Source organism: Jaculus jaculus, chromosome 13, assembly GCF_020740685.1.
Source record: "Jaculus jaculus isolate mJacJac1 chromosome 13, mJacJac1.mat.Y.cur, whole genome shotgun sequence".
In the NCBI taxonomy this organism is placed as follows: Eukaryota; Metazoa; Chordata; class Mammalia; order Rodentia; family Dipodidae; genus Jaculus; species Jaculus jaculus.
Window position 1 is genome coordinate 1,898,502 of NC_059114.1, and position 269,402 is coordinate 2,167,903.

At 47.3% G+C, this 269,402-nt stretch overlaps 15 protein-coding genes, 1 long non-coding RNA gene, 1 other non-coding gene, 2 pseudogenes and 1 gene segment (V, D, J or C); 13 read left to right on the plus strand and 7 right to left on the minus strand.

Moving 5' to 3' along the window:
- Positions 1-19,244: 19,244 nt before the first annotated feature.
- LOC101609146 lies at positions 19,245-19,401 on the plus strand (annotated as a pseudogene).
- A 12,159-nt stretch (positions 19,402-31,560) lies between these two features.
- On the plus strand, positions 31,561-33,234 carry LOC123454182 (protein FAM246A-like). Its single transcript, XM_045132806.1, has one exon. It carries the CDS (start codon positions 31,561-31,563, stop codon positions 32,209-32,211), a length of 651 nt encoding a protein of 216 aa, XP_044988741.1. The 3' UTR covers positions 32,212-33,234.
- A 299-nt stretch (positions 33,235-33,533) lies between these two features.
- LOC101600794 (carbonic anhydrase 15-like) lies at positions 33,534-36,367 on the minus strand. Of its 3 annotated transcripts, none has more exons than XM_045133039.1 (8): positions 36,231-36,367; positions 36,007-36,042; positions 35,442-35,612; positions 34,774-34,934; positions 34,585-34,677; positions 34,165-34,231; positions 33,910-34,076; positions 33,534-33,716 (listed from the first exon to the last, which is right to left on the minus strand). In XM_045133039.1, exons 1-8 carry the CDS (start codon positions 36,295-36,297, stop codon positions 33,549-33,551), a joined length of 930 nt encoding a protein of 309 aa, XP_044988974.1. In that variant the 5' UTR covers positions 36,298-36,367; the 3' UTR covers positions 33,534-33,548. The 3 variants fall into 3 exon arrangements, with proteins under 3 accessions (XP_044988974.1, XP_004670914.1, XP_044988973.1); XM_004670857.2 differs by having other exon boundaries at positions 33,534-33,800; XM_045133038.1 differs by lacking the exon at positions 36,007-36,042 and having other exon boundaries at positions 33,534-33,800; positions 36,231-36,362.
- A 1,646-nt stretch (positions 36,368-38,013) lies between these two features.
- Dgcr2 (DiGeorge syndrome critical region gene 2) lies at positions 38,014-95,889 on the minus strand. Of its 3 annotated transcripts, none has more exons than XM_004670805.2 (10): positions 95,590-95,887; positions 76,436-76,558; positions 68,524-68,649; positions 59,962-60,172; positions 56,784-56,860; positions 51,081-51,260; positions 48,920-49,123; positions 42,839-42,991; positions 41,789-42,025; positions 38,014-40,519 (listed from the first exon to the last, which is right to left on the minus strand). In XM_004670805.2, the coding sequence occupies exons 1-10, from the start codon at positions 95,666-95,668 to the stop codon at positions 40,263-40,265; spliced, it is 1,647 nt and encodes a 548-aa protein (XP_004670862.1). In that variant the 5' UTR covers positions 95,669-95,887; the 3' UTR covers positions 38,014-40,262. The 3 variants fall into 3 exon arrangements, with proteins under 3 accessions (XP_004670862.1, XP_004670863.1, XP_044988428.1); XM_004670806.2 differs by having other exon boundaries at positions 59,962-60,181; XM_045132493.1 differs by having other exon boundaries at positions 40,386-40,519; positions 41,740-42,025; positions 59,962-60,181; positions 95,590-95,889.
- A 1,782-nt stretch (positions 95,890-97,671) lies between these two features.
- Positions 97,672-99,683, plus strand: Tssk1b (testis specific serine kinase 1B). Its single transcript, XM_004670809.3, has one exon. The coding sequence runs from the start codon at positions 98,431-98,433 to the stop codon at positions 99,538-99,540; it is 1,110 nt and encodes a 369-aa protein (XP_004670866.1). The 5' UTR covers positions 97,672-98,430; the 3' UTR covers positions 99,541-99,683.
- A 6,691-nt stretch (positions 99,684-106,374) lies between these two features.
- Tssk2 (testis specific serine kinase 2) lies at positions 106,375-107,472 on the plus strand. Its single transcript, XM_004670811.3, has one exon. It carries the CDS (start codon positions 106,396-106,398, stop codon positions 107,470-107,472), a length of 1,077 nt encoding a protein of 358 aa, XP_004670868.1. The 5' UTR covers positions 106,375-106,395.
- Positions 107,473-109,284: 1,812 nt separating this feature from the next.
- Positions 109,285-124,610, minus strand: Ess2 (ess-2 splicing factor homolog). Of its 2 annotated transcripts, none has more exons than XM_004670813.2 (10): positions 124,476-124,610; positions 122,464-122,632; positions 122,295-122,384; positions 119,271-119,440; positions 119,057-119,174; positions 117,921-118,054; positions 117,083-117,185; positions 115,737-115,846; positions 110,837-110,952; positions 109,285-109,844 (listed from the first exon to the last, which is right to left on the minus strand). In XM_004670813.2, exons 1-10 carry the CDS (start codon positions 124,608-124,610, stop codon positions 109,565-109,567), a joined length of 1,425 nt encoding a protein of 474 aa, XP_004670870.1. In that variant the 3' UTR covers positions 109,285-109,564. The 2 variants fall into 2 exon arrangements, with proteins under 2 accessions (XP_004670870.1, XP_004670869.1); XM_004670812.2 differs by having other exon boundaries at positions 119,271-119,443.
- A 3,021-nt stretch (positions 124,611-127,631) lies between these two features.
- On the minus strand, positions 127,632-129,224 carry Gsc2 (goosecoid homeobox 2). Its single transcript, XM_004670814.2, has 3 exons — positions 128,966-129,224; positions 128,606-128,850; positions 127,632-127,733 (listed from the first exon to the last, which is right to left on the minus strand). The coding sequence occupies exons 1-3, from the start codon at positions 129,222-129,224 to the stop codon at positions 127,632-127,634; spliced, it is 606 nt and encodes a 201-aa protein (XP_004670871.2).
- Positions 129,225-133,557: 4,333 nt separating this feature from the next.
- LOC123454183 lies at positions 133,558-141,521 on the minus strand (annotated as a pseudogene).
- Positions 141,522-141,546: 25 nt separating this feature from the next.
- Positions 141,547-143,203, plus strand: LOC123454214. The gene is made up of 3 exons (XR_006633216.1): positions 141,547-141,768; positions 142,652-142,806; positions 143,144-143,203. It is a non-coding gene; the product is annotated as an uncharacterized LOC123454214 (long non-coding RNA).
- A 2,517-nt stretch (positions 143,204-145,720) lies between these two features.
- Slc25a1 (solute carrier family 25 member 1) lies at positions 145,721-148,771 on the minus strand. The gene is made up of 9 exons (XM_045132980.1): positions 148,678-148,771; positions 148,245-148,352; positions 148,065-148,164; positions 147,808-147,946; positions 147,284-147,368; positions 147,049-147,153; positions 146,774-146,889; positions 146,615-146,688; positions 145,721-146,421 (listed from the first exon to the last, which is right to left on the minus strand). The coding sequence occupies exons 1-9, from the start codon at positions 148,769-148,771 to the stop codon at positions 146,307-146,309; spliced, it is 936 nt and encodes a 311-aa protein (XP_044988915.1). The 3' UTR covers positions 145,721-146,306.
- Positions 148,770-157,581, plus strand: LOC101601689. The gene is made up of 4 exons (XM_045132807.1): positions 148,770-149,048; positions 149,154-149,276; positions 156,469-156,556; positions 157,085-157,581. Exons 1-4 carry the CDS (start codon positions 148,770-148,772, stop codon positions 157,450-157,452), a joined length of 858 nt encoding a protein of 285 aa, XP_044988742.1. The 3' UTR covers positions 157,453-157,581.
- A 1,340-nt stretch (positions 157,582-158,921) lies between these two features.
- Positions 158,922-177,610, plus strand: LOC101601973. The segment is given in 3 exon segments: positions 158,922-158,929; positions 175,091-175,170; positions 177,291-177,610. Coding segments are annotated over 3 exon segments (408 nt in total).
- On the plus strand, positions 164,343-164,485 carry LOC123454371. The gene has a single exon (XR_006633337.1). It is a non-coding gene; the product is annotated as a small nucleolar RNA SNORA15 (small nucleolar RNA).
- Positions 177,611-178,894: 1,284 nt separating the features above from the next.
- LOC101602273 (olfactory receptor 10C1-like) lies at positions 178,895-179,863 on the minus strand. 2 transcript variants are annotated; one of them, XM_045133032.1, is made up of 2 exons: positions 179,531-179,860; positions 178,895-179,098 (listed from the first exon to the last, which is right to left on the minus strand). In XM_045133032.1, the coding sequence occupies exons 1-2, from the start codon at positions 179,858-179,860 to the stop codon at positions 178,895-178,897; spliced, it is 534 nt and encodes a 177-aa protein (XP_044988967.1). The 2 variants fall into 2 exon arrangements, with proteins under 2 accessions (XP_044988967.1, XP_004670918.2); XM_004670861.2 differs by having other exon boundaries at positions 178,895-179,863.
- A 21,810-nt stretch (positions 179,864-201,673) lies between these two features.
- LOC101602570 (olfactory receptor 2B11-like) lies at positions 201,674-202,633 on the plus strand. The gene has a single exon (XM_045132808.1). The coding sequence runs from the start codon at positions 201,674-201,676 to the stop codon at positions 202,631-202,633; it is 960 nt and encodes a 319-aa protein (XP_044988743.1).
- A 7,940-nt stretch (positions 202,634-210,573) lies between these two features.
- Positions 210,574-211,527, plus strand: LOC101602868 (olfactory receptor 2B6-like). The gene has a single exon (XM_004670863.2). It carries the CDS (start codon positions 210,574-210,576, stop codon positions 211,525-211,527), a length of 954 nt encoding a protein of 317 aa, XP_004670920.2.
- Positions 211,528-218,436: 6,909 nt separating this feature from the next.
- LOC101603169 (olfactory receptor 2B11-like) lies at positions 218,437-219,390 on the plus strand. The gene has a single exon (XM_045132809.1). The coding sequence runs from the start codon at positions 218,437-218,439 to the stop codon at positions 219,388-219,390; it is 954 nt and encodes a 317-aa protein (XP_044988744.1).
- An 11,182-nt stretch (positions 219,391-230,572) lies between these two features.
- LOC101603464 (putative olfactory receptor 2B3) lies at positions 230,573-231,514 on the plus strand. Its single transcript, XM_012951798.2, has one exon. The coding sequence runs from the start codon at positions 230,573-230,575 to the stop codon at positions 231,512-231,514; it is 942 nt and encodes a 313-aa protein (XP_012807252.2).
- Positions 231,515-243,047: 11,533 nt separating this feature from the next.
- On the plus strand, positions 243,048-243,986 carry LOC101603754 (olfactory receptor 2B11-like). The gene has a single exon (XM_012951747.2). The coding sequence runs from the start codon at positions 243,048-243,050 to the stop codon at positions 243,984-243,986; it is 939 nt and encodes a 312-aa protein (XP_012807201.2).
- Positions 243,987-269,402: the final 25,416 nt, after the last annotated feature.

The window sequence follows — 269,402 nt, forward strand, 5'->3', positions numbered from 1 at the left end:
CTCAGGACATGGGCATAAGAGCAAGCTTCTCACACAAACTGCTAGCCCAGTCCAAGCACAGCTCTTTCTCACCCTCATAAGCCAAACCTCACAGTCTATAGTTCTTGCATTCAGGTCTTGCAGCTCAGACCAGAATAGTCCATCAACCTGTACTTATAGCACTGCAAGGCATCTCTTAGGCCAAGGTTTCAAATCCTCCCACAGTCCTCTTGAAAATCAGCTCCAAAAGGCCAAAGCCACACAGTCAGGTGTCTACCAGCAGTCCCACTCCTCGGTACCACTTTACTGTTGCAGTCCGGTTTGCATTGCTGGTAGAAATCACCCAACAAGAGTAGCTTCTGGGAAAAAGAGATTTATTTTGGCTTACAGGCTCGAGGGGAAGCTCCACGATGGCAGGGGAAAACGATGGCATGAGCAGAGCTCTGGTGGACATCACCCCCTGGTCAACAAAAGGTGGACCACAGCATGGACCACAGGAGGGTGTGCCAAACACTGGCGGGAGGAAACTGGCTATAACACCCCACCCCCAACAACACACTCCCTCCCACTAATTCCCAAATCTCCATCAGCTGGGAACCTAGCATTCAGAACACCTAAGTTTATGGGGGACACCTGAATCAAACCACCACACCCTAGAAAGCATGGGGAAAACACACGCATGTGCACGCGTGCACACACACCCTTCCTCCCTCCCTTCCTTCCTACTATCCATGGCCCTTTCAGTCAAGGAGTAGGTATGCTGCTGGCCTTGCTACCTTGCCACCTTGTCCAGTGCTGTCTCTTTCTCTCCATCCCCCACTTCTCCCTAGCACCTGTCTCAGTGAGTGAGGTACTGACTCTCTCTCTCTTTTTGAGGCAAGCCCAACAGACTGGCCTTTTATTTATTTTTAATTTTTAATTTATTCGAGTAGAGTCTCACTCTAGTCCAGGCCGACCTGGACTTTACTATGTAGTCTCAGGGTGGCCTAGAACTCACAGTGATCCTCCTACCACTGCCTCCTGAGTGCTGGGACTAAAAGTGGGTGCCACCATGCCCAGCCCCCTCTTTTTAGTTCCAGGTAGGGTCTCATTATAGCTCAGGCTGACCTGGAATTCACTATGGAGTCTCAGGGTGGCCTCAAACCACAGAGATCCTCCCACCTCTGCCTCCCGAGTGCTGGGATTAAAGGCGTGCACCATCACTCCTGGTGCTCCCTCTTTTTTTTTGTGATGGAGGGAGAGAGAGAGAGAGAGAGAGAGAGGGAGAGGGAGAGGGAGAGGGAGAGGGAGAGGGAGAGGGAGAGGGAGAGAGGTGAGAGAGAATTGGCACGCCAGGGCCTCCAGCCACTGCAATCAAATTCCAGATGCATAAGCCACCCTTGTGTGTGTGTGTGCAGCCTTGCACACTTGAGTCACAGTGCATCTGGCTCATGTGGGGCCTGGAGAGTCCTACATGGGTCCTTAGGTTTTGCAGGCAAGCACCTTAACTACTAAGCCATCTCTCCAGCCTGTGACTCTTACTTCTCATGCGCACACTCCTTGCTTCTTCACTGATGCCACTTGTTAAACATTCACATAAACGGGTGTATTACCCCCACGGCAGCAGAGGCTTTGCTGGCTGCTGAATCCCCTGCATAGTTCCTTGCACACAGCTGGTGTTCAACACATCTTGGAGGAAGGGAGGCAGATTGGGTCAGCACAGTAGGGACGAGGGAGGAAAACGAGCTGTGTTGGGTGGGGAAGAGGGCATGAGGAGGGCAAGCAGGTATGTGATCTTTGCATGCATCCTCACCTGGACAATCCCCTCTAGGGACTTCCCTGTGCACCTGCAATGGCTCCCTGCCTCCTTCCAGATGGGAGATCACAGCTGGCTTCTGAGGTGGAGGCCCTGCTCATGGGAGAAGAAACACTGGGGCCAGGAATGCCAAGGCTCTTGTGCAGTGGAGGCCCAGCTCATGGGAGAAGAAACAGCAGGGCCAGGAATGCCGAGGCTCTTGTGCAGTGGAGGCCTTGCTCATGGGAGAAGAAACACTGGGGCCAGGAATGCCGAGGCTCTTGTGCAGTGGAGGCCCTGCTCATGGGAGAAGAAACAGCGGGGCCAGGAATGCTGAGGCTCTTGTGCAGTGGAGGCCCTGCTCATGGGAGAAGAAACAGCGGGGCCAGGAATGCCGAGGCTCTTGTGCAGTGGAGGCCCTGCTCATGGGAGAAGAAACAGCGGGGCCAGGAATGCCGAGGCTCTTGTGCAGTGGAGGCCCTGCTCATGGGAGAAGAAACAGCGGGGCCAGGAATGCCGAGGCTCTTGTGCAGTGGAGGCCCTGCTCATGGGAGAAGAAACAGCGGGGCCAGGAATGCCGAGGCTCTTGTGCAGTGGAGGCCCTGCTCATGGGAGAAGAAACAGCGGGGCCAGGAATGCTGAGGCTCTTGGGCTAATGACCTTACAGGATAAGCAGGTAACAAAGCATGCAAGGGGACACTATCACAAGGAGCAGGACCCCTCCGGGCTCTGAAGTGGTGAACCCCAGGAGGCAGTGTATATTCTGAAGATCCCATGTGACACCTTCCCTTTGTCACCTAAACAAGCTCTGGGGCAGATCGGCTCCCAGACCCCAGTCCCATTTTCCTACCTCCACAGGCCTCCCTTCTGTCTATGCCATGGCTCTGGGACCAGTTAGAGCTCCCAGCCAGGATGTCACGGGCTACCATTCTGCACTGTAGAGACTTCTGGCATGGCTGGGCCCTGGCCCCGGGGTATATGGAGGCAGAGGCCATATTTTCTAAAATGTAGTATTGGGCACCAGCCCTGGTGCTTACTGGGTCCTTTGTGACATCTACGATGTGGAAGAAGGCTGAGAGCAGATGCTCAGCCTTGGGGATGCTGTCTCACCGAGGGCAAGAAGGTTCTGGTAGTTCTCCAGTATCACATCCCTGAACAGCGCCCTCTGAAGAGAGTCTAGTCGACCCCATTCCTCCCATGTAAAGTCCACAGCCACGTCTTTGAAAGTCACCAATTCCTGAAATGACACAGTCTCACTCACCCAGGACAGGAGTGATTTGGTGTCCAGGGTTCCAAGACAGTGTCGGATTGAGGGCTTTATGAACCTAGAGTGGACTGCAGCTGATCTCCAAAACAGAAGGCACTGCGGAGTAGACACTGTCCATGGCTAGGTTGAGGGACAGAGCCGGTGAGGAGCTGAGAACTGACCCACACCCCACTTCACTGCATCCTGACCTTGACGGTGGGACTACATGGATACTGTAGCACCCTGACAACTCCAAGGGCCCTGGAGCCTGTTCCTGGTTGTGACAGCATGTCCTAGGTGAGATGCTATACTTTGTGGGGACAAGACTTTCTAAGTTACAAAACTTAAAAGAACCCCAGCAACTTTATTCAAAATTCTCCATTGCAGTAAAATTCAGCTCCAGGCTGGGAATGATTAGTTCACTCTAGGAAAGGAAAGTATGTGTCAGCAACTGCGGAGAAGCTGAGGGATCAAGAGAAAGGTCCTGGCATCCTCCTCTACCGCCTTCCACTCACTCCTTCCTGTGTCTGCCCCCTCCCCACCCCATTCCTCTCAGGTCCAGAATTCTGGCCACCACCTTACTGTGGACTCACCTTCATCCCAAAGGAGAAAACTGGTGATATATATTTTCACTCTCCCAGAAATAAGTAAAGCATTTCAAAAAGCCCAGCGCTCAATGATGTGAACTTTACAATGTTCAGTATCCAGTAAAATAAGAAGAAAAAAAAAAAGGAAAAAGAAAACCGCAGGAATCAAGCAAATACTAAAAGAAGATTTGTTTACTTCAAAATGAAGGCATTAAGGAAAAAAAAAAAAACAGAGAGACAAACCACAAAAAGACACACAACATATAGAAAACAACAGCAAACTCACACTTAGAAATACAAGCATAGTTCAAACCATGGTTATGTGACTGGTTAGATGTGGTTAGAAATCCAAACACACTGATAATTCCATTCAATGTGACTGTTCTAAGCAATCCAGGTAAAAAGGGAGAGACTGTTAAATTAAATATGAAAGAACTGGACTCAGTGGTGGGTAATGGCTTAGCATGAGCAAGGCACAGTGTTTTAAAATTATATGTGCATGTGTGCATGTGTGTGTGTGTGTGTGTGTGTGTGTGTGTGCATGGTGTGTGTGTATGGAGGCAGAGGCCATATTTTCTAAAATGTAGTATTGGGCACCAGCCCTGGTGCTTACTGGGTCCTTTGTGACATCTACGATGTGGAAGAAGGCTGAGAGCAGATGCTCAGCCTTGGGGATGCTGTCTCACCGAGGGCAAGAAGGTTCTGGTAGTTTTCCAGTATCACATCCCTGAACAGCGCCCTCTGAAGAGAGTCTAGTCGACCCCATTCCTCCCATGTAAAGTCCACAGCCACGTGCCATGGCAGGCATGGGGAAGTCAGGGACAACTTTGGGGTGTTGGCCCTCTCCTTCCACTTTGTTTGGGACAGAGTCTCTCTTGTGTTTTTGCCATTGTGAAGGCCAGATTGCCCAGCCTGCGAGCTCTGAGACTCTCCTGGCTCTGGCTCCTGTGCTGCTGGTGCACTGGGGTTATAGATGCATGAGTCACTTTGTGTCCAGCTGTATGTGGGTGCTGGGGATTGAAACTCCAACAGGCACGCAGAGCAAACACCCTTCATCACTGAGCTATATCCTCAGCCCCAAGGTCCTGTGTTTCATCCCAAGAATGAAAATGAACAAACAGCTATACACTAGCCACAGAAACTCATTTTAACTCTTTCAGCTCTCCTGTTCCAGATGCATGCACACTTCCTTTTCTTGCTCTTCTCTATCCCTCCTTTCCTTTCTCTCTCTCTCTCTCCCTACTTTGTCCTTTCCTCTGTTACAACAAAATTTTGGATTAAAAAAAAAAAAAAAAAAAGCATGCCGGGCATGGTGGTGCATGTCTTTAATCCCAGTACTAGGGAGGCAGAGGTAGGAGGATTGCCGTGAGTTGGAGGCCACCCTGAGACTCCATAGTGAATTTCAGGTCAGCCTGAGCTAGAGTGAGAACCTACCTTGAAAAACAAAAAACAAAAACAAACAAACAAAACAAATCCTCTGGGCTGGAGAGATGGCTTAGCGTGTAAGGCCCTTGCCTGCAACACTACAGTAGTTCAGTACCTCACTACTCGTGTAAAAGCAGATGCACAAGGTGGCACATGTATCTGTAGTTCATTTGCAGTGGGTGGAGGCCCTGGTGTGTCCATTCTCTATCTGCCTCTTTCTCTCACTTTCTTAAATAAATAAATAATTTGTTTTTGTTTTTGTTTTTTTTGAGGTAGTGTCTTACTCTGGTCCAGTCGGACCTGGAATTCACTCTGTAGTCTCAGGGTGGCCTCGAACTCATGGCAATCCTCCTACCTCTGCCTCCCAAGTGCTGGTTATTAAAGGCGTGTGCCACATGTCCGGCTTCTTTCTTTTGAAAAAATATTTTATTTTTATTTGAGAGAGGGAAGGAGGCAGAGTGAGAGACGCAGAGTCTCCATATCTACAATTTAACATAGCACAAGGGGTCAACAATGTGTTTTGGTGTCCCCAACACTTCGATTAAGTAGCCCTTTCCCTACTCCTCCCTACCATCAGCAAGCTTGAAGATGGGAACAAATGGGCTGGCACCCACTGGCACAGCAGCCGTACCTGAGTGCTCTGGCTCCGAGGCTGGGTCTCCATGACGCCCCTCAGAGCATCCCCTGAAGGAGTTGGCCAGCTCTGTAGCCTCGGGGACCCTGGTCAGGTCCAGGGCTGAGTGAGAGGCAGCGGCCTTTTTGATCTCGTGATGGTGGAGGTGGTGGTGGTGGGGGAATGGTGGGGAGTGAGGGTGGTGGTGGGGAGTTCAGACCGCGCTGCCAGTCTGCCTCCCGCCTCGGAGCTGGGCAAGACTCCGGACCGCCTCCCTCGCCTGCGGCCACCCCCACGCCCGGGCCAGCCTCCGGCTCGGTGGAGGTTCACACACGCCTTATCTATGGAATACTGCGAATACTGCGCTGGCGACGGGGTCAGGCCTCGGATTCTGCCCCCCCAAGCCAGAAAGCTCGGAGCACTGCAGACAAACCAACCCCGGGACGCACAAAGTGATGAACGCTCTGACTAAGCTGAGCCGAGCTCTGCAGGACCACTCTGCAGGTGGCCACCACAAAGAACAGCTGGATGCCACGGTGGATAAACGCGCCTGCGCGGGGCTTAGGGCGAACTACATCTCCCAAGAAGCCTTGCGCCGCTCAGGCGTTGCGTTGACTCCATCTGACGCACGCAAGCTTCGGGGAAATGTCATTCGGGCTCTGGCGGCCGCTCACACTGCAGGCAATTTAGCTATTTGGGAGTGGACGTGGGTATTACTAGGGTAATGAGTGGGCGGAGACAAGAAGTTTAAAATTACTTCGTCATTTCTTTATCTTTTTGTCTTTTGAAGCAAGGGTCTCACTCTATCTTAGGCTGATCTGGAATTCACTCTGTAGCCCAGGCTGGCCTTGAACTCATCATGATCCTTCTACCTCAGCCTCCTGAGTGCTGGGATTAAAGGCGAGTGCCGCCATGTCCGGCTGCTTCGTCATTTCTAACAGGTCTCCAAGGGGAGGAGGGTGGGCTCTGGCCCACAGGTGTCCGCAGGCCCCAGGCCATGGGGATACTAGCAGAGATGGGTCAGTCCTCCACGGGAGCCCTGCCCGCCCAATCCCCACCTCTGCCCCATGCAGACACCTGAGGCCAGCAGCAGAATCCTCAACAGGACAGGTAGTCCTAGACCTGCCCTCAAGCAGACCAGGCAGTAGCCACGTCAGCATGGGGCATGAAGGCCCGGGTGACCGCTCAGAACTGGCCCAGTGCTCTAATATTAACATGTGAATAAGGTTAATTAACAACGACAACTAATATTTATGGAACACTGACTGTGTCCCAGGCACGTTCCTAAGAGCTTGTTAAGTATTTTCTGGCAGAATGTTTAATATGTTTGGTAACTATTATCCCCAGTTGAGACATGAGAAATTTATGGTACAACCACCTTGTCCCAAGTCACCCAGCTAGGAGGAGGCTGAGTAACCCATAACTGGAGTTGATTGCCAGGTTTCTATTGAAAATTGCTCTGGGGCTAGTAAGCTAGAAAGAGGATAGAAAGGGAGGTAGGAGAGACCTAATAGGATGGTATTGTATATATGTAAATAGAAGAACAGGTTATTGGGGGTGAAAAGGCCTAAGTGAGATCAGGGGGAGAGATTGAGTAAAGGAAAGATGGAGGGAGGCTAAGCAAAATCTAAGAGGATATAAATAAGTCATATGGAAACATACTTTTTTTGGACAATGGAACACTCAGAAGCCATAGATTGTTACAAGAAAAATTTCAGTGCCAGGGAGTTGTTGGCCAGGGAAGTCACTGATACCCCCAAAACATTACTTGTCATTGCCAAGGCTCTTGGTTTCCCACTAGGAATAGATAGTAAGACCCTCTTGCTGAAGATCCCACATGCTTGGGCTGCAAGGTCACTGAGAAATCCTACTGGAGCTGAGCTGAAAATCTTCTCCATGTAGACCAGCTGACAGAAAGCTGGAAATACCTACACTGCATGCATTTCAATATGAAAGAGAGAAATCACCAGTGGAGATACCCAACAGTGGACACTGCAAGACTTAAATTTGGTCAGCCAGGCCAAATGAGCCAATGAGCACAATAGTGGCATGTCTGTTATGGGGGAAACTAACTGCCCTCTAATTGGACTGGAGGCCCGCTCCATGGTAGGGAATTCATCCCTGATACTGAAAACCTACAACGGGGGTAGTCATGAGCCCTAGGGGTGTAACATCTGCTTCTGTCTGGCTAAATGTATATACTATGCTCACCAAACTGCCCAGTAAGTACTTCTCTTAATGTTCATATCCACATATTAATGCTACTCTCACTTTTGGTAGAGAACCTTCTCTTTTCAGATGGCAGTGACCTTGGGATGTCTCAGAAGGCACCATGGTGCTGAGAAGAACAGACAGAGGAGTGCTCAGCACTGAAATATCTCTATCACACCTTCCAAGGCTCAGGGTCCATTGAGGAAGAGGTGGCAGAAAGAATGTAAGGAAGGAAGGGTAGGACTATTTACAATGCACTCTTCTAGACACAAAATGGCCTGGATATCCATGACCTCACAGTGCCTGACACAAGGCCATCATAATAGGAGGAAAAAAAATCATGATATCAAAACAAAAGAGAGACTGATTGAGAGGGGGAGGGGATATGATGGAGAGTGGAGTTTCAAAGGGGCAAGTGGGGGAGGGAATTACCATGGGTTATTGTCTACAATTATGGAAAATGTCAATAGAAAGAAATTAAATAAAATATTACAAATAAAAATAAAATTGCTCTGGAGTACTGTGTCAGGCCCTGCAGATTGAAAATCCTTCAGACTGGAACCTTGACCTAAGCCTAGGCTTGGCAGCAGACTCTCACTTAACACCTCTGTGTCTAGCGCCCATGCTGGCTTGGTTATCCTCAGACCTGCCCTGTGGTGGCCAGCTCCAGTGTTCCACAGGAGAGAGTCTCAGCCCTAGGTAAGGTGCCTGGTCGAGTGAACTGCGTGCATCTGAGCAAACCTGATGTCAGTGTGTGTGTGTGTGTGTGTGTGTGTGTGTGTGTGTGTGTGCACATGGATGCCATGACTCATGAGGGGAGGTCAGGGGAAAATTTTTCAGGTGTTGGTCCTTGTTTTTTTTTTTAATTTTTTTGTTTATTTTTATTTATTTGATAGTGACAGAGAGAGAAAGAGGCAGATAGGGAGAGAAGAGAGAGAGAATGGGCATGCCAGGGCCTCCAGCCACTGCAAACGAACTCCAGACGCTTGCGCCCTCATGTGCATCTGGCTAACGTGGGACCTGGGGAATCGAGCCTCGAACCGGGATCCTTAGGCTTCACAGGCAAGCGCTTAACCGCTAAGCCATCTCTCCAGCCCTGGTCCTTGTTTTTACCTCGTTTCAAGCAGGGTCTGTCATTCTCATTGCTGCTCACTGTTGTGTTCCTCCTGATAGCTGGTGAAAAGCTTACAGTTTACAGCTTTAAAAGTTTATTACTTATATGCACACCAAGGTCTCTTGCTGATGCAAATGAACACTAGATGCACACTTCGCTTTTTTGTTTATGAGAGAGAGAGGGAGAATGGGTGCACCAGGGCCTCTAGCCAGTGCAAATGAAGTCAGATGCATGAGTCACCTTGTGAATCTGGCTTAACTTAAGTACTGGGGAATCAAACCTGGATCCTTTGGCTTTGCAGGTACATGCCTTAACTACTAAGCCACCTCTGCAGCCCACACTCCACTTTTTGCATCTAGCTTTACATGGGTACTGGGGAATTGACCCCAGGCCATCAGCTTTGCAAGCAAGCACCATTAATCACTGAGCCATCTTCCCAACCCCTGTTATATTCTTTCCACTGTCTTCTCAAATGTTCCCTGAGCCTTTGAGAGGGTGATACACAGATGTCTAATTTAGCGCTGATCACTTAACACTTACTTCTCAGCACTCTGGTGCGTTTTTAGTCTCCCTAGTTGTCACCTCTATCTGAAAAAAGAAGCTTCTCTGAACAAAAGCACAGAAAACACTAGGCTATGGACATCAACATCAATATATTTAGAAGGCAATTGATGGGCACAACGTATCCTTTGAGTCAAACCACAGTAGTAGCTTCCCCTAGAGCTTAAAACTTCCTGAGCCATAAGCTTTTGACTAGGTTTTCAGTATCAGGCAAGAATTCTCTCTAATGGAACCAGATTCAAAGCCAACCACAGTGCAGTTGGTAACCCCCATAACAGACATGCCACCATTGTACTGGTCATTTAGCCTGACTGTCCAGCTGTAAAGCTTGCAGGGTCCACTGCTGGATAAGACTGCTGATGACTTTTCTCCTCCTGCGTCAGGCACTTCCTGGTGGATAGCACTTCCCACCATCATGCCAGCTAGTCAGCTGACCTCAGCTCCAGCTTGATTTCTCAGTATCCAAACGTGTGGAACCTTCAGGAGCAGCGTCTCACCATCTAGTTTTGGTGGGCAATGGCCTGTAATGTTGCTGTTCCCTGACCAGCAACTCACTGGAAGCTATCCTGCCCCTGGCCCTAAAATTTTCTTGTAACAATCAATGGCTTCTAGGCACAGCACCCTTAACCACTGAGCCATCTTTCCAGCCCCTTGCCATTTCATTTTACTGTCCTTCTCATTCTGTCAAAGCAATTCCTACAAAATTTTGCAGTAGGGCTGAAGAGATAGCCCAGTGGTTGAGGTACTTGTCTATAAAGCCTAACCACTGGGGTTCAATTCCCCAGTACCCATGTAAAGCCAGATGCACAAAGTGGTGCATGCATCTGGAGTTTGAAGTGGCTGGAATCTCTGGTGCGTTCATTCTCTCTCTCTCTCTCTCTGAATGTAAATAAAATATTTTTAAAAACTTTTTCAGTCGATCTAGCATTTACATTTAAAATTTTCTTTTTTAACTGCAAGCCTTATGTTTGGCCAGCCAGGCCAAATGAGCCAACGAATGCAATAGTGGCACATCTGTCATGGTGGAAACCAACTGCCCTGGAATTGAACTGGAGGCCTACTCCATTGAGGGAACACATCCCTGATACTGAAAACTTAAAACAGGGGTAGTCATGAGCCCTAGGGGTGTAACACCTGCTTCCGTCTGGCTAAATGTATATACTATGCTTATCAAACTGCCCAGTAAGCACTTCTCTTAATATTCATACCTATATATTAATGCTACTCTCACTTTTGGTAGAGAAGAATCTTCTCTTTTCAGATGGCAGTGACCTTGGGATGACTCAGAAGGCATCAAGGTGCTGGAAAGAATTGACAGGAGTGCTCAGCACTGCAATATCTCTATCATATCTTCCAAGGCTCAGGGTCTATTACGGAAGAGGTGGCGGAAAGAATGTAAGAGCCAAAGGAAGAGTAGATCTCCTTACAATGTGCTCCCCCCAGACACAAAATGGCCTGGATATCCATGACCTCACAGTGTCTAACATTACTTACACAAGACCATCATAATAGGAGGAAAAAATCATGATATCAAAATAAAAGAGAGACTGATTGAGAGGGGAAGGGGATATGATGGAGAATGGAGTTTCAAAGGGGAAAGTGGGGGGAGGGAGGGCATTACCATGGGATATTTTTTATAATCATGGAAGTTGTTAATAATAAAAAGTTTCTTTTTAAAAAATATATTTATTTATTTATTTGACAGAGAAAGAAGGAGAGAGAGAGAATGAATGGGTGCATCAGGGCCTCCAGCCACTGCAAACAAACTCCAGACACATGCACCCCCTTGTGCATCTGGCTAACGTGGGTCCTGGGGAATCGAACCTGCATCCTCTGGATTTGCAGGCAAATGTCTTAACTGTTAAGCCATTCCTCCAGCCCTAAAATTTTCTTTTTATCACATTTATGTCACCAAGATGCTCTTTTTTTTTTTTTTTTTTTTTTTGAGGTAGTGTCTCACTTTAGCCCAAGTTGACCTGGAATTCACAATGTAGTCTCAGGCTGGCTTTGAACTCACTGTGATCTCCTATCTCTGCCTCCTGAGTAAAGGCATGTGTCACCATGTTTGGCCAAGAAATTCTTTTAATGAGACAACCTCAGTGCTGTCTCCATTGTGTTCGCTCTGCCCCTCCTGCCAACCAGGGCTCATATCAGTGCACTCCCATTGTGCCCTGGCAAAGCTGGTGCTGTGAGTGATGTTTCCCATACAACTCAGGTGCCAGGTGGCTTGCCCCTGAGATAGTCATTTTAGGCACATAACAGTGTAGGAATGAAAATGGATTTCATGGGTATTTAAATCTGTAGGTTTCAGTTTTTGTTAATGTTTTCCCCGATGACTTTTTAGCAATTTAACAAATAAAGCAAAATGGACCAAAACCAAAAAGAAGTTCTTTTAAAGAAACTCCCTCATCTTTTAAAAATATTTTATTTATTTGAGATGGGGGTTGCACCAGGGCCTGTAGACACAGCAAATGAGCTCCAGATGCATGTGCCACCTTATGCTTGTGCATCTGGCTTTATATGAGTACTGGGGAATCAAACAGGGTCCTTAGGCTTGGCAGCCAAGCACTTTAACCGCTGAGTCATCTCTCTAGCTCCCCTGTCTTTTTGTCTTTTAGGCAAGCCAAACAGATTGGCCCTTTTAGCAAGACAGCAAGAGAGAGAGAGAGAGAGAGGGAGAGAGAGAGAGAATTGGAGTGCCAGGGCCTCAGCCACTGCAATGGAGCTCCAGAAGTAGCCATCCCCTTGTACACATGTGCAACCTTGCAAACTTGTGTCACTTTTGTGCTCCTGGCTTATAAGGGACCTGGAGAGTTGAACATTGGTCCTTTGGTTTCACAGGCATGCACCTTAACCACTAAGTCATCTCTCCAGCCCTCCATTTTTAAAAAGTATTTTATCTGTTTGTGTGTGTGTGTGTGAGAGAGAGAGAGAGAGAGAAAGAGAGAGAGAGAGAGAGAGAGAGAGAGAGAGATTGGGCTGTCAGGGCCTCCAGCTGCTGAAAATGAACTCTAGATGCATGCATCACCTTGTGCATCTGGCTTATGTGGGTCCTGGGGAATTGTACTACCTTGGTCCCTTGGCTTTGCAGGCAAGCACCTTAATTGCTAAGCCATCTCTCCAGCCCTAGCCCCCCTATCTTTTCCTTAATGAATAAATTTGAGAGAAAACTGTCTGTTTCCTGGGAAAGATGGAAATAAAACCAAACCGTACAGGACCTTTTTAAGCGTATGAAGAAAGGGGCAGATTCCACTGAGAAAGTAACTGTGTTGGAAATCCTGAAGGTGGTGCTCAAGAGGCAGGAACTACGCAGGCAGGTTAGACAAAGCAAACTGGCTTACTCCACAGTCTCTTGGTGTTCCTAGCCTGGCCCAGTGTGCAGATTTGTCATCTGAGGGGTGGTTTGGTGAAGCCCAGGAAAGGAAGGAAATGAGGCTGCGCTCTGAGGGAGGGAGCTGGACATCACTGCTGCTGGCCATGCGCCAGAGGCAGAAAGAGAAGATTGCCAAAAAGAGGGAACTTCCCACATTGGATTTGCAAGCTGAACAGTAATTTTGTTTCCCGGTGGGAAGCACTTACACCCCCGACGAACCAGGACAGGTGTTACAGAGACAGAGGTTGGGATAAAGAGAATATTAGGGCTGGGCGTGGTGGTGCATGCCATTGATCCCAGCACTTGGGAGGCAGAAGTAGGAAGGAGGAGGATCTCCGTGAGTTCAAAGCCAGCCTAGAGCTACATAGTGAATTCCAGGTCAGCCTGGGCTAGAGCGAGACCCTACCTCAATAAAACAAAAACAAAACACAACAACAAAAAAAACAAAAAAACAAAGAGAGGATGAGTGGCCAAAGGCAGGTCATGGGGAGCACGCGCAGGCCAGCAGCAGGGCCAGGTTTGGACTGGGCCTGGCTTTTTGCTTTATTTGAAAGACAAAGAGACGGTGATAGAGAGCATATGGGCACTCTAGGGCATGTTCCACTGCAGTTGAACTCTAGATACATGTGCCACTTTGTGCATCTGGCTTTATGTGAGCACTGAGTAATTTAACCCAGGCCAGCAGAAACAAGCACTTTTAACTGCTAAGCCATTCTTTCCAGTTTTGAGGTGAGATTTAGTCAGAGAACTTTCAAGTAACTGGAGTGTGTTGGCCTTTAGAAAGGACTTTTTGTTGGGTATGGTGGTGCAAGTCATTAATCCCAGCACTCTGGAGGCAGAGGTAGGAGGATTGGCGAGAGTTCAAGGCCAGTCTGGAGCTATAGAGTGAGCTCCATGTCAACCTGGGCTACAGTGAGACCCTACCTTGAAAAATAACAACAGAAAGAAGAAAGGAAGGAAGGAAGGAAGGAAGAAAGGAAGGAAGGAAGGAAGGAAGGAAGGAAGGAAGGAAGGAAGGAAAGAAAGAAAGAAAGAAAGAAAGAAAGAAAGAGAGAACAAAAGAACTTTTGGATTTCAGCCTTCAGATACCATGAGACCACTGTTTGCCCCATGTGACAAACAGGTCACCTCAGAAAGATAGGAACACAGCAATATTCCATGAAAGGAAACTGAGCCACTGTAGAACCAACATTTTTTTTTCTTTTTTCCTTTTTTAGGTTTGATAGTGACAGACAGAGAGAGAAAGAGGCAGAGAGATAGAGAGAGAGAGAGAATGGGTGCATTAGGGCCTCCAGCTACTGCAAACGAACTCCAGACACATATGTCCTCTTGTGTATCTGGTTTATGTGGGTCCTGGGGAATAGAGCCTCGAACTGGTGTTCTTAGGCTTCACAGGCAAGTGTTTAACTACTAAGCCATCTCTCCAGCCAGAACCAACATTTTCAAAGCCAAAGGAACTGTGGGAATCATCCAGAATTTCCCACCAAAGCCTCACCTCTGTGACTTTTAAAGAACCAACAGCCACACTAACCACTCTTATCTGGTGGCTCTGCAATAGAGTTTTAAGGACTAATAGGTTTAGAGTAATCTGGAAAGGAGAGAATGCAGGTTTAAGAAGCAAGTTAACTTATCCTTCTTCAGATCTTGGTGGGACCTCCAAAATTTGCCAGTTAAAAAAAATATATTTTTGTTTATTTATTTGAGAGTGACAGGCATAGAGAGAAAGAAGTAGATAGAGAGAATGGGTGCGCCAGGGCCCCCAGCCCCTGCAAATGAACTCCAGATGCATGTGCCCCCTTGTGCATCTGGCTAACATGGGTCCTGGGGAATCGAGCCTCGAATTGGGGTCCTTAGGCTTCACAGGCAAGCGCTTAGCCACTAATCCATCTCTCCAGCCCAAAATTTGCCAGTTTTGAGAGTGATGGAGACCTTGAGTTTGTATCTTGCGACTTGCGAAGAATTGACAAGTGTAGACATAACAGAAGGGCAGGTAAGCAAGATTTATTTCAGGAAAGAAAGTAACTTAGGTCCCAAGTTGGGAGGCGTCCCAAGTAGATAACCTGCATGGCGACTTAGATTTGAGTTTTCTTATAACCTTGGGGATATAAATTAGGCATTGGGTTTAAATGTGTAGGGAGGGCGTTGATTGGTTGGTGGGTAAGGGAGAAGAGCACAGACTCAGAATGAACCCACCAGCACAGATAAGAGCACCCCTCAAAAAAAAATTCCTAGAAGGAGGAAGAACCAGGAATTTAAACAGGGCTGCCCCCAGTGAGCCAAGCTTAGGTTCTTGTTGGGCACATTGGCATCTATGTTCTTCTGGGTGTGTGTCCCTAACTACTTACCTACAAAAGAAGGTTACCTTGCTCTTAATCTCTGTCAAGAAGACCAAATACTATCTTAAAATATTATTATAATTATTTTTAAAATTTTTGTTTATTTTTATTTATTTGAGAGTGACAGACAGAGAGGAGGAGGTGAAGAGAGAATGGACACGCCAGGGCTTCCAGCCACTGCAAATGAACTCCACACACGTGCTCACCCTTGTGCATCTGGCTAACGTGGGTCCTGGGGAATCAAGCCTCAAACCGGGGTCCTTAGGCTTCACAGGCAAGCGCTTAACCGCTAAGCCTTCTCTCCAGCCCCAAAATATTATTTATTTGGAGAAAGAGAGAGAAAGAATGGGCACACCATGGCCTTCAACCACTGCCAATGAACTCAAGATACATGTGCCCATCTTGTGCAACTGGCTTTATGTAGGGGCTGAAAAATTGAACCCAGGTCAACAGGCTTTGCAAGCAGGCTGCCTTTAATCCTGGAGCCATTTCTCCAGTCCCACAATACAATTTTTAAACTTTTTTAAATTAAAAAAATTTTTTTTTCCGAGGTAGGGTCTCACTTTAGTCCAGGCTGTCTTGGAATTTGCTATATAGTTTCATTCAGGGTGGCCTTGAACTCACAGTGATACTCCTACCTCTGCCTCCCAAGTGCTGGGATTAAGGGTGTATGCCACCATGCCTGGCTATTTTAAAGTTATTTATTTATTTTTATTTGTGACAGAGAGAAAGGGAGTGAGAGTAAGAGAGAATGGGTGCCAGGGCCTCTAGCACTGCAACTGAACTCCAGATGCTTGCACTACAATGTGCATCTGGCTTATGTGGGCCCTGGAGAATCGAACCTGGGTCCTTCAGCTTTTCAAGCATGTGCCGTAGCTGCTAAACCATCTCTCTAGCCCTAAACTTATTTTCTTTGTTGTTCATTTTTTATTTATTTATTTGAGAGTGACAGACACAGAGAGAAAGACAGATAGAGGGAGAGAGAGAGAATGGGCGCGCCAGGGCTTCCAGCCTCTGCAAACGAACTCCAGACGCATGCGCCCCCTTGTGCATCTGGCTAACATGGGACCTGGGGAACCGAGCCTCGAACCGGGGTCCATAGGCTTCACAGGCGAGCGCTTAACCGCTAAGCCATCTCTCCAGCCCCCTAAACTTATTTTATTGACAACTTATTCCATAATTATAGATAATGAACCATGATAATTCCCCCCTTCCTCCACTTTCCCCTTCACAAATCTACTGTCCATCATATCCCCTCTCCCTCCCAATGCCTACTACTATTTTCATAAGTTATAAACAAACCAAACCACACATTCAGAGAGATGAAAATATAGAAAACATCTATCTAGAAAAAATGCACAAGTCATTCTAGCAGGTGCCTTTGGAGAAATGGAGAAGGAACCCTTGTACTGAGGTCATTCTCAGCTGGTGGTTTGTTCACAGCTGTGCCTTATGTAACAGTGTTTGGCCTAGGCACATAGGTGGTATTTTGTGTGCTATTACAGTTTACAGTAAGTACATAATACAGAGAATAATTAACTTCAGGCTTTCACATTAGGGGGCAGGAAACTAAAAAGGAAAGACCTTGATATGGGGGTGTTGGTTGCAAGGGGACAAATGTCTGACATGACCTGGTAAGAGTCTACACCCACACTGTCTCATGTCCACACACCAAGGCGAAAGGGTTCAGAGGGGCTCCATGGGGTGGCAGGAAAGGCAAGAGCTCAGTTGCTGAGGTCCCTCTTACTGACCCATTCCTGCAGAGCCCTTCTCTTACCTGGCTGAAGTACTGCATTTGCCACCCAAAGTATGTACCCTTCTCTCCGGATGGGCAAAGGCTCAGGATGACACCTGCAGAGTGAGGGCAAGGTCTGGGGGCCCCTACGATCCGGCTGAGTTGGAGCTGGAGCAAGTCCCTGCTGCTATGTAAGGTGGACAGGACAAGAGGCATGGAGATGCAGCCAGCGCGAGTAGCTGCCCTTGCTGTGAGCAGAGCCCCAAACACAGCTTAAATAACCCCACAAACATGGGAGCCAACACCTACTGCATTCCTCTTCCTGAATGCCAAACCTTGTGCTGACACCTCTGCTCATGTATGATGTGGAAAATATATACTGGTGTTTTTTTCCCTTAGGGGTTGAGGGTGTGAGGAGGTCACTACCCTGGTAGATGAGGAATTACCAAGAGAAGTGAGTGCAGGTAGAAAGAGAGCCGGCTGTGGTGCAGTGGTGCATGCCTTTAATCCCAGTACTCAGGAGGCAGAGGTAGGAGGATTGCTGTAAATTCAAGGTCACCTGGGCTACAGAGTGAGTTCTAGGTCAGCTGGGGCTAAAATAAAACCTTACTTCAAAAAGAAAAAAGAGGGCTGGAGAGATGGCATAGCAGTTAAGCCAAAGGACCCAGGTCTATGGTGCTCATTTGCAGTGGCTAGAGGCCCTGGCATAACCATTCTCTTTTTCTGTCTCTCTGTCTCTCTCTGCTTGTAAATAAGTAAATAAAACATTTTTTAAAAAGAAAAGACAAGTGTCAGGCATGGTGGTGCATGCCTTTAATCCCAGCATTTAGGAGGCAGAGGTAGGAGGATCGCCATGAGTTTGAGGCTACCCTGAGACTACATAGTGAATTCCAGGTCAGCTTGGGCTAGAATGAGACCCTACCTTGAAAAACTGAACTAAAACCAAAAGAAAAACAAAAACAAAAAACAGGGGTTCAAGACATGGATCAATAGTTAAAGGTGCTTGCTTTTGAAGCCTACCAGTCAGGGTTCAATTCCCAAGTCATCCACATAAACTAGGTACAAAAATTGGCACAAGTGTCTGGTGTTTACTTTCAGTAGCAAGAGGTCCTGGTAGGCACTTACATCTGCCACACAAATAAATGCAATCTCAAAAAAAGGGAGGGGGGCTGGAGAGATAGTTTAGTGGTTAAGGCACTTATTTGAAAAACCTAATGACCTGAGTTCAATTCCCCAGTACTGATATAAAGCCAAATGCACAAGAGGGACACATGCATTTGGAGTTCAATTGCAGCAGCTAGAGGCCCTGGTATGCCTATTCTTTCTGTGTCCTTCTCTTTCTCTCTGTCTGTCTCTCTCTGCTTATAAATCAATAATAAAAAGACAGGGACCATTTGGAGAGGGGAAAAGGACAGGAGAGGCCATTACTGGACTCATGTATAAACTGCTGTGCAGGACAGTAGGGGCATGGAGGGAGGCATCAAGACTAATATATGAAAGAAGTCAGTTGGCAGAGGACTGGAAACCCTCCTGGTCTGAGCTATGGAACAATAGAGCACGTGCGAGATCTATGAAGGCAAGAGAATGTGGCTGCTATGTAAATAATCTATAAAGAGTCAGAACTCAAGCCAGGTGTGGTGGCTGCACACCTTTAATCCCAGCACTCGGGAGGCAGAGGTAGGAGGATAGCCATGAGTTCAAGGCCACCCTGAGATTACATTGTGAATTCCAGGTCAGCCTGGGCCAGAGTGAAACCCTACCTTGGAAAACCAATAAAATAAAATAAAAAATCAGAACTCATGGCATAGGGCGAGCCTTGGTCCTGTCCAAGATAACTAGACTACTTCCATTTTCAGGGGTCCTATCTTCCTTTCCTTCCTTCCTTTCATTTTAGTATTTCAAGGTAGGGTCTCACTCCAGCCCAGGCTGACCTGGAATTCCCTATGTAGTCTCAGGGTGGTCTTGAACTCACAGTGATCCTCTTACCTCTGCCTCCCAAGTGCTAGAATCCTTCCTCTTTCTTAATAAAATATCTTGGGGCTGGAGAGATGGCTCAGAGGTTAAAGGCTCTTGCTTGCAAATCCTGATAGCCTGGCTTTTATTCCCCAGTACCCATGTAAAGACAGATGCACAAAGTGCTACATGCATCTGTAGTTTGTGTGCAGCAGCAAGAGGCCCTGGCATGCTCATTCCCTCTCTGTTTAAAAATAAATAAAAATATCAAAGAAAAGGGGACTCCCGACTTGGCTGTTGCTGTGGAGGCTTTTGCATGCGCTGTCTGGCAGTCACCATGGTGAAGCTGAGCAAAGCAGCCAAGCCGCAGCTACAACAGCTCCGCAAGGGTGGCCGGCTTGCCGTCCGCTGGGGCTTTGTTTATCTTGAGATTTACAAGGAGGGCAGATCCTGGAAGGACTGAACCAACAGTTTTAAGTCTATTTTGGGGATAAAGGACTATCTGGTCATCTAGATTTGGAAGCAATCCAACATGGAAGGTGTGCATTACAGCAGGACAAGGGACGGGCATCATTGGCTGGTCATCGGCTGGATGGCACTGGGCTCTTCTCGTGCATCTCTTGGCAAAGTGGAACTTCTGCTGAGTCTTGATAGACTATCAAAATAAATATTTTTTTTACAATGAAAAAATATTAAAAAAATAAATAAGTAGGCCTGGGCATGGTGGTGCATGCCTTTGATCCCAGCACTCGGGAGGCAGAGGTAGGAGGATTGCCATGAGTTCAAGGACACCCTGAGAATACAGAGAGAATTCTAGGTCAACCTGGACTAGAGTGAAACCCTACCTTAAAAAACCAATATATACATATCTGTTATATATGTATATATATTATATATAATACATATTACATATTATATATATACACACACATATATATGTATATATATATAAAATAGCTATGTGTGGTGCTGCACACCTTTAATTACAGCACTTGGGAGGCAGAGGTAGGAGGATTGCAGTAAGTTCGAGGCCACCCTGAGACTACATAGTGAATTCCAGGTCAGCCTGGGCTAGAGCAAAAACCTATTGTGAAAAACAAAAACAAAATAAATAAATGAATGAATAAATAAATTCTCTTGGACTGGAGAGATTGCTTAGTGGTTAATCACTTGCCTGCGAAGCCTAAGGACCCAGGTTCAGTTCCTCAGTACCCATGTAAGCCATGACTCATGTATCTGGAGTTTATTTGCATTGTCTAGAAGCCCTGGCACACTCATTTTCTCTCTCTCTCCTTCTCCTGTATTAAATAAAAAATATTAAAAAATAAATAATTTTTTTATTTCTAGTACCATCCATGTGTCCTTGGTCCATTTTATTGTTCTGGAAGACTGGAAATCTCAGCTAATGTGCTGTAGATTCTCACCTGTAATAGGGGAGCCAGTGTCTGGAACGGAGGTCCAGAGCAGGAATTTGCTAGAATGTGGGCAGGAGAGTCTGTCACTGCATGGGCGGGGACAGGGCCTCTGGCTGGCTGACCTGTCTCATTTTCTCTTCTCCTTTGCTCCCCTCACCAACAGTGGCACGCTTTCTCTGCACTGAAGGGAGTCTTGGGTTTTGCAATAACACACAGGGAAGCCACTTCTCCCTGACCTGTTCTTTTTCCCCCTCTTAAAAAAATAAATATTATTTATTTATTTGAGAGAGAGAGAGAGAGAACGCCAAGGCCTCCAGCCACTGCAAATGAACTCCAGATGCATGCACCCCCTTGTACATCTGGCTTACGTGGGTCCTGGAGAGTCAAACTGGGATCCTTTGACTTTGCAGGCAAACACCTTAACTGCTGAGCTATCTCTCCAGCAGCCCCCTTTTCTTTTCTTGAGGTAGGATCTCATTCTAGCCCAGGCTGACCTAAACTCATTCTTCTATCCCAGGCTGGCCTAGAATTCACAACGATCCTCCTACCTCTGCCTCCTGAGTGCTGGGATTAAAGGCAAGTGCCACCACACCTGGCTTTGACCTGTTCTTTCAAAAGGGTCCGCTGCAGCTCCCTGGTATCTAGGGTTCTGGAGAATGGCCTTGACAGAGACCTCAGCCCAGCAACCAGCAGAAAGGGAGACCTGGAAAGACCCCTGTACATGCCCGAGCATTCTTCTTGGGTGGCTGGCCACACTATCCAGCTGCAGTCCTGTATGCTGACAGCGTTTTGTCCCCAGGGTTAAAAGAAAAAAAAAAAAACAGTCTGAAAGATGGTTTAGCAGTTAAGGCACTTGCCTGCGAAGCCTAAGAATCCAGGTTCTATTCTCCAGGTCCCACATAAGCCAAATTGGTTACCCCATTCTTCTCTCTCTCTCTCATAAGTAAGTAAAAAAAAAAAAGGGGGGGGGTCTGGAGAGATGGCTTAGTGGTTAGCTTGCCTATGAAGCCTAAGGACCCCGGTTTGAGGCTTGATTTCCCAGAACCCACATTAGCCAGATGCACAAGGGGGCACATGTGTCTGGAGTTCATTTGCAGTGGCTGGAAGCCCTGGCGCACCCATTCTCTCTCTCTCTGCCTCTTTCTCTCTTTGTCTGTTGCCCTCAAATAAATAAATAAAAATTAAAAAAATTAAAAAGAGAAAAGAATCCAGTTACATATTGGAGCTCAATGAGGAAGGTTTTATTCAGAACCAGGGACAGGGACTCTGGAGGTGGGATTTTGGTATGGGAAGAAGAGATGGGACTCAACTGAACACACAGTTGAACAAGGAGATGGCAGTGGTTGAAACATTGCTAACAGGAAATAGGGTGAGAGGGAATTCTTGCTGAAGATGGACACCAGATCATCTGGGGTGTGGTCATCTGAGGTGGGCAGATATGGAGGGTCATTGTTTAAAGTTCCTTTTTTGTTTCCTTCTTTTTAAAAAATTGTTTATTTATTTGAGAGAGAGTCAGACAGACAGATAGATAGATAGTTAGATGATAGATAGAGAAAGAGAGAGAATGGGCACATCAGGGTCTCTAGCCATTGCAAACGAACTTCAGAAACATGCTCCCCCTTGTGCATCTGGCTTATGTGGGTCCTGGAGAATTAAACCTGGGTCCTTAGGCTTTGCAGGAAAGTGCCTTAACTGCTAAGCCATCTTTCCAGGCCGGTTTTTTTTTTTTTTTCTTTTAACCCTGGGGACAAAAATCTGTCAGCACATAGGACTGCAGCTGGATAGTGTGGCCAGCCACCCAAGAAGAATGCTCGGGCATGTACAGGGGTCTTTCCAGGTCTCCCAGTCCCCTTTCTTTCTTGTTTTAGGTTTTCGAGGTAGGGTCTCCCTCTAGCCCAGGATGACTTAGAATTCACTATGTAGTGATCCTCCTAGCTAAGCCTCCCCAGCCTACCTCACTACACCCAACTTTCCTTTGTTCTCTGAGACAAGGAGAGTTTCATTTATTAGCCCAAGCTGATCTGGCACTCACCATAGGAAGCAGGCAACTCACAGCAATCTTCCCGCTTCAGTTCCCCAAGTGTTGGAATTATAGAGGGAAGCTACATGTCAAGCTCAGATATCTTTTTTTTTTTTAAATTTTTTTTGTTCATTTTTTATTTATTTATTTATTTGAGAGCAACAGACACAGAGAGAAAGACAGATAGAGGGAGAGAGAGAGAATGGGCGCGCCAGGGCCTCCAGCCACTGCAAACGAACTCCAGACGCGTGCGCCCGCTTGTGCATCTGGCTAACGTGGGACCTGGGGAATGGAGCCTCGAACCGGGGTCCTTAGGCTTCACAGGCAAACGCTTAACCGCTAAGCCATCTCTCCAGCCCGAAGCTCAGATATCTTTTAAAAACAATTTTTCTTTTCGAAGTCGGGTCTTGCTCTAGCCTAGACTAACCTGGAATTCACTGTGTAGTCTCAGGGTGGCCTTAAACTCACTGCAATCTTCCTACCTCAGCCTCGCAAGTGCTAGGATTAAAGTTGTGTGCCACCATGCCTGTTCCATTTTTGTTTTATTTTTAATATTTTATTTATTTATTTGAGAGAGAAAGAAAGGAGATATATAGAGAGAATGGGTGCACCAGGGCTTCTAGTCACTGAAACTGAATTCCAGATGCATGTGCCACCTTGTGCATCTGGCTTTATGTGGTACTGGGGAGTTGAACCTGGGTCCTTAGCTTTGCAGGCAAGTGCTTTTAATCACTAAGCCTGGGTCTTGGCTTTGCAGGCAAGTACTTTAATCACTAAGCCATCTCTCCAGCCCAGATATTTTTTTTTTTTTTGGATTTCAAGGTAGGGTCTCACTGTAGCACAGACTGACCTAGAATTCACTATGTAGTCTCAGGGTGGTCTTGGACTCATGGCGATCCTCCTACCTCTGCCTCCCGAGTGTTGGGATTAAAGGCATACACCACCACATCCGGCTAAGATTATATGTATATGTATGTGTGTGTGTGTGTACGTGTGTGTGTATATATATATATATATATATATATGTATATATGTATGTATGTATGTATGTGTATATATATATATATATATATATTTATTTATTTATTTGAGAAGGGGAGAGAGAGAGCGCACACCAGGGTATTCAGCCATTGGAAACGAGCTCCAGATGCATGTGCCACCTTGTGTATCTGGCTTACGTGGGTCTTGAGGAATCGAACCTGGTCCTTTGACTTTGTAGGCAAGTGCCTTAACCACTAAGTCATCTTTCCAGCCCCTAAGATTTCTTTGATTTCAATAATTTATTATTTGTTTGTAAGGAGAGAGAGAATGAGCATGGGTGAATCAGGACCTCTCTACTGTAAAGGAACTCCAGACACATGCATAACTATGTGCATCGGACTTTAGTACATGGGTACTGGGGAAGCGAACCCAGGCTGGTGGCTTTGCCAGCAAATGCCTCTAACTGCAGAGCCATCTCTCTCCAGCCCCCTAGTTTAGATTTCTTGCTAAAGCTGGATCCTAGAAGAAGTGCACAGATGGGCCTAGGGAAAGGGTTAGGAACATGAATGAGGTTTGGCTAATCAAGGGACTTGCCACTGTCTGTGGTGAGGGTGTGAAGAGGAATGAGTGGTGTAAGGGCTTTTCTTACCCAGGCAGTTAAGTGGGAACAGTCATTTACCCCAAATGGTCTCCCTGGGAGCTGAGACTGCCCCCTGCTCTGGATACACCCAGGTGCTGGCATGTCCCATCCCCATCCTGTCTGTGGCAGATTGCAGGTGCTGAGGTCCAAGGCCTAGACTGGATAGAGCTACCTCAAGCCAGACAATCCCTGGGGGGTGGTAGGGGAGTGAGGTTACCAAGACTAGGCAAACAAAGCCATTACTGGTAATGTGCTCATTAGGAGGTCAGACAAAGTCGTTACTGGGTAATGAATTAGTCCTCTGCAGAGCCACCTGTCTTAGGACAGTTCCCAGAGAATACCTCTGTAGCCAGTGCCAGCAGCAGGCCCGGGAACAGGCTTCGATCCCAGCGCCCAGTGGTATTCAGAGCAAGGCATGCAGAATTTCAGCTCATAGAGAAGGAAGTCTTGGATTTTGTGATAACACAAAGAGAATTCACTTTTCTCTGAGCTCTTCTTTTTTAAAATATATTATTTATTTACTTATTTGAGAGAGAGAGAGAGAGAGAGAGAGAAAGGAAGGAAGAAGAGCAGAAGGGAGGGAAGGAAGGAGAGAAAGAGAGAAAATAGGTGTGTCAGGGCTTCCAAACAAACTCCAGACACATGTGCCACCTTGAGCGTTTGGCTTATGTGAGTCCTGGGGAATAGAACCTGGGTTCTTCGATTTCATAGGCAAGCGCCTTAAACACTGAGCTACCTCTTCAGCCCCTGAGCTCTTCTTTGAATGAGGGTCCACTGCAGCTCAGGGGTCCTGGAGACTGTACTCTGAGATTCCACAAACCTCAAATCTGACTTCTGTATAGCCCCACACCCCTGCCCTCTCACTTCTGTGTCCCGCACCATCTTCTGGCCAGACCTGACAGGTACTTTTCCTAGACTAGTTAACAGAGGGTATAGCTGTCCTAATTGGGACCTAAGATAGTCTAAAGAGACATGTCCACTGGGATATGGACTACTGAAACTACTAAACTGAAATTTTCCAGGAGGCTCATGCTGAGAGAAGGAAAAGGCTGAGGGCCCTGGTGCCAGCCAGAAGAGCTTATCACCCAGGAAGAGATTTCAAACAGTTCTGACAACTTATCAGACCACCTTGCAGGAGAGAGACTGCAGCAGAGATGATGATAGGTCAATGATGGGCTGGACCTCCACGGGGACTGTGTGTACCTCTTGCTTTTGCTTGTTTGAAGCAGGGACTCACTATAGCCCAGGGTGGCCTCAAACTCACCACAATCCAACCTTGGCTTCCCGAGTGCTGGGAGCAAAGCCATGGACCATCACGCCCAGCTACCTCTTGCCTTCTCTTTAAACCTCAACCTCATGCCTGGAGATGGTCTTGTGAGGGTGGGGGTCACAGGATCTCACTTTTGTTCCTCTCCCCAATGTGGCCACAGTGCATAAATCTTTCTTCCTCTGCTTTTCACGATTACTAGTCTCTTGAATTTTCACGTGGTGGGTGGTGGCTGAGTCTGGCTCGTTGGAGTTGCCAGGGCTCAGCTTGTACCCTAGAAACTCTGGTAACAGGCCTGTGAACCCAGAATGCTGATGAGAGCTGGGTCCCTCAGAACAGATCAGACATACCTGTCAGCCATTCCCCGACCTCTGCACCCCCATGGGCCTCTGTACCACCTTCTGGAGACTTGTGGCCTGCCCACAGTGTCCCCCTAGTTTTCTCCTCAGGCCTATGCACCTCCCCACACAGACCTTCCCTCAGAGCCAGCCTGTGTCCTCCTGCCAGCCAGTTTCAAGGACCCTCTGCTCGCATCCGACCTCTCCCGGAACTGGGCCAGCCTGAGTTTGACAAGACAGCTGAAGATAGATAGGCTCTACCTCATGGGACCTGGGTCGGCTTTGTCATACTCCTGCTTCCCTGAGGACTGTGACGCTAGTCGTATCTGCATCTTCCCCCTACCTCTGAGTCGCCAGAGCCCCTCCACCATGGCTCAGTGCCTTCCTGACTCCCAAGTGCCTTCAGCTCTGGGACGTAAACTTTCCTGCCTCGGTGGCTGCCAGGGTTTAACGGCGTAATAGTGACGACAGTCAAGTCACACGGAGAGATTGCCCCTTTGCGACCCTTGCCTGGAGCTCCAGGAGTTCTCTTCTCCCCACCCTGCCTGGCTGGTGAGTTAATGAGTGACCGGGCCTCTGACGCAGGGCTGCAGAGGAGGGAGAAGCAGCAGCAGGTCAGCCTTCCCTCCCGCCCCGCCCCGCCCCGCCCCGCCCGGCTCTGCCCCATACTCCGTCAACATTTATTTATTTGCAAGGAGACAGGGAGGGAAGCATGGAGAGAAAGAGAGAGAGAAAGAGAGAGAATGAATGGGCACTTTTGGTCCTCTTGCTGCTGCAAACAAACTCCAGACACATGTGCCACTTTGGGCATCTGTGTGTGTGTGTGTGTGTGTGTGTGTGTGTGTGTGTGTACACATACGCATATACATATATATACACTATGTGCCTTGATCATGCTTCCCTCTCATTACTATTACTTGTCCACCCTCCCCCACAGAACCCTCTTCTACTTTGTTTTGTTTGTTTTTTCTAGGTAGGGTCTCACTCTAGCCCAGGCTGACCTGAAAGCCACTATGTAGTCTCAGGGTGGCCTTGAACTCATGGCAGTCCCTCCTACCTCTACCTCCTGAGTGCTGGGATGAAAAGCATGCACTACCACACCCAGCCCCTCTTCTATTTTTTTAAAAATTTTTTTGTTCATTATTTATTTATTTATTTGAGAGCGACAGACATAGAGAGAAAGACAGATACAGGGAGAGAGAGAGAATGGGCGCGCCAGGGCTTCCAGCCACTGCAAAAGAACTCCAGACGCGAGCACCCCCTTGTGCATCTGGCTAACGTGGGACCTGGGGAACCGAGCCTCGAACCGGGGTCCTTAGGCTTCACAGGCCAGCGCTTAACCGCTAAGCCATCTCTCCAGCCCCCCTCTTCTATTTTTAAAATATTTTTATTTATTTGTGAAAGAGAGAGAGAAAGAGTGTCAGAGTTTCCTGCCACTGCAAACAAACTCTAGATACAAGTGCCATTTTGTGTATCTGGTTTTATGTGAGTACTGGGGACTTGAACTTGGGCCATCAGGGTTTGCAAGCAAGTGCCTTTAGCCACTTCGTCATCTCCCCAGCTCCTGCCTCTACTCTTATCCACTCTTTTCCATCTCTGAGGGTGAGACCTCCTCTCTCAGCCACCTGGGCAGTAGCTACCTGCTCTCCTCACCCCGGCATTTGCTTACAGTTCTCAGCATCTGCTCTCCACCCACTAACATAAAGCCTGGCCAGTCTCCTCATTGCCGCTTCCTCCCCTCCCCAGTTCTGGTGATGGAGCTAATGCAATCACACAGCTCTCATCCCACAGGGATAAGAGATGGCTTATTCTGGAGCCAACGGATTTAGGTTACCCCAAGTTCCATGTCCAATGTGATAACAATTTCATGAGGTCTTTTCTTTCCATTTTTTAAAATAATCTGTTTATTTATTCGCAAAGAGAAAGTGGGAGAGGGGGAATGTGTGCTCCAGGGCCTCTAGCTGCTGCAGAGAAGTCCAGATGCATGAGCCACTTTGTGCATCATGCTTCACGTGGGAACTGGAGAATCAAACCCAGGTCATTAGGCTTTGCAGGCAAGCGCCTTAACCACTGAGCCAACTCTCAGCCCCTTCTTTCCGTTTTTTGAGATAGGGTCTCACTCTAGCCCAGGCTGACCTGGAATTCACTATGTAGTCTTAGGATGGCCTTGAAGTCATGGCGATCCTCCTACCTGGGCCTCCTGAGTGCTGGGAGGTGGGGACAAGCGGCCATGAAAGGGGCTGAGATGGCCCAAGGTAACTTGGCTGTGGTACTGCAACATTCCAAGCTCTGCACCATCACGGAAATTCTAATTAGTCAGTCAGCCTTGGAGGATGTTCCACGTTCCGTGTAGGTGTGGCTGCTTTCCATGAACTCTAGTTAACAGAATCCAGGGCCTTGCCCATGGCAGGCAAGTGCTACCTTCCCAGCTCCCACCACCTCAGGATTATGTGCCCACACCTGACTGCTGAGCCCTCACCAACACCTCTACCACCCTGCTCAGGACTTGCTGGGGTCCCTACTGCTTCCCTGCCCCCCACCCTTGCTCCTTTCTGCACAACCCACATCTGCAGCCCCACGAAGCCTCAACATGGGCTCTCTCACTGCAGTTTCAGCCTAGTAGGGCTTTTCCATAACCCTCCTTAGGGACAAAACCCACCAAACTAGCTGCCCCTCTGCATAGGCCCCTTTTCCCTCTCCCCTTCCCGTCTGCTGGTCTGCAAGCCTGCGGGTTCTGGCACCTTCTCCCAGCCTCCCTTCCCCTATGTCAGCCTCCTGAGCATCCCAGGCTCAGGGAGGACAGAGCCCTTGGGTCACACAGCCTGTCTCCCAAAGGCCTGGGGAAGGAATCCAGGGCTCTTTAATCAGCAACATTTTACCTGTGGAGGTGGGGGAGGGGCATGGCTAGCTGGTTAACGAGACTCTAGGGATCAGCTGGGCCAGATGCTGGAGGTCCCAGAGGCACAGGTGACTCAGCAGGAATGGGGTGAGTCTGAGGGGTTGGTCAAGGGCCAAAATTCTCACCCGTTTACTACACCAGGTAGAGGTGGGCTGTAATGAATAAAGGAGTGAATGAATGAACTGGAGGGGACCCAGGCGGCCCTTCACGGAGCTGCTCAAGAACAGTGGACAGAACATGCACCTGGGGCGTGAGAAGACATGTACCTGGGGACACAGATACAATGTCTTCCAGTCTCCCCTCCCAGTCCTGCTGAGTCCATACCCTCTTCCCCCACACGTTGCTGGGGAGCCTCTAGAGCACCCAGAGTCCTAACTAGGCCTGGGGGAATAACATGCTGGGTGCGGAGACTGTCCTTTAGAGGGACCCATGGCCCATGATGCCAGGCACAGTTGCAATTCAAAGACACAAGGTAGGAAGGAATGAGGACAGTGGTCAAAGAGGCTCCCAGAAAGTGGAAGAGCAGCGAAGACAGTCACAGGTCTCTGACTGGGCTTGGCTAGGGAGGGTCTGAGGAGAAGGTTGACTCCTTCCCATTTATCTGTTTGCTCCTTCACCCAACATTCAGTGTCCAACGACACTGAGGACCCTGAGCCAGAGTCAGTTCAGTAGAAGATGACCCTGCCTTGGAATCAGGGTCCCCACTGTGGGCGAGCAGAGAATCGTTTAAAATTACTGTGAACAGCCGGGCATGGTGGCACACGCCTTTCCAGCAGTCGGGAGGCAGAGGTAGGAGGATCACTATGAGTTCGAGGCCACCCTGAGACTACATAGTGAATTCCAGGTCAGTCTGGGCTAGAGTGAGATCCTACCTCGAAAACCCAAAAAAATAAATAAAACAAAAAATTACTGTGGGGCTGGAGAGATGGCTTAGCGGTTAAGTGCTTGCCTGTGAAGCCTAAGGACCCCGGTTCGAGGCTCGGTTCCCCAGGTCCCACTTTAGCCAGATGCACAAGGGGGCGCACACGTCTGGAGTTCGTTTGCAGAGGCTGGAAGCCCTGGCGCGCCCATTCTCTCTCTCCCTCTATCTGTCTTTCTCTCTGTGTCTGTCGCTCTCAAATAAATAAATAAAAATAAAAAAATAAATAAAAAAATAAATAATTTAAAAAAAAATTACTGTGAACAAAGTGCGATGGTGTTGTCCGCAGAGTCTTGAAGTTGGGTGAGGACAGTGAGAGACACAGGAGGTAAGAATGGCCTGGGCTAGGGATGTAGCCAGTTAGCACACTGGTCTAGCATGCAAGGGGCCCTGAGTTCCATTCCCAGCGACACACACCATGCGTGCGTGCACGCACGTATGCACACACGCGTGTGGACTGAGCAGAGAAAGGGTGTTTAGTCCTTATTCAGCTGAGCCTTCTCCTGCAGTGGTGAGGGTGGGCTAGCAGCAGCTTCCAGCAGAGGATATGAGCTGGGTTCCCACTCTAGCCTGGGAGGTATGTGGGCTTGTCCTGTTGTTATGCCCTAGCTACTGGGGAGGCTAAGGCAGGATGATCATTTGAGTACAGGAGTTCAAGACTAGACTTGGCAACAAAGCAAGATCTTGTCTCCAAAACAAAATAGGGGCTGGAGAGATCACTGAGTGGTTAGCTTGCTTGCAAAGCCTAGGTTCAATTGCCCAGTACCCACGTAAAGCCAGTTACACAAAGTGGTGCATATATCTGGAGTTCATTTGCAGTGTGGCAAGAGGCCTAGGCACACCCATATGCTGTCTTTCATGAATCAACCAACGAACCAATCAATAAAAAAGCCAGGTGCATACCTTTAATCCCAGCACTCGGGAGGCAGAAGTAGGAGGATTGCTGAGTTCAGTGCCAGCCTGGGACTACAGAGTGAGTTCCAGTTCAGCCTGGGCTAGAGTGAGACCCTACCTTAACCCTCCCCCCCCCAAGAAAAGGGCTAAGAAGTAGCTCAGTTGGTAGACTCATCACCTAGCATGCCCGCAATCCTTGGATTCATTCTCCAGCCCCACATAAACCGGTAGTGGCACACACCTGTAGGCCTGGCACTGGAAGGGTGAAGGCAGGGGATCAGGTTTTCAAGGTCAGCCTGTGCTGCATGTCCAGGTTGAGGCCAGCCTGAACTATGTGAAATCCAATCTCAAAACAAAACAAACAGAAGAGTGTGAACGTTACTTGGGAATGTTTCTGTGTTCCAGTGGGATAAACAGCCACACAATGTAGGGTAGGGGACCACACAAAAATACAGGGGTGGGGATGGAGAGATGGCTCAGTGGTTAAGTTTCTTGTCTGCTAAGCCTAACGACCCTGGTTCAATTCCCCAGTACCCACATAAAGTCAGATGCACAAAATGGTGCAAGCATCTGGGGTTTGTTTGCAGCAGCTACAGGCCCTGGTGCTTCCAGAGTCTGCATACAGGCCCAGAGTGCTGAAGTTACCAAAATTAAGCAGGATGTGGCCAGGACACAGAGGGAGATGGGCTGGGACTCAGTAGCCCCTGAGGGATGGGAACTGGAGATCCTCAGGAAGTTGGGTTGAAGGGGCAAGAAGTTGGTGTTGGAAATGCCTGTGACAAGGATGGGGGCTTGAAGCTGCGTGCGGAAACCAGTGCTGGTCTGGTCTGGGGATAGCGCTCAGGTACAGAGCTTGGGTAGTATGTATGAGTTCCATCCCCAGCAACAACCCCCAACCCAACACCCCTAGACTGGGGCCAGAGGGAGTCTGGTCTAGGGGAGCCCAGGCTTGTCTTGTTGCCTCTGCCCTGAGGTTAGCCCAAATCCCAAGGGACAGCAGGGTCCCCTTGGGGCAGCTTCTACACACTGGTGCCTACAGGCATAGCCTTTCTCCGCCCCCACCTGCACGCTCCGGAGTCTTAGCAGCCCCAGAACGGGATCTGCCGGGGTTACCCCGGCCCCAAGACGGTTTTCCGAGGCCGTGGTCGTTCCCACAGTGGTCCCCGAGGTCCTCTCCACGCGCCGCGCTTCCCCGGGGCCCCAGCGGTCGCTAGGCTGCGGGCTGGGGCTCCCGGGCTGAGCCGAGCTCCGGAGGCAGACACGAGCGGAGGACGGCGCGCATGGCGGCCGAGCCCGGGCGCTCGTGGGCTCCGGTGCGCAGCACGCTGGGCGCGAGCGAGGCGCTGCGGCGGGGCGCGGGTCTCCGGCGGGACCCCGGTTCGCACCCCAATGGGCCGGTTCCGGAAGACGTGCGCGTCCCGGGCCCCGCGGCTCGCGCGCGGGCTCAGCAACCCAGAGAAGCGGGAGCCGGGGTCAGGGCGGCGGGGCCCAGCGAGAGGACGGACGCGCGCAGCGGCGGCGGCGGCTCGGTGTGCTCGGTGTGCGGAGAGCCGCGCGGCGGGGCCACCTACCCCGCGGGCGTGCTGGAGGTGAGCGAGCGGCGGCTGCGCGAGGGGCTGGCGGCCGTGCGCGCCGAGCTGGGCGCGGGCCTCGAGGCGCTGCGCGCGGAGCTGCGGGCCGAGCTGGACGCCCTGCGCGCGCTGCTCCCGCCGCCGCCGCCGCCGCCGCCGCCCGCCCGCCCGCCGCGCCCCCCGCCCCGCGCCCCGGCCCTGCTGCGCGCGCTCCGCACCGTCAACACTTTAGTCTCGGCCCCGAAGCCCGCGCACAACGGCCTGGACCACCACGGTGGTACGAACCGTGCCTTGACCGGAAAGAACCCCAAGAAAATCCCAGGACCGCCTGCAGCTTCGCAAGATGGGGCCGGAGATTGAGGAGCGCGCCTCGGAGGAGCGCGTGCGGGACCGGAGGGGACTCAGGGAGACCTGGGACCTGGGGTGGGGTGGGGGACACGTGGGTGTCTTCCTCCGGGAGCGCAAGTCGAAGGGAGCAGTCTTCAGGCACCTCCGGGTGGTGGCCAGTATTCGGAGGGTGGGCAGCTGAGGCTGGGGAGGGTGCGTGGCTCTGCGTGACGGGCCGTCACCGAGAGATTGATTGAGTCTGGGATGGAGAGTTTCTTTTTGGCCTTGGACAAGGGTTTGACAGGCCTCTTGGAGGGGGCACAGGAGGAGCCTGAGACAGCAGGCTTAAAACTTGAAAATTACTTTCAGAGCGGTGGTGTGTATGGAGGGGGGGGGGGCGACGGAAAAGGGGCGCACCAGGACCTCTTGCTGCTGCAAAAGGAATTCCAGATGCATGAGTCATTTTGTGCATCTGGCTTTACATAGGCACTTCGGCACTGAACCCTGGCCTGCAGGCTTTGCAAACAAGCACCTTTAACCGCTGAGCCATCTCCTCAGCCCACAGCTTTTTTTCTTTAAAGGGCACCTCCATGCACCCACATACTATCTAACAGAAGACTCCAGGGCAAGTAGGTGCTGAGACAGTGCCACTCCAACATACGAATTCAGCACACGGCCTGAACTGGACCGTGGCTTGCTAGCCGGTATCATTGTCCTGACGGTGGTCCCGCCCAGTCGCTGCAGTCTCGTGTGGACAGTGCCACCTGGACTTTGTCTTTTTCATCACTGTCCAACAAAGCGAGCTCTTAGCCCGCCAGCCACAGCCTTGCTGCAGTCCTCTGGACCCCAGCTTCTTTCTAGGTGTTACCCTACGGATCAGGTTTCACTTGTCTGTCACTGGGACCAACCAGCTCAGCCCAGTCTGCTGCAGAACCTGGAGCCAGCAACTTCTCGTCTGGACTTGAGATACCTCAGCTGGGGTCCTCATTTTAAGTGGGTGCAGTGTCCCTAGGTTAGTCACCCAGCTTGGTTTGAAAATAAAACGTGTAATTTTGAGTAGAGGTGGCATTTCTAAGAAGTGCTTGCTTTTCTTCTAACCAGTAGATTCGAAATAATGTGCAGGCTTGGCTGGGGACATCTTCTTTTTCTGAGAAGTATCTGGGTAGTGGTGGCGGTGTGCCTGTGGTTTCTGGAAGAAAGACCTGGACACTTGTGGGCTAGGAGAGTATCATTTGGCAGCCTCTTGGGTGTGTGGACAGACACATTGAGACAGCCAGAAGCGGTTATGGCAGCATCTCCTACCAGAGGCAACGCATCCCAGCCCATCCCTCTTTCCAGTCACAGTAGGCTAAGAGCACTTTGTGGATCATTTATTGTAAGAAGGTCATGCCTGGACCCCAGGGGCCCTGCCAGAACACCAGGCCAAGCCCCAAGCCCAGTAGAGCCCACTGTAAACCGGTCAAAGTGTGGGTTGGGGGTGGGGCTACTGCCCGAATGGACGCTCCAGGGGAGGCGGATATCTTGCGCCCCGCAAGAGGCTGTTGGGGGCGGAAATTATCCGTGAGTGGCCTGGGGTGCAAACCCGGTGTACTGGCCTGGGGCACGGTCTGGAATTGGGCTACCTGAGGGTGCGCGGCAGAGATGGGTCAATGTGGGGTAAGGCTGGCAGGGGTCGGCTGGGGCTTCAGGAAAGAGGGCCGGTTGGCCTGGGTCAGGGGTGATGGTCTCTACCTGCGCTCGTCCAATGGGCACGGCGTTTTCGAAGACGGTCCAGAGCACCGCGGGTTCGCAGCCCGGAGTGGTCAGGGACCCAGAGTAGCGATAGTAGCGCAAGAGCCCCGAGGCACTGGGCAGCAGCGAGGCCAGCGGGAAGGTGGACGTCAGATTCACGGAGACTCCTGGGATGGGGCGGGCGAGAGGTTGCAACCTGCTTGCCGCTTCCGGGTGCTTCTGGCCCTCCAACCCCAGCAACCCCCAGGTCCTCACCAGGCAAATATACGTTTCTCAGGCCTGACACAATGGGAGAGAAGTTGGTATTGACGTCGTCCTGTTCCTGAGGAGGAAGATCCCTGTGAGATGGGCTGTGATTGTGTGTATGTGTGTGTGGGTGGGTGGGTGGGGGGGAGGGCTGGGAGTATCCAAACGTGGGAACACTAGGAGACAGTGAGACGCTCCCAGTCTGGGACATCTGCTAGGTGGGTTACCTCCTGCAGGTCCACATTACATGTCTTCTCACTGACTCCATACCCACAGGATCCCGAAAGTTCCGTGAGCCTTCTAAATATGCAGATCTATGACTCTCCCACCAACCCCACAGACTCCCAAGCCCCACCCTGGTCACTCCATGCAGTCCCTCCACACACTCGCTAGAAACAGGAAGTCGCACTGAAGCTCCCCTCCGCTTACCGCCAACAGCACAGCCAGCACAGCAAGCCCATCTGGGTGGCTTCGAGCCTCCTCTATTCTTTGATACTTGGTGTTCATGTGGACCATATGCATCTAGGGAGGTACAGATGGTAGGTGTCCAGCTGCCATCTGCCCTCACACCCACCTCACCTCCATGGTGCCCTCCCCTCCAGCCCACCCTAAACTCACCTCCATGGAAGAGTACTGCCCATCTATGCTGTGTTCAGAGCCTTTGTGTCCTGGCCCACCCCAGTGGAAATGCAGCTGCAGCAGTTGGTATTGGGGTGATGGCATCCCAGCCCCTCCAATGACCAGGAGGCTTTGCGGACCAGGGTTAACTCGAAGGAGCACTGAAGGGGTGGGAGCACATAGCACTTGAGTCCTCCCCAGCAGGCTCCCCCATCAACTGCCATAGGAATCTCGTGGTGTGGAAATGCCCTGACAATGTGGGTTTGAGGGTTGTGGCTTCTTTCCAGCACCCTGACATCTCAGTGTGCCCTAAATCTGTGTTTGGGGGCCATGGCCAGTTTCATCTGTAAGGAGGATCCTGACACTTCCCTACAATGTGTGTGTGTTGGGGGTTGGGTGTTCTCCTCTGTCTTGTTAATGGAGATTTTTGAGCCCTGTGTGTATGGGTCCCATTCTTGTACAGAGCTTTTAAGCCTAGTTTAGGGGACCAGTGATGTCTCTGTGGAGGTTTCTAATCACTGTGGGCAGTTCTTGGCTGGTGGTATCTCAGCTTCTGCGTGTGTGCTGATCTCTGTGCATAGATCATGTTCCCATAAGCTGTGTGAAGTTCCTTCCAGTGTGTGCATGTGTGTGTGTTGGGGGTGGGCATCTGATTCCTGGATGCTGACCTGTATGGCCATCATTCTCCAGGGTCCAAGGGCCTGGAGGTGCTGAATCATAACCTTGAAAGATGAAAGGCCCAAGAGTGGAGTCCTTCTGGACTAAGTGAAGATCAATGTTGATGGGGGACTGGGCTGGGCCCCCACAAGCAGGGGTTAACTCCTTCCAATGAGTAGGTCCTGAAGGAACAGGTTCTGGTGTGATAAGAGTCAAGCAGAAAGTTGGGGTGCAGAGGTGGGTGGGCCCCCCAAACCCAAATAGCTCTGGCTCAGGAAAGGCCTCCCTGCTCCCCCCACACTCTGCCCCATGTGACCTAGCCACCAAAGTTTGCAGGCGAGCTGCCCCAGAGAGACAGGATGGCAAGATCTGGCACACGTGGGCACACCCACCACACACACACGCTTGGGCTAGGTACACCTGCAGGGTCACAGACCCTGGCCGATTTGGGCAGGACTGTGGGTCACAGCAGATTCTGACACACATACATAGGGACAGTCACACACTGGTGCCTGGTGCCAGGTCGTTTGGCAGAGACCAGACAGATCCCACACAGCCTCATACAGCTGTTCTCACCACACTTGGGGTCCTGGGAGTCGTAGCACCAGGCACCTGCAGACGGTGGGGAACTGAGCTGAGAGACCTACCATGTTTCAAGTTCCATCCCAGCCACAGTGTCCCAGAACACGGAGTCGGTTAGCCCAGAAGAGGTCCTGCCAAGGATGTGGGTCCCCCTACCCACCCTACCACAGGTGGAGAGCTGTGTAGTTGGGTAGATCCGAGGTCACATGACTGCTCACCCTTGGAGTCCCACTGCCCCGTCGGCTGCCCAGTGAGGAAGAGGAGCAGGAAGCCCAGGGACCACATAGTGCAGCGGGCAGCTGCGGCTCAGGAGGACTGGAAATCGTGGATGAGAGGCTGGTGGGGAGGCTTCGACATGACTAGGGTGGACTAGAGGCGTGGCTACATCCTATGGGCTCGCGGGGGCGGAGCTGCGAGGGCTGGAATGGGTGGTGAAGCCCGGGTTTGGATCCGGGCCTTGGATCCCGGATTTCAGGGTTGCGTCTGCCAGTCAACTGGCTGGCATTAATCCTGGGAGGAAGGGGGTGTATCCGATCATTCTTATTTACATGGCAAAATTACCATCAAGAAAGCTAGCTCAAGGGGTTAGGGTACCTTGGATTCCTTGCCCAAGATCAGGAGCTAGGAAGGGAAGGGCAGGACCAATATCCCCACCCGGCCCACAGCCCCCTCCCTACTGACCGCCCTCTTTCAAAGACTACTCCACTAAAAGGGTGGGCAGTGGCTCTGCTGGGAAGTGGGCTTTGATCCCCTGACTTCCTGGTGTGCCCACGAGACCTGCCTGGACGGAGCTCCGCACTTGGGCACCGAGTGCCTGCAGGTGTGGGTGCCCGCGGATGTGAGCACCACGGGGCTGAACTGAGCTCGGATAGCTGGGGCGGGGGCGAGTTGGAGGGACTCTGCGCTTTGCTGTCGCTCAAGCCTGCGTGCGCGTCTCAGTGGAAGAGCGTTTGCTTAGCTGCTGTCCTTATCTCCTACACTGCAAAAATAAACACCAACAGTGTGTGTGTGGGTGGGGGGGGGGTGGCTAGCACTTCCCCGGGAAGGGGGGCAGGGTGTTGTCCGCGGTGCTGACAGCGGTCAGGCTCCAGTGTGTGGAGGAATGACAGGTGAAGCTCCCATTGCCAGAGTAGCTCACTAGTTCCTTCCTAACATGACAAGGCTTGTCGTGCCACTGCCCGTGCACACAGGCAGGAAAGGCTGGTCAGGAAGGGAACTTGAGGATCCTTCTAGATACTGTCACCACGAGACTGCTTGTTCTTGCACCACGAACTGAACATGAAAGGAGTACAAAGGAACAGGATTTGGGAGCCTCCTCCCGCCCCTGCCCGTTTCCTACAGATGTGGCCATCCTTCTAACTGCTCTTCTGTATGGACACTTACGTCAGAACACCCACTTCGTAGCCCGGCTCCTCTCTGTGGGCAGGGACTGCCAGCATGCAACCCCCCCTACTTCTCACCAGCAGGGAGCCCCGCCCTAGTCTAGACCAGGCTAAGTCCTCAGATGCTCCGGAGTCACTTGGACATCTAACGAGACCACTCATGGTACAGATTAGAGTTCCAGAGGGCTGGAGTCCCCCACATCCTGTCTGGGGTGTAGGTAGCCAGTCTCAACCCTCTGAGACCTACAGATGTCCTGTGTGGGCAAGGCCAGGGATGACTTCAAGTCAGATGTTCTCGGCTGCACATAAGGCCCAAGTCCCAAGTCCTCCCCTACCCAGCCCATCTCACCTTGGCTCAGTAGTCAAGAGGACATTTGAGCCTGGTCGGATGAGTGCCAGGCGTCCCTGCCATCTGTAGGCACTGCATGTTATCCAGCAACACCCTTGAAGAAGCATTCTGGCCTCATGCAGGGTGGGCAGCGCTCCCTGCCTGGACGCTCCGTGCTCAGGTCTGCCTGATTGGAAGCCAAGGCGTGTCAGGGGTTTTGGCTAACAAGGGCTGAAAGTCCTAGGCAAGAACTGGCTATGGGTTTGGGTCACATCAAAGACTGACCACATCTCCTCCAGAACACAAGTTTATTTGGCATTTGGATGAAATGGTTCTCACAGCATTGTAAGAAAAGGATTAGTGTCAACCTGACCAAAAGTACACCCACACTAAAACCCTCAGTGAAAGGAAAATGTAGAAACAGGCATTAAGACAATGAACACAGTATCAAATTCCACCTCAAGGCAGGCCAGAGGGCACCTGGCCTCTCAGAATCAGTGGCATGCCAGTCCACAAGGAGGAGCCTCCCGGGAGCTTGGCTTGTCCCTCTGGAGCCACACGGGGCAGCAGGCAGGGGAACAAAGTCAGGACTGGCAGCTGGTGGCAGACAGGATGGCAGGGTGTAGACAGAGGCAAAGCCCAGCTTGTGGAGCTGCAATGGCAGTGGGCTACACAGGCCTTCCATGCAGCTTGGATGGCCCAGTGTCTGGGAAGAGTCTCCTGGTGCTTGCTAGGGGAGGAGCCCTGAGAGCGGCTGGACACACTCCAGCCACTTCTGCCAGGCCCCTGCCCTCTTTCCTTCTGCTCGTTGACATGTCAGCCCATCCCCAATAGTCCTTTGGTCCCCAGATGTGGCTTCCAGGCCCACACATGCTGCGTTCAGAGGCTCTGCTGCTGTGGTCCTCAGGACTTGAGTAACCTGGCACCAGTGACTTTCCCCACACTGCTCTGGAGTGTGGCTGCCCAACACCCAGCACCTGCTGGAGGCCCAATGAACTCCCCTTTGTCCTCCGGCAATGTGAAAATGAGAGGGGCTGCCTGCACACTGGCCCAGGAACAGGCTGCTCAGCGATGAAGCTCCCATCTCCAGCAGGCTCTGTGGCATGGGTCAGGTCTCAAGACTCTCCACATGGAGGGAAAAATGGGAGCCACCCAGAGTGCAAAGGTACCCAGAACTGGACTGAGTCCAGTCTGTTGCCACAAAGCACCATGGAACCACAGGCTCGGATGCACCTCCCATTGATGTTCCTTAGTGGTACAAAGGTCGCAGCCCCACCGACCATGGCATAAGGCGCACGAGCTGACACAGCCCTGTCTGAGTGGCCCGAGGTGAAATGGCTAATCTGGGACAGGGGTGGGGGTCCCAGCTTGATTCTTGCGAGCCACCACCATCACCTGCAAAACATTTGGCCACATAAAGATACATAGGTACACGCGTGCGCGCGCGCACACACACACACACACACACACGCACAAAGATCCAGACATTCAACAGAAAAGATATGAATGTACTAAAAATAGCACAGAATCCGCTTCATCTCCAAACCTTAAAGGCCTGTCAGGAGACAACAGCACTGATGAAGCCAGCTGGGTCCCTTAGGCAAAGGGCCGCAGACCGGGTGCTGTGCAGGGCAGACAGGTGTGCACACAACCAGCGATGACGGGCTCCAGTGGCGACTGTGGTGCAAGTCGACTCAGGAAACGGGCACAGCCCCTATGTTGACTTTCACCACCCTCTTTCCAAAGAAACGACCCTTTATGGCACCGACAAGGTGGGGAGGGGCAGGCCGGATCCAGAGGCTGCTCACCACAAGGCCAGGCTCTGGTGCTCTAGAGAGCCAGCTGGCCCAGTCAATGGAGATCCAGAGTGAAGGCTGGGGGGGTTGTGGAGAGTGGGGAGGGCTGAGCTGCAGGTTCCTGCCAGAGCCGAATTCGCAGGGCCCAGCCGCAAGTTCAACATCCTTCCTCATCTACCTCCTCAGGGCCTGGGCACTTTGATGCTCACAGATAGACCTGGAGGGGTGTCCCTGAAGCGCCAGGGCAGCAGCTTCAAAGGCTCTCCCTGAAAGCAGACTCAGCGCCCCAAGACCACTGAGTCCACAGATGCCCTTGCTGCCCGAGCCGCCTCCAGTGTGGTAGTGGCGGCCTGCTGTCCGCCCACCCTGGGGCTTGGCCACTGGTTAATGACTAGCTGGCAGGCTTCTCTGGGTGGGACCCTGCAAGCAAGCAAGCAAGCCCACCCCAAAATGTGCTTGGCATTGAGTTCAGCCTGGCGCCTTTTGCTCCCTTCCATACTGTCGTCATTCTTCTCCACGAGAGACAGTGACCCAAAGCTACATATGCTTCTGATGCCCGCAGGGACACTCAGGTTCCTGTGTACACGCCCGCTGGCTGCTGGGTGTGCAGCAGCAGACATGGGTCCAGGCTGTTGACAGGGACCCTTCAAGTTTCCCACAGGGACCCTTCAAGTTTCCCACAGGGACAGGTGTCTTCTCAAGTGCACTGGTGCTCCCAGCCCACTGACCCCTGAGCCGGGGCATCTATACCACAGTATTGAGGGGGTTGCAGCTGTGGCAACCACCCCCTGGTGGTACCTCTGTAGCTGGGGTGCTCCCACTCTGTGTTGGATCAGGGGGCACAAGCAGAGCACTGCTGCTGTTGGTAGAGTCTTCCAGATCTGCCAGGGAAGTCCCCGCAGGAGGCAAAGGCTGCTCTGGGCTCCTGGGCAATGTACCTTCAATGCCACCATTCCCTGGGGCTGGCAGGCTGGCCTCTGCAGGCTCAAAGGCATCGTCATCTGCAGGAGACCAGAGGGGTGTCAGAATGGAAAGCCCAGCACAGGGGAAGCCGCTCCCAGACTTCTGGGAGCTGTCCCTACCTCATCCTCTGGAGGCGGACCCTGTTCATGGTCCCTGGGTCGGGCCCCCTCCTGTGGCTGGCATTTAGCACATGCAAGGTGCAGGGTACAGCCAAACATGCCAACACAGGTCTGTCCTGCCACCCGTCTCAGCAGGTGAACATGTGGTAAGGAGCTTCTAGACCCAGGCTGCAGTGGGCTATGGCAGAGCGGGGGGCGGGGGAGAGAGGAGGCAGCTGAGGCAGAACAGGCAACCTGAGAACCACCAGTGTCAGCAGAAAGCCAGAGCTTAGAGATAAGCAAGTCCTTTCTCTGAGTCTTGAGTCTTGGCTGCCTACCACTGTGGGCTGCTTCTGAATGCTGGTGGCCACATACCTTGGCAATGCCCCCACACCTGGCCACTCCTCATAACCTGCAGCCTTGCCTGGAAGCCCAACCAGTAGATGGTGATGCGGCAGTCCTGCAGAAAACTCCTCTCTTACCCCATCCCTTCCCTTCCCAGCACTGGAGATCCAACTCAGAGCCTCTGGTATGCGAGGAAAGCACACTACTACTGAGCCACCTTCACCCCTGACCTGACTTCCTTGTCAACAGCCTGTAGATTTATAACATTCTTGTAGCCCAAGCATAGCAGTGTTACCCACAGGGCCTAACAGGACAGGCAAGGGTTATGGAGGGGACACACAGACATTCCTTTTTAGCTACTCAGTTCTAAGAGGAACAACTTTTAGTGTCAGATGAAAAACAGAGTCAAGCAACTGGTCTAACCACAGAGCAGCTTTCTGACAGGACAAGAGGTATTGATACAATGGTGTCTCCTCTATCTTACACCCAAGGGACAAGCTTCCTGGGTCTGGATTGGGGCCAGTTATCTCTATGACCACCACTGCCTGGCTCTCCACTGTTTCAGAGATGCGCTGAGGGGCCCTGAGGGCTGCTCAGCTTCTAACAAGTGTAGATGGGAGGGTGGGAAGGGAGGGGGAGAACCATGCTTCCCAGAGCACCCAACCGGCACAATGGTGGAGGCCAGGATCAGGTACCCAAACCCCTTCTGCAAGGAAAACCCCTGCCCTAAAAGGAAAACCAAAGCAGCAGCCAGAAAGAAATGGGTCCCCAGGCACCGAAAGCCTAGGAAGCCCTGTGGTCCCGGCCCTGCATGCCTGATTGCTTGACAACTCCATGTTCCTTCTCCTGGGGGTGGGCAGGCACCTGCGGGGTCGTAGAACATGCTGTCCGGGTTGATGGAAGCCTCATAGGGTGGTGGTGGATCATCAGGCTGGTCGATGTCTGGGTACTTGTAAGCTGTGTAGGGAGGCGGAGGGTCGTGGAAGTGGAAAGTCCCACCTTCCCCATCGTCAGAAAGATGTAGTGGGGTGAGGCCTGTGCCAAATCCATCTGGACCATAGTCAAAGCCAGGAATCCTCCGGCCAAGGTTGAAGTGGTGCACTGAGACATCGAAAGTGAGACAAGGGAGGAAAGCTGTGTGAGTTGGAGGCAGGCTGCTGGCTCCTGAGCCTGCTTCCCCAAGTGTCACACTCCTGCAGTAGATGTCCACATCTCAGCCACGAACAGGAGACCCTGCCTTGACCAGAATTTCCTCCTGTCCCTGGTCCTCTCTAACCTACTTCCATGTGACTATCCCTGCGGTTTGATGCCAGGGCCGGTCTTAGTGCCAATGGATCGGCTAAGCAGGGTGACCTTCCCGTGGATAAGAAATCAGGCCTCAGTGATGGGAGGCCTTCAAAGCCTGCCCTGAAAGACACGGGGCCCTCACACAGCATGTGAAGACCCTCTCAGCTGTCACCAACTGTCCCCAGCCCTCCTGAGAAGGGGGTCTAGTCAGTTGGAGGAGCTTGAGTACTCTGGTTAAGGAGGGTAAGACATTCATCTCAACTGACTGTGGCTTGCTGGTGTCTAGGATCTTTCTCTGGCAGGTTCTCTTGGCTTGGGTGACCACTGTCTGACCAGGCTGTCCTTCCTTCTGTAGAGCTGTGAGGGCACAGGCATGCCCGAACCTCATCCTATGGATAGCTCCTCAGGTGTGCTGTGCCTCTGGCTCCCAAGGGGTGCTCAGCTCAAAAGCAGGCGTGTGGATGGCTCAGAAGGTCTGACCTGCTACCTGCAATGGGAGGCCCAACATCTTTCCTCCCTCACCTTATCTCAGATTCCATATTGGAGGGAAACCACCCAGGAAAGGGAGGGCTTGGAGACCTAGAGAAGGTCCAGGGGTCACCACTGTGGCCCGTGGAGGGCACTCACAGTTTGCACCAATGAGGGACTCGATGCGTTCCCTGCGTCGCTGGCGCAGCCGGTGGACCATGAACAGCAGCAGTGAGAGGATGAGGAAGGAGGATATGCAGCTGACCACCAGGCGCATCCCGCTGGCCATGGACTCAAACAGGCTGTTGCCGTCTGTCGGGGGTGGGAGGGAGGGAGGGAGGGAAGGAAACCAGGCTTTCTGAGAAAAGGAGTTCACAGGGCTGGCGGCGGCAGGGGCGGGGGTAAGGTCTCAGTGCAATTGCAGGCATATACTGAGGACGATGACCCTGGCACCCCAACCCCCAGTCCTGTTCCAGGCGCCTGCACTGTACTTGACAAGCTGTTAGGATGGAGGGTAGGGAAACTGAGAATCCTGTGACAATACTGAAAGAGCTTGGGGGGAAGGAGTCCAAGGAACAGTGCTTCATGGTTGGATGAACTGTTCTGCTCTGGGATGGGGGATGCCTGGCCCCACTCTGACGTATTTTCATTTCAAGAGCTGCAGGGTTTGGATGGCCAATGTGTGAAATGCTGCTTCAACCTGTCAGTGAGCAAGAAAGTAGACATCTGTCCCGAGGTTGGTGCTGCTAGGAGGCAGCTGTGCACAGGTACTGCCAGGTGTGACACATCTGCCAGGACCACGTGCCCTTCCCCAGGAGGGATGGAGCAGTGACAGTACAGGTAAGTTTACGACTCAGGTTTATGTTACCTTACTTGACAACTGTGAAAAGAACAGGTACCTTTATTTTCTCTCTTCTCTTCTCTTCTTTTCTTTCTTTCTTTTTTTTTTTTTGAGATAGTTTCTCACTCTAGTCCAGGCTGACCTGGAACTTCTAGTCCCAGGCTGGCCTCGAACTCACAGCCATTCTCTCCTTTTTTCGAGGTAGGGTCTTGCTCTAGCCCAGGCTTACCTGGAATTCACTATGTAGTTTCAGGGTGGCCTTGAACTCTTGGCAATCCTCCCACCTCTGCAGGGATTAAAGACCGGTGCCACCACACCTAGCATCGTTATCATCAATTTTCATCTCTCTTTTTTTTTTTTTTTTTTTTCATCTATGCATACTGTTTTAGTGGCTATGGCCATGGAGTAAGTCAACAGTTAGGCATCATAGATCCTCCAGGTAAGCAAAGCTGTCATGGCTGTTCTAGCTCCTTTGTTATTCCAAGTAAGACTTAAGATCAGCTTGTCCAATGCCTGTAAAACATTACCTGCTGAAATTCTGGGCTCAGCTCCTATTGTGCATCTATTATTAGTTTGGGAGGGGGGGAACTAACCTACTAATGGTACTGAACCTTCTGACTCAAGAACAAGACATATATTTCCTTTTATTTATTTAAGCCTTTGATTTCTTTCTTTCAGTACTGTTTTATGTTTATACCATAAAAAGATACACAGACTTATGGGACTTACAATGAAGTATTTCATATTTTTGGTACTATTTGCAAATGATGCTTCTTTAAAAAATAATCAAGGGCTAAAAACATGGCTCAGTGGTTAAGGCACTAATCTGCAAAGCCTAATGACCTGGATTTTATCCCAAGTACCCATGTAAAGCCAGATGCCCAAAGTGGCGCATGTGTTTGGAGTTTGTTTGCAGTGGCTAAAGACCCTGAACATCCATTCTCATTCTCTCTCTCTTCCTTCTCTGCATGCAAATAAATAAAAATCTTTTTAAAAAAAATCAATGTCTGTTACAGATAATACAGATGGACAAGATTAACTTTTGTATATTGTATCTGAAGACCTTGCTAACCACAGTTGCTTAACAACATTCCTACAGATCCTCCAGGACCTCCACTATAATCACGTCATCTGCAAACAGCAATGGATTCGCTTCTTTCCTGTTCCCAAGCTCCTTTCTAGTTCTTGTCTCTGTCAACGACTCTGATCTTTTTTTGTTTGTTTAAATTTTTATTTATTTGAGAGAGAAGGAGGGATGGAAAGAGAGAAAAAGAGAATGGGATGCCAGGGCCACTACTAATGAACCCCAGACACATGTACCACCTTGTCCATCTGAATTTACGTGGGTCCTGGGGGATAGAACCTGGGTCCTTTGGCTTTGCTGGCAGGTACCTTAACTACTAAGCCATCTCTCCAGCCTATCTCTCTCTCTCTCTTTTTTAATCTTTATTATGGGGCAGGGGGCGGGGTGTGTGTGTGGAATGAGAGAGGGAGAGAACAGGCACTCCAGGGCCTCTAGTCACTGCAAAACTCCAGATGCATGCACCACTTGTGCATCTGGCTTACATGGGCTCTGAGGAGTCAAACCTGGGTCCTTGGGCTTCATAGGAAGAGCCTTAACCACTTAAGCCATCTTTCTAGCCCTCAACTCTGATTTTAAGTATATGCCAAACAGTGTAGTGAGATGACACCCTTGTCTTCTAACACCTGAGACGCAGCTGCTAGTGTTTCCACTTCCAGTAACTGGGTCTTGGTCCTTGGTGCAGTACTACTTCCTGGGAGGAGCCTGTGGGAGCACGGGCAGAGCACAGACAGAGCAGGTCCTGAGTAGGCTGCTCCAGGGTGCAGGAGTGTGACCTACATTGTGCACTCAGTGTTCTGCTCTGCTGAGATGTTCTCAGTGCTGGGAAGGGCTACATCTGCCACAGATGGGTCAGGAAACTTGGTAAGCACCAAGTTGGTGTTTCTCATGACTCCACAGGTACACTTATGCAAGCATAAGTCTGTGTACTCTGGGAAGGGAGAGGTGGAAGTGCCACCATCACCTTCCTTGCCTCCTGGTGGGCATGGTCACAAGCATGGTCTCTGAACTCACTCAGTTACATGTCCGTGTCTGCTCCTGCCAGCCTCAGCCACAGCTCTGAAGGATGATTCTGCCCTACTCAGCAGCTCTCCTGGAGTGAGGGACACCTGGGGACAATGCTCACTATTTTGGTCTCACCTCTCACACTGCAGCTCTAGTTTCCCTTCCTCAGGGATCCTGGGGGAGGAAGCAGATGGTCTTTACACCTGCCCAAAGTGCTGTTCTGCAGGACCACACTGTGTGACACCACACTGCTGCACCCGGGAAAGAAATTCATACTTTGGACTCATATTCCTTTTTTTTCTTTTCAAGTTTTTTTTTTTTTTTAACCTTTTTTTCTGAAGTAGTGTCTCACTCTGGCCCAGGCTAACCTTGAACTCACAGTAATCCTCCTACTTCTGCCTCCTCCTGAATGCTGGGATTAAAGGTGTGCATCAGGTCTGGATGGACTTGTATTTCTTCTGAGCCTGAGCTCATGAGAGCTGCTAGAGGTTCTGGTGTGCAGAGATGGGTGTCCATGGCTGCATGCGTGCCAATGAGCCTCACTTGGTTTCGTTTCTTTTTTCTTTCTTTCTCTCCCTTTCCCTCTCCTCTCTCCCCCCCCCACCTCCTTTCTCTCCTTTTCTTCTGCAGTGCTGGGTATGGAACTCAGGGCCTTGCACATGATTGTTAAGTCCTTTACCAGTGAGAATATACTCAGGTCTTGCAGTACTTTTATTAAGTGCAAAGAGACAGAAGGTTATCTGAAAGCAGGCTACACTGTACAGGAATCTTAGAGGCCATCTAATGGTGAGGAGTGAGCTCACAAGCCAGGACAGTGTCTTTTCCTTAACGACTAGCAGAGCTGATGACTGAGCAAGGACTACTGTCACAAGCCTGCACATCCTGCTACAAAACAAAGAGGAAGAGCTCAAATGTGGATGCATATTTTAAGTCTAGCTCTTACTCTTAAAAATCCAAACAGGCCTTGGAGAGATGGCTTAGCCGTTAAGGCATATGCCTGAGAAGCCTAAGGACCCAGGTTCGATTCTCCAGGTCCCATGTAAGCCAGATGCACATGGTGGCACATGTGTCTGGAGTTTGTTTGCAGTGACTAGAAGCCCTGGCACGCCCATTTTCACTCACTCTCTCCTTCTCTAACTGTAATAAATAAATAAAATTAAAATCTTAAAAAAAGTCCACATCACATGTTCTCTTTCATATGTGGATCCTAGCTACAAATGATTGGACTTCTGTGTGAGTAGGAAGAAAACTCAGTAGCAGCGGCCAGTAAGCTAGAAAGGAGATATAATGGGAATACAAGGGTGGGGGGGACTTAATAGGATGGTATTGTGTATATGTAAGTGAAAGAACAGATTAATGGGATGAAAAGGCCTAAGTGAGGTCAGGGGAAGAGATTGAGTAAAGCAAAGTTAGAGGGAGGGTTAATCACAATCTAAGAGGATATAACTAAGTCATATGGAAACCTACTTTTTTGGACACAGGAGCCATAGATTGTTACCAAAAAATTTTCACTGCCAGGGATAGGATACCTTCTAGTGAGTTGTTGTCCAGGGAGGTCCCTGATACCCCCAAAACATTACAGGCCAATGCTGAGGTCCTTGGTTTCCCACCAGGAATAGATGGTAAGACCCTACTGCTGAAGACTCCACATACTTGGGCTGCAAGGCCACTGAGAAATCCTGCTGGAGTTGAACTGAAAACCTCTGTTTAGACCAGCTGACAGAAAGCTGGAAAAAGCCATACAGTTCAATGGGAGAAAGAGAAATCACCAGTGAAGATACCCAACAGTGGACACTGCAAGCCTTATATTTGGCCAGCCAGGCCAAATGAGCCAATGGGTGCAACAGTAGCACATCTGTTATGGGGGAAACCAACCATCCTCTAATTGGACTGGAGGCCCGCTCCATGGGAGGGAATACATCCCTGATACTGAAAACCTACAACAGGGGTAGTCATGAGCCCTAGGGGTGTAAGGTTTGCTGTCTGGCTAAATGTATTTACTGTGCTTATCAAACTGCCCAGTAAGCACTTCTCTTAATGTTCATATCCATATGTTTTTTTAAAATTTTTTTTATGTTTATTTATTTGAAAGTGATAGAGAAAGAGGCAGAGAGAGAGAGAGAGAGAGGGGGAGGGAGGGAGGGAGGGAGGGAGGGAGGGAGGGAGGGAGGGAGGGGGGGAGAGAGAGAGAGAGAGAGAGAGAGAGAGAGAGAGGGAGGGAGGGAGGGAGGAAGGGAGGGAGGGAGGGAGGGAGAGGGAGAGGGAGAGAGAAAGGGAAAGAATGGGCATGCCAGGGCCTCCAGCCACTGCAAACAAACTCCAGATGCATGTGCCCCCTTGTGCATCTGGCTAATGTGGGTCCTGGGGAATCGAGCCTCGAACCGGGGTCCTTAGGCTTCACAAGCAAGTGCTTAACCACTAAGCCATCTCTCCAGCCCTCATACCCATATATTAATGCTACTCTCACTTTTGGTTAGAGAAGCTTCTCTTTTCAGATGGCAGTGGTTGGGATGACTCAGAAGGCACCATGGTACTGAGAAGAAGTGATAAAGGAATGCTCAGCACTGAAATATCTCTATCACACCTTCCATGGCTCAGGGTCCATTGCGGAAGAGGTGACGGAAAGAATGTAACAGCCAAAGGAAGGGTAGGACTCCTTACAATGTGCTCCTCCAGACACAAAATGTCCTGGAAATCCATGACCTCACAGCACCTGATACTACCTACACAAGACATCATAATAGGAGGAAAAGATCATGACATCAAAATAAAAGAGTCTGATTGAGAGGGGAAGGGGATATGGTGGAGAATGGAGTTTCAAAGGGGAAAGTGGGGGGGAGGGAGGGCATCATCGTGGGATATCGTTTATAATTATGGAAGTAGTCAATAAAAAAAAAATCCCAGCTGAGTGTGGTGGCTCACGCCTTTAATCCCAGCCTTTAATCCCAGGCAGAGGTAGGAGGATCCCATGAGTTCAAGGCCACCCTGAGACTACATAGTTTATTCCAGGTCAGCCTATACCAGAGTTGAGACCCTACCTTGAAAAAAAAAAATCCCAACAGGAGACAGGCAGGTGTGAAGCTGCCCGTTCTAGCCGGCCTGTGAACAATGTGCTATGCTCACTTCCAGTTCACTTGCGAACACTGGTGCCTGAGAGTGGGAAGAAGGTCACGAGAGAGGACACTCACAGGGGCACTCAGCAGCTACCAGCAAAGCTCCTGAGACAGCTCTGCAGGTAGACGCTGCCATGGCTGCTGTGCCATGTGCAACACACTCGTCCGACTCTCCATGGAAGAAGGGGAGGCCATCTCACCTGGGTCCAGACACATGAACTTGCAGCACTCCTTAGGGTCCTTGCGGTACTGCTGACAGCCCTGGGGCCGCTCACAGAGGGCCGCCACGCACATCTCGGGCTCCCCACCATGGCAGGTGCAGCTCAAGCATGGGTCGTCTCCCTTGGGGGTGAAGTAGAACCCTTCATCCACCACATTGTCCTTGATGTCAACACACGTCTGACCTGCAAGGGGCACGTGTGTACAGATGTACACGTTATCTATCTAGGTCAGCCCTGACTCCCCACCTGCACCTCTGGAGGAACAGCAGCCGAGGAGCTGGTGAAGTCGTGTCTTCCCTGCGTGGGATGCTGTGGTTCTGAAAGCAGTCGGCACAACACACAGCGGCCGGACAATGGGCCTGTGGAGCTCCAGGATGAGGATCTGCACAGCCATTGGCTGCAAGCCGCTTAGCTCATCCATGAGATCTCCTCAACACTAACGACTAAGCAGATCCCACAGCTATGGATACCATCCATTTAAAAATTGGGATGTGCTCTGAAGGAGTCCCCAGGCTCTGCCTGGGAAGTGGGTTCCCTGGAGCTGAGGTCCACGCAGTAAACTGCAAAAGTGACCCTTACACTGGTAGGAGACCTGATGGATGCCCGGGAGGGGATGAAGAATTGGGTGGGTCCATGTAAGGACTCAGGCTCAGGGTTAAAACAAATGTCAAAGCTAAGTTCCCCATGTGCTCAACTGTGATTCTGTGCCTTGGTAAAGTCTGAGGTTAGTCAGAGCTGAGTCTCCCATGTGGTCACAAACATCCAGGGGAAAGTCACAATTACTCTCTCTACTGTAACAGAGAAAAGAGTGAGGAAAAATGAACAGAGTCCCCAGAGAAGTGTTGATACCATTAAGCAAACTGATGTATGTAAAGTGGAACATCAAAAGAAGAAAAAGAAAATGAGTCAGAGATAGTGACTAAAAATTACTTAAATTAGCAGGGTGTGGTGGCACACTCCTTATCCCAGCACTTGGGAAGCAGAGATAGGATTGCTGAGGGTTCGAGGCCACCCTGAGACTACGTAGTGAATTCCGTATCAGCCTGGACCACAGTGAAACCCTACCTCAAAAAAAAAAAAAAAAAAAAAAGAAAGAAAAAAAAGAAAAGAAAAAAGAAAAAATTTACTTAAATTAAGCAAAACAAAAATAATAAACTCCATACCTATATATCTAGGATATGCAACTAACTCCAAATATGGTAAATTGACACACTGTGAAAAATCTTAGAAGCAGGAAACAGAAAACAACTCTCACAACTGGTGTGCCCATCTTCTTTCTCATAAATAAATAAAACATTAAGAGACATAAAAGCCCCAATTTTGAAAGACAAATTACCTACATAGTTATTCTCAAAGAATCCACACACTAAAAGAATATGGAAGTTTAAAAAAAAAAATCTTAAAATTCACGTATGGGAGGAAAAGGTTGAAAAGAGGCAACACAACGCAATGGGAGTTGTTAAAAATAGAGCCACAGTGACGAGGTGGCAGGCAGCATGCTGCTGGCACAGACAACCAGGGTCAGAAAGGGGCCAGGAGCGCTCCAAGTGCACTTTGGCCAATGACACTGCAGAGATGGGGAGGAGGGACAGCCTGAGAGGGAGGGAGGGTCCACCTGGACAGCGATGAGGTTGCTGCCTACATGAACCATGCAATAGCAGCAAACGCCAGCAGCTGCTTCGGCTGATTCTGTCCATCCTCCACCCCTTTACAGAGGGTTAGGTGAGGGGTGGGGAGTCTACCCTTGTCAACAGGGAAGTTGAGAGTCTGACTTGGAATCTGAGTGAGTGCGCTGGCAGACGGGGAACGACTCGGGACACTAGAGTCTAGGAAAGAGACAGCAGAGGGAAGGCCCTCCACATGCAGGGAAGAGACTAAGACCTCAGGTGCTACAGGGGCGCCATGTGGTTGGTAAATCCTTGGTCACCACTCCCACTGGCTACACGCCTAACACGGACACAAGGAAGGCAGCAAATCGTGTTCCAGATCCCAGGAAAGAAAACCAGGGTCTCAGCTGCCCCAGCCAGGACTCGAGGCCAATTGGGTGGGTTCACCTCACAGCCTGATGAGGCCAGAGCCCATGGAAGGCTGACTCCAGGGCTGTGATGGGTTTGTGAGGAGCAGGCTGCAGGAGACTCACTTCTTTTACACAGAAACGAAGACTTCTCGTAGCAGCTCTCAGCATGCCAGCTGTGGAGGTCATGGTGCCTCAGAGTGGGGAAGTGGAAGCACTGCAGCTGGGCGCAGAGCACGTTGTCCTTCTCAGACAGGACTGAGGCGAAGATTTTGGGGTTAGGGGGCAGGAACACCTCTGAGGAGCCTGTGAAAGAAGACAAGATGTGAGACCAGACAAAACAGACTTCAGTAGCACAGTTCTCAAGGAGACCAGAGTGCCAATGGAACCATCAACTACAGAGCTTGAGGACTGCCGAGTGCCTAAAGCCTCTGGGGCTCCAAGGTCAAGGTGGCTTCCATTAACTTACCAGAATCAGCTCCAGCACTAAGCGTGGTGGAGGGACAAGTGCTACCCGGAAGAGAAGAGGGTACTGGGTGGTGATTCAGTAAGGAAGCACTAAATTATAACACTGGATTAAAGTGAAGGTGTTCACACTGATCAACATGGAAAATGGACAGGGGAGTGAATACGTATGACTATTATGGTTTGGGTATAAAGTATTTTCCAATAGGCTTAGGCGTTGATGACTTGGGCCCTATCTGGTAGATCCAATCACCTTGAGAGGATATTGATGACGAGAGCCCTGCCTTTATCAATGGGTCAATCCACTGATGGATTCATAATTTGATGGCTTTATTGGGAAGTGGTAGAAACTTTTGGAGGTGGGGCCTGGTTGGTGGAAGTAGATCACTGGGGGCTGTCTTGGGAATGGTATCTTGTACAAGGCTTCCTGTCTAATGAGGTTAACAGCCTGTCTCATGCTCTTGCCACCTTGATAATCTGCTTTGCCTCAGGCCCAAAGCAACGGATCCAGCCAGCCTTGGACTGAGTCCTTAGAACTCATAATACAAATCAAATCTTCCTTTCCTTAAAGCTGCTTATCTTGACAAGTGATACAGATAGATACAAGTCATAACACACATGGAAAGCTTCTGCATGACACCTGGAAGGTGGGCAGGATTGGAGTTGCAACACCCACTAGGGGCATCAACTGGCTGTACGAATGCCTGCAAACCAAGCCATCCTCACCAAAAGGCATGCTGGTGCACTGAGGTGGTAAGCTCTAGTGCCTCTTCTGCATGCCCCAAAGCCTGCATTCTATCTTGCACTGCCTTTGACAGACGGAGCACCAGGATTCCTTTTTGTCTGATTGAGTAAGGATGACTGGAATATCAAGCAACTTTTCATTTTATTTTAATTTTTTTTGTTTATTTTATTTATTTATTTGAGAGCAACAGAGGGGGCGGGGGAGAAAGAGGCAGAAAGAGAAAGAGAATGGGTGCACCAGGGCTTTCAGCCACTGCAAATGAACTCCAGACGTGTGCGCCCTCTTGTGCATCTGGCTAACGTGTGTCCTGGGGAATTGAGCCTCGAACCAGGGTCTTTAGGCTTCACAGGCAAGCGCTTAACCGCTAAGCCATCTCTCCAGCCCTCAAGCAACTTTTCAGAAAGCAGGATGTCAAACTCCTCACGCTTTCACTGAGCTGGCAATGCGGCTTCCATGAGTTCCCGGCATTCCTACCCGTCCTACTTGAACTGTTCCCTCCCAGTGCTAAGCATGGAGCTCAGCCTGCAAATAAATGGCGGTGTCTGAATGCTGCCTCACGTTGCAACACGTGGACACATGGTTCACTGGCAAGGGAAGAAAGACTAGCTGGCAGATACTCTGACAGCTGCACCCCTTTCTCAGGGCTGGCTGGGCTCCCAGGAGGCAGGGAACTAGGCTGGCTCCCTGCAGATGAGAGATCCTCTTATGCCATCTGGAGGCTAAGCAATGTAGCTGCCATTCATCTTTTCCCTAGGTTTCCTGCTCTTCACCTTGGTAGCTCCCTTCCCCTCCAAAAACTGCTTTCTTCAATATCCATTTGCTTTTTGTTTATTTATTGTGAGAGAGAGAAAGAGGGAAAGAGGGGGAGAGGGGGAGAGGAAGAGGGAGAGGGGGAGAGAGCGAGAGCGCGCAAGAGCATGCACACACCAGGGCCTTGAGCTACTGAAAATGAACTCTAGATGTATGCATGTATATCTGGCTTACGTGGGTACTGGGGAATCAAACCTGAGTCCTTGGGCTTCACAGGCAAGTGCCTTAACCTCTAAGACATTTCTCCATCCATCCATCCATCCATCCATCCATCCATCCATCCATCCATCTATTAGAAAGAAAGAGGCAGATAGAGAGGGAGAGAGAGGGAGAGAGAATGGGCACCAGGGCCTGCAGCCACTGCACATGAACTCCAGATGCATGTGCCACCTTGTGCATCTGGCTTATGTGGGTCCTGGGGAATCAAGCCTTGAACCAGGGTCCTTAAGGCTTCACAGGCAAGCGCTTAACTGCTAAGCCATCTCTCCAGCCCCCCTGGCTTTTAATTTGTATTTTTTAAAATTAATTTATTTTTTTTATTTTCACAATTTTTATTAACAGTTTCCATAATTATAAAAAATATCCTATGGTAATTTGTATTTTTTAAAAGAGAGAGAGAGAAAGAGAGAGAGAGAGAGAAGGAGAGGAACAGAGAGAGAATGGGAATGAACTGGCATGCCAGGACTTCCAGCAGTTGCAGTAAAACTCCACATGTGTGTGCCATCTTGTGCACCTGGCTTATGTGGGATCTGGAGAGTTGAACATGGGTCCTTAGGCTTCACAGGCAAGTGCCTTAACTGTTAAGCCATCTCTCCAGCCCCTCCCCCCTTTCTGAGGCAGGGTCATGCTAGTTCAGGCTGGCTTCAAACTAAGACTCTCATGACTTAGCCTCCCAAATGCTAGGATTATAGGCAGGTACCACCACACCCAACCACTATTTGGTTTTCATGGCTAAAAATGAACAGTTTCGTCCCCACCATTAAAAACAACTCTAGCACAGAGCTTGGTTGCTAACTCAGGCAGAGCTCCTGAACACAACTGATCCTCTGGGGGAGCAGCACTCTGCAGGTGGCACAGGTAGTTAGCAAAGCTGAGTTATTTTAAGACTCTAGGCCAAGGCCACATTAAACTGCAGCCAGATGGAGACTCTTCCTGGCCGAAAGCCACACCAGCACCTCCTGCTGGCCCCATATGTAGGCTGGCCAGTGCTTGCCATGTCACTGCCAGCTTTCCAGCAACAACCAAGGTCTACACTTGGAGCCCCGAGAACCTAGGTGGAACACCCTAGGAAATGATCCCAGTAGGAGCAAAGGTCATGCAGCAACAGGCTGGAGGAGGCGGGAGTGGGAGCAGGTGGGGAGGGAAGGAGGTGCTGGCCTCAGTGAAGACTGTAACTGTGAGACAAGGGCCAAAGGCTAAGGGGGTCCCAGGAGCAAAGGCAGCATCTGGCAGGAGTGAGGGAGACCGGTGGGGTGGGGACAAGGCCCTGGTAAGTAGGTAAGTGATGAGCAGGGCATCAGGCTTGGGCAGGAGCTCCAGGCTCCCACAAGGGAGTATCCACAAGGGTGTGGGTAGGAGAGGCGCCAAGGTGCCTGTGCTTGTGGATGATGACGCCAGATTTCCCTCCTGGAGCTGCCACTGCCCTCTGGAAACCCTCTACCCCACTTGCTGCTCCTGAGAAACCAGGATGGAGAAGGCAATTGTAGACATGGTTACTGTGGCTAAAACCAGAAGATGTCCTCCAGCCGCTCTCCTACCTACTGGCACCTTGGTACATGGAGCCCTGGGTGACACTGGCACCTCGGCAGATTGAGCCCTGGGTGAGAGTGGCAGCAGGTTTCTGGCCCCACCACTTCCTGTATGACTTGTTTGTGTACTCTCCATAGCCTGGCACGAAGCACCTCTGAGTGCCACCAACGGGCTCTGGTGCCATGTCTCCTGCAGCCGGCATGGACAGCCACCCACCTGTCTGTCCTGTTCTCTCGGCTGGGAGGCTCCTCCTCACTCACCATTTCAATCCCGCAGGAGATCCGCCTTCTCACGAGCTCCTGTGTGTTGTCTACCTCAGCACTCAGAACAACCCTGCACGGACTCACAGAGCCTGTCTGGGTCCCCCAGATGCCACAGGCAGCTGCTCCACTAGGACTGTCTTCCCTTGGACCTTGTCCAGAGACCAAGTTGTCTGCATGGAGCTTTCCTGCAGCTACTAGGCCAGCCTGACCCCTTCCTTATGGAAATGGAGACTTAAAAATTCTAGCACCCAGAAACAGATCCAAAATTCAAGTTCACAACACAGACTTGTCCTCTACTTGGGCACAGCACTGAGAGGCAGGATGAATAGCACACAGGGTCTGACTGACCTGGAAAGATGTCCTAGGAGGGAAGCTCCCCCAAGACTACAGTGCCTGAGCTCAGTCAGCTGGGGATCTGGAGGCACCCTGGCAGTGTGCTGCATGCAACAGGAACAAAAGCACAGAGCTCTTTCCCTTCCCTCCCCTCCTCCTTCTAGCTGTCTGAACTACACATTATTGTTATTCCTAGCTACCTTACTATGCAGAAGCACAAAACATCTTTCTTTTCTTTTAAACAACTTAAGATTTTATTTTTAATTACCCTGGAATTAATGGAGGTACTGTCAACAGACGTGACAGTTTTACTTAGTGCAGGACAAACAGCTGAAGCTGTCACTGGGCAGTCACTCTAGGCCACCCCAAGAACTCTGAAATTCTATCAGCTGTGAAGTTAAATTGGGCTAGGCACAGAAAAATAAGTAAATTACCCAAAACCACACAGCTAGAGTTCAAGTGCAGGCATTCAGGCAGATGGTGTGCACTCTACTCTGTACACCACTCTCTGCTTTGTATGGTGGAAATTCTTAAATTTTAGTGGCAAAAAAGAGTAAAGCTGGAGCTTAGAATAGTACGCAGCTGTTTTTCCTCACACAAAGGAGCAGTGCAGTGGCTTGCCATGCTCTGGACGAGCTCTGCACTGCTTCTCTCCTGGACATGGCCATGACTGTCATGCAACAGAAGACAGCGTGTTGACCCTTTACCAGCTGCTTGCGGGAGTGACGCATCTCGCTTCTGCTTACATGTACCTGGCCTCAGGAAAGCACACGACTATCTAACTTCACAGAAGCAGAGAAGGAGGCACCAGCATTTCTCACCAGTGCAGTGTAGTGCCTGCCTGTCATAACAACTCTCCCTGTGAACCTCCCAGACAAAGTCGTCCACTGGCAGCCTTGAGATCTGGCCAGAGAGAAACAACCATGGTGTGTTAGTCACTGTCCTCATCACTGGGACCAAATACCCGACCGAAGCAACTCGGGGAAGAAGTGATTGGGTCACTGTTCAGAGGGTTCAGTTCATCATGGTGAGTAAGGCACAGTGAAGGTCATGGTGGCAGGAACTGGTCACAGAGTTTCTCACTACTTGGAAGGTCAGGAAGCAGAGACAGAAACAGGGTGGGCTATGACCCCTCAAGGTCCACCCCAGTGACCCACCTCTTGGAGGTTCTACAACTTCCCAAACAGTGTCACCTTCACTCAAGCACATGAACCTATGAAGGCTATATGACACTCAAATATAACAAAAGGGATCTTAAGGAGGCCCTAGCCACACACAGCCTGACCAGTGGGCAGTACACTGGACACAGAGTGCCTTCCCCGTCATCTCACTGCCCTCTCTCTGTCTCTTGAGGACCCCTATAGGCCAGGTGCCACTGAGTGGGGACAGACAGGACTGGAGACTCCGGTATCATATTGAGTCAGAATGGTTCTCATTTCAAACTCAACAACCACAAAGACCTACCTTTAAATGCTTCCTCCCAGTGTCCTTCCAAGGAGTGGTTCCGGCTAGTGATGACATACTGATAGCCAACCCAGAGCCTGCAGACAACAGCAAGAGAAAGCTCAGCCCCAGGAGGGAGCAGTCACAATGACACAAGCATGCATGTGTGGACTTACTGTGTTTATTTAGTGGTACTGAGGATATATATATATATATATATATTTGGTCCTGATGATTGGCTCCAGTGTGATGGTTGGAATCAGGTGTCCCCATAAACTTAGGTGTTCTGAATGCTAGGTTCCCAGCTGATGGAGATTTGGGAATTAATGCCTCCTAGAGGCAGTGTATTGTTGGGGGTGGGCTTATTGGTGTTATAGCCAGTTTCCCCTTGCCAGGTTTTGGCACACTCTCCTGTTGCTGCTGTACACCTGATGTTGGCCAGGGGGTGATGTCCACCCTCTGCTCATGCCATCACTTTCCCCTGCCATCATGGAGCTTCCCTCGAGTCTGTAAGCCAAAATAAACCTCTTTTTCCCACAAGTTGCTCTTGGTTGAGTGATTTCTACCAGCAATGTGAACCTGACTGCAGCAGCATGCAAGGCAAGCACACTAAAACTGAGCTACATCTCCTCCCTCCCTCTTTTCCTGTCTGTCTTTAAGTTGTTTGGTTAGCCTTGAACTTGTGATTACAAGTGTGTGCCATCACACCCAGTGTTTTACTTATGCATGTTGAGTAAACCCTCAACTACTGAGCTATACTTTCAGCCTTGTTTATGTGTTTTAATGGTTATAATGACCCTTAAAAAACAATGATTTAAGTTTTATTCTCAGTGTTTTTTAGTGAATTTAAAAAAATTTTTTTATGAGAGAGAATGGATTGGCACCAGGGTCTTAACCAGTGAAATCAAACTCCAGATGACTGCGCCACCTAGTGGACATATACGACCTTGTGCTTACTTCATCTTTGTGCATCTGGCTAATGTGGGATCTGGAGAGAGTCAAACATGGGTCCTTAGGCTTCACAGGCAAGCACCTTAACCACTAAGACATCTCTCTTTCTTATAAGGGAGCAATACAGGGAGAAAATTGGCACACCAGGGCCCCAGACAGTATGATTAAACTCCAGATACACATGCCACCTTGGTGTTTGTGTCACCTTGTGTGTCTTGCTTACCTGGGACCTCAAGAGTTGAACATGGGTCCTTGGGCTTTTCAGGCAAGCATCTTAACTGCTAAGCCATCTTTCCAGCCCTTATTCTCAGTTACTTTTTTAAAATTTTATTTATTTGAGAGAGAGAGAGAGAGAGAGAGGGAAAGGGGAAGAGGGAGGGAGGGAGGGAGAGGGGGAATGAATATGAGCATGCCAGGGCCTCCAGCCACTGCAAAAAACTCCAGACACATGAGCCCCCTTGTGCATCTGGCTAAAGTGGGTCCTGGGGAATCGAGCCTCGAACCAGGGTCCTTAGGCTTCACAGGCAAGCGCTTAACCGCTAAGCCATCTCTCCAGCCCATTTTTTTTTTTAAATTTAAATTTTTTTAGAGTGAGTGAGCGAGAACAAGAGAGAGAGAATATATTGTCATGCCAGGATTTCTGCCACTGCAATCAAACTCCAGGTGCTTGCACCACCTAGTGGGCATGTGTGGCCTTGCACTTGCCTCACTTTTGCGCATTTGGCTTCGGTAGGATATGGAGACACGGATATGGCAGGGGTGGGGGTGGGGACGGCTCCTTAGCTTCACGGGCAAGCACCTTAACTGCTAAGCCATTTCCCTAACTCTTATTCTCAGTTTTAGTAAAATGCATTAAAATTATAAACAATGAACTTAAATCAAGAAGTTTTATCTCTGGTAACTTCTGTCAAGCTTGCTCTTATTAGGTGATCCCCATAAAGCTTTCACGTTAGAGTCAGGATGAACTTGCTCATGGCAGACATGAGTATTATGGGAACATAATCCTGAATGTGTTAAAGTCACAGAATGGAACACTCCAAAGCAACAAATACCAGTAAACACACACTGTCCAGCCGGCGACAGAAACTGCACAGATTTCTGCTTGTAGCTGGCCTACCTCAACCCCCAGCATGCCCAAATCCACTCCACATAGACCCTGCCAAGTGCTACAAGAACCTACCAAGCTGGTGCCCTTGCACCTCACCCACCTTTCCAGCCTTGGCCCTGGTGATGCCTACCAGAAAACCCATGACCATGGGAGAATGGAGAGCCCTGGCCTGCACTGTGCACATAAGTGGTCACTATGGAAGACAGGTAAGGATGCCCTCTTGCCTCTCCACTGACTTCTAGACATGTCTTTGTGGGTGAGACAGCCTGTTGTTGCCACACTGCGAGTGCAGAGCAGAGTCGCCTGGTCTTCAGGCGTGCAGCGTCGCAACAGCACAGCTATGGTGGGGGCCCAGCTCAAGCTCAGCTCCAAGTGGCCTCTGTCTACTTGCCCTGGGTCAGCATGCTCCCATGATGTGTGCCACCGTGGAGGCAGCGGGTGACTGGCAGGTAACACTGACCATCTCTTGGATCCCGCAGAGCTGTGCTCCCCCTAGAGAGTGGGACGACATCTGGCTGCAATTTCCAACTCCATTCCCAAGGCATGGGTGGGCAAGCCTGGTGCAGCCTCTAAAGGTGGCTCCCTAAATAAAAGCCACCCACCCTCCCCCAAAACTCTGGAACAGAACTTGCTACCACTTCCCAGCTTCACTGGAGTTCAAGTACCAGGCTCTGGGCAGGCTGCTTGGGCTGGAATCCTCACACGTCACAGCGAGCCTGTCAACAGTCCCACATGGACATGCCCTTGAGCCCAAGGATTCTGAGAGGAACCAACAGTTCATAGGAAGCCCCAAGCAGAGCTGGGAGAGTTTCCTTTCTGAGAAGGAATCCCACTCACCTGTGCAACCCCTCACCGGAACCACGGAGCCGTACACTAAGCAGATTGGCACCCCCTGATTGTGCTGACCAAATGCTGGTGTATCCAGAGGGGGACCAATGAAAGGGGCTGGCTCATTGTCCTATGAAGTGGCAATAGGGCCCTACCATCCCTGCCCCTTCACAAGTCCCCAACTCCATCTCAATGACCAAAGCCCCTGGATCCTTAACTACTTCTCATGGGTGGGGATGTGCATTCCCACAGTGTGTGCTAGGCAGCTGGGGAGCACTCAGCAGTGAGGCAACTCCAAACCCAAGCACTCACTTGCGCTGGTCCTTCCAGCCAAAGCTCCGCTCGGGCTGGTCCCATTCCTGGGCCAGAACAAAGCGCAGCTCCTGGTCAGTGGAGAAGGTGGCGAGGGAGCCGTTCACACGCTGGCAGGTCTGTGCGGCATCCCAGTAGTTCTCTCCACTCAGGTAGACCCGGTAGCAGCTGGCCGTGCCTTCATAGTGATGCCAGCCTGTCGGGCATTTCCCTAGGAAACATGAAGTGTGGAAAAGGAGATACCCCCCAAGTTAGGATCCTGACTTCAAAAGTGAGACAGCATGTGCTCTATCAGCACAGACACTCCTCAGAAACTACGAGAGGAACAGTGAAGCTGAGGCTCAAGGCAGACAAAGATCACACACTTCATACCAACACTTCAGCTTCTCTAAAGTACAGCTTCGACCCATGCTGCCAACACACTCATGCTTCAACTTACTCAGCAGCCAAGAGCTGCCGAGACAGCTTCTCTAACGCAGACTGCACGTCTCATTGGGAAGCCTCTCAGAAGGGAGCCAGTGAGTTCCCCTGACTTGCTGTTTTGTCCTCTGCTGCCAGCAAACCAAACCCACTGCTTCCTCCTTTCTGTTCACATGGGCATTTGCAGCCAGGCACTGGACAGCACTAGACTGCCCTGAGCTCACAGGTCCCCCCACCTCCCACAGACAGGGAAGACAACACAGCCCTTCCTCGGCGGAGGGGGGGGGGAGTCTCCAGAGGCTGCTGGCATCTCATCCCGCCAGCTAACCGCCTGCCCCATAGGCAGGGAAGCGCTGATCCCGAGGCTTCCTTTACAGGTTCTATAGCTGCCACATGTTGACCATTCCTACCGGCACACTGAAATGAACAATTTTCAGAAATGCCAGTTTTTTTTTTCCTTCAGGGTAGGGTCTCACTCTAACCCAGGCTGACCTGGAATTCACTATGTCATCTCAGGGTGGCCTCAAACTCACGGTGATCCTCCTACCGCTGCCTCCCAAGTGCTGAGTTAAAGGCGTGTACCAGCAGGCCCAGCCAAAGCCAGTTGTTTTATAAAAAAGTTATTTGTAAATGCATGTACATACTGTGGATCTATAATAAACTTCTTAGGAATTTATGACCATGTTTTTACACTTGAAGTGTGTGTGTGAGACTTACTAACAAGTCCAAGGGCTCATGATGGGTGAGCAGCACTGTGTGCAAGGACAGCAAGGGGGCAGCACCACCTGCTCACTGCTCAGGCCTGGACGAGCACACCTGCACACGCAGGGACATGGAGCCGGCTCTGGACGAGCACACCTGCACACGCAGGGACATGGAGTCGGCTCTGGACGAGCACACCTGCACACGCAGGGACATGGAGCCGGCTCTGGACGAGCACACCTGCACACGCAGGGACATGGAGTCGGCTCTGGACGAGCACACCTGCACACGCAGGGACATGGAGCCGGCTCTGGATGAGCACACCTGCACACACAGGGACATGGGGCCAACTCTGGACGAGCACACCTGCACATACAGGGACATGGGGCCGGCTCTGGACGAGCACACCTGCACACACAGTGACATGGAGTCGGCTCTGGACGAGCACACCTGCACACGCAGGGACATGGAGCCGGCTCTGGATGAGCACACCTGCACACACAGGGACATGGGGCCAACTCTGGACGAGCACACCTGCACATACAGGGACATGGGGCCGGCTCTGGACGAGCACACCTGCACACACAGGGACATGGGGCCGGCTCTGGACGAGCACACCTGCACACACAGGGACATGGGGCCGGCTCTGGACGAGCACACCTGCACACACAGGGACATGGGGCCGGCTCTGGACGAGCACACCTGCACACACAGGGACATGGGGCCGACTCTGGACGAGCACACCTGCACACACAGGGACATGGAGTCGGCTCTGGACGAGCACACCTGCACACGCAGGGACATGGAGCCGGCTCTGGATGAGCACACCTGCACACACAGGGACATGGAGCCGGCTCTGGACGAGCACACCTGCACACACAGGGACATGGGGCCGGCTCTGGACGAGCACACCTGCACACACAGGGACATGGGGCCGGCTCTGGACGAGCACACCTGCACACACAGGGACATGGAGCCGGCTCTGGACGAGCACACCTGCACACACAGGGACATGGGGCCGGCTCTGGACGAGCACACCTGCACACACAGGGACATGGGGCCGGCTCTGGACGAGCACACCTGCACACAAGGGACATGGGGCCAACTCTGGACGAGCACACCTGCACACACAGGGACATGGGGCCGGCTCTGGACGAGCACACCTGCACACACAGGGACATGGAGTCGGCTCTGGACGAGCACACCTGCACACACAGGGACATGGAGTCGGCTCTGGACGAGCACACCTGCACACACAGGGACATGGGGCCGGCTCTGGACGAGCACACCTGCACACACAGGGACATGGAGTCGGCTCTGGACGAGCACACCTGCACACGCAGGGACATGGGGCCGGCTCTGGACGAGCACACCTGCACACACAGGGACATGGGGCCGGCTCTGGACGAGCACACCTGCACACACAGGGACATGGGGCCGGCTCTGGACGAGCACACCTGCACACAAGGGACATGGGGCCGGCTCTGGACGAGCACACCTGCACACACAGGGACATGGGGCCAACTCTGGACGAGCACACCTGCACACACAGGGACATGGGGCCGGCTCTGGACGAGCACACCTGCACACACAGGGACATGGAGTCGGCTCTGGACGAGCACACCTGCACACACAGGGACATGGGGCCAACTCTGGACGAGCACACCTGCACACGCAGGGACATGGAGCCGGCTCTGGATGAGCACACCTGCACACACAGGGACATGGGGCCAACTCTGGACGAGCACACCTGCACACACAGGGACATGGAGCCGGCTCTGGACGAGCACACCTGCACACACAGGGACATGGAGCCGGCTCTGGACGAGCACACCTGCACACACAGGGACATGGAGCCGGCTCTGGACGAGCACACCTGCACACACAGGGACATGGAGCCGGCTCTGGACGAGCACACCTGCACACACAGGGACATGGAGCCGGCTCTGGACGAGCACACCTGCACACACAGGGACATGGAGCCGGCTCTGGACGAGCACACCTGCACACACAGGGACATGGGGCCGGCTCTGGACGAGCACACCTGCACACACAGGGACATGGGGCCGGCTCTGGACGAGCACACCTGCACACACAGGGACATGGAGCCGGCTCTGGACGAGCACACCTGCACACACAGGGACATGGGGCCGGCTCTGGACGAGCACACCTGCACACACAGGGACATGGGGCCGGCTCTGGACGAGCACACCTGCACACACAGGGACATGGAGCCGGCTCTGGACGAGCACACCTGCACACACAGGGACATGGGGCCGGCTCTGGACGAGCACACCTGCACACACAGGGACATGGAGCCGGCTCTGGACGAGCACACCTGCACACACAGGGACATGGGGCCGGCTCTGGACGAGCACACCTGCACACACAGGGACATGGGGCCGGCTCTGGACGAGCACACCTGCACACACAGGGACATGGGGCCGGCTCTGGACGAGCACACCTGCACACACAGGGACATGGGGCCGACTCTGGACGAGCACACCTGCACACACAGGGACATGGAGTCGGCTCTGGACGAGCACACCTGCACACGCAGGGACATGGAGCCGGCTCTGGATGAGCACACCTGCACACACAGGGACATGGAGCCGGCTCTGGACGAGCACACCTGCACACACAGGGACATGGGGCCGGCTCTGGACGAGCACACCTGCACACACAGGGACATGGGGCCGGCTCTGGACGAGCACACCTGCACACACAGGGACATGGGGCCGGCTCTGGACGAGCACACCTGCACACACAGGGACATGGGGCCGGCTCTGGACGAGCACACCTGCACACACAGGGACATGGAGCCGGCTCTGGACGAGCACACCTGCACACACAGGGACATGGGGCCAACTCTGGACGAGCACACCTGCACACACAGGGACATGGGGCCGGCTCTGGACGAGCACACCTGCACACACAGGGACATGGAGTCGGCTCTGGACGAGCACACCTGCACACGCAGGGACATGGGGCCGGCTCTGGACGAGCACACCTGCACACACAGGGACATGGGGCCAACTCTGGACGAGCACACCTGCACACGCAGGGACATGGAGCCGGCTCTGGATGAGCACACCTGCACACACAGGGACATGGGGCCAACTCTGGACGAGCACACCTGCACACACAGGGACATGGAGCCGGCTCTGGACGAGCACACCTGCACACACAGGGACATGGAGCCGGCTCTGGACGAGCACACCTGCACACACAGGGACATGGAGCCGGCTCTGGACGAGCACACCTGCACACACAGGGACATGGAGCCGGCTCTGGACGAGCACACCTGCACACACAGGGACATGGAGCCGGCTCTGGACGAGCACACCTGCACACACAGGGACATGGAGCCGGCTCTGGACGAGCACACCTGCACACACAGGGACATGGGGCCGGCTCTGGACGAGCACACCTGCACACACAGGGACATGGGGCCGGCTCTGGACGAGCACACCTGCACACACAGGGACATGGGGCCAGCTCTGGACGAGCACACCTGCACACACAGGGACATGGGGCCGGCTCTGGACGAGCACACCTGCACACACAGGGACATGGAGCCGGCTCTGGACGAGCACACCTGCACACACAGGGACATGGGGCCGGCTCTGGACGAGCACACCTGCACACACAGGGACATGGGGCCGGCTCTGGACGAGCACACCTGCACACACAGGGACATGGAGCCGGCTCTGGACGAGCACACCTGCACACACAGGGACATGGGGCCAACTCTGGACGAGCACACCTGCACACACAGGGACATGGGGCCGGCTCTGGACGAGCACACCTGCACACACAGGGACATGGAGTCGGCTCTGGACGAGCACACCTGCACACGCAGGGACATGGGGCCGGCTCTGGACGAGCACACCTGCACACACAGGGACATGGGGCCAACTCTGGACGAGCACACCTGCACACGCAGGGACATGGAGCCGGCTCTGGATGAGCACACCTGCACACACAGGGACATGGGGCCAACTCTGGACGAGCACACCTGCACACACAGGGACATGGAGCCGGCTCTGGACGAGCACACCTGCACACACAGGGACATGGAGCCGGCTCTGGACGAGCACACCTGCACACACAGGGACATGGAGCCGGCTCTGGACGAGCACACCTGCACACACAGGGACATGGAGCCGGCTCTGGACGAGCACACCTGCACACACAGGGACATGGAGCCGGCTCTGGACGAGCACACCTGCACACACAGGGACATGGAGTCGGCTCTGGACGAGCACACCTGCACACGCAGGGACATGGGGCCAGCTCTGGACGAGCACACCTGCACACACAGGGACATGGGGCCGGCTCTGGACGAGCACACCTGCACACACAGGGACATGGGGCCAACTCTGGACGAGCACACCTGCACACACAGGGACATGGGGCCAACTCTGGACGAGCACACCTGCACACACAGGGACATGGGGCCAGCTCTGGACGAGCACACCTGCACACACAGGGACATGGAGTCGGCTCTGGACGAGCACACCTGCACACGCAGGGACATGGAGCCGGCTCTGGATGAGCACACCTGCACACACAGGGACATGGGGCCAGCTCTGGACGAGCACACCTGCACACACAGGGACATGGAGCCGGCTCTGGATGAGCACACCTGCACACGCAGGGACGTGGAGTCGGCTCTGGACGAGCACACCTGCACACACAGGGACATGGGGCCAGCTCTGGACGAGCACACCTGCACACACAGGGACATGGGGCCGACTCTGGACGAGCACACCTGCACACACAGGGACATGGGGCCGGCTCTGGACGAGCACACCTGTACACACAGGGACATGGAGCCGGCTCTGGACGAGCACACCTGCACACGCAGGGACATGGGGCCGACTCTGGACGAGCACACCTGCACACGCAGGGACATGGGGCCGACTCTGGACGAGCACACCTGCACACACAGGGACATGGAGCCGGCTCTGGACGAGCACACCGGCACACACAGGGACATGGGGCCGGCTCTGGACGAGCACACCTGCACACACAGGGACATGGAGTCGGCTCTGGACGAGCACACCTGCACACACAGGGACGTGGAGCCGGCTCTGGACGAGCACACCTGCACACACAGGGACATGGAGCCGGCTCTGGACGAGCACACCTGCACACACAGGGACATGGGGCCAGCTCTGGACGAGCACACCTGCACACACAGGGACATGGAGCCGGCTCTGGACGAGCACACCTGCACACACAGGGACATGGAGTCGGCTCTGGACGAGCACACCTGCACACACAGGGACGTGGAGCCGGCTCTGGACGAGCACACCTGCACACACAGGGACGTGGAGCCGGCTCTGGACGAGCACACCTGCACACACAGGGACATGGGGCCAGCTCTGGACGAGCACACCTGCACACACAGGGACGTGGAGCCGGCTCTGGATGAGCACACCTGCACACACAGGGACGTGGAGCCGGCTCTGGACGAGCACACCTGCACACACAGGGACATGGGGCCGGCTCTGGACGAGCACACCTGCACACGCAGGGACATGGGGCCGACTCTGGACGAGCACACCTGCACACGCAGGGACATGGGGCCGACTCTGGACGAGCACACCTGCACACGCAGGGACATGGGGCCAGCTCTGGACGAGCACACCTGCACACACAGGGACATGGGGCCGGCTCTGGACGAGCACACCTGCACACGCAGGGACATGGGGCCGACTCTGGACGAGCACACCTGCACACGCAGGGACATGGGGCCGACTCTGGACGAGCACACCTGCACACGCAGGGACATGGGGCCAGCTCTGGACGAGCACACCTGCACACACAGGGACATGGGGCCGACTCTGGACGAGCACACCTGCACACACAGGGACATGGGGCCAACTCTGGACGAGCACACCTGCACACACAGGGACATGGAGCCGGCTCTGGACGAGCACACCGGCACACACAGGGACATGGAGCCGGCTCTGGACGAGCACACCTGCACACACAGGGACGTGGAGTCGGCTCTGGACGAGCACACCTGCACACACAGGGACGTGGAGCCGGCTCTGGACGAGCACACCTGCACACGCAGGGACATGGGGCCGACTCTGGACGAGCACACCTGCACACACAGGGACATGGGGCCAGCTCTGGACGAGCACACCTGCACACACAGGGACGTGGAGCCGGCTCTGGACGAGCACACCTGCACACACAGGGACGTGGAGCCGGCTCTGGACGAGCACACCTGCACACGCAGGGACATGGGGCCGACTCTGGACGAGCACACCTGCACACGCAGGGACATGGGGCCGACTCTGGACGAGCACACCTGCACACGCAGGGACATGGGGCCGACTCTGGACGAGCACACCTGCACACGCAGGGACATGGGGCCAGCTCTGGACGAGCACACCTGCACACACAGGGACATGGGGCCAACTCTGGACGAGCACACCTGCACACACAGGGACATGGAGCCGGCTCTGGACGAGCACACCTGCACACACAGGGACGTGGAGCCGGCTCTGGACGAGCACACCTGCACACACAGGGACGTGGAGCCGGCTCTGGACGAGCACACCTGCACACGCAGGGACATGGGGCCAGATCTGGAGAAGACAGTTGGCCTGGTGTGGACAGGATATGTTCACTGAAGGCATGGATGAGGCTGCGTTTATCTCAAGTTTCCTATACAGATGCTGCTTCCTGCCTGGCCACACTCATGTCAGGAGGCTCCGCTTGTTTCCCAGACCATAAACTGCAGCTCTCCACAAGGCAGTGCCATGAGGTACGCTGACGGTCTGTGAGAGCCGCTGCGGCCTGGTGGTGTTCAGCACCGGCTGCAGACACAGACAAGGGTTGAGATGCTCTCGTGCTGAGGCTCAGACTCTAAGCTCCACACAGGCACATAGTGTCCATTGTCCTGCCCTGAATCTGGCTGTCCTCATACCTACGTGCGTCACCACTGAGCACGCCTCAGGATGGGGAGTTTTAGCTCTGCTTTTCTTCCTTGTGACCTTCCTCAATCTTGTTAATGTTCCCTTAGAAGTTTAAGGTTCTGGTTATTAATTAACTAGTCATGTAAACAAATAGAACTTTCCCATGCAGCAGCTATACCTAATCTTTCAGAGCCACTTTCTCCATCTAAGAAAGGAAACAATATAACTATAGGTTTTCCTGGGGCCAACCAGCCCCAAAGACAGTAGTCTGTGAAAACATACAGCTCCCGGGCCTGTCTGGGTCCAAGTGTGCTTCACTACTCAGGTGCTGGATGTGCTTGGGTGTGCCAACAGGCAGCCTCACCCATGCCCCTGCAACATCGTTAGTAGACTTCTTACCCTCAGCAGTGGCATGAGGACAGCAGGGGCTAAGGCCGGAAACCTGGGGTAAGTGACACGTTAGCGGGTATCACACCATGGTGAGAGCAGGTCTGCAACTTACTGCTGAAGCGGACAGGCTGAGCCACATTCACTGCGTGGAAGTGTGTGGGGTCGCCTCCTCTGGCCCGCCCTTGCCGCGGGTCCACAGCCTCCTTCCCATGGTAGGGACGGGCCTCGCCAGTTACTTCTGCAAGTAAAAGGAGAAGTGTGTTGAGTCCAGCCATGCAGCAGCGAGGCCCAGACAGACCTGTGCTTCGCCAGGACCAAGTCCGACAGCAGTGCAGTGCTGAAAAGGCCAGTCAGAGGCATGGTAGCAAGGCTCTCTAGTCTACAAGCTCTGCTGTCCACAGCAAGCAGGTCACAAGTGCCTCTCGTGATACATATCCCCACCTTGGCAGTCCTCCTTTTTTGTTCTTATGACACATGGTCTTGTCCTTGCTTATATTTTCCAACAAGTGCTCCTAGCACAGCAAATGTCTAGCTCTTTTCCCTTAACAGTGCCATATGAGGGAGCTCTTAGAAGGCCCAGGCTGCCTTCCCCATTCCCATAGGTCTAAGCCCCTCCCATTAGTATGTACGCAGAACCTGCCACATGCAACCCTCCACTGCATTGTTACTGGGCCTGAGCCACCTGTCTGTCCCTCTACCTACAGGTCCCGGAGGCCGGGGTTTTCATGATGTACAAATCTGACTATTTGCTGGGCTCCTGGTACAGGCCTTGGCATGCAGCAGGCCTCTATACAGGCTGAACAGGAGGCCAGGAATGACAGAACAGTCTAGTTTTATAAGGTATGACCCTTCTGTATAGTCTCTTTGGGAGTTCTCCATCCCCTTAGTTGAGAGCTCATCAAGGGGGTGGTAAGATGGAAGCAAAGTTACTGGTTCAAGGTTACAGAGCAGGAGAGAACCACAGCCCACACGCCTCCTGGACCATCCTCGTCCGCACTCTGCCTGTGCAGGTGTACTTGATGCAAGGTGACGGACACCCAGAGGAAGGCAATGCTTAGCCCCTTGTGGGCATAGGAAGGACATTTAATAAATGAATGAGGTCTGCATGGCTACTCTCAGACAGAAGAACCGGTAGGCAGGCCTAGCTGTAGATGGTTCCCTGGGCCAGCCTGAGATGGAAAACACAGAATACAGCAAGGGGTGACCCAGTTCTCTGACTCTAAAGCTGGCAGCCCACCCAACTAAAGCTTCTCCAGCCACTAGTTCCTCTGTGTTGTGGCCTCCGACCATGTTTTGTTCAGTAAATGACCTGATTCTCTCCCTTCATTACCATCCCTCCCACCCTCAAAATAGACTTTAGTTTCCTTTTGGTTGCAGATACAGGCAGGAGGGACCTGGTCATCAGGAGAGCAGGCTGATGTTTCTTCTGGGAAGCCAGTCAGGCTACCCATCCTGCCAGCTTGATGAAACAATATTTAATGTGAAATATCTGAACAAGCATGGATGAGACCCTGGGCTCCACCCTCAGATGGAAGATTATTTATTGATCTATCCATCTATTCCCTCCCTCCCTTCCTCCTATATTCCTTGTGAAGATCTCTGGGGACCTGGCCATGCCACAGACCTTTGTTAAGTATTCAGCAAGAGTGCAGGCTAGAGGGATGGTTTAGTGGTTAGGGCGCTTGCCTGCAAAGCTTAAGGACCCAGGTTCCATTCCCCAGAACCTATGTAAGCCAGATGATGTATGCACACACGGTGACACATGCACACAAGGTAGTGCACACATCTGGAGTTCAACTGCAGTGGCTAGGGGCCCCGGTGTGCCAATTCTCTCTTTCATTAAAAAAAAAAAAAGAGTGATCCAGGCATGGTGGTGCATGCCTTTAATCCCAGCACTCGGGAGACAGAGGTTGGAGGACTGCCGTGAGTTCAAGGCCACCCTAAGACTACATAGTGAATTCCAGGTCAGCCTGGGTTGGAGCAAGACCCTACCTTGAAAAAACCAAAAAGCAAACAACAATGAGAGAGAGAGAGGGAGGGAGGGAGGGAGAAGCAAGGCAACTAGGGCAAAGGAGGAAAAGGTCACTAGACAGAGTGCTGCCTGGGGTCACATGTTTCTGAAGACAAGGTATGCAGACATGACTGTAAGGCCATCTGTAGCAGGGGTTAGGGCAGGTGCAAACTCTAGGTAAGTAGCCAGACAGCCTGGTGGTGATAAGGGAGGCTCCCGTGTGCTGAGTGGCATCTAAGGAACGCAGTGGAAATTATCAGTCATGAACCAATGCTCAAACAGATACACTCACTCACTCACTGCCTGTTGCACATTCACCAGGCAAACAGCAGCACAGACAAGACAAAGCCTTCGGCCAAAAGAACTGGAAATGAAAATGCTGGCAACAGTCAGGAGAGACTTTCAAGTGTTCAGGGGAGGCTGGCAATGGGCACATCACAGAATAAGCACCGTACACACCTCTTTGGACCATCTCTGGCAATAAAGTCCGTCCCTCTTCCCTTTGAAGCCAGCTTGTGAGGGTCCAGCCTGACCCTAGGCCTGGCTCTCACCACTGAGTGCACCCCATGTGCAGCTAGACTGGCTTTAGGATGGTCACTTTCCATTTTTCTCTTTCCCTTCCTACCTGCTGCCTGTCCCCAGGCATACCAGGAACCGTGTATGAGGAACAGACTATGCTAATGAACAAACAACAGACAACCTGGTTTCCCTTGGAGCTCCCAGCCTTCCTGCCATCTAGCAACTGTACAGGATCCCTGTGTTGAATCAAGGGCACAATTCAACTCCATGGCACCATGGGCATCTTGGAAAGTAGACACAGGAGCAGTCCCTGACATGCTGGGGGGAGAGAAGGGAGCTGCTTTGGATGCTTTCCAAGAACAGCTCTCCTCTCTTTAATGTCTTCTCCAAACTGCACAGCAGCCCAGGTTGCCAGACAGGGAGTCCAGAAGCAAGATGCTGCCTGTGGGAAAGGCAGGTTCAGAGGCAGTGTGAAGTGTGAGAGCAGCGAGCCAAGCACATGCAGCTAAGGGCAGGGTCTCCCCATCTGCAGCCAGGCTGTGTCTGTGCCAGGGCCTCCTTTTCTCCCCAGCGCAGAAGCCACCCTGAGAGCCAGGGTGCTGTGAAGCACCTCAAGGACACCTAGGAAACTGAGTCAGGGTAGTGGGTGAGACACTCTACAACAGATCAGGCCAGAAAAAAATTCTTCTCAAACAAAGGACAAGTGAGAGTGGTCTAGCTTATCTCCAATAACGTACAATGTATACAATGGAGCACAGGGTCCAAATGAGTGCATCTGTCCTCAATCAGAGGAAAGGGTGACTCTCCACATGGCTGGGCCCACAGTCAAGAACCAGATGTCCACTTTGCTGGCAGAGGTTTACAGAGGTAGGAGATCACTGAGAGTTCGAGGTCACCCTGAGACTACATGGTGAATTTCAGGTCAGCCTGACCTAGAGTGAGACCCTACCTCAAAAAAACAAAAAAGCTGGGCATGGTGGTACATGCCTTTAATCTCAGCACTTGGTAGGCAGAGGTAGGAGGATCACTGTGAGGTCGAGGCCACCCTGAGACTACATAGTGAATTCCAGGTCAGCCTGGGCTAGAGTGAGACCCTTCCTCGAAAAAACAAAAAAACAAAACAAAAAAAAACACTACCACCACCAACAAAAAAGATATCAGTATCAAAGAAGAAGCAAATAAACCATCACATGGGGCAGTGAATGGGGGACCACTGTACCCAAGGAGAACATGTAGGAGCAGGGTTCACTGCCACCCAAATTACCACCATGTGGGGCAGGGAGTGGGGGCCCACTGCCACCCAAGTATAGTATGACCCAATTTTCATGGAAGTGCAAGGGGCCAGACTATAGGAGTCAGAAAACAGGGTGAAGGCTACAGCTTAGCTGCAGAGGGCTTGCCTATCCCTGGCCTTCATTTCCAACATGGCCTCCCAAAGTGTAAGTAAAAGAGGCCGGTCAGTGAGCACTTCATAGCGGGCGACCGCTTTATGTCAGATGTGCACAGAGGGCAGATCTACGGGGACATAAAGCAGCAGTGGCTGAGGGGTAGAGGCTGGGGGGAGGTGTACAGTTCCTGATAATGGGTATTGGGTTTTGTTCTGGGGTGACAATATTTTAAAACTGATTGTGGTGGATGCACAACTCTGTCAAGCATTTTAGCTTGACTGGCCTGTGACTTACATCTCAGTTGTGTTGGTTTGATTCAGGTGTCCCCCATAAACTTAGGTATTCTGAATGCTAGGTTCCCAGCTGATGGAGATTTGAGAATTAATGTCTCCTGGAGGCAGTGTAGTGTTGGGGGCGGGCTTATGGGTGTTATAGCCAGTTTCCCCACACCAGCATTGGCCACACTCTCCTGTTGTTATTGTCCACCTTATGTTGGTCAGGGGGTGATGTCCATCCTCTGCTCATGCCATTGCTTTCCCCTGCCGTTGTGGAGCTTCCCCTTGAGCCTGTAAGCCAACATAAATCTCTTTTTCCCAGAAGCTGCTCTTGGTTGGGTGATTTCTACCAGCAATGTGAACCAGACTGCAACATCAGTCAAACCCCAAATATGCTGGTGATGATGGACTCCAGAGTGAAAAAAAGCTGTTGTGCCAGGAAACGAGTTGTCCTCACAGCACACCTTCCTCATCCCAGGCCAGGTCCCGCCCAGGAAAGGAGTTCCTGCATTTGGAACCTTGTGGTCTAGAAAAGAGAGATCAAGAATGGGGGCTGACCAAGTGAGCCTAGGTGGTAATTCAATTTGACGTTTCCGGACCTGTTCACTCCCCAGGACTGGCTGGAAGAAAGCTGTTATCAATCCGTGAGTCTGCAGATACATCACCTCCTTTCCAGCTCAGTCCCTCCCCGCAGGAAGACTGAACGTAGAGATGACAGTGTGAACAATGCACAGAAAGGAAGTTCCTGCTCCTGGCCTGGACGCATCACTCAGTTGCTGGAGATGAAGAGGAAAGTGGGCTATCTGAAGCATTTATTGTGGGAGGACGAATATTAACATGTTCCTTAGTCTAGTCACTTTGACATATTGCCTTAGATGAGTGCAAAACCAATTGTCACTGGAATGGATTTGAAATGACATCTAACATATATTAATTATAACACAATTACAGGTGCTTGTTTCCTTCAATAAAGAAGCACTTTGAACATTTGAAGAAAAAAAAAAAAAAGAATGGGGGCTGAATGGGCTGGAGAGATGGCTTAGTGGTTAAGTGCTTGCCTGTAAAGCCTAAGGACCCTGGTTTGAGGCTCGATTCCCCAGGACCCACATTAGCCAGATGCACAGGCACACGCATCTGGAGTTTGTTTGAAGTGGCTGGAGGCCCTGGTGCACCCATTCTCTCTCTCTCTCTCTCTCTTGCTCTCAAATAAATAAATAAATAAATTAAATAAACAAAAAATTAAAAAGAAAAGAATGGGGGCTGAATATTGCTGAAGACTGCACATACTTGGGCTGCAAGGCTACTGAGAAATCCTACTGGAACTGAGCTGATAACTTTCTCATTGTAGACCAGCTGACAGAAAGCTGTAAGAAGCCATTCTGCATGCAGCTCAATGGGAAAGAGAGAAATCACCAGTGAAGATACTCAACAGTGGACACTGCAAGACTTATTTATATTTGGCCAGCCAGGCCAAATGAGCCAATAGGTGCAATAATGGCACGTCTGTTTTGGGGGAAACTAACTGCCCTCTAATTGGACTGGAGGCCTGCTCCATGGGAGGGAATATGTCCCTGATACTGAAAACCTACAACAGGGTAGTCATGAGCCCTAGGGGTGTAACATCTGCTCCTGTCTGGCTAAATACCTATATATTAATGCTACTCTCACTTTTGGTAGAGAACCTTCTCTTTTCAGATGGCAGTGACCTTGGGATGACTCAGAGGGCATCATGGTATTGGGAAGTGGTGACAGGAATGCTCAGCACTGCAATATCTCTATCACACCTTCCAAGGCTTAGGGTCCATTGTGGAAGAGGTAGTGGAAAGAATTTAAGAGCCAAATGAAGGGTAGGACTCCTTACAACATGCTCCTCCAGACACAAAATGGCCTGTATATCCATGACCTCACAGTGTCTGACATTACTTACACAAGACCATCATAATAGGAGGAAAAGATGATGACATCAAAATAAAAGAGAGACTGATTGAGAGGAGGAAGGGATATGATTGAGAATGGAGTTTCAAAGGGCAAAGTGGGGGGAGGGAGACATTACCATGGGATATTGTTTACAATCATGGAAGTTGTTAATAAAAAAAATGGGGGCTATAGAGATGGCTTAGTGGTTAAGGCGCTTTCCTGCAAAGCCTAAGGACCCAGGTTTGATTCCCCAGTATCCATGTAAAGCCAGATGCACAAGGTAGTGCACACATCTAGAGTTCGTCTACAGTGGCTAGAGGCCCTGGTGTGTCCATTTTTTTTTTCTCTCTCTCAAATTAAAAAAAAAAAAAAAAGGCTGGAGAAATTGCTTAGTGGTTAAGGTCCATGCCTGCAAAGCCTACGGACCCAGGTTCAATTCTCCAGGTACCACGCAGTCAGATGCACATGGTAGTGCCATGAGTCTGGAGTTCATTTGCAGTGGCTGGGGGCCCTGGTGAACCCATATTCTCTCACTCTCTCTTTCTGCCTCTTTCTCCCTCTCTGTCTCTCTCTAATAAATAAATCTTAAAAAAAAACCACTTAGATTGTTAAAAAAAAAAAAAAGGATGGGTCCTAGTAACAATAAGAATTAACCAGTGGTTCCAGACATGCTAAAGTGACATACTAGGTGATTCAGCTGAAGAGAGACACACAGAGGCCAAACAGTAACCAAGGGAATTCCAGGAAAGAACAAAGAAGCCCTGAGGGTGGTGAGTCAGTGCGTGAGGCATAGGATACATTGCCCTTCCCACTCATACCAAGTTCAGACCTGAGGATGGGATGAATGCTGTTACTTATAGGTACCTTATATAGCTTGGGGTACAAAGACAGAAACCAGGTGGAGAAGCAACACAGCCTTTTTGACTGCTTCCTACTTTTTAGGAGCCATGAGAAAACCTACAAGTCCCACATTACTAGAAAATGAGTGGGCAAGGGGGTTGTCTAAGATAACTTGCTTATAAGGACACTAGCCATGTCTGAAGAGCCACCTACCCCCGGAGCACTGAGCATACACTTCAGGCACTGAACATACTTTCCAGGTTGTGAAAAGCCAGGGCAGGTAGCACCTAATGGGCCTCCCACATCCTGGTCCTGACAACGCTCAAGTTCTAAAGTCACTCCATGTTGAGCACCTGCTTTTTAAAATGATACAAGATGGGCTGGGTGTGGTGGTGCACGCCTTTAATCCCAGCACTCAGGAGGCAGAGGTAGGAGGATCCCTATGAGTTTGAGGCCAGCCTGAGACTACATAGCGAATTCTAGGTCAGCCTTGGAAAGAGTGAAAGCCTACCTCAAAAAATCCAAAAAATAGACAGGTGTCATGGTGCACAACTTTAGTACCTGTACTTGGGAGGCAGAGGTAGGAGGACTGCCATGAGTTTGAGGCCAGCCTGAGACCACATAGTGAATTCCAGGTCAGCCTGGGCAACTCTACCTCAAAACAAAACAAAACAAACAAACAAACAAAAAATAAAGTAGGGGCTGCAGGGATGGCTCAGCGGTTAAGGTGCTTGCCTGTGAACCCTAAGAATCCAGGTTTGACTTTCCCAGTTCCCATGTAAGACAGATGTACTAAGTGGAGCATGCATCTGGAGTTTGCAGTGGCTGGAGGCCCTGGCGTGCCCATTCTCTCTATCTCTCTGTCTTGTTCTTTCTCTCTAATAAATAAATAACCCAAAATAAATAAATAAAAACTAAAAATAAAATGACAGACAGTAAGAGTGGGGGCCAGCTCATGCTCCCCTCCCAATGGGAGCAGATAGCCCAGTCACCCTTCTTTCCTTGTGAGAACAGACCCTCCAGCTCGGACAGAGGCAAGTCACGTGCACCTCACCCATTCCACCACATACTCACCTGGACAGTCGGCTTCATCGCTCTTATCCTCACAAGTTACCCAGCCGTCACACTGCCAGGGCAGGGGGATGCACTGGATGGTACCACTGCGGCAGGCAAACTGCCCAGGGTTGCACCGCAGCTCTGTGGAACCAAAGGGCAAGAAGCTGTTGAGGAAGCAGTGGGAGCAGAGGCCTAAAGGGACAAAACTGTGCCACCAACAAGCTTGGTGAGGTGGGCCTGGACACAGCTCCCCAAGGAGGGTTCAAGAACAGGGCAATGCTGCATCAGTGGACAGAGCACTACTCCCTCCAATTTTGTTTTTTGAGAGAGGGAGAGGGAGAGGGAGAGGGAGAGGGAGAGGGAGAGGGAGAGGGAGAGGGAGAGGGAGAGGGAGAGAGGAGAGAGGAGAGAGGGGGAATGAGAATTGACACACCAAGGCCTCAGCCACGGCAATTGAACTTCAGGCGCTTGCACCACCTAGTGGTCATGTGTGACTTTGTGCTTGCCTCACCTTTGTGCGTCTGGCTCTGAAAAGCAGAATATGGGTCCTTAGGCTTTACAGGCAAGTGCTTTAACTGCTAAGCCACCTCTCCAGCCCAATACATCTTATACCTTGCTTCAAGCACTCTAAGTTTAGTTCTTGCTGTCATGTGAAAGTTGCATGCTCTTTAAAGGCCCAGGTGTGAATGGCTTGGTCTGCAGGGAAGTGAAATAGAAGGTATTATGGGTCTTTAAGAGGTAGGCCCCATTGGGTAGTCACTGGGACATATCCTCAAAAGAGATCACAGGCTCTCATTTGCACCCTGCTCCCAACTTCTAGATGTGAGCACTCCCTCTGACACAGCTTCTGCCGCAATGAACTGACTTCACCAGAGGCCTGAACAAGTGAGGCTACACTATCTTGGATTTGAACCTTCCGAATCATGACCAAAGTAAGCCTCTATTTACTTCATAAGCAGCCTCTGTCAGATATTTCATTATAGTGGTATAAAACTGAGTCTACAGCTCTGCAATGGACTATCAATATAGAGGAGGATACACTGTTCACCTAAGGGATCTTGGGTTATAGGGCCTATGCATGTATGCACACACAGAGCTTTCTAGCAGAGCAAACAGATTAAATACAACAGGAACATTCAAACAGCAGGCAAAACCCAGCGAAGGAGATGTTCACCTCCAGCAGGGCTCTAGAATACTTCTCAAAGGAGGAGGGACTTGATTAGGGGTTCAAAGGAGGCAGAAGCTCCAAGAGGTCGGTCCCTGTGACAGAACAGGAACAGCACTCCAGGAAAAGCATATGGTGTGAGCTGACAGATGGGAATTACTAGGGACCCAAGAAGGATCAGACTGTAGAGGCTGAGAGGCAGACAGAACCCTGACATTTCTTTAGCTGCAGAACCCAGATCTTTCTCTAGCTGTAGGAGCCAAGGAACACTGAGGCTGAAAGAACCCAGATCTTTCTCTAGCTGCAGGAGCCAGGAACACTGAGGCTGGCAGAACCCAGATCTTTCTCTAGCTGCAGGAGCCAGGGAACACTGAGGCTGGCAGAACCCAGATCTTTCTCTAGCTGCATGAGCCAGGGAACACCGAGGCTGACAGAACCCAGATCTTTCTCTAGCTGCAGGAGCCAGGAACACTGAGGCTGGCAGAACCCAGATCTTTCTCTAGCTGCAGGAGCCAGGAACACTGAGGCTGGCAGAACCCAGATCTTTCTCTAGCTGCAGGAGCCAGGAACACTGAGGCTGAAAGAACCCAGATCTTTCTCTAGCTGCAGGAGCCAGGAACACTGAGGCTGACAGAACCCAGATCTTTCTCTAGCTGCAGGAGCCAGGGACACCGAGGCTGACAGAACCCAGATCTTTCTCTAGCTGCAGGAGCCAGGAACTCTGAGGCTTGCAGAACCCAGATCTTTCTCTAGCTGCAGGAGCCAGGAACACTGAGGCTGGCAGAACCCAGATCTTTCTCTAGCTGCAGGAGCCAGGAACACTGAGGCTGGCAGAACCCAGATCTTTCTCTAGCTGCAGGAACCAGGGAACACAGGCTGGCAGAACCCAGATCTTTCTCTAGCTGCAGGAACCAGGGAACACAGGCTGGCAGAACCCAGATCTTTCTCTAGCTGCAGGAACCAGGGAACACTGAGGCTGGCAGAACCCAGATCTTTCTCTAGCTGCAGGAACCAGGGAACACTGAGGCTGGCAGAACCCAGATCTTTCTCTAGCTGCAGGAGCCAGGAACACTGAGGCTGACAGAACCCAGATCTTTCTCTAGCTGCAGGAGCCAGGGACACTGAGGCTGGCAGAACCCAGATCTTTCTCTAGCTGCAGGAACCAGGCAACACTGAGGCTGACAGAACCCAGATCTTTCTCTAATTGCAGGAGCCAGGAACACTGAGGCTGACAGAACCCAGATCTTTCTCTAGCTGCAGGAGCCAGGAACACTGAGGCTGACAGAACCCAGATCTTTCTCTAGCTGCAGGAGCCAGGGACACTGAGGCTGGCAGAACCCAGATCTTTCTCTAGCTGCAGGAACCAGGCAACACTGAGGCTGACAGAACCCAGATCTTTCTCTAGCTGCAGGAGCCAGGGAACACCGAGGCTGACAGAACCCAGATCTTTCTCTAGCTGCAGGAACCAGGGAACACTGAGGCTGACAGAACCCAGATCTTTCTCTAGCTGCAGGAGCCAGGGAACACCGAGGCTGACAGAACCCAGATCTTTCTCTAGCTGCAGGAGCCAGGGACACTGAGGCTGGCAGAACCCAGATCTTTCTCTAGCTGCAGGAACCAGGCAACACTGAGGCTGACAGAACCCAGATCTTTCTCTAGCTGCAGGAGCCAGGAACACTGAGGCTGGCAGAACCCAGATCTTTCTCTAGCTGCAGGAGCCAGGGAACACCGAGGCTGACAGAACCCAGATCTTTCTCTAGCTGCAGGAGCCAGGGACACTGAGGCTGGCAGAACCCAGATCTTTCTCTAGCTGCAGGAACCAGGCAACACTGAGGCTGACAGAACCCAGATCTTTCTCTAGCTGCAGGAGCCAGGAACACTGAGGCTGACAGAACCCAGATCTTTCTCTAGCTGCAGGAGCCAGGGAACACCGAGGCTGACAGAACCCAGATCTTTCTCTAGCTGCAGGAACCAGGCAACACTGAGGCTGACAGAACCCAGATCTTTCTCTAGCTGCAGGAGCCAGGGAACACCGAGGCTGGCAGAACCCAGATCTTTCTCTAGCTGCAGGAGCCAGGGAACACTGAGGCTGGCAGAATCCTGGCCTTTCTCTAGCTGCAGGAGTCAGGGGCCACAAAGCCCGGAACATGAGAAGACATGTTTGAGGAAGACAGAACTAACATAGATTTCTGGAAAGACAAAAAATTAAATAACTTAGCAAAGCACAGGCTTGATCCAAGGCAGGAGCCAGCAAACTACACAGAGCATATGAAGCAAATCCTGACTCCCCCCTCACCTGAATTTTCTTTCTCTCTTCTTCTTCTTTTTTTTTTTTTTTTTTTGGTGTGTGTGTTTCAAGGTAAGGTCTCATTCTAGCCCAGGCTGACCTGGAATTCACTCTGCATTCTCAGGGTGAGCTTGAACTCATGGTGCCCCTCCTACCTCTGCCTCCTGAGTGCTGGGATTAAAGGCATGCGCCACCACGCCCGGCTCTCTTACTTCTTTTTTTAAAAGTTTTTTTTTTTTTTTTGTCTTGTAGTGTGAGAGAGAGAGAACTGGCACACCAGGGCCTCAGCCACTGCAATGGAACTCCAAACGCTTGTGCCACCTTGTGCACACGTGCAACCTTGTGCTTGCCTCACCTTTGTGCATCTGACTCATGTGGGATCTGGAGAGTGACTGAACATAGGTCCTTAGGCTTTGCAGGCAAGCACTTTAAGTGCTAAACCATCCCTCCAGCCTTAACAAGTATTTTAAAAAAATTATTTTTGCCAGGTGCACGCCTTTAATCCCAGCCCTTAGGAGGCAGAGGTGAGAGGACTGCCAGGGGTTTAAGGCCACCCTGTGACTACACAGTGAATTCCAGGTCACCTTAGCTACAGTGAGACCCTACCTCAGAAAACAAACAAACAAAAAATTTATGGGACTGGAAAAATGGCTTAGTGGTTAAGGTGCATGCCTGTGAAGCCTAAGGACCCACAGGTTTGATTCTCCAGGTCCTACGTAAGCCAGGTGCCTATGGTGGTGCATGCATCCGGAGTTTGTTTGCAGTGGCTAGAGATCTTGGTGTGCCCATTCTCCCTCTATCTCCCTCCCCCTCTCTCTGTCCTTAACAAACAAACAAAAAAATCTTAGGTCAGCCATGGTGGTGCATTCCTTTAATAACAGCACTTGGGAGGCAGAGGTAGGAGGATCGCCATGAGTTCAAGACCACCCTGTGACTAGAGTGAATTCCAGGCCAGCCTGGGCTAGAGAGACACTCTACCTCAAAACAAAACAGAAATAACAAAAATCTCAAATGTAAAAACCAAAAGTGAAGCTGGGTGTGATGGTGCACACCTTTAAAAAATATTTTTATTTATTTGCAAGCGGGGGTGGGGGGATATGGGTGTGCTAAGGCCTCTTGCAACTGCAAACGAACTCCATATGCATGTGCCACTTTATTCATCTGGCTTTATGTGGGTACTGGAATTAAACCTGTGCCAGCAGGTGCAAGCAAGTACCTTTAACTGGTAAGCCATCTCTCTAGCCCTTCTTCCCTCGCTACCTCCTTCCTTCCCTCTGCCCTCTTCTTTAAAGCAGTGCTGGGGTGGAACCCAGGGACTTGAATATACCAGGCAAGCTCTGAAACACTGAGTCACATCTCCAGGCCCATTCACCTTAAAACTGTGTGCGTGTAGTATGGGGCTCAATCCCTAGCACTAAAAGCACACACTGCCATCACTGAGCTCATCCCGGTCCTTAAGTAGTTCCTAAATCGTTTTTGTTTTTAGTTTGCTTTTTGAGGTAGGGTCTCACTCTAATCCAAGCTGATGTATGGAGCTCTGCGCAGTTCCCCAGGTGGGTGGGCTGCTGAGACACTGCACAGAGCCTGGATCTGATTCTGGTGCAGCTCAGTGACAATGCTTCAGCTGTGCATCAGCATTTCTTTCCTCTCGTTCTCACCACTTTTCCAGTCTCCGGGCGGTGAAACAGCTGCTGGAAAGCCACCTTCTTTCCCACTGGGCTTACCAATGCCTGCTCCCAGGCCTTATGACATCTTCCATGCTGAACGTGAGTGGCAGGCCATTTCCTCCTAGCCAAGGAGTTGTTTACACTTCATGAAGGAATCCTTGCTCTCATCATGCAAATCTGTGCAAAGCCACACAGTGGCAGTTCTCAAATGTCTTCAGCCGAGGCCTCTTTACACATTTCAGTCCAGGGCCTGTTTATGTACTACCATCACTACAGATTCCAAATAAATGTATTATGTGGGCTGTAGCTACTACAGTATTTGTATTAAAACAAAAAATAAACATGAGTCCCAAACATATGCTCAAAAGACAAAACAGATTTACAATATAATCCAACAATTCCACCTAGAGCTATACATCTATGGTGGTGTGGCTATGAAGGCCGCCCCCACAAGCCTCACCTGTTAAAAGAGGCTTGGTCTCCAGCTGACAATACCACTGAGAAGTGATTCTATCACAGGGGTGCTAATCTTATCACTGGATTACCTCATTGGTTGGAAAAGTAAACTTCCTGACATTGGACTGGGCAACAAATTTCTTGGATCTGAAACTCAAATATGCATCAAAAGGAAAACAACAACAACAACAACAACAAAACAGAAATGTACACTTCATGAGAAAAAACTACATCTCAGGACACTATCATAAACTGAAAAAATAACCCACAGAGGGCCAGGTGTGGTGATGCATGCCTTTCATCTCAGCACTCGGGAGGAGGCAGAGGTAGGAGGAGCACCGTGAGTTCAAGGCCACCCTGAGACTACATAGTGAACTCCAGGTCGGCCTAGGCTACAATGAGACCCTACTTCAAGAAAAAAAAAAAAAAAAATCAACAACAACAACAAAACCCACAGACTGGAACAAAGTTATATGAAAATTATATCCTGATAAGGCATTAATATCCATAATATATAAACAACTCTGGCATCTTAACAGTAGAGAAAAACAAAACAAAACCTACCCAATTAAAGTCTATGTAGATAGTTCTCCAAAGAAACACAAATGATTAGTCAGCACATGAAAAGATGTTCAGCATGAGAAAACCGAACCAAAGGCTAAAGAGATTGTTCAGCAGTAAAAGGTACTTGCGTGTGGCTAGGCATGGTGGCACACGCCTTTAATCCGAGCACTTGGGAGGCTGAGATAGGAAGACTGCTGTGAGTTTGTGGCTACCTTGAGATTACAGTGAATTCAAGGTCAGCCTGGGCTAGAGTGGGACCCTACCATAAAAAAAGTACTTGCAGCTAGGTGTAGTGGTACATGCCTTTAATCCCAGCACTCGGGAGGTAGAGGTAGGAGGATCGCCATGAGTTCGAGGCCACCCTGACACTAAGAGTGAATTCCAGGTAAGCCTGGGCTACAGTGAGACCCTACCTTAAAAAAAAAACAAAAAAAAAAAGTACTTGCTTGCAAAGCCTGCTGGCCCAGGTTCAATTCCTCACCCACCCACATCAAGATGGACAGTTGTTTGTTTGCAGCAGCAAAGGACCTTGGCATGCACACAGGAGGCAGAGGTAGGAGGATTGCTGTGAGTTTGGGGCCACCTGAGACTACATAGTGAATTCCTGGTCAGCCTGGACTAGAGTGAAACCCTACCTCGAAAAACAAACAAAACAAAACAAAACAACAACAACAAAAAATTTAAAGAGAGAAATGCAAATCAAAACCACAATGAGATAGCACATCACATCCATTAGAATAGCAATTTTTCTTTAAAGCTAAAATATGTCTGGCAAGGATGTACAGAAATGAACTTCAGAGCACTGACAGTAGAAATGTAAGATGACTCAGTGTCTATGGAAAGTAGTTTGGAGATCTTCAAAAAGCTAAACATTGAATGACTGTATGAACCAGCAATTTCACTCAGGCATACACTCAAGAGAACTGAAAGACTCAAACAGATACTTGCACACCAATATTCACATTGCCTCTATTTACAACAACCAAAGGTAGAAACAACTTAAGTCCTCCAAAATGAAAAATGGATAAGCAAAATTTGGTATATCCAGAGCTGGGTGTGGTGGCGCACACCTTTAATCCCAGCACTCAGGAGGGAGAGATAGGAGGATCGCAATGAGTTTGAGGCCACCCTGGGATGACATATTGAATTCCAGGTCAGCCTGAGCTTGAGCTACAGAGAGACCCTACCTCAAAAAAAAAAAAAAAAAAAAAAAAGAAAAGTGGTTTATCCATAAAACACATTATTACTTGGCAATAAAAAGCAACTTCTTATATGTGTGCTATAATGAAGTAGAACCTGAAAACGTTATGCTAAGTACAGGAAGCCAATCACAACAGACTACATCTTACATAGACACATCTAGAGACAGATAGTCCATTAGTGATTTCCAGGGGCTAAAGAGAGGGGAGATGTGTAAACTATTGTTTCATGAGCATATAGTTTTGGTTTGGGATGATGAAGTTTCAGAAATAGTTAGAGGTGATGGTCTCATAACACTGTGAACATACTCAAGACTCCTGAATGTATTTCCTGCCACTGAATTGTATGTTTTAGAAATGTTAAAGGACTGGGGAGGTGGTTAAGTATGGATAAAATGTTAGGACTGGGGAGGTGGTTTAGTGTGGGTAAAATGTTAAGGGGCTGGGATGGTGGTTTAGAGTGGGTAAAATGTTAAAGGGCTGGGGAGGTTTAGTGTGGGCAAAATGTTAGGGCTGCTTAATGCCTCTGTGGCCGTGCCTTCCCCAACATGATAGACTGTATTCCCTAAAACTATAACCATAAAAAGTCCCTTCTTAAGTTGCTTGTTGTTAGATATTTTTTCATAGCAATAACTAGTACAAGGGCCAAGGGGTCCCTGAGACCAAAAATGAAGATGCCACATCAGAACAGAGTGACAAGGCAATGGCAGTTTGTTTCTCATAAATAACAAGCATCTTCTACATCCCAGAGATGAAAGTGACACATCAGTGTCCAGTGAGGACACTGGCTCATCTGCCCTGTCTTGAAGCCCTGTTTGAAACCTTCTTCCTGAAGCTTCCCTGACAAAAAAAGGATCTGACCAGAGACCATGGGAGAGGAGAGGCTGTTCACCGAGCAGATCTATTAACAGTGACGCCTTCAAGAAATAAAAAGCAACTTGGGGGCTGGAGAGATAGCTTAGCAGTTAAGGTGCTTGCCTGCTAAGCTTAAGAACTCATGTTAGAATCTTCAGGTCCCATGTAGCCAGACACAGTGATGCAAGCATGCAATGTTACACATGCACCACAAGCGGACGCATGCATTTGGAGTTCACTTGCTTCCTTGCTTTCTCTCTCTCTCTTTCTGTTTTTTCAAGGGAGGGTTTCACTCTAGCTCAGGCTAACCTGGAATTCCCTATGTAGTCTCAGATTGGCCTCATACTCAAGGTGATCCTCCTACCTCTGCCTCCCAAGTGCTGGGATAAAAGGCGTGCAACCATCATTCCTGGATGGAGTTCATTTTCGGGTGGCTGAAGGCCCTGGTGCGCCCATTCTCTCTCATTTTCACTCAAAAAAATTTTTTTTTAAAAAATGCAACTTGGAGGAAAGGAGCTTATCTCCTCAGGGAGAAGCCAGAGAAAGAGGACAGGCAGAACTGGAGGAAGAACAATGTCCCATCTTAGGTAATGTCAACCAGCAGGTTCCTCCAAAACTCACACCTTCGAGTGATCACAGCCACAGAACAGCCATCAATCTCAAAGTAACAATAGCCATGGCTAAGCCAGATCCTCCAAGGCTCACCTTTGTTTGCCAGGCTGCGTGCCAAGTGCTCCGAAAACATTATTTTAAATGCTAAGATAGCTGGATTTGGCTCCACTGGCAGAGAGTTTTCCTAGCATTCACAAAGTCCTGAGTTTGATCCCCAGCACCACGTAAACCTGGTGCTGTGGCACATACTTTTAATCCCAGAATTTAGGGGGTAGATCCATGATAGTTAAGAGTTCGAGGTCATCCTCAACTATATACCAAGTTTGAGACTAGCCTGGGATACAAGATTCTGCCTCAAAGAGAGAGAGAGAGAGAGAGAGAGAGAGAGAGAGAAGAGAGAGAGAGAGAGAGAGAAGAGAGAGAGAGAGAGAGAGAGAGAGAGAGATGTGTGTGTAAAATTAAGTATTTAAGATAAATTACTTCTCATTTACTGAGCACCTCTAAACCTCCTGAGGCCCAGGTACCATGCTGGACACATGTGAGGAGATCTAGAAATACGAGTGTCCGTCTTCTTGGAGCTTACATCTTATTAGGGAGGGAAAGATCTTTTTCTTCTTCTCCTCTGAGCAGAAATGGTACAAACCTTTAATCCCAGCACTTGGGAGGCAGAGGCAGGAAGAACACTGTGAGTTCAAGGTCAGCCTGGGCTAGAGCAAGACCCTACCTCAAAAAAAAAAAAACAAACCTGTACAGCAGTACACTGTAATAGCAGTGCCATTATTGACAGTGGCCAAGAGGTGGAAGCAGCCAATGGGTGAATGGGTAGACAGAACACAGTACACATACAGTGAGCCATCAGTGAACTTCAAAGAACTGCTGACCCCTCCCACATGTGCTTCAACTGTATGGACAGTGCAACAGGACAGCCGTGAAGTGACAATACCGTCTGACTTCTACATGAGGACTTGTACAGACACTCAGAAACAGCAGACCAGAGTTGGGGTGGTGGCGGTGGAGGCAGGCAGAAGGACCCCCCACAAGTGTGAGACCAGCCTGGGCTGCAAGGTGAAGTGGGGACTTAGGCAGGCAGAGAATGGTGGCTGCCGGGGTAGGGGAGGGAAGAGGGAGCAGCTTTCAGTAGGCATGAAGTTTTCGGTTTCTGAAGATCTGCTGCACAACAAATGACACCCAGAACTGTAACCATGATGGTCACAATGGTATATTTTATGTTACTTTTCAATTTTAAAAAGCTTTAAGATACATTAAGTAGCTGGATATGGTGGCACATACCTATAATAATCTGCACTTTGGAAATGTCAGAGGCAGAAGGATTGGAAACCCAGCCTGGGCTACAGGAGACACTCCTTAAAACACTGACTCCTGAAAAAACAAACACACAGCTGGTCATGGTGGCACATGCCTTTAATTCCAGCACTCGGGAGGCATAGGTAAGAGGATCGCCATGAGTTTGAGGCCACCCTGAGACTACATAGTGAATTCCAGGTCAGCTTGGGTTAGAGTAAGACCTTACCTCAAAACAAAACAAAACAGTTTTATTTGTATACTAATAACAATAAATTTAACAGCACTGTGCAAGTATACACATATGAACAGCACACACACAAATGTGTGTTAGGAGAAAGGTTAATGACTGGTGAATTTAGGAGAATCATATACATGAGCTTATGGTACTATTCTGGCAACTTTTCTAAGTTAAAAAAATACTTTATTTATTTTACAGAGAGAGAGGGAGAGAAAGAGAGAGAGAATATGGGCACGCCAGGGCCTCCAGCCACTGCAAATGAACTCCAGATGCATGTGCATCTGGCTAATGTGGGTCCTGGGGAATCGAACCTGGGTCCTTTGGCTTTGTAGGCAAATGCCTTAATTGCTAAGCCATCCCTCCAGCCCAACTTTTTTCTTTCTTTCTTTCTTTCTTTCTTTCTTTCTTTCTTTCTTTCTTTCTTTCTTTCTTTCTTTCTTTATTTGAGAGACACAGAGAGAAAGACAGAGGGAGGGAGAGAGAGAGAATGGGCGCGCCAGGGCTTCCAGCCTCTGCAAACAAACTCCAGACGCGTGCGCCCCCTTGTGCATCTGGCTAACGTGGGACCTGGGGAACCGAGCCTCGAACCGGGGTCCTTAGGCTTCACAGGCCAGCGCTTAACCGCTAAGCCATCTCTCCAGCCCCAGCCCAACTTTTTTAAGGTCAGATTTTTTTAAAAACAGTTAAAAGTTGGATGTATCGATCTACAAAATGTCCAAAATTTACTGTCACATGAAACACTTTATGTAAAACAATCGATGTATGAATGTAAATGTAGAACATTTTCCCCAAGTTGTCTAGACATGATCTACACCCTCGGGCTTCCTGTGCACGCCAGTCTGGCTATCACATGGACTGGGGGAGCAAGGCACTCTTAGGCAACCTATGTTCAACCCCTGATCTGCCCAACAGAATGCAGCCTACAACTGAGGAACAGACAAAAAGCTGAGTAACTAAGGGCTAGTTGCCAGCAATCAGAAGAGAGCTCACGGAGAGCTCAGAGAATAGCAGGAACAGGAGCATGCACGAAGGAAAATGACCAGTCCTGGGCAGTTGAAGGAAGAGCTTGGGCAGGCAGAGAGAAGGCCAAGTTTAAGTATGTGCAGCTCTTGCATCCAGCCAGCTCTAAACATGGACTGCAACATAAGCTGCCCAGGAAAAGCTCACCAAGGCTGCATTCAGAGGCAGACCTGTTCCCAAGCCCAGGTGCCAAGACAAGTCCAGGAAACCCCATCCTCCTACCAGCCTCTTGGGTGTAGCTAACACCCAAGGAACAAGTTTCATCCAGTGTGAAGCCTCAGGCAGCTGGCTCTGTGCCTCTTGCCCCTATCCCTGCAGGCTGGCTCCAAGGCCCCCAACCTCCTCACTACTCCTACTGGGTCAGGTGCATGGCTGGAAGCCAAGGGAGCTAGTGCTCTTTATATCAAAATATAGCCATTTATGCATTTGTCCAGTGACTGATTTCTGGGTGCTCACTGTGGGCCTCACTGGTGCAGGGGACATGAGGGAATATGGAATTAGCAAGACCCGCTAATGTGAACAGTCCCCATGCTGTACAAGTGTAGTCGCTGCTTTGGGGACACCTGGCAAGTTACACATGCTTCTCTGATACCATCAGGACAGTTAGGACTCCTGCAGCACTGGCTGTGTGGGGACACAATTCAAAGCCACTGCAATGTGCCTGATGTCTCCCATAGGGAGCCCTGGGCTGAAGCTGTGCCTGCCTGTATGCACACCCCATGTGGCCCACAGATTCAGGGCTATCCAGACCCCTTCAGTCCACCTTGGATAATACCAATGGTTGGCTAGTACAAAGCATTTGCTTTCTACCAGACATTCTGGGGAACTTTTCCTCACCCATTTTTTTTTTTTTCCCTAGGTAGGGTCTTGCTCTAGCCCAGGATGACCTGGAATTCACTATGTAATCCCAGGCTGGCCCCAAACTCACAGCAATCCACCAACCTAGGCCTCCTGAGTGCTTAGATTGAAGGCATGCACCATCATGCCCAGCTTCCTTACCCATTTTAATCCTTACATGATCTCCATAAAGCCCTGTGTTCATGTTCCAAGTGAGGACACTGAGTCAGAGCCCTTGAGAGCTATGGGGTGGATGTGACCACAAGGAGTGGGGCTCCAGGGTCCATGCTCTGATTTACTACAAATGCCTGTCACTGACCTGGATGACCTCTAACCAGTGTCCCTTTGACAGAGAGCTCATGTGAGAACAGCCATTTGGGCCTACAGCCACTGCACAGGCCCCCAAGTCATTCACCTCTAGCCTGGACTTGCAAAGCCCACCATGTCCACAGTGACAGGAGGCACATCCAGCAAGGAACAGCAGGACAAGGTGTGGCTGGCTTCCATTACCCTCCTAGACAACTGGGAGATCAGAGCAGACACAAAACCACAGTGGTCCGCAGAAGCCTCACACCCTCAGCGAACTATTGGTCCCAACCTGGGTTGTTGGGATTACCTATCTGCTCAGTGGGCTGGCAGAGAAGCCAATGGTCACAATGTCCTTAGCACTCACATGCAAAAGTGCCCGTGACCCAGAAAGACAACCGTTGCATGACCTTACTCATCTGCAGTTCCTAACCTGGATCAGCTCAAGTTGCTGACATAACTGAATAGCATCTTGAGGCTTGGACAATATGGAGGGTAGGACTTGGGGGAAGGGAAAGGGTGAGGGGGACACAAACCGAACTGGCACCATAGAATCCTATATCCTGGAAGTCAGGCTAAAAGGTGGAACCCTCAAGAGGACCTTAGGGGAGTACCTGAATTGAAGGGCCCTGATGGGAGTGAGATGAAACCTAACCTCAAATTTCTCCTGTTTCTCTTTCTTCTTCTTTTTTTTTCTTTTCCTGTGGCACTGGCCTGTAATTCCCTGCATCAGGATGTGGTGTACATTCAGAATGAGTTGCTGATCAGAGAGACCTACTAGATCTCCCAAAACAAACAAGACAGATTTCTGTTAGAGCACTTAATTACCCACCAGAGGTTAATTCGCTGCTGAAGATTCCATATACTATCAGCACGGACCATAGAGAGAACTGGTTGGAATCTGGAAGAGAGCCAGTGCCCAGTTAGTCCATCTAGTGCTGGAAGGCACTACATGAGCTACCAGGGGAAAGTGGCCAACAGCTGCCCAAGCAACTCAAAGTCTAAGTGACTCACAAGCAAACAACCTGACGCGATGCTCACACAAGTGTAATAGTGACATACAGTCATGGTAGGTAAGCAACTGCTCTTGGATTGGCTAACAGATCTGCTCAGTGGAAAGGAAACTGTATCTGGAATTGGGAAACAAGTCAGAATCATATCCAGATAATGATTCTGCTTCCCATTGTCAAGCTCCCACTAACCCTGGGCTATAAGAGGGCCTATACCCTTTTAATTCTCTCCAAATTAAGAATGGTTATCCTATTTAACTAGCACTGACTTCACTCTCCGTTGGAGAATCTGCTTCTCTTTTTCAGATGGGAGCTGGACCTGAGGAGATAAAACAACCCAGCACACTCCACCCCAGCCCCAGCTGAAACCACAGAGGAATTGGGGAAATGAGCAAGAATGCTGCTCTCTTAATTAAGCTAATATAAATACAAGGGTGATGGAGAAAAATACTGAGGACACTCAACACCTACCAAACCAGATATCTAGATGCTCCTAAGTGCCCATCACTGAAGTAGACTTAAAATGCTCCCAGCGTGGCTCAGGGAATTTTGTGGAAGAGGGACTGGAAAGATTGTTAGTGCCACAAGTTGGGGCATTTTGCACAGAGACATTGCCTCTCCCCCATAAGTGACTGCTGCCCCACAGTGCATGACCCACAATCCCCATGGGGATGACCTGCATTCCCAACAAAGAAGGCCTCTTCAGAAAAGGGGCAGGGAGGAGGGAAAAAAAAATGGTCCCAACATGTGATGTTTACATGCAAAATATGTCCATATCTCATAATAAATAAAAAAGAAAAAAAAGTGCCGTGATGAATGAATGATATGGCTGTATACCAAGGAAGGCATTTACTAAGTCATGGGCTCTCTTCTGGATCCTAAATGTTGTCACTAACATCGTCCACTGAGTCAAAAACCAGTGAAGGGCTCCTCAAGTGAAAGACAAATGAGGCACAGGAATTCTCCAGTAGTCAAAGGCTCAGCCCAGAAGGGGAAGATCAACTACTGGACCACTGTCATGAGTAAGAGGACCCACATGCAGCTGAATCACCTGCCATCACTGCTCAGGCAACACGAGGACATCCAGGTCACCTCCCTCTGAGGAGAGGAAAACACCATGAACTAGGACGATGCCAAGGAGGGCAGGAAAGGCACAGCATTAACTAACAGCAGCACGGAGGTTCACTCAGAGCAAGTCTTTATTGTACTATGAACCACCAACTGATAAACAACCACAACACACACCTTGGCCAGCCCAAGCTTTAACCACAGGGCTTCCTGTAGCCTCAGAACCTTTGTGCTTGACATGACAATGCTTTTGGGTGAGCATAACAGGGTGGTGTCACCTACCTCCAGTTCCTGGCAATGATCCACACAATTGGGAATGAAGGATCATGATGTCTGTAGGCAACTTAATTTCAAATGGCTCATAAAGGGGGGGGTGTTTCACTAATAAATCTATAGCATAATGCTAAGCATAAGTAAGTCTGAGTAAGCACATAGAGTACCACATGGTGTGTGTGACTTTTTCTATGATTTGAAAGTATTTCCAAATAAAAGATTTCTTTCCCTTTGACCCTCCCTCCCTCTTCCTTCTCTCTTTTTAAAAATATTTTACCTATTTATTTGAGGGAGAGGAAGATAGAGAACATGGGCGGGCCAGGACCTTTAGCCACTGCAATGTGTCACCTTGTACATCTGGCTTACATGGGTCCTTAGGTTCCTAAAGCAAGTGCTTTAGCCATTAAGCCATCTCTCCAGCTCTTTCTTCCTTTCTTCCAAGAGAGGGTTTCATGTAACCTAGGCTGGTCTTGAACTCCCAAGCTGCCCGCTTCAGCCTTCCAAGTGCTAGGATTGCAGGTGTGCACCACACTTGTTTTTTAAAAGTTTCTTTTAGGCCAGGTGTGGTTGCATATACATTTAATCCCAACACTTCGGAGGCTTAGGTAGGAGAACTGCCATGTATTCAAGGCCAGTCTGGGCTATAGTGTGAGTTCCAGGCCAGCCCTGGGCTAGAGTGAGACTGCCTCAAAGCAAAATGGCTTCTTTTGAAGGAGACAGTTCATTAGCTAGTGAAGTTGTACAGCGTGCTACACCACTTTTCAGCCAAGACGAATGAAAACTGTTAACCATAATCATAATAATAGTTTAAGTGGAGCTGGAGAGATGGCTTAATGGCTAAGCGGTTAAGCGCTTGCCTGTGAAGCCTAAGGACCCCGGTTCAAGGTTCGATTCCCCAGGACCCACGTTAGCCAGATGCACAAGGGGGCGCATGCATCTGGAGTTCGTCTGCAGTGGCTGGAAGCCCTGGCGTGCCCATTCCCCCCCCCCCCCGTGCCTAGTTCTCTGTCGCTCTCAAATAAATAAATAAAAATAAAACCAAAATAAAAAAAAATAGTTCAAATGTTCTAGCATGACAAACTCTACTGTGTCACAGGACAGTGAGCTCTGGAGGAGAAGACAAACTTCAGGGGCATGTGGCAAGGCCGAGTAGCCCTCAGCCCTTCAGCAAGTAGGTGCTTCCACCTGTGACTGGACAGCCCCTGTGCTCATCACCTGAAAGAGCGCTCTGGATTCCAGAGGCAAAAGAACCCTAAGCTCAAAGACAGCTCACCCAGGCTGGAGACCAGCCACGCTGCCGCCAGGTGTAAACGCCACCTGAGCCAGCCTGTCTGCCTCTCCCAACTAGCTTTGCCAGCAACACAAGGACGACAGCTGCTGGTCCTGCCGCCTCCCCAGATGGCTCAGCCAATCACAAGCCTCCTGCAGAGATTAGGATTCTTGGACTGCAGCCCTGCTTAGACAGAAAGTTTTCTGTTATGTATGGTAGAGTCACCCTGGAGAGAGCTATGGTTGAAGCTATAGTATGATTGTTTCCCAATTAGACCTAAAAATAAACAAACAAAATAAAAGACAAATCTTAGGGTGAGCAGGTGATGCAACACCCCCCACACAGGTGGGAACAGGGTCAGTGGGATGACGGCTCTCATAGGCACCCTCATCTTGCTGCCACGGTTACTCCAGAGATCCAAATCCTTCCTTCTACCCAAATTAAGAGGCCATAACTGGGCTGGAGAGATGGCTCTGCGGTTGAGGCATTTGCTTGCCAAGCCTAATGGCCTGAGTTTAATTCCCCAGTACCCATGTAAAGCCAGATACACAATGGAGCATGCATCTGGAGTCAGTTTGCGGAGTCAAGAGGCCCTGGTGTACCCATTCACATTCTCTCTCTCTCCTTGCAAATAAATAAAATGAAAATATTTTTTAAAAAGAGGGGTTGGAGAGCTGGGCATGGTGGTGCATGCCTTTAATCCCAGCACTCAGGGAGGCAGAGGTAAGAGGATCACCGATAGTTTGAGGCCACCCTGAGACTACTGTGAATTCCAGATTAGCCTGGGCTAGACTGAGACCCTACCTTGAAAAGCCGTAACATGCTATGGCCAGCCACAAAAGAAGGGTGCTCAGAGTCGAGTACTAAGGTGGAGAGTACTGTCCTATCACCTAGAGGACCCTGGTCCCCAATGGGGACAAAGCCTGGCACTTTGCAGCTAGTACTCAAGACACAGTTTGAAGCATGAGTCCTTCTGAGGCCAAGGCTGGACCTAAACAGCGTCAGTGGGCAGGGACCCAGACCAGCCACACTTCTAGGATTAAAACTTCATCAGTGGGGGTTGGGGGTGGGGCTCTCACCTGGGTCACTTAACTTTCTGACAGTTCTCCATTTCAACCTCTTTGTCCACAATATGAGACTAACAGCAGTCTACCAGGGACCACTTGAAAGTTAATACCTAAATTGGTGCTCAGAACAGCACCCAATACGTATCACATCTTCAATCAAGAGTAAACATGTATTTTAAAAGAAACAGCCAGGTGGACACGGTGGTGTGCGCCTTTAATCCCGGCATTAGGTAGGCAGCAGGATGTGAGAACTCACCATGTCTCCTGACCTGCTATGGTTGGTAGGATATGTGAACAGACAAGCAAGGGAAAAAGTCAGGGGCATCAGGAACTTCTGTGATCTAGGCAGGAGATGCTGGACACAGGACCAGAGACGCAAGAGAGACAGGCTTCATTTCTGAGCCCAGGGACCTCATCTGCAACACTGGGAAGCCCAGAAGCAGAGTGGGATGACATTTCACTCTCTACACAAAGACTTTAATCACAAGAACCCACAAGCTCATTGACTGTGATTCCCCCCCCCCCCCACCCAAACAACCACCACCACCACATGGCACTTCCATCCACAAGTATTCCTAGCAAGTCACTTCACAACAGTCACCTCACTAGGCAGAGAAGCCAGTTGTGCTGTGCAATGAGCTCAGAGAACCATCCCCGAAGCTGCCCACGTTGAGGGCCTTGGCCACCAAGTAGACACAAGCAAACATTCCACAGAGCTGACAAAGGCATACAGCTAAGAGTTCCAATGCAGCCAGGCATGGTGATACACACACATGATTGGGAGTTCAAGGTCATGCTCTGCTACACAGTGAGTTTGAGACCAGTCTGGACTACATAAGACCCTGTCTCAACCAAAAGGGAAAAACCAACAATAACAATGAGAGTTGCAATGTGTACAAGTTGGGAGCCTGGCCAGGGCAATGCAGAGGGGGCACACCACTCTACTCCCACACTTAACCTGTTGTCAACCACAGAACCCTGAGCATTTCTGCTTTCATGGGACCCTTCTTCCATTAAAAAACACATAGAATAAAGTAAAGAATCATATTTTTCCCAGCCGGAAAATGGCTCAGTAGCTAAAGGCACTTACTTGCAAAGTACTGGCCTAGGTTCAATTGGCCAGTAGTCAAGTAAAGTCAGTTGCACAAAGTGACACATGCATCTGGGGTTCCTTTGCAGCAGCTAGAGGGCCCTGGCATGCCCATTCTCTCTTCTCTCTCTCTCAAAAAAACAAAACAAAAAACCAAAACAAACTAAATGTATCCATATCTAATAAAAATTTAAAAATCGTACCTTGTGTGTAATTAATATATATATATAGGGACTTTCAAGTTCCATATGTTTTCCCTGATGACTATAACTTTTTTTTTGGAATTCACTAAAAGCACGCAGGGCCTGCAGTACTGGGACTCATGACGGTGTACGAGTGTGTGGGGGTTTTCTCGGTGCAGTTTCAGGGGTATCTTAAGTGAGGTAGAAAAGGACCCAGGACACACCAAAACTCCAAAGAGAGTTCTAGAAGCATTGAGTCACATCGCACAAACTCCTTAAAGAGGGGCTCTGCTCTGCAGTGACTGTGTGTGTATGTGTGTGGGGGGGTTCCTACAGCCTTCTCGGGGGTCCAGGCTCTGAGCCGAGCACCTCTCCGCTGCAGCATCTCACTGAATGGCAGTCACCTTCCCAAGCCACCGCTGTCCAGGGCTGAAAGGTTGGCACAAGGGCCACGGTGGTGGGGCGGATGCTTGGGACAGCAGGTGCCCGCAGACCTTCGGGATGCGGTGGGAGAGGTGCGTGGGGTGGGGGGCGCAGGCAGGCTATGAGGCGCCGCGAGCGCGCGCAAGATGCTCCGTCCAGCAGGCCCTCCAGCCGCGGGAGTCCCCGGGCCCTAGTGGTGGAGGTCGTCCCGGGGCGACCCCGGCCCCTCCCAGGCCCGGCCGCGCCCCGCCCCCGCCCCGCCCCACCGCGCCGCGCACCTGGCCGCAGCGGCTCGGTGACGGTGAGCACGAGCAGGAAGAGCAGCAGGAAGGCGCCGCTGTCTGCCTTGGGCACCATTTATCCTCCGTTCATCGTCCCCGGGGCAGCCGCGTGACCCCCGCGGAGAGGCCGGACTGGACCGGGATCTGGGTGCTCAGATTGGACTGGAGCCTGGGGTTGGGGTAGCGGGTGGAGAGGAAAAATAAACAAAAACAACAACCGGAGACGATGAGGAGGAACCTGCTGATGGCTTCGGCCCGGGCCCGCCCGCCGCGGGGCTCGCGCGCACGCCAGGCCGCAGGCAGCCACGGGCTGAGACTCCGGCTCCGCGCAAGATGGCGGCTTCTGCTCGCGCCGCGCAGCCCCGCCCACCCCCGTCCGCGACGCGGGCGCGGACCAATGAGCGCTCCCCTGCTGCGTGCGCACACGCCATCTGCCAAGCGGAGGGGGCGGGGCCCGGGCGGCGGGGCCCGAAAGAGGACAGGGGGCGGAGCCTACCAGCAGGACGGCTTGCCATTGGCTATGCAGAGAGGTGAGGCTCGGAGGCTGTAGTCCTTGGTATCAATCAAGGCAGCCAAAGAGATCTGCCCGAGGGCCTGAGCGCGGGACCGCGGTGATGGACATTGTGAACAGCGAGGTCTGCTGGCTGGGTGCAGTGGAGCCGCGGGAGCAAAGGGGACCTTGTAGGGTCTTCACACCTGTAGGTCTAGCCCCGTGCCCAACCAATATCCTAAAGGGATCTTTATAAGAACTAACTTATGAAGGCGAGAAGAAAACTGGGGACGGGTCTGCAGACCTGGAGGGTGGTTCTCAGGAGGTCCACCTATCTGTGCACAAAAACAAAATATTTCAACAGAGGAGGAAATGATCTAGAGTAACGGGGAAGACTGGATCCTTCAGCAGACCTGACCTCCTCCAGGAAGGACCTGCCTATACAGCTGGTGAGAAGAAAGCCTAGGCAAAGAGGCTAAACTCTGGGAATGAAGCACCAAGCGCTGATCTCACACCTATCATCAAAGAAATGAAGAATGTGGGAAAAAAGGCAGCAGGTGCCGGATCCGCAACAGCATGGAGAAGATGTCCAGGGGATTTAACCATGCACACGCCTGGTAGTGGGTGATCAGGCTCCTAGAAAGGTGATGAAGAAGCAGAGAAAAGATGTGGGGGACAAAAGATAAAGCTGGTGGGAGCCTAGCCCAGCCTGACTCATCTCCATCTCCCCTGACTCACTCCTAATCGTCCCTTTGAGAGTACTAGGGTTCCAGCCTGTGACACTTGGAGCCACGTGAGGGAGGAATGCTAATTCCTTGTAGGTGGGTAAGGCAAAGGTCAAACCCAAGGTTAGGCTAGACCTTCGGGGGTTCCTCCTCTCCCAGGACTTGGTCCAGGGGAGGTGTTGCACAAAGGTCCTCTCACAACAGGGACCCCTGATGGCCAAAGCGAAGCAAATGTTCATGTTCGTTGCTGTCCTTGGAGCTTGGGGTCCTCATGGAACATTCCCAGGATTCAGTGAAGAATCCAGGCTCCGTGTTCTGCCCACCCCCACCCCCACCCCCTGCAGCTGTGACCTAGGAACCATGAGGGCCTTGGGTTAGGCAGGTACCTAGGAAGGAACTTTCAGTGAAAAGCAGAATTTCTGTCAGTCATCTGCTTGCAGAGCTGCTGTATGAGAAGCAGACCAGGGAAGGTTCAGATGGAGAAAACACAGTGCAGGGTGATGAGAAACCCAGACCAACCATGCAGCAAAATGGCAGAGGGCTGGCTCCTCAAAGGGCAGAGTCGCCGCTGCCCTTATTGGCTCATCTCCACCCTTCTCAGCGCTGCTCTGTGCCCCCATGGCTGCCTGTGTGGACAGCATCAAAGGCTGAAGAGATGGCTCAGCAGTTTAAGGTGCTTGCTTGTGGGGCCTGCTGGCTGGGGTTCAATTCCCTAGCCACCCATGTAAAGCAGAATGGGCATTGGTTTGCAGCAGCAAGAGACCCTGTTTGTGTGTGTGTGTGTGTGTGTGTGTGTGTGTGTATGTGTGAGGTACATGTATGCATGCACGCATGCGCATACACATGTGCAAATAAAATAAAAGACATGAGATTAAAGCTGAAGGGCAGGAAAAGAAGTAAGGGTCTTTTCCCTTGCATGGGTCCATGAAATCACTGTAGCCTGGTTCTTTCCCTCCATGGAAGGTCATTCTGTCAGGGTAGTCCTGTCTGTATAGTACTTATTGCCTCCTCCTCCCATGCAAGCCAAGGGTCCAACAGTGCTGTAATGTGCTGCAGCACGCTTGTTTCTCCACATTCTGCCCCCACTTTTGTAAACCACCCCTTTATGAAGCCCTCCCCCAGTTGTGCCTAGTTGAATATATCTTCTGTTTCCTGCTTGACCCTTGACCTAGAAGACCACTACCCTGAGTTCCTTGGGTATGCAATGATCAGCTGCACACTGCAGGGAAGTCCAGGCCCTAGGTCTAGAAACATTAGTACACATTCATAACTCCCCTCCCCCCGTCCCCTCCTACCTTATTGTGTCCTAGTCAAACCTGAGGCCACTCTGTTGGCTTTCAGTCTGCTCCAGCCCACTGGTAAACCACTCAGGTTCTAAGCCCAAATGGCATGGGCCAGAGCTTCATTCCCCCAGGGCACTCCTCCTTTGTGACTTCACCTACTGAAGTCACCTGGGAGACAGGGCTGAATGTTCTATGCTAGAGTCTTGGCCTCTTAGAGGCAGGGTCAGCAGGCCCGGCCAGCCCAGAGGACTCTGTCCACATTGTAAATGAGGACGCTGCTGGCCCATGTCTGGCAGGGAAATAGAGGGCATCCTCGGAGGCACTGGGTGCTCCTCGCACCATGGATGACGCTGCCATTCTCAAGCGACGAGGGTACATCATGGGGATAAACTTGGGAGAGGGCTCATATGCGAAAGTCAAATCGGCTTACTCTGAGCGCCTAAAGTTCAACGTGGCGGTCAAGATAATCGATCGCAAGAAGGCCCCCGCAGACTTCCTGGAGAAATTCCTTCCCCGGGAAATTGAGATTCTGGCCATGCTAAACCACCGCTCCATCGTCAAGACCTATGAGATCTTTGAGACGTCAGATGGCAAAGTCTATATCGTCATGGAGCTTGGGGTCCAGGGTGACCTCCTCGAATTCATCAAGACCCGAGGAGCCCTACAAGAGGATGATGCTCGAAAGAAGTTCCACCAGCTCTCCTCGGCTATCAAGTACTGCCACGACCTGGATGTCGTCCACCGAGACCTCAAGTGCGAGAACCTCCTGCTCGACAAGGACTTCAACATCAAGCTGTCCGACTTTGGCTTCTCCAAGCGCTGTCTGCGGGACGATAACGGTCGCCTGACACTAAGCAAGACGTTCTGTGGGTCGGCAGCCTACGCGGCCCCGGAGGTGCTGCAGGGCATCCCCTACCAGCCCAAGGTGTACGACATCTGGAGCCTGGGCGTGATCCTCTACATCATGGTCTGTGGCTCCATGCCCTACGACGACTCCAACATCAAAAAGATGCTGCGCATCCAGAAGGAGCACCGTGTCAACTTCCCACGCTCCAAGCACTTGACCAGCGAGTGCAAGGACCTCATCTACCGAATGCTACAGCCAGATGTTAACCGGCGGCTGCACATCGATGAGATCCTCAGCCACTGTTGGGTGCAGCCCAGGTCACGGGGTCAGTCTGCTGGAGCCATCAATAAGGAAGGGGAGAGCGCCGGGACTGCTCATTCTCTGTGGGTCCCTGAACTTGGCACTGACAAGAAGTCTGCCACCAAGATGGAACCTCGGGAAGAATCACATCCTGAAGCCCGGCCTGAGGCTGGGTCTGAAGTAAAGTCCCAGGAGAATACAGTGCCAACATCCAGGCAGGCAGAGACCCTGGCCTTCAACCCTGAGCTGACCAAGAAGTCAGAGGAAGGATTCCCCCAACAGTCTTCAGAGACGCACACTTAGTAAGTCTCTTGCAGCCCAGGGGGCCAGCAGGAAATGAGGCAGAGCTCATGCTTGAAGCCTGAGCCTAGAAGTCAAGGGATGAGACCGAGAAGGCAGTCCTGAATGAGCTACTATTTTCGTCAGTTTCTTCTCCCTCCCTTTGAACTTGGTAAACTCGCATGGCTAAGGAACAATAAATCATTATATTATTGCAGATCCCAAGACCTTTCTTTCCCCAGCTTCCCCTTGTTTCCCACTCGGACTGCAAACCTTCACTCATGGCAGAATCCATCCCAGGCTCTGGCTGAGGCAGCTGTACCAGTCACAGGCTAGAATGGGTTGGGGGAGACCTGGGGAGGAGCCAAGACTAGGACAGGTAAGGTAAGAAAGGAAGATGTGCTTCCAGAGGCCCAGGAGTGCAGGCAGGGTGGGTAGTGGACAAAGAGAGGGCAAGCCATGGGTGGCATGGCTGCCTGAGGAAGAGGGGTGGTAAGCCAGAACGTCACACACTGAGAATTGGCTCCGCGGTCGAGATGTGCTGTCGTCACCCTGGGTGCACAAGCTTGCCTGGGGGAGCAGGCTGGGGGGAGACGATAGAGGGCAGTACCTCCTGGCTCCCTAACTCGCTTGGCAGCTGTTTTTTTCAGCTCTACCCACTACAGGACATGACCCTCATGTCCAGCCAGCACCCAGTTCTCACTGGTGCCCTAAGTTGCCCCACCTTGCCAATCTGTCAACTTTTGAATAAGGGGCTCCACTGGAGGGCCCAGGATGTTCCACATTCCCATGTTGCCTTGACCACATCCCATTCCCCCCCAGTCTCAGGAGTGACATCCCTGCCAGACCTGGAAGCTGACCCTAACAGGCAAGATAGGCAGTCCCTACTGTTCCCCCACTCTTCCCATCACCTCCCAAAGTACCCCCTTCTACATCTAGCCCAGCTCCCATCACCCTCAGGAAAGATACTAGTGCCTGGCCTCTGAGCTGTCCTTCCCCTGATGATCTCCCAGCATCACACCTCAGACCTTGTGCTGGTTTGAATGAAAGTCACCCATAAATTCGTGTGTTTTGAAGGCTTGGTCCCCAGCAGGTGACAGTTTGGCAGGTAGAACTTTGCTGGAGGAGGTGTGTTGTTGGGGGCAGACTATGGGGTGTTACAGCCCAGAGCTCTCCCTTGCCAAAGTTGGGTCCACTCTCCTACTGTTGTTTCCCACGGAATGTGGCAGAGGTGATATCCAGCCTCTGCTCTACCTTCTTTTCCCTGCCATTGTGAAGCTTCCCCTCAAGACTGTAAATCAAAATAAATCCTTTCCTTCTATCATCTGCTTTTGGTGTTAATTGGTACTGAGAGTGAGGTATATCATACTTCCTCATGGGTCACGATTTTATCTCACTTTTAGGAGCCTGTTTAGTCTTGCATCTGGTTATAGGTTTAGTGGCAAAGCTGAGTGGACCCTGAGGGGCATCAGCACAATACTGTCTGGCACCTTCTTCAGGGAAGGTCATTGTTGATTCTTCAGGCAATTCAGGATTAATTCCCTCAGGCAAAGGTGGAGAGGGCAACACTTTGGGGCACAGGGGTAGGGGTACAACCATTGCTAAGGGCAGAGAGGCCACGTTCTTGGCAAATTAAGTTCATCAGGATCTGAGAGTTCAGTGTCTATGCTTCATCAGGGTCTTGCCACCCTTCTCCATTCCCAGTTACAGGATCCCACTCTCTTTCAATCAGTTTTAACTGCTGATTCTCTTTGAGGCTTGGACTTTGAACTTAGGTTGCAAAAAAAGTCAGCCAATTGTGTGATGAGGGCTTGGGTTTGTTTTTCTGCAACTTGAGCCCTATGGCTGCCAGAGAGAAGGGTCTCTTCCAGGGACACTTAGATCAGACTGCTTGTGTGTATCTTATGCTGGCAATTTTTCCTGTCTGAGCTTATGCTTTTCCCTTAGTAGTTTATCCAGATTTGTTAGAAGCAACCAATCAGTACTATTTTTTCTTACTTTTCCACAAATATTCAAAAGTTTTATATACAGTCACTAAGTCCCTTCCTCCCCACAAGACGTGTCCACTAGAGAAATCCGTCTTTACCATTCTGTTTCTCTAGAACCATGCCTGGGTACCACAATCTGTATTAGTCAGGGTTCTCTAGAGGAACAGAATCAGTGGAATGAGTTGGTATTAAAAAGTGGATTTATTGGATTATTTTATAGCAATCCAACAATCAGCAGTCTTGTAGGCTTGAGAGTCAAAGAACCTGGTAGCTGCTCAGTCCACATGGCTGGCATGGAAGGTCTGGAGGATTCCTGGAGAGCTGCTGGCCTTCAGTCCACAGTAGTAGGCTAGTAGACACTTGGTTTCGATGCCAGTGAAGGATGGCCCCACAGGAAAGATGCATATATGAATGCATAGGGAGCGGGGAGTCGGGTAAAAGGCACCAGCGAGGGGCACAGGCAGCCAGGTGGGAAGGGGCTGTGTTCTCTCAGAGCTTCCCTAGATAGAGCCCACCACCAGGAGGGCCACCCACTTCCTCCTTCAGTTAATCCTTCCTGGAAGCAACCTCGTATACCTGCACGAGAGGAATGTCTGGATTCCTAATCTGGCCAAGTTGATAACAAACATCACCCCTCCCATACCCAACCACATGTATGTGCCATGAGCATACTTACTGAGTCTTCAGGGATGACTGCTATCTCCATAGGCTTATCCAGGGAGACTTAACCTCCTAAAGGCCTTCTGGGTCCCCTGTGGTGCTTTGCAATCTTCACCTCGAATTCTGTCTAGGAGACCCGAGTGCCCAGGATCCAGGTGCAGAGCAGGCCCTGGTTGGAACTGGAGAGAATGACATTGGACAAGCTCTCCTCTTTGCAATGAAGAGAGCTGGATGGAGCAGGAGACTCCAGGACACTTAAGACTGGCTGGTAGGAAAGTCCTAAGAGTCATGGGCTCCTCCCCTCATCACAGCAGGCTTGGCATTGTCCTCGGAATAGAAGACAGCAAGACCTGAGGCTGCTTGAAACCCAGCCAGGAGGCAGTTATGCTGAGAAGGGCTGTACCTGCTGTATGCTTTGTGCATGGGAAAATAGCTCAGAGGGTGGGTGTTCTGCTGGAAGAGCATCATCTGTAGCGGCAGGACCAGGTGACTGAACCCACTCCTCCACACGTGGCCTCACTGGGTTTGACCACTTGTCTTGTTGTTGACCCTGGCTCAGTCACCCTCAGGGGCTGTCGGTGGCACCCATGACCTGGTCATAGTTTCTGTACATCATGAACCTCAGGGTGTACACCTCCTTCTGGGACTTGTTCTACAGACTTTAGCCTTCTCCAGCTTCCTTAAGCTCAAGCCCCGTTTCTGTTCTCACAGCTCCACCACCCTGTTATGGCATAACCACCATTTTGCATTCATTATTGGTTGGTGTGTTAGTAAGCCTTTCAGCCTTTGGGTTCCACAAGGCCTGGCTGTTTCTTAACGGGTATCTCTTGACACCTAACGCAGACCCTCAAATGATTGTGGGTCAGTGAAAGCAAAGCTTGGAGGGCTGGGGATTTCCAGACTGTGCAGGTCCCTGGCGACAGAACTCAACACTGGGCTTTCCTGGAGGTCCCGTCCCTTCTAATCTTTTCCCCTGAAAGCTCTGTAAACACTTCCTGAATGAAATCTCCCAGCAGCTTATGCCAAACTGATCTTTGCCTCCTCTGGAATGTTTCCCAAGAACCAGAGACCACATTGTTCTGGGGAAGGGTCAGGTGCAAGGCAACAGAATCCACTAGACGATGAAGTCAGCGAGATCAGTACACAGAGGAAAGCCCCAGATAGAAGTTTGGGAGGAGAAGGGATGTGAGAGGGGAGAGGAATCTACAAATATTACAGCCAACTCTTTTCAGAACACAAAGGAGTGAGCTTTTTGGCTCTTCAGGCCAAAAATGCACCCAAAAGGAAGGAATGCATTTAGCAAAAACCATTAACCCCAGTGCTCCACAGACCCAGAGGACAAGGGAAGCGGTGCCGTAGTAACCCATCCAGCTATCTCAGCCTTGCAGCCTGGTCTTACCTGTCAGACCCAAGGTGTGCTCTACATACACCAGATGTGCCTCTGGCACATCCTGCTCCTCCTGTTCTGTATTTTTATTTGGGGGGGGGAGGGGAAGAGGGAGAGGGAGAGAGAAAATAGGCATCCCAGTCTTCAGCCACTCCAAAGGAATTCCAGATGCATGTGCCACCTGTGCCTCTGACTTACGTGGGTCCTGAGAAATTGAACCTGTGTCCTTTGGCTTTGCATGCAAATGCTTTAACTGCTAGGCCATCTCTCCTGGTCCCCACCCTTTCTTTTAGTTTTTCTGAGGTAGGTTTTCATTCTAGCTGGGATTTACTATGTAGTCTCAGGGTGGCCTGAACTCCCAGCAATCCTACCTCTGCCTCCTGATTAAAGGCATATTACACCACGCCCGGCTTTATTTTTGTTTTCATGTTTTTTTTGAGGTAGGTGTCTTACTCTAGCCCATACTGACCTAGAACTCATTATGTAGTCTCAGGGTGGCCTCTAGCTCAGAGAGATCCTTCTTCTACCTCTCTCTAGAATGATGGGATTAAAGTGTGCACCACCACGCCTGGCATTCCTCTGGTTCTCTTGGTGGATCCTCTGTCCGTGGACTCCTGTGCCTTTTCTGCTTTGATGGGTCTCCATCCTTCCCTCTCCACGTGGAAGTGAGCCTTCCTTGGTCTCCCGGGTTACCTCCTGGCTGCTCTCTGTGGACACAGGATCACTAGGATAGGATGACAATGAACCTTGGCGCTTCCAAAGTAGTCAAGGAGAGATGCACACAGAGGAAAGCCCCAGATAGAAGTTTGGGAGTGAGTTTGTGCACCAAGCACAAAAAAGATGGACGGTCTGGAGAGATGGCTTAGAGGTGAAGGTGCTTGATGGCAAAGCCTGAGGAACCAGGTTTGATTCCCCACTACCTACATAAAGCCAGATGCACAAGGTGGCACATGCATTTGGAGTTTATTTGCAGCAACTAGAGGCCCTGGCATGCCTATTCTCTGTGTATATAGGTGCCTCTTTCTCAAATAAATAAAACATATTTTTCTAAAGTTTTTTTTTTTTTATTTTTGATGTAGGGTCTCACTCTAGCTCAGGCTGACCTGGAATTCACTATGTAGTCTCAGGGTGGCCTTGAACCCACAGCAATCCTCCTATCTAGAGCTGGGATTAAAGATATGTGCCACCATGCCCAGCTTCTAAAGACTTTTTTTTTTTTAATTGGAGAGAAAGGGCATGCCAGGTCCTCCAACCAACTGAAAATGAACTCCAGACACATGTGTCACCTTGTGCATCTGGTTTACATGGGTCCTAGAAAATTCAACCTGGGTCTTTTGGCTTTGTAGGCAAGCACTTTAACTGCTAAGCCATCTCTGCAGCCCTAAAGTACTACATACAAACAATGAGCAATGTGATAGGACTTCACTGGGCAATCCCTGCCCATTGTGCACAAACATGATGGGATTGTGGACTCTACTTCCCAGGAGCTTGCTCTTCAATGCTATGGGCTGCCAACCCCAAGGCCACCCAGCACTAAGGGCCTTGGCCACAGCCTCCCTGACAGTGTCTAAGCTGGCTTGTCTTCAGCTCCTCATGGCAGCTTCTTCAGAGCCCTGACTCACCCCAAAGCCAATTCGCTTCTCTTTCTGCCAGTGACCATCTAAAAATGGGACCTGGATTGTACAATGGCGCCTGTCACTTAGAGAAAAGGCCCTTTCTTTTCCTCTGTGGTGGTTTCATTCAGGTGTCCCCCATAAACTTAAGGTATTCTGAATGCTAGGTCCCCAGCTGATGGCAATTGGGAATTGAATCCTCTGGGAAGCAGTGTATTGTTGGGGGTGGGTTTATGGGCATTATAACCAGCTTCCTCTTGCCAGTGTTTGGCACACCCTCCTGTTCCTGTTGTCTACCTTATGTGGGCCAGGGGTGATGTCCACCTTCTGCTCATGCCATCGTTTTCCCCTGCTATCATGGAGATTCCCCTCGAGTCTGTAAGCGAAAATAAACCTTTTCCCCACAAGCTGCTCTTGGTCGGGTGTTTACTGCAGCAATGCGAATCTGATGTTCTGCTCCTCCCTCCTGACAGCTGACTCAGCTCTACACAGCTCATGCCTGGCTGGCTGGGCGTTTCACCACCTCCTCTGTATGGTTGAAGCCTGACTCGGTCTCCACACCTGACCCTTCCCTGAGCACTGCCTACCCTCCCTTGTCCCCACTTGTTCACCAAAGTGGGGCTTTCTCTGCCCACTCTGAAGTTCTAAGAGCCTGCTGATGCCTAGGCTTAACAGAACTACTTTCATGCAGCCTTGGCTGGGCCTAGGCAGTCTCCCAAGGACACAAGCTCCACAGGAAGTTTTCCCCGCATCACAGAGCAGCAGCAGGAAATTAAACCTAGTGTGACGAGGACCAAGGCAGAACTAGTTCCCATGGCTAGATGAGGGAAATAGGTACGGGGCTGGCCCTGCACCTCTTCCCAGTGGGCTTCACTTGTGACAGGGAAACCACAGCGAGAAACGTCAGGGATGATTACCACAGGTCTGGGTGCTGGCTTCATTCCAGTAGGTGGCAAGGGGCTGTTCCTTTCAGGCTACCCTGGCTTCCAGGGTTCCAAGCACCCCCCCCCCCATCCCCACACACAGACACACACCCAGTCCTCACTCCCAACATCCTGGCTTTATGACTTCATTTGCTGAAGTCACCTGGCAACAGTGCTGAGCGTTCCACCCATTTAAGTGCAGGTCCAGTCCGGCCAGACGCCTCCCCACAGTGGGAATGAGGGCAATGCCTACTGGCCCATGTGGGGAGGGGATGTAGAGGGCAGTGGCATCGGCCGCTCCTGGCACAATGGATGATGCCACGGTCCTAAGGAAGAAGGGTTACATCGTGGGAATCAACCTGGGCAAAGGCTCTTATGCAAAAGTGAAATCTGCCTATTCAGAGCGCCTCAAGTTCAACGTGGCAGTCAAGATCATCGACCGCAAGAAAACGCCCAGTGACTTTGTGGAGAGATTCCTTCCTCGGGAGATGGACATCCTGGCCACTGTCAACCACCGCTCCATCATCAAGACGTACGAGATCTTCGAAACCTCAGATGGGCGAATCTACATTGTCATGGAGCTTGGGGTCCAGGGTGACCTCCTCGAATTCATCAAGTGCCGGGGAGCCCTGCACGAGGACGTGGCACGCAAGATGTTCCACCAGCTCTCCTCGGCTGTCAAGTACTGCCACGACCTGGATGTCGTCCACCGAGACCTCAAGTGCGAGAACCTCCTGCTCGACAAGGACTTCAACATCAAGCTGTCCGACTTTGGCTTCTCCAAGCGCTGTCTGCGGGACGGCAGTGGGCGCATAGTTCTCAGCAAAACCTTCTGTGGGTCGGCAGCCTACGCGGCTCCGGAGGTGCTGCAGGGCATCCCCTACCAGCCCAAGGTGTACGACATCTGGAGCCTGGGCGTGATCCTCTACATCATGGTCTGTGGCTCCATGCCCTACGACGACTCCGACATCAAAAAGATGCTGCGCATCCAGAAGGAGCACCGTGTGGATTTCCCGCGCTCCAAGAACCTGACGGGTGAGTGCAAGGACCTCATCTACCGCATCCTGCAGCCCGACGTCAGCCGGAGGCTGCACATTGACGAGATCCTCAGCCACTCGTGGCTGCAGCCCCCCAAGCCCAAAGCCTTGTCTTCTGCCTCTTTTAAGAGGGAGGGGGAGGGCAAGTATCGGGCTGAGTGCAAGTTGGACACTCGTCCGGGATCAAGACCTGACCATCGGCCTGACCACAAACTAGGGGCCAAAATCCAGCATCGGCTGCTGGTGATGCCCGAGAATGAAGACAAGGTGGAAGACAGGCTGGCCGAGACTTCTAGAGCTAAAGACCATCATGTCTCTGGAGTTGAGGTGGGGAAGGCAAGCACCTAATGGTGGAGTGCCCTGGGGGGAGGGGGGACGGGCATCGTGTGCAGTTGGCACTCACGTAAGCTAAGTAGGTGAAGAGGGGCTGAAGAAGGCACAGATGCAAGGAAATAGTAAAATCTGTCAATTAAACCACTATTTTGATTACGTTCTATTAGCTTTCTTCCACTTAGTACCAAAGACATTAATTACTGACCACTGGATAATTCAAAGTGCCATAAGCATGAATACTGCCCTGTAAGGAAAGTTTTTTCTAGGAGTCTCCAGCACAGGGGGCCAGAGACCAGCATTCAGGGACAGGCAAACTCCCCGTGAGGCCTGTGGCAAGGAGGGGACCTCCGCCATGGCCCATGTATGCTAGGACCATTCATCTGCCTCTGACCTGCCCCTGTCCCCGAGGCCAGGCAGCTCCTCGTCTCTCCCTTGCTGCAAACAGTGCAGTCCATACTCACCCGTCTTGCTCCCACACAGTCCTTTTGATCATTGCCAAGTGCCACCCTCACCATCTCCATGGACAGGGCAGCTGACAGTTCACTGGCATCCTCTCTACTCCATGGACCTGTAACTCCCCATTCCCATCAGCACCCTTAGCCCATGGTGCCGAGGTGCTCATGCCTGGTTGCTAGCCTTCCCCAGGGATGCACCCACATACTTGCCAAACACCAGGTGGACCTGGACAATGCCCATTCTTTTCCATTCCCATTTCTGCCACCCATGTCCTGGGAGGTCCTTCAGGAAGCCCAACCTCTCCCGAGAGGCAAAAGCACCCAAAGCCCCAGCTCAAGCCCTCAGGGTCCCTGGGTAGTAGAGGCCTCAGGCACTTATCAGGCCCCAGTGGTCTCCAAGGACATCAGTGCTTAGCAGGTATGAGAGAAAAACACAGAAAGACTACGGAAGATGCTCACACAGGGCTCTGCATAGGATAGGGTCTGCGCAGTGCCCAAGCTCCCTGCCCTGCCCCTGAGTAGCCGAGTCCAGAAGGCAGCGGGTGGGGAGCTCATGGTGTTAGACCTGTGGGCCTACTCTGTGAGGGACTCCTCAGCTTAGTAAGCAGCAGGCTCCTGCATCTGGCTGGCTGCTGGCCTTCTGACAGCCCGTCCATTGTGTCCGTAACCCACAGGAAAAGGCTGGCCCCTGTGCACACTGTACCTGCAGGTGGGCAGGGACTCTAAATCTTTCTTTTTATACTGTGGTACGGGTTAGGCTAAAGTTAGTATGGCAACAGAGCTCAACAGGTAAGGCCAAGACCCCCTGGGTAAACAGAGGACAAGGCAATGGAGACACCTTGGTGCCACCTCAGCCAAGTGCTAGCAGGTAAGAGTTAAGACCATGGCAAAGTGATTTGTGCTGGGGTGGGGCCTGACACACTGGACCCACACAGGCCTGTAACCAGCAAACCAAACAGCCAGGCTGGGCTGGAAGGCAGTGGGACGTAGGCCAAAAGCCCTGGTTGACTTTTTGGGACACACTTTTTTTTTTTTTGTTTTTCAGGGTAAGATCTCACTCTAATCCAGGCTGACCTGGGATCCACTATGTAGTCTCAAGGTGGCCTAGAACTCACAGCGATCCTCCTACCTCTGCTTCCTGTTGGGATTAAAGGTGTGCGCCACAACGCCTGGCTTTGGGACACAGTTCTGAGGGTTCCATGCTTCTCCTTCAAAGTGGAAGGGGTTAGGTATGAGCTGAGTGTGGAAGGCAGCCCTGGGAGCCACCCAGAGCTTCCTCCCTTAAAGGTTCTTTGCCTCTAGCTGGTATTCTTGAGACTCCACGGTGGGCCCCAGGACCCATTCAGGGAGCAGCATGGAAGGGCAGCCTGGCCAGACTGTACCAAGTGTTCTTTAATGATGATGGAGGTGGGGGTCAAATAGAAAAGAGACTTCGTAGGGCCCTAGGAGACAGCGTGGATGTTATGCCCCTGAGGGAGTGGCTCTTGTCCTGTGCCCGTCTGGCTGCAGCATGGCATCTTTGACCTGTGGTTCCTGAGATAATCAACCACGTGTGGCCTGGGCCTGGGCTCACAGGAAATGGAGTCCTTTGCTGGGTGGACAGTTGCCCTTTGGTTCCACAGATTGTCCACAGGCTCTACCCAGGCCTGGCTCTAAAAGAAATCAGCAGCTTTTCGCCGGGCAGGCAGCTGCAGCAGGTTGTCTGTGATGGAGGCCGGGTCTTGTGTGAGGGGCGTACGTGTGGCAGAGCCAGGGGCTGGTGTGCTCGTGGGGGTTTGTGGCCCACCAGCTGGAGTCTTGAGGTGGCTGGAACGTGCTGGGGATGGTGTGTAGCTGGCCCGCAGGGCACGGTCTGTGTACTTGCTGGCTGTCCTGCTCACAAGGCGCTGCAGGGCTGGGGACATGGCTGGGCTCAGCCCTTTGGGAGTGAGGCTGTGGAGGAGGGATGGAAGACAGTAACAAGGTTAGGGGCCAGGTGCTTTCTGAGGCAGGTCTCTATTTAAGTCCCTAAGGAAAGCCTTGGCAGGGCATGGCCACTCTGAGCTGAGAAAAACAATGCTAGCCCACAGCAGTCAGGCCAGACCTGAGGTGCACTGGTAGTACTGCCTAGGACGTGGGGCTGCGTGGACTACAGACACCTGAGAGCCGAGTCCCCACCCCCTGCCAAAGTGAGTGACACGTCTCAGGGTACTGTCCAGGATGTGGGGCTGTGTGGACTACAGGCACCTGAGGGCTGAGTCCCCACCCCCTGCCAAGGTGAGTGACACGTCTCAGGGTACTGTCCAGGATGTGGGGCTGCGTGGACTACAGGCACCTGAGAGCTGAGTCCCCACCCCCTGCCAAGGTGAGTGACACGTCTCAGGGTACTGTCCAGGACGTGAGGCTGCGTGGACTACAGGCACCTGAGAGCTGAGTCCCCACCCCCTGCCAAGGTGAGTGACACGTCTCAGGGTACTGTCCAGGACGTGACGCTGCGTGGACTACAGGCACCTGAGGGCTGAGTCCCCACCCCCTGCCAAGGTGAGTGTCACATCTCAGGGTACTGTCCAGGACGTGAGGCTGTGTGGACTACAGGCACCTGAGGGCTGAGTCCCCACCCCCTGCCAAGGTGAGTGACACGTCTCAGGGTACTGTCCAGGACGTGACGCTGCGTGGACTACAGGCACCTGAGGGCTGAGTCTCCACGTCTGACAAGCTCATAGTGGGACCAAGGGCCTACAGGTACCTCCTCAGGGAAGGGAAGGAAGACACTGAGGAGAATGGAGAGAGGGGCAGGACCTGCCCCATGTACTGCCATACTCCAGAGCACAGAAGCAGCCAGGGCTGCAAGTATGCCCTGGGCCCTGCCTGGGCAGAGCAGAGACAGGGCAAGATGCCAGTCCATCCTGATCCCCGCTTCTACCAAAGGGCCCAGCTGTCCTCACCTGGCCAGGTTCTCTGTCACTCTCCGCAAGGCTTCCTGCTTCTTGGCCCGGTTCTTGGCAGCTGCCTCATTGGCCATCTTCAGGCCCAGCCGCTCCCTGCGTCCTGGCTCCAGGATCTATAAGGCAGCAGGCATGTGCAGCCTGTGCTGAAGCAGTCTCACACAGAAGAGCAGCTTCTGTGTGCTCGGCCATGGTCCCAGCAGACCCCCACCCCGCTAGCATGCAAGTCTCCACCCAGTGAGGAATGGTGGCACGGACTTGTGATTCCAGCAGTTGGCAGGAGGATCTGGTGTTCTAGGCCAGCCTGGACTATATAGGGAGACCCTGTCTCCACAAAACAAAACAAACATAATATCCCACCCAGCCTGCCAGAAATGCATACTTTCACAGAACTGGGTCATCCTGGCAGACCCTGAACTTTTATTTACTTATTTATTTGAGAGCGAAAGAGGCAGACACAGAGAAAGAATGGGTACACCAGGACCTCCAGCCACTGCAAACAAACTCCAGACACATGTGCCACCTTGTGCACCTGGCTTACGTGGGCCCTAGAGAATCAAACTGAGGTCCTTTGGCTTTGCAGGCAAATGCCTTAACTGCTAAGCCATCTCTCCAGTCCCAGACCCTCAACTTTTAACAAGCGGCCTTGTGTTTACTGGTTCCCTCTGATTATGACAGTGACCAGTTCTCCATCTATGCTGACCTTCTAGTTTTCTTTCTTTTCCTTTTTAATTTTTATAAAAATTGAGATAGGGTCTCACTCTAGCCCAGGCTGACCTGGAATTCACTCTGTAGTCTCAGGGTGGCCTCAAACTCATGGCGATCCTCCTACCTCTACCTCCCAAGTGCTGGGACTAAAGGCATGTGCCACCATGCCCAGCAAATACAAATATATATATTTTGAAAATAAAAATTAAGCTGACTTTATTTAGAAGATAAAGGTGGTGGTATCAGTTTTGGTTAATAAAAGTTGGGCTCAAGTGTTTAAACAGGTCTTTAATGCCATCACACAAACTGGCATGCCAATGGCATTCTGATTGCCAATTACAGAGGGAAGTTGTTTCAAAAACCAAGATGCTATCAAAAGCTGATGGAGTTCGGATTTCTCTTAAAGTAGGACTAACACACTTCTTAAATAGTAAGTGTAAATAGATGGCTTGGTTCTGAAAGTTAAAACACTGCACTGAGCAATTCCCCTCCCTTTCTCCACAAATCCCTACAGCAGTACTACAATTGCCTCTGACAGCTAAAGTTTCAACATTTCAACAGAGAGGAAGGGAAGGAGAACTGGGGAAAATGAAAGCAAAATTAATAATGTGATTGGAACAGGCAACTGCCACTTGTGACAAACCAAACTCTAGTCCGATGCCCATTTTCTTCACATTTGTACTGCCATTTTCCCAAGCAGACAGTACCTACATTCTTGAAGGAATGTGCCAACATTCAGGGTAGGGAAGGTCCATTCAGCGATTGGACAGAATGCCTTTTGCAGCCAGTTGCTTTGGGTGGTACAACTGATTAAGGACAAATACCCAGACTAGGGAAAACCCAGTAGCTGAAGGCAACTCAACGAGGATTGAACGGATAACCAGTGCAGAACAGAACAGCTGCAAGGCACCAAGACTACAGTCCCACCAAAAAATATTTTTTAAAAAACACTTGTTAAGGCTGGAGAGATGCTTAGCGGTTAAGGTACTTTATTACATGGGTACTAGGGATCAAACTCAGGCCCTCATGTTTGCAAGGCACACTTTACCCGCTGAACTATTTCTCCAGCTCTGTTATTAGTTATTTTTAGTCTCTTCCATTGGGTTACATCCCCAGCCTGTAATCTGAAAGTTAAACTCTGTTGTTGATATGTATGGAATTTCTCATGGTATAAATAGGGTTCAGTATTATCCAAGTGTTCAGGTTCCCACTGGGATTCATGAAAATGACAAACTTAGTGCACCAGAAAGTGTCATAAAGAAAACAAAAGTACACTGGAGGGATGGCTTAGTGGTTAAGGCACTTGTCTGTAAAACCTAAGGACCCAGCTTCAATTCCTGAGGGGCCACATAAAACCAGATTGCACATGTGTCTGGATTCTTTTACAGTGGCTAGAGGCCTTGGTGTACCCATTTTCTCTATTTGCCCCCCCCCAATAAATAAATGAAATAATGACAACAAAAACAACAAACAAACAAACAACAAAAGCTAGTCTCCATACTTCAAATGCTGAAGTGAGAATCATGAGGCCAAGAGATGAAGACCAGCCTAAGGAACATACTAAGACCTTACCATACAAACAAAAAGACAGGGGCTGGAGAGATGGCTTATTGGTTAAAGTGCCTACGTGTGAAGCAGCTTAATCGGTCAGCTCCAGGCTAGTAAGAGACCCTGTCTCAAAAGGAGGTGGACTGTTTATCTTTGGAAAACACCTGAGGTTGTCCTTTGGTCTCCACATATGCACGTGCATATGTACGTCTGTGTATATGTACCTGCACACACATGAACACACATTCACATGCATGCACACCACACATGCAAAAAAAAAACAAAAAACCCACCACCCAAACTAATAACAAAATAATCACAACAGTGTACTGGACGATAAAGGTGACCTAAAAGTTATAAATTTGTTATTTATGTAATCTCCTATCTAACATCTTCAGACTACAGTTGACATTAACTAGAACCCTGGAAAGCAAAATTAGAAAGCTAGATATGGTGACTCACACCTGTAATCCCAGCACTGAGGAAGCTGAGGCAAAAGGACTGCCACAAGTTTGAGGTCACACTGGGCTATATTTAGTTAGTTCCAGGCCAGCCTAGACTACAGAGTAAGACTGTCTCAAAAAATGAAGGAGGGCTGGACAGATGGCACAAGAGGGTGAATGTGTCTGGAGTTCGTTTGCACTGGCTGGAGGCCCTGGCATGCCTATTCTTTTTCTCAAATAAATAAAAAAAATTATTTTTGAGGTAGGGTCTCACTCTAGCCCAGGCTGACCTGGAATTCACTATGCAGTCTCAGGGTGGCCTCCAACTCACAGTGATCCTCCTACCTCTGCTCCCTGAGTGCTGGGATTAAAGGTATGCACCACCATACTTGGCTCAGATAAAAAATATTTTTAAAAAATGAAGGAGCTGGTGGTCATGGTGGCACATGCCTTTAATCCCAGCATTTGGGAGGCAGAGGTAGGAGGATCACCATGAGTTCAAGGCCACCCTGAGACCATAGAGTGAATTCCAGGTCACCCTGGGCTAGAGTAAGATCCAACCCCGAATAAAAAAACCAAAATTGTACTACTGTAGCTACCAGTGAATGTGCCACCCAGCCCCTCCCCCCACCCATTTTATGTTTTAGAAGTCCTTCCTACCTTAAGAGCAGGGTAAGACCCTGGGTTCAATCCCCAGCACTGCCAAACAAAACAAGACAAACCCAAATAACAGAAAAAAAAAACCAGACCAACACAAATACCATAACTTCCCTTTGTTTTGTTTTTTGGATATAACCCTTTTACCTTTTTTGGAATATTTTGTTATACGTATTAAGGACTGAGTTCACTTATCTCTAAGGTTCTGCAATCCAGTGCAGTGTGAACTACCATCTTTATCATCCCTCAGAGTTCCTGTCCCTAGCTTCCTGCCCTGCCTGGCACTCAGACTTGTACAGTGCACACTGGACAGTACCTGATGTGGCCAATAGCCCTCCTGGGTTAGTGTGCTTCAGCCCACTACTGGCCCAGGGGCTGTGGGTCCAGTTTCAACTTCCGTCATGTCCAGGACTTTAAGTTGTGCTTCAAGGTTTGGCAGCACAGGCCCCTCTCAGGTTTATCTTGGTTCTCCTTAAATCCAAGAAAAACCAATAACCCCAAACCTCTGCCCATGACTTTAATATATATATATATTTAAGAGAAAGCGGGCAGGGGTGGGGGGGAGAGGGCGTGTGAGCTAGCGCACACCACAGCCTCCAGCCACTGCAAACGAAATCCAGATGTGTGTGCCACCTTGTATAAAAGGCCTACATGGGTACTGGGGAGTCAAATTGTGGTCCTTAGGCTTTGCAGGCAAGTGCCTCAACCATTAAGCCATCTCTCCTGCCTGCTGCACGTGACTTTTATGTGTGTAGTGTATCACCTCTGGCATCACCATGCTGGGGAGGCCCTCCTGGCCCGGGCCTGCCACACAGATGTTCTCAGAATTGAAGTACAGGTTTGTGGCTTTAGTCACAAGAGCTATGCCACTCCTGGTTCTGTTTCTCCTGCTCCATAGATGGTCCCTTTGCAACACATTCCAAACTTGTGACTCAGGAAGGAAAGCAGAGCTGTGCCATTCATTTCAACTTTACCTGACCCTTCTGAGTTTCCAAAGCAGATCATGAATCCACACCCTTGCCTCTGCGTCACCACCAACCTCTGCCTCCTGTCCCCTTAATAGTGAGTTGGCACCAGACAGTGAGTATGCATACTTAAAGATTTCATGGACTAGTCTTAATTTCAGGCATAAATTCCCTGCAGCCCAGGCATCTTGCCTTCCTTCCCCATGGCTCTCAAGGCCACACCTGCCTACCCTATAAAGGGCCACTTGATGTACACGGGCCATCTGTTTGCTCCCAGCTTCCACCCCAGCTGGCAGTAAGAGGCCATATAACAGTGCTCCGTAATCAGAGGCCTTGCTCTGCTAGCACACAGTCCTTCTGGGGACACAAACCATGCTCCACAGCCCTCAGGGCAGTTGAAGTTCCTGGCCTCCCTCTAAGTCTGGCCTGCCTTGGTGCACCAGCCTCCGTTCTTCAAATCCCTGCATGATAGTCCTGCCACTCTCATCTTCACCCCTGGCATCCAAAAGCAGCCAGGCCTGTCATGACCACTAGATGCTGACCAGGTGTCCACTCTACTCCCCTCTCACTACAACCTACCTTGAAAGCTGGTCCTGGTGTCCTGTCCACATAGGGGGTGTCTGACCCTTCGACTCTTAGGGGTGTGTTCTCAACTTCCCCCCAGGTCATCAGTGGGGACTCATTCACACCTGCAGATGGACAGCCATAGCATCTCAGACCAGGAGACCCAGCAGCGGTAGGCAGTACCCCCCTGCCCCCAATGCTGGTTATCCCCGCATGAATCCCAGCTGATATCAAGGCAAGCAGCCAGCCTTCTCTGGGATGCCAGAGCCTTGGGACCCCATCCTCTGAGAGGGAAATACCAAGGACACTGGGCATGCTTAGGCTGGGGAAGCTGGGTCAGCTGGGCCTCATCCCAGCCAAGAGCCATGGTGCCTCCAAGGACAAAGACAGAAGCCTGGCATGGTGGCACATGTCTTTAATCCCAGCACTTGGGAGGCAGAGGTAGGAGGATCGCTGTGAGTTTGAGGCCACCTTGAGACTACATAGTGAATTCCAGGTCAGCCTGGACTACAAAAGTGAGAATCTATTAAAAAAAAAAAAAAAAAAGAAAAGAAAGAAAAAGGGCAAAGACAGGTTTCCAAGACTGCCAAACCTCCTAGATCTGATGGTAAAGCTGTAAAGCCTTCACATGCTCACAGCAGCCAACACTGAGTTGTGGAGGAAGCACACATCGGGTCAGAGGGAGGGTTGGCACCAAGGACCCACCTGAGTCTCACTCTTAAATGGAGACTGCAGGCCAGGTCCCCAGAGCCGCTTGCCTTATAATACTTTTTCTGTTTTTTAAAAAAATGTTATTTGCATTGCTTTATTTTATCTGTAAGCAGAGACAGATGCACAGAGAATGGGTGCACCAGGGCTTCTAGCCATTGCAAATGAACTCCATCCAGATGCATGCACCATCTCATGCACCTGGCTTACATGGGGGTTGTTAAGCTTGGCAGGCAAGGGCCTTAACCAGTGAGAAATCTCTCCAGCCCTTCTGATTTCAATGGGGTCTCGCTCTAGCCCAAACTGACCTGGAACTCACTGTATAGCCCAGGCTGGCCTCAAATACACATTAATCTCCCAGGTTAGCCTCCTGAGTGCTAGGGTCATAGGCATGTGCCAGCACAGCTGGCTTCCATCACAAAGTGCTCTCTACATTTACATCTGTAAGCATGAGTGTAGCACTGCCTGCCGATATCACAGGGACCAGAATAGGAAAACAGTTCCCTGGGAGATCTCAGGTCAAGCTTGCCTGGAGTCTAGCACACCCACAGCCCTGGTCTCTGGCTCTATCCGGCTCACATCCCTGGCAGCCCGGGTCCCGGCTCTAGCCCGCTCACAGCTCTGGCAGCCCGGGTTCATGGCCCATTTCTCACCAGGAGCAGGAGAAGGGGTGGCAACAAGTCCGAAGTTGCCCACTCGGGGGGACTCCTGCGGGATGAGCTCCTTGCCGTCAGGGCCGACCTTGCCTTGTTTGTGCTAGAACAAGCAGAGGCTGGCGTCAGGGTGTGCTCCTGCACTCTCTTCAACTGGCTGATGGTAGGTGCACAGGTACATGCAGGAAACTTCCCTTCCTCAGGACAAAGTTAGGGCTCTGGAGTGGACAACCCCTTCCCTATCTTGTTTCCCAAAGACCTTGAAGCCTTATGAGTGAGCATCCAAGTATGAAAGAGGGGTGCCCTTCTCCACCCATGGCAGAGCTGGCACCTCCACCTCTGTGAAATGTGGCAAGAGGCCTGTGCTGTCTCTTTCCCATGAGGCCCCTTAATCTCCCCATCTCCTGTCTCCCTCTCTCTGTCTTGTGGCCACCAAAGCCACCTTCCAAAGGCACTCATTCACCTGGTGCCCAGGCTCAGACTGTCTCTGCTGTCTGTCACCCCAAGCACTGCCCTTTGAATTCAAGCTTCCTCTGGCACCTGCTGGCCATAACTGCTCGGGATACCACTTATCCATAGCCTGATGTGTGGGCATGAGTGTGGCCAGGTAAACTGGCTCCTAGGCACCTCTATTGTCAGGCCACCATCATAGGGGTTGGCACAAGACTGGGCCCAGGTAAGAAGAGACATGAGTCCGGCCACATAGGGGGCACAATGTTTCTGCCTACTGAACATCTGGTCCCAAGACAGTCCTATCTTAAATGGGATGCTGCAATGGGGAAGCCATGCCTGCCCAGCTGCATCTCCCCACATGTGCCTGGTGGCCCTGCTGGCTCACCTGGGCATTGAGGGCGGCTGCGTGCTGGAGCTGGGACCTGCTCAGGGCCTGGCTGAAGGGGTCCCGGAGGAAGCGTGTGTTCTTATGCATCACCTGCCGAGGCTTCTTGAACAGCTGTTCTTCATCGGGGACACCTGGCAGAGGAAGCAGCAGTGATGCCAGGGATCAAAGGTGAGCAGTGTGCCACTTCAGTCCCAGCAGCCCCACAGCAGAGGGTGAAGGCACCCTCCTCCTCCGCCAAGCAGAAGTATTGCTGCATGGCTGCCACGCTTGCAGAGCCAGAACAGGGCAGTCCAGGGAGGCCGCACTGCCTCCCAGACGTTATAGACGCCCTTAACCCCAGAGAACCAGGACCCCTCTGAGACCTGTGCTGCGAGGAAGCACATATGCACAGACCAAGGTCTGCTAAGACAGCCAGGCACAGGGCTGCAGGCACACCTCCTGTCCTTCCCCACCCAGTCGGAGTACACGAGGGAGTTCCCGTCCTGCACTCACCATCGGGGTAGTACACGAGGGAGATCCCATCCTGCACTCACCATCGGGTAGTACACGAGGGAGATCCCATCCTGCACTCACCATCGGGTAGTACACGAGGGAGATCCCGTCCTGCACTCACCATCGGGTAGTACACGAGGGAGTTCCCGTCCTGCACTCACCATCGGGTAGTACACGAGGGAGATCCCGTCCTGCACTCACCATCGGGTAGTACACGAGGGAGATCCCGTCCTGCACTCACCATCGGGTAGTACACGAGGGAGATCCCGTCCTGCACTCACCATCGGGTAGTACACGAGGGAGTTCCCGTCCTGCACTCACCATCGGGTAGTACACGAGGGAGTTCCCGTCCTGCACTCACCATCGGGTAGTACACGAGGGAGATCCCGTCCTGCACTCACCATCGGGTAGTACACGAGGGAGTTCCCGTCCTGCACTCACCATCGGGTAGTACACGAGGGAGATCCCGTCCTGCACTCACCATCGGGTAGTACACGAGGGAGATCCCGTCCTGCACTCACCATCGGGTAGTACACGAGGGAGTTCCCGTCCTGCACTCACCATCGGGTAGTACACGAGGGAGTTCCCGTCCTGCACTCACCATCGGGTAGTACACGAGGGAGTTCCCGTCCTGCACTCACCATCAGGGTAGTACATGAGGGAGTTCTTGGCCTTGTACTTCCAGGTTTCCACACCAGCCTGGCTGCTCTTGATGGCTTGGTGTTCTGCTGATGGGAGTTCAAGATTATCTTTCTGCCGCTACAGTGACATGGGGAAAGAGAGGTCAGGTGACACTCAGGCCCTGCAACTCCTCATCCCAACAGAGGGCACTGTGTTCTCTAACACCTGTGCTACCTTTTCAAACTCTTCCTCAGCCTGGTAGAGCCAGGCATGGCGGGCACGGCTCTTCTCCTCGGCCACTTCCATGATCTCCTGGAAGGAGGCATTGTCCTCACTGGTGTAGTGCCTCAGGAAGACATCCAGGCTGGGCAGCGGTGCCTTCTCCTCCTCTTCTCCAGCCTCTCCTGCTCAGGGGCCATGGGTAGGGAAGGGAAACAGTGGCACACACAGTGTGAATTCGAAACTGCATTTGAGAAGACTTGTGCCCCCACCCTAGGAATCAGAGCTGGACTCCCCACCGCTGTCAGGTGACACCCCACAAAGGCAGAACCAATACACAGCTATCCAGGGAGCCTGAGGGGGCACCTGAAGCTGCCTGGCCAGCTTCTCATCTACTGAACACTGAGAGAAGCATGCAATCTGATTGCCTGACTGGGGAAGGGGTGAGGGCAGGCATACAGTGAGCACTCATAAAGACGTGAGTGTGGGAGGTTCTTCCGCCATTCAAACTGTCCTAACCTGGCAGCATTTTCCTTCAAGGCCTTTTGGGCCCTCCCTCCCTTCCTAGGATTGCCTTATCCTAACTGCCCTTCCCTTCCTGGTAGTGATATCACAGGTGAGTGACTGTCAGCTACACATATGGACTTAGCTGGGCATGCAGGCTCACACCTTTAATCCCAGCACTCGGGAGGCAGAGGTAGGAGGATCGCCATGAGTCCGAGGCCAGCCTGAGACTACATAGTGAATTCCAGGTCAGCCTGGGCTAGAGCGAGACCCTAGTTCAAAAAACAAAAAAATAAAAAATAAAATAAACATATGGACTTGTCTCTAAGACAGGAGCCCATATAGTCCAGTGCCCCTGGGAGAACCTCACTGGCTTTGAGCCATAAAGCCAACCATATTTCTTGCCATCCCTGCCATCATGGAAAGCAGTACCTTGACTGCAGATTTCAGTAAGTCATCTGAAGGAAAGTTTTCTCATTTTATTGACAGTTGTGACCTCTGGCTGTGTGCTAGACAGTATTAAGCACAGTGGCTACAAACTCAAGACCTGGGTTTAGGAAATGGAAGAATGCAGGCTCATTCCACTTCTGACTATTCCCAAGATCTTCAGAGGTTAATGCTTTTTAGAGCCTGTTACCTCATCTGTAAACATCAATGACCACAGTATCTGTGGCATAATTATAAGAAGGAATCATATGTTCACAGTAAGGTATGCGTGTATAATAAAGAATCTTCAGATAGCCCGGTGACTTATGCACTATATTTCAAGTGAGAATCAAGCTCCAAGAACAATTGTGTTAATGGCAGAAAAATCTGGACTGTGAAGCAAAAACCATGCTTGTGAAAGCACACCACACATCTATGCTAGTACCGAGTTCTGGAGACCAGAACCTGGTAGAACTACAGTATCATGTTCATTTCTATCATTAACTTGTTTGGATCATGAATCAAGGAGAGGCACACCTCTTAAGCAAGTCTTCCCTTTGCCCTCCCCCCAACTACCAAGGTAGGATCTCACTCTAGTCTAAACTGACTTGAAACATTCTGTAGTCCCAGGTTGGCCTCCAACTCATAACAATCTTCCTGCCGTGGCCCCCTGAGTGCTGGGATTAAAGGTGTGCACCACCACAGCTGGCCTCTTAAGCAAATCTGTAGGGCGTTTCCAAGAGAATCAATTGAGCCGGGCGTGGTGGCGCACGCCTTTAATCCCAGCACTCAGGAGGCAGAGGTAGGAGGATCGCCGAGAGTTCAAGGCCACCCTGAGACTACAGAGTGAATTCCAGGTCAGCCTGAGCTAGAGTGAGACCCTACCTCAAAAAAACAAACAACAAAAAAAACAAACAAACAAAATAAAAAGAGAATCAATTGAGGAATGAAGATCGTTTTGGGCTGGGGGAGATGGCTCAGGGGTTACAGGTGCTTGCTCAAAAAGACTGCCAGCCTAGGTTCAATTTCCCAGCACACTTGTAAAGCTGGATGCAAAGTGGGCCACAGGTCTGTGATCCCAAGGTATTTATGATGATGGGAGGTGGAGCTAGGAGACCTCGGAAGCCTGTGGGCCAGCTAGTCTGATGTTCGTTATCGCCTGGTAGTTTGTAGTGGCAACAGACCTTGTCTCAAAGAAAATTGTCCTCTGACCTCCACACACATGCTAAGTGTGCCTACCCCCCATGTCAGAGAGTTTGAAATCTTTTTTTTTTTTTTTTTTTTTTTTTAAGAGGCTCATTTTAACAACACAGAAACAAAGGGAGAGCCAAAACCCAAAGCCAGGATGCACGGCACCAAGCACCAGGGACTTGTGACTTTACCCTTGAAGACCAGGAGTAAGTTTTCCCTGAACAGAGACCTAAGGAAAGACAAGGCCCAGTCACAAACCATCTGGAAGTAGGCAGCGTGAAGGAGGAAGCAGAAAGGCCCTGAGGCATCTTCAAGAGATGACGATGAAACCTGAAAGGCGGGGCTGGCACACAGTGAGTGGGACACTGACAGTGGGGAGACTCTTTTCAGAGACAGGTCTCAGGCCCAGAGCGCTGCTCCTTGTTTGGGAGCTGGTCCCAGGTTGTCTTCCTCCTGGACCAGTACTCAGATCTCAAAGGTTGCTATATAGGCTAGGTGACTCCCTCAGGAGCAAGGTGTGACCCACTGGACCACTCCTCAGGAGCTCACAGAATGAAATCCTTAATCAGGGGCTGGGAAGATGGCTCAGTGGTTAAAGGCTCTTGTCACATCCCAAGTCGCGCACATAAGCTGATGCAAAAAGTGTGCAAGTGCCTAGTGTTCATCTACAGTGGTAAGAGGCTTTCACACATGCACACACACACACTCAAATAAAAATTCTAGAGTGTGGTGGCACCCATCTTTAATTCCAGCACTTGGGAGACTAAGGTAGGAGAATTGCTGTGAGTTTGAGGCTAGCCTGAGACTAATTCCAGGTCAGCCTGGGCTAGAGTGAAACCCTACCTTGAAAAACCAAAGTGAATAAATAAATCCCAAGCCATCTTGAGCATGTGACCAAAACAGTCAACTCTGACTCACCATCCTCCACGTCTCTCTCCCGGGGCTTGTTGCCCATGACACCAGAGCCTGTGTGTACCTCAGGAGTTTCAAAAGTGGCCGGAGTCACATCTGGGGAAGAAGACAGAAATTAGTGACCTTATATTAACACTCAGTGGACTTTTTCTTCTGTGTCACAGGATCCTCTTACAGGGTGGTGGAGGCTCCCGGGACATCTTGCCCAGAGCTGAGCCAAACTTGATGGCAATCTGGCGCATCCGCTCCAAGTCTCCATTCTCCTCAGCCTCCAAGTACTCCTTCTGGGCCTGCAGCTTCTCCACGTCAGGGAAGAAATCCCTCTGGATGACCATCTGGAGGCCCTGTCAACAGTGGCCAGAGCAAGTCAGTGCTGTCTGGGCACCTGGCCTCACAGCCACCACTACACATGCTATAGCCCTGGCCACACCTTTTCAACATCTGCCTGCTCCATCAATTGGGGTTTGTGAGCAGCAGCTTAGGCCAGCTTTCTAGTCAGACTGGACATCTTATGGCTTTGCTGTGATACGTGACATTACTAACCCTTCTACTAAGGCCCATGAAACTCTTCTTGCCCTCACTCCTCACAAACCTGTCATCTTCTGGCTGCATCTTTATCAGTCAGACCAATGCAATGTTGAACCCCTCCCCTCCCCCCGAGGTAGGATCTCGCTTTTTAACAGGCTGACCTGGAATTCACTCCGCAGTCTCAGACTAGCCTCAGATTCAGTGATCCTCCTACCTGGGCCTCCTGAGTGCTGGGATCAAAGGCATGCGCCACCACACCCAGCTCAGATGTTGAACTTTCAGTCCATCCATGTGTTTTTTAAGTTTTCAATCAAAACTTTTCAACCACCAATGTTAGTCTCAGAAATCCTTACTCATCTCCTTTCCACCCTTTTCATCCAGCCAAAGCCCAATAGGAGCCAACTAGGCTCCTACTCCTGGGCACCCCCTCCCCACTTCCACAAGGCCCTCCTCCAACTGGATAGCTGGTCCTCCCCAAGGGTATGAGAGCCTCCCCAGATGCCGTTTGCGCGCGCTCTCTCCCTCTCCCTCTCTTTCTTAAGGCTATGTGTGTGCTCTATCTGGCTGTGCCCTATTTCTCCCTGACTGTCTCAGCCTCTCATCTGCTTCTCTCTATATACACGCACCCTTTCTCGCTGTTCTTTCTTCTCCTGCTTTCTGGTTCCCTACATCTGCCCTCCCTATCGACTCCAGGGTTTGCTACCTGCCCGGCAGAGCCAGTGATCCCCAAAGCAGCACAAGAGATCTCTCTCTCTTGCTTTTTTTTTTTTTTTTTTTTTTTGCTTTGTTGTTTTTTGGGGGCAGAGTCTCACTGTAGCCCAGGCTGATCTGAAACTCACTCTGTAGTTCCTGGCTGGCCTTAAACTCACAGTAATCCTTTTATCTCGGCCTCCTGCGCCCTAGGATTAAAGGAGTGCACTACCTTTAAAAAAATATATTATTCATTAATTTGCAAGGCGGCGGGGAGGGGCATCATGGGCACACCAGGGCCTCTTGCCATTGCAAATGAACTCCTGATGTATTCCCCACTTTGTGCATCTGCTTTACTGGGCAATGAAACCCAGGCTGTCAGGTTTTGCAAAAGAAGTGCCTTTAATCGCTGAGCCATCCCTCCAGCCCTCCCCCTTCCCTCTTAAACCGTGTCATTTCTGAGCAGTTAATAAAATATATCCCTATATTCCAAGAAACGGTGAGCTTCAGCGCCTGTTTGGAACCCTGACAGCCAGCCACTACCACCACCAGCAGAGGAGACTCCCAGACCTTGCTCTGGAGCTGCAAATCTGTTCACCTAGCTCGTCCACCACAGCCACCTGTTCAGGTAATGTCAGAAGCATCCGACATTTAATCCGTCCTCCAAGCCCTGCGTCAGCTCGTTCTCCTGTGGTAGGACCAACACCTACGTCGAGGAGGGGCAGCTAAAGTCACTCCCCCAGTGATGCTCGACCACTGGCCCCTTGCACTACAGTCGCTGTTAGCGCCTTCTGGAACGTCCTCTTTACCAGCCTCCTTTGTGCGCGAGCACACACCCACTCATGCTTGAACACAAAACTGTTTTCTCCGTCCTCATGGCCTAACCCTTGTCCGCCCCTCCTTCCCGCAGGGAACCGGCTCAGCCTCTCTGGAGTCCCTCCTGGGACTCTCCGCGGGTTGAAGTCGTACCTCGATGTACTCGTCCTCATCCAGGACCTGCTGCTTTCTCGCCGCCGCCCCGGCCTCCCTGGCGGCGCGCTTCCTCCGGACCCCCGGCGCCGCGGGCAGCAGCAGGGCCCGGGACGAATGGCCCGGCGTCCCCATCGCTATCCCAGGACCGACCGCGCGGCGCCGGCGCTCCCAGGGGCTGGGGGGGTACGATTCACGATTTGCGCAGGCGCCTCCAAAAGCCAGCCAATGGGAAGGCGCGCCTGGCGCCAGCGCTCGGCGCTCCCCATGACGTCACTGCAAGCGCCTGCCGGACTTTAAGGAAATTGTAGTCTTCCAATGCCCGCGTTCTCATGCTTGTCTGGACTGTGGCCGCAGGGAGGCGCTGTGGTGACGGGCTATTCGCACGGGACGGGTTGTGTGTTTGTGTGTGTGGTGCGGTGCACTGTGTGTGTGTGTGTTTGTGTGTACCAAACCAAAACAAACAAAAACTTGAAGGCTGGAGAGATGACCTAGCAGTTAAGGCTCTTGCTTGCAAAGCCAAAGGACCCAGGTTCGATTCTCCAGGACCCACGTAAGCCAGCTGCACAAGGTGGTGCTCGTGTCTGGAGTTTGTTTGCAGTGGCTGGAGGCCCTGGCGTGCCTCATTCACTTGGTTATACACTAGTTCAAAACTTTACTCAAGAAGTGAACACTAAAGATACATCTAAATATCTACCTAAGAAAAGATAAATTAAAAAAAAAATAGCCAGACAGCTCAAAAAAAAAAAAATTATTAGTTGGTTGATTAGTTCTTTAACTTCCCGTGTGAACTTCCCAGAAAAGTGCTAATTGTCACTGATTTCCTGGGAATTGCTATCAAAAAAGAGATTGTGAACTATGTCAAACAAGCTCTACCTCAGAATGACTTGGTATAATTTTGCTTTTCCTTTATTGAGGAACAGTGTGGTGATGTTACTGCCTCTCCCAGAGCCACCCATCCAATGACCAAGATACAAATTCGCTAGATGGCCCCACAAACAAGTATGAAGGTACAGCTGCTGCTGGACTTGCCAGAAGAGTTTGTTCTCAGGTAATCTTGATCTACAAGGCGGGCATGTTCAGGCAGGAAGCGATTATAAATCCACAAGATGAATGGACAGGCATTGGCCAGCTGGTAGTGAAGAGGCATTGAAGTCCCAGAGGTGAGAAGAGGCCAGATAAATTCCTAAACGGACCTTTGACAGCACAGCATGCAGTGAGGTAGGAAATGACACCAGGGCCAGGCCAGGCCAGGCTGCACCGGACCTCTGGAGAGGAACCATTCCTGACTAAACGCCAGAATGGGTGCTGATAAATATGACTAGAGGCAGTTGCGATGGCCAAGATGGGAAGAGAGAGCGATTTGCATCGGGTTGGTGTAGACGAAGCTGAGAGAAGACAGACTCTGGGTTCATTGATGTTTTATTTAGAGGTAAAATCGGTTGGACTGAGTGTGCAGGGTGAATTGAGGGCTCTGGGATTCATACATCTGGCCTGTGCAGGGGAAGAGATCACTGTGTGCTAGGTGATTTTGAGGACACTTGTGGGTTTCCAGGCACAGTCCTCAGGAGGACAGTTTAAAATAAATATCTAGCTTGGGGAGAAGACTGAGTGTGCTCATCTTGGGAGCCCTTAGCAAGGGCTGAGGCATCTCTGGATGAAGGACGCATGCCTGTTGGATGTTATCCCAGCATCCTTAGCCCCAGGAGCTACATCCTCACTCCACAGTCTGGCTTTTTTTTTTTTTTTTTGAAGGACTGTATCTCTTGCAGATACCTCCCCACACCTTCCGTGGCCTGTGAGAGGATGTAGCAAAGTGTTCATGCCAAATGAAGATGGTGTTAGGTGCCATCAGCCCGCTGCACAGGGCCATTGGGAATGGAACCCTTGTTTTCATGATGCCATGCCTGGGGCCAGGGTTATGGAAGGGGCAGGGCAAGCGTTTGTCAAGGTAGTGAGGGTGGAGTTTTCCCAATCTAACGTCCTCTTGTCCACCCTAGGATGGCAGGGGTTGACTGCCAGAAGGGAGACATAGACACCCCCCAGGGGCAAAAGGTAAAGGGTCCTCATGTGAAGGTGAGTACTGCCTACAGACCACAGCAAGTCCTCAGAGGGCCTGGCCACCATCCATGGCTTCAGTTCTGCTGGGGGCACATGGTATGGGGACTAAGGACTCACTGGGTTATGCTCTCCCTCGGATACCCTGAGTCCCCTCCTTGGCAGGAAGGAGGAGGGACGCTCACTGGATGTGGAAATGGAGCAGGAGTGGGCTCGGGACTGTTCTGTGGTATTTGCAGATCTCGTTTTATTTCTTTTTTTTTTAAATTTTTTAAAAATTATTTATTTATTTATTTGATAGTGACAGACACAGAGAGAAAGACAGATAGAGGGAGAGAGAGAGAATGGGCGCGCCAGGGCTTCCAGCCTCTGCAAACGAACTCCAGACGCATGCGCCCCCTTGTGCATCTGGCTAACGTGGGACCTGGGGAACCGAGCCTCGAACCGGGGTCCTTAGGCATCACAGGCAAGCGCTTAACCGCTACACCATCTCTCCAGCCCTCGTTTTATTTCTTGATGTCAGCACAAGACTCGGAGATGAGGAGCATGTACAGCAGTTTTGGAAATTACCACCTCCAGCCCTGTTCTAGAGGCCCAGGTGCCAGGGCTCAATGCAGGACCTTTGAGGACATGGCAAGCCCAGGGCTGTGCAGGGGACACTGCCTTGGCAGGAGCATGGAAGATCAGCCAAGGGGCCCACGTCTGTGTTAAGAGGGCTGTGGTTAGACCCTGGGATGGGAGGGAGGCTCTGCTGAAGAGGATTCTGGGTCCTGGTGTTGATAAGCAATGGTTCCTGTCCTGGGTTGGAGTCCATCTCTCTGAGTGGTGGTTGGGGGGGGGTGCTGAGGAAGGCCATTCACTTTATGCCCGGCTCCACCTGAAGGGGATCTCTCTGGTACCTGCCTCGTGTGCCCTTCCTTCAGGGGCAAAGGGCACCGGGCATTGTCCTACACCCCACACTCCCACCCAGCGCTAGCTCTAGGCGGCCTGATGCTTATGGAAGTGGCTGTTTTCTCACAGCTCCTATTCAAGTAGGTCTGTCCTCTCCGTGAGGTGCCCCACTGCCATGGCCAAGGCCCAGAGCAGTGCCAGGTACCATCAGCTGTCCTTGGGAAGTTTCTTGGTCCCAGGTAAGAGCCTGGAAGACACTGATGCCCGCTTCTGGTGTCTCCACTTGGCCCGGCGGTTCTTGAACCAGACCTGAAGAGAAGGAGGGGACAGCTTAGAATCACCCCTCTCTTCCTAGGACCCTCATCCAGAGCACTCTGTGATAGGTGGGCGGGGCAGGAGGCTGCGCTACAGAGGTGTGGGTGAATGAGGGGTGCGCGGGGCATCTTTCTTTACCGGGTGCAGACAAGACAAGAGACCATGCAAATTTTCCCACACGTAATGGGAAACTCTTTTCCCACCTTCTCGACTCTTGGCTCAGAGACAGCCAGAGACTCTCTTTCTCCCTGTCCCTCATCCCTTCCTCCATTTCCCTCCCTCCCTCCTCTCTCTTTCATTAGTTCTCTTTGAGACAGTTTCCAATTTGCGATGGATCTGAGGATGAACTGATCTTTCTGTCTCCACCTCCTGTATGCTGGGATTACAGGCACGCGCCCCCTTCTGAACTTCCCCAAATCTGGACCATGAAGGAATGTCTCAACATTGGGTAAAAAATGGGAGGGGATAAACCGGGCGTGGTGGTGCACGCCTTTAATCCCAGTACTCGGGGAGGCAGAGGTAGGAGGATCCCCGTGAGTTCGAGGCCACCCTGAAACTGCAAAGTTAAATCCAGGTCAGCCTGGGCCAGAGTGAGACCCTACCTCACAAAACAAAACAAAACAAAACCAAACCAAAAACAAAACCAAAAAGGGGGGACTTACATATAACAGAACGGCCTTTTATGTCTCTCCAGTTCCGGGGACAAATCCCTGACCACTTCCTCAGCGCCCCCTGCCCCACGGCCCCGGGACTATCCTTGTGCCCCATCGTGTGGTGCCCAAATGCCCAGGTCTTCCTCCTACACGCGGAGGACGAGGAACGGGCGAGATCGGAGAGGAGAATGGCTCTTGGGCCAACACACCCACCTCCACGCGCTCTTCGCGCAGGCAGATGCGTCCGGCCAGGCGCTCGCGCGTGCCCACGTCGGGGTACTGGTTCTGCACGAAGAGCGCTTCGAGCGCCTGCAGCTGCTCCTCGCTGAAGATGGTGCGGTGTCTCCGCGTGCGCCGCTGCGAGCCGGCTGCGGGCATCCCCCGCGAGCCTCCAGCGGGCGCGGCCAAGGCCAAGGGAGTCCCGGGCCCCAGGCTCAGTGGCCACCGCAGCCGCGCGCCTGCGGGGCGAGGGGCACGGTCAGATGCCAGCTGGCGGCTGAGCTCGCCACCCCCATGGCCCAGGCGATGGGGGGAGGGTCTCCCCAAGGCCCGCCACCCCGCGCGCCCACTCACCCAGCCTGGCCGCCTCCGGGCTCTGACGGGGCGCCTCGCGCTGGCCACCGCAGCAGCAGCAGCAGGCGCAGGGCGCAGCCTCGGGGACCGCGGGCTCGCTGGGCTCCTCGGGGCTCCGGCTGCCTGCGGGCTGCTGTGGCCAGGCGACTCGGGCAGCGACGCTGCGCTCGGGCATGCTGGACAGGATGTGCTCGATGGAGAAGGGGCAGGGCGGTCCCGGGCCCTTGCGGCTGGCTGTACCGCCCGTGGTCGCCGCCATGCCCGCGGCGCCACCGGCTGGCACCGCGGGGATATATATACGTCGAGGGGAGGGGATGCGGTAATCTCCGGGCCGGGCACCACGTCCGCACCGGCTAATCCGGTCGCGCCGGCCCGCCGCGCGCTAATCCCCGAAGGTGGCGGCGGGAGAGCCTTTTCGGCCGCCCGGGCGCGCGGGGGGTTACTCTGCGAGGAGGGAGCCTGGCGCCCCCGCCGTGTCCGCTGCCTCGTGGATATGGGGCCTGGGCTCTTCCGATCAGAAGATGCAGTCGCCCCGAGGATGCCCGGACCCCGAGCGCGCAGCATGTCTGCTGCTGTCCTGTCCCCTGGCTTCCTTCATCCTAGCTGTGTTCTGGAGACACGCAGGTTCCACATTCTTGCACTCCAGCACTCTGGGCAGCTCGGTGATCCCACCGCCCAGCTCTCACTCACTTTGGAACCTGGATCCAGCAACATCCATGGTGGGACCCATTTCGGCTGTGTCCTGAGTTCCCGATTTTCTGCTTTCTCTGTAGGGAGAGGAAGGCTTGCCTAACCCCATCCAAAGCTTCCTCCTGCTTCCCCAGAAGGTGACACCCAGCGCCCCTGTCCCTTGCTGCTCTTTGTTTTCAAGGTAGGGTATCATTCTAGCTCAAGTTGATCAGGCACACTGTAGCCTCAGGCTGGCTTCGAATTCACAGTGATCCGCCTACCTCTGCCTCTTGAGCTCTGGGATTAAAGGTGTGTTGCCACCACGCAGGCCCCTTGCTTTTTGATACATCAAAGTCCCCTTCACATTACACCGCCCCAAAACTCTTTTAGTGTCCCTCCCTGACTGACTCTTCCTGGCTAGTCCAGTTCTGCCTACATTATCCACCCCACCCCCACCTGGCCCCTCTGCGCCCTGTCCTTCTGCATCTCATCTCAGCGGCGTATTTCCTTGGAAACGGACTGTCCAATAGCCTAAGTCTGGGCCCCAGGACTACCACACTTAGTTCAGACCTATATGCCCGTGCCAGCAAACCATCTCTGCCCTTAAGTAGAAAGCAGGCCCCGGTGGCTACTGTTGCAGCGCCACGCAGCGTCCCACCTTCCCTGGGTTGTTGAGCAAGTCTGTGGCTTTAGGTTGACCACATACTGTGGACATAACTTGAACTCATAGATGCGACACAGGGGTAAAGAGCCTGAATTCTTTTTTCAAAAAATCAGGAAGGGGCCCTGGCGAGATGACTCAGTGGTTAAGGCACTTGCCTGCAAAACGTGACGGCTAGAGTTCAAGTCCCCAGTACCTATGTAAAGTCAGATGCACAAAGTGGCCCATGCATCTGGAATTTGTTTGCAGTGGTTAAAGGCCCTAGTCCACCCATTTTTTTTCTTCTCTCTCTGTTTGCAAATAAATACAAAAATATTATTAAAAAGATTTGGGTGTGGTGGTGCACATCTTTAATCCCAACACTCAGAAGGCAGAGGTAGAAGGATCGCTGTGAGTTTGAGGCCAACCTGAGACTACATAGTGAATTCCAGGTCAGACTGGGCTGGAGAAAGATCTACCTTGAAAAACCAAAAAATAAAATAAACAAAAATATTTATTTTAGCAGAGAGGAGGGCTGGAGAGATGGCTTAGCAGTTAAGGCAAAGCCTAAGGACACATGTTTGATTCTCCAGGTGTCTGGAGTTTGATTACAGTGGTTGGAAGCCCTGGCACACCAATTCTCCCCTTCCCTCCCTCCTCCCCTCCTTGCCCCTCCTGCATTTAAAAAAAAAAAACAAAACAGTCTGCTGGGCTTTCCTAAAAACAAAACAAAACACAGACAGAGAGGAGAAAATTGCAAAATTTAGGGTCATAATCAATAACACACAAAAGAGACATTAGGGAAATTTAACAAGGCTAAAAATACAATTTTATCAATGAAGATGATAAAATATAAACGAATGTGGTAGTTTGAGGGAGATGTCATCCATAAACTCACGTGTTCTGAAGCTTTGGTCCCCAGCTGATGCCACTTTGGGAGGTAGAGCCTTGCTGGAGGAGGTGTGTTGCTGGGGGAAGGTTTAGGCGGGCTGTTATCGCCAGCTCCCCCTTGCCAGAGCTCAGCTCACTCTCCTGCTGCTGTTTTCCACCTGCTGTGGCAGAGGTGATGCCCAGCCTCTGCTCATGCCACGCTGTCCCCTGCCATCATGAAGCTTCCCCTCAAGAGACTGTAAACAGAAAAAAACCCTTTCCTCATCAGCTTCGGGTCAGATGTTTTATCCTAGGAATGAGAAGGTGCCCACAAATAGAAAATAATTAGCACATGTTACTGACAGTAATGAACGTAGGATATAACTATAGCTCTTACTGGCATAAAAAGAGTAGTAAGATATAATGCCTAATTTTATTTTTATTTTTTTATTGACAACTTCCATTATTGTAAACAATATCCCATGGTAATGCCCTCCCTCTCCCCGCTTCCCCCTTTGAAACTCCACTCTTTATCAGATCCCCTCCCCCTCTCAATCGGGCTCTCTTTTATTTTGATGTCATGATCTTTTCCTTCTCTTATGATGGTCTTGTGTAGGTAGTGTCAGGCACTGTGAGGTCATGGATATCCAGGCAACTTTGTGTCTGGAGGAGCACATTGTAAGGAGTCCTACCCTTACTTTGGTTCTTACATTCTTTTCACCTCTTCTGCAATGGACCCTGAGCCTTGGAAGGTGTGATAGAGATTGAGCTGCATGCAGCATGGCTTTTTTTCCAGCTTTCTGTCAGCTGGTCTACATGGAGGAGGTTTTCAGCTCAGTCCCAGTAGGATTTCTCAGTGACCTTGAAGTACAAGTATGTGGAGTCTTCAGCAATAGGATCTTACCATCTATTCCTGGTGGGAAACCAAGGGCCTTGGCAATGGCCTGTAATGTTTTGGGGGCACCAGGGACCTCCCTGACCAACAACTCACTGGAAGATATCCCGTGCCTGGCACTGAAAGTTTTCTAGTAACAATCTATGGCTCCTGTGTGTTCCATTGTCCAAAAAAGTGGGTTTCCATATGACTTATTTATATCTTCTTAGATTTTGATTAGCCTTCCCTCCACCTTTCCTTTACTCAATCTCTTCCCCTGACCTCATTTAGGCCTTTTCACCCCCACTAATCTGTTCTACTGACATATTTACAATGCTACATTATTGTCCCCTCCTCCCTCCCTTTCTATTACCTTTATATCACCTTTCTAATTTCTATTAGTAATTGAGAATTAGCCTATGGTTAATTATGCACGAAATTTGGACATTTTCACCCTAAAGTCAAGTATAAAATAAAGTTGTCCATTCTAGCTGTACTCAGTATTATACTGGAGATCCAAGTCAGTGGCAACAAAGAAAAATATATATGTAAGTAGCCATGCGTGGTGGCACACACCTTTAATCCCAGCACTCTGGAGGCAGAGATAAAATTACCATGAGTTTGAGGCCAACTTGGAACTGCAGAGTGAATTTCAGGTCCGCTTGGACTAACCCCACCCTGTAAACAACAACACAGCAAAACAAGACATTATTATATTTAGATAAGTGGCTTTCAACCACCCACATGTTGAAGGCTTGGGCACTAGATTTTTTATTGGGAGTGTGTGGATTCTTGGGGAGGTAGAGCCTTGTGAGAGGAAGTTAGCTCACTGCATGTGTGCCCTCGAATTGGCTACATCTTTCTCTTATTCTCCTTCCCTCTCTTCTCCCCTCGTCTTTCTTCCTTCCCTTTTCTTTGCTTCTGGATGCCATAGGAAACAGCTCCCTGTCTTGCCATAGGCTTAAAGCAACAGGATCACGTGACCATGCGATGAGCTCTCCAAAGCCCTGAGCCAACATGAACTTTTCCTCTGCAAATGGATCATCTCAGGTATGTTGTTACAGTAATAGTAGACCCTGACTAACACAGGTCTACTGCCCTCAAAAAAGAAGGAAGTCTTTGGTGACGCATCACCTAACATGTAAAAGGTAAAACTACTGGGGATGGGGAGATGGCTTAGTGGTTAGAGGTGTTTGCTTGTAAAGCCTGCTGGTCTGGTTCAATTCCTTTGTACCTATATAAAGCCAGGTGCAAAAAGTGGTGCAAGTGTCTGGCATTTGTTTGCAGAGGCAAGGGACTCATCCATACACAAACATACACAGATATGTGCCAATAAATAACCTTTTTAAAGGTAGAACCACATTAGAGACCTTCCAGAATGAGTACATTTCAGTAGCAAAGTGCTTTCCTATCATGCATGAGCCTTAGGGTTTAATCTTTAGCATTAGTTTTTGTTTTTTTTTTTTCCTCACAACTTTTACAGTTTATTGGTTACCTTAGACTTTTGCAGCATTGTGGCAGATCAAATTACTGCAGTCTTCACTCCTTTGGCTTTTTGCCAGCACTGTCATTGGCCTTGGCAGTGCCCCTGACTTTCCTCATTCTGTTCTTGTGTTCCTTCCTCTGTTTTTTTGAGGTCCTTTTCTTCTCATATCGACTACACCTTGCAAGTCTATATTTGGGCTCATTTTTCTTTGCATAATCCAAGTAACCATGAATCACGCCAAAGCCAGTTGTCTTGCCACCATCAAGATGGGTTCTGAATCCAAATACAAAGATGACATATGGTGTGGCCTTGCACATTTTGGCTCGTTTCCCCCAAATTTTGGTCTGAGGTACTGTAGCCTTCCCTGGATGTAGGACATCAATGACCATTTTTTTCTCTGAAGCAGTCTCTTAGTCACTAACTTCCTGGTCTGGATAGTTACTGTGACATTCGTGATGGTGGTGATCCCCAACAGCAAGGAGGAAAAGCAGCATTTTATATATACGTACACACACACACACACACACACACACACACACTAAATGAAATTAGAAGTTTGTAGAGGTAATGGAAATGAGTTTGAATGATTTTTTTTTTTTATTTATTTGGGAGCAACAGACACAGAGAGAAAGACAGATAGAGGGAGAGAGAGAGAATGGGCACCCCAGGGCCTCCAGCCTCTGCAAACGAACTCCAGATGTGTGCGTCCCCTGGTGCATCTGCTAACGTGGGACCTGGGGAACCGAGCCTCAAACTGAGGTCCATAGGCTTCACAGGCAAGCGCTTAACCGCTAAGCCATCTCTCCAGCCCTTGAATGATTTTTTAAAACACTTTTCTTTTTTGTTTTCTTTGCATAGTCTTTTAAAAAAATTATTTAGTTTTTATTTTTATTTATTTATGTATTTTGGATTTTCAAGGTAGGGTCTCAGTCTGGCTCAGGTTGACCTGGAATTCACTATGTAGTCTCAGGGTGGCCTTGAACTCATGGTGATCTTCCTACCTCTGCCTCCTGAGTGCTGGGATTAAAGATGTGTGCCACCATACCAATTTTTATTTTTATTTATTTATTTGACAGAGAGAAAGAAGGAGAGAGAGAGCATGGCATGCCAGGGCCTCCAGCCATTGCAAATGAACTGCAGACACATGAGCCAATTTGTGCATCTGGCTAACGTGGGTCCTGGGGAGTTGAACCTGGGTACTTTTGTTGTGCAGGCAAATGCCTTAACCACTAAGCCATCCCTCCAGCCCTAGAACATTTTTAATTGACAACTTCTATAATTATAGATAATAAACCCTGGTAATTCCCTTCCCTCCCTCACTTTCTCCTTCACAAATCCACTCTCCATCATATCCCTTCCCCATCTGATTTAGTATTTTATTTTTATGTCATCATCTTTTCCTCCTATTATGAGGGTCTTGTGAAGGTAGTACTATGCACTGTGAAATCGTGGATCTCCAGACTATTTTGTGTCTGGAAGATTGCATTGTAAGCAGTTCTACCCTTCCTTTGGCTAGAATACTTTTGTTGTTGTTGTTTTGTTTTTCAAGGTAGGGTCTCACTCTAGCCCAGGCTGACCTGGAATTCACTATGTAGTCTCAGGGTGGCCTTGAACTGATATTGATCCTCCTACCTTTGCCTCCCAAGTTCTGGGATTAAAGGTGTGCACCACCATGATTTTGTTTAAAATGTTATATATGTATATTGTGTTTGTTTTCTTTTCTTTTCTGTTTTTTTCGAGGTAGGGTCTCACTCTAGCTCATGCTGACCTTGAATTAAAGGTGTGTGCCACAATGCCTGGCTTCAATTGTATATTTTAATTAAATAATAAAGAACTAGGTTTCAGGCTGGATAGATGGCTCAGTAGTTTCAAGGCACTGGCTTGCAAAGCCTGCTGGCCCAGGTTTGATTTTCCAGTACCCATATAAAGTCAGATACACAAAGTAGCAGATACATATGGAGTTGGTTTGCAGAGGCAAGAGGCTCTGGCACACCAATTCTCCCTTTCTTTCTGTGTCATAAATAAAAAAAATTTTAGGCTGGGCAAGTAGTCACCACTATCTGCAAAAAAAAAAAAAAAAAAAAGCTTCTCTGATCAAAAGTTAGTGCAGCATTACTCTATGGGAATAAACATGAAAATTTAGAGGGCAATTTAATCGGCTCCTCTAGTGTCCATGTCCTTTTGAACCATCGGCTTTTGGCTAGGTTTTCAGTACTACGCATGAATCTCCTCCTGTGAAGCAGGCCTTCAATCCAGTCAGAGAGCACTTGCTGGCTCCCATAATACTCGCGTCACTATTGCACCAGAGGGCTCATCTTGCCTGGATGGTTGGTTGTATAGTTCACAGGGTTCACTGTTGGTTAAGACTCTTGATGACTTGGGAGGCTGAGTTAGGAGGATTACCCTGAGTTTAAGGCCAGTCTGGGGCTACAGAGTGAGTTCCAGGTCAGCCCAAGCTAAAGTGAGACCCTACCTAGAAGGGGGGATGCAAGCTGTGCGTGGTGATACACACCTGCCATCCCAGCATTTAGGAGGTGGAGTCAGGAAAATCAGGAATTCAATGTAATACTAAGTTTGAAGCCAGCTTTGGGATACATAAAACCCTGTCTTGAAAATAAAAAGAACAAGACAGTAGCAGAGGCCAGTAAGCTAGAAAGGAGATATAAAGGGAATAGAAAGGGAGGGTGGGAGGGGGGAACTTAATATTGGATGGTATTGTATATATGTAAGTAGAACAGATTGAGTAAAGGAAAGGTGGAGGGAGGGCTAATAAAATCTAAGAGACTATAAATAAGTCATATGGAAACCTGATCTTAAAAAATATTTCATTTTTATTTATTTATTTGAGAGAGAGAGAGAGGGAGAGGGAGAGGGAGAGGGAGAGGGAGAGGGAGGGAGGGGTGGGGAGAGAATGGGCACGCCAGAGCATCCAGCCACTGCAAACGAACTCCAGACACATGTGCCCCTATGCATCTGGCTAAGGTGGGTCCTGGTGAATTGAATCTGGGTCCTTTGACTTTGCAGGCAAATGCCTTAACTGCTAAGTCATCCCTCCAGCCTGGAAACCTACTTTTTTGGACAGTGGAACACTCAGGAGCCATCATTACTAGAAAATTTTCAGAACCAGGGATGGGATAACTTCCAGGGAGTTGTTGGCCAGGAAGGTCCCTGATGTCCCCAAAACATTACAGGCCATTGCCAAAGCCCTTGGTTTCCCACCCAGAATAGATAGTAAGACCCTATTGCTGAAGACTCCATACACTTGGATTGCAAGGTTGCTGAGAAATCCTGCTGGAGGCGAGCTCAAAACTTCCTCCATGTAGACCAGCTGACAGCTGGAAAAAGACATGCTACATGCAGTTCAATGAGAGAGAGAGAGAACTCACCAGTGAAGATACTCAACAATGGAAACTGCAAGCCTTATATTTGGCCAACCAGGCCAAATGAGCCAATGGGTGCAATAGTGGCACATCTGTTATGGGGGAAACCAGCTCTCTAATTTGACTGGAGGCCCACTCCATGGGAGGGAATATATCCCTGATACTGAAAGCCTGCAACAGGGGTAGTCATGAGCCCTAGGGGTATAATGTCTGCTGCTGTCTGGCTAAATGTATATACTATGTTCATCAAACTGCCCAGTAAGCACTTCTCTTATGTTCATACCCATATATTAATGCTACTTTCCCTTTGGGTTAGAGAATCTTCTCTTTTCAGATGGCAGTGACCTTGGGATGATTCAGAAGACACTATGGTGCTGAGAAGAAGTGACAGAGGAGTGCTCAGCACTGAAACATCTCCATCACACCTTCCAAGGCTCAGGGTCCATTGCCAAAGAGGTGGAGGAAAGAATGTAAGAGCCAAAGTTGCTTCTCCAGACACAAAAATGGCCTCACAGCACCTGACACTATCCACACAAGTCCATCATAATAGGAGGAAAAGATGATGACATCAAAATAAAAGAGAGAGTGATTGAGAGGGGGAGGGGATATGATGGAGAGTGGATTTTCAAAAGGGAAAGTGGGGGGAGGGAGGGAATTACCATGAGATATTGTTTACTATTATGGAAGTTGTCAAATAAAAACAAGGTAAAACAACATCTTTAAAACATATTTTATTTATTTTTTGTTTATTTATTTGAAAGAGAGAGAGGCATACAGACAAGAGAGAGTGGGCACACCAGCGCCTCCAGCCATTGCAAATGAACTCCAGACACATGTGCCACCTTATGCATCTGGCTTACGTGGGTCCAAAAGAATTGAACCAAGGTTCCTTGGCTTTGCTGGCACATGCCTTAACCGCTTATCCATCTCTCCAGCCAAAGACACCATCTTTTGAGGCTTATTTAAGTCTTGAAGAACACCAGATTCTTGAAGCCATCCTATTGATCCTGTGGGCTTAGTTCTCTTAGCTGATATTCTGTCTTGCAGTTAATATAATAATTACTTCCATCTGTCTCCTGATATTTTTGTGCTGTTCCTGTTCCAAGGAAGGATCAATTCTATAATAGCTGTCCAAGCTTCTCAGAGCACAGGCCCAGTTGGAACCCTTACTGTGTACATCTTATACTCTAGATATAAACAGAGCATCCCTGGAGCACAGGTGTAGCTCAGAGATACTTGCCTAGCTAGTATCCAGGCAAGCAAGATAAAATGGTAGAGCACTTGCCTAGCATACATGAAACCCTGTATTCTTTTGTTTGTTTGCTAAAGTATAACTTTTAATTAAATTAATTAATTCATTATTATTATTATTATTATTTTTTTTTTGGAGACTGACAGAGAAAGAGGCTGATACACACAGAGAGAGAATGGGCACACCAGGGCCTTCAGCCACTGCAAACGAACTCGATACATGCACCACCTTGTGCATCTGGCTAATGTGGGTCCTGGGGAACTGAGCCTGGAACCGGGGTCTTTAGGCTTCACAGGCAAGCGCTTAACCACTAAGTCATATCTCCAGCCCTAATTTTATTTTTATTTGGAACTTTTGGGTCTTACTCTAGCCCAGGCTGACCTGGAATTCACTCTGTAGTCTCAGGGTGGCCTTGAACTCAGTGATCCTCCTCCCTGTGCCTCCCAAGTGCTGGGATTAAAGGCGTGTACCACCACACACAACTTTATTTGGAACTTGAAAAGATGAACATCTTGTAAGTTGGTCATAGAGTTAGCCTCCATGTGCCCTCTCCCCTGCACCCATTCCAAAGATGGCCCCTCTCAGTGGGGATACCAGTATCCACTGTGGGCTCACAAATGCACCAGTCAGTCTCTGTGGGGAGGACAATGCCCACTGCACACCTTCCCACTCTGTGGCTCTTGCATTCTTCCTGCCTCCTCTTTCTCAGTGTTTCTCAAGCCCGGAGAGAGTGTGGAAACCTCCTTTAGTGTTGAGCTCTTCAGGGCCTGGATTCTAATCCCTGGCCCACAAAGGGGCCTGCCTTCCTTTCTTCCTCCGTTGCTTCTTCTCTTCTCTCCTTGATTTGAGACTTCAGCCCAGGCTTCCTTGGAACTGGGTCTCATGTGGCCTAGAACGACCTCCTGATTCTCCTCCCAAGAGCTGAGATGACAGGCCCTATCTGTTATTTCCAGCCCTGTGGTGCCTTTAACCCACTTCCAGTCACTTTCCTTTCTTTCTCTCGTGACCCTGCTCCTCAAACAGATTCTACAAACATAAATCCTTGCTTGGATTCCCGAGTTCACACTTCTGCATTCTCCTCCTCCCCTACCTCAGCATCAACCACTTCCTCCTCACTTTGAGATGCCCAAACTGAGGCCAGCTTCTACAGTGCACTGAACATGGCTCCCAGCCCGAGTCTGTGAAGCCAGTCCTGGGGTTCTGGTGGACACTACTGCAAAGGGGCCTTCCTGAGAAGCCACTTCTGTCCCCAGCACACGCTCAGGGGCCATCCTAGCTGCTCCCGGCTATCATTTCTTCTCTTAGAATGAAGAGCACTAATGGAGGATTCCAGGAATGGTCAAAGTGGTCCTGGCCAAAAGAGAAGCGTCTATGAGCACGAGGCTGGAGCACTGACAGATTCCGGGTTTCTGCAGCCAAATGGTAAACTGGGCGAGAGGCTGGGAGGAGTCCTGACTCTGCTCAGAGCTGGGGAAGGGGGACTGGAGACGCAGAACGAACCCGAGCCTAGGATGCCCTCGGCGGGTCCTGGCTCCCCACCCCCACCCTTCCTGTCCCTGCCTGCTCCCGGGCGCGGGCCAGGCCATCAGGATTCCCCTGATTGCTTTCTTTCATGTTGGCACCTTTTCTACAGCGAACGCCCGCTAATGCCTCCCTTATCACGGAATTAGGGGATTTGGGGCCGATTGCACAAAGGGTCCTCCATAGCGTGGTAATCAAACGCCAATCGGCCTCATCTCCGGCAGGCAGGGGAAGAAAGAGAGCTCGGGGGATTAGCGCGGGTCCGCGGCCAGGCCCAGCCTAGATAGCATCGGCTTGGCCAAGGGGCGAAGCTGCCGGAAGGGCCGCCTCAGCCGCAGAGAAAGGCCGGCTTAGTGCCTTGAGACGCGGATTCTGAAACCATTAGGGGGGATTAACACCCGGGTTAATCTGCTTTGGTCGCTCAGTTGTCACTAGCACAGAAAATGCCTGAGTTGGAGAGACCTACGGCTCTAGGCGACAAGTCTCGGTTTTCCCAGCTGTCACCGTCAAGGTAGGTCCCGAGGACAGACAGGTGCCCATCATCAGGTGTGTGGACCTGGGCAGCTGTTGTTTCCAGAAGCCTGGCCCATCGCCACTGCTACCTTCCTGAGCCACGGGAACTCATTCCCTGCCCTTCCCGCCCCAGGCTAAAGGAAAGGACGTTTCTACCCCTCTTTTGACCGGCTCCATAGCTGGCCTCCTGTCTTGGAATCCTTAGAAAAGTGCACATGCTCGCCATTGCACAGGGTCAGGAAAGCAGGCTGGAGTGGGTGTAGACAGAGACAAGCGTGGAGGTCACTAGCCATCCCTCCATCTCTCCCTTGGGATTCCTTTCTAGAACTAACCCCTGAAGGGCATTTGTTGATCGAATCTGAGGGTTTAATGTGATACCACCTGATGCCTGCCCTACCCTTCGTCTCGTGGGGAACGGGGAGACTGGTGGAGCTGCGGGCCCTGGACACGGACCTTTTGTCTTCACACCTGAGCAATGGGGCTGGGCAAGGCTAAGACAGGATGAGCATGTGGCCTGTCCCGTGATACTCTCTGCTGCCTTCCATAGGGCCAAAACTCCCTCCCTCTTGCTGCTGATAGGCTCCTCCATAAGGGACTCACAGAGGTGTGCCTGCACCTGGCTTTCTCCTTTATGGGAATGTGGCAAGGCCACCATGTCTTTCATAAGTTCACAGTTGCGACAGGGGTCCGTTCTGGAATAATCAGGTAGGCAGATGTGTAAGCCGGGAGAGGCAGAGACCAATGGCGGGGCTTGCTTGCCTCCCTCCCTTCCTTCCTCTCTCTCTCTCTTTGTTTCTTTCTTTTTCTGGACCCCAGCCCTTGTCCCCATACCACATCGGAGCCACATACAGAGGAAGGAAAAAGGCACGGAGTCTTTCTTCTTTCAGCCGTGACCTGTGATTCTCTAGCCCAGGACCTGTCTTGGGAACACCAAGGGGAGAAGCCGTAGGTTTCAAGCTTTGCCATCTGAGCACCACAGGAAGGTGTGGGGGGCAGTTCGGGACAGAGGACCGGGCTCCTGCACACGGGTCACACAGGGCCCCAAGGGCAGTGGGGACCACTGGGCAGAGGACAAGGAAGCCTCTGGAGGGAGCCGCAGAAATGGAGAGAGGGGAGGGTCCCCTCAAGTTGGCGGGTCAGGAGGGCGCTTGGGGCACAGACGCGGGACAGTGGGTGCAGACAGGTTTGCAAACGAGGGATGCCAGGACAAGAGCGCCACGAAATCCGAGGACCACGAACGCTGGCAGCGACTGTGAGCGCGGACCTTCCGGGTAGACAGGCAGGCGGCCGGCGCCTCGCGTGCCCGAGCGCGTGCCCGTGCGCATGCGCGCGCGCGGCCCGGCGACGTCATCGGCGCGCGACCCGGCCGTCTCCGCGCGGGCTTCCTGCGGCCCTGGAAGAAAGCGGTGCTTTCCCGAGGCGCGGCTCGCGCCCTCTCCCCTGTCCCTTAGGCCCGGGCCCAGTCCAGAACCGCGTCCCGGGAGCCGCCCGCTCCCAGGGGCTCATCCTTGGCCGCCTTCCGCGCCTCTTTCTCCGGAGACCACGCTCCGACCAGGCCGTGGCGGGCACAGTGCCTTCTTTGGCTTCTGCTCCGTCGGGTAGGATCAGCTTCCGGTTTTCCATCGCGGGCATTTTTTTTTTCCTTTTTTTTCTTCTTCTTCTCTGCATCCCATGACAGCCCTGGGAGAGGATGACTCGCATAGCAGCGTCACCGGTGGCGGTGAGGGAGAATCTCTTGGTTCTTCTCCGGCCTGGGTAGCGCCTTCTGGGCCCCGGGGCTTGTCCAGGATGTCAGTACGTAAAAACTGCCCGGACACCAGGTTGCTCTGCTAGTCTAGTTGATAAGTGAGCAGAGCTGGGTGCGGAGCAGGTGACTTGAATTGGTGTCTTCTGAGGTCATTTTAAGAGAACGCTGTTGGCGTCCTCAGGTGACAGCTCCCGTGTTAAGCCTGGCCAGTGAAACAGTGGGTGGTAGGAGGGACTGGCTAGCCTCCGCCTAGGAGACCGAAGTGACAACAGTGTGTTAAGGGCTACGTGGAGATGAGAGGGCCAGGCTCAGAGCTTGCCACCACAGAGCCGAAGAGGAGACTACTGTTAGGCTTGTCAGGGCCATAACCTGCTTGTTCTTACTCCCCAATGTTCTCTAAAGTCCTCCACTGTCCATTCAGGCTTGCCCTCCCTTGTGCCTGCATCTCCAGCCTTTGTCCTACAGTTGTCCAGAATCTAGTCTCAGAGCTTGAGGGCACTAGTTGTTCCTGATTCTGCTGTTTACTTAAGGCCAAGAATATGTGAAACATAAAGGAAAAGGCCAGTCTAAGGACCCAGGTTCGATTCCCCAGTATCCACATAAAGTGAGATGCACAAGGTGGTGCATGCATCTGGAGTTCATTTGCAGTGGCTGGAAGCCCTGGCACACCCACTCTGTATTTCTCTACCTCTTTCTTTCACTCTCAAGTAAATAAAAACATTTTTTTTTTAAAGGCCTACAATGCTAAAGAAAAATAAAATCATGAAATTTGCGGGGAAAAGAATGGACCTGGAAAGGATTACACTTAGTGAGTAACCCAGGTCCAGAAACCCAATCATCACAAGGCCTCTCGTATATGGATGCCAGCTACAAATGTGTGGATTCATATGTGAGTTGGAATAAAACTCAGTAGCATAGGCCAGTAGGCTAGAAAGGGGCTATAAGGGAGGGAAGAGAGGGGAGGACTTAAGGGGATGGCATTGTATATAGGTAAGTAAAAGAACAGATTACTAGGAAAGGCCTGAGTGAGGTCAGGGGAAGAGATTGAGTAAAGGAAGGGTGAGGGTAAGGGTTAATCAAAATCTAAGTCATATGGAAACAGTTTTTGGACAATGGCATATCCAGAAGCCATAGATTGTTACTGGAAAATTTTCAGTGCCAGGGATGGGATATCTTTCAGTGAGTTGTTGGTCAGGAAGGTTCCTGATGCGTCCAAAACATTACAGGCCATTGCTGAGGCTCTTGGTTTCCCAAGGAATAGATGGTAAGACCCTACTGCTGAAGACACGTTTGGGCTGCAAGGTCACTGGTAAGTCTTGCTGGAGCTGAGCTGAAAACCTCTGTTTAGGCCAGCTGAGAGAAAGCTGGAAAAAGCTATGCTGCATGCAGCTCCATGGGAGCTTAAGTTTGGTCAGCGCCAAATGAGCCAATGAGTGCAACAGTGGAATGCCTTAACAGGCACAGGGGAAAACCAACTGCTCTCTAGTTGGACTGGAGGCCTGCTCCATAGGAGGGAATACATACTTGATACTGAAAATCCCTTGACTGAAAAAACCCATGACAAGGGAAGTCATAAGCCCAGTAAGCACTTCTCTTAATATTCATACCCATATATTAATGGTACTCTCACTTTTGGTTAGCAAAGCTTTTCTTTTCAGATGATGGTGACCTCTAGGATGACTCAAAGGCACCATGGTGCTGAAAAGTGACAGGCGTGCTCAGCACTGAGACATCTCTGTCATACCTTCCAGAGTTTAAGGTCCATTGCAGAAGAGGTGGTGGGAAGAATGTCAGAGGCAAAGGAAGGACTCCTTGCAATGCATTTTCCAGATACAAAATGGTCTGGATATCTATGACCTCATAGTCTCTGGCACTACCTACACAAGACCAGTATAACAGAAGGAAAAGATGATGACATCAAAATAAGACTGATTGAGAGGGGGAAGGGATATGATGGAGAGTGGAGTTTCAAAGCGGAAAGTGGGGGGGGGAGGGCATTACCATGGGATATTGTTTACAAGCATGGAAGTTAAAAAATAATTTAAAAAAAGACTGATGGAGAGATAGCAGTTGTGAAGGGGAAAGGGAGTGGGATATTATGGTTTACTGTCTGTAATTATGGAAGCTGATGATAATAAAAAATAATTAAAAAATCTCTACCAAGACTGTGCTTGCTCTGTGAGGGATACACTCTGAAAGCCAGAATTTTATTTGCCTAAAAGGAAATAGTTCCTAGGCTGGAGGGTAGAGTGTGTGCATGCTTAGCCTGTGGGCCACTGAGTTACCCTCACCACTGTGAAAAACAAAGCCAGGAAGCATCTGTCAAGATTGACTGGCTTTGTTTTTTTTTTTTTGTTTGGGGGGGGGCGTTGGCTGTACATTCATCACAGGGAAATTCAGGAAGTACTTGTACAGTTGTAGAGGCAGAGGTAGGAGGATCACAGTGAATTCAAAGCCATCCTGAGGTCAGCCTGAGCTACAGAGACCCAACCTTGGGGGGGGGGGTGCAGAAATTGGGGTGGGATGGAAGGACAGATCTGCTTAGTAGCCTCAGCCCCATTGCAGCTGAGGGCAGGCTGGGCACTAGCCAGGTCCTGCTTCTGGTGTGCTGTCCACTGCCAAGGTCACTGGCCCTCCTGGTACTCTGAGGATAGGCTCCAGGCTGTGCCAGGTTGAGGGCTGGCTGTGACTTTCAGTTGGTCTCTTGAGGATCTGCAGTTACCACACACCTCCTGGGGTGCTCCCCAACATAAGTTCTACCTCTGGGGTGATGCAGCCTCAGGCAGTAGTTTGTTTGGCTCAAAGCCTCACTTCTGTCCCTGGTCTACTCAAGGTGCTGGGAGCTTTCCTCCTGGTTGAACGTGGTTGGCAGATCCCTGCCTCTATCTTATTTGCATCTGGACATCCTGGAAGTTTCCTGACACAGACGCCCTTCCCTTCAGGTCTCCACTCCCAGACTGAGGCTGCCCCTCCTGAACTCAAGCCTGGGAGAACTGGACCCAAGGCCAGACACACTGGACCAAAGGCTCAGGCATGGGACTTGCCTGTGGGGAAGTTCCTGCTGGCAAGTTCTTCGTGGGTCTGGACAAAAGCTTGCAACACACTCCCTGCAGGCAGGAAGCTGCTCTCTGAGGCCTGCATATCTAGGAGCACCTGTCAGTCCTGTCCTGTGCTTAGAATTCCTCCATTTGGTTCATGGCTATGACAGAAGGGGCCAGGCCAGGTAAGTGACCCCAGACTCAGCTGATCAGCCTTCAGTCCTAGATTGGCCTTTACCAGTGCTCAGTGAGGCAAGGACTGTAGTGCTCAGATGTCCCTGGCCATAGAGCCTCCCTCAGCTCTGGGCAGCTGCTTCCCAGCCCAGGAGAATGCTCCCCATTCTTGTAGCCTCAGGAGCGCAGCGTCAGTGTTCCAGGTGGCCACTTTGCTGGAGCACTTCCCCAGTATCCTCTTCCTGTAAGACCATTTCACACTGAGGTGGGCTGTGCCACAGGGTGGCTGCCCAGTCCTCCACTTGACACACTGCTGTCTCTAGGCTACCCAGGGCCTTGACAACACACCCTTCAGTTGACCACAGGGTGCTGCTCACCAGCAGGTCACAAGGCCAAAGAGGGGGTCTTCCATGGTTTCAAGCTGGACCTTTTGGGAAGCTCCTAGATTTTTTCCAGTTACCTGGTCCAGGGTGTACATGAGGCTTGCCCATCACTCTGCCTGCTGTAGGTGAGGGACAGTCTGGCCCCCTGGGTACGCTCAGTCACCAGTGCTCCTCTCCACTATCAAGGGATGAATGCTGGGGCAAAGGCTGTGACAGGATCCGGTTTATTCTCCTTGGCAGGGTGGTCCTGAGTGTCAGGCACCATCCTATCCGAGGTGGAAGGAGGGCCTGAGGGCCAGTTAAGGCCAATGGCGGGAGAAGCGTGGGGGCACACGGCCCCTGGAATGCGGTGAGGCCAGGCTGAGGCCGAGGCAGCTGTGGTAGGCCAGGACAGGGTGTCCCTGCCACCCAGGGTGGAAGGCATCGGACTGTGACTGGGCCATAGCTACAGGCCGTGGACCCAGGCCACACAGGCACCCTGGGGAATGGGGTGCAAGGTCACACGACACAGAACATGAAACAAGCACGCAGATCAGAAGCACATGGATAAATGGGCACAGATTCACAGGCCAGACAACCATCCAGCTGTGGCCAGGCTGGACACACAACACGATAATGGTGTCACATACAGACCAGAGGGGAGACATGGCACTATGGAATATATGGTGGCCTCCATGTACTGACCAAGCCACAGAGCTCAAGGGACAAGAGAAGGGGCCTTTTGGCACTACTACACTGGAATCATCGTGGTGGGGTGGGTCTTGAGGAGCTGGGGTGCCCCTGACCCTCTGGGCTCAGTCTGTCTTCCACACTTTGTTGAGGATCTTCACCACCTCATCATAGATGACAAACACGATGGCTACATCCAGGCAGACACGGCCCAGGCGGGGAATAGTGCCCTTGTAGAATCTAGGTGGAGAAGGGCTTAGGTGAGCCAGAGAGAGGGGGACAGGCAAGGAAGAAAGACAACAGAAGGACCGCATCCCTGAAAAGGGCATTCCCTCAGTGTTGGAAGAGAGAGCAGAGGACTCAAGGCAGACAGTCTGAAGCAGGCGAGTAGAAGGATAGAGAGGGACAGAAGCTCTGCCCCTCTGCAACTTACGCCTTGGGCCCCTCTTTCCGCAGGATCTGCAAGGTACAGTCTAACGTGTTCCGGTATTTGTGTGCCTCAAGGCCCTGCAGGACACCAGTAGACCAGAGCGGTCAACAGCCAGCCCCTGTCAGAAGCTCCTCCCCCATTTCCCTAGCACCCCATCCCTACCTGCATTCGGGTCTTGATCACATCTATAGGTGTGTTCCCAAAGACACTAGCTGCACCCGCAATAGCTCCAAAGACCCCTGTGACCAGGGGGTTCATAGGCTTGTTGGGATTGTCCCCTGGATGTGAGCAGGGTTGTAGTTAGAGTTCTGGGAGTGTAAAATGGGAATGGGGTTTAAGGCCCAGAAGAGCCTGGGGCAGGGATCATGAACACATTCCACCCCCCACCTCTGCCCCACGTTCAGAGTTTGGAATGGGATTCCCGGCCACAAGTGTACCTCGGTACCAGTTGCGTAGGGAGGTCATGACAAAAAAGCGGATTGCTTGGTTTGAACCCTGCTTCAGCACAGTAGCTGTGAGGCCTTGGTATGTTCCCTTCAGCCCTGGGGACAGGCAGGCATGGGGTCAGTCTGGGGTCTCCTAGGCCTCAGCTGATGTGTGTGTGAGGGGGTAGTGCCCCACAAGTGCAGGACTTCCAGCTTGGCACAGAGTCTGGACCCTCTAGGGGCTCACCTTGTTCTCGTACAATCTCCCTAACCCCATGGAAGAATCCCCGGTACTTGGGGTTGGGGGAAGACTGGTCGTGGATGAACTTTACCTGAGAGGAGGGAAACAAAAGAGTTGGCTCCTAGCAACACCTGGCTTCAGCTGGTGGGTCCAGGACCACCAAGGCCAGGCCAGGCAGATCTTGTGCAAGGAGTGACCCTTCCCTACTAGGCTGTTCTGGACCACCACCACAAAGACCCCAAGACACAGCAGGGGGTCTCTAGGATGAAGTGTGCTACTATTTTGGCGGCACATATGTTAGGCTCTTTGTTCATGAAAAAGCTTTGAAAGACTTGGGTTATTTTTCTGCCTCTCTCCTCCAGGGCAGACCTTTCCTGCACATCTTGGTCCTCCCTCCCATGAGACCCTCCCCAGCACGACGATAATTCTGTGGTTCCATGCCCAGCATGCGGAAGGACCCTTCCCACCATGACCACCTCCATGGCTCCCAGGGCCCTCACAGCCACACCCCCAGCCTCGCATCTCCCCACCTTGACAGTCTCCATGGGGCACACCACCACCACTGCCTCGGCCACACCAGCGCCCAGGCCGCACAGCAGCCCTCGAGTGCTGTCCAGCCGGCCCTGGGCATCTCGCATGTGGTTGCTGAGGAACTCGAACATCCCGAACCTGGGGAAGGCGGCAGGAGGATGGGGGGGAGGAGGAGTGAAGGGGTTCCCCACCTGAGGATGGGGCTGGGGGAGGAGATCCCTCCCTCCCTCCCTCCCTCCCTCCCTCCCAGACTCACCTCACCGCCGCTTTGGGGATGGAGCCGTAGAGCAAGGAGCTGAGGCCCCGGTACAGACCCAGGACGCCATGGCTGCGGACCGTCTGCCGCACGCAGTCTCCTGCGGGCGTGGGGGGATGGCAGTCAGGACCCCGCACCCCGCGCCACCCGGGGGAGGGAGGGAGGGACGCCCCGCCTCACCGATGCCTCGGAAGCGCGGTGGGTGCGAGCGCTCGTCCAGCTGCAGCTGCGTCTTCACGTACTCGGTGGGGAAGGTGATGCAGATTTCAATGCCCCCAGCCAGGCCGCCTGCGGGCACCGCACAAGCAGCTCCAGGCACGCCCTCGCCCGCCCTCCTCCCTCCTGCGCCCGGACTTTGTCACCCACGTCGCCGCCCGCCGCGCCGCGCCCCAGCCCCCCTCCCGTCTCCACGCGCCGTGCGGCGCAGACACGCGTGGGGTCCCCGCTGGCAGCGCGGGGTGGGCACCCGGGGCCGCGCCCCCCGGCCCCCCCCAGCCCGGAAGCGGGGCGGGGCCTCGGCGTCCCGGGCCCACCCGGAAGAGTCGCGGGCGGGCGTGCCCGGGGTGGCACGGGTGGGGGGAGGTGGGAGGTCCGCGCGCGCCAGCGCACCCACCTGCCAGGATGGCCTTGCCGGGGTGCGTCAGCTTGGCCTTCCCGGACGCCGGCGCGGCTGCTGCCAGAGCGCTGGGGGCGCGCGGCGCGGCCATGGCACGCGGGAGGCCGGGCGCCCGGCGGCGTCGGCCTGGGGTCCGAGCCTCGGGCGCTGTGGGCGCTCGGTCGCGGAGGCGGCGGGCGGGCGGGCGGGCGACGGCGACGGCGGAGTACCGGTTATGCTCCCGGGGGGCGGGCACCGGCGTCAGCTCCCCGGCTCCGCCCTCGCGTGGCCTGAGCCTGGCCCCGCCCCCGCTCCCGCTCCCGTCCCGCTCCCCCGCGCCAGCCGGGAAACTGAGGCTGGGGCGGGGCGCGCAGGAGACACGCGTCGGGGTGGGGAGTTTGGAGCAGCCAATGGCCGGTGCTGGGTCGTCCCGGAGGAGGGGGAGACAAAAAAAAGAAGCAACGCAGAGGGGAGGGAGGCGTGGTCTCCGGTAAACTGCGTGGTCCCCCGGCGGCTTGCTGTGGGTCAAGGTGCAGTTTCTGTATCGCCAGGAGCGGGCACGCGAGTTAAGGAGTCCAGGTCGGCCTCGAGTGCAAAGATTCCCGGGGATCCGGGAGGTGAGAGTGGCAGACCCTCCCCTGACCCGTGCGTGTGGTTAGCCCCACCTCTGCTTGGCTATCCTACAAGGCTGTGCAGTGACCACCTAGTCCCTTGGGGTTTAGAGCTCGGTGCAAGCGGACGAACACTCAGTGCTGCTTTCTCCTAGACAGCTCCTGTAGGCAGACCCATGTACCCCACTTACCCCCAAGATCCAAGCGAATCTACTGTAGACTGCAGGGCCTATCATGGCCTTTGTCCTCACATACTCACCCACACAATTACTGTGCAGAGCCACTTTGCTTGGAGACGCAAAGTCTTGTGAGATATGGTGCCTCTCGGTACAATACGCCTTGTGTCTGCAAAGCGGCCTGGAGAGGGCAGCTCTAGCCAGTGTGTGTGTGTGTGGGGGGGGGGGGGTGAAGCCCCAGTGAATCATTGCACACAGGAACCTTCCATGCAGTACCTGGCTCCAGCCACACGGTCGAGGCCGAGCTCCCTGCTGGCGACTGGTGGGCTGATGGCGGTTGCCTGGAGCTTTGGTCGTCTTAGACTTTGGGATGGCTCAGAGAGCGACCATCCCTGGGCTTCAGCACCGAGGACTTGTGGAGTGCCACGTTTCTTGAGCAGGACATGCAGCCACTCGGGGCAGGCCGAGGCAGTGGAGTATCCATAGGGGAAAATACAACAGGCCTACTTGGCAGCATGGCTTCTGGCCCGCGTGCGGGAGGAACTCACAGGCAGCCCGCTACGCGCGGTGGGGTGGAGTCCTGTCCTGAGTCGTCAGCTAGGCTGGAGGAGCTGTGATGCTAGGATCACCCTTGCCCAGCAGAACCTGAGGCATAAGGCCAGCAGATGCTGGAGACAAAGGAGAGTGGGAGTTGTTGCCGGGAGCTGTCTGGAGGCTGGCCAGGCTAGAGGGCAAGCTGGGTGGCAAATGGGACGCTTAGCTGTGTCAGGTTGATTCTCATTCATACCCATCAAAATGTCAAAAAATTTAAAAAAATTAAAAAATCAGGTTGACATTAAAGGCAGAGTGGGCACTCTGACTGTGGGGAGAACAGTGGGCCCACTGGAGGAGAGCTGGCATGCTGCATACCTACCAATCCACCCGTTAGTGCCTTCAGAGGCCAACAGTGCCCGCAGTCTCCTTCGTAGCCCAGGCCATTGCATTCACTGCCACGCTGCTCCTAGCGTGGGCCAGGACCAGCTTCCCTCCCAGTGGGTGCCTGGTGGGGAAGTGCTGGCTGCGCCAATGCTCCTAGGTACACCGTTCTTCATACCTGGCCACCCCTGGGGCCCTTGCCACCTTCACCCACCTGCCTGAAGCTCAGCCAGGACAGGACAGGGCAGGGCAGCATGAAATTCCTCTGTCCCTCTCAACCCTGGTGTGCCAGAGGCCAAGTGGCAGCATGCACAGGAGCGAGAACACAGGGGTAGGTGTGCTCCCCAGTGCCCCCCTTGCTTACACAGTCTCTTGAAGGCACTGGCTTTGTCTAGCTGTGCCTTCTAGGTGAACTCGCAGGAAGGGAGTCTGAACACAGGGGCATCCAGGAGAGTCAAAACTGTAGTTGCACACAGTGATGTCTCTTGTCAGCATGAGGTCTGGATGGGCTGGGGTCCTCTCATCCTAACTCATGGGTCTCCACTGCCAGGAGTTATTTAGGACGTGCCTGTCCTTCATAACTCTGGCTTTTGCAAAGATGGCTGCCACTCTCAGGTTAACGACACTTCGGGGAAGGGAGAAGTAGCTCACTGTGGAAACTAGCAGTTCCCAAGGCCAACTCCATTAGACAAACACCCCCGCCAGGAGAGATGCTGTCCCCGGCCAAGGGTAACTATGGACTCTTACAAAGCTAACCTGCTTGTGTGTCTAGGCAGCTCAGGCCACATAGCTAGGGCTGCCTCTCCCCTTATTCCTTAAGGGTCAGCAGGGAGTATCATATCTAGACATGCTGAATGCATGGGACCGTCACACTTCTGCAGGAGGGTGATGGCCCTGCATGGCCTCTGGGGTGGCCTTTGCCAAGCAAAGGCTCCTGGAGGCTCAGCAGACAACTCTTTATGTCCTTGTAGTCTGAGGTTGGAAGCCTAGCCCCTTACTCCTATTGCTTTTTGTTTGTTTGTTTGTTTGTTTTTGTTTTTTGAGGTAGGGTCTCACTCTGGCCCAGGCTGACCTGGAATTCACTACGTAGTTTCAAGGTGGCCTCGAGCTCACGGCGATCCTCCTACCTCTGCCTTCCAAGTGCTGGGATTAAAGATGTGCGCCATCATGCCCGGCTTTCTCCTATTTCTTTTCTAATCCACACCGACCCGAGCAGCTCCCCTGCTGTTGTACCACAGCCAGAAGCCTTGAAGGTGTGGCTTTGGGGCCCACCTGACTTTTGAAACGGGCTCAGTGCTCAAGAAGGGCAAGATGGTGGTGTTGAGAGGCAGCTTTTCCACACCATTAGAAACAACAGCCGGGGGCTAGACAGGTGGCTTAGAGGTTAAGGTGCTTGTCTGCAAAGCTTAACAACCCTGGTTTGGTTCCCCAGTAGCCAGATGCACAAAGTGGTGCGTGCTGGAGGCCCTGGTTCTCTCTGCCTGTCTCTCTTCTCTCTGTCTCTGCTTGCAAATCAATACATAAAATATTAAAAAAAAGAAACAACAGCTGTGCATGCCTTTAAATCCCAGCACTCGGGAAGCTGAGGTAGGAGGATCACTGTGAGTTTGAGGCCACTGTGAAACCACATAGCGAATTCCAGGTCAGTGGGCTAGAGCGAGACCCTACCTCAAAAAACCACACACACAGAAAGAAAAAGCATGTGGGTGGCAGGTGAGATGACACAAGTCCCTGAGTAGTGGCTAATTCGGGTTCCAGAAAGGGTCTAATACCCAAGAAGAATGTTGAAATCAGACATTGTCACCTCAGTGAGATAGGTAGACTCATCCCTTCTACAGCTGCTGAACATGTGTTGCAACACTCCTACTTAGTGCTCCATAAAAGCGGATAGCCCCAAAGAGGTCCCCAGCAGATGTACCCCAAACGTCACTGGGTGCTCTATGGGGAGATGGCCTGGCTGCATGGAGCCCAATGGACTGCTGGGGGCTCCACTGGATGGCTGCACTGCCAATTGGCATCTCAGTGCCCTTGATGAAACCCAAGGCCATTAGCCAGCATGCCTGTCTCACGTCCTGGCAGCATGCACTGCTGCGGCCTCCCAGGGGTCTGGTCTGGGTGGAGCTGCTCAGAGTGGCCAATGCACATCAACCCCAGGCTCTGGTGAGGTAGTACAGGGCAGTACTAGGCAGAACATGTCCTGGGCCTGGAGGGAAGAAGCCACTCTCGAAGGCAGGCTAGGGCTGGAGGGCAACTAGGGGTGGCCTCAAATAGGCACACAACCATGTCCCTGCTGACCCAAGCTGGAGTCACCACTGCCACAATGGGGTCAGTCAGAGAGCTGCAGCATGCCAGTACTTACTTTGCCCGGGGGTAGGGTGTACATGTAGGGCCTGGTGAAGTGTACAGAGTTGTGCCCAGGACAGCTCATGCACTACATCCAGGCAAAGCAAGCTGGGGTGGTGCCATCCATCATTAAGGTGGCATCTTAACTAACCCCATTCTCATAGATGAGCATGGAGCCTAACCTAAGCTACATGAGCCTAACCTAAGCTACATAAGTCCTCACAGGTGATTCTAATCCTGTCAAGGGCTGGAAAGAAGGCTTAGTGGTCAAGGCGCTTGCCTGTGAAGCCTAAGGACTTATGTTCGACTCTCCAGATCCCATGTAAGCCAGATGCACAAAGGTGAGGCAAGAGCAAGGTCACACATGCCCTTCTAGGTGATGCAAGCACCTGTGGTTTGATTTTAGTGGCTGAGGCCCTGGCACAACAATTCTCTTTCTCTCTCTCTCTCTCTCTCTCTCTCAAATTAAAAAAATAAATCCTGGGCTGGAGGGATGGATTAGTGTTTAAGGCGTTTGTCTGCAAAACCAAAGGACCCAGGTTCAATTCCCCAGGACCCATGTTAGCCAGATGCACAAGGGGGCACACACATCTGGAGTTCGTTTGCAGTGGCTGGAGGCTCTGGCGTGCCCATTCTCTCTCCTCTCTGTCAAATAAATAAATACAAATATAAGAAAAAAATCCTGTCAAATTGGCAATCAGTATAAACCATCCCAGCATCCCGTCTTAGGAACAGCCATGTGTCTACACTCCCTCTGCAGGGAGGAAGCTTTTAGCTGCCCACATAGGCCTTGGAGTATTCAGGACATCAAGCTGTGTTTGCCTCCACTGCAGGACACCATGCCAGAGTCACACAGTCCCAACGTCCAAGGAGAGAGAGGTGAGCAGAGTGCCCCACAGCCTTCCCGTATCGTGGCTTGCACACAGATGTGACGTCCAGAAGACAGTGACTCCACCTTAGGGCCAGTGACCCAGGTGTACAAGGAGGGTGCCAGGTTGCTCTGGGGGGCGCTGGCCTGAACCAGCACGGGACAGCTGTGTACGGGCGTGGCTGATGCTCACCCCCCTCAGAACCTCGTGAGTGGACGTGGTGGTACAGGCCTGTAGAGGCAGGAGGACCATACGCTACCATTGCAAAGTCCTGGATGTGGGATGCTTCCTATGTGCAGCACTACAACACAAGTTGTGGCAGACACGACCCAAGGGGCCAAATAACCCCTGTCTTTCTACTGGCGGCTTTGTCCCCTGGATTGTCTTTTGGTCCCCATGACACTGACAGGGTTGCTACTCCTGTCCACTGACCACCGTTCAGGTAGCAAGGAGGCTGTGCAGGTGCCGCAGAGACAGGGCAGGATGGCTGTGACCAGTTGGCCAGGTTGTGACGGAACATCACTTTCACCTCTCGGGCAGCCAGCCCTGGGACCTTCTGTGGGTTCTCTTAGCTCCATTCCCCTGAGTTCCCTCTATGGGGGTGCTGTCAGCCCTTAGGAAGGACTTTGAGCGCTGTTACTATGTCACGACATCGTGGAATCATCCCAAACACTGGATGGGATGACTTGGTGGGAAGTTGGACATGATTCTTCCTGCTTCATTTCTTTTTCTTTTTTTTTTTTAAATTTTTTGTTTATTTTTATTTATTTGAGAGTGTCAGGCAGAGAGAGAGAGAGAGAGAGAGAGAGGGAGAGAATGGGTGCGCCAGGGCCTCCAGCCACTGCAAATGAACTCCAGATGTATGCACCCCCTTGTGCATCTGGCTAATGTGGGTCCTGGGGAATCGAGCCTCGAACAGGGGTCCTTAGGCTTCACAGGCAAGCGCTTAACCGCTAAGCCATCTCTCCAGCCCTCTTTTTCTTTTTTTTCAAGGTAGGGTTTCACTCTAGCCCAGGCTGACCTGGAAATCACTATGTAGACTCAGGATGGCCTTGAACTCACGGCAATCCTCCTACCTCTGCCTCCTGAGTGCTGGGATTAAAGGTGTGTGCCACCACACCCAGCTATGGACATGATTCTTAACATCAAGGGTTGAGGTGGAAATGGGGAAAGGAAATAAAGATGCCCCTATCCCCAGTCATGACCTGTACTGCATGGTCTTATGTGTGACTGACACTGTTGTTTCTGTTGTTTCCAGGCCATGATCTGCATTGCAGCCTCTGTTGTAGGTCGTCATGCTTTTTTAAATCTCCACAGCACAGCTGCACACACCTGTCCACTACTTAACTATTTTTTTTTTGTTTGTTTGTTTCTGCAAAACTTGCCTGTTGCATATTCAAGGTCTCTGGCATTAGGCCGGGGCTCTGAGCTCTGAGAAGTAACAATAATGACTAACCCAAGATAAGGTCTATGAACTCTGAGCCATCAGAGCTTGGGGTCCAGCCTTTGGAAGAGATTCTTCTGGGCCTATGCTGGCATGAAAATAAAGTGATTCTCCACTTAGTCTCTGGTGCCGCTTTTGTGAGCCTTAGTTTCCTATATCAAGGTGACAGCTGTTACAGAGTTTGACCCCCTGAGAGTGGGGCTCCTGTGCTGGGTGGGCGGCACACTGTATGCGTGTCCTGGGAAGATACCAGGAATGTCCAAGGACAACACTGAGGGGTTAGACCATTGGTCAAGCTTGCCACTGCTGGGACAATCCCTGGGTTCCTGGTACAGAGAGCTCTCAACAGCGAATTAGCATAACACCACCGTGAGGGCCAGCTTGTGAAACTCCACTTTGCCCCACTGGGGACATGTTCAGGACCAGCACAGAAGGCAGTGCCTCCAAGGTCTTCGCAATCCTTCTAGGCTGTCTGACCTGACTAGGAGATTCCTGGCTTTGTATCTGGGCCACCTTTCACTGGCAGGAACATGTGTTCTGAACGTGATGTTTAGTGTTTTTTTTTTTTTTTTTTGTTGTTGTTGTTTGTTTTTTGTTTTCGAGGTAGGGTCTCTAGCTCAGGCTGACCTGGAATTCATTATGTAGTCTCAGAGTGGTTTGAACTCATGGTGTTCCTTCTTCCTCTGCTTCCAGAATCTCTTCTCCACTGAATCACTTATTTCCAAGTAGTCTCCTTTCCATTTTTTTTTCTTCAATATAAGGTCTCACTCTAGCCCAGGTTGATCTGGAAATCACTATGTAGTCTCAGATTGGCCTCGAACTCACAGTGATCCTCCTACCTCTGCCTCCTGAGTGCTGGGATTAAAGGCATGTGCCAACATGCCCAGCTCTTTCTATTTTGATATCATTACTTCCCCCCTCCAATTATGTAGGTCTTGTGTAGGTAGGTAGCATCAGTTAGCCAGCAAGCCCTAGGGATATGCTTGTCTTACTCCCTAGTGCTGGGCTTCTAGGTTAGCGTTACCATACTAAGGGTGCTGGGGTTGTGAACTCACGTCCCTAAGCTTGCAATGCAAGCCCTTCCCCACAGGGCCATCTTCCCAGTCCCTGTGCTTTTTTAACTTTTGAGACGGAGTCTCACTAAGTTGTCCAGGCTAGCCTTGAACTCAGTCTATAGTGGGGGTTGACCTTGAATTTTTAACCCTCCTGCCTTAGCCTTCTAAGTAGTGAGGATTATAGGCCTGTCCCACTAAGCCTGGTATAAGAGTTTTTCAATACAAGTTATTTCTGTGGGGCTCTGCATTCCTCGTAACTCTTACCTCAGCCATAACTGTACTTCCAGGTGTCTTGGGGAAGGGGTGGGGAAAGTTACACACTGGCAAAGCTGCAAGCATGAAGCTAGGTCCCCTGCTCTTTCTCCTTGGAAACCTTATCACTCCCCTTTGTTCTAGGAAGGAGAGCAGCTGCTTCGAGGTCTCTGCTGGAGTTTGGAAGGAGTCAGAGCATCTCCTTTCTTCTGGGACCTTTCTGCAGTGCAAAGTAAGTGTTTACTCCCCTGAGATTGTGCCCACTCATCCAAGTTTACCAGGCATTTAAATTTGGACAAGAAAACCGTTTCTGTGGGGCTCAGCTTCCTCAGGTTGCAGGGGCTTGAGGTCAGGCTCCCTCAGGGATGTAAGCCCACCAGCCCACCTCCTGGGCTCTGGCCCATGCGCTCCTAGCAGGTGCTTCCTCCTGGACCGATGCCAAGAGGCCAAGTCAGAGATGCCACGGCTGCCAACAGACTGGCCAAGTAAGCCATGCTGAGAAAGGCTCGGATGGTAGCGAGCAGGAACCAGGGCTGCAGTGGCCCTCTCCTTGGAGCAGGGAGGAGAAAGCTGCCCAGCCAGCAGGGGCCCCGGGAGCGGGGGCTGTGGGCGAGAGCGCGCAGCAGGTTCCGTGCTGGGTCGGGGACTCCAGTCTTGCTCGTGCTGGTGGTCTACTGCGCAGGTAAGGGCACTTGTGCTCCCGACCCCTTCTCTTGCCTTGCTGTGCTGGGGAGACCACCACGTGCTTCTCTTTTCCCAGGCGGTGCTTCTCAGCCCACCCTGCACCAGCCAGCGACAGCCTCCTCCTCCCTCGGCAGCACCATCCACCTCATCTGTACCCTGAGCAGCGACCATGACATCAACATGTACAACATTTACTGGTACCAGCAGAGGCCGGGCCACCCTCCCCGGTTCCTGTTGAGATACTTCTCACACTCGGACGAGCACCACGGCCCTGGCATCTCTCCCCGCTTCTCAGGGTCTAAAAATATGGCCAGGAACCAGGGGTATCTACGCATCTCTGAGTTGCAGCCTGAGGACGAGGCTGTGTATTACTGTGCTATGGGGGTCCCACGCTGGGGGCAGAAAGAGATGGAGAATGGGAGGGGCCCAAAAGAAGCCCACTGACTCAGGATCCCAGACTGTGGGACCCCAGGGCTTCCCATATAGAGCCACCAGCATGTCCTTAGCTGTCAGTGTTCCTGTAATCCCCATCTGGGGGCTACTTTACAGAATTAAAGTTCTTTTTCTGACTTTGATCTGTCTGGTGTGCAATCTCACAGGACCAATGTAAAGACCATCCAGGGCAAAGATCCCAGGAAACTGGCCAGTACCACTCAGTTTGTCCATTGTTGACATTGTGGCATTGTTGACAGTTCTTATTTGATTCCTTACTCTTGATGACCATGGGGACAAGGAGGTGACAAAAGCATCTTGGAGGGGGAAAGGACACAGCTTTCTGTTGTCATCAGATTGTGCCCCATGGTTCATCGTGTTGAGGGAGAACGGGTGTCAAGTGACAGTTCTAGAGAAGGGTTCCTTCCTTGGTACCAGTGACGTTGTGCGACTGTCCTGTGCATTAGGGCCACAAGTAGTATCTTTGGCCTTGGACAGAAATCAGCACACGTCATATGTCCCTCACCACATGTGACAACCCCAAATGTCCCAGACACCACTAAATATGCTCACAGGTGGGAAGATATATTGAAAAACTTTCTGTGCAGAATGGCAGAGTCCTGTAAGCATTTTCTACGAAGCGTTAAATTATAACTACTTTTGGCTTTGGGGCCAGACTGTCTGTTGAAATGACCAAGTTTTATCCTCATAGCAAGAAAGCTGCTATAGACTGCAGCTGAATAAAAGGGCGTGGCTGTGTTTCCATTAAAATTAACTTACAGAACCAAAAGGGGCTGTGGCAAGATGCTGTCCTGAGGGTATAGCTGGCTGACCTTGCTCTGAAGAAATGCTCCATTTCCTGTCTTGGTTTCACTAAGCTGTACTTAGGGTTAGGGGTGTTCATGAGACCTTCTCAGCTCCTCTTACCAATGGATCCTGGATCCCGAGCCAGTAAGCCACTGACAGACCAGACAGCATGAGGAGCTTGGTGCAGCAAGGCCACACTGGGCTTGCTGGATGGACGGTGTTGGGGGGGGCTTCCTCAAAGCACCTTGAGCTTCTGGGATGTGGGTCAGAATGTGCCCCACAGAGACGCACTGTACGCGGGACTCACTCCGCACGGGTATGCCTCACCTCAGGGAGGAGAACAACCTCCTCTGTAGCTGAGAACACTTATTTATCACTGCTAAAATGCCCCAAAGGGTCTCCTCCTGAGGTGGACATGTGCCAGTCCCGTCCCTGCTTGCTGTGGCCAGGCTTCTCCTCTCAACCAGGCCTACTCTTGGCTTACGAGGACCCTACCCCTGCTGAGGTACCTGCCTGAGAAGGCTGCCAAATGAACTGGGGATGGGCAGCAACTGAAGGCAGAGGCCCTATCACCCAGCCCCCCCGGACTTCACTAAGTTCCTGTTAGCAACCCCAAACTGATAATGGTCATAAATTACTGATTTCTTATTAGAAACCAGTACTGAATATGGACTATGTTCAGGTAATATGCAAATATTATGCCATTTTATGTAAATGATATGAACATTGATGGATTTTGATGTTAAGGGTTCCTAAAACCAGTTTGCCATGGATCCCATTCATATTTTTTAAATTTTTTAAAATTGCTTTTTTACTAACAATCTTTATACATATAATTGACTTAAAAAATATTTTTAAGCTGGGCATGGTGGCACACGCTTTGAATCCCAGCACTCGGGAGGCAGAGGTAGGAGGAGCACCGTGAGTTCGAGGACACCCTGAGTCTACTTAGTGAATTCCAGGTCAGCCTGGACCAGTGAGACTCTACCTCGAAAAACCAAAACACACACACACACACACACACACACACACACACACACACACATATATGTAAATATAATTATTTATTTGCAAGCAGAGAGAGAAAGAAGGGAGACAGAGAGAATAGAGAATGGGTGTGCCAGGGCCTGCAGCCACTGCAAACGAACTCCAGACACATGTGCCACCTTGTGTATCTGGCTTACGTGGGTCCTGGGGAATCAAACCTGGGTCTTGGGCTTTGCAGGCAAGTGCCTTAACTGTTGAGCCATCTCTCCAGCCCAACATTGACACTTAAAATTTTTTTGATGTATCCTTGGTGAGGGAGGATCGGAGAAAACTAGTCTCTTTTAGGCAGTTTCAGTTAAAAATCAAAGTCCAGAGAGAACCAGGAGATGCCACCCCTCATGGCACCTCGCCCTGGCACAAGAACAGAACTCTTGGCAGAAATGGAACTAGTGGGAGCAAGGCAGCCAGCAGGAGACCAGCTTCAACTTGTGTCAGTGGGAAAGAACAGGCTGCCTCGGGGTAGTTCCTACCTATAGCTTTCTTTCCCAGCCTGACTCCCAATCTGACCAGTTAACAAGACTTCCAGTTTCTCCACCATGATGAATTGACACCTCTCTCATAGCTGATTTAGGTCAATTTCATAGGTGAGTATCCCTCCAAGGTCCTGACACAGACTAGGTCTTACCTCTGCACCAACAGGACCCAGACGTTCATGTCATGTGTTTCCCTCTCCAACTCAAATCCTAAAATACAATTTAAACAATCAATCTATATTCAATCTGCAGATTCTCAAAGGGCTTCTCAAAAGTTCTTAGTCAACAGTACTTGGGAGGCAGAGGTAGGGGGATCACCGTGAGTTTGAGGCCAGCCTGAGACTATATAGTGAACTCCAGGTCAGCCTGGGCTAGAGTGAGACCCTACCCCCCAAAACAACAAAACAGAGCAAAAAAGCTTCTTTCCTTCCTTCTGCGGAGAAAATTTATGAGTAGTAGAGCCCCTAAAAATAAACTAAGGGGGAAATCCCCATGAGCCTATAAAGGGGGGCCTATTTTTTTCTTATCACTTTCCTCTTAAGCCCTGACCTGAATAGGTGACTGTCATTAAACATATAGCATGGGACCTAGTTTCTCCTGATCTCATCTTCCCTAAAGGAGTTTCTCTTCCCTAAAAAGCTGACAGGAAGTCTGGATAAGATTACCCAGTGCCTGAAACACCTGACGAGGGATAGATTGACCAGCTCACCTCTATCCAGTACATTCCCATAAAAGACTGGAATCAGGGTCTCCAGGTGGCTTACCCATTTCTGGGAACCTCCTCCTGCTGTACAGAAGATCTGCCTTCCTTCCTTCTCCATCCTTGGAGAGTCACAGGACAAGAACACTGAGAGCACTGACTGAAAGTGTTTTTGTGGCTGTGAGTGTCCAGCACCCTAACTCCTGAGTTACAGGTCAACCACCAGCCAAGGAAGAAAGCTCTGTCCTCTCAAAGACACCCCACATTTCCCTGTCATTGCCTCTCCTTTTCTTTTCACCCGGGGTGGGAGTTGCCCACCTGAACAAACAAACAAACAAAACACGTTAACTCAGAAAAGAGAAGAACACAGGCTGGCTCTCAGGACACAAACAAAAACAAGCATGGAGCCAAACTTCCTCTTTCTCACTTCCTCCTCTCCACAATGGAACTCTTTCAAAATGCCCAATCTATGCCAAAGCACCCACCCCCTTACATACTTACCTGGAAGCTTCACAGTAAGAATTCAAAAGCCAATTAAAAGCGATTCCTTCCTCTCTTTAGTTGTGTTATGTGTTCCTTGAGTTTCTCGTTACTATCTTTCTAATTATGTTCATATAATTTTTAAAAATTTTATTTTATTTTATTTATTTATTTTGGTTTTCCAAGGTAGGGTCTCACACTAGGCCAGGTGGACCTGGAGTTCATTATGTAGTCCCGCTGGTCTTGAACTCAAGCGATCCTCCTAACTCTGCCTCCCTAGTGCTGGGATTAAATATGTGCACCAGGACATCCAGCCTTTTAAAATTAAAAAAAAATATTATTTATTTATTTGAGAGCAAGAGAAAAAGGCAAAGAAAAAGGGGGGTGGTGGGGAGAGAGAGGGAGGACAGAATTAGTGTGCCAAGGTCTCCAGCCACTGCCAACGAACTCCAGACACATGTGCCACCTTGTGTATCTGGTTTACATGGGTCTTAGGGAATCGAACCTAGGTCCTTTAGCTTTGCAGGTGCCTTAAAGAGTAAGCCATCTCTCCAGCCCTAAGTTCTATTACTTATTTGAGAGAGAGAGAGAGAGAGAGAGAGAGAGAGAGAGAGGCATTCTCTCTATATAAGAGAATGGGCATGGCAGAGCCTCCAGCCACTGCAAATGAACTCCAGATGCATGTGCCACCTTGTGCATCTGGCTTATGTGGGTCCTGTGGAATTGAATTTGTGTCCTTTGATTGTGCAGGCAGGAGCCTTAACCATTAAATCATCTCTCCAGCCCCATAATTTTTCATGTCATTTTGTCTGCTGGCCAGTTGTTAGATGTGTTCATATGGCTTGCTTTTTATCTAATTGTCTTTATGTGTCATTTTATGTTAAAATAAAAACAAACCTACAAGGCTGGAGAGGTGGCTTAGTGGTTAAGGTGCTTGCCTGCAAAGCCTAAGAACTCATGTTCAAATCTCCAGTTTCCACATAAGCCAAATGCACAGTGATACAAGTGTGCAATGTCACACACGTGCACAAAGGGGTGCATGTGTCTGGAGTTCATTTGCAGTGGCTGAAGGCCCTGGCGTACCCCTTCTCTCTCTCAAATAAAAATAAGCTACAAAACAAAATGATGTATGCCATTTTTATAAGTAGCATTGCAACAGACGTCAACAAACTTGACGGTCACTATAGGAGAATCTCACTTCCCTATGGTCACTGACCAGAGAGAAAACGCAATTGCTCCTCCATAGGGTTTAAAATACTATATGAGGGCTGGAGAGATGGCTCAGTGGTTAAGGCACTTGCTTGCAAGGCCTAAGGATCCAGGTTTGATTCCCCAGGACCCACATAAGCCAGATGCACAAGGTGGCACATGTGGCTACAGGCCTTGGCATGCCCATTCTCTCTCCTTCTCCTTCTCTAGGATAAACAAATAAAAAATATTAAAATACCATATGAAAGGAAGAAGGATGGAGGCATGGGACTTCTGGTTAGGCCTATTAAAGGAAGAACCACTTCCTGTTTGTCAGAGGAATAGTGTATGTTCCCGTCTAAATCTAGATGGAGACTGTTGTCCCCTCTAAAATCTAGATGGAGACTGTTGTCCGAATGACCACCTGTCACCTACAGACATGCTAAAGAGATGAGAAGACTAACTTTCCCTTTTTAATTTTTAAAAACTATTACATTTATTTGTTTTTAAGCAGAGAGAGACAGAGACAGATAGAATGGGCGGGCCAGGGTCTCCAGCCATTGCAAACCGACTCCAGATGTTCCCTGGTTCATTAGGTATTGCAGGCAAGCACCTTAACTGCTGAGCCATCTCTCCAGTCCTAACTTTCCCTTTAATAAGACAATACTGTATACCCCTGGATACAATACTGTATACTCATATGCCTGGGTTGGAAATTCCTTTCTCCCTTTTGGGAACTCCTCATTCTCTCTCAGGATCCTTTTTCTTTTCTTTCTTTCTCACACTAGCTAGGGCTGAGCTGGAATTCACTCTGTAGTCTCAGGCTGGCCTTGAATTCACATCAATCCTCCTACCTGTGCCTCCTTTGTGCTGGGATTAAAGGTGTGCACCACCATGCCGGGCTGTCGGGATCCTTTTTCTACATCCCCTTAATAAAATCTACTTTTGTTCTGCTCACCTCTGGTCTGCGTTCTTTAATTTCTTTGCCACACGGGACGAACTCTTACATGTGGCGCCTCTGGTGGCCCTTGACTTATCTGGTGTCTTAGCTGCTTGAGTTAAGGCCACATCAGGTTCAAGGCCTCCATTGCTTTGGAGAGTCCACTGAAATGTACGAATGGGCTTTGCCTGACTTCTCTTCCCCTCTGTTCTGCCTGAACCAAGTCTTCCCCGATTTCAGACTCCCTGTGAGTCCACCCACAGTTAAAATGATTGATCATGCATCCCTTTTTGCCTCTGGGAATGTTACACGTCTTTCATTTCAGTTTTCCTTTCCCAGAAATCTCTACCCTCTGCCAGGAAGTTCTGCGGTAACTGAAGGTCTCTGCCTGGAGTGACTCTCCAGTGTCACCCAAAGGCTTTTTAACTGGGTCTGGCTTCTGACCACCCCTTGAGGTACTATACAAAATTAAAAAAATTATTATTAAAAATAATTATTAAAAAAATAATAAATAAATCCACACTTTCCTCTTTCCATTTGCTGTGGCAGGCTGCCCCGTTCTCAGAGAGCGGAAGAGCTTTTTCTTCCTCTTGAGGGCTTCCTTTCTTGGAACAGATAATGTCTTTCTTGGGTTATTTTAATAAATGACACCAAGTTAAGACTCTTCTCCCTGAGTGCTAAGGCTCTTCCTTCCCTCGTCACCATCATTCCCTCACAGCCAGAAAGGCCCCCAGTTAAAATTTAGGGTTGGGCTGGGGAAATGGCTTAGTGGTTAAGGTGTTTTTCTGTAAAGCCCAAGGACCTCAGTTCAATTCCCCAAGACTCACGTAAGCCAGATGCACAGAGGGGGCGCATGCGTCTGGAGTTCATTTGCAGTGGCTGGAGGCCCTGGTGCGCCCATTCCTTTTCTTTCTGTCTGCTTCTTCCACCCCCTGCCCCTGCCTCACTTTCAAATAAATAAATAAAATAAAGGCATGAGCCACCTTTTCTGTCTTTAAAAAAAAAAAAAAAATTAGAGCCACATATGCAGCTGGGGACATAATACCAAGGACCCCAGCAGTTAGTTGTCTTTCTAACTGAGTAAGGAACTCACTAGGCTGCTACAGTTATATATATATATATTTATATATATATATCCAAGGAACTCCAAACACATGCATTTGGCTTATGTAAGTTCTGGGGAATCCAACCTGGGTCCTTTGGCTTTGCAGGCAAGGTAAACCACCTCTCCATCCCTGGCTGCTAAGGTTTTAAATCAGAGTTAAAGGCATGGGTGAATACTGGTTTTTTTTAGTCGGCTTGTATTTTACACAGCTAGACACCAAGCAAAAATAAAGTCTTCCTTTTAAAATGAACAATGGTAGTCTTGGTTTTTTAATGGTATATCATTGATTAAAAGCAAGTACAAGTGGAAAAAAATCAGAGTTAATTGATTTAAAAAAAATTTTTTTTATTAGAGTCAGGTGTGGTGGTGCATGCCTTTAATCCCAGCACTCGGAAGGCAGAGGTAGGAGGACTGCTGTGAATTCGAGGCCACCCTGAGACTACCTAGTGAATCCCAGCTCAGCCTGAGCTAGAGTGATACCCTGCCTCGAAAAACAAAAAACAAACAAACAAACAAAGAAAAAATTAGCTGGATGTGGTGGTGTATACCTTTAATCCCAGCACTTGGGAGGCAGAGGTAGGAGGATTGCTGTGAGTTTGAGGCCACCCTGAGACTACATAGTGAATTCCAGGTCAGCCTGACTAGAGTGAGACCCTGCCTTGAAAAACCAACATATATATATATATATGTTTGTGAGGAGAGAGAGATAGAGAGAGAATGGGTATGCCAGGGCCTCTTGCCACTACAAATGAACTCCAGATGCATGCACCACTTTGTGCATATGGCTTTATGTGGGTACTGAGGAATTGAACCTGGACCTTCAAATTTTGCAAGCAAGAGCTTTTAACTGTTGAGCCATCTCCCCAGCCTTTGGACTGTCTTCCTTATTTTTCTTTTGCGAGTCATATATTTTTTAGTAGCTTATTAAACTCATTTAAGAGAATTTTATTTTGAATCCATGGTCTGGTGGTTTGTAAACTCTGCATTTGTTTAGAGTTGGTTATTGATTGTTTTTCTGTTTCTTTTTTAAAAATATATTTTATTTATTTATGAGAAAGAGAGCGAAAGAGCAAGAGAGCAAGAGAACACGCATGAGAGAGAATGGGCACACCAGGGCCTCCAGCCACTGCAAAGGAACTCCAGATGCATGTGCCACCTTGTGCATCTGGCTTATGTGTGTCCTGGAGAGTTGAACCTAGGTCCTTTGGCTTTGCAGGCAAATGCCTTAGCCACTAAGCCATCCCTCCAGCCCCTGTTTTTCTGTTTTTATGCTCTGCTTTTCAATTGGGTTGTAGTGCTCTTGTGAAGGTGTTCTCTTCTATAGATGATTGTTTCTGTGGGAGTCAGGGGCACAAGGAGTGAGGCCTCCTATTTTGCTATATTGCTTGTGTTACTCTGGTCAGCTGATTTCTACCAAAGGCCCACAGTGAATTCAATGGAGGAAAGAAAGTGCTTTTTTGTTTTTTTTTTTTCAAGGCAGTGTCTCACTATAGCTCAGGCTGGCTCTGTAGCCCCAGGATGTCCTCGAACTTACCCATGTGCTAGAATTAAAGGCATGTGCCACCATGCCCTGCTGGAAAGTTTATTTAATAGTTATTCAAAAAAATATGCATACATAAGTCTTATAGAGATGATTTATGCCTGATGCCATATATAAAAATTAATTCAAAACAATCCAAAAATCTAAATGTAAATCCTAAAACTAAAATTTCTAGAGGAAAACTAAGAAAAAAAAATTCCTTGTGATCGTGGTTCAAAGATTTCTTAGATATGGTGGCACACTATAAAAACTGATCACTTGAACTTCATAAAAATTAAGAATCTCTGTTCTTTGATGACATTAAAAAATTTGATGAAATTAAAAAATTTAAGATAGAAAATATTTGTGAAACCCATATCTGATGAACTTGAAAATCGTGAGCTGGGTGTGGTGGCACACACCTTTCATCCCAGCACTCGGGAGGCAGAGGTAGGAGGATCACCGTGAATTCCAGGTTACCCTGAGAATACATAGTGAATTCCAGGTCAGCCTAGGCTAGAGTGAAACCCTCCTTCAAAAACAAAAACAAGCCTCCCATGTAATCAGAACATATGAATAATTCCTAAAACTCGCTAATAAACAAACAACCCAGTGTGTAAGAAGGGCATGTATCCATGAAGACCTCAAAATAACTACTGGAATTTAAACCACAAGATACCACTATGTATTTTTTAGAATGACTAAAATTTAAGAATTCTTTTAATGCCAACAGTCTGAAAAAGGCTGTTTCTATGGCTCAGGTATGAAATATGTCATGCATTGAAGGACTGGTCCCCAGATGGTGGTACTATTTTGGGAGATTCTGCAGATGTTAGGAGATGGGGCTTAGCTGGAGGAAGCCAGTCACTTGGGAGCATGTCCCTGAGGGATGTATATCATCCAGAGCCCCTTCCTCACTGGGCTTCCTGTTGCCTCAAAATAACTATCTTCTGCCACATATTCCTTTACCATAATCTTCTATCCTATCATGGGCCCAGATGTATGGAACCAAGTGACCATGGATGGAACTATGCAATTATGAGCCCCACAAAAACCTTTCCACTCCTTTTAAATTGGCATTTGTGACAGCAATGAGAAATGTAACTAATACAGTTACAAACTCAATGGTTCCTTTAGGATCTCCATGACAAGTAACCAATACAGTTATAAACTCTATGGTTCCCTTATGGTCTCCATGAAAAATATAAATAAAGTTCTAAACTCTATGGTTCCTTTAGGGTCTCCATGATGAATAACCAATACAGGTCTAAACTCTATGGTTCCCTCAGGGTCTCCATGACAAATAACCATGTCAGTTCTAAACTCTATGTTTCCCTTAGGGTCTCCATGACAAATAACCATTTCACTTCTAAACTCTATGGTTCCCTTATGGTCTCTATGACAACCATTTCATTTCAAAACTCTATGGTCCCCTTACGGTCTCCATGACAAAGAACCATTTCAGTTATAAACCCTGTGGTTCTCTTAGGGTGTCCATGACAAATAGCCAGGTCTAAATTCTATGGTTCCCTTAGGGTCTCCATGATGAATAACCAATACAGTTCTAAACTCCGTGGTTCCCTTAGGGTCTCCATGACGAATCACCATTTCAGTTCTAAACTCTATGGTTCCCTTAGGGTCTCCATGACGAATCACCATTTCAGTTCTAAACTCTATGGTTCCCTTAGGGTCTCCATGATGAATAACCAATACAGTTCTAAACTCTGTGGTTCCCTTAGGATCTCCATGATGAATAACCATTTCAGTTCTAGACTCTATGGTTCCCTTAGAGTCTCCATGACAAATAACCATTTCAGTTATAAACTCTGTGGTTCCCTTAGGGTCTGCATGACAAATTACCAGTTGTAAACTCTATGGTTCCCTTAGGGTCTCCATGATAAATAATCAATGCAGTTATAAACTCTATGATTCCTTTAATATCTCCATAACAGGAGCTTGAGAGGTGTCTTAGCAGTTAAGGTGCTTGCCTGTGAAGCCCAAGGACCTGGGTTTGACTCCCCAGAGCCCACATAAACCAGCTGCACAAGGTGACGCCTGTACACAGGTGGTGCATGCGTCTGGAGTGAGATTGCAGTGGCTAGAGGCCCTGGTGTGGCAATTCTCTCTCTCTCTGTTTCCATCTCTGTCTCTCATAAAAATGTGGGAGTGATTGATATGTGATCTCTGGGTGCATTCTGGTCTAGGGAGATGGCTTAGCAGTAGCAGTTAAAGGCATTTGCTTGCAAAGCCTGCTGGCCAGGGTTCAATTTCCCAGTATTTATATAAAGCTAAACACACAAGAAGGTGCATGTATCTGGAGTTCATTTGCAGTGGCAGGTGGCTCTGATGTGCCCATACTCTTTCTGTCTCTGTCTCTCTCTCACACACAAATAAATAAACGAAAGCATTTTAAAAACTACTTTGGTGCCAAGCGTGGTGGTATACACCTTTAATCCCAGCACTCAGCAGGCAGAGGTAGGAGGATTGCCATGAGTTTGAGGTCACCCTGAGACTACATAGTGAATTCCAGGTCAGTCTAGGCTATAGTGAGACCCTACCCTTACTTCAGCCAGGCATGGTGGTACACGCCTTTAATCCCAGCACTTGAGATGCAGAGGTAGAAGGATCACTGAGTTTGAGGTCAGCCTGAGACTACATAGTGAATTCCAGGTCAGCCTGGGCTACAGTGAGACTCTACCTCAAAAATTCAAACACAGGGCTGGAAAGATGGTTTAGCTGTTAAGGCACTTGCATGTAACACCTAAGGACTGATGTTTGACTCTCTAGGTCCCATGTAAGCCAGATGTACAAAATAATGCAAGTGAGCAAGGTTTCACATGTGCACAAGGGAGAACACGCAGCTGGAATTTGATTGCAGTGGCTGGAGGCTCTGGTGCACCAAGAGCAAGAGAGAAGACAGACAGAGGGAGAATGGGTGCGCCAGGGCCTCTAGACACTACATATGAGCTCCAGACACATGTGCCCCCTTGTGCATCTGGCTTAGGTGGGTACTGGGGAGTTGAACCTAGGTCCTTTGGCTTCACCGGCAAGTGTCTTAGCTGCTAAGCCATCTCTCCAGCCCTGGACAAGTGGTTTCTTGTTGAATCTAGCCCTCCTCTATACTTGAACCCCCTGCCAGGCTGGCAGAACAGCTGCAGCCTCGCTTCACACCCCTGCACTCAAACCTCAAGGACACTTGCTCTGCTCAGCAGGCATTCAGCTACTTTTCATGACTCCACCAGGCCCCAGGGACAGGCCAGGGGTCCTTGAGGGAACTAGATGCCAGTAAGGTGACCCCACCTGAGGTCCTATGGATGGAGTTGGGCAGGTGCTTATGGGTTAAAACAGTTGAGCCCACATCCTGACCACAGCAAGGCAGTTTGCAGACGTCCCTGTGGGAAAGACCTCTACAGATGATAACCCAGGGTCCCTGGTGAGGGTGGGGGAAGGCTATAGATCAGTCCAGGGTAAGGTCAGAGTCACACAACCCTGGGTACACAGACAGGAAACTAAGTGTGCACCAGAGGAACAAGAGCTGCTCCCTCCAGGAAGTGGCAAGTGGGGCCAGAAGTGTCTTTGACCTTGAGGGTCAATGAAGTCCAGGCCAGGCCACGTGTGCTGGAAGGCTTCTGGGGGGCTGGACACTTGTTGGCAGGGGTCACTCCTAATGCTGCTGCTAGGCCTGGCAGAGAGCACCCAGATTTTGCTGCCCCCAAAGGTAGCAGGAGGAAGCAGAGCCTTGGGCCCCAGAACCTGGGAGGGAAGCAGTGCTTCCAGTTTGTGGGTCCTGCTGGGCAGGTAAGGGAATTGCTTGTGGGGAAATGTGTGTATATGTGGGGGATGGGGGGAAGGCTGAGGGAACTTCCATGGACTGGAGGCCAGAATGGACAATGAAGGGAAGGTGACAGGAATGGTCAGAGGAGTGAGAAGGAAGGACCTGGGCTGATGCTGGGTTAATTGCATGCATTTTGAGCATCGTAATATTTGCAGTATTATTTTTACTTTAAAAATATTGCTATTAGCTGGGTGTGGTGGCGCACACTTTTAAACCCAGCATTTGGGAGGCAGAAGTGGGAGGATCACTTTGAGTTCAACAACCAGCCTGGGACTTCCGAGTGAGTTCCAGGTCAGCCTGGGCTAGAGTGAGAGCCTGCCTCGAAAAACAATTATTTATTTGTGAGGGAAGAGAGAGAAGAGAGAAGACACACACATACACACACACACACACACACACACACACACACACAGAGAGAGAGAGAGAGAGAGAGAGAGAGAGAGAGAGAGAGAGAAAGAAAGAAAGAAAGAAGGAAAGAAAGGAGGAAAGAAAATGGGCGCACCAGGGCCTTTTGCTGCTGCAAGGGTGCGTCAGACCCATGCACCGCACCATGCACCAGGCTTTGCAAGGCACTGTGGAAGTGAGCCCGGGCCTTCAGGCATTACAAGCAAGCCCCTCTAACTGCTGAGCCACCTCCTTAGTCCTGAATTATTATTCTTTTCTCATTTTATTTTTTGAGGTAGGGTCTTGCTCTACCCCAGGCTGACCTGGAATTCACTATGTAGTCTTAGGCTGGCCTTGAACTCACGGTGATCCTCTTACCTAAGCCTCCCGAGTGCTGGGATTAAAGGCTCATCACACCCAGCCTGCATTGTTATTTTTTTTTAAATTTTTTTGTTTATTTAATTAATTAATTTATTTGAGAGTGACAGACAGGAGAGAGAGAGACAAAGAAAGAGAGAGAGAGAGAGAGAGAGAGAGAGAGAGAGAGAGAGAGGATGGGCGTGCCAGGGCTTTTAGCCACTGCAAATAAATTCCAGATGCATGCACCCCCTTGTGCATCTGGCTAACGTGGGTCCTGGGGAATCGAGCCTCGAACCGGGGTCCTGAGGCTTCACAGGCAAGTGCTTAACCGCTAAGCCATCTCTTCAACCCTGCATTGTTATTTTTAAATATTGCAGAAAAACATTACATATCTTCATTCTCTAGTCTGCTGGATCCTCATAAATTGTGCATGAACAGGCAGACAAGGAGATGGCAGATGTCGCTGGGCAGCTGATGGCAGCCGTTCTCCTGGCAAGGTTTTTGGCTGCTTCTCCCGACCCCTCTTTGTCCCTTCTTTTTCATTTCCTTCCAGTTGTCTCCTTCCCTTTCTGCTTTTCCTGTCTCTTTCCCTTTCTTCTCTTTCTCCTCTCTCTTTCTCATTCTTCTATTCTCCAACTGAAGCCCACCTAGGATATATAGGCACATTTGTGGCAAAGGCCCAGAGTAGGACTTGGGTGTGGGGGTCCTCACTACGCCTGCCTCACAGTGACTCTGCTCCTTCTCTTTGGTCATGGCGGCACATCCCTAGACAGAGCCCTGAGCATTTGGTCTGTGTAAGGCAATTGGCTGCAGGCTAGCCCATTCATCTCCCCTATAGCGGGTTAGTAAGTGAAGAGCAGGGTCCTCCCCACTTAGTGGCCCCCACCAGGCAGGTTCTGCTGTCATGTCCATTTTACAGAAGGGAATAATTGTGAACAGAGAGGTTATGTGGTTTGCTTAAGGTCACACATCTCATGGGCACAGCCCCCCAAAGCCCAACTTCAATGTTGTCTGTCCCCATTCTCCATGCTAGTAGAGAGAAAGTGGGGAGGGGGGGAGAGAGAGAAAATGAGAGAAGTCACTTCAGGGCCTGCAGCTACAGGTAAACTCCAGCACCGCCTTGGGTATCTGGCTTACGTGGGTCCTGGGGAGTCAAATTTGGATCCTTTGGCTTTGCAGGCAAGCACCTTAACCACTAAGCCATCTCTCCAGGCCCAGCGCTGTAAATTTGATTTGGATTGCATTGAATCTGTATATGGCATTTGATGCCATGGCCACTTTTACAATATCAGTTCTTCCAACCCATGAGCTAGGAGAACTTTCCATTTTTCTGGTGTTTTCCTCAAATTCTTTGGTGTCTTTAAATTTTTTCATCGTAGAGGTCTTTAGTTTTCTTGGCAAGGTACTTCAAGTTCTTAATTTATTCTGTGAGTGCACTATTTCCCTGATTTCTTCTCAGCATGCTTGTCTTGTGTATAAGAACGCTACTAATTTTGAGTGTTGATTTGGTATCCAGCCACTTTTCTGAAAGTGTTTGTCAGCCCTAGGACGTTGCTGGCTGAGTCTTCAGGGGGTATGTTATATACAGAATCACATCATCTGCAAATAAGAATAGTTTGACTTCTTCCTATCCAGTATGTATCTTTTTGCTTCTTTCTCTTACTTTATTTATCCCTGTAGCTAATACTTTAAGCGCTATATTAAATAGCCATGGAGAGTGGGCACCCTTGTCTTGTTCCAGATCATAGTAGAATGCTGCAAGTTTTTCTGCAGTTACTGTGCTACTGTCTTGATGTTTGACACATACAGCCTTTGTTTGTTTGTTTGTTTGTTTGTTTGAGGAAGGGCCTCACTCTAGCTCAGGCTGACCTGGAATTCACTATGTAGTCTCAGGCTGGCCTTGAACTCACGGCGGTCCTCCTACATCTGCCTCCCGAGTGCTGGAATTAAAGGCATGCACCACCACACCCAGCTCATATATAGCCTTTTTTATGTTGACATGTGTTCGACCCAACACTAGTCTCTCCAAAATTTCTTTTTATTACGAAGGGATCTACATTTTATTGGAAGCCTTTTCTGCATCTAATGAGATGACTGTGTGATTTCTGTCCTTGAGCCTGCTTATGTGATGTATTACATTTATTGGTTTACATAAGTCAAATCACCCCTGGAGCCATGAAATAAAACCTACCTGACCGAGGTGGATGATATGTTTTTTAAAATTTTTTTGGTTTATTTTTATTTATTTATTTGAGAGTGACAGACAGAGAAAGAAAGAGGCAGATAGAGAGAGGGGCATGCCAGGGCCTCCAGCCACTGCAAACAAACTCCAGATGTGTGTGACCCCTTATGCATCTGGCTAACGTGGGTCCTGGGCAATTGAGCCTCGAACTAGGGTCCTTGGGATTCACAGGCAAGCGCTTAACCACTAAGCCATCTCTCCAGCCCTGGATGATATATATTTTTTTAAAATTTTTTGTTCATTTTTATTTATTTCCTTGAGAGAGACAGAGAGAGAAAGAGGCAGAGAGAAAGAATGGGCACGCCAGGGCTCCCAGCCACTGCAAACGAACTCCAGATGCGTGTGCCCCCTTGTGCATCTGGCTAATGTGGGTCCTGGAGAATCGAGCCTGGAACCGGGGTCCTTAGGCTTCACAGGCAAGCGCTTAACCACTGAGCCATCTCTCCAGCCCTGGATGATATTTTTAATGTTCCTAAATTCAATTTGCAGGTATTGAGAATTTTTACATCTATTATCTACATTCCTCAGGGATATTGGTCTATAGTTTTCTGTATTTTTATTTATTTTAAATAATTAATTAATTAATTTTTTGAGGCAGGGTCTCGCTCTAGCTCAGGCTGACCTGGAGTTTACTCTGTAGTCTCAGGGTGGCCTTGAACTCTTGGCGATCCTCTTACCTCTGCCTTCTGAGTGCTGGGATTAAAAGTGTGCACCACCACACCTAGTTTTTTAATGTCCTTTTATCTGGTTTTACTATTAGTGTAGTGCTGGTATTGCAGAAAGACTTAGGGTGCATTCTGTCCTTTTAAATTTTATGAAATAACTTAAGAAGCAATGGCTTTAGATTTCTTTTTTTTTTTTTTTTTTTTTTTTGAGGTAGGGTCTCACTCTGGTCCAGGCTGACTTGGAATTCACTATGTAGTCTCAGGGTGGCTTCGAACTCACAGCAATCCTCCTACCTCTGCTTCCTGAGTGCTGGGATTAAAGGCACATGCCACCACGCCCAGCTGTGGCTTTAGATTTTTAAAAATCAATCAATTAATTAATTATCTTATTTATTTTTTTAAAAACATTTATTTGACAGAGAAAGAGGAAGAGAGAAAGATAATGGGCGAATCAGGGCCTCCAGCCACTGCAAACAAACTCCAGATGCATGAGCCCCCTTGTGCGTCTGGCTAACGTGGATCCTGGGGAATCGAATCTGGGTCCTTTGGCTTTGCAGGCAAATGCCTTAACCACTAAGCCATCCCTCTGGCTCTTATTTATTTATTTGAGAGAAAGAGAGAGAGAGAGAAAGAGAGAGAGAGAGAGAGAGAGAGAGAGAGAGAGAGAGAGAGAGAGAAAGAGGCAGATAGAGAGATAGGGAGAGAAAGAGAGAATGGGCTCACCAGGACCTCTAACCATTGTAAACAAATTTCAGATGCATGTGCCCCCTTGTGCATCTGGCTTATGTGGGTCCTGGAGTATTGAACCCAGGTCCTTAAACCATTTCCCCAGCCCAGCTTTAGATTTTTATAAAGATCCAATGGAATTCTGTAGTGAATCCATCTGGGTCTGGACTGTTTATAAATGGGAGATTTTTAATTACTGCTTTGATCTCTTTGTTATATTTGTTTAAATTATTTATCTCCTCCCAGTTTAACTTTAGTAGGTCACATGTGCTGAGAAATTCATCCATTTCCTTGAGATTTTCTGGTTTGATGGTGTATTGGCTATGGAAGTATGCCCTTACGATTCTCTTAATTTCACTGGTATCTGTTGGAATCTCTCCTTTTTCATCTCTAATCTTGCTGATTAGGGGTTTCTCTCCCTTTCTTTTTGAGGTAGGGTCTCACTGTAGTCCAGGCTGCCGTGGAATTCACTATGTAGTCTCAGGGTGGCCTTGAACTCACAGCGATCCTCCTACCTTTTTCTCTGGAGTGCTGGGATTAAAGGCGTGCACACCATGCCCAGCTTTCTCTCTCTCTCTCGCTCTCTCTCTTTGCTGTTAATTTGGCTAAAGGTTTGCCAATCTTGTTTATCTTTTCAAAGAACCAACTCTTTGTTTCATTTTTTTTTTTTAAGAGAATGGGAGCACCAGGGCCTCCAGCCACTGCAAACGAACTCTAGACCCATACACCACCTTGTGCATCTGGCTTACGTGGGTCTTGGGGAATCGAACCTTGGTCCTTTGGTTTTGCAGGCAAGCACTTTAACCACTAAGCCATCTCTCCAGCCCCTTTGATAGTCTTTTATTGTTTTCTTCATTTTTATTTCACTAGCTTCTGCCCGATCTTGATATTTTCTTTTCACGTTATACTTTTGGGTTTGGTTTGTTCTTGTTTATCCAAAGCCTTCAGATACACTAAGTTTTAAAATTTGAGATCTCTCCATTTTTGTAATGTATGCACTTAGAGCTCTAAAATTTCCTCTCTGCATGGTCTTCATTTGTGCCCCACAGGTTTGGTGATTTGTGCTTTTAATTCCCTGCAGTTCTCTTTCCTATATGCCTGTAACTTGAACATCTGGTCTTTTTAAGGTGCTTCCTATTTCTCTCATATTCTGTTCATATGGTTTTTGAACTTGTCCAGGTGCTGGCTCCATGAATTTCATTCTGAGCGTCAGGCACCAATGTACGTCTTTGGCAGTGGGACCCAGCTCACAGTCTTAGGTAAGTGGTCTCAGGATGTTGCCCATCTGTACCCACCCCTCTGTTGTTTCAGGAATGTTTGTTTTCCTTCCTGAGGTTGCCCCTCCTTTGTCTTTACCACTCTTAAGAACTGCTATCACCTTTCTCTGCAAGATGTCTTAGGGTTACCCAAAGGAAAGGCATGACAGCTTCATCCTCTCTCTCTCAAATATATATACATTATATATAAATAATATATGTAAATATATATTATGTGTAGACATATATAATATATATGATATATTATTATATAATATATAATGTATCATATAAAATATAATATGTATTATATATGATACATTATATTATATATGACATATAACATATAATATTATGTATTATATATAATATATAATATTTAATATTATATATAATAAAAATATACAAAGTTGCACAGAGAGAGCTAGAGGGAGAGAATGGGCACACTAGAGCCTCTAGCCACTATAAAGAAACTCCAGATGCATGGGACACCTTGTGCATTTTGCTTATGTGGGTACTGGGAAATCGAACCTTAGTCCTTAGGCTTTGCAGGCAAGCACCTTAACCACTAAGCCATCTCTCCAGCCTTTATATATTTATTTATGAGAAAGAGAAAGGGAGTGAATGTGGCTGCCTCTTGCTGCTGCAAATGAACTCTAGATGCATGCAGCATTTTGGGTGTCTGGCTTTTTGTGGGTCATCAGGCTTTGCAAGCAAGCTCCTTTAACCACTGAGCAATCTCCCCAGCCCAAATTATTTAATTAAAGTGCATGCATGTGCGCATGCATGTGGCCACATGTGTGCACACACCAGGCTCTCTTGCTGCTGCAGTTGAATGCCTGTCTGGCATTATGTGGGAGGCTGACGAATTGAACCTGTGCTGACAGGCTTTGCAAGCCAGCACCTTTAGCCACTGAGCCATCTCCCCAGGCTCCTTCATCTCACCTTTTAGGACAAATGCCCGAGTGGGTGCCAGAGGACTGGTCTTATGAAGCTGCCCCAGGCATTAGTTTCCACAAGCTCCAAGCATCTGGCCAGGGAAGCAAATGTTCATGCAGAATGAAAGGGGCGCTCAGGAGAGCCAGGAACATGTCTGGCACTGCGAACACAGTCTCTGGGGACTCAGGTCACTCCAGAGGCAGAAAGAGGATTTGGCTCTCTTGGGCTGCAGCTCTCTGTTAGGTTATGAGGACACAGAGACAAAGAGAACACTCAGAGCCTGGCGCTCTCAGAATGGCCACCAAAAAGGAACAGAGACTCCTATGTCCCAGGGGTCCAGTTTCTCCCTTGCCTATGGGTCAGCTTCCCCCCCCCCCCCCCCGCCCAGCCCTAACAGACACTTAACCCGAGGAGATAAGGATAGGGACCAACTGGCTGCCAGGTGCAATCGGAGTCGTCAGCAGCCTTTGGGGTGAGCAGGGGGCTGTTAGGCCCCATAGTCTGGGGAACAGAGCCCTCAGGAACATGGTCAGTGTGAAGGGCCTTGTGATTAGTGTGGAGAAAGAGCTATCAGAGTGGTGGAGGAGCCCTTGGAAGCGCCACAGGAGCGCCTGTGGGTGGAGCTCACCCCTCGGTGGTGGGAGAGCTGCATGGAGTAGGCCAGAGCTCAGGACCCAGTCTTCCTAGGTGGTGGGCACAGACTCAAGCCCTCCCCACGCACCTCAGAATCATCCTTCCAGGTGGGGTGGTGACTCCAGATTTCACAGGAGGCTCTGGACACTGAAAGAGTGTGTTTCTGCGTGTGTGTATGTGTGCGTGTGCATGTGTGTGCGCAGATGTGCTCAGTCTGGGTACCTAGGAGGAGGTCAGTGGCAAATCCCTACTCCAGAGAGGAGGAAGAGGAACAGAGCTGGTGTTGGTCTCAGTAGAAAAACAGGTTGTAAAGGGAGTGGCTGGACCAGGGTTCCTGGGAGTGGTGACTTAGGAACATCATCTAAGAAGGTGCAGGGCCGTCTGCTCCCCAGAGGACTCAAGGGGCCAGAGAGGAAAGAGGAGGGAAGAAGGGTCCCTGGGTGGTACATACTCTTGACACTGCCTGACCACAGGGGCTTTGGATGGCAGAGGTGTGCAACCCTATCGCCCAGCCTCTCCTATGGACACTCTAACCTCCTCTATCTGCACAGGTCAGCCCAGGGCCCCGCCCATGGTCACTCTGTTCTTGCCCTTCACAAAGGAGACTCAGAGCAACAAGCCCACATTGGTGTGTCTGGTGAGTGACTTCTACCCCAGTGCTGTGGCAGTGGCCTGGAAGGAAGACGGCATCCCGGTCACACAGGATGTGGAGACCACCCAGCCCTCCAAACAGGCCAACAACAAGTACATGGTCATCAGCTACCTGACCCTGACGTCTGAGCAGTGGGAACCTCACAGCTCATACAGCTGCCAAGTCACCCACGAAGGGAGCATTGTGCAGAAGAGTGCGGTCCCTGCTGAGTGTTCCTAGGCCCTGGCCCACACCCCACTCTAGAGGACCCAGCAGGGGGGCTCCTTTCTTGCCACTGCTTCCTTCAGCCGCTCCTCCCCGTACCCAGTACTCAATAAAACATCCCATGGTCCATGAGACACTCTACTTTACCTCACTGGTTCTCGTCTCTTGTTTCTCTTGCATATCCAGGGACTTGAGAGTGGCATGAGGTGGTCCCATCACTCAGTGGCGACGTAGCCTGGCGTAGAGGTCTACTGTATGAGCATCAGTTGGGAAATCCTGTGGTCACCAGGATTTCGGCCCCTGTGTACTCTCCTTCCTCCCCTTTCTCCTCACAGTTCAGCTTCTGCACGACTCCCTGCCTACCTTTCTGGATGGAATAATGGTCTCCTACGATACTGAGCCCCACCCTCATTGGAGGGGTCAAGGCTTAGAGACATTAGGAAATGACATAGGTCACACTTGAGTCAGGATCAGGGGTGAGATGGGCGCTCCTAATCACACTCATTATCAATCCACCCTCCTACTTGCATGTTCATCCATTATCTATCCACTCATTTGTGCAAGTTATCTTCTTGTTGCTGGGACAAAACACCTGACCTAAAAGCAGCTTATTGGAGAAAAGGTTTTATTTTAGAGGAAGCTAAAGCTTCATCATAGTGAGACAGCAAGCAGCAGCAGCAAGGGCTGATTCTGAACCCACAGGGCTGGACACAGCTCTAGGCTCTGCCCCTGGGGAGGACACAGCTCTAGGCTCTTCCCCTGGGGAGGACACAGCTCTAGGCTCTGCCCCTGGGGAGGACACAGCTCTAGGTTCTGCCCCTGGGGCACACTTCCTCCAGCTCCACCTCCTGAAGACTTCCATTAAGCAGAAAGCTGAGAATATGTAATGAGAATTTTCCAAACTTTCGAGGAATAACATGCTTAGTATTTATTTACACCTGAGCCTAGGCTAAAATACTCAGGTGTTGGATTCCCCCATTGGAGTTCCCTAGCAGACACCTTCCTTCCAGTCCTTGTGATGAGAAAACAGCAAAGAGCGGCGAAGTCAGGATGACCCTCACATCTTACCACACATGTGGAAGAGCACGCAGTTATATGTTTGTTTTCTCCTGTTGGGTGTACATCTTTTCCAGAGATCCATTTTGTATGTCTCTCTACAAAGGAACAGCGGATGCATGCACCACTTTGTGAATGTGGCTTTATGTGGGTACTGGGAAAGCTAACCCATCCAGGTAGGCTTTGCAAGCAAGCACCTTCACCCACTGAGCTATCTCTCCAGCGCCGCCCCCATGGTCCTCTTTATCTCTCCATTGTGAGAACTTTTCTCTTGCCCAGAGTTCTCCTCAGAGCCACCTTGACTTCCTTGTTCCGTAGACTGTAGATGATTGGGTTGAGCATGGATGTCACCACTGTGTAGAAGAGAGCCAGGAGCTTGTCCACTCCTGGCGAGTGGCTAGCCTTGGGTCTCAAGTAGGTGACAGATCCTGAGCCGTAGAAGAGTGTCACAACAAGAAGGTGGGACGAGCAGGTGGAGAGAGCCTTGTGTCGACCTTCGGTTGAGGGCATTACCAGCACGGCAGCTAGAATTCTGCCGTAGGAAGCAATGATGAGTAAAAATGGGCTGGAAATGCACAGGACTGCCACCACAAAGACTGCAGCCTCGTTACGCGATGTGTCCCCGCAGGCCAGCGCCAGGATAGGGGGGAGGTCGCAGAAGAAATGGTTTATCTCACAGGGACCACAGAAGTCCAAGGAGAAAATATAGTTGGTCTGTCCCAAGCCTACCATGCACCCTATTCCCCAAGACAGCATGGCCAGATGGGCACACAGCCCACGGCTCATCCGCGTTGCATAGTGGAGTGGGGAGCATATGGCCATATAGCGGTCAAAAGCCATGGCTGCCAACAGGCAGCACTCACTGATGGCAAATAACGTGAAGAAAAACATCTGGGTGGCGCACCCCTCCCGAGAGATCCCTCGGGCCTCACTCACAAGGCTCTGCAGCATCTTGGGTACGACAGAGCACGTGTAGCCGATCTCTAGGAGAGACAGGTTGGCCAGGAAGAAGTACATGGGAGTGTGGAGGGCTGGGTTGGTGCAGATGGCCAGGGCAATGAGAGCGTTGCCCGTCAGCGATGCCAAGAACATGAGCAGGATGAGGCTGAACAGGAGGATGCACTGTCCTCCAACCTCGGAGAACTTAGCAAACGCAAAACGCTTGACAGACAAGCTATTCTCCGGCCACAAAGAGCAATTGAGACTCATCTCCTGGAAAAGAGAGCAGCACGAATCAGAAGCATGCTTGTGGGTGAGGGAGAAGGACCGCCTCGTGTGGGTTTTTGAACGAGCGGGAGGGTGTAGAAGCCCAGAAACTGGAAAGGGGCTCATGATAGGGAAAAAGAGCTTCAAAGGGAGAAGGATAAAGAAGAGAGCAGATCTTAAATGATATGAATGTCTATCAGGGCGAGAGGGAGAAAGCAGGGAAGGGTGACAGAAATGGGAGAGAAGAGGAGAAGGGCTGATCAATATAGGCAAGCATATTACTTTTTAGAAAGGACATTAATCATTTTATTACCTTTACAGTCTCAGTTAAGTTAGAGGGAGAAATTTAATTGCCTGCAATTAAAAAAGTTCAGGGGCTGGAAGGATGGCTTAACAGATAAAGTGCATGCCTGCAAAGCCTAAGGACCCAGGTTCGATTCTCCAGGTCCTACGTAAGCCAGATGCACGAGGTGGAGCATGCTTCTGGGATATGTTTGCAGTGGCTGAATGCCCTGGTGCACCCATTCTCCCTATCTATCTGACTCTCTCTCAAATAAATAAAATAAAAATTAAAAAAGTTGAGAAATAATACTCATTCATCCTCCCACCATTTCACACCCAATATTTTATTTATTATTATTTACTTATTTGAGAGGGAGAGGAAGAGAGAATTGGTGTGCTGGGGTCTCCAGTGACTACAAACAAACTCCAGACACATATGCCACCTTGGGCATCTGGTTAAGGTGGGTCCCGGAGAAACAAACGTGGTTTCTTCAGCCTTACAAGCAAGCACCTAACTTCTAAGCCATCTCTCTAGCCCTCAAATATTTTCATTTTTTTCCCTCAAATATTTTCTATGTCTACCATTGTCAGTTGATTTTTTTCCACAATGTACTTTTCTTTTTTTATTTTGAAAGAGAGGAGAGGAGAGGAGAGGAGAGAGAGAGAGAGAGAGAGAGAGAGAGAGAGAGAGAGAGAGAGAGAGAGAGAGAGAGAGGAAGAGAGAGAATGTGTACACCAGGACCTTTAGCCGGCTGTGAACAAACTTCAGAAGCATGCACTCCCTAGTGTGCATGTGCAACTTTGTGCACTTGCATCACTATGCATCTGTTGCATGGGACCTGGAGATTTCAACATGAGTTTTTAGGCTCCCCAGGCAAGTACACTAACTGCTAAGCCATCTCTTCAGCCCTACAATGTACTTTACCCCCAGGCATTCCACGGGAAATTGTTGGCTGCAGCATGCTCATCTCCCTTCAAGCATGCCTCAATCTCTGTCTGCACTACCAAGAAGGGCTCCCTCCTTGTGTCCGCTCATGGCTTCTCATCCCATCACCGCTGACCTCCTCCTGCACTGCTTGTGAGGCTGTCACTGAGTTTGAGCCTGCGCACTGAGTTTTGCTGTCATTTGGATTCAACAGTGAATGAAAACCCACTTCTCAGGTCAGAGAGATGGCTCAGCGGTTAAGGCATTTGCCTGCAATGTCTAATGATCCAGGTTTGATTCCCCAGTACCCACATAAAGCCAGATGCAAAAAGTGGTGCATGCATTTGGAATTTGTTTGCAGTGGCTAGAGGCCCTGGTACACCTGTCTATTAGGAGGCATTCACACTTATTTTAAAGCTCTTGTAAACATATTCTTTGCACTGTGGTTAATTTAGGACTAAATTTCTCATATATAACAAAATCCTTATAATGCTGAACCCAAGAAAATCAAGACTGTGGCTTACTTATTCTTTTTAATCCCAAAAGATTTTCTTACATATTCTGACTTCTTGACAATAGTCTCTGCAGAGGTATAGGAGCCACAGGGTATGTAGCCATATTTTGGGGTGCTGTTCTCCTGACATGAACAAACTGGTTCATACCCAGTGGTGACCCCACAAAGCCAGCATGGATCTCAGCACATCTACGTCTTGGCATGTTGTCAATCACGTGTGACGGTGGTTAGGATGAGTAAAAATAAGTAGCTTGTATTTCAAAACTTCCCAAGTTCACAGACAGCTGGGAAACAATGAGAATCCGAAGGTCTGTGAGCATTTTAAACATGTGTACCGACAAAAGAGATGTTCTGTCTAGACATAAAAACACTGATTCACACACAATCCATGCATAAGCCTAATGAAAATGAAAACATCACCACTGGAACAATATTCTGTTCTCCTTCCCCTCCCTGTCACTTCAGCTTATATGGAAACAGGCCAAATCCAATTTTCTGGAATTACCACTGCTTTTAGGACTCCTCAGAATTGGCTTCAGTCATAGGATGCCAGGATCCATGGATAGAGTTTGAGATACATACAGATAACATTTTCATCACGACCTGTGGAGAGAGAGTGATTTCTTTATGGTGGGTCCTAAAGCTCCCAAAAGAGGAGCAGGTGTCAGGAGAGTCTGGCAAGGGTGTACCTTGTGTCTCTTACGTTATATTTTTTCTTGATTTAACTCTTATGGTTCATTCATTTCTAATTGACCAGTTTTATATAAAATGCAAATATTATGAGGCAAACTATGAGCAAACAGTAAACAGGGGCCATTACAATGCAAACCCTCCTCCCTGTGGAGGTCTTATGAGTGTCCTCGCAGGACGTGCTGTGGGGAATTCTTTGCAGAGATCAACCGATAAACCCATATTAATAGTTAGAATAAAGTCAATTAAGTATTGTAATATATGAACATACATTAGTTGCATACCAATAATTTACATTTTACAGATTGCTACCAGAGTAATAGAAAGTATGTACACACAAGGACCTGGCAATGCTCTGAGGGTCTAAGTCGTGAGCTGCCTTCTCAGTGGCAGCTGGATGTACGCAAGAGACTGAGGCAGGAGCTGCCACTGTGTTCCTGCTCTGTGAGCTGGCCCCGCCTCAGCCAGCCTCTCCATCAACACGAGTTGGCTTTAGGAGGTATCCAGGACAGCAGACTCACTATGGGTTGATGTCACCAATTAGAAATGTTCATTGAGGGGCTGGAGAGGTGGCTTAACTGTTAAGGCACTTGCGTGAAAAACCCAAGGACTCAGGTTCAATTCTTTAGTATCCATGTAAGCCACATGCACAAGGTGGCACATGAGTTTGCTTGCAGTGGCCAGAGGCCCTGGTGCGCCCATTCTCATGTTCTCTATCTGCCTCTTTCTCTTTCTCTCTCTTAAATAAGTAAATAAATATTTGAGCAGGTAAAACTAAAAACACACACATAAAAAAAGAAATATTGGGGCTAGAGAGATGGATTAGCAGTTAAGGCACTTGCCCAGGTTTGATTCCCCAGAACTCACATAAGCCTGATACACAAGGTGCTGCATGCATCTGGAGTGGCTGGAGGACCTGGCACATCCATTCTCTCTCTCTGTCTTTCTTTCTCTGCCTCTTTGTCTCTCCCAAATAAATAAATAAAAATAAAAATATTTTTTAAAAAAAGAAATGTTGGAAGCGGACATGGTGGCACACACCTTTAATCCCAGCACTCAGGAGGCAGAGGTAGGAGGATTGCCGTGAGTTTGAGGCCACCCTGAGACTACATACTGAATTCCAGGTCAGCCTGAGCTAGAGCAAGACCCTATCTCAGAAGAAAGAAAGAAAGAAAGAAAGGAATAAAGAAAGAAGGAAAATAAATAAATGTTCATTGATTGACTCAACCCCCCTTTAATCAGCTTTTCTTTTTGTTTTTGGTTTTCTGAGGTAGGGTCTCACCATAGGCCAGGCTGACCTGGAATTTATTATCTCAGGCTGGTCTCAAACTCACAGCAATCCTCCTAGCTATGCCTCTTAAGTGCTGGGTTTAAAGGCATGGGCTGCCACACTCGGCTCTTCTCATTTTATTTTATTTTATTTTTAAAATTTTTTGTTCATTTTTATTTATTTGAGTGTGACAGAGAGAGAAAGAGACTGAGAGAGAGAGAGAGAGAGAGAGAGAGAGAGAGAGAGGGAGAGAGAGAGAATGGGCGCGCCAGGGCTTCTAGCCACTGCAAACGAACTCCAGACGCGTGCGCCCCCTTGTGCATCTGGGTAATGTGGGTCCTGGGGAATTGAGCCTCGAACTGGGGTCCTTATGCTTCACAGGAAAGCGCTTAACTGCTAAGCCATCTCTCCAGCCCTCATCTCATTTTAATATAAAGTATTTTCTTGCTCTTATCAGCTGAAGGAAACCATGACACACTGATAGATATTGTATTACAGTGCAGTGCCTGGTGTCAAGGAGCAGGCAATGCATTTCGTCATTATTTGTAATTATTTCTAAAATGCTTTAATGGTACGATACTGGGAGGATTTTTCCATTACTTTCCATAGCTTCCCCAGTATGTAACTGAGTGGCTCTTTCTGTGACGCAGTGGAAGAAATCCTGGATTTCCATTCTCCAGCAATAAGAGATTGATTAATTTTCTTTTAAATTTACTTTTGTTTATTTGAGACACAGAGTGGGAAAGAGGGAGAGAGTGAGAATGAGAGAGAGAGAGACTGCCAGGGCCTCTAGCCACTCCAGATGCATGTGCCATCTTGTGCATCTGGCTTACATGGGTCCTGGGGACTCGAACCTAGGTCCTTAGACTTTGGAGGCATGCGCCTTAACTGCTAAGCCTCTCCAGCTGAGATTCATTAATTTTCTTTTTCTAAAAAATATTTTTATTTATTTGAGAGAAAGATGTTGAGAGAGTGTGTGAGAGAGAATGGGTGTGCCAGGGCCTCTAGCCACTGCAAATGAACTCCAGACCCATGTTCCACCTTGTGCATCTGGTTTATGTGGGACTTGGGGAATCGAACTGGGGTCCTTTGCCTTTTCAGGCAAATGCCTTAACTGCTAAACTATCGTCTCCAGCCCTCGTTAGTTTTCTGTGAAACAATTAATCCAGGAAAACACACAGCTGCTTTCTGCCAGGGAGCAGAGAGTCTGAGTAAGCCACTGAACTTTGTGGGAGCCCACACCTGATCACAATGACAGCGGGAACTGAGCAAGGCTGCGTATCTGCTGTCCACATGGGCACTTTTGCTCTCCCCAAGCCATCTTGCTGCTTTTTAGGAGACACATACCTCTAATCACAGCACTTGGTGGTTACTGCTGCCGCTGAGCCATTCTGTCTGTGCATTCCAAATCCAGAGCATGCACACTGTTCCCATCCTCCTTTCTAAAGCTGTGCTCTGAGAAGCCCATGTTAAGATTGTGTGGCCCTCATAGGAATGCCCCAGCATCACATACCCCCCCCCCCGACGTGTGCACCCACACACATACAGGCGAGACTTCCACTGTCCTGAATAACAATGGTTTATAAACATATTATACTGCAGTTCTTTTTTTCAAACCCTTATTCTTTCGCTTGCCCCAGGAGACTTAACACTTTCTTCTCACTGGAGGGTGTTGGGAAGCTGTCTCGCTCTCTCTTCTGAGAGTCCTCATGGGTGGCTTTGTCTCTGAGGCACATGCTAACACTTGGGAAACAAATCTAAGAAATGTTATAGGCAGATGAAGCAACAGAAGAATTGGCCGAGTTAATGGTAACTGCTGTCGTAGGCTGGATGCACAGGATGGTATGAACGCAAGTGAAATACATTATTGCAGCTAATTCTGTAACCACTAAAAATATTAATATAGCCTGGACTACAGTGAGACCTTACCTTGAAAAAACAAAAAAAATTAAAATAATTTTATCCAATGGCCATCAAAAATAGCTGTCTACTACACAAGTAACTTTCATGTCATAGTCTATTAATGATGTTAATATATATTCTGATTATCAGTAAATGTTCAAATTAATAAAGTACATAATTCTCTAGTAACATATGAGCTCAACAAAGTACATAATTATTTATATGAAAAGTAAGCACAAAAATTAAGAGGTGAAGTTATTCATTAGGTCTGGGAAAATTGGTCAATCAGCAAAGTATTTGCTTCACAAGCATAACGACCTGAGTTTGAGCCCCAGAGCCCATGTTAAAAACAAAGTGTTATTTCAGTATCGGACAGAGACAGAGGGTTCCCTGAGTCTCACAGGCTGTCCAATTTGTTCTACTTGGTGAATTCTAGGCTTATTTTTTTTTAAGTCTTAAAAATTTATTTAAGAGAGAGAGAGAGAGGTGGGGGAGAGGTAGCAGATAGGTAGAGGGAATGGGCACACCAGGGCCTCCAGACACTGCAAATAAACTCCAGATGCATGTCCACCTTGTACATCTGGCTTGAGGGGGTCCTTTTGCTTTGCTAGCAAGCACCTTAACCGCTAAGCCATCTCTCCAGCCTGAGTTCAAGAAAGGACAGTGCCTGGGGACTGATGCATGAGGTTGTTTTCTAACCTCCACACACACCTCCACACACAGATACCTGCTTTCACATACACACATTCATATACTGCCTTCAAAGAAAAAAAAATTGAGCAAAGTATTGTACACTTATCATTCAGAAGAACTGCTCAATCTGACTATATGCATGGTTTTAATGGCATGATAGGGAAGAGAAAAGTGTTGCTTGGAAAGGAAATCTCTTTGCTATAAGCCTCTCCAGGGATATGCACACTATGTCCTCTTTGACATTTATATACAGCATATGTTGTCTCAGTTGTATTTATCATAGCTTAAATGTTTTGCTTGTTCTTCTGATTTATAATCATATTTATGATGCTTAAATATCATCAAAATGCTCTTCTTAGCAACAATCAGGGACTGGAGAAATGGCTCAGCAGGTAAAGCCTCTTGCTTGCAAAGTCTGACCGCTGGGTTTGAGTCCCCAGGACTCATGTACGACAGATGTATAAAGCTGCGCATGTCTTTAGAGTTCATTTTCAGTGGCACACCCGTACTCTCTCTACCATTATCTTACTCTCTGCTTGAAAATAAGTAAATCATTTTAAAAATAATCATTATCTAAGTCAGTTACAGAGCTAGGGGACTTTTCATTGGGTTTATGGGGATTGGACAAGGCAGTTACTTTTCCTCATACTCTTCCCTTCCTCAGTGACAGAATAATGAATTTATTCCATTTGGCTGGTTCATTCAGTTATAGAACAGATTTCTCAGCTTCCCTTGCAGCAAGATACTTCTTATAACTAATTCTGGCTGTTAAGATATAAAATACATTGGATGCATCTGGTGAGAGAAAGAAATTAAATTGTTTTTTGGGTCTTGCGCTAGCCTAGGCTGACCTGGAATTCACTATGTAGTCTTAGGGTGGCCTTAAACTCATGGCAATCCGTCTACCTCTGCCTCCCAAGTGCTGGGATTAAAAGCATGTACCACCACCCCTTCTAAATTTTAACTTTTGTTTTTTCATTCCTTGACCCAGAACCTCATCCCCACAGAGTCGAATGTAACCCATCAGCTGGTGGTTCAATCAGACTAAGTCAAGCTACTGTGGTTGGGAGCTCTTTCTGTTTCTGACACAAAGGGTCAACTCTCCCCATGTCTACACCAAAACACAGATTCACTGGGGACATTCTAACACTAGCTCATATCATATTAAATGATTTATTCAAGTCCTGATGAAACATTACATTGGAAAGTTGAATTAATAATGGACATTTTGTGTTGAAGAAGAGATGGAGGATGGGAGAGAGAGGAAAGGGTCTAGATCATTCTTAAGCATTTATTTATTTATTTGGCAGAGAAAGGGAGTGGGGGAGAGAGAGAGAGAGAATGAATGGGCACACCAGGACCACCAGCCACTGCAAATGAACTGCAGATGCATGCGCCCCCTTGTGCATCTGGTTAACATGGGTGCTGGGGAATTGAGCCTGGGTCCTTTGGCTTTGCAGGCAAATGCCTTAACTGCTAAGCTATCCCTAGATTCATTCTTCTACATGTAGATATCCAGTTTCCACAGCACTACTTGCTGGAAATGCTTTCTTTTCTCCAATGTGTGCTTTTGACCTCTTTGTTAAAAATCATGGTGGCTGTAGCCATGTGGACTTGTACCTGGCTCTTCTATTCTATTGATCTACATGCCTTTTTTTATATCAGTACCATGCTGCTTTTCTTACCAAGACTCTGTAGTATAGCTTGAATTCAAGTGTGGTGTTACCTCCAGCAGTATTTTATTTACTTTTGCTAAGTACATTTTTAGCTATCCTGGGTCTTTTGTGCTTCCATATGTATTTTAAGAATTTTTTTTCTATTTCAGTGAAGAATGGTGATTGGACTTTGCTTGAAATTGTATTGAATGTGTATATTGCTTTCGGTAGGATGACCATTTTAAGGATATTGACTCCTCACATCTATGAGCGTGGGAAATCTTTCTATCTTATGGTGTCTCCCTAAATTTCATTCTTCAGTATTTTAGAGTTTTAATTATAGAGGTCTTTCATTTCTTTGGTTACAGATATTCAAAGTTATTTAAATTTTTGTGGCTATTGTGCATGAGACAATTTCCATGATTTCTTTCTCAATATGTTTATCATTGGATTGTATGTAGTCAGGCTCACATTGCTGGTAGAAATCACCCAACCAAGATCAGCTTGTAGGAAAAAAAGAGGTTTATTTTGGCTTACAGGCTCGGTGGGGAAGCTCCACGATGGCAGGGGAAAACGATGGCATGAGCAGAGGGTGGACATCACACCCTGGCCCACATAAGGTGAACAACAGCAACAGGAGAGTGTGCCAAACACTGGCATGGGGAAACTGGCTGTAACACCCATAAGCCCGCCCCCAACAACACACCACCTCCAGGTGGTGTCAATTCCCAAATCTCCATCAGCTGGGAATCTAGCGTTCAGGACACGTAAGTTTATGGAGGACACCTGAATCAAACCACCACCGTATGTAAGAAGGTAACTGATTTTTGAGTGCTAATTTTTATTCTAACAGTTAGTTGAACATGTTTATAAGCTTTAGCCATTTTTTTGATGGAGGTTTTGGGGTGTTTATTACATAGAATCATATTACCTGTAAATAAGGATAGCTTTACTTCTTCCTTAACTATTTGTATTGCTTTCTTTCAACTCCAGGAATTAAAAAAATTATTTATTTATTTGCAAAGAGAGAGGTAGAGAGACGATAGAGGGAAAGGGCATGCCAGGGCCTCCAGTCACTGCAAATGAACTCCAGATGTATGCATCACTTTGTGCATCTGGCTTCAGGTGGGCTCTGGGAAACTGAACCTCTGTCGTTAGGCTTTGCAGGCAAACACCTTGACTACTGAGCAATCTCTCCAGCTCTCCAGTAATTTTTTTGATTTCCTTCTTGATTTCTTCAATGATCCAGTCATTATTCAATAGTGAGTTGATCTGTCCTCAGGAGCTTGGCTGTTTTCTGTTGTTTCTCTTGTTAATTTCTAACTTTACTACACTCTGGTCAGATATGACACAAAGACTCATTTCAATTTTTCTAAATTTGTTGAGACTTGCTTTTTACCCTAATATGTAACCTATTTTAGAGAAATTTCTCTGGCCTTTAGGGCCTTCTGTCTACCTGGGGTGTTTGGATGGAATGTTCTGCAAATATCTGATAAGTCTGTTTGATCTACGGTGTCATTAAACTTCACTGTTTGTTTACTTTCTGTCTAGATGACCTTTCTGTTGGTGATAGTAGGATATTGAAATCACCCACTACTATTGAGATGCATCTCTGACTTCACAGTTAGTGGATTTTGTTTTATGAAATGATGTGTGTCTGTGTTTGATGCTTACATGTTTAGGATTGTAATGTTGTCCTGGGGAGCTGTTCCTTGGTCAGCATAAAGTAGCCTTCTTTGTTACCTCTGATTAATTTTGGTCGGACGTCTATTTTGTCATGTATCCGTACCGCCATTCTTCCTTGGTTTGTGGTTGTTTTCCCATACTCCTACCCTTAGTGTCTGTCTTTGATGGTGATGTAAGTTTCTTGAAGATGGTAAAAGGGTGGCGCCTGTTTTCTGACCAGTCTGTTAGTGTGTGTCTTTTGAGCCCACTGATATTTAGAGTTGTTTTTTGCAAAGTGTGAGTTAAGCCCTGTCACACTGATAATTTTGTGGCGTTTGTTGTTATCTTAGTCTTCCTTTTCTTGACAAGGGTTCTAGCATTTGTCGTAACTTTTCTCCCGTAGCCTTTGGAACATGTTGATTCTTCTCTTTAATGTGAAGTGCTCCTCCCAGTAGCCTCTGCGGGGCTGCCTTAGTGTCCATAGATTCCTGTAGTGTGCTTTTTCATGGAACATTTCTCTTCGTCCTGTTATGAGAGATGATTTTGCTGAGCACCTTAGTTTGGTTTGTTGCTGTGGTATTTTGATATTTGGAGTAGATCATTCTAAGCCCTTCTGACTTTCAGCGTTTGCATTGAAAGTTTGGCTGTTACTTTGATGGGCTTGCCTTTATGGGGAAGGTGCGCTGCCTGCTGTGTGAAGAGGCCGGTGGCAGGCTTGCTATTATCTGTAGTGAGATGTTTCTTTCTCTTGAGGTTGTCAGTACCATTTCTTTGTTCTGGGTGTTTAGTGTTTTGAGTACAGTGTGGCAAGAGAAACATCATTTCTGACCTGCGTGTTTTGTGTTTCTGTGTGCTTCTTGTACCTCAATGGGCATCTCTTTCCCTAGGCTTCAGAAACTTCTATATTTTATTAAAAATGTTTTCTATGCTTTGACCTGCATTCTCCCTCTTGCATGCCCATATTTAAACATTTTATCTTTTCCAGGTATCCCACATGTCTATGATGTTTCTGTTCTTGTTTTTTTTTTTTTTTTTAAAAAAACTTCTCATTGATTTTTTTGGCCTCCTAGTCTATTTCCTCTGTCTTGTCCCCAAGTGATGACAGTCTGTCTTTCACATGGTTCATTCTATTGCTAAGGCTTTCCAGGGAGATTTCTATCTGATTTATTTCATTTTTCATTTCTATTTGTTTTTCTTCATCATTTCTTTTCTTAAAAATATTTTATTTATTTATTTGATAGAAAGGGAGAGGGAGAGAGAGAGGGAGAAAGAGAGAGAGAGAGAAAGGGAATGGGCATACCAGGGCCTCCAGCTACTGTAAACAAACTCCAGATGCATGCGCTCCCTTGTGCATCTGGCTTACGTGGGTCCTGGAGAGTCGAGCCAGGATCCTTTGGCTTTGAAGGCAAACACCTTAACCACTAAGCCATCTCTCCAGCCCTTCTTCATCATTTCTATCTCTTTTATTTTTATTAATTATGAACTTTGGTGTATGAATGAATCACATGTAGCTGGTTGCTTGTGTTCTCCTGGAGTTGATTCAGGTGATTTTTCATGTCCTCTTTGAATTCTAACAGGTGTCTGTTGACTTCCTTCACTTGTTTGTACTCTCTTGGATTTCACTCAGTCCTTTGTTCATGTCATCTTTAAGTCCATCATATAGATTTATGGTAATTGTGCTTTTGAATCTTTGTCTGGAATTTTCTCAAAGTGGCTCTCATAGAAGGCCTTTACTATGAGACTCAACATTCCTGGTGGGGAGGTGTTGCTTTGGTGTTTGTATTACTGGCTTTCCACTAGAATTTCCCATCTGGAGATATTGCACTTGTCTTGAGAATGCTTGGCCTTATACAAGATCATAGTGGGCTCACAGGAAGGCCACAAGCTGGGGTATGTCTCGGGCATGCTTTCCTAGGTGGGGGAGGAGGCAAGAGGTGTGCGTGTGTGTATGTGCGCAAGGCTTTGAAGCAAGGAATGGGATGATGTGGACTTGCCCACTCAGAATGAGCAGGGAGGGGTGGCCTGCTTGAACAGGGGACTGGGTGCAGTGGGAGGGACATGTGGGCACAAGATCTATTGGTGTGGGACACTGGTAGCTTCTCTGTAGTGGCATCTTTCCTAGGCGCTCTGAGAGGTACTAGAATGGAGTAGGGGAAGGCCTACAAAATTGGGAACTCACATGCTCACTCCCAGAGGCAGTGTGGCTGGACTAGAAATCCAGAGAGAAAAGTGGCTGGAGTAGAGGAGGCCTTAAGGAATTGAGAGTTCACCCCTGAGGCAGCAAGGCTGGGAAAGAACCCAGAAGAGACATGCAGGCAGAGTGTGGGGGGGGGGGAGCTGGGAATTTGAATCTCACCCTTCTCCCCTAGTGGAGGTACAGGTGGGCTAGGGACCAGGAGGGACACACGAGTGCACTAGAGGAAGACTCGAGGGGCTAGAAGCTCGTCTCCTGTCCTGTGGCGACACAGTTACAGACCAGGAGAGACACGTGCAACGCAGGGGAAGAATTGGGAACTGTGCACGTCAGCGTTCTCCAGAGGAACAGAACAGCTAGAATGAATTAGATGAAAAAGGGAATTTATTGGATTAGCTTATGGTAGTCCAATTGCAGTTGCAGGCCTGAGAATCAAGGAACTTGGTAGCTGCTCAGTCCACGTGGCCAGATGCCTCAGTAGTCCCAATCCGCGCTGAAGGCCTGGAGGCTTCCTGAGGAGCTGCTGGTCTTCAGTCCATGCAGGTCCTCTTCAGTTGACGCGGGTCTTCAGTTGACTCTGGTCTTCAATCTACACTGGAAGGCAGCGAGCAGCTCCGGCAGCCAAGTGGAGGGAAGGAAGGGGCTCTTTTCACCCAGAGCTTCCTTATATAAAGTCCCCTCTGAGAGGGGCCACCCACTCTGGGGGAAGGACTTCCTCCTTCAGTGAATCCTTCCTGGATGCAACCTCAGGGACCCACCCGGGAGGGATTTCTGTGGATTACTAAACAGATCAAGTTTCAACACCTTAACCATCACAGGAACTCATCCCCAGTGCACCTGGGCTAGGTACCCAGAGACACACACAGGCAGGCAGAATAGGCGAGGTACTGGGGAATTGGAATCTTACCCTGTTTATGGTGTTTTCAACAACTCATGATACAAACTTAAAGTCAAGAGGCATGACAACTCTGGAGCAGAGCAGCACTGTGATAGCCAGGTCTGTGGCTTTAGAGCTATTGTCACTCCCTTGTAGATGGAGGAGGAAAAGGTCACAAGACCCTCATCTGGAAGTCCAGCGAGTCTTCTCTCCTGACTTTCCTTCAGCTGCAAGTGATCTGGCGACAAGCTTGATTATTTAGGAAATAAGGGGCTAAGTGGAGGAGGGACTCCACGATGCAACTTTCATGAAGTCACCAGGCAGGACAGGGTGGGACTTTGAGGTGATGTAGCTGCCTTCGAGTCACCCATTCCCCTCACTCACGCTCTGTGAGTAACTCCAGCACAGTCATTGGTTCACCACAATTGGATTTGGTGCACTCATACTTTGGTCTTTTGTATGAGGCTTATGTGGGGTGAATAGACATGTGTTTTCATCTCCTCAGGGAAAAAGTTTCACATGACATAGCAGCCTTTCTCACCCAGGGGCGACTCAGCTGGGATAGAGACCAAGAGAGACACAGAGGCAGAGCAAGGGAGGGCCTCGGTGTGCCCATATTTTGTTTAGGATTTTTTCATCTATGTTCATGAAACATATTGCTCTATAATTTTTTCATTGTATTCATCCATAGTTTTTATAACATGACTATACTGGCCTAGAGAGGAATAACAACACAGTACAATGACATATTTATTCAATCTTGTTTCATTTTCTTTTTTAAGAACATGTATATATATATAATATATTTATGAGAGAGAGAGAGAGAGAGAGAGAGAGAAAAGAATGGGTACTCCAGGGCCTTTGACCATTCACTGCAAAATAACTCTAGATATATGTGCCACCTTGTACATCTGGCTTAACATGGGTCCTGGGGAATCAAACTGGGTTCTTTGGCTTTGCAGGCAAGTTAACCACTATGCATCTCTCCAGCCCCCTCTTTTTTATGAGAGAGAGAGAGAGAGAGAGGGAATTGGTGTGCCAGGGCTTCCAGCCACTGCAATTGAACTCCAGACACGTGGCACCTTACGCACATGTACCACCTTGTGAGCATGTATGACCTTGAGAGCTTGCGTCACCTTGTGTGTCTGGCTTACTTGGAATCAGGAGAGTTGAACATGGGACCTTAAATGTTGCAGGCAAGTGCCTTAACTGCTAAGCCATCTCTCCAGCCCTCCCCTGTTTTTTATATTTATTTAATTTTTAAAAATAATTTTATTTGAGAGAGGAGAGAGAGAGAGAGAGAGAGAAAATTGGCGCCAGAGCCTCAGCCACTGCAATCGAACTCCAGATGCTTGCGCCACCTAGTGGGAATGTGTGACCTTGCGCTTACCTCACCTTTGTGTGTCTGCCTTAAAGTGAGATCTGGAGAGTCCAACTTTGCAGGCAAGCACCTTAACCGCTAAGCCATCTCTCCAGCCCCCTCTTTTGTTTTTAACTGAGAACTTTACTGTATGAACATATTGCATGCTGGTCGTATTCCCATTGGGTTATACTATCATGTTTCCTCTCCCCTACCCTATCTCACTGATGGCCCTCCTCAGTGGGGTCACTGGTATTCTCTGTAGGGTCATGAATGCACCAGTCAGGCTCTGTTGGGGAGGACAATACCTCGAAATACACCTTCTCACCCTGTGGCTCTTACATTCTTTGTATCCCCCTATCTGTAATGTTCCCTGAGCCTTGGAGGGTGTGTTATAAGCCTCCTGTAGTGGAGAGCTTGAGTTTTCTTCATTCAGTCATAGTAGAAGTCAGGATTTCACCCACGCCTTTTGATCTTTCTAATTTGCAGGCATACAGTTTTTCATATACAATCCCTTGTATTTCATTTTTTGTCAGTTCTAGTTATTTATTTGAAAGAGAGAGAGAGAGAGAGAGAGAGAGAGAGGGAGAGAGCAGACAGAACAAAGGAGAGATGGGGTATGACAGGGCCTCCTGCTGCTGCAACAAACTCCAGACACTGGTGCCACTTTATACATCTGGCTTATGTAGGCTCTGGGGAATCAAACCTGGGCCATCTGGCTTTGCAAGCAAGTACCTCTTAACAGCTGAGTCATCATTCCAGCCCTATTTTATCAGTTTTAATATCTCCTTTTTCTTATCTGATTTTATTTATTTGAGTCATTCCCCTGTTTTCTTATGTACTCCTGGGAAAAAATCTTCTTAATTAGGTTTATATTTTCAAAATCATTTTTTGTTTACTTTTTATTTTTTAGTTGTCTAACTGATAGATAAAATAAAAAGTAGATATTATCAATAGACATGATTTGAAGTTTTTGTACATGCATAAGTTGTGAAATGTTTAAATCAAGTTAAATATATGTAATTCATTTCTTCCAGTTCTTTTTGAAACATGTAGTACATAATCAAGAATTCATAGTCACTTTAGTGCATCAGGACACCAGAACTTCCTCATCCTAACCTCGACTTAGGTCTCAGGAGGGCCATGAGGTGGGGTGGGGGAGGAGGAAAGATACACATGCACAAGGCTTTGAAGCAAGTAATGGGATGGTGTGGACTTGCCCACCCAGGATAAGCAGGGAGGGCTGGCACGCTTTTCAGAAATTCTTCGTATGATGTTATACATTTGTCTATTTTACTTTTGTTTGGGTATTACTGGAAAAAAATGATGTCCTAAAATATTTTCTGTATGTTTTTTCTCTAAGTTTCAGATTTTTTTCAAGGCAGGGTCTCACTTTCACCCAGAATGACCTAGAGTTCCCTATGGAGTCTCAGGGTGGCCTTGAACTCACAGTGACCCTCCTACCCCTGCCTCCCAAGTGCTGGGATTAAAGGCATGCTCCACCACGCCCAGCAGTTTCAGATTTCTTTTTAGCATTCTTTTATTTATTTATTTATTTTTTATTAATTAGTTTTGTATTCAGCAAATACAGTCAGTTTGGTACCATTATTAGGCTCATCCGTGACTTACCCCCTCCCCTTGTCCCCTCCTTGTTGAGGTAAATGGGTCATGCATTGTGGAGTTAGCCCTCAGTTATGGGTAGGATAAATGTCTCTCCATATCATGACCCAACATGTGGCTCTGACATACTTCCAACCCCTCTTCTGCAAAATTTCCCTGAACCATGTTGGGTTCATTTTTGGTCTGCTTCAGTGATGAGGTGTTGGGGACCTCTGGGTCTCTGGTTCTCTGATTTGGTAGGAGTTGATTTTTCTCTGTGTTATCTCCTTCTCCCTTGTGCTGGTATCTGGTTCACCAGGAAAACAGCACCCTTGCTTGTTTTGCCAATTTTTCTTAGTTTCAGCCAGTGCCCTTTTGAGGTGTGATGGGGTGGCTCTCTCCTTAGGATCTGCATCTATCTATAAAAGAGAAGCAGATTCTCCAATGGAGAGTAAGTTAGCACCAGGACAAGTGAGATAACTCTTACTTTTTTTTTTTTAATAGAAAACAGTTTCAGAATTTTTGATCTTACATTTAATAGAACTAAAAATGAGTTGAACAAAATTTCACAGTATAAGATCAGTGTGTAAACAATCACTGCCCGGGGTTTGGGGAGATGGGACAATCAACAAAACTCCCACTGTGCAGGTGTGAGGACCTAAGTGAATCCCATGGGTGCTCCGCTCTGATTGCATAAATTTCCTTGTGTGTGTTTAATTACATCTCACTTAAATTTACTGTAGAGTGTGTTGGAAAATTTAATAGTTTTCAAGCAACAACGGATTTGCTCCAACCCTCAATTATGTAGGTGAACAATCAGATAGTAGAAGCATTTCTATAGAGAGATCTTTCCCAAGGAGCTCTGAGAGAAGGATTACTGAATGGCCTGACTGGACACAGTGTCCCAGAGGTCTCAGGAGAAGCAGCCAAACTTACCTGGAAAGTCTTTTTGGTATTTTCCACTTTCGTCTTCCAAAGCTGTGTTTCCCCTGCCTTGGTACCCTGCATCAGCTGAAAGTTTAGGGGTTTTGAAGCTAATTTTTAATTTTTTTGTGTTCATTTTTATTTATTTATTTGAGAGGAACGGGGGGCCGGGGGGAGAGAAAGAGGCAGATAGAGATATAGAGAGAGAATGGATGCACCAGGGCCTTCATCCATTGCAAACGAACTCCAGATGCATGTACCCCCTTGTGCATCTGGCTAATGTGGGTCCTGGGGAATCAAGCCTCGAACCAGGGTCCTTAGGCTTCACAGGCAAGTGCTTAACCACTAAGCCATCTCTCCAGCCCTTGAAGCTAATTTTTAAATACTCATCTCTGTGTTACAGTTTCTGCATCCTGCTCCAAAGTTTGAAAAAGACCTAGTGAATTCTTTCAATAATTTTGCTTTACTGAATCCTATTCAACGAAATAGGGTAAGTAAAAAGGCAATTGCTTTCAAGGGTCATGCACACTATTTTAAAAAGTGGTGTTTTTGCAGTCAAATGCTCTACCACTGAGCTATACCCCCAAAAGTGGTGTTTTTGAATAAATATTTTTACTAATGCACAGCACTTGCACATATTAATAGGATTTAGTATGATATTTCATTACATGCTTATAATGTGCATTGATAATCTCCAACCACCCATTTCCCTCCTCCCTCAACCCCTTCACAATGCCTAGTGATCTCTATTCTACTTCAAGGCTGACATGTTTCCATTCCTACCTATGAGAGAGAGCATGCAGTACTTGTCTTTCTGTGTTTGGCTTCATTTCACTTGATACAATGTTCTTAGTCCTATCAACTTTGCTGTTGCAAATTATAGGATTTTATTTATTTATTTATTTTTCTTTTTAAATTTTTATTAACATTTTCCACGATTATAAAATATATCCCATGGTAATTCCCTCCCTCCCCACCCCCACACTTTCCCATTTGAAATTCCATTCTCCATCATATTACCTCCCCATTACAATCATTGTAATTACATATATACAATATCAACCTATTAAGTATCCTCCTCCCTTCCTTTCTCTACCCTTTATGTCTCCTTTTTACCTTACTGGCCTCTGCTACTAAGTATTTTCATTCTCACACAGAAGCCCAGGATTTTGTTTTTATCTGTAGTGAATTCATCTCCATTGTATACATACTTAGCTTGGTTGTTGGTTTTCGAGGAAGGCTGAAGACAGAGAGGTCATGCTACCTAATACACATGTGAAGAGCTCAGAGAATATGATTTCAAGGAGCCTTTTCTAAACTTAGAAATGTTTTCATTTTGTTCCACAACCAACTAGACTCCTTTTTGTAATTGATCTTGTCCTAGTCTCTCACTTAAGCCAATGTTGAAGTCATTTAAATTTCATTACACACTATGTCTGACAGTTATCAGATACCCAAGTGAAGCCTTCTTTTATTCAGTTATCCACACATATCGCATGAATGATTTCTTCATGTTGGGTCAAAACTCATGTACTTTGTTTTTATTTTTTATTTTTGAGGCAAACACGATGGACTAGCCTTTTTATGAGAGAGAGAGAGAGAAAGAGAGAGGGAGAGAGGGAGAGAGAGAGAACTGGCAAGCCAGGGCCTCCAGTCACTGCAATCAAAATCCTGACATGTGTGCCGCCTTGTGTACATGTGCGGCTTTGTGCTCATGCATCCCCTTGTGTATCTGGTTTACATGGGAGCTGGGGAGTCCAACATGTGTCCTCAGCCTTTGCAGGCATGTGCCTTAACTACTAAGCCATCTCTTCAGCACCCTCCTTTTTTATTAAGTAGAAACTTTGTATGGACACATCATTTCCCTCCTCTCTACCCCCACTACACTGAGGGCCTTCCTTGGTAGGATTGCTGGAATTCGCCATGGGGTTGTAGGCTATGAGTTGTGAGAACAGCGGTCAGTCATTGTGGGGGCGTGATGTCTCTGGGTATTCCTTCCCCCCTGTGACTCTTCTACATTCTTTCCACCCCCTCTCCCACAAACTTCCTGAGCCTTGGTGGGTGTGCTTTAATTGTACTTTAGTGTTGAGCTGTCAGCAGCTCCTGGATTTCTGCTTTGGTGCATGGTGAGTGTCCTCAGTGTCTGTCTCTATGAGGCCCACCATGGAAGCAGCCACTTGCTCATCTCACCAGTTCTTCTGTGGTTTCCTCTGGAACCGGCTGCTGGGTTGTCTTCTGTCAGGGAGTCAGCTATCTACTCTTGTCTTGTTGGTAGATTATGGTTGTCCTTGGTTCTCATTTTTTTTTGTATGTGTTCTGTTTTGGTGTCAGATTAAAAATTAATTTTACATATTTTTATTAATTTTTTTTGTGGTAGGATCTTACTGTAGCCCAGGCTGGCCTGGAATTTACCCTGTAGTCCCAGGTTGTCCTTGAACTCACAGCAGTCCTCCCATCTCTGCCTCCTGAGCACAGAGATTAAAGGCATATGCTACCACACCTGGCTAAACCTTTATATTTTAATATATTTTTTTGTAGACTCCAAAAGTCCTGGGCTAGGAGATGGCTCAGTACTTAAGAATATTTGAGGCATGAGGGCCTATCAGACTAGAGACTCCCTAGTAAAAAGCTGAGTGTACCCACATACGTCTTTAACCCTAGTCCTTGGGGAACTGGGAGCAGAGAGTCACAGGGGCTCGTTAACCCATAGCAACTCCTGATTAGGGAGAGACCTTGTAGCAAGGAAGAAATGCATAACTGGGGGATGTTCTCCTCTGGCCTTCCCATTCACCTGCATTGAGTATGTACATCTGCACACATCATAAGTGCACATACCACACACACCGCATCACACACATACTCCATGAACAAATACACATGCAAAAGCCCTGTAAATATAAAGAAAATACTGTGTGTGGTGAAGTAAAGTATAAGACGATCTAATAAGATGAGCGTGCATATATGAACAATGAAACAAAGCACATGCTAATAGGAAGAAAGTTTACTATTTAATTAAAGTGACTCGAATGTGAGCATGTCTTATGCAGTAAGATCATGGTGGAAAATCACTGCCAGAAGATTCAGGAGGAGGATGGAATCTAGGAGATAAAAGAAAGGAAGTATGATCACGTCATACAAAAGATATCTATGGAGAGCTAGAGAGATGGCTTCGTGGGAGAGGCACTTATCTGCAAAGCCAAAGGACCCAGGTTCAATTCCCCAGGACCCATGTTGGCCAAATGCACAAGGTGGCGCATATATCTGGAGTTCACACGTGTCCGAAGTTTGTTTGTAGTGGCTGGAGGCCCTGGCATGCCCTTTCTCTCTCTCTCATCAATCAATCAATCAATCAATCAATCAATCAACCATTTTTCTATCTATCTATCTATCTATCTATCTATCTATCTATCTATCTATCTATCTATCTATCTACCTCTTTCTCTTCCTCTCAAATAAATAAATAAAAATGAAAACAATCTTTAAAGAAAGATATCTATAGATAGAATTATAGAGCCTAATTTCTTTTTCTTATTATTTTTTTGTTTTTTCAAGGTAGGGTCTCACTCTAGCCCAGGCTGACCTGGAATTCACTATGTAGACTCAAGGTGGCCTCAGACTCACAGTGATTCTCCTACCTCTGTCTCTCCAGTGCTGGGATTAAGGGCATGTGACACCATGCCTGGTTTAGAGCCTAAATTTATTTAAGAGTATATCACATTTATCAATCATATCTTCTTTTTCCCTGATATTTTTGAGTGGGGGGGAGATATGGAGAGAAATGATGGGGCTTTAGGAGGTTCACAACCAACACAACCAACAAAGCTATAGTTAATAAGGTGGACAACTGAACAAAACTCCAAATAGCATAGATCACGTGAAGCAGGTGAGAACATAGTGGAGGGAGCACTGCCATTAGAGTTAGGTTTAATACATTATGAAAGATTCCATATCCATATTTAGTCACCAAAGAATTAAAGAATGGGAGTTCAAAGGAGGAGGTAAAAAGAATCAAGTGTGGCTTGTGGTAGAAACATTTAAAATATGAATTTATGTAAGCAAAACTGACAGTAGGTTGCTTATGGTATTCTTGTGTAATAATGTGGGTGAATAACATATTTACATTTATTTAAAATTTAAATTAACTTTTGTCCCTTCTACAACATAAATTTTCACCGGACAATTGAGCTTAGGCCAAGATACATTTCTAAATCTGCTATGCTCATATAATATATACTTAAATTTTTTAAAAATAAATTTATTTTTCCTTGAGACAGAGAGAAAGGGAGAGAGAGAAAGAGAGAATGGGTTCACCAGGGTCTCTAGCCTCCAGACAGATGCACCACCTTGTGCATCTGGTTTACGTGGGACCTGAAGGATTGAACCTGAGTCCTTAGGCTTCACAGGCAATCACCTTAATCGTTAAGTCATCTCTCTAGCCCTCATATAATATTTTGAGAAATATCAAGGCCAAATAAAGTATAAGATCCAAAGTCATTTATGAAATACCCATGGAATTAAGTTAATTTTTTTTTTCAAGGTAGGGTTTCACACTAGTCCAGGCTGACCTGGAATTCACTATATAGTCTCAGGGTTGCCTTGAACTCACCTCTGCTTCCCGAGTGCTGGGATTAAAGGTGTGCCCCACCATGTCCAGCTCTAATTTAATTTTTTTTTGCATGACTACAAACAGTAAAGAAAAAGGTGCTTAATCCTGAAGTTATGGCTTTCCCTGGAGAGGCTTGAGATATTACTCAAGTATTTGGAAGAGAAAAGAGAGCCCAGGTTTCCTCCACCTTTGACTATTGCTTCTGTAGTAACGCAGTCTTCGCAAACTTATACCTTATAGCAAGCTCTGCTCCTGAAAATAGCCATCTGACTCCAGAGCGTTGTGCCACATCTACAAAAATTCATTTAAATCATATCTTTAGCGGATTCTATGCTAGCAGAATTTATGAATCTTGTTTTGGAGTTTCCAACACATAGTCCATACTGTGTTTATCGAGTGCCCAGCCCAACTGGAGGAGGAGGTATTGCTAGTTGTGTAACTCAGAGGAGGAGACTCAGTTTCACAGTGGTGAGCTTAATTGGTGAAGGCATTGGTCTATAGTTGGTAGCAGCATGAGGGGGCAAATTTATGCTAGATTAAGGCTATTATTTCTGCCTCAGGTAACTGTAACCCATCTTCTACATAACAATATTTAAACAAATATTTGAAGTTTGAATATTTTCCCCACTTCCTTACTGTAGATGATTCAAATAGAAGAGAATGGCAGTCAGTAACGACAGCCGTCCTGCAGAGTTCATCCTCCTCGGCTTTGCTGACCGTCCTTGGCTGCAGCTCCCTGTGTTCATTATTCTCCTGGTAACGTACCCCATGGCCATGATGGGAAACATCGCCATCATTCTGGTGTCCAGGTTAGACCCCCGACTCCACAGCCCCATGTATTTCTTCCTCACCAACCTCTCCTTCCTGGACATGTGTTACACCACGAGCATCGTGCCTCAGATGCTGCTCAACCTGGGGACCTCCACAAAGACCATCAGCTATGCGGGGTGTGTAGTTCAGCTCTATGTCTTCAGCATAATGGGGGGTTCAGAGTGTCTCCTCCTGGCTCTTATGTCCGTTGATCGCTATGTGGCCATCTGCAGACCTCTGCACTACACCATCATCATGAGCCAGCGCACCTGCATCCTCTCAGTGTCCGTTATGTGGCTCTGTGGAACAACCTATGCCTTCTCTGAGGCCACTGTCACACTGCAGTTACCACTGTGTGGTGTTAATAAACTGGACCACTTGTTGTGTGAGATGCCAGTTCTGATAAAGACCGCGTGTGGGGAAAAGAAGGCCAATGAGCTTGCACTGTCTGTGGTCTCTGCTTTCATTGCGGCTGTTTCTTTGTGCCTGATTCCTGCTTCCTATGCTCATATTGGACGTGCTATATTCAATATGAAATCTTCCACACGAAGGAAAAAGGCTTTTGGCACATGCTCTTCTCATCTCATTGTGGTTCTCTTGTTTTTTGGTCCAGGCATTAGCATGTATCTCCAGCCCCCCTCCTCCATCACAAGGGATCAGCCCAAGTTCATGGCTCTGTTCTATGGGGTGGTGACTCCTACCCTGAACCCCTTTATCTACACCCTGAGGAACAAGGATGTGAAGGGGGCACTAGGCAACCTGCTGAGGAGCACTTTTGTTTTAAGCAGGCATCAACATAAAAAGATTTAAGAATTAGAATAGATTTATTAGGTTTCTTTAATAATTTATTATCTCACAAACATCACATTATATGTTATCTTAGTAAAATGTGTTATATTCTTTCTAATAATACCTAGACATGCTGAAATAACTCTATTTAATTTTGTATGCACTGAAATAGTAACATTGTTAAACTGTGAAGAAAGGACACAAGCCATAATGGTGTTCATTTCGTGGTGAAGCTAGTCATAAATTAGCAAGACACTGAGGACCATCATTGAGCTTCCTGTCAGTGCCAGCTGAGAGATGGCACTGGTGCCCATCGAGTCTTTGTGGGCAGCAGGGCTTCATTTCGTGCTCTGTGCTGCAGAACGAGTTTTTCTGCCTAATTCATGCCAACCTCATTGTTCTTCAGAAGTTTCTTATTGTGATGTAGTACATATGTCTATTTCACTTTTGTTTGTGGTATATGAATAAAAAGAGCCCACATTCCAATGTCCTAAAATATTTTCTCTATGTTTTATTTGTCTTTGTTTCATAATTTTTAATATTACATTTAACCAAAATAGAAATGAATTGAACAGTCTCAGGTTCAATGTGTACAAATTCATTTGATATGATTATCTCCAATTGTATCCATTTTCCTACAAATGAAATAACTTCATTCATTTGGGCTGAAAAAATTTATTATGTGATATGACAATTTATCCATTCTTCCATTGTTGGGCACCTATGTCGGTTTCGTAACTTAACTATTGTGAATGAACGTACAGTATCAACAACTTTATATCAGTGAGACCTTTATCAGATGTAAGATCTTCACATACTAAGGCAATAAGCTTGTGTTACCTTAAAAAAATCAATGCCTAAGGCCAGGTAGAGGGACATAATCAATAAAATTCTTGCTGGGCAAGTGTAAGGATTGGAGTTCGATTAAGCCTGTAAATACTTCACCATCAATGGGGAGGGGTCCCTGGTACCCCATACCTCCAATGGCAGCTAATAGTGGCTGGGAGAGAGGGGGAATCAGGGTCATCAGTGCTGTAGCCACTGGCAAGTTGTCTGTTCCATAGTAAATAATCTTCAATCCATGATTATGCAAACATCCCTAATTTAATTCAGGGCTTGAAAAAAAAATGGCACAAAGTAAGATGGGATTAATGGGGAAGAAAGGTGTTATTGGGTCAGAGGGGGATAAGAAAAGATAACTGAGATCAAGATGTATTACATACTTTTATGAAAATGTCAAAAATAAATGTTAGGGCTGGAGAAATGGCTTAGTGGTCAAGGTGCTTGCCAGCAAAGCCAAAGGACTCAGGCTCGATTCTCCAGTACCCGTGTAAAACCAGAGCCACAAGGTGACACATGTGTCTGGAGTTTGTTTGCAGTGATTAAAGGTCCTAGAGTGCCCATTCTCTCTCTCCCTCTATCCGCCTCTTTCTCTCTCTCAAATAAATAAATTAATATATAAATAAATATTTAAAAAGATGTCCATAGTATCTAAAGTAGCCCATGGATTCAGTATACGCCCCACCATAATATGGCATTCTTTTAGAAATTTTAAAAAAAACTTTAACTTTTTATTTTAACCATGATGTCTTGAACAGCTGAGATAATCTATGTTAAAAAGAATAATGCTGAAAATTTATACACCTGCCTTCAAATTCCACTTTGAAGAGACCATAATACAAGCACCATAAGTATTAACATCAATGGAACAGAGAAACTGTATTTTTATCTTACATTAGACACAGGCTTACACAGGAGACCAGAATGAAGACATGACTGGAGGAAAAGCGACATGGCATGGATATAACAGGTGATGGTATTTTTAGATCTGACCCTAAAACACAGAAAACAAAACCTGATGCAAATGTGGAATCACATCAAGCTAACACATTTGCATATTTGAAGAAATAATTAAGAAGCTGAAGGGAAAATATACAAAATGGGAAAAATATTTGTGAAATACACACTTATAGTGAGCTAAGATCTAGACTATATGAGGAATTTAAGAGTTTGGATAGCAAGAAAATGAAGAATTCCTTTACAGACATGGCAGAGGGTCTAGTTAGATATTGAACAAAAGACATAAATATAGCAAACAGGCATGTGAAAAGTTGCTCTGCACCATGAATGATAAGAGAAATGTAAATGGGAATCACAATCAAAGGACTTCCACTGGAAAAGACAGGGAGAGAAGGGATAGAGAAGCTATGTACATACATGGTCACCTCATGAAGCTGTGATTTCTCGTTAAGCAGAACAGGCAGCCTCACAGTTTCTCTTGAAAGGCACTAGGGATACACCCCAAACCAACTGTCCTCTACTCTCTAAATGGCCACCCATAAAAAGGGATATACTTTTGAGTCACTATCTAGAGGAATGGCACAGACTAGAAACTAAAGCAAAGTGCATGTGAGGCTGTTCTATTGTTCTGAACTGAACCCCTGCACTTTGTTCCAACAAGACTAAACCAAAACATTTAGTGCCAACAATTATCCTTACATGTAGTCACTCGTGTTTAGTGACACACATCATGCTTACGCGTAGTCACTCATGCTTAGTGACACACATCATGCGTACACGTAGTCACTCATGCTTAGTGACACACATCATGCGTACACGTAGTCACTCATGCTTAGTGACACACATCATGCTTACATGTAGTCACTCGGGCTTAGTGACACACATCAACCTTCCTTGTTTTTTCTTTCTTTGTTTTGTTTTTGTTTTTTCAAGATAGGGTCTCGTTCTGGCCCAGGCTGGCCTGGAATTTTCACTATGTAGTCTCAGAGTGGCCTCGAACTCACAGAGATCCTCCTACCTCTGATTCCTGAGTGCTGGGATTGCAGGTGTGCGCCACCACATCTGGCTCCAAGAAGCTTTTTCTATTTTGCTTTTCTTGGTCTCTACTTTACAAACCTCACTGTCCTGTCCCTGTCCAACCAGGTGTCTCATTCTAGTTTACATGGTTCAGGCAATGCCAATACACGAGTTAGGAATAAAGTTAATTAGATCTGTAATTTTTTAATGTTTTTGCCTTTTGGTAAAGTAAATATACATTTAAATAGAGAATGGAGTGATAGAAGGGTGAAAATCTCAGGCACATGTGTCATGTGGAAATATGCTTCCCTATATGTTGCTGATGTCAGTGCTCACAGAGTTATGGACCAGGTGACATTGTCAAAGGGAAACCTTTCACTCCTACATTTTATTCAGTATATCTGAGTTTGGTTTAAAAATAATATACTCATATTTTTATGTAATTTGTTATATTTTAATGTTACATATCTACATATAGACGTACTATGTCTGTGTGAAGAGTTATTTGGTCAGTTTATTATAAAAGATTAATTTTTTCAAGATGTGGTCTCACTTTGTAGCCTGAGCTGTTCACAATTCACTATGTACACCAGGTTGGTCTTGAACTCATGAATTCTTAAGCTTTCTGAGGATTGTGGGCATGAGCCACAATGCCCAGCTAATAGTAACAGTTTGAAGCTTTTAAATATCCCTTGATTTTCTTTCATTAGGGAAGTCATCTTTTATTTTCCTCTCACTGTGTGATTAATTTTAGTTTCTATATTTATTTATTTGAAACAGAGAGAGAGAGAGAGAGACAGAGAGGGAGAGAGTAGGAAAATGGGCAGGCCAGGGCCTCTAGCCACTGCAAATGAACTCCAGATGCATGCACTACTTTGTGCATCTAGCTTTACATAGGTCCTGTGGAAGTGAGACTAGGTCCTAAGGCTTTACAGGCAGGTGCCTTAAATACTGAGCCATCTCTCCAGCCCTTTGTTTCTATTTTTGTTGTTGTTGTTTTTCGAGGTAGGGTCTCATTCTAGCCCAGGCTAACCTGAAATTCACTATAGAGTCTCAGGGTACCCTCGAACTCATGGCAATCCTCCTACGTGTTCCTCCTGAGAGCTGGGATTAAAGGCCACCACGACCAGCTTCTTTGTTTCTATTTTTATGACAAGAAATAGTTAAATGTTATGTGAACTGTTCTAAGAATTAAGGATGTAAGTCAAAGAACTCATTGAATCATTTATTCAAGCTAGTTCTCCTCTAATTGTATTCAATTTATGTATGTATTTTTAATTATAACTTATTTAAATTTAATGTATAGTGTGTTGGAAACCTGAATAGGTTTAAGACAAGTCTAACAACAGAGAGATTTGCTCCAAACCTCAATTAAGTAGACAAACAATCAGATATTAGACAACATTTCCATAGAGAGATCTTTCCCAGGGAGCTCTGAGAGAAGGATTAATGAATGGCTTATCTAAAAACAATGTCCCAGAGGTCTCAAGAAAAGCAACAAAAACATACCCGGAAAGCATTCTTGGTATTTTCCAGTTTTGTCATCCAAAGCCCCTTTGGCACCCTGCATCAACTGAAAAACTATCATCTGTGTATTTTTCTTTTTTTTGATATGTGTATTTCATTTTATATACACTGTTTCAAAGTTTGAAAAATTTCTAATGAATTCCTTTTTTTTTTTTTAACTGAGTACTACTAAAAAAATAGGGAAGTTAAGGCTCCTTTTTTTTTTTTTTTTTTTTTTTTTTGGTTTTTCAAGGTAGGTTCACACTCTAGCCCAGACTGACCTGGAATTCACTATGTAGTCTTATTTAGGCTGGCCTTGAACTCATAGCAATCCTTCTGCCTCTGCCTCCTGAGGAATGGGATTAAAGGCATGTGCCACCATGTCTGGCTGGTTATTACTTTTAAAGGTCATGCATGCTATTTTTAAAAGTGGTGTGTTTGAATGAAATTTTATTAATGCATAGTAATTACATATATCATTGGAGTTTGGTGTGATATTTAAACACATGCACATAGTGTGCATGGATAATATCCAACTACCCTTTTCCCTCTTCCCTCAACCCCTTCACAATGCCTACTAACTACTATTTTTCTTCAAGATTACCATTATTTAAAGTGACTTTAAACATGTGTGAATGAATATGTCCTTGTGAAGTGAAATCATGATGGAAATCACTGGAAGTAGCAGATCTAGGAGGTGGATGGAATCCAGGAGATAAAAGCAACAAAATATGGCTGGGCATGGTTGCACATGCCTTTAATACCAGCATTTGGGAGGCAGGGGTAGGAGGCTTTCCATAAGCTTGAGTTCAGCCTGAGACCTCCCAGTGAATTTCAGATCAGCTTGGGCTAGAGCAAGACTCTAACTAAAAAACAAACAACAACAACAACAAGAAGTAATAAAATAGGAGTGCATCACAGAAAAGATATAGTGACTGTGTCTTTTAACTTAAAAATAAGGGATAGTGTATATGGAATTATAAAGTTTAAATTTATTCAAGAGTAAAACACATTTACTAATCATATCTTCTTTGCCAATGCTATTTTTTGGAAAAATGTCTACAGAAATGAAGTGCTTCAGGAAGCTCACTACTAAACAACAAAACTATAGTTAATAAGGTGAATTTTATGAGCAAAATCTCAAATATTACAAATCCTATGAACTAGGTGAGAACATATTGGAGGGAACACTGTTAGAGTTAGGTATAGTAAATGATGAAATAATTCATATCCATAGTTGGTCATTACAGTCTTGAAGGATGGGGAGACTAAAGGAGGAGATAAAAAAATACCAAAGTATGGTCAGTGGTAGGAACGTATAAAATATGAATTTAAAGAAAAAATAATAGACAATAGATTATTTATTGTGCAATTATGACATAGTGTGAGTAAATTGGACATGTAATTTTTAAAAAATTCACACTAATTTTTATCATGGTTCATTCATGTCCTGTGTACAACATAAATTTTCACCAGATGATTGAGCTTAGGCTAAGATACATTCCTGACTCTACTGTGCTCATAAAATCTTTGGGGAAATATCAAGCTCAAATAACATGTAGGATGTACAGTCATTCATGAAATATTGATGGAATACAGGTGCTTCCTATGGAGTCTTGAAACTGTGAACATAATGGTCATTGAGGCACTGAACAGTTTTTTTTCCCCTGGTCCTTCCGCCTCTTCCTCTTCAGCGATTTTCTACCTGCATGCACCACCACAACTGGCTTTTAAAAGTTTTTTATTTTTATTTTATTTTTATGGTTTTTCGAGGTAGAGTCTCACTCTAGCTCAGGCTGACCTGGAATTCACTATGTAATCTCAGGGTGGCCTTGACCTCACAACAATCTTCTTACCTCTGCCTTTGAGTGCTGGGATTAAAGGCATGTGCCACCATGTCTGGCTCTGAACAGTTTAAAAAAATATTTTTATTTATTTATTTGAGAGAGAGAGCAAGAGAGAATGGGCATGCCAGGGCCTCTAGCCGCTTCAAATGAACTCCAGACACATGCACCACTTTGTACATCTACCTTATGTGGGTCCTGGGGAATCAAACCTGGGTCCTTTCACTTTGCAGGCAAGTGCCTTAATGGCTAAGTCCCTGAACAGTTTTTGATGTTGAGAAATTTGCAGTTACTTGTCATCTACGAGAAAGCATGGTGGACACCAACTTTCCTTTGGTCTTAGGGCTTGGGTGTGGGTAATGGTTTTACTTGGTATAAAAGACTTATTTACATCTCAGTTCCCAAGTGGCTCAATATGGCTTTGAGGACTTAATGAAAAAGAGAATGCAAACATTGCTTCCTCACCCTAGAAGTGTCATCTAGTATCCTTACCCGACAGATGCACTTGCAGAGTGACCACTATCACTGAAATGCTGCATTCACTCCTCTCTTAGCAAAGATGGGAAACCTATCTGTCTCCCTGAGACAACAGCAAAGCAAGCTAAAGCCTTGGCTGCCTGGTTCCTCTTCTCCAAATGCTGTCTTAAGCAGCTGTAGGCTTAGCTGTGGTGAATGTGACTTTCAGCTTAAAAACATGAGACCATTCCTGGAAAGGTTAAAATAATTTGAAAACTTAAATAAATCTCTGGGTACAACTGAGGTTATCTCCTTTTTTTTTCAGATGATACTTACCTAGCATTCCAAACAATAAAATGTAGCCATCTGCAATCAGTGGGTTATAGATAAATTTCCAACCTGGCCATGTGGCATATGCCTGTAACTCTAGCACTGGAGAGGCATGGGATCAGAAGTTCAAGGACATGCTCTGCTGCATGGTAAGTTGAAGTTCAGCCTGACTACATGAGACCCTTTTCACAAAAAAACTAAACGAAATAACCCAACACCCAAACCAACAAACCAGTATGATAAATTCACTTGATTAAAAGACATTTCCACAAGATAGACAAATCAAGTAAATTTTCACACAAAATATCAAACATCTTAAATTTGAACTCAATAGTTATGCAAGAAAAAGGGCATAGAACCAAATTCTTAGACATGGGAAACTTCTGCCATAGCTTATCTTAATCATATTTAAGGAATCCAAAGTTGAAAATACTGCTAGGATTAAAGGCGTGCACCACCACGCAGGGTTTAAATTTCTTATATAATTACAAATAGTGGTCTAAACCTGGTCAAGAGTTTCCCTGGAGAGGCTGATTCCTTAACTACTTGGAAGAGAGAAGAGAGTCCAGGCTTTCTCCTACTTTGTCTCTTGTTATTTGTCAATGGTGCCTCACAGCAATGCTTTCTGAAAATAACCATCTGATTCCAGAGCCCTGTGCCACATCTACAAAACATTCACTTCAAGAGGATCATTAGCCGGCTTTTATGCCATCAGTTTATAAATCTTGTTTTAGAGTTTCCAACACAGTCAATCCTATTGTCATTGAGTACTCAGCCAAATTGAAAGACAGAGTTGTTAGTTTTGTTTTAGAGGAGGAAATTCAGTTTCACAATAATGGCATATCTGTCTGTAATTTGTAGTAACATGGGAAGAATCTTATGGTATTTAACGGATACTATTTTCACTGCAATTTACTGTAATCCATATGTACATATTTATGTTTTTGGTTATTTGAAACTCAAATATTATTCCCACTTCCTTACTGTAGGGGGACAAAATTGAAGAGAATGGCAATCACTAATGATAGCCATCCTGCAGAGTTCATCCTTCTTGGCTTTGCTGACCGTCCTTGGCTGGAGCTCCCTGTGTTCATTATTCTCCTGATAACGTACCCCATGGCCATGATGGGAAACATCACCATCATTCTGGTGTGCAGGTTAGACCTCCGACTCCACAGCCCCATGTATTTCTTCCTCACCAACCTCTCCTTCCTGGACGTGTGTTACACCACGAGCATCGTGCCTCAGATTCTGTTTAACCTGGGAGGTTCTAGGAAGAACATCAGCTATGTGGGGTGTGAAATCCAGCTCTACATCTTTCACCTAATGGGGGGCACAGAGTGTCTCCTCCTGGCTCTTATGTCCTTTGATCGCTATGTGGCCATCTGCAGACCTCTGCACTACACCATCATCATGAGCCAGCGCACCTGCATCCTCTCAGTGTCCGTTATGTGGCTGTGTGGGATGACCTATGCCTTCTCTGAGGCCACTGTCACACTGCAGTTACCACTGTGTGGCATTAATGAACTGGATCACTTGTTGTGTGAGATTCCAGTTCTGATAAAGACCGCGTGTGGGGAAAAGGAGGCCAATGAGCTTGCACTGTCTGTGGCATGCATTTTTATTGTGGCTGTTCCTCTATGCTTAGTTCTTGCCTCGTATGCTAGCATTGGACGTGCTATATTCAATATGAAATCTTCTGAGGGAAGGAAAAAGGCCCTAGGGACGTGCTCCTCTCATCTTGTTGTAGTTCTCATATTTTTTGGTCCAGCTGTTAGCATGTATCTCCAGCCCCCCTCCTCCATCACAAGGGACCAGCCCAAGTTCATGGCTCTGTTCTATGGGGTGGTGACCCCTACCCTGAACCCCTTCATCTACACCCTGAGGAACAAGGATGTGAAGAGGGCATTAGGTAACCTGGTGAGGAGCATTTTTGTTTCAAGTAGACATCAAGTAAAATGACTTAACAATTAGAATACTTTCAGTATGAATCTCAAATTGCCTATTATGTCATAAATAAATATCTTTAAATGTTCCCAAAAAGTATGGTATCCTTATATTCTTTCCATTATTAGACAAGGATTGTTTTCAGTTAATTTGTACCTGTATGCACAGTGTTTTTAGAAATGCTGAAATTTCATTGAATTTGGTACATATTGAAATATTAGGAGTTAAGCACTGAAAAAAAGAGGTAAGAGGTAATTCATCATATTTATTTACAAGTTAAACTAATGATAAAAGAGCATGAAATCAAGTAGCATGATGGGACTTCCTCTTAGTGCCAGCAGAGAGATGCGGCTCCACTTTGGCTTTGGTACAGTGAAGTCTTGTGGGAAGCAGGGCTTTGTTTTGCTCTCTGCTTCATGGTAATTAGTTTATCTTCCTTATCCATGTTGCTGTCATTGCTTTTAAAAAGCACATTATTAGTCTTCTGTAGCAAATATACACTTGCATAATTTTTATATTTTAACTAATGGATTTATCAAGTATTGGAATGTACACAATGAAGGTAAAAGCACGTGGATACATTCTTTTTTTAAAAAAATATATTTTATTTATTTATTTGAGAGAAAGAGGGAGAGAGAATGGGTATGCCAGGGCCTCCAGCCACCACAAATGAACTCCAGATGCATGCGCCCCCTTGTGCATCTGGCTTACATGGTCTGGAGAGTTGAACTGAGATCCTTTGGCTTTGCAGGCAAGTGCCTTAACTGCTAATCTCTCCAGCCTCTGTGGATACAGTCTTGTATCTCCTTTAATTATCATCAGTATGAATGTTTGGAACCAGCATGAGTGTGAAGAAGGATGTGTTGAGCAACAAGCTCAGAAACTGCTGCCTAAATTGGAAAATCCAGAAATGCCCTTTAAACTATGAGGACTCCCTGGGAGGAAAAGAAATTTGTGTTTTAGAAGTAAGAGGCTAATTGTTTTCCCAAACATTCAATATAAATATAATCTTGACATAAGCTTTAGATGTAATGACATTTCAAAAATATTTATTATAAATGAAGTAAGTTCTAAAACTCAAGACACGAACCTTAACTTAATACTTGGCAATAAAATTTAAAATTTGGCAATGATATCAGTTATAATTTATCATCACTAATTCATAACCTTGTGGCTGTTTGGTGTTGAACTGAAATGGAAGGAAATTCCTGAGAGTAGCAGGTACTTTTTTATCGATGGGACCAAACACCTGGCCAGAAGCAGGTGATGAGAGGAAAGGTTTTATTTTGGCTTAAAGTCTCAAGGGGAAGTTTGATCATGGCAAAGCAGAGGCTGGGCATTACATCTTGTCACACCAGCTTGGAGGAAGCAGCAAGAGTGAGCTGGCTAGCTGAACACCCAGCAAGGCTCCACTGTTATTCCTCAAGTTCTACGAGTGACACACCCCAGCACTGCTCTACCTCCCAAATTGCCACCAGCTAGGGATGAGGCATTCGAAATGAATGCATCTCTGGGAGGGGGTCCAATTCACATTCAAACCACCACAGTATGATTCTGTATAATGCCGAATAAGCATACATCTAAATATCATTTGGAATTTATGTCATAATGAAGATCGCTGAGTGGAAAATTAAAAATATGAATTAACTGTAATTGATCAAAGTACTGAGACTAAGTGACAACTGAGTGCTCAGGAAAAAAAAAAAAGATACATCTCTAACCACACCTTCCAAGGCTCAGCAAACATTATAGAAGAGAGTGCAGAAAGAAAGAGCCAGAGTTTGGGGAGAAGTGCTTGGAAATGCTGCCTTATGGGTATGAAGTGGCTATTGCATTTATGACCACACAGTGGCTCTGCAGAAGGCCTGTGTAATATTTGGGCAATCAACATATTCTTTAACTTTTTAAGAAATATTTATTTATTTATTTATTTGAGAGAGAGAAAAGGCAGACAGAGAAAGAGAATGGGCACACCAACCACTGCAAATTGACTCCAGATGTACATGCCACCTTGTGCATCTGGCTTACGTTGGTTCTGGGGAATCAAACATGGGTCCTTAGGCTTCCTAGGCAAGTGCGAGTCTTAACTGCTAAGTCATCTCTCTAGCCCAACATATTCTCTAATTTGTACTGTTTCCATAGTGACCCAAGTAAAAAACATTCCTTGATTCTCACTATAGCTAGCTGTACAGAGGGCCATTAATAACACAAATATCTGGTTCCCACAGAGTGGATCTCAAATGCAATCAGAGAGCAGTTGATTACCCCCTTATAGTTACACCACTACTGCGCCATTGTACAGATCTTTTCTGGCTGGCTGGTTGTGTTCCTTGCAGGGCTACAGCTGGGTGAGATTGTTGATGACTCTTTCCTCCCAGCAGCTTATATAATCCTCTTCACCACTGAGGCAGCCAGGCACCAGTGAGGAAGTGTGCAGCTCAGCTCCTACTTGATTTCTCAGTGTCTTGCAACCAAAGCAAGTGGTTGTCTTCAGTGACAGTCTTATCATCTAGTTCTTGTGGACAACCAAGAGCGCTTAGCCTGTATTGTTTGACGTGCCTCAGTGGACTCTTGGTCGATAACTAACTCACTGGGATGCATCCCACCACTGACACTGGGATTTTCCTATAATAACCTATGGTTGCTGGAAGAAGTACTATCTGTCCACATAGGGTAGTTCTATTCAAATTCATTTTAAAAACTTACATATTTTAATTAACTGACAAAAGATAGGTTTCTATATGGGTTTTTCATACATCCTTAGATGTGGTTAACCCTTTCCCCACCCCTTCCGCTTTTCTATCCCCTTACTTAACATTTTTACTCTCCTACCTTCTTTTCCTTTCCTTTCTTTCTTCCTTCCTTCCTTTCTTTTTTTTTGGTTTTTCAAGGTAGGGTCTCACTCTAGCCCAGGCTGACCTGGAATTCACTATGGAGTCTCAGGGTGGCCTCGAACTCACGGTAATCCCCCTACCTCTGCCTCCCAAGTGCTGGTATTAAAGACATGCACCACCACACCCTCTTTTCCTTTAAAAAAAAAATTTTTTTTTTTGAGAGCAAATTGGTGCACCAGTGCCTCAGCCACTGCGATCGAACTCCAGATGCTTGCACTACCTAGTGGGCATGTGCAACCTTGTACCTGCCTCATATTTGTGTGTCTGGCTTTCATGGGATCTGGAGAGAGATAGTACATGGGTCCTTAGGCTTTGCAGGCCAGCACCTTAACCACTAAGCCATCTCTACAGCCCTACCCTCCTGCTTTCTTATCACATGAATATATTGATTTTAAGTAGGAATATTTAAAAAATATTTTATTGCTTTATTTGAGAGAGAGAAAAGGGAAGAAGAGAGTAAGAGAAGGAGGGAATAAAGGAGAGAGAGAGAGAGAGAGAGAGGGAGAGAGAGAGAGAAACGAATATGCACATATCAGGGCCTTTAGCCTCTGCAAATGAACTCCAGATGCATGCACTACCTTGTGCATCTGGCTTTATGTGAGTACTGGGGAATTGAATTCAGGCAGTCAGACTTTTAAAACAAGTGCCTTTAACTATGGAGCCATCTCCTCAATCTTCAAATCCCCTTTTACATATTTATTTATTTATTTGCAAGCAGAAAGAGATGGGGAGGAGAGAGAGACAGAGAAATAGTCATGCCAGGACCTCTAGTCATTGTAAACAAACTCCAGCTGCCTGCATCAATTTGTGTATCTGGCTTTTGCATGGGTGTCTGGGGAATTGAGCCTGGGTTATACAGCTTTGCAAGCAAGCACTTTTCGCCTCTGAGCCTTCTCTCTAGCCCCATCATTTTTGTTTGTTTGATATAAGTGGATCGCCATGAGTTCAAGGCCACCCTGAGACTATATAGTGAATTCTAGGTCAGTCTGAGCTACAGTGAAACCCCACCTCAAAAAACAAAAGAAAAGCCAAAAAAAAAAAAAAAAAAATTCCCTCTCTGTGCGATTTACTTTTGTGGTTCTTTAAAATATTTTATTTATTTATTGATCTGCAAGCAGAGATATAAACATAGAGAAAGAGACAGGGAGAGAGAGAGAGAGAGAGAGAGAGAGAGAGAGAGAGAGAGAGAGAGAGGGAGAATGTGTGTGCCAGGGCCTCTAGCCACTGCAAACAAACTCCAGATGCATGTGCCACTTTGTTGATCTGGCTTTACATGGGTACTGGGGAATCAAATCAGGTCATTAGGTTTTGTAGGCAAGTGCCTTAACTTCTGAGCCACCTCTCCAGACCTTGTGTCTCTTTTTAGGACTGAAAATATTTAAACGTTATCTGAACTGTTCTAAGAATTAATGAAGTGAGATTAAAGAACTCATTGATCATTTATTCAAGCTAGTTTGTACTGATTTTATACAATTTACATATATATATTTAATTATATTTCATTTAAATGCAATGTAAAATGTGTTGGAAAATTGAATAGGTTTAAGGTAAGTCTAACAACAGAGAGGTTTTCTTCCAATCTCAATTAAGTAGATAAACAATCATATATTAGAAGCATTTCCACAGAGAGATGTTTCCCAAGGAGCTCTGAGAGAAGGATTAATGAATGACTTGACTGCAAATAGTGTCCCCGAGGTCTCAGGAGAAACAACAAAACATACCTGGAACGCATTATTGGTATTTCCCACTATTGTCTTGCAGATGCAAGACTTTCCCCCCTTTGGTACCCTGCATTCACTGAAAAACTAAGTGTTTTGAGGTTAATTCTTGAATACTCACCTGTGTATTACAGGTGTTCTATCCTTCATTATTCTTTTTTACTGAACACTGTTCAAGAAAATTGGGTAAGTAAAAAAGGCAATTCATGCTCTTTTTAAAATTGGTGGTTTTGAATACAATTTTAGTAATACACATTAATTGCATATATTAATGGGATTTAGTGTGATATTTTATTTTATTTTTTAAAATTATTTATTTATTTATTTATTTGAGAGCGACAGACACAGAGAGAAAGACAGATAGAGGGAGAGAGAGGGAATGGGCGCGCCAGGGCTTCCAGCCTCTGCAAACGAACTCCAGATGCGTGCGCCCCCTTATGCATCTGGCTAACGTGGGACCTGGGGAACCGAGCCTCGAACCGGGGTCCTTAGGCTTCACAGGCAAGCACTTAACCGCTAAGCCATCTCTCCAGCCCTAGTGTGATATTTTAAAGATGCATATACGGTGCATTGATAATCTCCAACCTCCTTTTATCTCTTACCTCAAACCTTTCACCATGCCTAGTAATCTCTTCTACTTCAAGAGTGACTTTTTTTTAGTCCTGACATATGATAGAGGACATGCAGTACTTGTTTTCATGTGTCTGGCTTTATTTCACTTAATACAATGTCCTCCAGTCTATTAGTTTTGCTTTGAATTATGGGATTTTATTTATTTTAAGTTTTTATTTATTTATTTGAGAGAGTCAGAGAAAGAGAGAGAGAGAGAGAGAGAATGGGCATGCTTACGTGGGTCCTGGGGAATCAAACCAGGGTCCTTGGGCTTTGCAGGCAAATGCCTTAACTGTTAAGCCATCCCTCCAGCCCTGGGATTTTATTTTTATTTATTACTGAGTACAACTCCATTATGTATGTGTACTACATTTTTATCCATTCATCTGTCAATGGACATTTAGCTTGGTCACTGGAAGATGGAAAGGTCATAGTGCCTAGTGTACATGTGAAAAGCAGTGAGAATATGATTTCGGGGAGTCTTTTCTAAACTCAGAAACGTCCTCTTCATTTTATCCTAGGACCAGCTAGACTTCTTTTTGTAATTAGACTTATTCTAGTTTCCCACTTAAGCATCCTCAAAAATATTTAAAATTCAACATACATTACATCTGACAGATATTAAGTACCCAAATGAAGCTTTCATTCAGTCATGTGCATATATTACACGAATAATTTCTCCATGCATGCTTAAAATTCATGTACTTTTTGTGTATGTGTTTAATACAAATGTTTCAGCATCAGATTTAATATATTTTATTTTAATACTTTATATAAAGCTAAGAAGCTCTGTACTGAGGAAATGCCTTAGGGGTTAAGAATGCTTGCTGCTTAAGCATGAGGGCCTTTCAAGCTGGAGACACTCAAAGTTAATCCTTCAGATCCCCTCTGGATATAGCCCCATTTGCCTTTAGCCCCAGGTCTCAGTTTGCAGAGCAGAGGATCACTTGGGTTGCTGACAGACAGCCCTGCCTGGTTAGGAAGAGACCCATATCAATGAAAGACATACATGGATGAGTCAGAAGAGAAGAAAGCCCAGTGTTTTCCCTTGGACTTCATATGCACATTTTATTTAAGGAAACACAGTTAAAAATTGTTTCAATTTCTTGAATAATCACAAACAGTTAAGAAATAGTTTAAAATGGAAGTCATAACTCTCCCTGGAGAGGCTAGGATTGCTCAAACCCTTGGAAGAGGGAATTGAACCCAGGTTTTTCGCCTCCTTTGACTGTTGCTACCACACAATGTTCACTCTTGTTAATTTGTCAATAGCCCCTTGCAGCACTGCCTCTGAAAGTAACCATATGATTGCAGGACCCTGTGTCACACCCACAAATATTAACTTTACTATAACCTTTAGCTATTTTCTTTTGCTAGCAAAGTTTATAAATCCTGTTTTGGAGTTTCTAACACATAAGCCATATTATACTCATCGAGTGCTCAGCTCCTCTGGAGGACAGGGTTATTGTTAGCTTTGTAATTCAGGGGAGAAAACTCAGTTTTGCAGTAGTGAGCTTACTTCATGATAGTATCTGCTTCTAAGTGGCAGTAACATGAGAGGAATCTTATGCTAGATATAGAATATGATTCCCACCACATATAAATGTAATTCATCCTCTACAAAATTGTATTTTCTAAAATTATCTGAAACTCAAATATTTTTTCTGCTTCCTTACTGTAGGGGCATCAAATAGAAGAGAATGGCAGTCAGTAACGACAGCCATCCTGCAGAGTTCATCCTCCTCGGCTTTGCTGACCGTCCTTGGCTGCAGCTCCCTGTGTTCATTATTCTCCTGGTAACGTACCCCATGGCCATGATGGGAAACATCGCCATCATTCTGGTGTCCAGGTTAGACCCCCGACTCCACAGCCCCATGTATTTCTTCCTCACCAACCTCTCCTTTCTGGACATGTGTTACACCACGAGCATCGTGCCTCAGATGCTGCTCAACCTGGGGACCTCCACAAAGACCATCAGCTACGCGGGGTGTGCAGTCCAACTCTATGTCTTCCACTTAATGGGGGCCTCAGAATGTCTCCTCCTGGCTCTTATGTCCGTTGATCGCTATGTGGCCATCTGCAGACCTCTGCACTACACCATCATCATGAGCCAGCGCAACTGCATCCTCTCAGTGTCCGTTATGTGGCTCTGTGGAATGACCTATGCCTTCTCTGAGGCCACTGTCACACTGCAGTTGCCACTGTGTGGCGTTAATAAACTGGACCACTTGTTGTGTGAGATGCCAGTTCTGATAAAGACCGCGTGTGGGGAAAAGGAAGCCAATGAGCTTGCTCTCTCTGTGGTCTGCATTTTTATTTTGGCGGTTCCTCTGTGCTTAATTCTTGCCTCCTATGCTAGCATTGGACGTGCTATATTCAATATGAAATCTTCTGCAGGAAGGAAAAAAGCTTTTGGGACATGCTCCTCTCATCTCATTGTAGTTCTCTTATTTTTTGGCCCAGGCATTAGCATGTATCTCCAGCCCCCCTCCTCCATCACAAGGGACCAGCCCAAGTTCATGGCTCTGTTCTATGGGGTGGTGACTCCTACCCTGAACCCCTTTATCTATACCCTGAGGAACAAGGATGTGAAGGGGGCACTAGGCAACCTGCTGAGGAGCATTTTTGTTCCAAGTAGACAACAAGTGAAATGATTTAACAATTAGTGTAATTTTATATAGGTTTCTCTAATAGCCTATTCTTGTCTCATAAATGAACATCACTTTATATAGTCTCCTCATGAAGCATCTGTTTCTTATTTTCTTTCTAATAATATTATACAAGTGTTATTTTCAGTTAACCTGCACTTGTATGTATGGTATATTTAGAAATGCTGAAATAATTCTATTCCATTTGGTACACGTTACAAATGTAACATGCTTTTAAAAAATATTTTATTTACTTATATATGAAAGAGAGAAAGAGGGAGAGAGAGACAGAGAGACAGAAGGAGAGAGAGAGAATGTCTCTGCTAGGGCCTCTAGCCACTGCAAATGAACTCCAGACACATATGCTACCTTGTGCATCTGGCTGTATGTCCTGGGGAATCAAACCTGAGTCCTTATATTTTATGGGCAAGTGCCTTATCCATCTCTCCAGTCTCAGAATGTAACCTTCTTAAGCAGTACCAAAAGGACATAAGTTATGATATCTACTGGTCAAGCTAATCAAGTAAAATAGCAATGATTATAGTACCATCATTGAGCTTCCTCTCAGTACCGACTGAGAGACAGGACACCACTCTGCAGTTTGGTTTCCACAGGCAGCAGGCTTCATTTCATGCTCTACACTTCACAACGAGTTTATCTGCCTAATCCATGTTGATATCATTAATTTTTAATGTATGTTATAAATCTTCAGTAGCAGATATATATGCACACTTTTCATATTTTAATGAGATCATGTATCAATCAGAATAAAGGGGAAATTGTGTGGATACTTTCTTACAGTCCCTTTAAATATTATCAGCATGAATTTTGGAGTCAGTGTTAGGAAAAGGTCCTAATTAACAACAAGCTGAGAAGCTTTTGTCTCAATTGGAAAAGCAGAAATGCCCTTGTAAACTAAGTGAGAGTCACTTGGAGGAAAATTATTTTGCATTTTAGAAATAAGTTACAAGTTGATTTCACCAGCAAGCAATATGAATAATTCATTAATATAAGTTTCACATGAAAAAGATTAAATATATTTATTATAAAAAGTTATGACTTAATAAGTCTTATAACTTAAGAGTTGAATGCCCAATTTAATTCTTGACAATAAAGTTTAAAAGTTGGCAATGACACCAGTTATAATTTATCATCACAAATTCATGAACTTGTGATTATTTAGTGTTGAACTGTTATGGAAAGAAGTATGTAAGTATAACAGGTACTTCCTTGTTGATGGGTCAAAACACCTGACAAAAAGCCTGTTGTGGGAAGGGAGGTTTTTATTTTAGCTTAAGTCTGGAGGGAAAATTTCATCATGGTAAGAAAGCATGGTAAAGCAGAGGCTGGCATCACATCTTGCCACATCAGCTGGGAGGAGGCAGCAAGAGTGAGTTGGCTAGCTGAATGTCAAGAAAAGCTGGACTAATGAACTTCAGGTTCTGTGCCCCATGACATGTGCCAGTCAGGCTCCACCTCCTCAACTGCCACCAGCTAGGGACTGAGCATTTAAAACATATGAGGCTCTGGGTGGGGTGGGGGGGGCATTTCACATTCAAATCACCACAGTATGATTGTGTATAATGAAGAATATATGCATACATAAACAAAGCATCATTTGGAATTTGTAGCATGATCAAAATGATCCCTGAGTGGAAAGCTACTAATAAGAATTGACTGCAATTATCAAATTGTTGAGAATAAGTAACTATTGAGTGCTCAGAAAAATATGTGACATTGCTAATCACAACCTCCAAGGCTAAGGGAACATTGCAGAAGTGAGGATGGAAAGAAAGTAAGAGCCAGAGTCTGGGTAAAAGCGCTTGGAATTGCTGTCTTATGGTTATGAAGTGGCCATTGCATTAATTAACAATTGGCTTTTCACAAAGCCTGCATACTATTGGAGCCCATCAACATATTGTCTAGTTTGTGCTGTTTCCACAGAGACTAAATCAAGGGAATTCCTTAAATCCCACTATGGCTAACTCCATGAAGCACCATTAATAACATAAAGAAATATCTCCCTCTTATGGAGTAGGCCCCACATCCAGTCTGAGAGCAGTTGATCGCCTCTTAACAGTCATGCCACTATTGCACTAGACAAGTCTTGCCTAGCTGGTTGGTTATATTGCCTTCAGGATATTAGCTGGATGAGATTGTTGAGGACTTTGTTCTGCCAGCAGCCTGCACAGTACTTTCTACCCTTCAGCTCCTGCCTGATTTCTCAGTGCCCTGCAACCAAAGCAAGTGCTGTCTTCAACAGTAGTTTTATCATCTAGTTCTGGCAGGCAATCAAGAGCACTGTCTTGTCTGTCAATAGTCTGCATTGTTGGGGTGCCTCAGTGACCTCCCTGAATAACAACTCACTGCAATGCATCTCACAGCTGGCCCTGGGATTTTCCTTACTCACTTAGACAAAACATTGTACAATTTTTAAAAAAATTATTTATTTATTTGAAAGTGACAGAGAGAGAGAGAGAGAGAGAGAGAGAGAGAGAGAGAGAGAGAGAATGGGCACACCAGGGCCTCCAGCCACTGCAAACGAACTCCAGACGCGTGCACCCCCTTGTGCATCTGGCTAATGTGGGTCCTGGGGAACTGAGCCTCGAACTGGGGTCCTTAGCCTTCACAGTCAAGTGCTTAACTGCTAAGCCATCTCTCCAGCCCTGCACAATTTTTTAAAGTAATAATCATAGTACATTTCTAAAGAAGTTCCAACAAAAATTAATACTCTGTTTTCAAATAAATAGGAAAATAGTTTTGTTTTTTTTTTGAGGTAGGGGCTCACTCTAGCCCAGGCTGACCTAGAATTTACTATATAGTCTCAGGCTGGCCTTGAATTCATAGCAATCCTCTTACCTCTGCCTCTCGAATGCTGGGCTCAAAGGCGTGTACCACCATGCTTGGCTTGAAAATAGTTTATTCTTAAACAAATATAAGTCACCTTGGTTAAGGTGACAGACCCTGTGTGACAGCTCTTCAGTGACAAAGTTAGGAGAACTTTTACAAGAAAGATAAAAGGTTGTCAGAAGTCGATAAACTCATCAAATGCATTCCTGGGGATATTAGTTAGGTGAGTCACAGCAAAGTGTGGAAATCATTGCTGACTGTTTTGTGCATTTATTTATTTATTTTTTTTTGCATTCTTAGCATTAGGGGTGGGGGAGACTAGAGATCTATTAAGTGTAGCCATGCATTCCAAGATATTTTTGAATATTCATGAGGATGCAAGGTAAGAAAACAAATGACTACTGAAGGGACCAAGATAGCCCAAGATAACAGTTGCCCTTAAAATTTCATCTGTCTGCAATCATGGATTCCACTCAGCAACAGTTCAAGGGTCTGTGGGATTGCACACAGTTATGGCTTCTTCAGAGAACGTTGGTCCCACAGAAGCAATTATGTGAACATAAATAGAGACAAAGAGTCTGTGACATTCACAGTTCTTTGTGAGCGTGGAGTGGGGCACACAGAGCCCACAGAGGATGATGAACCGTTTCTTAGCTGCCGCTGACAGCCTCCCTCGAGGAACACTTGCTGTACTGCTGCTGTAGTGACTAGCCTGAACTACTGAATTTCAATGAGGATATTTCATTGCTAATTTAAAAACTTGTTGACACAGTCATTACTATTGCAGTAATGACCACAGTAAAACCACTAAAAACTAAATCCGCCCCCAAAAAGAGTGTGCCCACACAGGTGCACATTTGTTAAGAATCATTTTTAACTTGACTATGAAGAATGAGAACCCCAGCACTGGGGAGGCAGAGGTAGAAGAATCGCTGTGAGTTTGAAGCCACCCTGTGACTACATAGTGAATTCCAGGTCAGACTGGGTAGAATGATACAGTGAAACTCTACCTCCAAATAAAAAAAGAAAAAGAAAAAAAAAAAAAAGAAGAACGAGAACGGGGTATGGCTTCAGCACTTCAACACTCGACAGAAAACATCTGAGTTCTAAGAAGTTATGAGTGTGGCCCCTGCACAGCTTACAACCCAGACTGTGTTCAAGATGGGACATGAGCACAATAAATTTATGACCACATTTTGGCCTAAAATCTTCTTTCAGGATGTAGACAATATATAATGTAGAAATATGATAGTGCACTGGGGAGATGGTTCAGTGGACGAAGCATTCGCCAGTCAAGCTGGAATTCCCAAGTTCCACCCTCAGGCCCCATCTAAGAAGCTGTAAGCCGTGGTGGCTCAAACCATAGCATCCTCATGCTGACTTCTAGATGGGAGGCCTCAATGGGAAACTTGTGGTGAGGACAGCAGAGAACAGCAGAGCACGAATCCAGAGCAAGAAAACTTACCTCAAATGAGGTGGACAGGCTAGGGCTGACCAGAAAGGTGTTCTCCAACTTCTCTACATGTGCACCATGGCACACACATGCCCACATTTATACACACACACTCATATACAAATACACACACAAATAAGTAATAGTAATATTCTATCAGTTAATTTGATTATAAAATGTAAATTCTGAAAGCTAGTATTTATGTAGGATAGAACACCCAGTATTTATTCATTTACCTTTGTTTTATATTCATGCTTTATTATTTTTATTGCATGAATCATCCATCAATATTTAAAAAGTAAATTTAGTTTTCATTTTCCACCAATTCTTCTATGATCAGCTTCATCAAATTATAATAACAGTATTCATTCTCAGCAACCCGTGTTATTTGGGAGTTTCCCCCCTCCAGTTACTGATTTTATTAAATGTTTTGTTTGAGTGGTGTCCACCCCAAAGCCCTTTGTTTTCTCTGGATGTTTCCCTAGAGAACAAGGGAGTTTACTATGAGAATACATAAAGTTCTATTACTCCATCCTTAAATTTCTCATGTTTTCTGTTATTCTCATAATATGTTTGCCCTAGGATTTGATGACTTTGTGTTTCACACTTCCAGGAACAATCAATCTATGTCTCAATCCATAGAGATCCATGCACCTGGAGTGTCCAGTCACTGTAATAAATTGCAGGGTGTATTCTTGTCTAGTCCTGTGTGTATTTCCAGTTACATTTTCATCAGAGTGTGTCTTAATACACTTCCTCCATTTTCATCCCACACAGTCTTAGTATTTTCTTATTCGTAGCGCCTTTAGGTTTATAGATTAGTAAAAAGTCAGAGCAGAGCCGGGTGTGGTGGTGCATGCCTTTAATCCCAGCACTTGGGAGCCATAAGCTCAAGGTCCCCCTGAGACTACAGAGTGATTTTCAGGTGAGCCTGAGCTAGAGTGAGACCCTACCTCGAAGAAAAGAGGTCAGAGCAGAGCTAATAGTGATTTCACATGAGAACATAACTCTGGATGGATTGCAGACAAATCAATTCATCAAAAATTTTAAGCACATTTTTAAAAGCAAATGGTTCATTAAATATTTCATACTTCACTTAGGTATTTGTATTTATGGAAGTTTTCTTTATTGAAATTTATTGAAGTTTACTAAGTTACAGACTGTGGAAGAGCTTCAAGTCAAAGAGAATCTAGTTGTTCCTGGAGACACTCAATAAGATTCCTCCAAGATTTAGAAAAAGCCACCTGAGGGCTGAGGAGATGGCTTAGTGGTTAAAGTGCTTGCCTGCAAAGCCCAAGGACCGGAGTTTGATTCCCCAGTACCCATTTTAGCCATCTGCACAAGGTGGCACATGCATGTGGAGTTTGTTTGCAGTGGCTAGAGGCCCTGGAGCACCCATTCTCTCTCTCTTCCTCTTTTTCTGTAATAACTAATTAACTAAATAAAATATTTTTTAAAGAAAAATCCACCTGAAATATAATACTCTGTCTTTGATATACATTAGACAGTGCAACCTACACACATTCATGACCTCTATAGCAATTGTATTTTTATTTACCTCATTTTGACAAATATCTTTCAAAAATGGCATTATGAAGGAAGATGCTTACATTTTCAAACATCCTCCAGACAGAGACACTGTAGTCCAAATGATTAGTGTTTAAGGTATGGAAATAAAACTCCTGGTCTCCAGTGGCCACAGGGGTGGGGTGTGTGGAAGCCTCAGTAGGAAGATGAAGGGAAGAAATATGAAGAAGGCTTTGTGAGTGGGTTGTGTGTGTGCTGTTCCCGACACCTCAGGGGAATTGTCACTCAGGCCCCTCGGTGCTCCTGTCCCCAGATGAGGCAGCTCAGCTCCTGGGGACAGAGCTCTCTGAGAAAATGCTTCCTGTGCACAATTAGTGACTTGCCAGGCGAAGTTGGTGGCAAACTCTTCTGTTGTTGGGTGTGCTTTGGAATAACCTGATTCTGGGGCTGGAGAGATGACTCAGTGGTTAAGGCATTTGCCTGCAAAGCCTAAGGACCCTGCTTCAATTCCCCAGGACCCACATTAAACTAGATGTACCAAGTGATGTATTTGTGTGGAGTTTGTTTGCAGTGGTTAGAGACTCTGATGTGCCCATATTCATTCTCTCTCTCTCCTGCTTGCAAATAAGTAAATAAATAATTAATTAAAAAGAAATAGCCTGGTTCTATTTACCAGCACACTGCACACTCATTGAAAGCAAAATGCCATTAAAGAGGAGCTTGTTAGAATCTGTGACTTGAGGAGTCTGGCTGGACACGTTCAGGGCTGGAAAGCTTGCTCAGCACCAACGGTGCTCTGGGTTCAAACCCGGCCCTGAAAACAGCAGCAGTGGTCACCATTAAACCATTGCCTTCACGTTACCCTCAGCTGGCCTCTCTGCCCTGCGCCATCCACGTCTGTCAACAGAACGTGCTGGAGAAGGGAGGATAAGGCCAACCTCCAACTGCTGCCACATTAATTCCAGAAGTGGGACATTTTTTCCTACTAAGAAAACAGCCCAGTGAGACAGAAGACCACTGAATACAAGCCCTGGAGAGGGGACACGTGAGAGCCACGTCATGTTTAGAGCAGTAATAGCTTAAAGATCCACAACTCAGAACAGGGCTTGGTCATCATGGGACATAGTTGAGGTTCATGAGGCCCACTACACATGAATAAAAGTGAAGGGTGGGCTGGAGAGATGGCTTAGCGGTTAAGTGCTTGCCTGTGAAGCCTAAGGACCATGGTTCGAGGCTCGGTTCCCCAGGTCCCACGTTAGCCAGATGCACAAGGGGGCGCACGTGTCTGGAGTTCGTTTGCAGAGGCTGGAAGCCCTGGCGCGCCCATTCTCTCTCTCCCTCTACCTGTCTTTCTCTCTGTGTCTGTCGCTCTCAAATAAATAAATAAATAATTTAAAAAAAAAAAAAGTGAAGGGTGACCCACTCCACCTGTTCATCTTTCTTATCCAACCTCTTCAGCTTCTTTTCACCACAGATGCCACCAGAGCCAGGAATGGGTGGGGAGACTAAACTATTTCTCTTGGAGGGATAGCAAGAAAGTTCAACAGTGGTGGGCGGGGTTGTCTAGGCTGTGGCTTGTTTTCTCTTAGGTTATAGAGCAACTCCATTTTAACTTATTGTGATGATTATGCAAATGAGAAGACAGGAAAGAGGGCAAATGTACCTTTCTGGGAGTAATGTTTACATTACAAGAGAAATAAGGTATTTTCCTTACTCTGAAGGCAACCTTGGCTCATGGAGCATCTATAGTGAATACTGACAGCTTTACTCACTATCAATAATAAGTTATTTTCTGACAAAAGTTCACTGATTAATTTATTGTTTTCCCCATCTATTAGCATCTGCCTCAATGAGAACTAGTCACCTGAAATTATTTTCAACACTGTTGTATATCAACTTTCTGCCAATTTTACACATGTCCTCCTGGGCAGGGGAGGAAGTCAACAAGTCTAGGGAAAAGGTTACAAGACTGCCCTAAAGATACAGGATGGGAAAACAATGGCTTGGGGGAGATTCTCTGACTGACCTGCCTGCAAGTCACGTAGTGTGCTGGAGACTGTGACCAGCCAAACTGCCTGCAGGCTGGGCAGTGAGCTTCCGGGACTCGTCACCCATGCTGCGGTGGGGTTTTTGGTAATGCAGCTGCCTTTGGGTCATTCATGCTCCTGTCAGCAACACCACACTCTGTTCTCTAAGTAGCCTCAATATAATCATTGGTTCACTAAAACTGGTTTTGGTGCAATTGCTCTGTCGCCTGAGCTCTATTTTTGGTGAATAAGATATGTGTTTGTGTTGCCTTAAGGAAGAATTTCCTGCAACAAACACACACCTGTAATAAAGTACTCTTTACATTAGTTATGCTCTGAATCAGGTTCAAATACAGATAGTATCATAAATTTAGTTTTCCAAGGACTGTCCAGTCAGGTAAAATAATAAATCTATAAGCTTATTAACAAATATTCATAAAGGATTTATGAGATATTTAAATATATAGTCAACTATTTGTGTGTGCATGTGTGTTTTGCCACTTCAAGTGAATTCAGCTTTACACAGTGGTTTTGAACTCAAGCTGGCAATCAATCAAGCATCTTAAGTGCTGATCCATGTCCCCAACCCCAAAGTTTGAAAAATTCTAATGAATACCTTCATAATTTTTTAACTGAATACTATTCAAGAGAATTGGGTAAGTAAAATGACAGTTGCTTTTAAAGTTCATGCATGTTATTTTTGTTGGTTTGTTCATGATAGGGTCTTGCTCTAGCCCAGGCTGACTTGGAATTCATGATGTACTCTCAGGCTGGCCTTGAGCTCACAGTGATCCTCCTACCTCTGCCTCCCTAGTGATGGGATTACAGGCATGCATGCATGCTATTTTTAAAGTTAGTGTTCTTGGATAAAATTTTTATTACTACATACATTCACATACTGTGCATTGATAATATCCAATCACCCTTTTCCCAGTTCCCTCACCCCCTTCCCTCTAGTTATTTCCATTCTACTTCAAGGCTAACATTTTTCCAGTCCCAACGTATGAAAGAGAACATGAAATACTTGTCTTTTTGTGTCCAGCTTTATTTCATTTAACACTATGTCCTCCAGTTCCATCAATTTTGCTGCAAATTATAGAAGTATATTATTCTGTAAGGCTGAATAAAACTCCATTGTGTACATGTACTGCATCTTCATCATACTGTTATCCATTGATAGACACTTAGGCTTGATTATCGATTTTCAAGAAAGACTAGAAGATGGAGAGGTCATAGTGCCTAATATACATGTGAAATTCACAGAGATTATAATTTCAGGGAGTCTTTTCTAAACTTATAAATATCTTCCTCAGGGCTGGGGAGATAGCTTAGTGGTTAAGGTGCTTGCCTGCAAAGCCAAAAGACCTAGGTTCAATGCCCCAGGACCCACATAAGCCAGATGCACAAGGTAGGACATGCATCTGGAATTCGTTTGCAGTGGCTGGAGGCTCTGGTGTGCTCAGCTCATTCTGTCTCTGTCTCTCTGCTTCTCTCTCTAAAATAAATAAATAAAAATAAAAGTATTTTTTAAAAAGATATCTTCTTCATTTTCTTCTAGGACCAAATAAACTTCTTCTTCTTCTTTGTTTTATTTTATTTATTTGAGACAGAGAATGGGTGCACCAGGGCTGCTGGCCACTGCAAATGAACTTCAGATGCATGCACCACCATGTGCATCTGGCTTACATGGGCTCTGGGGAATCAAACCTGGGTCCTAAGGCTTTGCAAGCAAGCACCTTGACTGCTAAGCCATTGCTCCAGCCCTAAGATCCTTTTTATAATTGATCTTATTTTGGTCTCTCACCTAAGCCAACCTCAAAAACAATTGAATTTCAGACTGGAGAGATGTGAACAGAAAAAGAGAATGCAAATATTGTGTTTTCTCACTCGGTCTAGGTGTGTCATGTAGTGTCCTTACGCCACGGATGTACTTATAGAATAACTGTCATGTCATTGAGGTGCTGCATTTGCTCCCCTCTTACCAAAGAAGGGAAACACATCTGTGCTCAAGGGAGAATGGTAAAGCAAGATAAAACCTTCGCTGCTTGTTTCCTCTTCCCTGAATAATGCTTTAATCAGCTGTAGGTTTGCTGTTGTGAATGTGACTTTTAGCTTAAAAAAACAGAGGCTATTACTGGAAAGGTCAAATTAATTTGAAAACTTAAGTAAATCTCTGGGTCCAAACTAAGATTTTTCTCCTTTCTTCGGATAACAGTTACCTAGCTCTCAAAACAAAATTAAAAAAAAAAAAAAAGTAGCTGCCTACAATCAGTGGGTAATAAATAAATTTCCAAACTCATAAACTGGCCATGATGACATGTGTCTATAATTCTGGCACTGGAGTAGCAAGAGGATCAGGAGTTCAAGGACATCCTCAACTACTTACTGAGTTGAAGGCTAGCCTAGGCTACATGAAGCTCTATTTTCAAAAATCAAATCAATTGGTCTGGAGAGATGGCTTAATGGTTAAGGTGCTTGCCTGCAAATCCTAAGGACTCATGTTCAACTCTCCAGGTCCCATGTAAGTCAGACGTGCAGGGATGCAAGTGTGCAAGGTCGCACATGTGCACAAGGGGGAGCACATGTCTGGAGTTTGATTGCAGTAGCTGGAGGCTCTGGGGTGCCATTTCTCTCTCTCTTGCATAAAAATAAAAAATAAAAATAAATCAACCAACCAACCAATCAACCAAACAAACAGAAACCAACAATGGGAAACTTTTGTCATAGTTTTACTATCTCAATTATATTTAAGGAACTAAAGTTGAAAATACCTAAATTCTTTCATGATTACAAATACTTTAAAAATAGTTGATTAAATCTGAGGGCATGACTCTCTAGAGAGGCTATGATTACTCAACTACTTAGAAGTGGGAAGAGAACACAAGCTTTCTCCTCAGATTATAGCTACCCTAGTGCTTTTACTCTTGTTAATTTGCCAATAGTGCCTTGCAGCACTGCTTTCTGAAAGTAACTGATTCCAGGTCCCTGTGTCATATCTACCAAACAATTATTTTGGCGGTATGTTGAACTTTTTTTTTTTTTTTTTTTTGGTTTTTCGAGGTAGGATCTCACTCTAGTCCAGGCTGACCTGGAATTCACTATGTAGTATCAGGGTGGCCTCAAACTCATGGTGATCCTCCTACCTCTGCCTCCCAAATACTGGGATTAAAGACCCACCACGCCCAGCTTTTGAGCTGATTTTCCTTATGTTAACCAAGTTTATGAATGTTATGATTGGATGTCCAGTACATAAATATGTTTCTTTTTAATATTTGAAACTCAAATATTTTCCCCACTTTTTTTTTACTATAGGTGAATCAAGTTCAAAAGAATGTCAGTCACTAATGACAGCTGTCCTGAGGAGTTCATCCTCCTCGGCTTTGCTGACTGTCCTTGGCTGCAGCTCCCTGTGTTCATTATTCTCCTGGTAACGTACCCCATGGCCATGATGGGAAACATCGCCATCATTCTGGTGTCCAGGTTAGACCCCCGACTCCACAGCCCCATGTATTTCTTCCTCACCAACCTCTCCTTCCTGGACATGTGTTACACCACGAGCATCGTGCCTCAGATGCTGCTCAACCTGGGGACCTCCACAAAGACCATCAGCTATGTGGGGTGTGCAATTCAGCTTTATTTATTTAGCACAATGGGGGCCACAGAGTGTCTCCTCCTGGCTCTTATGTCCTTTGACCGCTATGTGGCCATCTGCAGACCTCTGCACTACACCATCATCATGAGCCAGCGCACCTGCATCCTCTCAGTGTCTGTTATGTGGCTGTGTGGGATGACCTTTGCTGTCTTTGAGGTCACTCTCACACTGCAGCTACCACTGTGTGGCATTAATGAACTGGACCACTTGTTGTGTGAGATTCCAGTTCTGATAAAGACCGCATGTGGGGAAAAGGAGGCCAATGAGCTTGCACTGTCTGTGGTCTGCATTTTTATTTTGGCCATTCCTCTGTGCTTAATTCCTGCCTCCTATGCTAGCATTGGACGTGCTATATTCAATATGAAATCTTCTGCAGGAAGGAAAATGGCCTTTGGGACATGCTCCTCTCATCTCATTGTGGTTCTCTTATTTTATGGTCCAGCCATTAGCATGTACCTCCAGCCCTCCTCCTCCATCACAAGGGATCAGCCCAAGTTCATGGCTCTGTTCTATGGAGTGGTGACTTCTACCCTGAACTCCTTCATCTACACCCTGAGGAATAAGGATGTCAAGGGGGCATTAGGTAACCTGCTGAGGAGCATTTTTATTTCAAGTAAATGACAAGTGAAATAACAATTGGAGTAGATTTATCTCATTTTCTCTGAAAACCTCCTTGTCTCATAATTAAGTATCACATTATATTTTCTCCTATAAAGCATACTGTTCTTATATTCTCTCTAATCATGTTAGGCAAATATTATTTTCAGTTAATGTACCTGTATGAACACTCTATTTAGACATGTTGAAATAGTTATGTTCTGGGGTTCAATTCCCCAGGACCCATGTAAGCCAGATGCATAAGGTGGCTCATGCATCTGGAGTTCGTTTGAAGTGGCTGGAGGCCCTGGCGTGCCCATTATCTCACTCACTCTCTCTCTCTGCCTCTCACTCTCTCAAATAAATAATATTAAAATGAAATAGTTCTGTTCTATTTGGTACACATTGATTTTTTTTTTTTTTGAGGTAGGGTCTCACTCTAGCCCAGGCTGACCTGAAATTCACTGTGTAGTCTCACGGTGGCCATAAACTCATGGTGATCCTCTTACCTCTGCCTCCCAAGTGCTGGGATAAAAGGCGTGCGCCACCATGCCTGGCTTGAAAAATTAACTCTGTTAAGCAGTGCAAAAAGAGCACAAGATATAGAATTTATTTACTGGTGAAACTAATCACAGAATAGCATGCCACCAAGTAGCATCACTGGGCTTCCACTCAGTTTTAGCTGACAGACAGTGTACCACTCTGGGGTTTGGTTCCCGTGGAGTCTCTGAGGGTGTCAGGGCTTCGTTTTGTGCTCTGCTATTGAGAACAATGAACTTCTCTGCCTGGCTCATGTTCATGTCACTGCTTCTTTAAAAGTGTGTTATACATCTTGTGTAGCAAAACATCTTGTGGAGCAAATGTATATGTGTGATTTTTCCATTTTAATATAAACATGTTTTACATACCAAAATAGAATCAAAGAGAAAACTGACTGTGGATGCCCTTTTAATATCCCTTTAAATATTATCATCATGAATGTCTGAAGTCAGTGTGAGGGAAGGAAAAAAAAAAGGATGTGATGCAAAACATGCTGAGAAATTTCTGCCTAAATAGAAACAGCCAAAAATGCCTCTTTAAAACTATGTAAGAATCATTGGGGAAAGAAATAGTTCACACTTTAGAAGTAAAAAGCAAGTTGATTTTATTAGCAAGTCATAGGAATATCTTTATTCATTTAAGTTTTAAATGCAAATGATTTGTTAAGTCTTTAAACATAAATAGCAGTAAGTTCAAAAACACAGGAGTTTTTAAACACCCAACTTAATACTTGGCAATAAAATTTAAAATTTGGCCATAAAATTACTTACAATTTATTTTGGTAACTAATAATGGAAGCTGGTGGTTTGTGGAAGGGTAACTACTATAGTTTGCATCTTGGATGTTCCCCTAAGGTTGTTGGCTTAGTTTCACAGTCAGTGGCATGACTGGAAGGTAGAAGAGCCTTGAGGAAGTGAGTAAGGCAATGTTCTTGAAGGGGATCCTGGGACCTGGTTTCTCCTTGTCTGTCTGGAGTCTAGGATTTTATGGGGTCAGCAGATACTTCTAGTAGGCACTCCCACCAGCTGCCTTCTCAGGGACCCAAAAGCAACAGGGCTGAAATCTCTTACCATGAGCCAAAATCAAGGCTTCCTCTTCTGAAGTTGATCATCTTAGTGACTTTGTTCCAGTACTTGAAAGCTGATTAACAGTGGCCAAAAATAAAAGAAACAAGTTGATTAAATAAAAGGAGTGATTTTAGCAAGTTAACAGTAGTGCAGGCTATTTTCTAGTTATGTAATCACTATAAAAATAAGAGATTAATAAAAATAATGAGACTACTTTGAAGATAAAGCTGGCAAAATTTATTAATATGGAATAAATGTATTTTGAGAACAGTTCTGAGTAGATAATGGTTCTCATTCACAAGTGCAGTTCAATCTATAGTCATCGGCTAACATTTACCAAATTTAGCACCTGATATGCAACTTACACATGAAGGAGCCATGATGAGAAATTGTATTTTATGAAGACCGAGGAGAGGTCCAGATGTCTGTTCTTTGGACAGCTCTCTTAATAACAAGGGAGCACAGACAGCTAGCCACAGCTTTATTTGCCTGAGATGTTGCACAGGTATTCATGTTTGGGGTCATCTGCCTGCCTTTCACAACCCCACATCATCCATTTTATCAAAGACACATATGCTTGCATTGTCTTTTTACACTAGATGCTATGGACCATGCAGAGATTCATCAAGTGTAGATTCTACTTTTGAAGTGATAATCTAAGGAAATAAATAGACAATAAATACATAGGCACCATTCTAGGAAATCTAGAACAATAATAGCAATTAAATAAAAACTTGGGCTGGAGAGATAGCTTAGTGGTTAAGTGCTTGCCTGTGAAGCCTAAGTACCCCGGTTCAAAACTCATTTCCCCAGGACCCACGTTAGCCAGATGCACAAGGGGGCGCACGTGTCTTGAGTTCGTTTGCAGTGGCTGAAAGCCCTGGAGCACCCATTCTCTCTTTCTCTCTGTCACTCTCAAATAAATAAGAATGAACAAAAAAGTTTTTAAAAAACTTTACTCTCTCCATCCTCCTTATCGAAAATCAAATTTAAAACATTTACTCTGTAGGAAACATCTCATTTCAAATTAAAATCTCATAAAAGCATAAAAAATGCCAAGGAGATGGTTTTCTATGTAACGTTAAATTGGAATAAAAGTTTTTCACATGCATTGTACTCCTGGTTAATAGCTATGCTTTTAAGTCTAACATAACATGTTCTGCATTTCACAGTACATCTGACAATGGGGAGTTGAACAGCATCTACGAAACCATCATTCTTTTCATTCCTGGACTTTGGAGGAATTTCTATTAGTATTTTTAATGATATACAACTGTAGCTTTTTTGCATTTTAAGTAATATTCCAATGGCAGTGTTGCAGAGCAAATGCCCCCAATTCTCCCATAGAGCTTTCTAAACAGGATGCAAAATTCTAATAACACTATAACAATGCAAGTGATATGTTTTTCCATCTGTTGGATGATGCTATTTGCTGTCATTAAAATTATGAAAGACTCACTAGAAGCCGGGTGTGGTGGCATACGCCTTTAATCCCAGCACTCGGGAGGCAGAGGTAGGAGGATTGCCATGAGTTCAAGGCCACCCTGAGACTACAGAGTTAATTCCAGGTCAGCCTGGACCAGAGTGAGACCCTACCTCAAAAAAAAAAAAAAAAAAAAAACAACCAAAAAAATCACTAGAAAAAACAGAATCACAGAGAAGAAAAAGTAGTGTAATCAAACAGAAAAGGACTTTTAAAAGGATAGGACATTGAGACATCTTTCAGCAATAACCTACATAACCCTTCTATTGGGCTAGGGCTATAATCGTCCATCACTCTTTTCTGCTCCCCATGATTCATTCATTCAATACCATTGATGTCTTTAACAACCCTGGCTGGCAATCATTCTTTGCAGGTTGCTAGGCAGTCTAAATTTGCCATTTATTATTTCTTTTTGAGGTAGGGTCTCACTCTGGCCCAGGCTGACCTGGAATTCACTATGTAATCTCAGGGTGGCCTCGAACTCATGGTGATCCTCCTACCTCTGCCTCCCAAGTGCTGGGATTAAAGACGTGCACCACCACGCCCGGCTAACTATGCCATTTCTTGATGAGTGTGACTTGATAAGTGAATTAGGAAAATTTTCAGGTGATAAAGAATGTTCTTTCAGGCAAGACATCATAATAGTATAAACTTGAAGTCTCCCATTATTACAAAACAACTTCATCTCTAATTTCAAAGGATTTGAAAATGCATTGAGCAGACTCTTGATTTTTGTTTTTCCTTTCTATACAGTGGGATATTTAGAGATATTTTGAAGCAAAGGCGAATGCAAATTTTACCACCCTTGTAGATCTGAAATCTGGGTCATGGGATGTAAATGGTTTGGAGAGGTCTATAAAGGTATAGATTCTCAGTGACTAGTCATGTCCAAAGTAGGGATAAAATGACAATAATATAAATATATTTATTTTTCAGGACAATACTCATTTTTTTAAGATGCCTTTATATATTAGCTACCATCAGCTCTATCATTGTGGGCAATTAGCTTATCCTCTCTAATCCTAGATCTCTTTGCTATTTAATGGTTATATCACTGTTTGCTATTCAGAATGCTTCAGAAAATTACATATTTAATAAAAATATGATGACATTTATCAAGATGATAATCTATGTCTTATTCCTATGAAAGGAGAAATCTAAACAATTCCTAATAAAAAGTTGGTACTTTTAAAATTTTTATAGACATTGTCTGATTTTTGCCATGGCCATATAAGAAAGGCATGGTAAATGTTTCACATAGGCTTTATAGATACATAACCTAAGGCCTGTGGAAGGTTTATAGATAGCTAAGTCATTTAGCTAAGGATAGCTAAATGGAGATGCATGCACAAATGATTACTGAGGGCAGCCAGGTAGAACTCAAAAAGTTGCCAAAAGTTACAAGTCCCAGGAAGCTTACAGGATTCACAATGATCTTTGTTTCTGTGTTCTTCAGGTCTATGAAATTTCTGTTTTCTTTTTCTTTTTCTTTTTCTTTTTCTTTTTCTTTTTCTCTTTCTCTTTCTCTTTCTCTTTCTCCCTTTCTTTCTTTCTTTCTTTCTTTCTTTCTTTCTTTCTTTCTTTCTTTCTTTCTTTCTTTCTTTCTTTCTTTCTTTTTTAGGAAAGCCCAACAGAATGCCTTTTTCTTTTTTAATGAGAGAGAACTGGCACGCCAGGACCTCCAGCTACTGCCATCAAACTCCAGTGTGTGTACCCCTTGTGTGTACGTGTGATCTTGTGCACCAGTGTCATTGTGTGTCTGGCTTAAACAGGACCTGGAGAGTCAGCCATGAGTCCGTAGGCCTCTCAGGCAAGTGCCTAAACCACTAAGCCATCTCTCCAGCCCTGAAATTTCTTTATCAGTGCTAACAGGTGTGTGTGTGTGTGTGTACACATATAGAGTCATGCAATTTGCAAAGAGGGAATGCCCATTATTTCTCCTGGTAGTTTACCCTGACCTGGACTGGTGGTATTGTGTTGGGTACTTTGGAAGTTCTGCTGCTAGAGGCAATTAATGGAATCCCAGTTAGTTCCTGAAAGAAAGAATTTCTCCAGTAAAGTGTGAGAGCTGGGGAAATGGCTCAGCGGATAAAAATGCTTGTCACCCACGCATGATGACCTAAGCTCAGACCCCCAGATAGTCTGGCACTGAACAACATGTAAGTTGTTAGGAAGTTTTTTTCTTGTTGGCATCTTGTGTTAGCTGAAAAACTTGATTTCTGAAGCAGTTCTTATGTGATGCTGGGTATTGACCCTGGGCTTTGGGGATGGATGCCAGGCAAGCACTCTACCTCTGAGCTACATCTCCAGCCCTGAAGCAAATTCTTAAATCTGTACCCATGGACAACAAATTCTCATTCTCTATTCATCTGAAAACATTCTAATGAATTCCTTCATAATTCCTTCAAAATAAGGTAAATAAAAGATGCTTAAAACTAAGGATGTTCCACAGTAGAAAAATATCAAAGATAAATATAACAAAGTTATATGAATTGACAATAGTTGTATTGTACTTACTAACATGTGGGAACTGGGGAATTGAACCTGGGTCCTTAGGCTTTGTAGGCAAGCACCTTAACTGCTGAGCCATCTCTCCAACACCAGGAAAAGTAAGTTTTGATGCAGATGAAAAACAATATGGAGGAACAGGAATTTTCATCAATGGTCCCTCCAACAGAAATTGTAATCTGGACAATGATTCATATGCAAAAGTATACTCAAAGAATAAGGAAAGGCCAGAAAGACAAAGATAAACACCTTGTGTTCTTCTCATATATGGATCCTACCTTTGAACTTGTAGATGTGTGTGGATTTTAGTTGGCGTGAGAGACTGTAGAGGTTAGGAAGCAAGGAAGGAGGCATGGGGGATGGTAGAGAAGCCTTAAGGGGAGATAATGCTATGAAAGTAAAGAGAGAAATACTGAGAGTGGTAAAAGTTTAAAATAGGATGGGATGAGGAATGGGAAAAATGAAGTAGTTCAAAGGTGGGTTAACCAAAACTAAGGTTGTATAAAATAGTCATATGGAAACCTACTACCTTATAAACGAACTGAAAATATAATTTCTTTTAAAAATAGAGTTTGAATGGAGGTACTTAGCCTGAGTGGATAATGCTGCTCCTAGAAAAATCCCGTCACCAGGTAGAGATAGCTCCCTGAGAATTGTTGGTGAGAGAGTTCCCCCACCCCAAACAATACAGGCTGTTACCCCTGCCTACCAGAACTAGGTGGTAATACCCTATTGCTGGAGGCACCCCACATTTTAGTTGTAGGACGCAGAGAAATCAAGCTGGAATGGAGCGGGAAGCGTCTTCCTTGATGACCCGCCTTCATGATGGTGTAGGGTGCTGTGCAGGTTGCCTCGAGAGGAGTCAGCATGGTCTTAACCAGATGTGCACTCTGCATGCTGAAACAGTGACCTGCCAAGCAAGACACGTTCGCTGTGACAGTGGTGGCATGACAACTGTGACGGTAACCAACAGCTTTCTGCCTACAAAGCCTAACAATCTGGGTTTGATTCCCCAGTATCCATGTAAAGCCAGATACACAAGATGGCACATGCATCTGGAGTTTGTTTGCAATAGCAGGAGGCCCTAGTGTGCCCATTCTCATTCTCTCTGTCTCTCTTCTCTCTATCTTTGCCTCTCTTTGCTTGCAAATAAAACACACACACACATAAAAGTCTGGGTTGGTGCAGGGAGAAGCTGGGAGATCAGGGGGCTGTTGTGCCGGATTATAAAATCCTATTTATTTATTTTCATATGTATGGAAATATGTGTGTGCCTGGGTGCCAAGGACTCTTCCTCACACTGTATAGTTTTAGAAATATTAATGTCTATCTCTGTATCTGAATAATATGGATGGTTTCTGTGTGTATTTACAGACTATCATTTAGTCTTTTGATGTGAAAATGTTAAATTTTTTTTAAAGATGGAAGTTTTTTTTTTTTTTAACTTTTTTTTGGTTCATTTTTTAATTATTTATTTGAGAGTGGCAGGCAGAGCGAGAAAGGCAGGTAGAGAGAGAGAGAACGGGCGCGCCAGGGCTTCCAGCCACTGCAAAGGAACTCCAGAAGTGTGCGCCCCCTTGTGCATCTGGCTAATGTGGGTCCTGGGAAATCGAGCCTCAAACTGGGGTTCTTAGGCTTCACAGGCAAACGCTTAACCGCTAAACTGTCTCTCCAGCCCGAAAGTGTTAAGTATTTTGAATGATCATTTTAAATATCACTTGAGTCCTTCTTATTGGAAAGATCATTATGATTTTCTTCTCTTTTCAATTAGTTTTGTGCTTAAAAAAAAAACTTTTATAGTATTAAAACTAAATGTCAGGTGACATTCTAAAAATCAGTGAAGGAAGACAGAACTTTGCATTTAATTTCCCTGAAATGGCTTACTCAACTGAGACTTTACAGCTTCCTACTTACACGTACAGGCCCTCCATGACCCTAAACACCACAGCTGCAGTTGCAGCCATGTAGTTAGTCTTATGATAGCCATGATTGCATCAAACAAATGCAGATGTTTTTTAGTCATTACTCCCTAGACAATGCAGCACAGCATGTGTTTGCATCGCATTTACATAGTATTTAGTGTAATGAGTAATTTGGAGATGATTTAAGGTACATAGGACAATGTCGGCAGGTTATATGTAAATATCATGTCACTTTACATATGAGAGACTTGGGCATACACAAATTTTTTTACCTATTAGGAGTCTTGGAAATATTGCATATAGAAATAGACAGTCTTATGCTGTTTTAAATTAGTTTCCATTGTTCTGATAAAATGAATGAGTTTATGTTGCAACACATCAAAACTAGAAGAGACTTGCTGCCAAGCTAAGTTAAGTTGAGGTAACTAATTGTATTTCAGAAGGTTTTCTATAAAGAACTCTGTCCCAAGGAACCATCTCTGCCGAATCTCCTGGGAGGAAGACAAATGAGTGGCCTGTGTGAAGTCAGCCCCCAGGAGGCCTCAGGAACAGCATACAAACAGTGTCCAAAAAGCTTTCTTGAAACTTTCTGCTGCCTTCCTAACCCCATGTTAGGAAGTTTTTTTTTCCTTGTTGGCATCTTGTGTTAGCTGAAAAACTTGATTTCTGAAGCAATTTTTATGTGATGCTGGACACTGACCCTGGGCCTTGTGGATGGACGCCAGGCAAGCACTCTACCTCTGAGCCACATCTCCAGCCCTGAAGCAAATTCTTAAATCTGTACCCCCGGACAACAAATTCTCATTCTCTGTTCATCTGAAAGCATTCTAAAGAATTCCTTCATAATTCCTTCAAAATAAGGTAAATAAAAGATGCTTAAAACTAAGGATGTTCCACATTGGAAAAATATCAAAGATAAATATAACAAAGTTATATTAATTGACAATAGTTGTACATAATAAACTGAGTAGATTCTGATTTTTTTAATGTTTAACAATATAATTCACTAATATGGTGCATTAAAATAATAGAATTTTTTTTTTATGTGAACAAGACCTTAGGCCTAGGTTCATTCTGAGATCCTCTGTGCTCATATAACATCTCGAGTGACGCCAGCAAGCTCATGTAGGTACAGGGCGACAGCTCGCAGGAAACATCCTTACTGAGCAATTCCTTCCTACAGAATCTTGAAACTCTAAGATTATAGTCTCCATATGTCACTACCTCATCTAAGGCATAATTTCTTTTTATCTTTAGGACTTTTCCAGTTATTAGCAAACTGTGGTAATGATCAACAACATCTTAAAATATAGATACTAGGATTTTCTTATATTATGAGCTTTGAAGGGGAAGGTAAATGACTGAATATCAGTGAATTAAACTTGTTGGAGTTTTAGCCAAAGGCCTCATTAAGGACCACTCAGAATTATCTTTATTTTCTCTTTTCTTAATGACAGCATGAGAGAGAGAGAGAGAGAGAGAGAGAGAGAGAGAGAGAGACAGAAAAGCAGAGAGAGAGAAGTGGTGCTCCAGGGCCTCTAGCCACTGCAATTGAACTCCAGACAAGTGTGCTACTTTATGTCTGGCTTATGTGGGTTCTTGGAGTCGAACCTGGGTCTTTAGGCTTCACAGGTGAGCACCTTAACCTCTAAGCCATCTCTCCAGCTGGTGATTATTTTCTTAATAACTGTGCACTTCTGAATTAGCATAATTGAAGTATGGGGCAACATTCATGTCCTAGGTGGAGTGACTTTCTTTATTTCCTTTTTCCTGAGTTCCATGCAGCTTATTCCAGATCGTATTTTTCCACACAATAATATGCTAAGTAGCAAAAGAATATTGCTCACAGTCAAGGAGACTAGGAAGTCTAAGGTCAAGATGCTGGCAGGTTCAGTGTTAGGAGAGAGTCCTGTCTCTGTTTCCAAGATTGTGTTTTGAATGTTGCTTCCTACACAGAGGATATGTGCTTGACCGCTAAGCCATCTCTCCAGACCTCGTGCTCTGTTCTCAATATAACAGAAAGGATGGGGGAAGGCTAGACAGATCCCTTGAACCCATTTTTTTAAAGAATTTATTTGTGAGGAGAGAAAATGTGTGTGCCAAGGCCCCTTGCTACTGCAAATGAACTCCAGATGTATGTACCAATTTGTGCATCTGGCTTTACATGGCCACTGAGGAATTGAACCTGGGCTGTTAGGCTTTGAAAGCCAGTACTGCTGGGCCATATCTCCAGTCCTTAAACCCTTTTTTAAAACATTTTTTTTTTGAGGTAGGGTCTTGCTTTAACCCATGCTGACCTGGAATTCACTATATAGTCTCAGAGTGGCCTCAAACTCATGGCAAACCTCCTATCTCTGCCTCCTGAATGCTAGGATTAAAGGCATGCGCCACCATACCCAGCTTTAAAAACCTTTCTTTTTTTTTTTTTTTTGACAGTTTGCACACATATACATTATGTATTTAGATCACACTCCCCTCCCATTCTGCATGACTTTTCCTGGCCCAGCACAGACTGGCTTTGAGGATTTCACGACACAGAGAATACCAGAGCTGCTCTGTAGCCACGAGAATGCGATCCAGACCCTGAACTACTCTTTGACTCTGAGAGTAACTCAGAATTTTGTCTCTAATTAGTCATCTGAATGTCCTCCACCTCAGAAAAAATTTCATGAAACATGTTCCCTGATATAGAAAAGGGCACTGTTAAAAAAAAAAACCCTGTATCACCCAATTTATCTTTCTTCAAATGCTGCTTCACTTAGCTAGTGGATTTTGTTTGTAACCAAATCCTGAAAATCAAAAAGTATGTATATCCTGGCAGGTTTTAATATTAATAAATCTCTGGGCATAAATTGCAAAATTAAGTATTCTTATACCAAGAGTTAGTTAAAATTTTAAAATGCATTTGTACTTATACACCATCATTGGATCACTAGCTACTGTCTAAAATTAGGTAAAAACAGAATGCTGTAAGTCCACTCAATAAAGAAAGAGTGCAAGATTGATGTTAAGTAAAATTTAATATTAAAAAACCTAATGTCTGACATTTGACCTAAGTAGTTATTCAAATATTTAAAAAATATATTTTTTAAACTCTAGGTGAATGCACTACTGTGTGCATCTGTCTTTATGTGTGTACTGGGGAATTGAACCCTGCGCTGGTGGGCTTTGTAAGCAAGCGTCTTTAACTGCTGAGCCATCTCCCCAGCCCACAAAAACATAATTTTTGAGGTTCTAGGAAAACATGTCATCGTGACTCACTTATCTCAATTTAGACCTTAGGAAACTGACTTAAATCCTATTTGACACAAGGTTTGTGTACATGTGTGTAGTCCCAGATCCTGAGGAGGCTGAGTGGGGAGGATCACTGAGACTGCAGGTGTCTGACCAGCTCAACCCCACCTCAGTAACAGTAATGGGAAAACAACAATTCAAATTTCCTGCTCATTTTTAGGTAGCAGAGATGATTTAGCACCAAGTTTTTCATACTTCCCATGAAGATGATACAATGATTCCAGTGACTAATGGAAAGATAAGGCTATCGTGACGATTTTCATAGCTCCAGGCCACCTCTTATGTTTATTTTAATATGCTGTCACAGTTCTCAAATCTTAATATCTCAGTAATGCCCTGAAGCGGGGCTGTGAAAATGAGCCATATTTTTCATCATTCCCATGCCACATCTGCTCTCTCAGACACCTGGAGATGGAATTCAATTAACTTCCTGTGAAAAGCCTCCCCAGCTGACTTCTAGGCATCACGAAGTTCGAAAGCCATTCCATGTTACTTCCTGCCCGCCTTATAGTACAGAGGAAGAAGTTCCCTTTCAGAGTGGTTGGCTTACGTGGTGAAGGAAACTGCCTTTAACTTATGATATCATGAAGAGAAATGGACTCATGAGGTGTGAAGTCTTTGAGAAACTTATTTCTTCTGCAGCTCACTAAACCTCACCTTCTATAATTGCCAGTCCACAATCCTGTTTTATTATTCCTTATACTGGTTAATTATTGTCACTATTGTGACAAAAATAGAAGAGTATGGCAGTCAATAACGACAGCCGTCCTGCAGAGTTCATCCTCCTCGGCTTTGCTGACCGTCCTTGGCTGCAGCTCCCTGTGTTCATTATTCTCCTGGTAACGTACCCCATGGCCATGATGGGAAACATCGCCATCATTCTGGTGTCCAGGTTAGACCCCCGACTCCACAGCCCCATGTATTTCTTCCTCACCAACCTCTCCTTCCTGGACATGTGTTACACCACGAGCATCGTGCCTCAGATGCTGCTCAACCTGGGGACCTCCACAAAGACCATCAGCTACGCGGGGTGTGTAGTTCAGCTCTATGTCTTCAGCATAATGGGGGGTTCAGAGTGTCTCCTCCTGGCTCTTATGTCCTTTGACCGCTATGTGGCCATCTGCAGACCTCTGCACTACACCCTCATCATGAACCAGTGCACCTGCATCCTCTTAGTGTCCATGGTGTGGCTGGGTGGGATGACCTATGCTTTCTCTGAGGCCACTGTCACACTGCAGTTGCCACTGTGTGGCGTTAATAAACTGGACCACTTGATGTGTGAGATTCCAGTTCTGATAAAGACCGCGTGTGGGGAAAAGGAAGCCAATGAGCTTGCACTGTCTGTAGTCTGCATTTTTATGTTAGCGGTTCCTCTGTGCTTAATTCTTGCCTCCTATGCCAGCATTGGACGTGCTATATTCAATATGAAATCTTCCACAGGAAGGAAAAAGGCTTTTGGCACATGCTCCTCTCACCTCATTGTGGTTCTCTTGTTTTATGGTCCAGCCATCAGCATGTATATTCAGCCCCCCTCCTCCATCACAAGGGACCAGCCCAAGTTCATGGCTCTGTTCTATGGGGTGGTGACTCCTACCCTGAACCCCTTTATCTACACCCTGAGGAACAAGGATGTGAAGGGGGCGTTAGGTAACCTGGTAAGGAGCATTTTCAGTTCCAAGTGAGAAAGTGCACACGTCAGATGAAACTATTTCGTAACTTAAATAAGGTCAACACAGGTTTATAACAAAATCATCCTTGTTTTATTAGCTCATGTTACATGCTCTTATAAAAGTCATCATATTTTTTTCTCTTCTATTTTTTTTATTAACAACTTCCATGATCATAAAAAATATCCCATGGTAATACCCTCCCTCCCCCCACTTCCCCCTTTGAGACTCCATTCTCCATCATATCCCCTCCCCATCTCAATCAGTCTCTCTTTTATTTTGATGTCATGATCTTTTCCTCCTCTTATGATGGTCTTGTTTAGGTAGTGTCAGGCACTGTGAGGTCATGGATATCCAGGCCATTTTGTTTCGGGGGGGAGGGGATCATGTTGTAAGAATTGATACCCTTCCTTTGGCTCTTACATTCTTTCTACCACTCTTCCACAATAGACCCTAAGCTTTGGAAGGTGTGATAGAGATATTGCAGTTCTGAGCACTCCTGTCACTTCTTTCCAGCACCATGATGCCTTCTGAGTCATCCCAAGGTCACTGCCATCTGAAAAGACAAGATCCTCTACCCAAAGTGAGAGTAGCATTAACATAAGGGTATGAACATTAAGAGAAGTGCTTACTGGGCAGTTTGATAAGAATAGAAAATTTTCAGTGCCAGGGGTGGGATACCTTCCAGTGAGTTGTTTGCCAGGGAGGTCCCTGATGCCCCCAAAACATTACAGGCCATTGTCAAGGCCCTGGGTTTCCCACCAGGAATAGATGGTAAGATCCTATTGCTGAAGACTCCACATACTTGGGCTTCAAGGCCACTGAGAAATCCTGCTGGAACTGAGCTGATAACCTTTTCCATGTAGACCAGCTGACAGAAAGCTGGAAGTAGCCATTCTACATGCAGTTCAATGGGATAAGGATACACCACCAGTGAAGATACTCAAGAGGGGACATTGCAAGCCTTATAATTGGCCAGCCAGGCCAAATGAGCCAGTGGGTGCAATAGTGGCATGTCTGTCATGGTGGAAACCAACTGCCTTCCAGTTGGACTGGAGGCCCACTCCAAGGGAGGGAATACATCCCTGATACTGAAAACTTAAAACAGGAGTAGTCATGAGCCCTCAGGTTATAACATCTGCTGATGTCTGGATTAGGGTATATACTATGCTTATCAAACTGCCCAGTAAGCACTTCTCTTAATATTCATACCCTTATATTAATGCTACTCTCACTTTGGATAGAGAGTCTTCTCTTTTCAGATGGCAGTGACCTTGGGACCACTCAGAAATATCATGGTGCTGGAAGGAAGTAATTATAATACCGAGTAACATCTCAATTACACCTTCCAAGGCTCAGGGTCTAATGCGGAAAAGGTGGCGGAAAGAAGGTAAGAGCCAAAGGAAGTGTTGGACTCCTTACAACGTGCTCCCTCCAGACAAAAAATTGGCCTCGATATCCATGACCTCATAATGCCTGACACTACCTACACAAGACCATCATAAGAGGAGGGAAGGATCATGGCATCCAAATAGAGGAGAGACTTGTTGAGATGGGGAGTGGATGTGATGGGGAAGGGAATTTCAAATGTTTAATAAAACTGAGAAAAAAAAGTGTACTAAGATGCAAAGTTGGAGTTCCTTTAAAAAAAAAAAAAGGTAACCAATGCCTCAGGTGTTAACATATGGAGGTACTGAAATTCTGTGGGAAGGACCAGTACCATGAAGATGCTTCTTGACTGGCTGTCACCCCTGTACATGCTATTCAGTCATTCTGCTAAGCTAATATTCATTAGTATAGACAGTATGAGAAAATATTTAAACACTTCCAGTTTGATTCTTTCATACTGAAATAACAATAGTATTAAATCATTTAAAAATTAATAATATAGCCGGGTGTGGTGGCACACGCCTTTAATCCCAGCACTCGGGAGGCAGAGGTAGGAGGATCGCCATGAGTTCAAGGCCACCCTGAGACTACAGAGTTAATTCCAGGTCAGACTGGACCAGAGTGAGACCCTACCTCGAAAAACCAAAAAAAAAAAAAAAAAAAAAAAAATTAATAATATAAATTCATTAGTTCAATCTTAACATTATAAAAAATAGTGTGGAACTGTTCACTATTGGGATTCCTCTCAGCAACACTTGAGAAAGCGTGTCTCTGTAAGCTTGGTTCAAGCCCCACTGGACAGTCTGATAGTAGATATTCCATGTGAAGTACTCCGTGCTTACAGGGAATCCCAGACTTCATAGGTTTAGGTCTAAATGTAGGTAAGTGCTATTGCTTCTTTCTGAATGAATCATAGCATTTCAGTGTACAGCGTTCTTTAAAATAAACTATTAAATATTAGAATGCATACCTCTTTAATCCCAGCACTTGGTAGGCAGAGGTAGGAGAATCACTGTGAGTTTGAGGCCAGCCTGGAACTGCAGAGTAAGTTCCAGGTCTGCCTGGGCTAGAGTGAGACCCTATCTAGAAAAATCAAAACAAAACAAAATGATACAATAAAGAAAGAGGTAAAAGTCTGAATAGGGTTCTAAATGCAGTTTGTTTGTTTGTTTTTCGAGGCAATCTCAACAGACTGGCCCTTTTTTAATTTTAAGAGAGAGAGAGAGAGAATCGGGTCCACCAGGGCCTCTAGCCATTGCAGACAAACTCCAGACACATGTTCTACTTTGTGCATCTGTTTTTTTTGTTTTGTTTTGTTTTTTCAAGGTAGGGTCTCACTCTAGCTCAGGCTGATCTGGAATTCACTATGTAGTCTCAGGGTGGCCTCAAACTCTCAGCAATCCTCCTACCTCTGCATCCCGAGTGACGTGTGTTTTTTTGTGGGTACTAAAGATTTGGCTTTGCAGGCAAATGCCTTAACCACTAAGCAATCTCTTCAGCCCCATTTGAGCTTGTGTGTGTGTGTGTGTGTGTGTGTGTGTGTGTGTGTGTGTGTGAACCTAGTTCAGTACTAAACTGTCTTGTTTTTCCACATATGTCACCATATCATCCACTCCCAGAAATCATTTCATCTTTCAATATGAAACTCTGTACTCACAAACAGCTCATTGCTTCCTATTTTGGACCTTAGTAACCACCATTATACTCTGTTGCTATACTTGTGAACACCTTTGTACCTCATATGACTGTAATCATATAACATTTGTATTTTTGTGATTGCCTTGTTTCATTTAACATAATGAGTTCAAGTCTGTCTATCTTGCAGCATAGCTCAGAATTTCCTTACACCATTCATGAGATTCTTTTCATTGAAGAAATCACTGTGAACTTACCCATTTTTAAAATTGACAGACACATTGCATTTTTCTTGGTGTTTTATATGATGCTGTGAAATACACATTCATTTTAGAATGATTACATTGATAAAAGCATTTCAGTTAGCAAAAATACATCAATGTTTTCCATCTATAGCAAGTTATTTGCAGAGACTATGGAGACAAATTTATGCCACAAAATGATGACTAATTCAATACATGTAAAGCTAAATCAAAATATCTTAGAGTAGCATCTAAAATTGAAATGGGGGCACATATTGAACCAGAACCAGGGACTAAAACCAAGGGTAATATTAAACAATGTGCATATTCATGAATGATGAAATGTCACAGATTTATTTTTTCGAGGTAGGGTTTCACTGTAGCCGAGGCTGACTTGCAATTTACTATGTAGTCTCAGGGTTGCCTTGAACTCACAGCAATCCTCCTACCTCTGCCTCCTCAGTGCTGGAATTAAAGGCATGCGTCACCATGTCTGGCATCACAGAATTTTTAATCCTAAAATTATAAAAATACTGTATTAAAAACACAAAATACCAGAGTGAGACCCTACCTCGAAAAACCAAAAAAAGAAAAAGAAAAGAAAAAAAAAACCACAAAATAGTTTGGACAAGGAAAATACTGGATGGTGATTAAATTGAATGAAAAATATCTATGTGATAGGCAATGTGATTGATCTTCAACTAGGCTAATGTAAAAGGATGAGAATAGGACTAGAGAGATGGCTTAGCAGTTAAGGTACTTGCCTGTGAAGCCTAAGGACCCAGGTTTGATTCCCTAGTTCCCATGTAAGCCAGATGCATAAAGTGGCACATGTGTCTGGAGTTCGTTTACAGTGGCTAGCAGCCCTAGTGTGCCTAGTCTCTCTCTCTTTCTCTCTCCAATAAATAAATAAATAAATAAATAAATAAATAAAATATAAAAATATATTTTAAGAAATTCAGAATAATGTGAGAGAATGATAGAGAATGTTAACTTATTAGAAGCTTTGTTATATGTGAGTGCTCTGAGAAAAGGCGAAGCCAAAGATAATGGTGATGCGTTAAGTCAAGAGGACTAAGCAGTAGATCTAGGCCTTTTCAAGAAGTTTAATATCGAGAAAAACAAGTTTTAATGCAAACACAAAACAAGATGGTAAAACACGACTTTCTAGCAACTATCCCTCCACAGAAACACAAATTTGAGCTACAGTTAATATGTAAAAAATATACTCAAGAGCTAAGAAAGACAAAGATAAACATCATGCTTTCTCTCAAATGTGGATTTTACCTTTGAGTGTTTAGATGTGTGGGTCTTAGTTGGTACGAGAGTCTGCAGAGGCCAGGGAGTAAGAAGGGAGCCATGTGGGGTGGAGAGAAGCCTTAAGGGGTGATAGTCATGTGAAAGTAAAGGGGAACAGTAGGGTGAGGAAAGGTTTAAACTAAGCAATGGGATGAAGGATAAAGAAAAGGAGGGAGTTAGGTGAGGATTAGCTAAAACTATGAGTGTATGAGAAGGCCTATTATGTTATAAGGCAACTATAAATAAAACTTATTAAAAAAGAGTTGAGGGTGGAGAGATGGCTTAGCAGTTCAGGTGTTTGCCCGTGAAGCCTGCAGACCCATGCTTGGCTCTCCAAATCCCACGTAAGTACACACACATGGTGACACAGATGTGCAAGCTCGCACGTGCACACAAGGTGGCGTATGCATCGGAAGTTCAACTGCAGCAGCTGGAGTCCCTGACATGCCAATTCTCTCTCTTTCTCATAAAAAAATTGCAATATACATATAAAGAGTTTGAATGGAGGTAGTCTGCATGAGTGGATAATGTACCCCCAGAAAATCCCAGCACCAAATTGTGATCTCTGTCTGTGAATTGTTGGTGTACAGGCTATTGTCATTGCTTTTGGTTGCCCACTGGGATTAAATGGTAAGACCCTGTTGCTAAAGACACCACACACTTTGCTTGTAGGACACAGAGAAACAGAGCCTGAACTGAGCTGAGAGCTTCTTCCCCGATGGCTGGCTTTCATAATGCTAGAAGGTACTAGGTAGGCAGCTGGAGAGGAAAAGTCAGGGATGACATTAGTCAGCAGGTCACCCTGCATGTTCTAACACTGACCTGCCAAAAAAGATGCTGCCACTGGTGCAATAGTGACATGGCTATGATGGGGGAAACCAACAGGTTTCTGATTGGAGTTGAGACCTACTCTACATGAGGGATATTTTCTGGGGAGATGACAGGTCCTAAGGAGAAATCTACTGTTGTTGTTTTGCTAAATGAACATGTTGCCAAGATGCCTTCCAGGTATGTACATTTGTTTATACCAGTAGAGGAGTGAAGCTCTCAGCCTTGGTGAAAAGCTTCTCTCTGTGGTGGACAGTAGTTAATACAGACACTCAGCTGGTCACAGAGTCACGAATCAGTGACAGTTGAGTGCTCAGGTCTGCACCACCCCAAGGCCAAGGGAACATTGTAGTACAGGGCTGGGGAGAATGTAAGAACCAAGAGCCAGCGGAGTGGGAGACATAAAAGAAACGTCTGCCTTGGAAATGGGATGGTGTCAACAAACTGAAAATTGACTCGAACAGGTAAACAAGCTTGTTGGGTAAGTAAGACGACATGGGTGGTGTATGGGCAATCTCACCTGCCGGACGTGCCACTTCTGTGCATATCAAGCTACTTTTTTATTAGGGAGAGAAAGAGAGAGAAAAAATGGGCACACCAGGGCCTTCAGCTGCTGCAAAGGCCAGATGCATGCACCCCCTTGTGTGCATGTGAAACACTGCATGCTCACATCACTGCATCTGGCTTAGGTGGGACCTGGAGATTCAAACATGAGTTCTTAGGCTTCATAGGCAAGCACCTTAACTGCTAAGCCATCTCTCCAGCCCTCATGCTATTTTTGAAAAATATATTTTATTTATTCACTTGAGAGAGAAAAAGAGGCAAAGAGAGAGAGAGGAAGAGAATGAGAGTGCCAGGGCCTCCAGCCAGTGCAAATGAACTCCAGGTGCATGCGCCCCCTTGTGCACCTGGCTAACGTGGGTCCTGAAGAATTAAACCGGGATCCTTTGGCTTTGTAGGCAAATGCCTTAACAGCTAAGCCATCTCTCCAGCCCCCCGCACGCTAGTATTTTAGAGCTGTAAGTTTATGTGACATCTAGCAGACATCAGAAGCAAACCAGACCTAGAGAGGAACTATATGTCTGGGTTCATTCTGTCCTGGTTCTTACCAGAAGTCTCAAAGTTCTCAGCACACACTGTCAGACCACAGGAAGGAAGTGTCCCTGCAGGCTGGGCACTTAGCCTCAGGGCTCAGAACAAGGTAGTGGCCTGCTGCAAGATGGTGTCACTTTGTCTACAGTTTGGAGGACTTCTTTCCTCATGGTGGGAAAGCCTTGTTCCAGTTAGGTTTGAAAACGTAAGGAAGTCACACTGGGGAGAGGCTCTGCCTGTAGAAGATGAGGAGGAGGAGGAGAGGTAGGGAAGTGCTCTTTTCAACATGTGGGAACGTCTCTGGTCACCCTGGTCCATCCCCAGATGTCAAGAAAGACGATGCAGCAAGAACCTGGAAGACATGTGCAAGTCTTCAGTTGACACACATGCAGACCGTGTTCCTGAATCGAACCTGTGAATGTGACCAAGTGCAGCAACGTTGTCAATGTCTCAGCACTGTGGGAACTCCTTACCCAGTGGCTGCAATTGGCATAAATAATATGAAGAGTGTAATGCAAGCTCATTTGTGTAGAATGTTCCAGAAATTATATAACCTGAAAGAAAGTTCTTATGATTAGAAATGCATTGTGTTTATCAGTGTCTTATTATTAAAGCACATTTTGGGACTACATATTGCTCATTTTTTTTAAATTTAGAATTTTTTTTATTTATTTCAGAGAGAGAGAGAGAGAGAAAGAGAGAGAGAGAGGGAGAGAATAGGCACACTAGGGCCTCTAGTCATTGCAAACAAACTCCAGATGTATGTGCCACCTTGTGCATCTGGCTTTACATGTGTTACTGAGGAGGCAAACCTTGTTCCTTTGGCTTTGCCTGCAAGCTCCTTAACTGCTATGCCATCTCTCCAGTTCCTATATTCCTCATTTTAATCTTAAAAATAAATGTTATAATAACATAAAAATTAAGGTAGAAACAATTTCATGTTGCTATACTATAAATATAAATAATACTTAAAGTACATTAACTTTTTTGAAAACATTTATTTTTTGAGGGAGAGAGAAAGAGGTATATATGTATATATATATACACACACACATATATGGAGAGAGAGAGAATGGGCACTTCAGGACCTCCAGCCACTGCAATAAAACTCTGGATGCATGTGCCACGTTGTGCATCTGGCTCACATGGGTACTGGGGAATAGACCCTGGGTCCCTAGGCTTCCCAGGTAAGTGTTTTAACAGCCAAGCCTTCTCTACAGCCCAAAGTACATTAACTTTTAAAGGAAAAAAAATCTATATAACTATGCAATATAGTTATTCCAGCTACCTTTTGCCACACTTTCCTGGAATAGTGCTTGCTCCCATGCTTCCTTAAAGCTCATTTTATTGGTGTATGTGTGTGATGTGTATGTGTACGTGTGTGTGTGTGTGTGTGTGTGTGTGTGTGTGTGTGTGTGTGTATTTTCATGTGTACATGTGGAGGCCAGAGGTTAAGGTTGGGTGTCTTCCTCCCATTTATTGAGACAGGGTTTCTTGCTTGAGCCTAGAGCTTGCTGAGTCATCTAGTCTAAGTGGCCAACTTGTCCAGAGGGACATTTTTCTCTGCTTTCTGAGTGCCTGGCCAGACAGGCCACCACATCTGTGTGGCATTTATGTGGGTACTGGGGATCCGAACTCCAGTCCTCACACAGACACAGCGAGAATTTTACCAACCAACCCACCTCCCCAGCTTCTAACTTCTTGCTTTTAAGGATAATGGAATCCTTTACTCAAATAAAACATCACCCTGTACCTATAGGTATAATGATGTATGAATCTGAAACCAAGTAAAAATTTTTCCCTTTTAAAAAATTTTATTTAGCCAGGTGTGGTGGCACATGCCTTTAATCCCAGCACTCGGGAGGCAGGGGTAGGAAGATTGCCGAGAGTTCAAGGCCATCCTGAGAAGATAGAGTGAATTCCATGTCAACATAGACTAGAGTGAGACCCTACCTCAAAAAAACCAAAACCAAACAAACAAACGAACAAAAATTTTATTTCTGCTGGGCATGGTGGTGCATGCCTTTAATCCCAGTACTCAGGAGGCAGAGGTAGGAGCACCGCCATGAGTTCAAGGCCACCCTGAGACTACATGGTGAATTCCAGGTCAACCTGGGCTAGAGTGAGATACTACCTTGAAAAACAAAAAAAGATTTTTTTATTTATTTACATGTGAATGTGTGTGTGTGGGGGGGGGTGACACCAGGGCCTCTTACTGTTGCAAATGAATGTCAGATGCTAGTACCACTTTCTTCCTTTCTTTCTTCCTCCCTCCCTCCCTCCCTTCCTTCCTTCCTTTCTTTCTATTTTATTTCTTTTTAGAAAATGGGCATGCCAGGGCCTCCAGCCACTGCAAATGAACTCCAGATGCATGTGCCACCTTGGGTATCTGATTTATGTGGGTACTGGGGAATTTAACCTGGGTCCTTAGACTTTGCAGGCAAGTGCCTTAACTGCTAAGCCATTTCTCCAGCCTGCTTGTACCACTTTTTGCATGTGTCTTACCTGGGTAGCTTGGGAATTGAATCTGGGTCAGCAGGCTTTGTTGGAAAGCAAGTTCCTTTAGCTGCTTAGCCATTTTCCCAGCCTATCAATTAAATTTTTTCAGCCTCTATCGACATTTATTTTTTATTTTTAAAACATTTTTTTATTTATTCTTATTTTAGAGAGAGACAGAAACAGGGAGAGGGAATTGACACACCAGGGCCTCAGCCACTGCAATAGGACTCCAGAAGCTTGCGCCTCCTAGTGGGCACGTGCAACCTTGTGCTTGCCTCACCTTGTGCATCTGGCTTATGTGGGATCTGAAGAGTCGAACATGGGTTCTTAGACTTTGCAGGCAAGCACCTTAACTGCTAAGTCATCTATCCAGCCCTTGAATCTATTTTTATTAATTTATTTTTGACAGTATCTGGTTGTTTGTTAATTTTAGACAGAGTCTTTCCATGTAGCTCAGGAGGCCTGGAACTCTGTAATCCAAATTGGTTTCAGACTCATGTTCTTTCTGGCTCAGCCTCTTGCGTGTTGGGATTGATGTGTCCAAATAATTTTTTTCAGGTTTTATACTTCTTATATTCAAGATTTGTATTATAGATTACAGTCCTTTAACCTTTTTTCTTTTGTATTTATGGGTTCCTAGTAATCCTTTGTTTTAACTTTGCAGAGTTCTTTGTTGCTTCCTAGAATTTACCTTTTTTAAAATTATTTTTTTATTTTCTATTAACAACTTTCATGATCATAAACAATCGCCTGTGGCAATTCCCTCCTTCTCCCCACCTTCCCCTTTGAAACTTCACTCTCCATCATAACCCTTCCCATGCTCAATCAGTCTTTCTTTTATTTTGATGTCATGATCTTTTCCTCCTATTATGATGGTCTTGAGTAGTTAGTGTCAGACACTGCGAGATCATGAATATCCAGGCTATTTTGTGTTTGGAGGAGCATGTTGAAAGGAGTCCTACCCTTCCTTTGGCTCTTACATTCTTTCTGACACCTCTTCTGCAATGGACCCTGAGCCTTGGAAGGTGTGATAGAGATGTTTCAGTGCTGGGCACTCATCTGACACTTCTTCTCAGCACCATGGTGCCTTCTGAGTCATCCCAAGGTCATTGCCATATGGTGAAAAGGAAAAAATAAAATAATTACTGCTATTATTACCAGCAAGTGATACTAATAATTGTAGTAATTGGCTAAGGAATACACATGCATTACTGTTCTCATTTCTGTGGACAAGAAACAATTAACAGGAGGAATTGTTTATTTCAACTTACTGTTTGATGAGATACAGCCCATTGTGGCAGAAAAGACATGGGGGGGGTGCTGGAGAGATGGCTTAGCCATTAAGCGCTTGTCTGTGAAGCCTAAGGACTGATTCCCCAGGGCCCATGTAAGTCAGATGCACAAGGTGGCACATGCATTTGGAGGCCCTGGCGTGCCCATTCTCTCTCTCTCTCTATCTGCCTCTTTCTCTGTCTGTCTGTTGTTCTCAGATAAATAAAAACAAGCAAAAATTTTAAAACAGCTTTAAAAAAGAAAAGGCATGTCGGCCATAGGGTGCGGTGGCTCCCAGTGTCTGGTAGCATTACTTCCGCAATAAGGAAACAGGACAGGAAGCAGGACTGGGCTAGAAAATGTCAAGTGCACTTCCACGGACATACTTCCTCCATGGAGAACCCACCTCGAGTCCTGCCCCCAGCCGAGGCCCAAGTACTCAGGGACCCGATCCGTTTCACAGTGACACCACCGCAGTGCTGCTGCGTGAGAAGACGCCAGAAGTCACACCAAAATGTCGGTAGGATCAAACTAAAAAGTGCACACTTTTCTGTAAACCTGATGCTCACTGCAGAGTGAAAACCTGTAGTCATTACACAAAGAATAAGAAGGAAAGAATGAAAACGGTTTCCTAGAGAAAATCAAACAGCCACAGAGGAAGACAGTGAGACAGGTAGATCCAGCCAGGCTTGGTGGCACAGGACTTTAATCCCAGCACTCGGGAGGCAGAGGTAGGAGGATGGCTGTGAGTTTGAGGTGACCCTGAGAATATATAGTTAATGACAGGTCAGCCTGAGCTAGAGTGAGATCCTACCTTGAAGACCAAAAAATAAAATAAAATAAAAATTAAGGTAGATGCTATGAAACAAGTAAAAACCAATTAGGAAAATGATGCTTTAAGTCTTTTTCATGGTGAGATAAAAGGACCTAGGAAAACCCCTTAAACGTCTCCTACTGAAGACTCCTTGAGCACGTGTCATATGTTGTTGGCATCAGGAAGAGGCTTGCAAAGGGCCTCGGGAGATTAAGAGGCGAATAAACTAGCACTGATTATGCTTCAAAACCTTCCTAGGGCTGTGATGCCCGCAGCCGCCAGGAGCCGGGCTAAGGGCCGAGGGGAGTTCACCTTCTACTCTCCGTGGATTAATTACCTCCGGTTGCAGATTCTTCAGTGGAGCCAATCCTCCAGTCACCTCTCTGGAAACTACTGGAAGGAAACTACAAATTAGTGGCTGAGTTTGAGTTTATTGAGTGGTCCTTGGAGAAGGCACTTACAGCTGTGTTAGTAGCTTGGCATTAGTTATTTTTAACAGCTTGTACACATATATCCAAGCCTGTTAAAATATATACTTTAAAAATTAATGAATATGAGCCGGATGTGGTGGCACACATCTTTAATCCCAGCACTTGGGACTCTGAGATAGGAGGATTGCTGTGAATTCGAGGCCACCCAGAAACTACAGAGTGAATTCCAGGTCAACCTGGGCTACAGTGAGCCCTACTTCAAAAAAACAAAAAAAAAAAATTAATGAATTTGTTATTATTGATAATTATTTTCTGGAGAATATTCATTCCATTTCCACAAGCATAATAATTGATATGAATAATATGTTATTATAAGGTCCTATTTTAAAATTAATAATCACCATTGACTGCAATGAATTTCTTTCTCTGAAACAAGCATCAGGAAGATGTTATTTTTACAAAACTGATGATGCTCAAAGTGCTTTCATAAATATGTCAGTTAACACAAAAACTTTATGGATGTAAGATGAAAATGTGAGATATAGTCCTTTTTGAACATTTATGATAAAATTGACTGTTATCTAAGAAATGCTCTTGATTGTATTGGGTATATGTATCTAACATTGTTATTTATTCATTTGGCATAAAAGTGCTACTTGTTTATTTTTATTAATGTAACATGATCTGAAAATGTACATGTTAATGATGCTCTCTAGAAAATTAATTTGCCCAAAAATAGACTGAGTTTCATGACTTAGACCAAGTCAATTGTCATTAATGACAGCAGTTTCTTGGTCAAGCTTTTGTGATCTAACATACTATTGTAACGGGTACACACACACACACACACACACACACACACACACACACACACACAGTTTGTTTTTAGGTAGGGTCTTATTCTAGCCCAGGCTGACCTGGAATTCACTACATAGTCTCAGGATGGTCTTGAACTCATGGCAATCCTCCTACCTCTGCCTCCTGAGTGCTGGGATTAAAGGCATGCACCACCATGCCTGGCTTGGGTTTATTTTATTTTTATTTTTTTGTTTTTTTGAGGTAGGGTCTCACTCTGGTCCAGGCTAACCTGGAATTAACTATGTAGTCTCAGGGTGGCCTCAAACTCTTGGCGATCCTCCTACCTCTGCCTCCCAAGTGCTGGGATTAAAGGCGTGTACCACCACGCTCAGCTTTGGGTTTATAGTTTTTATACAACTCATCCTATTAATTGTGACTATGAAGTGTTTCATTGTCCTTCTGGCTGCCATTTTTTATCATCTCATTTTTAGTTTACAATGACTGTGTACATTCATCTTTTGAATAATTATATCAACGATATTAACATTCCTCACTTCATACATTCATTATGAAATCTACTCTGCTCAGCAACTTTGTTTTTTGTTTATTTTTATTTATTTGAGAGCGACAGACACAGAGAGAAAGAGAAAATGGGTGCATCAGGGCCTCTAGCTACTGCAAATGAACTCCAGATGCATGTGCTACTTTGTGCATCTGGCTTACGTGGGTCCTGGGGAATTGAGCCTCAAACTGGGATCCTTAGGCTTCCCAGGCAAGCACTTAACCACTAAGCATCTCTCCAGCCCGGTTCCGCAACTTTGGAATGTACAATGCCCTGTACACTGCAGTCACTGTACTGTGCAATAGAGCTTTAAGAACTACTCATCCTAACTGACACTGTAACTTGTAATATAGAGGGCCTTTTAATAAATACAGTCTCAATGCTTAAAATATTCAACTAGACAACATAGAACAGTGTCACTGTTTAGGAAACTGAGCCACATACATCCTGCATATCAGGTCAGACTGTGGTCTTTGGGAGAGGAAAAAGAAAGAGAAGAGCAGAGAGAGAAGGAGGAGGAAGAAGAGAAAAAGTGGGGGAGACCAGGCTGGCCTGCTTGATTGGCTTTGGGTGTTGTGCAAAGATATAAAGAAGGGAAAGCTGTGGGGCAGGAAGAGAGAGCTGGGTGGTGATACCGGGTGTTAAAACTGACTGGCCCGAAGGTACTGTGAGTTCCTCTGTATTCCTCTCCCCGCCGAGTCCCGCTTTTGTCTATTGTCAATGTGTTCTTCTTGGAGGTTCCCAGTCACATCTGTGTTAAACTCATGCTGTTTTTCACAGAGCTCCAGAGATTCCCGCGTCTCTGTTCTCCAGCGGCACTGGGCTGCAAGAGTGCATGGACACACGCAGCAGCTTATGTGGACTCTGGATTCAAGTTTGGATGATCCCAGGTTTCAGGTCCTTATGTCTGCAAGGGAAGGACACTTAACCACTGAACCATCTCTCCCTCTCTGTTTATTGTTATTTTAAAATGTATTTTATTTTTATTTATTTATTTGAGAGAGAAAGAGAGGAAGAAGCATACAGAGGGAGAGAGTGGGCACACCAGGACCTCCAGCCACTGCAAATGAATTCCAGATGTGTGCACCACCATGTGCATCTGGCTTACATGGGTCCTGGTGAGTCAAACCTGGGCCTTTAGGCTTTTCAGGCAAGTGCCTTAATCACTAAGCCATCTCTCCAGCCCCTTTTGTTTTCATTTTGTTTTTGAGGTAGGGTCTCACTTCAGCCCAGGCTGGCCTTGAACTCACAGTTATCCTCCTACCTCTGCCTCCCAATGCTGGGATTAAAGAGCTGGGACCACACCCAGCTCTCCCTCTTTTTTTATTGTCCTCTTTAATCATTATGTCAAAATGTTTACAAGCTCAGTGTTGTGCAGGTCTTATAGAGGTGGTGACGTCCACTCTGAGGTTAAGAATGTGCTAGTCACTTCATGTCTGCAGAATAGTGTGGCTCCTCCATACCCTCCACCTCTTACCTTTTCTCTTCCCTCCCGACTGCAATGTTCTCTGAGCCTTGGGAGACATGACAGAGATGATTTGTGTCTTGTTTTCAGCACTTTGATGACTTTTGAGTCGCCCAGTATCCACAGCCATCTCCAAAAGGAAGCTTCTTTGGCCAGTGGTGAGAACACACTAGTATTCTTTTTTTTTTTAATTTTTATTAACATTTTCCATGATTATAAAAAAAAAATCCCATGGTAATACCCTCCCTCCCCCCACACACTTTCCCCTTTGAAATTCCATTCTCCATCATATTACCTCCCCATCTCAATCATTGTATTTACATATATACAATACCAACCTATTAAGTACCCTCCTCCCTTCCTTTCTCTTCCCTTTATATCTCCTTTTTTTTTAAAATTTTTTTTTGGTTCATTTTTTATTTATTTATTTGAGAGCGACAGACATAGAGAGAAAGACACATAGAGGGAAAGAGAGAGAATGGGCGCGCCAGGGCTTCCAGCCACTGCAAACGAACTCCAGACACGTGCACCCCCTTGTGCATCTGGCTAACGTGGGACCTGGGGAACCGAGCCTCGAACCGGGGTCCTTAGGCTTCACAGGCAAGCGCTTAACCGCTAAGCCATCTCTCCAGCCCCCTATATATCTCCTTTTTAACTTACTGGCCTCTGCTAGTAAGTATTTTCCTTCTCACGTAGAAGCCCAATCATCTGTAGCTAGGATCCACATATGAAGGAGAACATGTGGCGCTTGGCTTTCTGGGCCTGGGTTACCTCACTTAGTATAATCCTTTCCAGATCCATCCATTTTTCTGCAAATTTCATAACTTCATTTTTCTTTACCGCTGAGTAGAACTCCATTGTATAAATGTGCCACATCTTCATTATCCACTCATCAGTTGAGGGACATCGAGGCTGGTTCCATTTCCCAGCTATTATAAATTGAGCAGCAATAAACATGGTTGAGCACATACTTCTAAGGAAATGAGATGATCCCTTCAGATATATGTCTAGGAGTGCTATAACTGGGTCATATGGTAGATCAATCTTTAGCTGTTTTAGAAACCTCCAACACTGATTTCCACAATGGCTGGACCAGATTACATTCCCATCAGCAGTGTAGAAGGGTTCCTCTTTTTCCACATCCCCACCAACATTTATGATCATTTATTTTCATGATGGTGGTCAATCTGACAGGGGTGAGATGGAATCTCAATGTGGTTTTAATCTGCATTTCCCTGATGACTAGTGACGTAGAACATTTTTTTAGATGCTTATATGCCATTCATATTTCTTCCTTTGAGAATGCTCTATTTAACTCCATAGCCCATTTTTTGATTGGTTTGTTTGATTCCTTATTATTTAACTTTTTGAGTTCTTTGTATATTCTAGATATTAATTCTCTCTCAGATATATAGCTGGCGAAGATTTTTTCCCATTCCATAGGTTGCCTCTTTGCTTTTTTCACTGTGTCCTTTGCAGTGCAAAATCTTTGTAATTTCATGAGGTCCCAGTGATTAATCTGTGGTTTTATTGCCTGAGCAATTGGGGTTGTATTCAGAAAGTCTTTGCCAAGACCAATATGTTGAAGGGTTTCCCCCTACTTTTTCCTCTAGCAGTTTCAGAGTTTCAGGTCTGATGTTAAGGTCTTTAATCCATTTGGACTTAATTCGAATTTTGTGCATGGCGAGAGAGAAGAATCTGTTTTCATCCTTCTGCAGATATATATATTCAGTTTTCCCAACACCATTTGCTGAAGAGGCTGTCTTTTCTCCAATGAGTATTTTTGGCATTTTTATCGAATATCCGGTGGCTATAGCTACTTGGGTTTACATCTGGGTCCTCTATTCTGTTCCACTGATCTACATGTCTGTTTTTGTGCCAGTACCATGCTGTTTTTGTTACTATGGCTCTGGAGGATAGGTTAAATCAGGTATGGTGATACCACCAGCCTTATTTTTGTTGCTCAGTATTATTTTAGATATTCGAGGTTTTTTGTGGTTCCAAATGAAGTTTTGGATTGTTTTTTCTATTTCCATGAAGAATGCCTTTGGAATTTTAAAAAAATTTTTTTTGTTTATTTTTATTTATTTTATTTAAGAGTGACAGAGAGAGAGAGAGAGAATGGGCGTGCCAGGGCCTCCAGCCACTGCAAATGAACTCCAGATGCATGTGCCCCTTTGTGCATCTGGCTTACATGGGTCCTGGGGAATTGAGCCTTGAACTGGGGTCCTTAGGCTTCACAGGCAAGTGCTTAACCGCTAAGCCATCTCTCCAGCCCATGCCTTTGGAATTTTGATAGGTATTGCATTAAATGTGTAGATTGCTTTTGGTAAGATTGCCATTTTCACAGTATTGATTCTTCCAATCCAGGAACAAGGGATGTTTCTCCACTTTCTAGTGTCTTCTGCAATTTCTCACTTGAGTGTTTTAAAGTTCTCATTGTAGAGATTCTTTACTTCCTTGGTTAGGTTTATTCCAAGGTACTTTATTATTATTATTTTTTGATGCAATTGTGAATGGGAGTGATTCTCTGATTTCATCCTCTGTGTGTTTGTTGTTAGCATATAAGAAGGCTACTGATTTCTGTGCATTTATTTTGTATCCTGCTACGTGGCTATAGGTTTTTATCATCTCTAATAGTTTGTTAGTAGAGTCTTTAGGGTCCTTTATATATAGAATCATATCATCTGCAAATAATGATAACTTGATCTCTTCCTTTCCAATTTGTATCCCTTTTATGTATGTCTCTTGCCTTATTGCTATGGCTAAGACTTCCAAAACTATATTAAATAAAAGTGGGGACAGTGGACACCCTTGTCTTGTTCCTGATTCTAGTGGAAAAGCTTACAATTTTTCCCCATTTAGTAATATGTTGGCTGTAGGCTTGTCATAAATAGCTTTTATTATATTGAGATATGTTCCTTCTATTCCCAGTCTCTGTAGGGCTTTTATCATGAATGGATGTTGGATTTTGTCAAATGTTTTCTCTGCATCTAATGAGATGATCATGTGATGTTTGTCCTTCGACCCATTTTTATAATGTATTACATTTATAGATTTGCGTATATTGAACCATTCCTGCATCTCTGGGATAAAGCCTACTCGGTCAGGGTGAATGATCTTTTTGATATATTCTTGTATTCTGTTTGCCAATATATTTTTTTAATTATTTATTTATTTATTTGAGAGCGACAGACACAGAGAGAAAGACAGATAGAGGGAGAGAGAGAGAGAATGGGCGCGCCAGGGCTTCCAGCCTCTGCAAACGAACTCCAGACGCGTGCGCCCCCTTGTGCATCTGGCTAACGTGGGACCTGGGGAACCGAGCCTCGAACCGGGGTCCTTAGGCTTCACAGGCAAGCGCTTAACCGCTAAGCCATCTCTCCAGCCCATGTTTGCCAATATTTTGTTGAGAATTTTTGCATCTATGTTCATGAGAGAGATCAGTCTGTAATTTTCTTTTTTTGTTTTATCTTTGCCTGGTTTTGGTATCAGGGTGATGCTGGCCTCATAGAAGGAGTTTGGTAGAATTCCTTCTTTTGCTATTTCCTGGAAAAGCTTAAGAAGCAATGGTGTTAGCTCTTCCTTAAAGGCCTGGTAAAATTCAGCAGTGAATCCATCTGGGACTGGGCTTTTTTTAGTTGGGAGATTGTTGATAACTGTTTGGATCTCCATGCTTGTTATAGGTCTATTTAAGTGATTAATCTCATTTTGATTTAATTTAGGTAGGACATAAAAATAAAAGGAAATCATCCATTTCTTTCAGATTTTCATACTTTGTGGAGTATATGTTTTTATAGTATATCCCTGTGATTTTTTTTATTTCTCTGGAATCTGTTGTGATGTTACCTTTTTCATCTCTGATTTTATTAACTTGTGTCTCTTCTCTCTTTCTTTTGGTCAGATTTGCTAAGGGTTTATCAATCTTGTTTATCCTTTCAAAGAACCAACTCTTTGTTTCACTAATACTTTGGATTTTTTTTTGTTTCTATTTCATTAATTTCTGACCTAATCTTTATTATTTCTTCCTGTCTACTGATTTTTGGTTTGCCTTGTTTTTCTTTGTCCAAGGCTTTAAGGTGAAGCATTAGGTAGTTTACTTGCGACCTTTCTAATTTCTTAGTATAGGCACTTAAGGCTATAAATTTTTTACCTCTTAGAACTGCCTTCATTGTGTCCCAGAGATTTTGGTATGTTGTGTTCTCATTTTCGTTTGACTCAATAAATTTTTTTATTTACTTCTTGATTTCTTCATTGACCCATTCATCACTTAGTAGTGTATTGTTTAGTTTCCATGATTTTGTGTATGCTCTAGAGCCTTTCTTGTAGTTTAATTCCATTGTGGTCAGATAGAATGCAAGGAGTTATTTCAATTTTCCTGTATTTGTTAAGATTTGCTTTGTGTCCTAATATTGGTCTATTTTAGAGAAGGTTCCATGTGCTGCTGAAAAGAATATATATCTGCAACATTTGGATGAAATGTCCTGTATATATCTGTCAGGTCCATTTCTTTTATGACCTCATTTAGTCCAGATGCCTCTCTGTTTATTTTTTCCCAGGATGACCTGTCAATTGATGAGAGTGGGATGTTAAAGTCACCCACCACCACTGTGTTTGGTATTATCTGTGACCTTAGTTCTAATAGTGTTTGTTCGATGAATTTGGGAGCCCCCATGTTAGGTACACATATGTTTAGGATTGTAATGTCCTCCTATTGGAGTGTGCCCTTAATCAATATAAAGTGACCTTCCTTATCTTTCTTGACCAACGTTGGACTGAAGTCTACCTTGTCAGATATTAGGATAGCAACCCCTGCTTGTTTTCTAGGCCCATTTGCTTGAAACACCGTTTTCCAAACTTTCACCCTAAGATAATGTCTATCCTTTGTAGAAAGGTGAGTTTCTTGGAGTCAACAAATTGTAGGATCCTGCTTTTTAACCCAGTCTGTAAATCTATGTCTTTTGGTTGGGGCATTGAGGCCGTTGATATTAAGAGATATTATTGAAAGGTGTGTATTTATGTTTGCCTTTTTTTTTTTTTTTTTTGGTGGTTCCGGTTCTACCTGAGCTCTCTTGTGTTAACTAGTGTTTGAGTATTGCTTGTTTTTTTCTAGGTTCCTTATATGTGTGCTTTTCCTTTTCTTCAGCATGGAGGATCCTATCAAGTATTTTCTGTAGAGCTGGTTTTGTCTTCAAATACTCTTTTAACCTGGTTTTGTCATGGAATGTCCTTATTTCTCCGTCTATTTGAATGGATAGCTTTGCAGGATAAAGTAACCTTGGTTGACAGTTGTTATCTTTCAGAACTTGGAATACATCACCCCAAGCCCTTCTGGCTTTTAAAGTTTGTGTTGAATAATCTGCTGTAACCCTGATGGGCTTGCCTATGTAGTTAACTTGCTTTTTCTCTCTAACTGCTTTCAATATTTTTTCCTTGGTTTGTGTGTTTGGTAGTTTGATTATAATATGGCGAGGAGAGGTTCTTTCTGGGTTTTGTCTGGCTGGGGTTCTAAAGGCTTCCTGTATCTGCATTGGCACCAATTTCCCAATTTGGGGGAAGTTTTCTTCTATGATTTTGTTGAAGACGCCTATTATGCCTTTGGAGTGGAATTCTTCTCCTTCTACTATGTCCTGAATTCTTATATTTGATCTTTTCATAGGGTCCTGAATATCTTGAAATTCCCACTCATACTTTTCTATAAGTTTGTCTTTCTCTTTGTTGGACTGTATTAGATCTGCCACCTGGTCTTCTAGCTTAGATATTCTGTCCTCTCCTTCATCCATTCTACTGGTGAGATTTTCTACAGAGTTTTTTATTTCATTAACTGTGTTCTTCATTGCTAGTAATTCTGACTGGTTTTTCTTTATTATTTCTATTTCCTTATTTATGACTGGTATTGCCTTCTTTATTTCATTAAATTGGTGTCTTGCATCTTCTTTGATTTCCTCTTTGATTTCTTCTTTGATTCCTTTGATTTGTTCTTTGACTTCTTTGAACATGTTTGCAATCATTCTTTTGAAATCTTTCTCAGGCATTTCCTCTAACTCATTCTCACTGGAGGTCATTTCTGATGCATTAATACTTTTAGGTGGATTTATATCGCCTTGCTTTTTAGTGTTTCTTGTGTTATAATGTATATATTTTTGCATCTTGGATTAAGTTAATGCTTGGATTTTCTAGCTAGCTGGCTATTCTTAGCTGTATCAATTGATTTGATGTTATATATCTTCAGGGTAGGAGCTTAAGGTGTTAGGTGTGGCTCTTAAGACTCTGAGAGTATCTACAAAGGTGCTCCTAGGGGTTGAGTTTCCCTGCTATGGGAGTATTCAAGTAGGCTGAGTGGAGTAAAATACAGGTAGATTCTAAAATATAACACTGTACACATTCAATCAAAAATAGTACCGAGTATTTATGCAAGAGTAGTTATTATAACAACCAGATCCTCTATCAACAAAGAGGTTAAGATTTCTGGTCTGTTGAGGGATCCAAGTCAGCTTGTCACCAAGTAAGAACCTTCCCTGGTGCAATCCCAGCTACGTTTTTGGATGATTTTGGTCTCAGTCAAGTTGTTGGCTGGGTTGTTGGGCTGCTGTTCTGATTTCTGGAGCTGGGCACTGGCTTTTCCTGTGGGGCAAACCAAGCCTGGCAACTGTGGCCCTGAAGATCGGCACCCTACTGCTGGGTCCACCACTGCTGCTGCCACTGCTGCTGCTGCTTTAGCTGCCACTGCTGGATCCTCTACTGCTGCTGCTGTATCTGTGACTGCTGCCTCTGAAGCTGCTGCTGCTGCTGCCACTGGATCTGCTGCTGCTGGGGCCGCTGATGTTGCTGCCGGACCCTGCTCCTGCTTGGGTCCTGCTGTTGGCTATAGTTGGCGTGGCCGGGTCCAGGCCGCTGCTCTGTTCGCCGGAGCTGGGCTCAGGCGGTGGGGGAGGGGAGGGAGCCGCAGCTGCTCTGGTTCTCTCGCTGCTCCACGTGTTCTTCTACCTTATGATCTGCTCCTCCGTTGCTCACTGCTGCTCTCCCTTCATGTGTCCTGAGTTGCGGAGAGCGCGGTGTGAGGGGAAGCTCCCACACCTGGCTTTTCCTGCGGCTGGAGCCGAGCCTGGCGGCTTTCTGGTGCGCTGCTGCCACCACGGTCAGCAGACCTGTCGGGGCCGCTTTTGCCAGCCTGTGCGGGCTCTGGGTGCTCTGGATCTCTTCTACTTCTCCACTGCTGTTTTGATTTCCTATACACCTCACTTTTTAGTAAAAGTATGTATTTTGCTGAGTTTTTTTGGTCTTTTTACCCCCTAGGCTGCTTTGGCGTGGTACTTAATCTGCCATCTTAACCGGAAGTCACCCACACGAGTATTCTTTCTGCCACTTCCCCAACAATGTTCTCTGAGCCCGGGCAGGTGTGCTAGAGGTGTCTCGTCCAGAGCTGGGCTGTCACTTCCTCTCATCACCTTGATGAGTCCTAGGTTTTGCCAGCAGCCATCACCATCTACAAAATAAAGCATCTCTAACCAAATGTGAGAATAGCACTAATCAATGGGCATAAACATAAACATTTAGAAGGCAATTTAATAGGCATGATAGATCTATTTAGCCAACTGTAGCTTCTGTCTCTTCCACACACTCTAGTCCAGGCTTACCTGGGATTCACTATGTAGTTTCGAATTCATGGTGATCCTCCTACCTCTGCCTCCCAATCTCTAGCCCTATTTTTAACTTTTGAGAAAATACTTCACGCTGATTTCCATGGTAGTTGTACCAGATTCACTCCCACCAACAGTAAATAAGGATTCCCTTCCCCCAAACCCTTGCCAGCATCTGCTGTCATTTGATAGTCATTCTGCTGGGCGTGATAGTCCACGCCTTTAATGTCAGCACTTGGGAGGCAGAAGTAGGAGGATCACTGTGAGTTCAAGGCCAGCCTAGGAACTACAGAGTGAGTTCCAGGTCAGCCTGGATTAAAGTGAGGCCCTACCTTGAAAAAACAACAACAACAAAGCCATTCTGAATAGGATGGCCAAGTAGTTTTTAAGTTGCATATGCGAGGAAATGTTGATGGACCCAACATTGTGAAAGTAATGCTAGCCACATAACTGCAACAGTCACCATGTCCAGAACACAACACCTCTTCCTTCCTAAACATCTCCTGAGCTTTGGTGGTTGTGACATAGATCTCTCATTTAGTGCTGAGCTTGCAACTGTTCCTTCTTAGGAGCACTTTGATGGATTTTGAGTTTCCCCAGCCATATGAAAATAGAAACTTCTCAGATAAAATGTGAGAGCAACACTACTTTTGTTGTTGTTGTTGGTTTGGTTTTTCGAAGTGGGGTTTCACTCTAGCCCAGGCTGACCTGGAATTCACTATGTAGTCTCAGGCTGGCCTATCATGCTCCCATCTACAACATAAATTTTCAGAGAGAGAGAGAGAGAGAATGGGTGCACCAGGGATTCCAGCCACTTCAAATGAACTCCAGATGCATATACCACCTTGTGCATCTAGCTTATGTGGAATAAAACTGAGGTCATTTCGCTTTGCAAACAAGTACCTTAACCATTAAGCAATCTCTCCAGGCCCTTTTGTATATTTTAAAAAATAGTTTATTTTTAGTTATTTATTTATTTGACAGAGAAAGAGGGAGAAGGAGACAGAGAGAGGGAGGGAGAGAGAGAGAGAGAGAGAGAGAATGGTCATGCCAGGGCTTCCAGCACAAATGTACTCCAGATGCTTGTGCCCCTTGTGCATCTGGCTAATGTGGGTTCTGGGGAATCGAACCTGGGTCCTTTGGCTTTGCAGGCAAACACCTTAACCGCTAAGCCATCCCTCCAGCCCCCTTAGGTCTATTTTTATGACTAGAAATAATTTAAAAATATGTAAACTGATCTACGAATTAATGAAGTAAAATTTAAAGACATCATTTGCATCATTTATTCAAGCTATTTTTGATCTAATTGTATATAATTTATTTAGGTGTTTTAAATTACATTTTATTTAAATTTAAGGTAAAGTGTGTTCTGTTGAAAAATTGAATAGGTTTAAAGCAAGTCTAACAATAGAGTGATTTGTTCCCAACTTCAAGGTAAGTAAACAGATATTAAAAGTATTTCTATAGAGAGATCTTTCCCAAGAGCTTTGAGAGAAAGATTAATGAATGACCTGTCTGAAAACAATGTCCCAGAGGTCTCAGGAAAAGCAACAAAAACTTACCCGGAGAGCATTCTTGGTATTTTCCACTCTTGGCATCCAAACTCATGGTTATTTCTCCTTTCGTGCCCAGCATTAACTGAAAACTAAAAATTTTGAAGTCAGTTTTTAAATACTTATCTGTGTATTATAGTTTCTCTACCCTATCTCAAAATTTGAAAATTTATTTTCTAAATTTATTTGCACGTACATACATGTGTGTATGTGTGAGGGGGGAGCTCTTTTGCCCACTGCAAAAGAGTTCAGCTTTACACAGGTGGCTGGGCTTTGAACCCAGGCTGGCAGGCAAGCAAGGGTCTTTAACTAAGTCATCTTGGCATCTCAAAAGTTTGAAAAATTCTTAGTTCCTTCGTAATTCTTCTTCTTTTTTTACTGAATACCATTCAAGAGAATTGGGTAAGTAAAAAAGGCAATTGCTTTTAAAGGTCAAGTGATATTTTTGAATAACAATTTTATTAATGCATAGTAATTATATATAGTAATGTGATTTTGTGTGATATTCAATACATGCTTATAGTGTGCATTAATAATATCCAGCTACCCTTTTCCCACTTCCCTCAGTCTCTTCACCATATCCAGTAGTCTCTATTCAACTTCAAGGCTGAGATTTTCAGTCTTACCATATGAGAGAGCATGCAGTACTTCACTCAACACAATGTCCTCCATTCCTGTCAATTTTGCTTCCAGTTATGGGATTTTATTTTTCTGTGTGGACAAATAAAACTCCATTGTGTATATGTGCTACATTTTTGTCATACTTTCATCTGTCGATGGATAGTTGGCTTGGTCATTTATTTTCAAGGAAAGCTGGAAGATGGAGAGGTAATAGTGACTAATGTACAAATGGAGAATATAATTTCTGGGAGTCTTTTTAAAACTTAGAAATGTCCTCTTCATTTTGTTCTAGGACTAACTAGACTTCTTTCTGTAATTAACATTGTCTCAGTCTCTCACTTAAGCCAACCTCAACAACATCAAAGTTTCAATATCTGACAGATATTAGGTACCAAAATGAAGGCTTTTCAGTCATGTACATCTATTACATGAAAAATTTCTCAACGTATGGTAAAAAACATGTATTTTTGTATGTGTATTTCATACATATATATATATATATGTACATATATATATATGTATTGAGGTAGGGTCTCACTCTAGCCCAGGCTAACCTGGAATTCACTACTTAACCTCAGGGTGGCCTCAAACTCAGGCCCATCCTCCTACCTCTGCCTCCTGAGCACTGGAATTAAAGGCATGTGACACCACACCCAGCTTTCATGCAAATATTTTTATATCAGACCTCAAATAAAGAAAGCAAAATTAACACACAATGGGTTTCTTATAGTACAATTGTGTGCCAGTATGGGTAAATTGCAGATTTGCATAATTAATTCCTATCATGCTCCCATCTACAACATAAATTTTCAGCAGAAAAATTAGTTTAGGCCAGGATGCATCCCTAACTTTGCTGAGATCATAAACTAATTTGAGAAATTTCAAGCTCAATTAAAGTGTAAGAGCCACAGTCCTGAAATATTTATTTATATATGCTGTGTTTGTATAATCTATAACCCTGAAATACAGATGTCTTCCGGGGCATCTTGACACTATGAACAGTCTCGATTTCTCACTGTCTCACTAGGACCGATGAACAGTGTTTGATGTTTAGAAACCCTGTTATTAGTCATCTTGAGAATTGACGATGGATATCAATGTTCCTTGTCTTAAGGCTCAGGAGTGGATATTAACTGTTTTCCTTGGTAAAAAGGTTATTTACATCTCTGCTTCTAAGTAGCTTTCTAAGGTGTGTCAACGCCTGGCTTTGAGGACTGAATGAAAAACAGAATGTGAGCGAACATTGTGCTTCCTCACTCGATCTAGGAGTGTCATCTAGCGTCCTTATACC

Excerpts from the sequence above, each read along its gene's own strand:
- LOC123454182 (XM_045132806.1), top strand. The coding sequence starts at position 31,561 with ATGGCGGCCGAGCCCGGGCGCTCGTGGGCTCCGGTGCGCAGCACGCTG.
- LOC101600794 (XM_004670857.2), bottom strand. The coding sequence starts at position 36,297 with ATGTGGTCCCTGGGCTTCCTGCTCCTCTTCCTCACTGGGCAGCCGACG. Across the intron at positions 34,935-35,441 it reads GGAGAATGATGGCCATACAG|TGCTCCTTCGAGTTAACCCT; the intron begins GTCAGCATCCAG and ends CCACCCCTTCAG. Across the intron at positions 34,678-34,773 it reads GGCAGTACTCTTCCATGGAG|ATGCATATGGTCCACATGAA; the intron begins GTGAGTTTAGGG and ends GTACCTCCCTAG.
- Dgcr2 (XM_004670806.2), bottom strand. The coding sequence starts at position 95,668 with ATGGTGCCCAAGGCAGACAGCGGCGCCTTCCTGCTGCTCTTCCTGCTC. Across the intron at positions 60,182-68,523 it reads TCAGCCTGTCCGCTTCAGCA|GTTTCCTAGGGAAATGCCCG; the intron begins GTAAGTTGCAGA and ends TCCACACTTCAT. Across the intron at positions 49,124-51,080 it reads TTCGTTTCTGTGTAAAAGAA|GTCAGACGTGTGTTGACATC; the intron begins GTGAGTCTCCTG and ends TGCCCCTTGCAG.
- Tssk1b (XM_004670809.3), top strand. The coding sequence starts at position 98,431 with ATGGATGACGCTGCCATTCTCAAGCGACGAGGGTACATCATGGGGATA.
- Tssk2 (XM_004670811.3), top strand. The coding sequence starts at position 106,396 with ATGGATGATGCCACGGTCCTAAGGAAGAAGGGTTACATCGTGGGAATC.
- Ess2 (XM_004670812.2), bottom strand. The coding sequence starts at position 124,610 with ATGGGGACGCCGGGCCATTCGTCCCGGGCCCTGCTGCTGCCCGCGGCG. Across the intron at positions 122,385-122,463 it reads CCGGGAGCCTCCACCACCCT|ATGTGACTCCGGCCACTTTT; the intron begins GTAAGAGGATCC and ends CTTCTTCCCCAG. Across the intron at positions 109,845-110,836 it reads GTGACAGAGAACCTGGCCAG|CCTCACTCCCAAAGGGCTGA; the intron begins GTGAGGACAGCT and ends CCTCCTCCACAG.
- Gsc2 (XM_004670814.2), bottom strand. The coding sequence starts at position 129,224 with ATGGCGGCGACCACGGGCGGTACAGCCAGCCGCAAGGGCCCGGGACCG. Across the intron at positions 128,851-128,965 it reads CCCGGAGGCGGCCAGGCTGG|GCGCGCGGCTGCGGTGGCCA; the intron begins GTGAGTGGGCGC and ends CTCGCCCCGCAG. Across the intron at positions 127,734-128,605 it reads TGCGCGAAGAGCGCGTGGAG|GTCTGGTTCAAGAACCGCCG; the intron begins GTGGGTGTGTTG and ends CCTTCTCTTCAG.
- LOC101601689 (XM_045132807.1), top strand. The coding sequence starts at position 148,770 with ATGGCACGCGGGAGGCCGGGCGCCCGGCGGCGTCGGCCTGGGGTCCGA. Across the intron at positions 149,049-149,153 it reads CGCAGGAGACACGCGTCGGG|ACTGCGTGGTCCCCCGGCGG; the intron begins GTGGGGAGTTTG and ends GGTCTCCGGTAA. Across the intron at positions 149,277-156,468 it reads GATTCCCGGGGATCCGGGAG|GAAGGAGAGCAGCTGCTTCG; the intron begins GTGAGAGTGGCA and ends CCTTTGTTCTAG.
- Slc25a1 (XM_045132980.1), bottom strand. The coding sequence starts at position 148,771 with ATGGCCGCGCCGCGCGCCCCCAGCGCTCTGGCAGCAGCCGCGCCGGCG. Across the intron at positions 147,369-147,807 it reads GCCCCATGGAGACTGTCAAG|GTAAAGTTCATCCACGACCA; the intron begins GTGGGGAGATGC and ends CCCTCCTCTCAG. Across the intron at positions 147,154-147,283 it reads GGAGATTGTACGAGAACAAG|GGCTGAAGGGAACATACCAA; the intron begins GTGAGCCCCTAG and ends GCCTGTCCCCAG.
- LOC101602273 (XM_004670861.2), bottom strand. The coding sequence starts at position 179,860 with ATGAGTCTCAATTGCTCTTTGTGGCCGGAGAATAGCTTGTCTGTCAAG.
- LOC101602570 (XM_045132808.1), top strand. The coding sequence starts at position 201,674 with ATGGCAGTCAGTAACGACAGCCGTCCTGCAGAGTTCATCCTCCTCGGC.
- LOC101602868 (XM_004670863.2), top strand. The coding sequence starts at position 210,574 with ATGGCAATCACTAATGATAGCCATCCTGCAGAGTTCATCCTTCTTGGC.
- LOC101603169 (XM_045132809.1), top strand. The coding sequence starts at position 218,437 with ATGGCAGTCAGTAACGACAGCCATCCTGCAGAGTTCATCCTCCTCGGC.
- LOC101603464 (XM_012951798.2), top strand. The coding sequence starts at position 230,573 with ATGTCAGTCACTAATGACAGCTGTCCTGAGGAGTTCATCCTCCTCGGC.
- LOC101603754 (XM_012951747.2), top strand. The coding sequence starts at position 243,048 with ATGGCAGTCAATAACGACAGCCGTCCTGCAGAGTTCATCCTCCTCGGC.